This window comes from Triturus cristatus, chromosome 11 (genome assembly GCF_964204655.1).
Source record: "Triturus cristatus chromosome 11, aTriCri1.1, whole genome shotgun sequence".
NCBI classification, from domain to species: Eukaryota; Metazoa; Chordata; class Amphibia; order Caudata; family Salamandridae; genus Triturus; species Triturus cristatus.
This window is the reverse complement of record NC_140594.1, coordinates 576,994,539-577,282,896: the sequence shown is the minus strand read 5'-3', so window position 1 is coordinate 577,282,896 and position 288,358 is coordinate 576,994,539. Positions and strand designations below refer to the sequence as shown.

Sequence of the window (288,358 nt, the reverse complement as noted above, 5' to 3'; positions counted from 1 at the left end):
CTCGGTGGGTCGTCCTTTGTATAAAAATTTGTTACGCTTTAGCTAAAAAGGAACTTCAGTGGGGCTGCAAGCTCATTCCACTAGAGCTACGGCAGCAACTACTGCTTTGTCATGTGGAGTCCCACTCATTGACATCTGACAGGCGGCCACATGGGCTTCTATGCACACGTTCACCAGACATTTCTGCCTGGATAGTTAAGTCCGGAGGGATGGCTACATTGCCCGTTCTGCCCTCCAGGACTTACTGGTGTGAACTTGGTTTGCAGTCCCTCCTCCGGGGATGGTATTGCTTGGGTATCTATTTTAAGGTAAGGAATCTATAACTAATAGTCTCTTTCACATGAACAAGTTGCTTACCTTCAGGAACAATGTATCTGTAAGAGGCATATGTTAGTTATAGATTCCTTACTGCCCCACCCATCCTCCCTGCTCTGTGAACTGACTTCTAGGGATAGGGACTCCCTTGCAGGGCCCAGTGGTCAATGTATTTTATGGCTCTGTGCTTCTGGTGTGGAAAGTGGTGTCCGAACTGACGTCCGCGTGCAGGGGCGGTGTCTAAGTAGGCAAGGCGACGTAATTCCGGCGACCACGGCGCTGACGACAGATGCGGAGTCGACCGACCCCACCAACCGATGCGCAGGGGTACTGCTGAGGAAAAAATTCTCCGGATCCAGTCTGTCACCTGGAGGTAATTCTAAGGTAAGGAATTTATAACTAACATGTCTTTTACAGATACATCGTTACGGAAGGTAAGTAACTTGTTCTTCAAGAATTAGGTCTTCAATAGAAAGATATTTTTGTTTTATTAATTCAGTAGCGTTGTCTGCGCCCCTGCTCAAAATGCATGTTTCTTATAAATCATTGTTACTTTACACTATTTATTGAATTTTTCACACATTCTTATAGAAAGGATGCAATCTAAAAGGCAAAGGCATGAACATATTTAAATCTAATACGGTGTAATGTAGTGATCACAGGATGCCGTAGGGAATCAGAGGCTAAAACCTATATATGATTTTAAAAGTCAGATGATAGTCCAAAGTGATAGTGAGTACAATAGAAGCTACATTTGGCAGGTTACCTTTTAACAAAAACTCTTCATTGCGTTAACTAATTTGTGAAGTGCATGTATAAATTCACAATGTCATCTACAGACGGAGATCCTCCTTTAGAATTTTGTGCCATCAGCATATTGGTAACTTGCAAGAACCGGTCTACTAGTTGTAACACCAATGTCTGTTTACAAATGTAATTATGTGTTCTAGGCATGTGTGCTGAAGATACACATGCTGTGCATACTCCTGCCATCTAGTTTTGGGTCCGGATGTTTGCAAGTTGTTTTCTTCAAAGTCTTTTCCACTCACGAGGTAAGGTGACACCTCCTTTCGGTGATAGTCTGCATGAGCATTTACTCCACTGTCAGATTGTTTTCTTTCCGACATTGGGTTTGGACGTGGTTTGCTGTGCTCGGGTTCAAGACCGTTTGTCAGGATCCCTCTGGTTCGCAACCCACTGTCCCCTCGTCGGTATTGATTTGAACATGATTCCCATCCTCCGCGTGTTGAAAATCGGACAAATCTCCTAGTTTTGCAGCATGAATCTTTCTGGATTCACTATGCTGTGCATTATTCTGCCATCTTGTGGTTGGGTCCGGAATCATAGTACTTTCTCTCTTTTTAAAAAAAAATAAAATAAATGTTGTGGCCTAGGTGGAAGGCGACGTCTCACCATTTGGTGTCCTTCGTGACGTCGGCGCGCTTCCTGCGGAAGCTCCCACCTTTGGTCGCCATCTACAGATTCTTTTTTCCGCCGTTGGGTCTAGATTGTTGCCGAGGAGTTCCAGAGTTTTGGAAGAGGAATCAAGCAAATCGAAGAAAATCGACGAAGAATCAAGTTTTCAACTACACCGGACTACAGGTCAGGTACCCGGAGCGACGAGGGAGAAGTTTTAATGAACAAACCCTTGATGTTCGATGGAGAATGCGCTCGCAGGGGGCTCCCTGAGCGCGGGGATGGACAAAACACCATTCAAGTTTTGCACCAATTGCCACCACAAGTACGCCCAGAAGGATCAGCATCCAGTCTGCAACCTCTGCCTGCCGCTCGACCACAGAAGCGAAGACTGCAACGCCTGCACGGCGTTCACACCCAAGACCCTTAGAGGAAGGGAGAGGCAGAGAAGGGCGAACCACAACATGCAGGGGCAGGAGCCACCTCCAACGCTACGAGACTTGGGCTCTCCAGTGGAGAGGAGGACAACATCGCTGAAGGACTGCATGGTCGTCGAGGTCCATAAGAAGACGTTGAAGGAGGTAAGGGAGTCGTCGACCCCTAAACACCCAAGCGACACTTGAAAGAGTGAAACAAAAGCCCAGAGCGACACTTGTAGAGGTGAAGCTAAGTCCTCAAAAGGAGCTCTGCTGCCGAAACACTCGACGAAAGCAACAGCCTCCAGGGACAGTCAACCGAGCGGATCCTTCGAAAAGGACTCCCAATCGGCGTAAAACTTCAAAGACGTCAAAGGTTGCCCTCAAGAAGGACACCTCGGCGCCGAGGAAAGAAGGCCCGACATCGTCGTCGACAGCCTCGAAGAGAAGCGCTCCAACCCTCGATGCCGAGAATGCTGCCGAGATGGAGAGGAAGAAGAGGCTCGAGGCCGAAATGGCGAGCATCCTACAGCGAAAAAGGACTTCGATGATAAGATGAGTCGATACACCATCCTGTCGAAACCCGCGGTCGAAGTCGAAAGGGTCGACAAAGACGCGGAACCGCTGAAAACGCCCGAACCAGTCGAGGAACTGGGGGAAGACGACTACTATTTCGAGAGAGAAGGCGACGAAGATCTGTAATCCTACTGGGACTCGACCTTCTCGGAGGCACAAGACGTGGCATGGCAAGATCTTGACGCAGAATCGCCGGAAGAAGAAGTAGACACTTACCCTTCGAGGCCCTCGCCGACAGACGACATAGGGATCTATAACATGGTCGTCCAGAAGGCTGCACAGACTTATGGAGTGAAAATGGAGGAGGAGAAGCCCAAGGCATGTTTCCTCCTGGAATTTCTACTGCCTCAACAGACTAGGAGCCAATTCCTGCCCATGCTCCCTAGTGTGCTGGACCAGGAAAGAGAGGCCTTTAAGGAGCCAGCAGTATGCAAAGCTGTGACACCTAGGACGGAGAAGAAGTACAAACATTCTTCAAAGGACCCGGCATACATCCAAGGGTCAGTGCCAGCCGACTCCATAATTGCAGCAACGGCTAGGAAGAGGGCTAATGTTCCCACAAATGCCAGACCACCTCCAGACAAGGAGAGTAGGAGGATGGATCTCACAGGGAGAAAGGTGGAGAGGAATGCGGCAATACATAGGCGCATCGCAAATTCCAATGCCCTGATCAACAGGCACGCATACCAACACTGGGATGAAGTGGGGTAGCTCCTAAAGCATCTACCAGACCAGTACCAACAAAGGGCAGCTCACCTGGTCGAATAAGGAAAGAACATGGCGAACACATGCCTGAAATCGGCATTGGATGCTGCAGAAACATCGAGCAGGCTAATTATGATAGGAGTGACTGAGAGAAGACACGCATGGCTCAATTTCGGGATTCAAGCCAGAGGTACAAAGTAACATCTTAAATACACCCTTTAATAGAGAGCAACTGTTCGGCACACCAGTGGACGACAAGTTGACGCAGCTTAAGAAGGACAACGAAACAGCAAGGTCCATGGGAGCGTAGCAGTTCAGAGGAATGAGAAGAGGCACACCCACGAGAAGGCCGGGTGGTAGAGGGGGCAACGTGCCTAGCACATCGCACCAAACGTCCCAGCAAGGCTACCAAGGTAACAACCAAGGCCAGCAGCAGCCGGGTCAACATCAGCAGTACCAGCACCGGGGACAGTCCTTTCAAGGGCACGAGAACAGAAGAGGACAAACGAAGAGGAGGCCAGCAGCCCTCCATAAAGTGACTCCAACATAGAACAGGCCCCCACCCTAGCAACACCTCGGGGTGGGCGGAAAGACCTAAGGAAGAACTGCAGTTGAACGTTCCACTACAAGAAGTATTTTGAAAACTCAACACCGGTAGGGGGAAGAATAAGAGACTTCATCCAGGAATGGAGGAAGGTCACATCGGACAAATGGATACTAAACATAAAATACGGATACTGTATAGAGTTAGAAAGACAGCCTCCGAACAGAAAACCAAGAAGCAAGACACACTTAGCACAGGAGCTCTCGCTCTTGCAGCTAGAGGTGCAGGAACTGCTCTGCAAGGAGGCAATAGAGGTGGTTCAAAAAAAAAACAAAGGAACAAAGGGGTTTACTCAACTTACTTCCTAGTGCCAAAGGTAGACGAAACACTAAGACCTATCCTAGATCTACGGTTCCTGAACAAATTCATAAGAACTCAAAGGTTCAAGATGACTTCCCTACAAGAGGTAATACCACAAATACAAAAAGAGGATTTCATGGCTACTATAGATTTAAAGGACGCATACTTGCACATCCCCATCAACCACAAACACAAGCTCCTGCTAAGGTTTGTGATCAACCAAAGCCACTACCAGTTCATAGTACTGGCATTCGGCCTGAAATCCGCACCAAGGGTGTTTACAAAATGCCTAGCAGCTGTGGCAGCACAATTACGAAGGCAAGGAATACACGTATACCCCTATCTTGACGACTGGCTCGTAAAGGCAAGTTTGTACAGCCAATGCAAACTACACATCCAGCAGGTCATACTAACACTGACAAGACTGGGTTTCTCGATCCATTGGGAGAAATCGTCAACAGAACCAGAACAAATCAAGATATTCTTAGGGGCAGAGATAGACACCATACAGGCCAAAGTGTTCCCCAGCAGGAAGAGAACATTGGCGATAATGAAGGAAACACATCATTACCACAAGGGGCAGGTTCTGACAGTGAGGACGGCGAGCGAGCTGATGGGGATGATGGCATCATGCATCCACCTAGTCCCAAATATCCGAATACACGTGAGACCATTCCAGGAATGGATCCAGCAGCAATGGTCACAGGCCACAGGGAGTTGGGAAGATCTTGTGGTTGTCACACACGCAGTGAATCAGGAAATAGCGTGGTGGAAAAAGGAAAACATATCATAGGGGAAGCCATTAACACAACCAGCTCCAACAGTGACCATCACAACGGACGCCTCCCAGCTGGGGTGGGGCGCACACATGAAGCTCAAGGTGAGGGGTCTATGGTCGCAGCAAGATGCGGTCTGACACATCAACTACCTGGAGCTAAAATCTGTGTTCTTAGCCTTAAAAACCTTTCAGAAAGAGATGTACGGAAACCGGGTGTTGATCCAAACAGACAACACAACCACCATGTTCTACATCAACAAAGGAGGAACACAATCTGTGGCACTATCAGGGCTAGCACAGGAAATATGGAGATGAGCCATCCCACTAAAAATAGACCTACTAGCAATACACCTTCCGGGGAAGGACAATGTGGAAGCAGACAGACTCAGTAGGCAGACGTCTGCTTCACACGAATGGGAGCTCAACCAGCAGGAAGTAGAGAAGCTTTTCAAGAAATGGGGTTCCCCTCAAATAGACCTATTTGCAACACACCAGAATGCAAAATGCCAACACTTCGCATCCAGACAACCAGACCATCAGTCCCAAGGGAATGCGCTATGGATAAGTTGGTCAAAGACATTTGCATACGCTTTTCCCCCATACCACTGATAAACCGGGTACTCAGAAAATGCAGAATCAGCAACATGACACTAATACTGATAGCTCCTCAGTGGGCCAGGCAATCCTGGTTCTCACAGATAGTGGAAATGGCACAAGAACCAGCACACATGTTCCCAAGAAGAAGGGGCCTGTTAATGCAGAACGGAAGGGTGCTTCACCCAGCACCAGAGGGTCTCAGCCTAGCAGCATGGCTCCTGGAGACCTAGAATTTGCGCACCTGAAACTACCAGCAAGTACTATGGCAGTACGCAGGGAGGCAAGGAGGCCTACCACGAGAAAGTGATGCATAGCAAAATGGAAAAGGTTCTCCCAATGATGCATCAAGGAGAAACTACAACGAAAGGTCACAAAGGAATCAACAGTACTAAGGTACTTAACGCACCTGCTACAAAGCGGATTAAGCTACACATCCTTGAGGGTGCACTTAGCTGCGGTAGTGGCCTACACAAGAGGAGAAATAGGGAAAAGTTTCTCCACCTCTCAAGTGGTAAAGAGATTCTTGGAAGGGGCGAAGAGAATAGCACCCCCACAGAGGATGCCAGCACCAGCATGGAACCTCAACGTAGTGCTAACTCAATTGATGAAGGCACCCTTTGAACCTATTCACAAGGCTACACTGCACATGCTCACACTAAAGACGGCCTTCTTAGTGGCTATCACATCACTACGAAGAGTAAGTGAGTTGCAAGCTCTGACACTCCAAGAGCCCTACTTACAAATACACAAGGACAGGATTGTAATGAGGACAGACCCACACTTCATGCCAAAGGTGGTGTCTCGCTTCCATATTGATCAAACAATCCAATACCAAATTTTTCCCAAAGCTGCCCACAAGAACAGAAAGGGCTCTACACCCACTAGACGCCAGAAGGGCTGTAATGCACTATATAGAGAGGACAAAGGACTGCAGGAAAACAAAATAGTTCTTTGTTTCCTTTGCCAGCAGTCTTCTGGGAAGACCAGTCACAAAGAATACCATTGCACGATGGATTGCGCAGACAATCTAGCTGCCACAAGCAGGCAGGACAACAGTTACAAGGAGCAGCTCAATCTCACTCAACAAGGAAGAAAGGAGAAACAATTGCGTTTCTAGCAAACACACCTATACAAGACATTTGCCAAGCAGCAACATGGTCTTCAGTGCATACGTTCACTAAGCACTACTGTGTGGATATCCAGATGAACAAAGAAGCGCAAGTGGGACAGATGGTCTTACAACACATATCCAGTAACCAATGCTCATCTTCCACCCAGCCACCACAATAAGGACAAACCGCTACAAAGTCTATGCACAGCATAGTGAATCCAGAAAGATTCACGCTGCAAAACGTATAGTTTCTTACCTGTCAGTGTAGTTTTGCAGCTTGAAAACGTTCTGGATTCACTAGCGAACCCACCCTCCTCCGCCAGAAAGATGAGACAGGTGGAAACGGATTTAAAGGGTGCAAGACTTTAAAAAATAACAGGGAAAACGAAATTAACACAAGACAAGAAAAAAATAATCCGAAGATGGTGACCAAAGGTGGAAGCTTCCGCCGGAAGCGCGCCGACATCACGAAGGACACCAAATGGTGGGACGTCGCCGTCCACCTGGGCCACGAGAAAAAGACAAAAAAAAAGAGAATACTAAGATTCCGGACCCAACCACAAGATGGCGGAATGATGCACAGCATAGTGAATCCAGAAAGTCTTCAAGCTGCAAAACTACACCGACAGGTAAGAAATTATACATTGTATCGACAGAACTCCAACCGTGGCCTACAGGCCTTGTCTGTTTGCTTCACATCCACTCGAACAAACCTCATTGAGTAATATGCTGAAGGAAGGGATTCCATTCCAATTGCGCCCTTGGTGCCACTTGAAATATCTGCGCACCAACCGTCACAAAGTCTGTGACCTGTGCCTGTTCCCGGATTACAGGGAAGAAGACTGTGACACCTGTTGCTTATTTTGCTAGAATAAGACCCTCCGAGACCGCCTGGCTCGACGGAAAGAAATGCAGCAACAAAACATCGAAGACCCCCCCCAAGTTTTCGGTGAAGATATTGAACAGGAAGAAATGGAAGCATCCTCAGCGGAAGAAGAAGAGGCCATCTCTGTCCAAGATTCTGACTCTTGAGCTGGAGATAGAACTGGAGTCCCATGATGTTCCAGCCGGTCAAGGTACTGTGAGTATCAAAGCCCCTTTACCCACAAAACCTGCTTACACTAGCTTACGGCTTTCAGGCCACCACTGCCATCCGGCCATGGTAGGCACCGAGACTCTATTTCAAATGTCCTGCCCTCTGGCTCGGCACGTTCCGGCTTGGGCTTTAGTCAAGATACAACAACTTCGGCACCTAAAACTTTAGTTCAGAAAGACAAAAGAGACAAATCCAGCTCGGCACCAAAAGGCTCCAGAGCCAATTGTGGAAACATGCAAGAAAAGCTTAATCCTAAACAAAAGTCAGACTGTATAAATTCAGACACTGGACATATTACAGCAATGCCAGTGATAACATCCTCCAAGATAAAATAGACTCTTATTATAAAATCCCTCTTAACAAGCATTGGCTTAGCCAATAGGTCTTGCCTTTGGGACCTTATACGTTTTTAGCCAGGCAGCACATTATCTATTACATTAGCCATTTAAGATATTAAAGTTTGGGGTAAATCAATGGTGGGAGCCAATTCATTTGCTGTCAAAAAAAGCCATCATATAAATGAATATGCAAGCACATTAGTAATAATGATTATTTTGTCAGAAATTGATTGATACCTTGATTAACTGCTAGAAGGCATCAGACCAGATGTTTGCTATGTGCAGATTAGCTTCTGTCAACCCCACACTGCATGGAAGGCACAGACATACCCAGTTGGAGCAATGCTGTATTAGAGTATGGACTTGAAGCTCCGCCCACTCTCCACACATTTTTCATTGGCTTGCGTCGTCATTTGTAAATGCTGGCTTCGGATTTGTTAATAGGCTTGTTAGTCCCTCCTTAGTACCTCCTTGTCTTCATTTGTAAACTCCCATGAGGGCTGGCCCTTTTACTTCATATTTAATCTGTAAGCAGTATTTTCTTTAATGAGTTTCTCCTACTGGAGGCACGACATGCTTTCCTGCTGCATTCAGCGCACCATGCGCGCTTTTACTTCCCAAGCAGCCCGTGAAATTGCCGGAAGCTTCTTTGAAATGAAATAGGTCTCGCATTTACAGGAGTTTGAGCCATTGGCATTGTAAATGACTGACTTATTTATGTGTTAATTATCAAAACGGATAAATAACAGGCATTGTCATTCACAATGCCAATAGCTTAAACTCTCGCAAATGCGAGACCTATTGCATTGCAAATGCTTGTTTGAAAGGGGACTAAGCCTGGGTTGGATGAGGTTGGTCCTAACCTGTGAGAGAACATGGAGGAAAAAATATAGAATGACATCCAGTCTAGGGTAATTACAAGTAGTTAAGATCATTCAAGGGTTTCACATATCTCTTATTTTCCTAAAATTAAAAAAAGTGGGCTCTAGAGATCCGCAGACCACGGGTGAGTCTGCGAGAGGCAAATACTTAAAATATAATAGATTATGGTAAATGAATGCAGAGCCTAGCTAAGGACCATCGTCGCTCAGTTACTGCAGGACAAGTTGGCATGGTTGCTGGGAAGAAAGGGGAGCTGCCTTCTCTATAGTACTCCAACAACCTGGTCCTCAGCTGCAACCTGCTGATGCTGAAGCGAGATAAAGTGTTACGAAGGCGAGCTCTTCTGTGCAGCACTTTGGACAGTAGACAATGTTTGCCATTACAAAGTCCAAGCAACCCACTAAAAAGCTTTATGGGTCTCCAGTAGCCCTCATCATACGACGACATACAAATTACTTGAAAGACATTTCTTAGAGGGAGGTTAGTTACTCTGAATGTTTAGTATTTTATTGTTAAAGGTTTGTTAAGTATAAGGTTTGAAAAATGTCCAGTAGTAGTGCCAAAGTGCAAGGATATGTTTGCTACTTATTACTTGTATTTATGTGTAAACTATGAACAGCCCTTTCCATATATGAGCTACGTTGTGCGTCGAGTATGGAAACGGAGATACTCAATAAAATAATAATAATAAAATACTCAATAAAAAACTACTGGGGAATTAAGGGATGTTACAGCTGGAATTAGCAACCTGAACATAAATGAAAATTGCCAGTTGTGGTTAGTTATGCAAAGGAAAATGTCTCCATGAGCTTCTCAATGGTCTGTGTGTTCTATGTTACTCTACATAGTACGCATATGGCATAGCTGAAGGCCATACCCGGTGCATACTACACACATGCACCATGCCCATAGACTGTGCCCTGTATGTGTGTTACATTGTATGTAGTGGACATAGCACTTGCATCTAAATTGTGATATGTGCTATGTATGTTGCACACACAAGGCATGGCTTATGGCCAAGCCCTATGCCTGGTATATCCATGTCATACAGTCGTCGTATATCAGATGTCACTGTAGCAAGCGCAATTGCGAAGGCATGCCTCATGCTACATTCCCCTGTACTGTGTATCTACATATGTAGTGCGCCATATGGAGGCCATGGCTGCATACAAAGTTGTGTATAGTCCGTGACTCTGCCTGTGTGCAGTGGCAAAGGGTATGACTAAAGGCCACGCTTTGCGGGCCTTGCACACAGGTGTATGTCCGTGTAAGCCCTGCATTAGGCCCAGACCACAGACGAGGGCTGCGCGTGCACAATCTCGCGTGCAGTGAACAAACACTTAAAATAGATGAAAATAGGAGCTGTTACGCTTTGGGAAGATGGCGGCCTATGTGCCCACAGTGATGCGTGCTGACGGTGCCCCGCTGACTCAAGACAATGGAGTGAGTGCTGTGAATGAGCACTCGCATGAGTTGGAGAGTGCCGGGGAACACAGCCCTCCAGCCTGAGGTCTAATGCTCAGGAAAATATAAACCCGTAATGTTCTTAGACACGCGGAAGTGAGGCCAAGTGCAGGGGTTGAGCGGCGAGGGGGACATTATCAGCAACACAGAACATCCTGCGCCTAATCTGGCATGCAATCCCGACCTCCCCTAAACTGAAAGCAAGAGGGGTGGTGCCAAGCCGCTCTCCCGGGAGGGGAACTGGTTTGATGTGTGTGGGTGGGGCAGTGTCCTGACACAAGGGGGCAGCCATGCCTGGCAGGGGCGGTGGTGCGAACTACCTGGCATGAGAAGTTGCTGGAGGGCTTAGAGATGAATGGTACCAGGTGGGCAACTAGAGCCAAATTTTGGAGGGCTGTGGGGGGGGGCTAATTCTTCCAGCCATAGGCAAAGTGGCTCTAAGAAATGGTGAAAACACAACAAAAGCCTCATTAACAAGTAAGTGGTCTTTAAAAGACCTGTGAAGTACTTGGGTGCGGCTGCAATTAGACAGTTGCCAGCACGCAAAGCTGTCTCAGCCCGGGCTGACACGCACGACGGGGGGAGGGGGGGGGGCTGAATCCCGGTGAGCCCAATGGTTGTTGTGCGCCTGAAAGGTACGAAGGGGCAGATGTGGCTTGCGGGCTCAGTGGCTCGAGGATGATGAAGGGAGACTGGTGCGAGGTGACCCAAGTTACCAGTGGAACACTTGTCTGGTTGGCTCCCGGGGTCGTACCAGTGACGGGCATGTTATGTCGGTGAAGGGGCAGTACTGCTCACTAAAATATGTGAGGGGTCGATTTCACTCGCAGTGGTGTGCCTCAATGAGCCTTCAGGGCCCGATTTTCACATGGGCTTCCTTGCTCGGCATGCCACTTGTGGGGTTCCCAGCCAAACTAGCCTCCGCCAAACCCGGCTTCCGGGGTAGGTGACACAGAGTTTGAGAACCTACCTCGGACCTATAAATAACTCACTGCCTTTTTTTTTGTCTGTGCCAAGTTCAAAGCTGCGGCCCATGCAAGTGGAAGGTCCCCGCATTCCTGGAACTATCAGTGGCTCCCAGGGGGGAGGGGGTGCACATACATGGCTGTAACTCAATTAGGAGAGAAGTCAGCGGAGCAGCTGCTGGTACAGAGACTTCCTGAGCCGGGAGGGCTGAGCAGGCCCAGCTTGAAGGGAGAGCACAGAGAAGCGCCAGAAACGTGCACTCCACGGCAGGGATGGAGGTGTATAGGCTGCAGACAAAAGCAACAAGTCCAAAACCACGGGAGGGGCACGAAAACAAAGGGAGGGGTTAAAACAGTGGAAAAGGGGGTGAATTCGGAGAGTATAGAGGTGCAAAAAAGAAAGAGTTAAGGGCTCCGCTGCATATGGAGGAATGGGGTGAAAACTGGGAAGGGCCGCAAACGGAGGGAACCATTGAATACAGAGAACAGAGTAAAAACAGGAGAAACAAGAGGGTCAAAATGGTGGGAAATGGGTGACAGAGGAGAGATTATGAAAACAGACGGAAACGAGATAGGAAATAATCTCTACACAAAATCCAAAAGAAGGACACAGAGGGAGAAGGGCACATGTTAACTCAAAGAGAACAGGAGGTGGAAATCCTAACACAGACTGAAAGCTGATGGTAAAGATTGAAACGCTGGGAAGTGGCTGAAGAGACCAGTAGCACACAACTTTTGAATCAAACTCACACGACAGGAACCCAGAAGGGAAACATCAAAGACGCCGAAGACGGGAGAAGAAAACAAGCATACGCGCTGCATAGACGAGACCGAACAAGCACGCGGGCCTCTCACTGAAAGAGGAGGAGGAGGAGGAGGCAGCAGGGGGAGGGGAGAGAGGAGGGGGCCTGCACCTGTTTCCCTAGCGGGAGCGAGCAGGAACCATCTGTTAATTACAAACAGATGGTTTCAAAGCTCGCTCTCGCAAGGGAATCGCCAAACGTGCACACGTTGCCATTCAATGCAATGCGTGCACGTTTTTGCCTCAAAACCTGAATCGATTTCTAAAGGTCTCCTCCTATGCAGCCCATGCGCGCTGCGTAGGCGAGACCTAAAAAAGGAGGAGGATATGGCTACTAGCCCTCTACACCCCATTCCTCATACCCCTCCACCATCTTCACCAGTACCTATTGTACCACCTTCAGACCCTCTACACTTAACACCACAGGGCTCTCAGAGCACATATCCTGATACAGGGAATGGGGATGACACTTCTGGACAACCACCACCAGATCCATGGGATGAATATAATATAGATCCTCCTAGAGACACAGATCCAGATCTATACCCTGCTAAACCTTCCCCTCCTGATGACACCACCTCATATCAAGAGTTAATTGCCAGGGCAGCCACATACCATGGAGTTACTTTACACAAGGAATCTTTAGAAGAAGATTTCTTATTTGAAACATTAGGGATAACACAATCATTACCTATGTTAAAGGATATGATGAGGCATGCTGAAGACCTTTTTAAAGATCCAGTGAAAGCAAGTATAAAAACATCTAGGGGGGATAAAAAATATAAACCGCCACCATCTGACCCAGTTTACTTTAGATTCTTTAGTTGTGTCCAATGCACGTAAAAGAGCAAATTGACAAACTTCAGGTGATGCAGCACCTCCAGACAAGGAGTCCAAGTTAATTGATGCCTCAGGAAAAGAGTGTCTGCACAATCAGCCAACAATTAGCGTACAGCCATTACACAAAGTCTTTTGGCTAGGGATGATGGGGCCCACTGGAATTAAATGTAAGACTTACTCCAATATCTCCCAGAGGAGCACAGGAAAAGAGGGCAGAAACTAGTACAGGAGGGAAAATTATTTTCCATTTCCTCTATTATGTGTGTGTTAGATACTGCCAATACTGCAGCCTGAGGAGTCAACACTAGTATTCTCCTCCGAAGACACGCATGGTTACGATTCTCTGGGTTTAAATCACAGGTACAAAAAACAATACTTAAAGCCCCGTTCAACAAGGAACATCTTTTTGGTCCTCCAGTGGATGAATCACTTGAAAAAATTAAGAAAGACACAGAAGTGACTAAATCTATGGGATCACTACAGTCACCCTCTAACAGAGGCTCCTTTTGCCGCTCACTTCATAGGGGGACTCAAAAAGTACCTCCACAGATGCCAACACATCTTCCTACAAACCACAAAATCAATCCCCCCCCCCCCCCCTTCCCCCCCGGGAGGATTTTACAACGGTAGTTAGAGGGGGCAATTTTAAAGGCTGTGGTAGAGGTACACCGACACATACCTCTCCATCCCCCAACAAGATAGTGGCTTTATAACTATTCCACCCGACCATCATACACCTGTCGGTGGAAGACTCCATCAATTTCTTCCCATTTGGCAATCAATAACATCAGACAAATGGGTATTGGACATTATACAACATGGTTATTGCCTGGAGCTCACCAGCAATCCTCCCAGTGTTCCATCTCATATTCACTAACTCTCTCTACAGCACCAACAACTGCGCAAACAAGAAGTACAAGCTCTTCTAACAAAAGGAACTATAGAATCGGTTCTAATACAACTCCAAGGGTCAGGGGTTTATTCACTTTACTTCCTAATCCCCAAAAAGTATGGTTCTCTGCAGTCAATATTAGGTGTCAGGCCTCTAAACTTATACATACTGTAAGAACACTTTCATATGGTCACACTTCAACAGGTGCTTCCCTTCTTACTGCAAAATGACTTTGTCAACGCTAGAAGGACGTATACTTTCACATCTCTATTCAACCAGCACATCACAAATAACTCAGATTTGTGGTAGCAGGAAAACACTATCAATTCAAAGTACTCCGATTCGGAGTAACTACTGCACCCAGTGTATTCAACAAGTGTCTAGCGGCAGAAGCAGCTCACCCAAGAAGATAAATTCATGTCTGCCCCTATCTAGACGATTTGCTCATCAAAGCCAACACACATCTCAAGTGTTTACTTCACACTCAATTTACAATAAATCTCCTTCATCAATTGGGATTCACAATCAAAGCGCAGAAATTCCATCTTCAACCTACACAGCCGCAACCCTATCTAGGAGCTATGCTAAATACTCAAATGGGTTTAGCCTATCCCAATGCAGACAGAATTCACAATTTTCAAACACTGCTTCTACAATCCCAAAGCAACCAGTATCTATCAGTGAGAAACTTAATGTAACTTTTAGGGATGATTGCATCATGCATTACCATAGTACCTCATGCAAGATTAACAATGCGTCCTCTAAAAGAATGCTTAGCACATCAAAGGAATCAGTCACAGGGTCAACTAAAAGAGCTAATGTTAGTAGACAGCCATACCTATCGCTCTATGCTGTGGTGGAACACACAAAACTATCAAAAGGGCCTGTTCCACAGATTCTGCTCAAAGCAGACTCCTCCCTTACAGGGTGGGGTGCCCATCTACAACATCTAACAGTTCAGGATCTCTGGGACACCAAACACAAGTGTCTCCACATCAACTACCTAGAGCTTCTGGCTGTTCACCTAGCGCTAAAAGCATTTCTACCTCACCTGATAGGGAAAGTTGTCCTAGTACGCACAGACAATACGACGGCTATGTACAAAAACAGGGGACACACACACTACAATTATGATGCCTCTCTCAGACCATTTGGCGTTGGGCAATACATCACAAAATACAACTGCTAGCAGAACACCTTCCAGGGATGACCAATGAAGATGCTAACCTCCTCTGCACGATGCGGCAACAAGTTTACGAGTGGGAACTCCACTCCCATGTCCTCCTCCCATACTTCCACAAACGGGGATTTCCATAAATAGATCTCTTTGCATCAGCAGATAACTCAAAATGCCCAAACTTCGCCACTAGGTTTCCACACCCTCTATCCAAAGGCAATGCCCTACGGATGAATTGGTCAGGGATTTTTGCTTACGCTTTTCCACCTCTCCCTCTTCTTCCATTTTTGGTTCGAAAGTTCAGGCAAACATTCCTCACCCTTATTCTATTGGTTCCTCCATGGGCTTCTCAACCATGGTTAAACACACTACTAGAACTCTCAGTGGTTCCACAACAGAAGCTTCACCTCACCTCAAACGTTCTCACCCAGAACCATGGAGAAATCAGACATCCAAATCCCAGTGAGCTCAACCTAGCAATTTGGTTCCAGAAGTCCTAGAGTTTGGATACCTAAATCTACCAACAGATTGCATTACAATTCTTAAAGAAGCAACAATCCCTACCACTAGCATGCTATGCAGCAAAATGGAAAAGGGTAGTTATATATTGTAATAACCAGATAATTGTACATAAAAAAAGCAACACCAACGACGGACCACAGTTAAGCACTTAAATTCCAAAAGTTTGTCTTCTTAATTGTGTACACTAAATTTGTATACGTGGTGCAGCAACTTCCAACATCCGTCGTTGTTAGATGCGAAACAAATCCAGAATTTTTTACATAACGGAAGGTGCACTCAAAAGAACAAAGTCCAGATTGATATGTATTTTCCAAAAAATTTCTTAGTCTTCTTTTATTTATTAAAGGTAGCGGACAGCCAACGCGTTTCGTTCCTATAGCACAGGAACTTCTTCAGAGCTGTAATCAATTATAGAACAACATGTATAAACAACAACATATATACTGACAATACATTTAAAAAACAACATATAAATATGACTAATAATTACAACATTAAAAACAAATCCATAGATAACAAAACCAACCTAACATACATATATATATATATACACATATCATTGTGTTAAAATTCTGTGTGCATAGAATATCTCCCATCTGAAATCTTCTATCTCAGATAAAACAAGATATATATAATAACTATATATATCAGAATAGAGGTGCAAGGAGAAAGGAAAAAAAATAAAATAAAAAAAAAAGACCATCAGAGACAAGAGAAAATATCTCGAGATCTCAAATACGGCTGCTAATATTCCAAAAAGTAACACCTAATAAATGAAAAAAAGAAGAACAAACAATTTCATATACGACAAAAAGTAAACGAAAATTATAACCACGAGCTATAAATAAATGAAGACAGAGAGGGTTGACAGAAGGAAAAAGTGAGGAAAAGCTCAACGTATAGTTGGTTGCGTGAACATATACTCATTCCATATTGTTTGATTCAAACTATTCACAACTCACAGCGATATGTCACGCGTTCAATATAGAGACCAGCGTCTGTAACCTAAGAATACAAAAACACCATAGCATCATGGGTATACAAAAACCAATGGCATCATAGTTGAAAAGCTTAGTATATGGCACAGGAGCACAATTCAAGAATGCATAACCACAGTAAGATAGACTCACCTTCAAATACGAAGGTCTAGATGATACCCCTTGATGGTATTTTATTGATATATTGCAAGGAGTAGTCACTCACAATAGTAAAAAAGTCCTTTGTTGGACTAAAATATCTAAAGGAAAAAGAAAGAGTATTCTCACCACAACTATTCATCAAAGGGTTGCAAACAGAAGTATTAATTCATCAGAGACGAATATATCATGTCTCTCATCTGATTACAAGCGTATAATCAACATTGTTTATGTACCCCATGGGTAGTAAAGAGGTTAGTAATAAAGATTTAAAAGAAGGTTGTTGTCAATATGCGTGTCAATAGAGTAAACGTATCATTCCATCAAGATAACAAGCTCCTCACATCGTACTCCATCGGCATTTTCAAATAAAAGCCATTTGTCAATTTAAAGCCAGCCGAGAAAGCCCGTGTCAAACACCAAACCGTTCACATATGTAATCACCGTAATGTGTAAAGACCGATTCAACAAAGGCAACGTAATGCACAATTAAAGAAACACTAAAGGATCCCTATTTTTCACAAGTTAAAAACCCATAACATTCAATACAACAACGTTATTTTGGCCACAGATCGAATCAGACTTGAAAAGGCTCACCTCCGAAAACAGCATATGCCGGACGGCATGATAACCGACAGTGAAACGACACAGCAAACGGACCAACATTTTCGGGTTGGTTTAAATATACCGGCCAAACGTGACCCTGCGTAGCCATGAGGCAGTGTAACGGAAATGGAAAGAAGGACAAGTCTAGTATGACTAAGGAAGCGGCCATCTAAGAAAGGGCATACATAGAAACGAAGTTGTACACCAAGGCCATTTATGTCAACAGACAAGCCTAAAATCATAACAGTATGCCTCCAGAGACGAGTATTTCGATTCCATGCATTGAGTCAACAAAACATGAGCTACATAATAACTGCAAAGATGTCTTTATTAGAATAGATATTAACAGCTGTCTTAATAAAATATAATAGTAGCCATGACGCAATATGCAAAACAAGGGGAAGGACAATTCTACTCTGACTAACGAAGCGGCCATCTTAGAATGGGCATACATAGAAACGGAGTTGTATACTAAATTGATATATGTCAGCAGACAAGCCTAAGATCATAATAGTATGCCTCCCAAACCGAGTATTTCGATTCCATAATTTGAATCAAAAAGAAGAAGAAAAGAGCAACATAATAACTGCAAAGCCGTCTTTATTTAAAATAGTATTAACAGTAACGACCGCACGTTTCTAAAATACAAAAAACCAGCGGCCATCTTGGAATAAGTATAACTGCCACAGAAGTAAGATTGTACAAAATCCATGTCAAAAGAAAAATAAAAAGAAAACGAGGGGCAAAAGTCCCTCATGTTTAAGCACCCTAAAAATAGAAACATGTAACTATATGTAATATATGTCAAAAAAACTGCAAAGTACTGGTTACGGTGGTCATACAAGTAAAGAACCAAATGGTCATAATATGTCTGCTGCTTGCTATTATACGAGGCTAATCAAATGATCGCATATATCTTGTTTTATCTGAGATAGAAGATTTCAGATGGGAAATATTCTATGCACACAGAATTTTAACACAATGATATGTGTGTATATATATATATATGTATGTTAGGTTGATTTTGTTATCTATGGATTTGTTTTTAATGTTGTAATTATTAGTCATATTTATATGTTGTTTTTTAAATGTATTGTCAGTATATATGTTGTTGTTTATACATGTTGTTCTATAATTGATTACAGCCCTGAAGAAGTTCCTGTGCTATAGGAACGAAACGCGTTGGCTGTCCGCTACCTTTAATAAATAAAAGAAGACTAAGAAATTTTTGGGAAAATACATATCAATCTGGACTTTGTTCTTTTGAGTGCACCTTCCGTTATGTAAAAAATAACCAGATAATTGACCCATTAGATGCTTCTATTCAACAAATAATGTATGTATTGCATCTACAACATGCAGGCATTGCTACACATCCATACGTCTACACCTTGCAGTGGTGGCTGCATATCTTCAAAACAGACAACACTTATCCCTATTCAGAGTACCAGTAATTAAAGCCTTTATGGAAGGCCTTAAAATAGTGATACCACCAAAGGTCCTACCTGCATGGAACCTCAATATTGTCCTAACAAGACATATGGGTCCACCTTTTGAACCACTGCACAATTGCCCACTGCAATTCTTTTCTTGGAAGGTTGCTTTCTTGATTGCTCACACTTCATTAAGACATGTCAGTGAGCTTCAGGCACTAACCTTAAAAGAACCATTCTTCCAACTGCATAAAGTGTTTCTTCGCACAAACCCAAAGTTCCTTCCAAAAGTAGTCTCTGCTTTTCATATCAACCAATCAATTGAGTTACCTGTTTTCTTCCCTCAACCTGATTCTGTAGGAGAAAGAGCTCTAATACATTAGATGTCAAAAGAGCATTATTGTATTATATTATATTCATAGAGCAAAAGGTTTTCACAAAACACAACCGCTTTTGTTGCCTTTGCTCCCCCTCAGAAAGGGAAACCTATCTCTAAATCTGGTATTTCTAGATGGATTGTTAAATGTATCCAAACATACTATATTAAAGCCAAAAGAACTTTGTCTCTACTTCCTAGAGCACATTCTCCTCGTAAAATAGGAGCATCTGTGGCCTTTTTCAGTAACATTCCCATAGCTGACATTTGTAAAGCAGCTACATGGTCTACACCACACACATTTACCACACACTATTGTGTGGAGGTAGCCTGTCAATAAGCTGATGTAGGACAAGCAGTACTATGAATACTTTTTCAGACAACTGCAATACCCACTGGTTTGCCACCGCTTTGGGAGAGTACTGCTATACAGTCTATGCAAAGCATGTGTATCTACAGCACACATGCCTCGAATGGATTAGGTTACCTGAAAGCATCTGTTCTTGGCATGTAGAGCTATAGATTCACATGTACCCTCCCTCTTCCCCGGACACCTATGGTCGTTGCAGTTATTATTAACATTGTACACGCATGGACATCTGTTCTACACTTACTTACTCCATTCTCACCCTCCTGCAGGAAAACATTCTTCGTGACTGAAAAGACTTCTTTGAAGAACAACTTGCAAACATCTGCAGGAGTATGCAGAGCGTGTGAGTCTATAGCTCTACATGCCATGAACAGCTGCTTAAAATGTAAGTAACATAATCCTTGTGCCCAGATAAAGCCCTGGGCTATTTTACCAAAGAGAGGAAATTAAAAAGTAGTACTGCATGACTCAACCTCCAATATCCATGTACGATAAATAAGTGTCTAATAGTGTCTTCAGACTGTGTAAAATACAGTCAACAGTTCAAGTAGTACCTGCAGACAATGTTTACTACAACCAGAATAAATAATGCATTGGCAACCACATAAAAGATAGGTTGCTGTCCCTGTCCCTGTGCCTAACAGAAGGATGATGCCAGATTGATGTTAACTCAAGTTTCTTTTGCAGATATGGACAATGAGTTGGAGATAGAGATTGTTTGATTAAAGTTACCTACTCATTAGATTTTAGTTTCGTAAGGGTCTAGGATTTGACAATTGGTTGGGTTGTGATTATGTCTGTTCCATGAGAGCTGAAATAGAATTTTAAGGAGACCGATTTTAGGTCGAGCTACAGCGCGCATGCGCTGTCAGCAAGACCTGCTGTAATCAATAATATGATATTTTCTCGGCCTGCTACTTGCCATTGGTTCACTCCAATGTCTCGTCTTTTTGCTGCCTCTTAACTTGGTTTTGCCGATGCGTCTCTTGCGTTCAAGGCCGAGGCGCAATGGTAAAGTACAGTTTCCTTACGCTTTGGTTCTTCAGCTGTTGTGTGGCGGAACTCTTTTTTAAATTTATTTACTTTCTGCCACCGTTCCTCACTACATGTTCTTCAAATGCATGTGCTTATGTGTCATTGTTTTCTCCTGTAAGCATACCCGAGTTTCCTCCTCTTCACCTGTGAGTGAGCGGTTGTTTCCTCCAGGAAGTTTGCCTTTGTTTCTCCCGTGCGCGTGCCTGATGCCAGTATGTTTGTCTTTCCACCTGAGAGTTGGCTTGTATCCTTATGTGAGTATGCTTCTATTCCGCACGAGAGTGTGTTTGTTTTGCCTCTAGTGAGTGTGGCCGTGGTCCTTCCTTTGAGCGCACCCGTTATTTGTCCTGATTGTTTCCCAATAACCATATTACTGTCATTTTTAATGCGCGTTTCGGCATGCCTTCTTCAGGAAAAACCAAAAATGAAGTGAAATGAGAACCCTAACAACTGTGTTGGTATGTACAGATTAAAAAGCTAATGCAATGAAGGAAGAGCAATAAATACACTTTGAGGAGGTGGGCAGACTTTTACATGAATGGAGTTGATCACGAAGGACTAGATGTAAACTGTCTAAAGCTGCAGTTCCAAGAAAATGATATAAACCATTATATATGAAGCTTAGATCATGAGAGCACTCTGGAATCATCCTCAAGATACTCTGCAGAATACGAATTATAGATAGGTGGATGGGAATGGTTGCAACAATTAATAAAAATGATGATCCCGACCGTCCCCAGGATACAGTTCACAGTCCAATGCTGGCCGCCTCTAAACTTATTTACCACACGTTATCACTCCAGGAAAGAATGGACACGAATGTAGTGAAAGGAAATCTGAAGTATCTGGTCTCCTGTGAAACCCGACACCACATTAATCTGTTCACGTTGTAGACCTTTCACCTGGTACTGTAGGCCTTCTACCAGCCATGAAAAGGAGGCTAGTACAGATCCTCACGGACAACACCACGGCCATGTGGTAATGGAACAAGCAGGGTGGTGTGGGGTTCTGAGTTCTATGCCAAGAGACCCTTTGCCTCTTGATTTGACTGGGACATTCTCCTGGGAATGAAGCACTTGGTGGGATCTTTGAACGCCAGCAAGGACGAGCTCAGCCAACTGTGCCTGGCAGATCACAAAAGGAGGTTGCAACACGAGGTGGAGCACAGCATCTTTTGACATTATGTTTTCACCTCCATCGAGACTTCTGCTCTTTAGAGTTCCCAAGAACACTATCAAGGTGAGTGCTGGAGTGGAGCACAGAACTCATGTACCCATTTCCACCTTTGCCTCCCCTGTCCTAAATTCTTACGATTAGGAACGACCGGGCCCAAGATCAGGCTTCTCCTAAGGGAGGATTTTCACTCCCAGCAGCAGAGCAGAGTTCTGCACCTAGGCCTGCACAATTTACACCTCCATGCATGGAGATTGAGCAGCGGCAGCTGACTGCATTGGATCATCCTCCTGAGGCTAAGGATGTTATCCTTGCGGCATGGCGCTCCTCTGGTAAGTCCGCTTACGTGAGTGCAAGGACAAATGTATGATGTGATGTTGTGTACACAACACAGACCCATTCCAGGCCAAGCTGTCATATTGTTTGTTTTGTCTTTGCAGGATTTTCTGCCTACAATTAATGGTTATTTGTAGACCTTTTTGCATTTGCTGGACTAGCCTTCCTTGTTTAAATCACTTGTTGTGATGAGGTTTCTCACAGGATTAACACATATGTTTCCACCTGTAGGAAGCTGACTCTGTATATCGTATACCACTAGATGGTTATACCATTCACAAAGTCCAGAGATTCCCCCAGAAGTGTACTGGGCTCAATGCAAACCCAAAGAGCTCTATTTGTGGTAGTGTGGATGGGCAGCCTTAGGCCTAACACAGAGGAGTGTAAGACATTTGTTGTGCACAAAATGAACAATAAATTACACACAACTCAAAAAGGAGATCCACACCAATTTTATAAATATGTAAGCTTTGCTCAAGATTTATTTTAAGACCAAGATCTTCACAAAAAGGTAAAGACGTTTTTCAATAGAAATTCTTTTCAGTTTCAAATGTGGACACTTAATGCAATTTTCGATCTTTGCAATGTTAACCTAAGGAGGAAGACAATAATTCAGTTTTACAGTTTTTAGGTTGCAGGGTCAGCAGAGGGTAAAGTTTAGGTACACACAAAAACTATACCACCTGCGGCACAGGGGCGACCGGGTGCAGTAGTCAAAGTTGAAGATCAGGCCGAGTGTTACCCAATGGAGCCTTGCGGTGCTTGATAATACACTGCTTGCAGGTAAGTAAAGCAACTACAGGGATCAAGTTTCGGAGGTTTAGGCAAGCACAGGGAGGGGCCACAAGGCAACACCAAACCTACACCACCAGCGGCACAGGGGTGACCGGGTGCAGGGTGCCAACATGGTATTGGACGCCCAATAAAAATCAATGGATAAACTCAGTTTGGAAAACAGTCTGTAGGTGACGAACTCGAGGCTGCACAAAGGAAACCAGCAACAGCATAGGGAATTTGGTATGCTGTAGGTCTTAGGGACACCGTCAGCCGAGCTCATTAAGGCTCAGGGGCTTCGGTGCGGGGGTGTCCTATGATGTCGATTTTCTCTTACCGAAGCCGGTTGGGGGCAGCCTTTGGATTCACACAGTAGGTGTCACTGTGGAGTCCAGGAGGGATCAGCCAACACTGGATTAGGACTCCGGATCGCTGAGCAACCTTTTCTGGATCCGTGGGCTACCTAGATACAGGCCATAGGTGTCAGGTTCGTGGATCCAGAGTGCACCAGAGTCCTTTAGGTTGGCTTCTTGTGGACAGAGCCGCTGTCCTCTGGAGTTCTGGTCTTATTCAAAGGCAGACAGTCCTCCCAGAGGTTTATGGAGGTCGCTGACTGCAGGAAAGGCATTGTTTCTTCGCAGGTTCTTTGAGGGCTGCAGACAGGCCAGTAGGGCTGGGGCCAAGTAAGTGGATGTTGATAGTCTTCACTGCATGGTGTCTTCTTCGTCCATCTTCATAGGTCGGCAGGAACTAGTTTTAGGGTCTGGGGAGCCACATAAATACTAGATTTAGGGGTGTTTTAAGGGAGTGACAGGTAGGGTCGATGACCACCTTACCTGGGATGTCTATACCCTCAATTATGCCACCCTCCTGTAGGAGGGGGCATAGACCTAGCTCCGATTGGAGGAGTCCCACCATCTTCAAGATGGCGGGAACTGAGAGATGTACTTCACCTCGCCTCCTTTACCTTAGGGCACATGGCAGAGGTGGGCTTACCTCCTATTCTTCCTAGTTTTTCTCGTCTGTTTTCCCACCCAAAGTGGGGGTGTAAACCGGGGGCTGCCATCTGCTGCTAGCAGCAGAGGCTGGGGGTCGCATTACAAAGGCGGCAGTCCTTTGAAGCTTCCCTTACCAGCACTGTGTCCATCCTGGGGGAGGAGGTGTGACACCTCCGCCCAGGATGCACTTCGATTCGAGTCCCAGAGAGCGGAGGACCTCTACCCAGGGGTCCAGAAACATGCCTGGTGGTGTCAGACTGCCTAAAGCAAGTCTTTGACCACAGCAGGGTTGGTAGGTTTTCAGGGTGTACCTCTGAGGTGCCCTCTGAGTACATGTTTCATTAAAACCCCCACTGGCATCAGTGTGGGTATTTTGAGAGGAGTAGTTCGGTACCAAACTCTCCTGAGTTCAGAGAAGCCTTCATGGTGTTGGGGAACTAGAGTTGTAGAGTTTCCAGCCCATGTACTCTCTGTGGCTTCCCTGGAATTCACAATATCTAAGAATATACTTAAATATTGCAGGGGCATATCTACTCATGCAGGTATGCCCACACTTGTGATATAGTGCACCCTACCTTGGTGCTATAAGGCCTGCTAGAGGGGTGACTTACTCATACCTTAGGCAGTGCTTGTTGGCATTGCACACAGGCCATGTCGACTTTGTTATTTCGTCTGCACCAGGTTGCAGTGGCAGTCTGCATGGCTTTGGTGAGGGGTCCCTAGGGACCCTCTTCAGTCCCAGTGCCCTACGTACCCAGGTACCATTTACTAGGGACTTGCAGGGTGCCTGAAGGGTCCATTGTGGAACAGTTTTAGGGAAGAAGCACTGGCGCAGGGGGCCTAGTTGGCAGGGACCCTGTGCACTACAATGAAAACTCATCATTTTCCAGGCAAAAAATGGGGGCTAACCATGTAAAAAGAGCCACTTTCGCACACACTCTAAACCTTGTATGATGCCACAGTGGGATCTCAGTTTGGTTCTGACGTTCCTCAAGTGTACTCCCTCTGAGCTGATTCACAGCTAGCTGTTCACTGTCTTCTAATCCTGAAGACTGTGCTCCTTGTTGCAATTACTCCAGCTTTTCATGTGAGTGAGCTTCAGGCTCTCGGTGTAGCAGCCTTACACCAGCTTATTCCTGAACAACTAGTGTTGAGGATCAAAGCAGCGTTTTTGCCAAGAGTTGAGACTCCTTTTCATATTGAGCAGTCCATCACTCTCCCAACATTCTTTATTTCACCTCACCCCTTGAAGGAAAAGGAGAGACTTTATCGGCTGTACCCCAAGAGAGCCTCAAATTTTTACATCAATTGCACTAAAGACCATCAGGTGGATCATCAGCTTTTTGTGGTGTTTTCTGCATAAACAAGGTGGTGCAGAAAAGGACTTTGTCAAGGTTGAGAGTCCTCTGCATCAAGGTCTGCTATGTATTAGCCAAGAAGCAGTGACGGCTGCTGTAGAGGAAAAGTGGTGGGGCAGTGCAGGGGGAAAAAAACGGGGAAAATAAATAAAAGTACTTACCTGCCGGCTGCCGCCACGGTGCTCGTCTGCTCCTCTGCTCCTGTCGACTCCCGGCAGACCATAGGCTGTTGTACAGGCTTCCCTACGCCAGACACTCCGCAGGCAAGTAGCAGCAACCTCTCTGGCTCCCATTAATTAAAAAATTTCTTGTATGCCAACAAAGTTTTAATGTTTTAAACTTTCACCTGTAAGTTAGCTTGCACTCACTGGTGGGCATCCCTACCCCCTCCCTACCCCACGGGGGAGGGGGGGCACTTCTGAGGGCGTGGAGTGAGGTGCGGGTTGCAGATGGTGGGCGAGTGCTTTTAGGTTGACAAATTTACAGAATTTGAGAACCTGGTTAGTGAGGATGGCCTACCGTACTCGTGATTCCTGGTGTATGCTGCCTTGCAGCACCTCTTGGGAGCTTTGTGGGTGGAGTGGCATCTCAGCACACAACTCTGCAAATAATAAGTACAGAGGAGGCTGCAGGCTGGTATCCTGGCTATACAGATCCTTGCTCAATATGACTCTATCGCCGTGACAAAGCTGAGAACTTAACTGGGAGGGCACAATGGGGAGATATTTGAAGGATAAGGAATGAGCTTCGATGCTGGAACACACCATCTGGTGCACAGAAACAGCAGGTTTAAATACAACCTATTAAATTTCTAGCACACAACATACCTCACAATGCACACACTAAATTTATTGCTGGCACTGACGATAAAAGGTGTCACATATATAACCTGTGCACTGAAGAGTCCCAGAGGGACCTGGACCGCCCTGGTGTATCTGGTAGGAGGAAGTCAGGAGATGGTCAACAGCGGAGGGCCTTGCCTTACATGCTCAGTAGAGATTGGGGCAGCACAGGCTCCCTATTGTGGGCCTGTGGGATGATCAAGTGATTCTGTTTAGCGAAACCACACACTAACTTAGACACTGGTGAGTCATAGTTGCACTTCACATAGGCACAGGAGAGGGCGTATTTATAAGATTCTTGTGCCTCTGAAGCATCACTTTTTTGGACTCTCCGGTATCGTATGCCTCTCAATTATATATCTGAGACGAAGCAAAGCCACTCTGCATGGCCTCATAGATATGGAGTTAGACAAAGCAGTGTAAGTCACTGGCTTGCCGTACTCTGCGTCAAGAAGGCGTTACATGGGCATTGCAGTGGGTTTTCCCAACCAGCACCCGTGGATTTTACGCTGCCCCAGATTTACTTAATCACGTAAACCTGGTGCAGCTCCAAAACCCTATGCCTCCCCAGAGAAGGCATAACAAGGAGAAATATTTGTATTTCTCCTAGTTTTTTCCTCTTTCCATATGTGCTGCATCCTGCAGCACACATAGAAAGAGGAAAACGCCACTCAGGATTGTTTCTATGCAGGAAACTGTTCCTTACTGCACAAAAACAGTCCTGCCTGCAACAGAGGCATGGTGCAAGGGTGCCTATATTGGCAGCAAATTGTGCGCCAGCGCAGGGGTAAAGGAGAGGAATGCACCAGAGGAATGCCCCATATTTAATAAATATGGTGCATTCCTGCCCTTTCACATTGGCGTAGGGCAGCGCAGCAAGAAGATTTGTGGCACTGCCCTACGCCAATTCCCCATAAATTAGGCCTTGTATGTATGCCCAGCTCTCTTTACCCACAGGCTGATTGCAGCATGAGCTATGAATGGACATGAATGAACATAAACCTGATTGTAAAGTCGCTCTCTGTGTACATGGTTAAATGTTTTTAAAAATAATCAATAAATACAACTAAAAAAAGATAGTTATGATAACTGTAGTATCTGTGCCAGGCGGTGGCCTCCATAGCCATACTAAGGTGAATTAATACTATAATCTAACATAAGATCTGCCCAGAACGCCCTGTTTTGGTTATCTTTGACAAGTTTGTGAACCTCGCCCTGCAATGGTTTATTGATGAGGATATTCTTTTTTTTTTGTGTTGGTTATTGGCATTTCAACGCAACCAACAAATAGCAACAACCTAGATACAGCCTGATTCAAAGCAATGTCGCAGATGGCACATGTATAAAGTACAGAGCTACAAGGCAGATCTGACAGACCTCTTAAATTATCTTGTCTAAGACATTTCAGGATTATTCACAATAAGGGTTTGAAAGACCGAGTCGGGCCGGGGCAACACCTGCATGAGAGAACAGCTGCCAATTTGATATATGATGGGGTACTGATCAAGAGTGTGCTGGTGTCGCTCTTATTCAACTCCTGCACTAGACAGCCACTAATGCTTGAGTATATGACTATTCTTGCGGGGGACTGGCCCTTTACGGAGATCCCTTCCTCCCAGCTTGTTGCAAATGTGCCCATTCCCAAAACGGGTCCCATATATCTTTTGGCCTGGTAGTGGGTGGCATTAGTTCCCAGAATGTTGTTAGTTGTGTATGGCTAAACGTGACATCCTGTATCCAAGCCTTCGTAGTTGGAACCCTCCTCCTTCCCCAGTGTATGGCTACTCTGCGCTTGGCAAAAAATAATAACATAGCATGTAGCATTCGGGTCTTGACCAGTGTGTCTTTAACGTAACCCAATAGGCCATTGAGTGGTAAGGGGTCCGCTGGTGTGTTAATTATATCATGGATTGTGTTGAAGATCTTGATCCAGTTGGATGCCAGAGGAGGGCAGCTCCATGACATGTGTATGAACGTGGCTGGTGCATACCTGCATCTCCAGCAGCGATCATCTACTCTAATCCCCATGCGGTGTAACTGAGAGGGGGTTCTATAAAATCGGTGAATGTATTTAAAATTGATCAAACGCAATTTGTAGTTTGGTGATAATACCATGAGTTGGCTGCAACAAAACGCCCACTGGTCCTCCGTTATCTGGTTATGTAGTTCTAAGTTCCAGCCCTGAAAGGCATTGGGCTTAAGCAAGGGGGAGGTATTCTGCATGTTACTGTACAAGCATGTTATGAGCTTCTGGGAGGAGGCCGTCTGAAGAATGTTTTCAAGGGCCATCAATGTAGGCGGGGCGGGGAAAGTTGTGTGTATTTGCCTGCAAGTTGCCTCGAGTTTATAATATAGGGAAAGCTCTGAAAAGGTCCCAGCTCTCCCCTCTATGGTTTCTGGTGGAGCTCTGAATTCCTCCTCTGAATATAAATCTGCAAAGGTGTGTAAATCTAGCTTTCTGGCTATGGATCTGCTGGTGCTCTCCGCCATTGTAGGTATCATAGGATTGTGCGCCAAAGGGATGGATGGGGCATATATAATTTTCAGTTGGGCTCTATCCCGGAGTCTGTCCCATGCCCACCTCACCTCTGGGTCTCAACCGTATCGATTCCATCCCGCTGCCTTCTGTAGGTCTGATATATAGCCACCTGGAGGGGAACCGGCGCCGCAACATCCAACTCGACAGCCATATGCGGCTTGCACGGGGGGATGCACCCAAAATTGCAGAAACTGAGCCTGTGCACAGAAGGCATGCAGCTGAAGGTCCGGGGCTCCCAGTCCGCCCTGAGTCAATGGTAGAGTCAGCAGTTCCCATGAGACCCACACCTGCTGGCCTGCCCACACCATAGATATTAATAGAGAGCGAATTGTGCTGAAAAAAGCCTGAGTGAGGGGTATCGGATTGTTGACAAAAAGGTATAAAAACCTTGGCAAAACCACCATCTTGGCCAGCACGATTCTTCCAGCCAAGGAGAGACGTAGCCTGCCTATGCGTTTATTGATGAGGAGATTCCTTGAATTTGAGTCACTATGTCTACAAATGTTATTGATGTATCCTGTATATGTGTAATTGGCTTGAATGTTTACTAACCTTAATAAAAAGTTTTTAAAACATAGTATGGATGGATTTTTCCAATTTTCAGAAATTGAACTTTCGCTGCTGTAGCTGTTAGTAATGAATGTATCCATACACATACCAGTGCTAAAGTTTACTCTTAAGGCCAAATTTACCAACATTTTGCGCTCTTTTTGCATCACAAAAGTGAAGCAAACCAGCACAAATCGCTTTTTTTGTTATTTGCTTTCCAGCACAAAACTTGCCTAAAAGTAATGAAAAGTAAGGTGCATCGCTGCTTTACGTTACTGAGTATCAAGGGGGTGTTACATGGGCGGTTCCATGCAACCACCATTGCTTTTTGATGGAAAACCTTAGCTACCAAAAATTTGAGACTAGGTTTTGCGTCAACAATTAACCCCATTTGAAAGTAGGTGTTAAAAGGAGGAATGTTTTCCCTTCTTTATTTTCTGACTTTGCATGTGTGCTGCTGCACTGTACAGCACAAATGAAAAGTTTCAAAAGTTTTCTAGGCATAGTATTTTGTACTGGAAGGGTCCCCTTTCAGGACAAAACCTGTGCTAAACTCTTGCACACACCCCTGCACTTTGGCGAGTTAAGCAAGAAGGGATAATGGATTCTTAATGTGGGAGGCATGAATTTCTAAAGAAGGAATTTTGGGTTTAGGCTGCATGGATTCGAACATAAAAAAAATCTCCGGCACGGGACTCTTGACACATGAGGGTTTTTATGAGCATTCATTCTCCCGAATAAGGCACGCCATTTTGAAGGCCTTGAGGTTCAGTGTGCCACCAGCGACACCTCTCTTGCCGATAAGGATCAGGCACATGCGGTTGACTCTGATGATATTGATGCTCTGTGTCTCTGTGCCATCCTTTTCTGGCATGGTCCGCAGGTCCATGCAGTTTAAACCTTGCTGATTCAGGTGATCTCTAATTACCATGCAGCGCTTGCCACCAAGCGTTAGTCCATCAGTGTAGAAGCAGCCCCTGTTCGGATCTACCACGTCACTCATCTCGCAATAGGTAAGGTCCTGTAGGAGCCCTCCAGGTTTGGCTGCGAGAAGCTCACAGTTGCAGGCACAGAAGATTGCAGCATCCTGGCACAGACCATCCTCCATCAACAAGCTGATGTAGTTTTTCCACTTTGCCATTTGCCAGTAGTTATTGGGTGCCTTTTTTACACAATATGAAAGCCAAAGAGTTCCTCGTAGGTGATTATAAGGTGGAATTTCCCTCCCCAGGTGCCTGCCACAGGGCTCTGTGTCTTAAACCCTTCCAGCCTGCATGATCTACTCACTGTTGGCTCAAAGGTGGCCTTCACATCCCAGGTTGAGTGAAGACGTGGTACCCATGGAAAGGTCGCCTTGATTCCAGGCTTGGTGATGAGGGAAGGCTTAGGTGGAATCCAGGAGACTAAAGCAGCAGGTCTTTCAGCAGACCCTCATGTGCCTCTCTGAACACAGCCTCTCCAGCTGTTCAAGCCAGAAGGGTTATGTCATACTCTTCCTGTGACGTCACAGAGGCTGGCTGTCCTTGAGTCATGTCTAGCTCCACACCCACAAAGGGCCCATCATTTTGGACTAGCAAAAGACTGGCTGATTTAGGGGCTTGATATGTGACTGGATGCCGGCCTTCCTGGTGAGCAGAGCACATACAACTCCAGAGCCGCTATTTGTGTACCTTATAAGGAGTCATGTGATGTGCCCCAGCATCCATTATGTCAGTCTTTGCCATTCTCTGCTTGCATGCCAATGTAATACAAAGACTAGGCTGAGGTTTAAAATGCGAGGCCTGCTCACTGTGTTTACAGGCTTGCTATCGTTGGATGTTTTAGCTAAAGCTGAATCCCACCAAAACACGGATCTACTTCAAGGACTGCAAACCTACTGCTAATGGGGCATTGACTTACGTTATGTACTTGGCCACCCTAAATTACAAGTTGCTTGCCGTTTGCTAAACCTTAAAACACAGTTTAGTAAACTGGGTGGGGCAAAAGACAGTAATAGGAAAGAGCATGTTCAAATGTTAGAATTACTCCATATAGAATAAGTCAATGCCTCAGTTCCATAAGTCATTTCTTTAATCATTATATGTTTATTTGAAACTCAATTTCATAAAATGGGTTTACAAATACATTGCAGTATACTATTTTTTGTTTTTATTTTTTTCCTTGTGTGTCACAACAGAATGTAGATGACAGATCGTGAGCTTGTATCTTCTCATGTCTAATAATGTCCTATTTCAACTTGTTCTTTCTGTGCCTCCTTGTGCTTAACTTTCATGTGTATCTATCTAAACAGCCTTTGGCACAGCTTTTTGAGCAGCAGCAGCAGCTGAACATTCAAATGTATGTTAACAACACAAAAATTCACTTCCACTTGGGAAACAGTCCAGAGAATCCATCAAACTTTTATGATTGGAGGACTATGCCTGTTCCACTGGATGGAGGAGAGGATCCAGTGGATGAACAGCACCAAAACTGAGATCCTTGTAACTGTAGAGTGAAATCCCAATGTACTATCTTTTTGGTGGCCCCAAGGAATTAGTACTCCTCCTTTCAACTCAGCAAAAGTAGGGTATCTTTTTGATGCCGAATTCTATCTAATGGTACATCTTCCTTCTTGAAACAAAATACATAGAAATAGGAAAATGCCTCTGAGGATTATTTTGTGCAGGAAGACGCTCCTTTCTTGGTCATCTTCATTCACAATACACTGATTTTATTGCAACAGTTTTTCTGCATCATAGCGCTCTGTGTTCTGTAGAAACTGTGAGGGGAGAAGACTTGCAGCGTGCCACAGATAGGCAGGTGGGGAGGAATGAGCTGGAGCAAGATGAACAGAACCCCAGAAATTGCACCCTTTTATTAAAAAATGGTGTCTTACACGAAAATGTGTTAAACTTAGAGCAAAGTAACACTCTATTGCGTCCGGAATAGAGTGTTACTTTGCTCTCAGTTTAACGTATTTTTCATCCATGTGGTTGGAGGGCATACCACGTTTCTGGGCTGCACGCTATAAGTTTAAATAAGGATACATTTGAAAATTTGACGAAAAATCTAAACAAAGAGGTGTGCACTTGTAGTAATCAAGTCCATTCAGTAGTGATGATTCAAGTAGGTTTATTGGAAGATGGTACAAGATCACAAGTAGATTAGATTAAGATCAAATAAGACCAAGTCTAGATCAGATAAAGACCCCACCAGGAGCAGCCAGCAGGCAGCTCAGCCCCAGTCAACTGACATTACTCACTGGAGATTCCCAACATTCTGACTGCATCATCACATGAACATTCCACTGGTGGTAGACTGGCATTGCATCAACATTAGCAAGATATAACATATCTCCCTTTCTTTACCGAAAAACAGAAAACTAGAAACATAAGAGAGAACCTGAGAATGTGACAGCAAAGTGATTATAGAAAACAAGGAGAACAACGATCATAGAATGTGACAGCATAGTGATTATAGAAAACAAAGAGAACAACGATTATAGAAAACAGTGTGAGAACAGTCATGGAGAAAATAACCTGAAAGAAGACTCCAACATAGAAACCAACATAGAAAAACAACGATAGAAACATCATCCCATCTTGCAACGGGAAAATAAACGAATGTAGAAACTCCAAAAGACTGCCCCAATACATACCCACTGGCCAGAACAGGAATGTAAAAAGGCAGAAGAGGAATGAACCAACAAAACTTAGAGCTACAGGATGTGGAAAACACAAAGAAAGAAAACACGGTATAAACCTAGAAAATGCAGAATCCACAAACAACACAAGAACTCTGAAGGAAACAGAAAAGAACATAGAAAAGAAAACACGGTAAAAACCTAGAAAATGCAGAATCCACAAACAACACAAGAACTCAGAAGGAAACAGAAAAGAACATAGAAACAACAAAGAGAAAATACAAGAGTAATTCCCCTTCTAAACACCACCATCTTACAGCAATGACAAAAATTGTAATGCAAAGATAACAGTGCAAAATAGCAAATAAGATATAATTTCAACAAAGCATACTTAGCATTGAAAATTTGAAATATATTCAAAATAAAGTAAGCTAAGTATGTGAACTAAACTGGATGGGTAAGAACCCTTGACAAATCTCTTCAAAATAGCGATGTGTTGTGCACAAAACAGGAAACACTACCTACACTAAAATAAATGTAAAAGCAAACATTGTGTGGGAAACTCCAACGTGCACCGAAGACGTAACTGTGTTCAGGTCGAAACCCACACTTATGCAACAGGACTGAAACCCTTACATAAAATTGACAGTGTGTGTGGGTCGGAACCCCCACATATGCAACCGGACTGAAACCCTTGCAATAGAATTGACAGTGTTTGGGTCGGAACCCACACTTATGCAACCGGACTGAAACCCTTGCATAAAATTGAGTGTTTTGAGTCGGAACCCATAAAATTGATTCATGCGAAAGGACTGTAACCTTTGCATAGATACACCTTGTAGACAGGTAGATTCGAAAGCGTACTGGTAAAACCCGTAAATTGATTTATGCGGAAACACTGTAACCTACGCATAATTGCCCGTGTCATGGACTAGTCGAAAATGGAACAAAACCCCTTTACAACATGTATGACAATAAAAACTAGTAGTACATTTGTTCACGTTCCATATGACAGTCTGTCAAGGTGTGTGCAACCTCTAAAAAAAACTAGTGACAATGCAAAACCTGCATACCTTTGTGACAAAAGGATGACTGTCTTTGACTAAGCTTGATGTAAGAAAGAGAACGTGGATTAAAATACATTCAATATAAATACATAAGCGTCATATTACATTTTGTCAGTAGATGGCAGTACAACACATGGCAGTGTATATGGAAAAGCTTAAAAGGAAGATTTCACCATGTTTAACATTACACGCTGCTGTGTGGTATCCTTGATGGTGTCATATCTTTATTTATAGCTTACAGGTATCCATTGGCTTGGTTATGGAATGTTATGTAGGAGTAGAATGTAATGACATCTGTGTAGAATGTAATGACATCTGCTTGTGGATGTCTGTGTTGGTGTCAGTTGAAGACTACTGTTCTGTGGATGGGACCTTGGATGATGTATGTCCTGAATAAAGAAGATTGAAGACATATGGGAGTCAGCATCGTCTTCACACTGGCGACGATTGATGGGATCTTTTCTCCTGCTCATACATCAACAGACTTATTTTTTTTTTTTTACTTTAACCAAGGTCTCAACACGACGTTTCTCACTGCTCTGACCCAGCAAGGTATTTACTTTTGACCTCTGAGACTTTCATGTGAAGCGCTGCGCAGTTTCAAGCCTAACTCTTCTTGTTCTACTTTCGGCGATTTGCTTCCTTGCTAAAATTCAAGTTCTGAGCTTCATGTTACGCTGCGCTTTACAAGCCCGTCAGCCACAGACAATTAATTCTCACGTCTGTTACTGCGAGTGCAAGGCTAATTGAAGTAGACTTAATTCGTCGAAATCTATTGAACTTGTAAGCTTACTTCTAGGCCTGCCAGCTCGCGCTTCTGTCTCTCGGACGTTGGTGTTTGAGCTCGAGGATCGTCCTTCGATCAAATGATGCCATTTCTCTGCTTGCGCTGACGTCAGCCTTTGTTACGTGCTTGCAGCAGAGGTGAATGGAACACTGAAGACGGACTTTACTTCCGTGTTTCTAGGCTTCTGTCACGTCATTCTTCGTTGCTTAGTTACGGCTTTCGGCAGCGTGTCCTCGCAACAATCAACAAGCTTTGTTTACACGTTGCCTAGCAACTCTCGTGTAATAACAAGCTCTGCTTTCACGTTCCTGCGACTCTTGCTGTGTTCGAGAGGCTTCGTGTGGGATGATACAAACAATTTCTTGAGTGAAGATGTCATTCTACAGGTTGAACTTAAGCGAGAGTTCTTGTTCAAGCTACTTTGTGCACGCAATTTGAAATCTTCTCTCTGATGTGCACAGATTAATTTTCAATCACGCTGATGTGCACAGCTTATGAAATAACTTGTTTAAATACTTGGAGAAGTGGATAACTTTACAATAATCGCTGCAGTGTATATATTCTGTTCTCAACAAGTGTTATTCACAAGTTTATTTATTTATTTATTTATTTATTTATTCTAAAAATGCAGAATGTAACTTCCGCCCCATTTTTTCTTTCTGATCCTGGCGATCCACCTATTCGCTGGTCTAAGTGGAAAAAAGTATTTTTAAATTATGCAAGAGTGTGTGGTGTTTCACTCAGTGCTGAGAGGAAGTCTGCACTCTTGTTACATTGTCTCGGCTCAGAGGGTCAAGACGTTTTTGAACATCTACCTGACTTGAACGAAGAAGAGTCTACAAATTTAAATGAATTTGAGATAAACATAAAAAAACTTGATAAACATTATCTTCCAAAGATAAGCACAATTTTAGAACGCTATCAATTTGGAAAACGAACACAAAAAGAAGAGGAATCGGTGGAAACTTATGTAACTGCTCTTCGGAAGTTGGGAGCCACTTGCAAGTTTCAAGATTCTCTTGAGGAGCGAATACGTGATCAGTTCATGCTCGGCTGCAACATAGAGAAAATAAAAGATGAGCTTTGGCAAAAAGATGATCCTGACCTAGATGAGGTCATAGCCATAGCAAAAAGAATAGAGCATTCTCTTGTATGTGTTGAGACAATTAAAAAAAAAGAAAAGAGTGTTCCCGAAGAAAAAGTGCTTCATGTCAGTAAAAAACAGTCTCAATTCAAACTTTTACCCAAGTCTTCTAGCTCTCAACGTGCTTCCTCCTCTTCTCAAAGTTTTTCTAAGGTTAAAACTGATAGTAAGCTCAGGTGTTACAGGTGTAATGCTCTTGATCATCTAGCCAATGACAAATCATGTCCTGCGATTAAGTTTAAATGTCTTAGTTGTGGGAAGGTGGGTCATTTTACCAGAGCTTGCAATGCACAGAAACTGAACAAGGGTAAGCGTGTTAAAGAGATAATGGTAGAAGAGGAAAGTAACTCGGACTATGATGATGTTGACTGTGGGGAGGTTTATCTACCTAATGGTGATAAAAAATGTAAGGGTCCTCTAGACGATGTAAATGTGAACAGTTCTTGTATCAAAATGCTTTTTGATTCTGGGGCTAAGATATCACTAATACCAAAAGTGTTTTTTGATAAGGAATTGCGTGGTAAGGTCAAGGTATTCAAGCCTGACATCAAACCTCTCGCATATGGTGGACAGCCTATAAAACTATTTGGGTACTTCTTAGGTGACATCGAATATAAAGGAAGGTTAACTGCAGGCAAAATTTATATCTCCTGCAGAGGCGACAGCATAATAAGTTGGTTTCATCAAGCAGATTTAGGAGTGTCATTAGCTCCTGGTTGTGACCCGTGTATAGTTCTAAGAGATTTGGGTACTACTGCTAGAGTTATTTCTCATGGTCCTGGTACTTTGAACTCTGTGTCTCTTAGAGATAAACCAAGTAATGTATGGCAGCTTCAATTTAAAAATGTGTTCAGTGATAAACTAGGTTGTCTCACTGGATTCACTCACAGTATAACTCTAAAAGCAGAGGCAAATCCTGTTACGTGTAAAGTACGTAATGTACCTTTGGCCATGCTAGAACCAATGCGTCTAGAATTAGAGAAGTTAAGAAAGGAAGGTATTATTGTGGAGACTGAGGCATGTGAATGGTTGGCTCCGGTAGTTTTGGCACGCAAGGCTTCCGGAGAGGTTCGTTTATGTGTGGACTTGCGCGCTCTCAATCGTGAGGTTGTACCTGATAAATATCCGTTACCTAACATTACAACCATGTTAACACAGCTTGGGGATGCATGTGTTTTCTCGTCTTTGGATTTAAGGGCTGCATATCACCAGGTCAAAATTGATGAGAAATCCATGGGTCTTACTTCTTTCATAACCCCTTTTGGAACTTACAAATTTACTCGGCTGCCATTTGGTTTGATTTCCGCAGCGTCTGTGTTTCAGAGGGTCATGGAGGATGTACTTGATGGGATTCATGGGGTAAAATATACCAGGACGATGTACTAGTGTATGGTTCGTCTCAAGAGGAACATGACCAACGATTGAAAGCTGTTTTGCAACGATTTGCAGAGAGGGGTTTGACCTTAAGAGAAAATAAATGCAAGTTTAATCTTAAGGAAATTGATTATTTAGGTCACTGTCTAACGTCCACTGGGGTCAAACCCAAGGTGAGCCTGGTTAAAACTATAAGTGAACTGCCGGTTCCAGAGTCCAGGGATGAGCTGGTTACTTTTCTAGGTATGGCGGAGTATTATAATAAATTTGTACCGCAGTTTGCTTCCCGTACACCTAATTTGAGATCTCTTTTAAAAAAAGGGGTCAAATTTATCTGGTCCTCCAAGTGTCAGTTGGAATTTGATGACGTTAAGGTGGCCCTTAATTCTGCTCCCTCTCTCCAGAGTTTTGACATCACATCAACCTCTATACTAGTTACGGATGCAAGCTCACGTGGTTTGGGTGCGGTTCTCAAGCAAGTCAAGGATGGGAAAGAGGTTACCATCCTTTTTCTCTCAAGAGCTCTGGTAGGTCCTGAGCTTCTTTATTCTGTAATTGAGAAGGAGGCACTGTGCATTTTTTGGGCCATCAAGAAGTTAAAAAATTTCTTTGGGGTAATGCTTTTACTGTTCATTCGGATCACAAGCCTTTAAAAGATGTGTTTTGCAAGAAAAGTCTTGATGCAATCTCTTCACGGATTTGCAAGTGGGTAATTGCGCTGCAAGACTTTGATTTTGTGGTCAAATATATACCAGGGGTTGACAATAAAGTAGCGGACTGTCTGTCCCGGTTAATTCCAACGCAAAATGAAGATAGTGTTGAGGATGTTGAGGACTCTTGGGAGGTTGACGAATTTAAGGTGTGTGAAGTTGTTGAGGGTGTTGTCACTGAAAGAGATTGGAGGGATGCCATGTCTGAGGATGTGGATTTGATGGAAATTTGTGGTTTAATGGCGAATGGTTGGCCTTTATTGAGAAATTTGAGTGAAAATGCTCGTAGGTATTGGAACGTGAGGAATGAACTGTCTGTGAGTAAAGGTCTGTTGTGGAGAGGGACAAGATTAATTCCTCCGTCTTTGATTAGGGGGAAAATCATTCATCTTGCCCATCAAGGTCATCAGGGCATTTCAAAGACAAAAGAAAGAGTGCGTCTACATTTCTGGTGGCCTGGTGTGGATTTAAGTGTGGAACGTCTGATAAGGGATTGCACTGATTGTAACATATCTGACAAGGTATGCAAAACCAGGGTACAACCCATGGTTATTCGTGAAGCACCTATACGATGCTGGCAAGATGTAGCATTAGATATTCTAGGGCCTGTGTACAATAAGAGTGGCCAGTTCTTTGTTCTGGTTCTGATGGACATGTTCTCTAGATGGCCAGAAATAAAGGTTACACAGAGTATACAGACTAGTAATGTAACTAAGTTCTTGGAGGAGGTATTTGGTAGAGAAGGGTTTCCTGAATCTTTGTTAACTGACAATGGGGTTCAGTTTGTCTCGAATGATATGGAAGAGTTTTTAGCAAAAAAGGGCATTAAACATAAACGTTGCTCTCTCTATCATCCTGAATGTAATGGGATGGTGGAGAGATTCAACCGAGTGTTGAAGGAGTCCATCCAGTTAGCCAAGGCGCAAGGGAAAGACTGGGTAGCCGGGATTCATGAGAGAGTCAAGGTTTACAGGATCACACCTCACTCCACTACCGGTGCTATTCCCTTTGAACTTTTTAGAGGTCGTACTCCTAATAGTGTATTGTTCCAGTCCTGGATGAGGGAGAAAGGGGCTGAGACGGAAAATTTAAGTAATGCTCAGATGCTAGCAAGACAAAGTGCCAAGTCCTTGCAAAGGAAAAGTAAGTTTGATGTTAGACATGCTGTGGCTCGCACCTGTGTAAATGTTGGTGATCGTGTTAGAGTGCGACTCCCTCATAAATTGGGTGGCTCAAAGTTCTCCTCTCCTTTTAAAGTTGTTAAACTTTTTAACAATGCGGTTAAACTTCATGATGGACGCATTTGGAACTTAAATAGGATATCACTTATCCCTAATAATCTACCTGAGTGTGATGACAAACTTTCCAGGCTGGTGCCTAAGTCCATACGAAGGGATGGTAGTGCTGTATTGCGTAAGAGCTCACGTGCTGTTAGAGTTCCTGCTGCTCTTCATGATTTTGTGTTAAATTGATCAGAACGTTAAAGCATAGGTGTTCACGTGCAGTTAAGGTTCCTGCTGTTCTCAATGACTTTGTGTTATTTTGAAACAATGTACATCCTTGTATTTGTATTTTCTTTGTTGATTCGGGGGGAGGTGTGTGGTATCCTTGATGGTGTCATATCTTTATTTATAGCTTACAGGTATCCATTGGCTTGGTTATGGAATGTTATGTAGGAGTAGAATGTAATGACATCTGTGTAGAATGTAATGACATCTGCTTGTGGATGTCTGTGTTGGTGTCAGTTGAAGACTACTGTTCTGTGGATGGGACCTTGGATGATGTATGTCCTGAATAAAGAAGATTGAAGACATATGGGAGTCAGCATCGTCTTCACAGCAGTGTATATGGAAAAGCTTAAAAGGAAGATTTCACCATGTTTAACATTACACGCTGCACTCGAGTACAGAAATGCCACCACCAAAAAAAAACAAGTCACTGTTCATAATCGAATGAGACTTGGTTCCGATAACCCTTGCGATAGCAGGTTTTTTCCCATTACCTTTATATTGAAGAATATAAAACGCTGAAAGAACATAAAACCTCTGTCAGCTGATAGAGTTCAAACCTCCAACCTTACTGACATCCACGAGCAGACAATAAGTAAAGCAGAGCATCTAATTGCTGCTTCCACAATCGCTCTACTAACCACATAGAGCTTGATTTAACTTTATTGACACACACCAACTGACAAACGTGGTTGGCAAAGAGAAGATAGATGGACATTTCACGTTACGAAACAAACACTCTGTATGGTTGAATACTCCAAGTCCAAGATGGCGTGACGTTATCCACGTTGTGCAGGGTGGTTCGCGGCACGCCTTTGTCTCCAAGCGTCGGTGGAAAACTAAAAATAACGTCATGAGGGTTCTCGTGCAGCTCCGCGGGGCATCAATAAGACGGTAAGGTTGCGCGCGCTCACTGTTTTAAACTTTGAAAAGCCGCCCAACTGTTTTGCCAGCAAAAATGTAAAAGAGACATTTTATCTTGTAAAACACATTTTAAACAGAAAGTGTCTCACAGATCCTCTCACACACAAGGAGGGAAACTCATTCAAGCAAAATAGCGTACATCCAATTCACGATGAGTGCAGCTCCAGTATGATTGAAAAGTCAAGGAGAGGCATCAAAGTGTTAATACAAGAACAGCAGGTCCACTGCAGGTTGAGGTAAAATAACAGGCTGGCAATAGGACAGACAGGCGGTAACTTTCTTTTGAAAGAAAACAGTTTGGCCTCACAAGAAGGTACAGCAAAAGACGTGTAGATAGCTGTGATTCGTTGAGTAGCAAAAGAAGTCTTTGTTTTGCTAGACCATGACCATGACCTGAGTTCGTATCACTGGAAGGCACTGGTAGGCAAATTACCTTGTTGCATACATCTGGAAGGCACTGGTAGGCAAATTACCTTGTTGCATACATGTTGAAACGTTGTGAGGCTGAGAGCAGGAAGCAGATAGGAACTGGTACATAGATTTGAAAACTCTCTGCGCTGTGTAATGTGGAACTGGCACATTGATTTGAAAACACACGTGCTGTGCTGATAGGAACTGGAGTTTTGAATTGAAAGTACAGCAAAAGAAACATAGAAATAGCTCTGGAAAATAGATGCCCAAGACTGAATGTAGACTTCACAGAGGGTTTTCCTCACAGGAACAACTGGCAGATAACATTTCCCAGACGTTAGGCTTACCCTCACATGAAGGCGCAGCATCGATAGAAGACTTGAAAGTGTTGGCAGGCTTACTCTCACTGAGGGCACAGCACTTGCGCAGACACAAAGGAACAACTGGCAGACTGGTAGTGGGCGACCGATGGGAGGTCACTGGTGGGGTCAGGATGCCAGTTGAGATGACTTGAGTTGAGTTGATATTTTGAAGTTGCTTGAAGATCTTGAAGAGGTGACAGGAGTAGGTCCTTGAAGTAAAATCGTCGCCAAAATTCTGTAGTGATCAAGTCCATTCAGTAGTGATGATTCAAGTAGGTTTATTGGAAGATGGTACAAGATCACAAGTAGATTAGATTAAGATCAAATAAGACCAAGTCTAGATCAGATAAAGACCCCACCAGGAGCAGCCAGCAGGCAGCTCAGCCCCAGTCAACTGACATTACTCACTGGAGATTCCCAACATTCTGACTGCATCATCACATGAACATTCCACTGGTGGTAGACTGGCATTGCATCAACATTAGCAAGATATAACAGCACTGTCGACTTATGTTGGAATTACACAAAAATGTGGCAGAACTGTATTATTAATCACACTTCTAACTTGAGTAATGAAATCGTTTTAAGTGCAAAATCATCAGTTCATCTGTTATGACCTTATGCATAATTAAAATTACTCATTTGCACAAATAATTTGTCAGCCAAAATTGCACATTGGGAATCTTCTGTTCTTCCTCCGGTCCAGGAGTGTTCTGACATAGGTGCCTGGATGTGCTATTTTTATAGCTGGCACTAGTTAGTGGGTGGGAATGAGTCCTGGACATGCACTAACTAATGGGGCAAAGATTCCATGGGCGACTCTACCTACTTTGGGCATTTTTGAAATTGCGAAAGTTTTCGGTCACACTAAACCAGAGATCTGAGGGCTCAAAGTGTGTTCGGGGAGTATAGTATGGTTATCCAAGTGTCTTCCCACATCTAACACTAAAATCTAGTTTGGTGCAGTTCCTGTACCCCAATAAACTCAGAGGCTGAAATCTGGTAGAGCAAAGCAAGTTTTTCCAGCAACCAAACAGTGGATACACAAGAATAGTTTAGGCTTCTTGTTCTCGCCCCCTAAAGTGCACCCTAATTGTTATATGTAAAATCCCAGCCGACTTGTCAAGCAGGATTTGACACTCCAGCTGCATTTTGACAGTGCAATGTCAAAGAAAGTCCACTATGGTTAGAACCTGCCTGGCTGGGGTGACAAAGGAAGGGCCCTGCTCAGGTGCCACCTAACATCTGCATGTGACAGGGAAAGACTCTATGAAGCGTACCCCAAGTAATAAATGTAAAACCCCAGTAGACCAGTCAGGCAAGATTTGACATTCAAGCAGGATTTAACACAGTGATGTCAAAAACGGATGCTCACAGCCCCACCCTGCATATTCTGTCAGTTTAGAAGGTGCGATCTCTGCCCATTAAGGTCAGCCTATTGTCTGCTCCTCTGAGACATTTCACACCTGTTCAAATGCTAATCACTTGCTGGTGGAAGTGGCACATGGGCCTTCAGAGGCTTTGGCAGGGAAAAGTTAACTTTCGAAAAGTACTTTTTCCTTAATATCTGACTTCACAATTGAACTGGATCTTTAAGATCTAATAAAAATAGTTGTTTAATTATTTTCCTAGCTGTTTCCTACCGGAAATCATCATTAATAAATGTAATAATGTAACTCAGTGTTTTCCTATGGAACAGCCGTTCTTGCTATAGTGAAAATAGCTTTTGGGACTTTTTCACAGAACATGTTTAACATTAAATTCCTATGTTCTACTTATAAATACCATTCCCCTTCCCGTACGGGCAATAAGGTTTACACAGGGGTGATCTATAAATATTTAAAAGGAAGATTTTGACCTATCAAAAGAGGGTATTTTGACAGGTGGAATTTACAGTTTAAAGCTGCAGCAGCCAGGCTACAAATGGTAAGCCTGCAGTTATGCTTGCACTCTCACTGTTGTGAATGGCACAATGGGTGCTACAATCCACTAGTGACATTTAACTTATAGACCCTGGGTACCCTTTGTACCATATACTTAGAGGTAAGTTGGCTATGTCAATTTCACCATGTTGAAAGGGGAAGCCAGGTTCTTTATCAATGGTTAACAGGAGTAAAGTGCACAGAATTCTACAGCCAACAAAAATAAAGGGTCCAGCAAACGGCAAAACATGGGAGGATGACCCTGCAGAAAGGGCAAATTTCTTACATGCTGAAAGAACTGAATTCTACGTCAGTGAGGATTTGGAAGTTAATTGAACGGTCACTGGCCTATTTGATTGAATACTTACCGGCAGGTGTGCTTTGAGTTTGTGGCATTAGAGAATAAGTTTAGACAGATGAGAAGAATTTGTGCAAAGGAAAGAATGATAAATGTAATTAAATTTATCATGGATATGATAGACAAGAAATGATCAGTCGTGCTCATCGCAGGAGTGAGCTTTTATGGCAAGTTGTTTTGGGGGTACGGACCGACAGCGGGGGAGATGGGTAGATGCATTTCAGAGGATTGGTCTAGGGGGAAAAGGATGGAGAGTGTCTGAGTTAAGCGACCCATCACTGCGGCATTGTTGAATAAGCTGTTGGTGTTTTTGCCTGGGGTTTGCTTTAATAGGTCAAAAAAAATCTTGTTCTCATTGAGATGTCCTGGCGGTTGTTTGTGAAAATTCATGATATCGGAATTGGTGGGGGGGAGAAGTAGTTAACGTTTGGTGAGATTGGATGTCCAGATTGGAAGGGGATGCAGTTGAAGTGAGGCTGAGGAAGTCTAGGATGGATCAGAGAGGGTATCGTAAGCAGGTGGTGATGAGCAGGTATCCAGCAAAACAGGTATGTTCGCTAGCGGTACGCCAGTGATGATGTTTCAAGTGTTATAAGTTTTACGTAGGGTATTTGGAGAATTGGGATTGCCACCTTTTCGGTTTGGCACACATTCTTTCTGCACTGGGGCAGCGACAGACAAGAGTGCGAGTGGTGGTTCAGGGAAGGTTATGCGGAGACTGTGAAGGTGGAGATCAGACTGTTACAGGTCTTATATGAGGCTGTATTGGGATTTAAATGATTAGTGACATGTTGTTTCTTTTAGGTTGTGTTGTCGGTCCGGAATCAGCAGAAATATCAGTCTAGATTTGAAGCCATTTGTTTTTAACGTGGGCAGTCAAAAAAGCATAAAAGAGACAATTTGGAAGACAGTTGGGGTTTGATAGTACTAAAATTCAGTTACTCAGGTGGGATAAGGAAGACATACGTTGGGGGGAGCTATTGTCTTCACGGGCACATTGTTTAAGGGTAAGAGTGCCCTGATGTTCTAAGCATCAATTTGGGTAAAAATGACCCAGTGCAGTGGAAGGGTTTAGCTTTGAGATGTGAGAGAGACAAAAGCATTATGGGTGGGAACATCTATTATTTGACTGAATTTATTCCGAGAAGAATATGGAGAGGTGCATTTAACCAGTCAGCCATTGTTGCAGTGAGATTGAAGATTAGTATGAAGATGAGAATTGTTTTGTAGAGAGAGAAGTATTCCTGAGTGAGACATTTAGTGGTTTTCTAAGAAGAAAGACAGTATTTTCAGGAAGATAGCATTCACTTTTCCTTTGTGGGCTAGGACCTGTGCTTGATGGAGATTTGGGACACATTAGCAAATTTGATGGGTGTAAAGGCTGGCCATGAACTGGAAAGGGGACGGGGTAGAAAAACTCCTTTAGAATGAAAGGGTTTTTCTGGATGGCAGATGGTTCGATTTCAGAGTCACCTGTGCAGTTATGGTTTGTCTTGTTACTGGTCGAGCAGATTAGCTCAAGGGGGGGAATGGGTGTAAGGGTTTGGGGGGAATTGTAAAATAGTAATAGGTAATAGGTAATAGGTGTTGGCATTGGGGGTCTGTGGCAGGGAGTAGCCCAATGTTAAAACTTGTTGTTAAAGGGGGTTGAGATTTTGAGGTTGGGGAAAGGATTGGTAGGTGTACATAAATGTATAGTCAGTTTAAATGGCCTGTAAGGCATGTGCCAGGGGTGTATGTTTGTATTGTGCACACCTGCTTCATTGCCTTTTTCACATCAAGTGGTGTCTTTCTTGGTGTCACAATGTTTTGCTCGAAGGGGGAGCAGCAGCGGAGACCAAATGGCTATACTGTTACCCGCCTCGTTCAGCACTCTATAGTTGCATTTTTTCAACTCTTCATCTAAAGTCATGTAGATTCAGTAAAGTAGCAAAATCTGCCATTCATTCCTTTGACTTTATTGGTAGCAGGGAACTTTTGGCCAGCACCAATGGGGAATATAAAACTTTATCATACGGCAAAAGAACATGCTTAACAAGAACTCAGCTACCAAATATAAATCATAAAGTTTTTCTGTATCATTTCTTGGAGAGAATGGCCCTCATGCAAGGGAAGTCCAATTAATGGGTAGAGTCTTGATTGCAGGAATGGGACTAGCAGTGGTGGTGATGATGCATGAAGGGTGGTTCATGGGGTAGTAGTGGCAATCCCTTGGTCCTGATTTTCAGTATGAATACAGACCGTGATATTGGCGCCTCACTATCCTTAGTTTTTTTGGTTTCAATTAGGACGTGTCAGAAAAGTTACCGCAGGGATTACTAGCTAGTAGCAACCAAACGTTTAAAGCCACGTTGCTTTTTGATCCTTCAATGGTCCGTATCAGGTCAGCCTTTGGGCAACAGCCTGAGCTCAGGAGGTGCAAAGAGGAAGTGCCCTTCGGTGGGAGGGCCATGTAAACGCAGTAAGAAAACAGGTCCCCAGTCAAACTCAGCAGTACACTCGTTCACATCTAACTTGGACACGATCTCGATTGATATGCTCAATGCTGCATGGTTGTCAGCCCTGGATACCAAATTGGACCCTATTTTATATCGTCTAGCTGCTTTGGAAAAGAACCTCTGCATACTAACAGACCTCTTGCAAAGGGACCGCATTTCGCTGGCCACAAGTACTCTCTCTGTAATGCCTCTGACCACGACTGACACACTTAAGTTCTAGTGGTAGTGGTAGGAAACGTGGTGGTGTCTTCCGCTGTCCAGCAGCCAAACTTCGAGCTAGCTGCCACCTCTGCATCAACCACGACCAGGCATGGGCCCCTACCACCCATTCGTCCAAACATTTGCAGGAGGGACAGTATTTTGAACTCTGTTACTTCCCCTTTCCGCCAACCTCGGAAGGGTAACGACGGCGGTTTGCTGAGTCATGCAGACAGGCGAGATGGGCCCAACATCGTACCTCCCTCCCGCTGTGCGGACTCTGTCCATCTCCCTCCTAAGTCCACCCCTTACGTTGTGGTATTAGCCAATGTATCGTGCCTTGAATCCAACAACAAGGAAGATTTCTGTCAGCTTAAGAACAAGGTGGTGCACTGGCTCAATTATAATATCGCCCCTGGGCCCAGGGTGGACAATCAAATTCTAATGGTGCGACGGACCGAGTGGGTTGGTGGCACCCCAAAATCTTGGCAAGGGGACTGTATCATTGTCAATTTTAATAACCCAAGTATTGTTAATTATATTTTAAGTTCAGTAGGGCAGTTTGAATTTAGGGGTTGGAATTCTGCAATTTTGGCACTCCCGCTAGGTTTCTTTTACACACCCAGTAATTTTTACTTAGGCCCTGCCCGTAAGCGGATCCCCGAGGGGGCTTATGGGGGTTGAACGGAAGGGACCTTAGGGGTAAGCATTGTAAATAGGTTTGCCCCACTGAGCACACTGGAAGACTGTGATTGACGCCGTGCGGGCCTGTTGGATTCTATGTTCCTTACATCACACGGGTACGTTCCTCTCCCGGTACAGGTGTCATGTAAGAACGGAGGGTGTAAGTTCCTTTCTTGGAACATTGCGGGGCTGGCAAGCAAGATAGATAACCCTGGGTGGTTGGATCTTGTGAAATCATTTGATGTGATTTGCCTTCAGGAATCCTGGTCTACTGAGGGCAATTATCATCTGGACAGCTATAAAACTCTTTGTCCCAGCAACTCCATCCCTGTCAGGGAGGGCAAAGGGGGGGGGCTTGTTACTTTTGTTTCGCTGGCTGTCCCCGACATTGCAGTATCTGTAGTTTATGCCACGCCCAATGCACAAGTGTTGTCACTGTCTAGTGGCAAGAGTAGGCTCCTCCTGGTAAATGTTTATAACGCGGGAGCCACTTTTTAGGGTGAGGGTAACATAAAGCAGTTGGGGTCAGCATTACGGGGTTGTACCTTGAATGCCCAGAATTGTCATCATATCTTCTTAACAGGGGACTTTAATATCCACATTTGTGGGGATATCAGAAAAGGAGGAGTGGAAGCCATGGGTTGTGTACGACAATCGGGCCTGCACATGGAGCACACCCCCCAGGAAACAGAGCTCAACTCTCTTCTGCTCGAATTTGACTTAACATCAGTCATGAACAAGTTGCCCACTGGGAAAACCGACATCGCCCCTACTTCCAGTGGCAGAGGGTGTGAGACTTTTATAGATTTCACTTTTGTATCTACTCCCTTCTTTGCTTTAGTCACAGATTTCCTAATTCAGACAAGTGAATTTACTGACCACAATCCCATCTGTATCACTACAGGCTGGCCCGTGTATATGTACGCTCTGAGGTGGGTGGGATCCCACCTGATCTCTATCTCGCCCATATAGACACATGGGCGCCCATCCTTTCAGCTGTCATCAATGCCTCAGTTCGGGCTGGCCGCCCTGATTCCTGGGCTTTATCGACCATAGTCCAGATTTTCAAAAAGGGCGACCAGGATAGTACCTCATGCTATAGACCCATTTTCATCCTTGATTCTGTGGTGAAGGTGGTGGGCGCATGATACTCGAAAGGTTGGTATCTTGGGCAGACAAAAATAACTTCTTTTCTGAGATCCAATATGGGTTTCGCCCCGGGTGTTCCACCATGGAGCAGTGTCTCAACTTATATCTTGTCTTGAACAACTACATGGTGGCCTGTGCCTGCCCTATATACTTAGGTTTTATGGACCTGTCCTCAGCCTTCGACGGTGTGAACAGGTGCAAGTTATGGCAGCTCATGGCTTCCGCCGGTATTGATAACATCATCTGGTTCTTGAGGGATCTTCATCGACACTCTAGGGCAGTTGTACGCTAAGGATTTGAAAGTGCCCCGCCAACTCAACATTAAGAAGGGGGGTGCGCCAGTGGTGCATCCTCGCTCCCTTTCTTTTTAACCTATATATTACTTCTTTAGAGAAGGCTATTTTAGATATCAAAGCAGACACTCCACAGGTAGGAAAGCATTGTCTGCCGGTCCTCTTGTATGCGGACGACGCAGTCCTCCTGGCGAGGACTGCTAGGGGCTTACAACTTCTCCTCAACTCCTTTGCTTCTTTTATGGAGGAGCTGGACTTATCAGTAAATCACTCCAAGTCATATATTATGCAAGTGGGTCCTGGTAAGGCGAATGCAAAACAGCCCACTTTTAAACTAGGACATTCGCCAATACCTAAAACTAACGTCTTTTCCTACCTGGGAGTTGTTTTTGATGACTCCTTGTGCTGGCGCCCCCTGATCGACAGCAAGAAAGGGGACCTAGTGAAAGCCTCTGCAGCCTTTTTTAACTTTGCCAGTAGCCCTCCTGAAGATTTATCAGGCAAAATGTATCTCTAAGGTTAGGTATGGGAGCGAGATATGGGGTCATATTGAACTTGGGGCTGTGCAGAGCGCTGAGAACTCATTCTTGCGAAGGGTCCTCTCTGTTCCGCAATGTACCCCATCCTATGTTGTACACGAGGAACCGGGGATGTCTTTCCTTGCTGATGACCTAGCCTTCCGCCATTTGTCCTTGTGGCTTAAAATTTGGTCTAAGCAGGAGAATTCACTTAGTAAAGACATCATAAGGGATTGTCTCTCACTCGACCATTCCTCGTGCATCCGCTGGCTCCAGTATATAAGTGTTGGCCTTACTAGGCTTGGAAGAGCTGACCTTTACACAAACCCAGAGGTTATTCGCAAAAAGGACCTTCTCTGGGTTAAGGAGGGTTTTTTAAGAAATTGACACCATGATAGAGAGGATAAAGCTTTGTGTAAACAGAGTGTGCGAAAACATGTAATATTGAAAACTGTGCCTATCACTGAACCTTATTTTCTAGGGCTTAGAAGTACCTATGAACGGTTTCTACTGACGAGGTTTAGGCTCAACCTTTTTCAATATTTATTGGCATAACCCCAAGGTTCTCACAGAGGTCAGTGCCTCATGCCCTGTGGCTGTGACGGAGAGTCTCCTCAGAACATGATGCACTTTTTAATATTTTGTCATTTCTATGTTGTACCTAGAAAACTTTTTATTATTCCCATTTTAAAACGTTTGGGCTTTAGGAGGGTAAGACCAGCTTTTATTTTTTTACAACTTCTCTCTAGCGATACTGTTTTGCACACCCTCAGTTTTTTATGTGATGCTATTAGACTTAGGAAAAGTCGCGACTAATATCTGTTTTGTATTCTGGTTGTGTCCTGATTATTTGGACCTTGGTACACCCGTGAATTTGTACTGCATGATGATATTTTGTAGTTGCTTGACTTTTATGGACTTATCCTTAAAGCCGAATAAGGTTTATTGATGATGATCCTTCAATGTCGGCTCTTCCTATCATTGTGAAGCAGAAATCACCCAACATTGAATTGATCACCAACTGACAGGGAACAGGAGGTGGGATGAGACCGTTGTGAGACAGGTTAGTTTTAATCTAATGATGTGTTGCTGCAATTGTAATCCTGCTCAGTATGAAAGGAACCAAAGGTTCAGACATTCAGTGTATGCTTCATTGTGGAGCCAATGGGGTGAAGCTTCTATCTGTGGGATTATGACTGAACGCCTGTAAGTCAGAATCCCTTCTAAACCATAACAATACTGCAATGCTGTGGAGCCTAGGTTGGACTGGGATGGCTGGCTTCTGGCCCAATGCTAATAGCCACTCAGTTGGGGACCGGAGTGTGGACAGAAGGGGGCCACCTCCATTGCCATTATTTTGTGAGGCAACCAGTGCTAAATCATTAATCAATTAAATTGTATGTTTGTAAGCTGTGGAGTGATGCAATTTTACCTGATGACCAATATACCTCCCATTGTACAAAGAATATTTATGAAGTTTAAATTTGGTCAAATTCCGATTGGAGAAAACATTTGGATTAAAGGGGTGGGGGGACAGACTTGTTTTCACCAGGGTTGTCAATTTTGTGGTACTAAGAAACAGGATATGAATCCTCTTTCATTTGTTTGTTCTGGTCTTTTTTATTTACAAAGAAATTTTATTTTGCCTATTATTTGAAAACAGTCAATAGCAATGAAGTAGGAAGCACTTTACTTATTGTTTAATCCACCAACCAGTAATGTTTGATTTTGGCTGATTAAACATTTTGGGGATCTTTTCTTAAATTGTAATGACCCTGGTCTTACGTTTACGCAGAGAATTTATTTCTTAAATTTTTTTACTTAGCGTTAAATCCACTGGCTGCAAATATTTGTTATTGTAAAATTAAATCTTTTAGATTTTCTTTCAAACCGTAATGATCTTCTGTCTTTTAACAACTATTGTAATGTTTATTGGCTAACATTTGTTGGATTTAAATGTTCTACTTTATGTATCTATTTATGTATGTGAGGAGGTGCTTTCTTATAATAAATAAATAGCAGTGGCAACAGGGAAGGGAAGAAAAGCCAATTGGTAGTAGTGCAGCACGAAAGGAGTATCATGGTATAGAGCTGGAGTGCAAGAGGGGGACTTCAGTCGGTAGTGGTGAGTGATGCAGTGTGAGTTTATCAGGTAGTGGTTATGGTCACAAGAGGGAACATCATGGATCTGTGGTGGTGGGAGGGGTCTCAAATGTAAGTGTGGTGTGAAGAGCCTCATTAGTAAGTTGCGGTGGTTTGGGGGTGGGGGAAACACCTGCAGGTATTTGGGTGGTATAGTGGGAGGGCAATGGAAGGTTAATAAAAGGCAATGTATCTGACTGTCACTGGTACAATGTGTGCTGGATCTTTCGGGTTGCTTGACTGGAGAAGAGAACTGAAGGAGGACTGCCCTGTGATCCTGGAATGGGCAAAGAAACATCTGCACTAAAGCTGGTCCACACCTGCTGCTCCTTGGGCTAGCAAAAGGAAAGGACTGTGCCTGCTGTGTCCTGTTTGTGGAAAAGTCATCCTCTGAGCCAGAAGCAGAAACTGCAAGAGTCATTTGGCTGACGTCCTATTTGCAGCACAAGGCCACAAAATCTGAAAAAGCCTGCTTGAGCGAGTTGGTAACCCAGATCACCGATTGTCGCTCCTTGTCACAGTGCAGCCCAGAAAACCCAGACCCAATGCTCAAATATTGCAACCGTGTCTGCTGGAGCTGGAAGAATCGTCAGAGTGCAGTTTGATGCCCAGAAGGAGAGTTATCACCAAATGAAATAAACCACTGATATTGCAATGCCGGGCAACTGGTAGCCCAATGGCAACTGGACCGGGTAAATCTTCATAGTAGGTGCATAGTCAGTTTTATAGCTGCACCATTTATTACTTTTGTGATCGAAAAAGTGTTCCTTCACAGACAGCACAGTTGTTAGTTGCTACTTGATCTAAATCTAAGAGAAATTGAGGATAATACACTTGATGGCAAAAAATTAACTATAGTTCAATGAAGCATGAACTAAATTATTATGACAAAATTCTGACAATCATACATGTACTCAAGGTGTCCTTGCTGATTGTATATAAGCTTCCAGATGTTGATTTACTCATTAAGTTTGTCCATGGATGGTCTGCAGAAGAGTGTTAAATATTTTACAGTCTTGCAAAGTGCCCCCAAATCATGAGATAAACTGAGATCCTCGATTCTGAGGCTATGCTGTGGAGGCCCACAATAATTTGTAGTAACAACTTACTAGCTTCTGCTGCTGTAGGAATGCCTTTGACTGGTAAACAGTATGCCATCTTTGGGAATAAGTGCACCACCACAATAATGCTAGTGAATCCATTTTCGTGGGTAGTTCAGCTATAAAATCTTCTGATTATGCTAAGAATGTGGTGGATTAAGAAGTGAGTGTAAATAACCTATTGGCTTAATTCTATTATTCATTGTCCTGCTGCAGATGTCACAAGAAAATACATATTGTTGTACTTCCTTTTTTAACCCTCCGCACCAGGAATATATTTTAAATAGTTCTTCAGTCTCAGTGATACTAAAAGGTCTTGCAAAAGAGGAATCATGGGTTTCACAAACAACTGGTCATAAATACATAAATGTGCTCTTTGTACCACAATAAGTCATCTTTGAATTTTCTGTGTTGATCTTTTGCCACCCATTGAGCTATGAATTCAGAAGTCAATTTTTCCTTTAATAATTATATACTGCTTTGATCTTGATCTTTAGAATTTGCTCCATTTACGTTTGCATATGTATTTATGGGAAAAGAAGATTGTACCTTTATGGATTAATCAGGATTTTAAATTGTCAATAATGCATCTGCGTTTCCATTTTGACAATCTGGTCTAATGGTGATTAAAAGATCATACTCCGCGAAGAATAAAGACCGTTTCAATTGTTGAGTAGTTAAAGGTTTAGCAGGTTTGATAAAGGTAAGATTATGATGACTGGCATACACTGTGACTGGATATGTTGTTCCTAAAAGACAATACCTCCATCCCTTAAAGGCTGATTTGATAGCTAGGAGTTCTTTAACTGAAATTGTATAGTTTACAACTGCTGCAGTCAGTTTTCTGGAATAATAGGCCACGAAGTGTAGCTGACCTGTCTCTGGATGCCGTTGAGACCCAATTGATGCAAAGTTGGCATTTGAAACATCCACTTCTACAAAGTATGGTTGTCGAGGATCTGGATGACTTAGAATGGGTGCTGTGTTTAAATGCGCCGGGTTTGCAATGCTTCATTTGCTTCTTCAGATCATTGGAACAGAATCTCTTTCCTTATTAGTACGGTGATAGGAGTGATTACCTTAGAAGATGTAGGAATAAATCAACAGTCGGAATTAGCAAATCCTTAGAAGAGCTGAATATTTTCCATATTCTGAAGAACTGACCATTATGGGATAGCCTTAACTTTCTTGTTGTCCATTTGGACCTCCTAGTTGGAAATGATTAAGCCAAAACATTTCCATTGTGGAAGAATGGAAAACATACTTTTCTGATTTGGCATTCAACTGGTTGTCTCTCAATCTTTGTAATACCAATTGAACATGCTTATTGTGATCTTGTTCATTGTCAGGTTCACTAAAGAAATGCAAAGAGGATATTCCAGGAATGATGAGACCACAATTCAGTCTTCAAACTGAGCGAAATATGAGCAGAGAAAAAAATGGCCATAGGGAAGCTAAGTTCTCCAGGATAAGCAGCATAATTTAACAGAGTTCACAGATGGCTGCCACATGCTATGCAAAGAGAACATTACTTAAATCTGCATTCAATATTAACTATTTGAAATTAATATTGAAGATGTAAATGTTCTGAATGTCTAAATGAAAGGAACTATAAATTAACTTCATGCTTATGTCCATCTACCTCGATTGTCCCACATGACTATTCCTCTCTTATTTTAATCACAAGCAATGCATACTGTTGATGCTTCTGCCAGGTAGCCTCAGGAAGGATATGGATCTTGCTTGCAGAGAAATATAAAGTTAACAAGTGAGGAATTACAGAGAAGTAACCAAAGCAACAATTTAGCATTGAGCTTCTCTAAACCTCTCCTTAGCGAATTGCACTCTACTGAGTATCACACCTAACAGGATACAGATGTGTAACCCACGAATGCCAGGGGAACCAGTATTTACTGATGTGGGAGAAATGCACAGAACAAATAGGCAAAATAACAAGTACCGAAATGTTGGGGGATCGCAATATGGTGCAGAACTACCTGAATTAATAAGCCATACAACACAAAAGAAGGTTGCCAGGCAGGGTTGCCACAAACAACATGTTTGAATTCTCCCACTGCCTAGAATTCTCAGAAAAAGTTGGGTAACCCAGATGTGAGTCCACAAAGGGGTTAGCGGTATAGTTCTTAAGATTTCCATTTCCTGGTTTTCCACACCTTTCAGCCAACTTTACAGGCAATTTTCCTGTTAAGTGCAAGTGTATCTGGGATATGTAATATCTTTTCCCTCGAGCTGTACCACTGTAAAACCAGATTGAAACATGGAAGGGTCAGCAGCCTCAAGATAACTCGAATATGTGACGTTACAATGCGGTCGTTACACCACGGTACGTTACATCGCAGTTATTACAACGCAAGTCGTTACAACGACTTGCGTTACAGGTGCTGGACTTAGGAATAGTATGATTTACTATTCCAACTCCAGCCTACGTAACAGTAGGAAAGGTGTTGGAATAGTAAATCCCTATTCCTTAGTGTACAGCGCCATCCAGCTGACATGTGACAACTGGGTGTGTATTATAGTATCAAGTGGCACTTTTTCATGGGGCACAACATCGCCACCAATATAGTTACCCAATATTTTATTAATTGACCAATATCCTTAACCTAATATTACTAATTACCATTAATGTTGCAATGTCCCATGATGTATTGATGGCGATGTAGTGGGATTTAACTTTTTGGTTGTCTCTGGTGATGATGTTCTTTTGGCAGTAGTAACTTTAGAAGTGCAGTCGGTGAATAGCAATAGGCTGGCTTTTTTGTGAGAGGGTGTCTGTCTTACCCTAAACCCCACCTTAACCCTCCCTAAACCCCCCATATTGAGCTGTAAATATTCTCCCACTTTCCAGCCACCCCTAGCCCCTCCTACATTTACTATTAAATAGTAAACTTACACGTGTGAGGATCTCACCATAGAAAAGATAGAATTGGAGATTTCCGCTTGTAGGTTTGTGAATTGCATTTTGTAGTAAGTAGTACTACTTTGCAAATTACAAAATATAGTTAATCACACCCATTGTGTTTGGTCCCACTGTATGTAGGGTAGGCAAGAGCTTGATCAACTCAGGTGGACAAGAAAAAGATGTAGGCTTGGTCATGCCAGTACCTTGGAGTCTGTAGTAGGTAGAACAGACGGATTTAATTTCTCCCCAGTGGAATTAAGAGGCCATGGTCTGGTCAGGGATGGTTGCCACACACTTACACTCAGATCATTGTAGAAGGGAGGAACGCTAGCTGATTTCATCTTCTGGTGGGCAGAAGCTGGTCTCTGCTTGGTAGTCTGTTCCCAGACGTGAGGAAATGGTACCAGTAGAAAACTCGGTGCCCTGTGTGCTAAGGTTCCCTTTTATTTCCAATATTTACGCTTGATCTCTGCCCGAGTTACCACCTATATTAATATTTCAGTTTAGAAGTTCCTATTTTGGCCTGTCTTCTCACAGATTAGTGTGAGGCTCCTGTGAGTCTGCAATATACTTGAGCCTGTGGTGGAAGAGATATTGTAGGTAACTAGCTTTTACATTTATGCCTTAAGCATAAATGTAACTGCCGGTATAGCCTGAGGCAGAACGGCTATAAGGTCATTAGAACATTCCACCCAGTAAGGGTAGAACGTTCTAAATTAAAACACATAGACATACATTGGAATGCTGGAGCTCCAGGCTTCTACCAGCCATTACAAGCCCGGAGCTACTCCATTGTCTTCAATGGAGCCCTCAACATTCTAATGTTCTAAACCTGTCTTTGGTCTGTTGCTCCTCTCTTCCAACCAGTACTTATGCGTTTTAAAAAACCTTTTAGTCTCTACAGAACTTTGTTGATTAATCATTGAACCACTTCAGTGGCCAAGGTTGAGACATTGGCACACAGCTACCCATGTGCAGAAGTATGTTATGTCATGTTAGTAGCTTTTGTATAGTGCTCAAATACCCAAGGGTGTCTTGGCGCTGCCTTGCAAGGAGCCAGAGTCAGATGAGTCTAAGAAGGGAGAAGACTAGTGATTGAAGAGCCAGGTTTTCAGGGTCTTTACAAATTGAAGATTTCTGGCTTCTTTGAGGTTACGAGGAAGTGAATTCCAGATCTTTGCAGTGGTGGTCACAAAGCTTTTTCCACCTCAAAGTGCTATCTTGAATTTTGGATCTATTGCGTATTTTACGTTTGAAGAACAAAGTGATCTAAAGGGCCTATACCATCTAACATTCTGGAATAAAAAATTCTGGTCCAGAATTATTCAGGGCTTTATAAGCAATGCATAAGGCCTTAAAGATAATTCTATGTCAGGACCGGAAGCTCAGATTATGCCTTCTTCCTTTGCTTTATTTTTACAGCAGCACATTTTCAAAACCACAATAACCAACTAAATTTCCCATGAACCATAGGGAAAAACACCAAGTCTCAACAGGAGGCCTTCCTCTCTGTCTGCACGCCAGCCAGCATAGTCCCTTTACGCGGTTTCCTCTTTCTTCGCTGCTCAGCAGCAAGATAAGTCGATTTTTATACTTCTCCTGGTTTGGGGGTTGTATTTAATGTCTTTGGTGGCGTTTTTGGTAGCGCTTTTGACTTTCCTAGTTGGCAGAATCCCTGTGAGTCGCGGGACGCTTAGAGCGTGCCTGACACGACTGGTGTTCCCCTTAAGGTGCGGTGTGGTCCTCCCACCGCCAAGGGGCGTAGTGCGCTCTCTATGGGCAGTGCGAGTCAGGCACTGGCATTAGAGTCCTGACAAGCGCTGCCCTTGAGAGAGTTTTGCTGCCTCCTGCCACCCGGTATTACGCCCATTTTTTCGGGTATGTATTATTGCAGTTTTTTGTGTGAACGCCCCTGTTGTGGGCCTGTATTATTCAGGTTTAAACACCCTGCGGGGTCGCAATCTGCACCGAATAACGTGGTGCTTGTGGGACACTGTCCCGGTGGTTGCCCTGTGATCCAGTGGGCTGGTGTGTTCCTGGGGCTTGGCCTGCTAATTGTGTGCCCTTGGCCACCCATATCTGCCTGGGCTCCCTCCCAGCTGCTGCAATTGTGCCTTTCAGGGCTTTAAAATAGTGCTTCTGCACCAAGCTGCCTGTCGCTCCTGTGTGTCCCTACAGAGCCCTACTTACCTCATCATGCAGGCTGAGCAGGATCAATACCAGGAGAAGGATCCCTTATCTTAATTCCCCTGTGATGATGATTTCTATCAGGCAGTGGATGACTCCATATATAGGACTGTCAATCAAGCCATGGAGCCTTTAGTGCAGTCCCCCCCAGTGCCTCAGCCTACCTCCCCACCGGCCAAGAAACCGTGCACCCAGGAGGTTGATGTAGATGCGTTTGCACGTCTGAAGCAAGTTTTCTTGGCGCAGGTGCCCCCACAACCTGACCCGGCGCCTCCCGCGGACTGCACCCCAATGCCTCCGCGCACTGCTTCCCCAGACTCCTATGACAATGGCGACTCCCCCCAGCGACACGGATGAGGAAGCAGATTTGTCTAGGGCAGGGGTACTCATAGTACGGCCCGCGGGCCGCCAGGGGCCCGGCAAGCCTTTCTTGGCGGCCCGCGGACCTTGCAGACATCGTACCCAGACATGCCAACCCTCCCAATTCAGGCTGGAGACTACCGATTTCAAGGCTAGTCTCCCGCCTCCCGATTCCTGCAAGCAAAAACCCGATTCCTCGGGGGGGTTTCAGCTGACAGGGCTTGTATTGTGTAGAGTGCTAATTCTTCCAGCTATAATCAGAGTGGCGATGCAGGGGCTCTAGAAAGGGTGAAAAAGCAAAACAAAGCCTCATCAACAAGCGAATGGTCTTTTAAAGACCTGTGAAGTACTCGGGGGCGGCTGTGAGTGTACCTGGAAACTGTTTCCACACGGGGGGGGTTGTATGCACTGCCAGCAACCTGCCAGGCCAGTGCACAACACTTGCATCACCCTCTCTCTGCCTTCCAATGCGCTCAATGCTTCTGAAAGGTAAGGAAAAAAACGTGCATTTTGCGTTTCAAATGTCGGATTCTGCAGCAGCACACCTCCAACGCCCATACATGACAGTAACCCGATTCAAGGCCCCATTCTCCCGATTTTTTTTCAGGGAGGGAGGGAGAGAGGGAGAGAGACGAAGGAGGGAGGGAGACGGAGGACAGAGGGAGACGGAGAGGGAAGGAGGGAGACGGAGGAGGGAGGGAGACGGAGGGGGAGAGAGAGAGGGGGAGAGAGAGGGAGGGAGGGAGACCGGGAGGGAAGGAGACAGGGAGGGAGGGAAACGGAGGACGGAGGGAGACGGAGAGGGAAGGAGAGGGAGGGAGAGGGAGGGAGAGAGAGGGAGAGAGAGGGAGAGAGAGGGAGGGAGACGGAGGAGGGAGGGAGGGAGACGGAGGAGGGAGAGAGGGGGAGGGAGAGAGGGGGAGAGAGGGAGGGAGACAGGGAGGGAGGGAGACAGAGAGGGAGGGAGACAGAGAGGGAGGAGGACGGAGGGAGACGGAGAGATGGAGAGGGAAGGAGAGGGAAGGAGAGGGAGGGAGAGGGAGAGGGAGGGAGAGAGACGGAGAGGGAGGGAGGGAGACGGAGGAGGGAGGGAGGGAGACGAAGGAGGGAGGGAGACGGAGGAGGGAAGGAGACGGAGGGGGGAGAGAGAGAGAGGGAGGGAGACAGGGAGGGTGGGAGACAGGGAGGGAGACAGAGAGAGAGGGAGACCGATGTTTTGAAAGGTTTTTTTTTTTACTCTAGCTCCGCCCCCCCACTGATCCCGCCCCCACTGACTCCACCACTACCAGTGCGGCCCTCGGCCACTAACCACACTGTCATTTTGGCCCCCGACAGAAAGTTTGTGAGTACCCCTGGTCTAGGGCTTGGCTCCCGACCGCCACTCCTGCCCCAGGGTGGGCCTCCAACATGTTGGACCCGGACGACCTTGTCCACCCTAGGTCTACGGATTGGGTTCCCGTGGATAAAGTAGGCCAGTATGTGGCAAGCCGTCTGCGCAAGCCAATGGACAAGGACGTCCGCAACCGCCTTCAGGCGGTGTGTCCCCGCCCTAGTTTGGAAGGGAAGGTTGCCGTAACACCAGAGATAGACTGTAAGATGGCAACCTTCCTGGCAAAGTTTTTAAGGGACCCTAAAAAGAATATTGATCGCTCTTGGCGCACATGCCAGGACAAGCTGCTGGATGCAGTGGGGCCTGTCACCAAAATTCTTGACATGGCCGAAGAGGCCAAGGTATTCGGTCCCCTGATCTCCCCGGAAGTACTCAAGCTGGGCGCAGCGCACGATTGTGTTCATAGGCAACGCGAATTGCGCACTCTCCACTGAGAGAAGGCGGTCTCTCCTGATTAAGGTGGACCCAAAGTTAGGTGACCTGGCTTCTTCGGAGGCAGGCGCCGTGGCCCAGGGGGGGGTTTATTTGGCGACCTGTTCGTCAAGGAGCTGGGCAAGTTTGTGGCGACTTTCACCTCACTAAATAGAGTCCAGTTGAAACTCAGGAAGGTCTTTACTCCCCGGGTTTTCCAAGGGGTCGGTCGTGGCAGGGGGCTCTCGACTGACCGCTACTCCAACCCTGACAGGGGGCATGGCTCCGGGCGTGGGCAATGCCAGGACAATGACCGCTTCAACAATTTCTACCCCACCAGAGGACAGAAGTTCCGATGCCGTGAAGGCCAACAAGGCCAGCAACATGGTGCTAGAAAAGGTGAGTGTGATGCCCTAGGTGAGCTTGCAGGTGGGAGGGCGCTTGGCGCTGTATTTCCCGGCTTGGGTTTCCCTCACGAGAGATGCTTGGGTGCTGCAGACGGTCCAGGGCTTCCAGTTGGAGTTTAATGGCCATCCACGTCAGCTAAGCCGTTCCCGTCCCATCTCCTTTTCTCAGCGACACACACAGAGCTGATACGCGAAGAGGTCTCCGCCCTCCTCCAAAAAGGGGCCATTTGCTGCGCGGCAGAGCATCTCGCTGGCTTCCTCAGCAACATTTTCTTAGTCATCAAGGTCGATGGCGGCGAGAGGCCAGTCGTCAACTTAAAAAGTTTCAACGAATGGGTGGTTTACCGCCACTTCAAAATGGAGGGTATCCACCTCCTCAGGGATGTGCTGCGACCTCTCGACTGGATGATCCGGCTTGACCTGAAGGACGCGTACCTGAAGGTCCCTATCTTTCCCCCTCATCTGCATTTTCTGCAATTCAGGTGGGAAGGGCAGGTTTTCAAATTCACCACGCTCCCTTTCGGACTATCCTCCGTGCCGTGGTGCTTCACAAAGTTGCTCAGACAGGCAGTGGAGTTCCTGCGCGCGCAGGGTGTTCGAATGATCGTCTACTTGGGCGACATGCTCTTTCTGGATCAGTGCCCCTGAAGGCTGTCCGGTCAGTTGAAGACAGCGGTCGACCTTTTTCAGGGACTGGGGTTTGTCATAAACGAGAAAAAGTCCCTCTTGGTTCTAGTCCAGTGTGCAACCTTTTTAGGTTTCAATGTAGACTCCGTCTCTTCCACTGAGTCTTCCAGCCAGGAAAATGGCAAAGATCAGACACGAACTGCGCCAGACCTTGGCAAAGACGCATATTTCCTTGCGCCAGCTGGCACATCTCATAGGTCTTCTCTCCTCCTCGATACAGGCCATTTTCCCGGGGCCTTTACATTACCGAGCCATGCAATGCCTGAAGGCACATCACCTCAGAAAGGGTTTGACGTACTCCTAGTCGATACCTCTGATGGACGATATGAGAGACGAGATAAAGTGTTGGCTCACCCACATGGAGGCGTGGAATGGTCGAGCGATATTCGGTTCCGCTCCGGATATCGTCATCGAGTCCGGCGCCAGCCGCTCCAGCTGGGGAGCCAGGTGCGGAGAGTTCTCCACGGATGGAGCCTGGTCCACTCACGAACAGTCATTGCACATCAACTACCTGGAACTGCTGGCGGGGTAGTTTGCGGCGCAATGCTGGACAAAGGACAGGGTACAATCATGTGTCCTTCTCAGAATGGACAACATCCCTGTCGTCCGGTACATCCACCTCCTAGGTGGCACCAGGTCCAGAATGTTGGCGAACCTAGCCAGGGACTTTTGACACTTCTGCCTAGACAACCAGATTTCGGTGACGGTGGGGTACCTTCCAGGACGGGGGAACGAAGTGGCCGACTGGCACTCTCGTCATTTCCTGGATGCCAGCGTGTGGAAGCTGGACCCTCAGGTCTTCTCTCAGTTCTCAAAGAAATGGGGCCCCTTCTCGGTCGACCTTTTTGCGTCACAACTGGATCATCAGTTACCGAAGTTACTTCAGTTGCCAGCCAGATCCTCAAGCGGAGGCCACGGATGAATTTCTCCAGGACTGGCAGCGGGAGCACGGCTATGCCTTCCCTCCATTCTCCATGATCAGTGTCTGTGTTACTTCGCTGCCAGCAGGCGGAGGTGGTGTTGATCACGCCCTTGCAGAGGTCTCAAGTCTGGTTTTTGGTTCTACTGGAACTTTCTTGGGATTCTCCAATCCGACTCACCCACTTTCCTCACATTCTCCTCAATCCCGATCTCGTTCCCCATCGGTTGGTAGTGAAGGGAACGTTGAGGATGATGGCCTGGCGGTTCTCCGGCGTCGCTAGTCGCTCCCAGGCCTTTCGGGAAAGGATGAGGACTTACTCACCAAGGCATGGGCGGACAGCACGACCAAGAGATACTGGTCAGCCTGGCACAGATGGCGTTGTTGGTGTGTGCGACTGAGTGTCGATCCCGTGGGGGCAGATGTAGTCCACATCCTTAATTTCCTGGCGAGTTTAGCGGAGGATGGCTTGGCTTATCGGTCAATTAATACCTTCTGCTCCGCGATTTCAGACGGTCACATTATGGTGCAGGGGTTTCCGGTGGGTGAACACCCTTTGGTTTGTCGGCTTCTCAGAGGGACTTGCCTCTCTCTCCCTCCTGAGCCTCGGTATTCCGACCTTTGAGACGTGAACCGGGTGTTGAACCTTTATCTTTCCTGGCAACCAAACAGGTTTCTGTTGCATAAGGAAGTAACTGCCAAGTTGGCATTATGCCTAGTCTCCTGCAGGCGCGTCTCAGACGTGAGAGCTTTGGACATTTCAGCCAGAGTGTTTTCCCCAGACGGGTATGGTTCACAGTAAGTAGAAAGACCAAGAGTAAAACCAGGGTCATTTCGTACCCAGCATTTCCAGACTCCCTTAACTGTGTGTAGTGCAGTGCCTCCTTGCGTATGTAGAATTGACTGAGGAAACTCACCCTCAGGGTGAGAAGCAGCTGCTCGTTGCGCTATGTAAACCGTACAGAGCAGTCTCGTCCCCGACTATCACCAGATGGGTGCGTTGGGTAATGCAGGAGGCGGGGATTGATACTAAGCAGTTTGGTGCTCACTCGGCGAGAGGAGCGATGGCCTCTAAGGATTTTTCCCTAGGAGCTCGTTTGGAAGATCTGATGCGCGCGGCCGATTGGTCATCGGACTCCACCTTCAAGAAGTTTTTTTTCAAGCCGGTACTGGAGGTGACAAGGCTAGTAGTCGACAAGCTTTGAACTGGCATAATCTGAGCCTCCGGTCCTGACATAGAATGAAAATTTGCCTAGCTGTAGTGCTGGTAAGTTTCAATTCTATTAACGACACGGAGGCGAGGATTATACCGCCCAATGACCTCTGAAGATGTGGACCCTTCCCCGTTCTAATGTAAGTAAACCGTTCATGGGTCTTTAGGACTGTGACAATGACTTGATGAATTTAATCATGTGCTGTTGTTTGCCTGTGCTATACTGTGATTGGTTGCAGCTCAGTCCTCTGACACTACCTGTTTTGCAGGAAATGATGGTTCCAAACAAGAAGCGTGAACTCCGACAAGAAATGGTTTGCGCGAAGAAAGAGGAAGAGGAAACAGCGTCAAGGGACTATGCTGGCTGGCTGGAGTGCGGACAGCGAGGAAGGACTCCTGTTGAGACTTTGTGTTTTTCCCTATGGTTCATGGGAAATGTAGTTGGTTACTATGTTTTTGGAAATGTGCTGCTGTAAAAAATAAAGCGAAGGAAGAAGGCATAATCCTTGCCTCCATGTCCTTATTAGAATTGAAACTTACCAGCACTACAGCTAGGCAAATTTTCATTCTTTTTCTTATGGGCAGCCAGTGAAGTTTGCGTAGAGCTATAGAAGCTGACTGAGGAGCGCATGAGTATGGACCCCCTCACTGCCAGCACCTCATTAAAGTTCAGTTGTCTACTAACATCTCCACATATTTACCCAAGGAGCAGCCACAGAAGTGCTATTGGAACAAATAAAAAATCAGTGAGGTAAATGTGACCACTTTATTGGTATATAGTGTCCAAAGTGCTAAACATTCACATTGCTCCTCTAAGGAATTACACAGAGTAGGAGAACACAACAGCTTCATACAGTGCATGATAACTCACCTGGGTATTTATCACTGTTTGTGAACAACCTAACAGATCAATCCAAATTCTGTACTTTGTACTTCATGTGTACCCTCCTTTCCAAAGACTCCCAAAATGTGATCAGTCCCTCAACAGGATTTAGAAAGATGTCTCTGGAACCATGACTCACCGCTAAGTTTTCTACACCCAGCCCAACTTTGGAAGTCTCACCCCACCTGATGCACATCAGTTTCTTCTTGCCTCTTCTGAGGAATGTGGGGCCATTTGAACATTCAGGGTTGATGCTGGTGTGTCTCAGAGTTTCTTGCTTACATGACCTGAATATTCTTCAGGAGATATGGGTTGGCACCGGTGGCTAAAAGTGATCATCCATTCAGTCCAGGGAAGGATGCTGCAGGGTTGCCGCTGCTGTTGCTCCCTTCGACTCGTTCATCTTGTCCAGTGCGAGCAGTAGATCCAACTGGGTCATAGGCCGCAGTCTATCTCTGGGCCTAAGGCAAGAAAAATAGATGGGTTGATTCAAATTCTGTTAATGGACTCTGGGAGGAGTGCTCATCAACTCCATACATCATCACCAGTAGACACCCAAAATAGATAGCCAACTAGAAAACCAACAGATACAAGTTCCTGGTTCCAGGAATTGGTAACAACACATAATGTAAGGATGATTATCATAATGTGACAAGAAAAACTAAGCACAAATTTGAAATTTGTTTGCTACATCTGTCCTCCCTGAAGTCGAAACTGCCTGATATGTCACCGTTATTTACATATGAAAAATGTATCAAAAAATGGGTCAAAAACAAATTTTCACTTGTGGACTGCCACTTCTAGGGTCAAGTACTTGCAGTAGATAGACTTTCAGCACGTACCAAAATTAACTTTTTTTCTGACAAGACATTATTTTTCTTGATGATATATCCTCCAGTTATCCCCTAAAGTCTTACTTGTCCTCTGTGTCATCAGCCACCTTCAAGGGCCGCATGACGAGCCACATTTGCTGCTTCCGGACATAGTCTCGCACACGGTACAGGGCAGCATCGCGGCATAGCTCACGCAAGTCACTGCCCGAATACCCCTTTGTTCTCTCTGCCAGTTCTTTTAGGTTCACCACGTTGCTCATCTGTTCAGGGGTGGTTGGGGGGGGCAAGAAAGAGTAAACACGTCACACTGGTGCATGAAGCCGAGTGGGCAAAGGCATTGGTGAATTTTATTTGGTAGTGACTAACAGTTAACAATGAATTACATCCAACAGCCTGCATCACTTACAGGCAGGTATCATACTATATATGTACTTTCTTGAACTAGGCAACAACCACTCATTTGCCTTAACTAAATGTATTATGTATGCGTTTCAGAAGGGAGACTTTAGTCTCACCATAACATTCATGTTGAAAGTCATAAGTCCTAGTTAATGGAAAACACACTGTTAGTCCTCTTTCAATGTAAATGACTATCAACACATATAACATGCGTAGGATTAAGGAACTATTCCCATGGGCTCACCTTTGCTTCTTACATCTACATTCTTTCCAGCTTCTTGAGTCAAGGCAAAGTAAAGGAAAGGTGAGCAAAGGATGGAAAACTGATGGCCTATCTAGTCAGCCTACAAGCTGGGAAGCATAGCAGCTAAAAAGAAATTGAGACAAAGTTTGTGAAAGAAAGCAAAAGAGATCTAGAAAAAGGAAGAACTATAGTGGTATGGTATGATTGAGGAGTGGAATGGGTGAGAAAGGTAATGAGGAATTTTAGGACCGATACAAAGTGAAAGTGATAGAGCAAGATCAAACGCGAAAAGGGGAGTGAAAGTGGAACAATTCAGAAAGATGTAATTAAAGTGAAATATGATAGCAAGTATTAAGGTGGCAGAAAGAGGTAGAGAATAACAGCAAGAGAGCGAGGAAGAAAAAAGAGAACAGAGACATAGCAAACAAAACAACAGAGTTTGCTTTTTTTGTGACTTTTTAAAGGGACTATCCAGTGCAAAGAAAAAACTCAGTTCCATTTGCCCAGTCCAGCATTTCTAAAAATCACCAACAATAATAATTCCAAAATGTTGCTTTGTCTGACGTCAGCTAGGATTTTGAGGAGTACTGTGACATCATTCAGCAGATGCCCCCTTTCAAAATAAACCAAGGGGCGTGGCCAAGATGGCGGAGGAGTAGCACCTTTCTTTAAGGGCTCCGCTCGCCGAAGCCGGCAACAGGCTTCCATCGGTGTCTTTGAGACCGATAATCTGCGGGATTGTGCCCCCCGGTCTTCCGCAACTCCAGTGGCGTCTGTGCACCTGCGGAGGAAGAAAGTTTTTGGCGCCGGCGGCTGCTGCAACCTGGGGAGCCCGGAGACGATGAGGTCACGCGGGCCTTGCTGGTGCGACCGTTAGGGGAGGAGGGGTGCGGACCCGGGCTTTGACCGGCAGTGAAGGCCGGTGGTCCTGAGGGAGTCCTGACCGTCCGGAGGAGCTGTCCCTGAGGTGGAGAGCACAGGCGGTGCCTCCCGCGATCGGCGGTAGCCCGGAGTGGTGACCCCGGCCTTGCCGAGGAGACTCAGCGGGAGAGGAGATAACACCCGGAGGTGAGAACGAGGCCCGGGTGGTTGGAATGGCCTTCTCCCCCGGGGTGATCTGCCGAACTCTTGGGCAGCAGTACAGGGTGATCAAAGCGGCCACCCCGACGGCGGCTGGGTTGGGAGGTGCACTGGTTGCGCGAAGGCCGTGCCGCGTGGGTGCGGCTCCCGGGGAAGGGGTGCACTGATCGGAAACGCCTCAGGAGAGAGTGACCTCACGACGGAGGAAGGGGCCGGAGCGGCGACTGCATCTCTCCACCGCTCGTCCCCACGTGGATCCCTGTACAGCGAAGATCCCGGGGCCTGAAGGTGAGGTCCTGAGCGGAGGTGGTGCCTGAGGCAGGGGGAGCAGACGCTCCAAGTGTGACCGCAGCCCTGTGCAATCTATATTGCGGAACCCCGGGACTGCAGGGGGGTGCAACAGTGGCCTACCTCGCCTGGAAGTTAATGGGCCTTCACCACGTGGACCCAAGTGCTGGCAGGGTCGAGGGATTAGAGGTGGACAGGCCCACAGCGCGCTCAGGCGGAACCCCCCCCCCCCTCCCCCCAGGCCCCGCGCCAGCCCAGGCTGCAATCCATCTTTTCACTTACTGGGTGCTACGCTTAGGAGCCGGTTGTGACTGCAGATCCGACGGACGGGCCCCTATGCCAAAGGTAGCCCACAGGCACCCCCTGAGACGGGACCCGGGGTTGAGGGAGCACTGGTCCCCAGTACACAGGCAGTCGGGTGGGAAGAAAGCAGGGGGCCTAGCACTGACACCCAAGGGCCACAGCCCGGCACCGTCGCAATGGATTTAGCAGCCGGGCAAGCGGTTGAGCCCGTCACAAAGGAATTCGTGGAGCGGCTCTTTGGCACACTGCGAGATGACTTCGCTGGGCTGCGTCAAGACATGGCGGCCGACATTAAACAGCTCCGAGAAGATCTGGGCGAGGTTGGGGATAGAGTGGACACTCTGGTGCGTAATGGGGACAGACGGGAGGAAGAGCTCGCTGAACATACCCGAGAAGCTCCGGCCTTGGAGTGGTGATGACCGATCGTTTGACTCATGGAACCCTGCACACTGGTGCACTATGTTACCGTTGGACGACGACTTTGAAGTCGCTTTTTGTTCACTCTCTGTTTCTTTCTCTCTTTTTCTCACTTTCCTATCCTCTCTCCTTTCCACCCACGAGAGTGCTGCAGGTCTCCTGCAGTCCGTGGGAAATACTGTCATTCTGCAGACAGGTAGGGTGACTCTTCGTCTCAAGTAGATGGGGGCAGCGGGAGGAGTTGGGCAGGATTGGGTTCCTTTGGGAAGGAGGTGGTTCCTGTTGTGCACTTTGGGTGAGGGGGTAGGGTTGTTCTATTTGCTTCCCCTTTATTGGGCTGCGCTGGTTGTCTGCTTTGCGGCCCTGCCCGACCTCTCTTTTCCTTTGTTAGGGCTGCCTTGCCACCCCGGAACTCCCTCAGGTTGAGCTGCTGCGACCAGGGAGTGGGCTGCCGTTGGGAACGGGGGTGGAGCACACGGGGAGGGAGTGGATGCCAGGCAGTTGAGGTTTTCCCTGAGATAGGTCTGCGTAGAACGCGTGTGCACCCTCATTTCCCTTAACATGACACACCTTAAAGTAGTTATCATGAGCTTCAATGGGCGGGGTCTTAATTCACCAGCAAAAAGGCGTGCTGCACTCCTTGCCTTGTTGAGGGAGGCCAAGTGTGATATCTGCCTCCTACAGGAGACCCATCTCATGCGGGCGGATTGGAAACGGCTTCGATACCCCTGGTTTGATCGACAGTATTTCTCGTCGGGAGCGGGTAAGAGGGCCGGTGTGACGATTCTTTTAGCCACGCACTTTCCGGGGAAGATGGTGGGAACACACACGGAGGTTGCAGGCCATCTCTTGGCACTGAGGGTACTGCTGGGTGAGAAGGTCCACACGATTGCCTCGGTCTATAGCCCTAATGAACACCAGGAAGCCTTCTTACGAGATGCTATGAGTTCGATTCAGGAATCCCCTGATGAGGACCTTGTCATCGGAGGGGATTTTAACATAGCCCCGGACGTGGAGCGGGACAGATCGACGTTGAGGATGGGGCACACAGGCTCGATCTCTGACGTGATGATCCAGAGACTACGGGAGGCAGGCCTCACAGATGCCTGGCGCCATTGCTTCCCGACTGCACGGGAGTACACCTTTTTCTCTGCGGCCCATCAAACGTACGCTCGCATTGACCTTATCTGGACTTCCCGACGGTTACGGCGGCCACAGACGATGTTTCTATTGGGATCGCGGCTCTTTCAGACCACTCCCCGATCATTTTAAACGCTGCTTCTCCCGGGGGGGGGGCTCCCTGCGGCAGACGGCGTGACGTCTAAACCGCAAACTATTCACATACGATGCCAAAATACTGACTTATGTGGCGCAATCAGGGCATACCTGGAGGTGAATGACGAGGGTTCAGTGGGGATCGCTACGTTTTGGGACGCCATGAAGGCCGTCATCCGCGGCCATTGTATTACTATCGCTGTGGGCCTAAAAAAGACCACAGGGCTAAGAAGGGGGAATTGAAAGATCAAATTTGGGTGCTTGAGGGGTACACCGACGCACGGGGGCGGTCCAAACTAGACGCTTGCTCACACAGGTGAGGAAGCAACTGCGGGCATTGGATCTCGATCGTGCCGAATATGCTTTGCTCCATACCAAGCAGCACTACTATGAAGGAGGGAACAAGGCGGGGATGCTTCTTGCACACACCCTGCGAGCTAAAACGGTGACACGTCGAGTCGCGGAAATCATGACTGAACAGGGGGAGACCCTGCGTGCCGACGGGAACATTGCGTCTGCCTTTGAAGCTTTCTATAAGACTCTCTACTCGGCCGATAGCCTAGATCCTGCTGTGGCAAGGGACTATGCGCAAGTGGCACCCGTGACCCAGCTGTGGTTGCTGCCAATTTGGATGCAGACATAAGTCCAGAGGAGGTCTTAAGGGCTAACTAGGGCCTTTCGGTTGGCAAGGAGCCGGGGGAGGTTGGCCTCCCGGTCGATTTTTATAAAACCTTTGTGTCGGATCTTGTTCCCCTTCTGGGGAGGCTGTTCGACGCCTTTAGCGATTCTGGGGACCTTACTCCGTCGATGTCGATGGCGGAGGTAGTGGTCATTCCCAAGCATGGAAATGACCCCCGAGAGTGCGCCTCCTATTGCCCTATCTCCTTGCTCAACGTGGACCTGAAAACCTTCACTAGTATTTTGGCTGCCTGACTCGCTCCCCACATGCAGGGCATGGTGGATCCCGATCAGTCAGGCTTCATCCCGGAACGCATCTGCGGGGATGGGACCCGTAGACTTTGTCACTTATTGGACAAGACACAGCGGACACAGACCCCGACATTGCTTCTCTTGGTGGATGCCGAAAAAGCATTTGACCGGGTCCACTGGACTTACTTACGACAGGTTCTCTGTTGCTTTGGCGACAGGTTCCGGAGATCGGTGAATTGCGCCTATCATGGTCCCCAAGCACGTATCCGGCTCAATGGGGCGATCTTGCATCCTTTCTGGGTAGGGCACGGCATGGGTGTCCCCTCTCTCCCTTCCTTTTCGCGCTCTACATGGAGCCCTTTGCCGAAAGAGTGCATCAACTCCCCTCGGTAACTGGGATCCGGATGGGGGGGGGGGGGGGGGGGCAGGGACCATAAGATCTCCCTATACGTGGACGACGTACTCCTGTTCTTAACTCACCCGTTGCTCTCTCTTCCCCCTCTACTGGCGGAGGTCAAGGCTTTCAGTGCGGCGTCCGGTTTTACAATTAACTTGAATAAAATATCGGGCTTTGAGTCTTACCCTCCCTGTGTCGGATCGGCTCCAACTATCGCTTCATTTCCCGTTATCCTAGGCAGCTACGGATATTACCTATCTGGGGCTACGGGTTTTCTCTACCACTGCGAAAACTGCGCATGTGAACTATGCAGAAGCTTTGCAAAAATTGCGTCTCAAACTAAACAGTTGGAAAAAACATGTCCTTTCCTGGTTGGGTAAGATTGCCGCCATCAAAATGACAATCTTGCCCCGTCTGCTCTACATTATGCAGACGCTCCCACTTGCCCCACTACCTATGACACTGGCCCTAATGCAGTAACTCATTAAAAGCTTCAACTGGGGTGGTAAACCGTGTATGGCGCAACACTTTACCTATTTGAAGCAGGATGAGGGCGGTCTTGGTATCCCACATCTTAGGCGCTACTACGAGGCGGTGCAACTGCACTGGGTGGTGGAATGGTATCAGCTAGAGTTGGAAAAACATTGGTGTTTTATGGATAGAGGGGTTGCCGTAATCCACATATGGAAAGTTCCCTGGCTACCCAGACGTCATCGGCCGCTGGGTGCGTAACTCTCCCTAGTCTAGCGAGCCACTATGCAGGTGTGGGATAGGGTCCAAGAAAAGTGTCAGCTGTCCTCAACTGTCTCGCCCCTGACCCCCTTTATTGGGAACCTGAATTTCCCCCCAGCCTTCGTGGGCAACGCCTACCTCAAATTGCAGGAAGCAAACTGTAAGCGCATAGGCGACCTCTTCGATGAACGGGGAATCCTGAACATCCCTAGACTCGTGGCTCACTATGGGATCCCCAAGGATGCACAATGGCAGTATCTGGCGCTGCGCCATTGGGTCATACTACCTCACATCCGCTTGCATGCTGGTCGGCTCCTTACAAAATGTGAGATTTGGTACATCACACGTACAGCCAATAAACGCCTTCTGTCGGATATTTATGGCTTCCTTGACAAGGCAAAAATTCAGGCTAAATCCCTGGCGCAATTCAGTTGGGAGTTCTCTCCCAAGGAGTGGGCTGACATCATTCACAGGGCCCAGGCTTCCTCGTGCAGCACTTCGGAGACGAAGATGCTCCTCAAATTGCACACAATTTGTATTATACACCGGCGAGGGTCGCCGCATGGAAGCCCCGTAGCAACAATCTCTGTTGGCGCAACTGTGGGGAGGAGAGTACACTGACCCATATCCTATGGCACTGCCCTAAAATACAGGCATTCTGGGCCACTGTTCTACCTCTAGTGGATCAAATATACCAGACCGAACTCCCCCCGCTTTCCTAGCTACATTTTGTTGGGGCTACCCAACCCTCTCAAGTACCCTCTCCGGTCCTGCAGGGGTAGGGCGATCACCTTGGCACTAGGGGCAGCCAAGCAGGTTCTCTTGGTGAGGTGGGGCACGACTGATATCCCTACCAAACTTGAATGGTTACACAAAATGTGGGAGATTGTGGGGATGGAGCGGATTACAGCTGGAATCAACCACACACAGCCTAAATTTGATAAGACCTGGGGGTCTACGGTGGCCTACTTATCGTCTGAATTCGTGGAGCTCACCTGCCCTCGCTATCTACGGGTCTAGCGATTCCCTACGACCCACATAAAGGATCCGCTGCCACCCCCGAAGGTCACTCGACCCTACCGTGTCATGCCATAAACCGTGGGTGGATCCCTGTCCTCTCTTCCCTAGTTTCTTTAGCTCTTTCTTTGCTTTCTCTCAATTTCTCACTGTTTTCTTATCTTACTCTTGCATAAAGTCTCCTTTTGAAAGTACGTTCCCCGCCGGCCGGTGGTTGTAGGTGGGCGTAATGTTTATGATTGCAGCATACTTAATACAAAAGATTTAAACCATAAAAATAAACCAAAGGTCATACATTTGTACCATCCTGTACACACGATGCAATAAAGTCTTTCAGGGTCATTTAGGCCATGTCGGGCAGCAAAAGGCTGACCACTAAATTTAGAGATCTGTATTTTCAAGGGGAATATTGGTGAGACGGCTACATTGAAGGTACTGAACTTTGCAGAGAGGGCACCTGTTCGGCAAAGGAGATTTGTTTTCAAGAAACAAACTCCCGAAGTGGAGATTTTTTTTTTTTTTAAACAAAAAAGCAGTGGGCCTGGCACGCAGGGTTCTTCTCCTCATGCAACGGTCACAGTTTGTTTTCCCTGCCCGAGACTGCCTTATCTGGAATAGAGGTCACAGGCAGGGAAATCTAATGACTAGGGTGGGGCGACCATCACTATGACCTGGTAGCCCAGTGGAGGTCAGTAGTAGTAGTCTTATAGAACAGGGCTGAGCCAGCGGAGACACCACCGATGTAAACCTGGTGTGGGAACCAAGGGTTTGGTGGAGTCGGAGCCCCCCCTGGTTTGCCAAACTCTAAACGGTGCCCATCCTCTTTTTTTGTACTTATTTTGTTCTTTTCCAATGAATGTGCTTCATTTTTTACGAATAATTTATGCACTTCACTTTTTACATGTTTCCCTGATGTCCGTCAAAGTGAAGGTGTGTGCATGCTGTTCGAATACATTTTCCCTGGGACAAATATATTTTTTTGTGGTGAATGTAAATTTGTTTTGACAAATATATATGCATAGTTCTGAATATATATCTCCAAGTCCAAATTTACGTTTGTCAGTGCAAATGTACATAATTGGTACAAATGTAGAATTGTTTGGGCTCACTTCTAAGAGGTCTGGATAGTTAATAATTTGAACCAACTTTAATAACTTATGTGGGTGTCTGAATGGCCAGTTGACATTGTATGATAAATGTCTAATGGCTTAGTGGAGTGTTGTTTTTTGAATGGTCTCTGAATATGAATTTGTTTTAATTGAGGGACTGTTGTGGCCTGAGGAACCATGATTCCCCAGCAGTGGGGCTTGACTTGCACCATGAGGGCTCCTGCTCCTCTTTAATGCTGATAGTGCTGGCATATGCATTCTGGCCAAGGAGGCTGGAGCTACAGGCACTAGAGTGCCACTCAAGCAGCGGCAGATCCTATTTTTAGGTCTCGCCTAGCGTTGCAGCGCATGCGCTGCTCGCTTTGCGAGGCATGCAGTATACACTATAGCGTGGAAGCTTCATGGAAGCTCCGCCCATCTTTTTGATTGGCTTAGATCCTAAATGCTGCCTTCTGATTGGTTTTAGGCTTGTTAGTCCCTCCTCCTGAGGGCCATGTTGTTACTTGTATCCTTCCCTGGCTATTGGCCCATGTACTCCAAAACTATTTTCTTCCCTGTGTCCCCCCCTGCCCCCTCCCGCAGTCCGTGACTTCTTGCCCACCCCTCACCCCCATCACTCCCGTTCGTGCCTTCTTGGACGCCCGCACTCCCATTTCCAATGCAGTAGGTCTCACGTGAATACGAGTCCTATTGCATTGCAAATGTTTGTATGACGTGGGATTTGTTTGGTGAATTTGCACTCTTTTTTTTTGTCTCACACGCTGGATAGCTATCTTACGCATGTGCAGTGGTTTTGATGCACCATTCCAATGAAATAAAGTCCGTATTACAGATCTTCACAAAAACTATAAAAATTGCTACTTTTTTCTCCCTCTCGCTCTCCTGAAAGGCTTCTCTATTCCTATGATTTGCTGCTTTTCCGGTCTGTGCTCGGCTGCCATGGCAACCGCTGGAGACTTCATCATAAGTAGCCATGCCAGCAGTCTTACTTCATAGCGGGCTCAGGTCCCGTGCATGGAGGGCTCTGCTCCAGTCGGGAAGTCATCGGCCATGGACAGTAATTCTAGGAGCCGCTCTCACCGCATTGTGTGACCCTGGGCAAAGACTTCTGATCCAGAGGAACTAATTAGTTACTGAGACCAGGAGGCATCGGAGCTCCGGTGGCAGGAGATCTCAAGGGCGGCAATGCCCTTATTTCGTGACAGTGCCAAGCCAACGAGCCTGGACTTCCACGCAGAGATGCTGCTGGACGTGCACCGCACCAAGAACGCACCGGCCAGCGTGCAACAGCGCCACACCACCATGTAACTCTAGGGAGTAGTTCTACTCATTTAATTGCGGCGTTGCTTGCGAAGGGTGGGAGTTGTTCTGCTCTGTGTTCAGTTTTTATGGGGGAGGAGGGTAGCTTGGTGAGATGTGACGCTGACTGAAGCTGGGCAGTGACCCTCACAGTGAACTTTTGTTAACAAGTGCCAAATGAAGCATCGTGGTGCTAACCGCACTCTCTATCCCCCCCCTGGACCAATGACATGGAAAAACCGCCTGACCTGTTCCGGAGGAGGAACGAGTTCCTGGAAGCCAACCCCAGGAGCAAGCTGGACAAAGCCATGAAAACAGTCAGGTAAGTGCCCTCCCGCCCCTTCCTCCTATGCTTCTGCTCAAGATGTCGGCACTGTTCAGGGTGAAAGAAGCATATTTCTGTCTGCTGAAGCCGTTTTATCGATTATCCTTGTATCTTCACTTCTGCTGATGTGTGCATGTAGCTGTTAAACATCTGTAGCGCAGCGCATCTTGGCACCCTGTGACTCACAGTGTTTTGTGCTGGGTGTAGGTACTCCCTCTGAGTGATGGGTTCTTTCGACCCTCACATAAACACCCTCCGTTGTACTTGTTCTGTTTGTAAGTATGCCCCCTCTTGCTACAGCAGTGATACCACTTCTTCTAAGCATATCCGATATATCGATTCTTGTGAGGACTCTTCACCGAAGCTCTAAGAGCTGTTCTTTTAAGTGTCATTGCTTCTGATGAAAGCGTTATCGGTTCTTTTAATACTTATTTCGAGTACTTTCTCTTTGTTGTGCACTGTATAAGACAAATGAGTGGGTCAACGCACTGGCCTGCACACAAACCTGTCTCCTGTAAGCCTCAGGTTCAAGTTAAAGCAGGGTAGGCTCAGCCTTTCATCTTCGGAAGGCTTCTAAAGAGGAGTACTGTTGCCTTGAATAATCTTTTAGACTGGCTGTGTAGCCTGCTCCTGACCTTGTATATCATATAAATGATTCTTACTGTTTCTATTAAGGACGCTATCTGTTGTGTCTGCCCCAGAAGGCTACTGTTTGCGCCAGGTTGGCCAGTGTGGCACAGTGCCCCAGAAGGTTGATGAAGTGCTTACAGCCGCAGACTCTGTTCTCTCCTTACCCTTGCAGGTCTCTGCCCGAAGATGCTGTCAAGTGGTGCGAATCCTTCGACAAGCTATTACTACACAAATGTAAGTTTTGGGCCCTACTTACTCCTGCCAACCCAATGTAGTAAACATTGATCAATGTAGCCTTCACTCCAAAAAGCCAAAGAGCTTTTAAATAAACAGAAGTTTATGGTGAATGTTTTAATGCATAAAAGACAGTGATCCCATCGTGCAGGCCCTGTCGCTCTTGAGTACCTGCTCCTACTTCTCTCCCTACAAATCCAGAAATATCTAGATACTTGTGTTCAGGATATTCTGTTGGGATCACAGAACTGGTCCAGTTAGGACCCTGAGCGCCAATGCCATGACTCAGTCTATGATTCATCCACCATCCTGCAGCTGCACATACCACCTCCCACACTGGTGGCAGTAAGAATCCCCGACACGCCTTGGAGGGCCTGCTCCAGTCCCAGTGGGACTGCGCTGGTACTTCTCAGCAGGGACAGTACTGGTGCTTTCAGGAGGCCTGATATACCCATGATGGGTTCACAGTGGAGTTTGCAGGGTGGACCCCAATTACTTTGATCCCCATAGCTTTGATTGCAATCACTTCGGCCTTACCATTGCCTAGACTGGCACATTACCTAAACTGGACCATTAACTCAACCTGCCCAGTACTTCTGCCTGACCATTAATTTGACCTGACCATTAACTAGCCTGCCCAACACGTGTAACTGACCATTAATCTGACTTGACCATTAGCTCAATCTAGTCAATACACATAACTGAACATTAATTTGACTTGATCGTTACTTTGACTTGATAGTTACTTTAACTTGATCATTACTTTGGTGTGATCATTACTTTGCACAGGGCATTACTGTAATTGACAATTACTTTAACTTGGCGCTTGCTTCCAGATTGATTAGGACAAGAGTTTGAATAGTAAGTCTATTCAGTCGAAGTGACAGTCATTAAGTTTTATATTAAAACAGAGCTTTGGACTATACCATTTCCCGCTGAAAGACAATATTTCTCTCCATGTGTTCCCATACCTGGTGTCATGCAGTTTGGTGCTTACTTTCCCTTCATGTTAAAGAACAGTAGATGTTTCAGCACACAGGCTAATTTGCTGCATAGCTAAATGCATACAAGGTCCCAAAGGCGAGAACGATTGCATTGCAAATGCTTGTTAATGACACCAGCGCACTTCCTCCTGCATCGCATGGGTGATGTTCACCGCCATATACGAGGCTTGGGGATGGTCACCTATGCTAGTAACTGCATTGTGCTAGCCGGTTCACAAGCACCACACTCTCCTCTAATTCTCCAACTTACACCTTTAGCAGCTGTGTCGTGGTAGGAGCAGTTCTTTTTGTAGGCTGTAGTAAATAGGACATGGAGAAAAACATCCTAGTTCTGTATATGGTCTTGGTCTCACCTGAAGATATTGACACAAACTTGCAGGTGGTTTGCATTCATGTTTTTCCAAAGGTTCCTTTAGGTTGAATTAGTTTTTCCTAATTCAGTATGGTGCCTGACTACTTCCAGGTCATGGATCCTATTTAAGGCGAGTTTTTTGTATCCTCTTTGGGTTGCAATGCTTGGGGATACTTAGTCTTCATTGTTCACTCTTTTTCTTTACAAATGCTTTGCTTCATTATTCGAGTTTTGTTCATTTTAATTTTTTGCAGTTGTTTTTGCTACTTCATTTATTTTGTAAGAGTTTCTTTCGGAATGTGTTGACTTTTTTCTTTCATTGAAGTGCAACTCCCAACACATTCTCCAGCAACATGGTCACTGTTTGATTTCTTTGGCACCTTATACGGTGTTCCACTGCATTGCTAAGTGTTGACTAAGACAGTACACAATGGAATCAGGGAATAACTGCTCTTACCATCCTTCAATCAAGGATAAGGTATGAAAGGATGTTAGGTCAGCAACTAATATTCACTCTCAAATTATGAGTACATCCGGACCATGCTTCCTCTAAAATAGCTTGCTCGTATTTTCACTAGAGCTGGCCCATTTATGTTCCAAGGGTTGTCAACTTCCTCAAAGAAAAAGACACCTATTTGAATAACATTTTGAGTGAAATCCTAAGTAGTCTCTTTTAAAATGGGAATTATGAATCTGTTTGTTAACCATAATGGTTTAGACTCCTTTGAAATACTTTGAAAGCAATTTATTTTTGTATTTTCTGTTTTATGTTTACATGCACTAGTGTTAGCTTATTTTCTTAACTTTGCTGCTACCCTTCACACAAAAATACCTGCCAGACCAGGTGAAACTCTACTTGTTCTATGTGTGGGTCACATTTAGAGAAATTGGATGATGGCAGTTTTGAGTAGTTAACATTGTATGTGTTGAGGATTTCATGTTTAAAAATATTCGGAAACGTGCTCAAAAATATTTTTAAACTATGAAATCATAAAGGGGTATGCACCAAAATTCACATGGGTAAGACGTGATGGCCAAGAAGCAGGTCTATATTTTGTGGTAGGACACAATTTTTAAATTCTCTATGAACAGTACAAAGTAAATTTACCAATAGTGGGGGTTTTTGTGCCAGTATTAAACATTCTACAGGAAATGAGTCTCTGCAGACTCAAAAATAAATATAGTTGGCAGTAAGCAAAGAACATACAATGTATTTGTGCACTGTGGGCACAATAACTGGGTAGAGGGCATAGCCACTGGTCATACCGTCAGCTCAGTGCCTGAACCATTGATAATATTACGGGTGATGTGGCTAGTGATATCCTCAGTGATGCCATCAATTATGTTTTTTTCTGAGATCATAACTGATGTCATGTTATGTCATGTTTGAGGTCTTAAGCAGTGCAAAATATTATGAGGTTATGGTTCTGTAGCTAAGCACAAATGGTGACTTTTGTTGTTATTCAATAGAAAGTGTGCCCATAATGGAAGAGATTGAGTTATAATTCCTTCTCTCTCTCCTTTTCTACAGAGATGTTGGGTGTTCTTTGTCTACAGTCACACAGTTGGTGTATGCAAATCGTCTTTGTAGTGGACAATGACACTTAAGTCTCTGAATTCATCATGCTCAATGTGTAGGCTTGTGCCTGAACAGCAGACTACGACCCTCATTTAACTATTAATGTCACTCCTACAGCACCTCCACTTGGCATTCATGTTTCTCTCCATAATGATGTTTAGTATAGTGACTATTTCAAATGTAAGGTCTCTTGACGTTCACAGGACAGAAAAACACTTACCTCTTCTCCGGTGAGTATCAGCTGCAGGATCTCCTTTCGTTGCTGTTGGGTCTGAGAAAAAAAGAGAGTTAAAGGTGCACAGATTAGCATAGACAAAACGAACAGACTGTGTAACCGAGCAAGGAATTCAAATCTGGTAGCAGGGTGTAAGAGAATGAGCTTTCATTATGAGGATTAACTGAGAACCTAGGATGAGGCAGCCACAGAGAAAAATTATGCATTTTCAGGAACACAAGTGTGTGAAAAATCCAGGGTCGTGGGAAAGAAACAGTAACATCCACAGAGACTGAAGGACTTTGGGGAGCTGACTGTACAACACCCCCAGCAGGAGGAACTGATGGAGAATAGAAAATGAGCCTGAATGAGTAATTGCTCTAGAAGTTGAGACTGGAGTAAAGGACCCTACAAAGTGTGTGCCAAAGAAATGCATGGAGGATGGGAATTCAATTGTTAGTTCTCTTCTGATATTTTTAAGGGTCAGAGAGAAGACAACTAATCAATGATCTTTAATTACTTGTACTTTGTGTGACATAAGAGGAGTAGAGGCAACACCTTGAGCCAGGCCAACATCAGAAGTGAAGACACGACGTGTTTGTCTATGTTTCAAGGAACGCATGGGTCCCTGTTTAAAAATAGGCATTGGCAAAGCCAAAAAAGGTCTTGCCTTTTGACTTTGGCTTGGCAAAGAAAACTTTTTTAATTGCGGATGCTAAAGAGAAAAAAGAAAGTCCCAGCAGAATGACAGATGCATCATTGCGTATGCACACGTATACGTTATCATACTAGGGTGGTCGAGCATAATGCCATAAAAGTGTGCACGCATCACCAAGCATGCACATGTAGGTGGATGTCCATCCTGGAGCGGTAAATCAAAACGTGCGCCAAAGCGCATTTCTTTTTTCACAAAGGAGTAACCAGATTGCAGCTGCTAGGCCATTCCAAAAATAAAAATGTTACAAAATGCGAAGCAGAGTGATGGGGTAGCAATGGTGGAACAGGTAGGGGTGAGAACTTAAAAAGTCAATGCCTTCATTTAGCAGCAGAGGCAATGGGTGGAGCAATGAAGGAGTAAGTGCGAGGTCGGAGGAGAAGTCAACAACGCACATGGCATCCTGGAGCAGAAGAATAGACAGCAATGGAGGAGCCTGGTATGAGGGCCTGAGGTATTTAAAAAATAGAAAAATGCTAGACGGGCAGAAGTGGGGGAAGCAACAGACAGGCTGATGGGGGACAGGAGCAACAAGGAAAACTCAGTGGGCCAGGAATTTGAAGGGGAAAGCTACACACAAGGAACCACATGAAAACACTTGCACTTCTATGGTGAGCTGAAATAAAAAGAACAAGCATTGGCATAGCCAATAGGTCTCGCCTTTAGGACCTTTTAAGTGTTTAGCCATGCAACAGTTGTTGTTGCACCAAGAATATTGTGCTGCATAACTAAATACTTAGAAGGTCCCAAAAGCGAGACCTATTGGCTATGCCAATGCTTGTTCAGCTAGTAGAGAATGCTGTCACATACAGCCTTAGGGAAACTTTGTTGTTATTCTCAGATTTATTTTTAACATTCAATGGTCTCATCTTAGTTCACTGACAGTCCTGAACTGAACAAGAGTACAAGGGCCAAAGTGTGTCAGAATGAGGTTGAATATGAATAGTGGAATTGAGTGTCGGTGCAGGTAGTAGAAAGCCAGGGTTGTAAGCATTAACAGGTATGACTCTGAACCAATTGGAGAACAGCAGAGGCGTCGGAATTTAGCATTGAAGAGTATTGGCAGATCTGTGGTCCTGCCCCGGAACCGAAAAATAGACGTTGCAGTTCAGGCTTGTGGTACATTGTTGGAGAAGCATAGTCGCACTTCTAGAATTGCTGTGCAGAGTGTGACGTTGTGGAATTCAGAATGGGCTTTTCTCTCTCCATCGGCCTCCTCACATGACCGGATGCAATTAATTCACATGCACGTGTGGCAAAACCTTCCCGTGAAATGAACAAGAAAGGTAAAATATTTTTTCTAGAAAAGTTGAATAGACGATATAAGCACGGTGTTAGTGTCCAGGCTGGTATTGCAGAGGTCATGAATAATTCATGATAACGGCGGCCTGAGAGCGTCAAGTGCAGCGTGGGAAGTGTGAAGATCCATGCAGTGAACTCAGTCACAGCCAAGGTGCTTGCAGGGGAGTGAGTACGGAGAGAGGCGTGGGGGGAGGGAATAGCAGAGGGAGAGAGATTAAGGGAGGGAGACGGTTGTGATAGGGTGGAGAACAGAGGAGAAGACAGGAAACTAATTGGAGGAAGTGACTGAAAGAGATTTGGGATAGGTATGAAAGAACGGAGGGGAGGAGATAGGCGAAGAGATGGGTAGAAAGGAAAAGACTGAAAGAGATAAGAAACAAGCATCGGCCGCGTGGCCGTGAAAGTGACGAGGCCATGAAAGTGATCGCGATCAAGCACGGCAAGCGATGCGCTTAATGAGCATGATGAGGAAAGCCATATAGCGCCTCTGCTCTTAAGCGCGCGCCCACGCGTGTAAGAGCAAGCTCTAGGCCACAGTGGTGGCATTTTCTGAAGCCCTTACTAAAAGTCTCGCCAGAGCAGCGCATGCGCTGGCTCAGGCGAGACCTAAAAAAGTATCTTCCTGAATGTGAATGTAAGCAGTGGAAGGTCAGCCAATCAAAAGAACGATAAAGAGGCAATGCTACAGGGAGGCACAACACAGGAAGAGGAAGCAAAGTCATCAAATAAGAAGAAAACAAATAAAATTGACAAGAAGGGCAACCAATCGAAAGCAAAAGACTGACCGAAAAACTCTGTAAGTATTGATGTTTTACACAACAGGTCTTCTACAACATACAGCTAAAAGCTGTCTGAAGGTGAGACCTAAAAAGGGGCACCACGTTTGAAATTGCATGTGCCTACTGCTTCTTACAGAATTGATTTATTTTCCTGACAAACGCCTTGTTATCTCTCTTTCCAGGTACCAATCCCCATTGCATATTTATACAGTGGCAGCCAGCACAGATCAGGGGTGGCTGGTCGGGGGCAGGGAGGGGTTGGATGAGGGGGAGAAATGCTAAAAAAAAAACGTATTGCTGTGTCCCGCGATTCTGCTCCATCAGACTCGGCCGAACAGCAACTGGGAACCACACCTAGGTTCCCCTGACCAATCACAAAGCTATATTGCAGTGTTGTGTTTGATAAGCACCCAGGCTCCCCTGATCAATCGCAATGCAGCGTTGTGATTGGTCTGAGCGCCATGGTTCGGCGCTCAGACGGAGACTGGGGAGCTGGGCATGTTCTCCACGCAGGCTGTAATGTAGCATGCGTGGAGAACATGCAAAGTACACCTGACTGTTTGGCTGGCCCCAGAGGCCCGGCCATGCATTCATGCGCACTTGGAATGGGCAAACCACTCCTCCCCTCCCCTGCTTAAAAGCAGTGTGGTGACGCTACTCTGCCTTCGCAGAGGAGCAGCCACTGTATTTATGATAACTGAGACAAACAAACAATCAAAGACCTTACAGGTTGGCAGATCTGGAAAGTTACGGGCATTCTTCGTAAGATGGCAGAGTCCACATCCTGTGGTCTGTTGCTGGCTCCCAGAATCATCACCTAAGACACAAGATAACAAACTTCCATTTACCAATTGCACCAGCATTGCTGAGAAAGGCTTATAATTGCTTGGCACAACTCATTACTGTTAGCCATCATTCTGCAATGATTTACAACACTCTACATAGCTTCCTCCATCTTGCCAACACTTGAAATCGTTTCACACTGCTCAGCATCAATCTGCATCCTTTGCTATTGCTCAGCATTCTTTGATACAATATGGCACTCTTCAGGACCACGCATCATCATTCTGCTTCTATTAGCATACCTCACAACAGCTTTTCAAGGGAATCCATGCTTCAATTGCACCAAGCTTACCCATACAGCCAAACAGGCCTTCTATAAGCCATATTCACATATGCCTCCAGGCTAAATCTAGGAAGACTTCCAGCTAAGACTACAACTTAAAACCTCTTTGCATTAAACATGCAAACCCAGTTTTATGGACAATCATCAGATCCACATATTTATAGGAATTGACTGTACCCTATTTGACTGATCTCAGAGTCCACTGATGCCTACTGTTTCTGCGTCCACAACAGAGGATCTTAGTCTTTTCTAGATTAAAGTTCTGACTGAAAATGTACCCTTCACTGCAGGCCCACTGGAATACTATTCAAGAACGCTATACAGCTTGTGTAGAACATTAATTTTATGTGTTCAAAGTCATCCTTTACAACACCCATAATGCATATAAGTACAACCTCCCCGGTAGACATTCCCCTACTCCCTTCCCAAGGAGATACAGATGCCAATGTCAACCTAGGGCTACAAGTAACTGTCGACCAGAAACAACAGCTACTTAACCGACTAGACAGGTATCCAGGTCTTTTTTCCACTAACCCAGGCCTAACTTCCCTAGTGCACCATTATATACTGTCTCTACAAGATCAGGTAGTGAAACTGAAACCATATCGCATACCAGCGGCCCAAAGGGCAGCTGTCGAGAGAGAAGTAACCGCTATGTTGCAGTCCAACATAATAGAACCATCCCAAAGTGAATGGTGTTCCCCCTATTGTGATTGTACCGAAACCTGATGGCAGTCTGCGATTCTGTATTGACTTTCGCCAGGTAAATAAAATCACTAAATTTGAAATGTACCCCATGCCACGTGTTGATGAAGTAATCGAGCAGTTAGGGAAGGCCAAATTTATGCCCACACTAGACCTGATGAAAGGCTATTGGCAGATTCCTCTAACCCCCCAGGCAAAAGAGAAAACAGCATTTGCTACTCCTTCTGGTTTATATCAATTCAGAGTCCTCTCTTTCGGTTTGCATGGGGCCCCAGCGATATTCATTTCAGCGTCTTATGGATATGATCTTGAAACCCCATAGACAGTACGCCACAGCTTACTTGGACAGCATAGTTATATTTAGCCCTACCTAGGAAGAACACTTAACCCACATGGCGTCAGTCTTTGATGCCATACAAGAATCAGACTTAACCATGAATCCGAAGACGTAAGTATTAGCCATAAACAAAATTCAATATCTAGGGTATACTATACAGGAGGGACTTATACAGCCGCAAATGGATAAAATCGAAGCTATTCGGAAACTTTCCACCCCTACAACAAAGAAAGACGTACAATCTTTTCTTGGGTTTATTGGGTATTACTGACGATTTATTCCCCACATCTCTACAATAGCCAGCCCCCTCACAGACCTTCTCACAAACAAACATCCATCACGCATTTCCATAAGGAACAACAACCATGAATTTAGCTTCAATACCCTAAAAACCCATATATGAAAGATACCCGTCCTTCATTGTCCCGACTTTACGAAAACCTGTGCACTCCAGACAGATGCATCCGGACACGGTTTGGGGGCCGCCCTGTGTCAGTCCGATCCACAGGGAGCGTTAAAGCCCCTCTTATTTATAAGTAGAAAATTGTTTCCTAGGGAGAAACACTATTCCACAATCGAAAAAGAGTGCTTAGCAATAAAATGGGCAGTAGAAGCCCTCAATTACTACCGCTTGGGGCGTTATGTTGTTATGTTATCAGGAACTTATAAGAGCGCACGGTCACCAAAAGGTTTCATGGCGCTAAAACTTGAGTAGTGTTGCGGCGTGGGGACTCATGAATAAGCTTGCTCAAACAGCCAAGTTTTAAGCCTTTCTGAAACCCAGCAGATTATTGCACCTCCTGATAGCTAAGGGTAAAGCGTTCCAACCTCCTTGATGTTTGCGCTTAAAGGTAGGGAGAATCAGTAAATGGAGATGAGCAGAGCGTAAATTACGCAGTGGGACGTGCTTTGCAAACATGCAGCTGATGAATTTAGGGCTTCTACCATGCAGTGCTTTAAAGATCAGGCAACCTGTCTTTAAAGCTGCACATTGGGCAATTGGTAGCCAATGAAGTTTAGATAGCCAAGGTCTTGCAGATTTCCATTTAGGTTGTTTATAGATTAATCTTGCGGCCTGATTCTGCACTAATTGAAGACGTTTAAGCAAAAACAGGGGCAGACCAATATAAATGGAATTAGAGAAGTCAAGACGTGACAGGACCAAGGCGATCACAACTTGTATAAGTGCTGAGTGAGATAGCAGGTGGGCGATTTTACAAATTTTACGCAGTTGGAAGAAATAAGAAGAGACCACTGCTCCGACTTGTCCCTTGAGTGACAAATCAGCGTTAATGGTGACCCCCAGACTCTTCACAGCGGATGAGGAGGTGGGGGGGAACACCTAGTTCAGTCGGCCAGTAATGGATCTCACTCTTCCCAGGCAGAACTAATTCCGTCTTACCCGGGTTGAGTTTGAGGTGATTGAGGTCCATCCAGCGCTGGATGTGAAGCATGGTGGCTTGAAATTCAGCAGCCGAGTCAGGGGTGTCCAAGGTAAAGACAAGCTGAAGATCGTCAGCATAGTTAAAGGTCGTAACCTTCCTATCTTTCAATGAGTGAATCAGAGGCCTTAGATAAAGGTTGAAAAGGAGTGGAGACAGGGACTAGCCCTGTGGCACCCCGCATGTGGTGGAGAGCTTGGAGGCGGTAAAAGGACCAAGACGGTCCGCCTGTGTCCTGTCTTCAAGAAAGGACTTTGTCTGGGAAGCAGCAGATATCACTCAGACAGTATAAACATGGATAACACTAGGGATGGCCTTAGCGAAAAGAGATATCGCGCAGCAGTGGGGAGCCAGGCAAGCCCCGACACTCCGAAAGTGGTGTGATGGTATGGACGAACTAATGGTAACCGAAAAAACGATCTACACACACAGAGGCTGCCCCAAAAAATGGACTAAGATATGGGGGAAGTGGAATCTATATCGGGGAAATATTTGTGATCCCCCGCAGGAAGAATCCCAATCGGACACTTCAGACTGGCAGGGAAGTGGGTAAAGAGCCCTGAGGAGAGATGTAGTGGCGTGGTTGGTGGGACAGGGGTAAAGGTAATGATGCAACGGACAGGGGTCCTTAATGTACGACACTGGCTTCTTGGGAAAGATGTAATGTACGTTGTGAAGAATGCTATGGTATTGCAGTATTGGTTGAAAATGCAAATGTTAATAAAAAGAGTTATAAAAAAAAAAAAAGAAAGGACTTGATCCAATTGAATGCGGGGCCCTGTATGCCGGCCTGCGCGACACGGTCCATCAAAATTTTGTGATCGACCGTGTCACAGACGGCCGACAGATCCAGGAGCACTAAGGGCTGAGGGATGTCCTTATCTGAATTAGCTCTCAGAGTGTCCAATGCTGCAAGAATCACAGACTCCGTAGAGTGAGCAGGCCGAAAGCCAGCTTGATGAGGCTCTAGGTAGTCTGTCTGCTCGACAAAGCCAGAAAGGCAGCCTGCAACATGGGCTTCTAGGATCTTCGCCAAGAAAGTAAGGAGAGAGATAGGGCGATAATTCGAGAGATGTAAAGGATCGGCCCCTGGCTTTTTCAACAAAGGGACCACAATAGCGTTCTTAAAGGCTGTAGGAACCGTGCCTTGCACTGGAGACTCATTCAAGAAGGGAAGCACATGACAAGAAAGGGTAGAAAGGCCAGCCCTCATAACCTGAGGGGGACAGCAGTCGTTCAGGGACCCGGATTTAACACGGGTCATCAATTCCGATAATATCTGGGGACAGATGGTTGGAAAGTGAGCCAGAGTTGCAGAATTAATAAGCATGCTGTCCAAAGGTTCCGTGCGAGCGCTAGTAGAAATGCTAGCTTTGATGATGGAAATGTTATCCAAGAAATAATTATTTAGAGAGTTGCATAGCTCTTGAGTAGGAGTCTGACTAAGGAGTATTCTCTCAGAGTTGCAAAGGTCATTGACTATCAGAAAAATGTCTTTAGATTTATTATGAGCGTTTAGAATTCTGGCTGAGAAATAGGCTGCTTTTATTTCTAGTATTGCTTTTTTATACTCTTTGCGCGCCGATACAAACTGCTGTTTATCTTCTATAGAATATCTAGACCTCCATTTTCTTTCTTTTTGGTGGAGCTCGAGTTTTTGTTTTTTTAATTCAGCATTGAACCATTTGTGAGCGTCTGAGTGGCGGGCACGGGATTGGAGGCCAGCAGTAGCCAGTTCGATATGTTCTCTTCCATGATGTTAACATCAGGGTTGAAGGTAGGTGCTGAGCTGGCCAGAGTTTTAACGAATTCTGATTCATTGAGAGTCCTCTACTTTCTTGTCACCCCTCCCACAGCCGTAGTAGGTTTGACCCTAGAGTTTATGGTAACCGTAAATTTCATTAAATAGTGGTCTGACCAGACACATGGTGAGATTAAGGGCACTGACAGAGTGATGTTAGAGGACCAAATTTGGTCCAAAATATGTCCCTTTTCATGGGTAGGGGCGTAAATTCCTGGATCTCACAGACCATGCACCCCTCACCTGGTTAGCACAGAATAAGGACTCTAACCCCCATATTTTGCGCTGGTTCTTAGCACTGCAACCATTTGCTTTTCAGACTATACTCGTACCAGGAAGGACACAGATCGGTGCTGACTACCTCTCCAGATATCCAACAGCTGAATGGCCACAAAGGCCATTCCTAGGGGGAGAGCTATGTGAGGACGGACAGGGCTCAGACATGGCTGACATTCCGGCCCATATCGGGAAAGGAGAAATCGTTCTAGCTTCCCCGGAGAACGCGGCATGCGAGCAGCCACGCCCCCTCTTTACTGAGGGAGAGAGTGCGAGCAGAAAGGATGGTGTCGGGTGGAGGAACAGGAGTGATGATGAGAAGCAGGAGACAAGGAGAGAGAACGTCCTGGAGTTCTACCCTGAGCGGAAGGCCCAGAAGAGGGGACAACTCGACTCGTGGAGAAGACCGGAGCAGAAGACTCCAGGAAGGGGCTGACCTACGGCATTGACTGCGGTACCAGTGAAATAAAGAGTGAGCCACTGCCACAGTCCAACTCACCATGACCCAGGAGATGGGTCGTGGTCCAAGGCAAGTGCCACCTCCCAAACGGTGCTTTTGTAGGGTTGGTGGGGTACCACGAGATAGGAAGCACTCTGGTGGTGGATGGCATGGAGAAATAGCACAGGAGAGACCACGTCACACTGCACAAGCCTCCCCATTTAACCCTACCCATGCACGACCCGCTCTGTCTAGTAACGGTAGCACGTACATGAATGTTCTTTTTATATGAAACACATATCTCATTATTTGTTTTGAATTCCTTTTGCCACCAGGTATGAGGACCGTCACTTCCTGAAGACGACGAGAAGGAAGAACCTCATGTGCAGCCAAGAGACCTCGTTAGACTTTGTTTCCTGTGCTTTTATTTTAACTGCTTTGTTTCTCTTATACAATAAAGAAAAGACATACCCTTGAAAAACAAACTGCTTCCTACCTCTGCTTTATACTACACCCTACAAGCAGCTTTCGCCCAGATGTCACCATTCATGGAAGGTAACTCCATACTTTCGGACTTCGAAACAGAGTTCTGTCCAGGAGGAAGTACAGAATCTGCCCTCCTCACCATCCGGAATGACCTTAAGAACACAGTCGACTGGAAAGGGGTTGCTGTAATACTTCTCTTGGACCTCTCAGCTGCCTTTGACAAAGTTGACCATGACACTCTAGTACAAAGACTCTACAAAGCAGGCATGGAAGGGACTGCTCAACTGGATCACATCCTATCTTCAAAACAGAACAAATATCCATTCTCTCCCTTTCTCATCCAAACCATACTTCACAAAAGCAGGGGTTCCTCAGGGCTCTAACATCTCACCCATGCTCTTCAACATCTACATGAAGTCATTACCGGCAATGATCAATGATTTTCACCTTACATGCTATAACAATGCGAATGACACACAAATACTGCTTAAACTGGAAAGCCCCAAAGATATTGGAAACTCACAAATTTTCATTTGCCTCATAGCCGTTGATCGGTGGATGACATGGAGCCATCTCAAATGTAATGCTTCCAAAATGGAAATACTCACATGCGGCGAATGGAAAAAGTACGACTAGGGCTCCCGGTTTTATGGTATTTATTTTTCTAACATTCTGTCCGTATTTATCCATATTTATTTTTTGGTCATGTTAGTAGAATTTATCCATATTAATTTTATGTTTTGAGAATAAATGGAGTCATAAAATAGTATATGTTCACATTTATTTAACTGATAAAGATTCACTCCTACTTTGATGCATGTCGCGTTTAAGGAAATTAAGCAGCCAACTATAACAAAACACTAAACCAACAGGTAATATTAACATTATATACAAATATATGTTAACATATGTCTGTATTTAAGGGAATCTGATACTGTTTTTAACTCCCCATGGTGTCTATCTGCTTAGCAGTTAGTCTGGAATTCATGAAGGACAACAAGGAGAGTCACTTACAAGAAGTATCATTTTCAGTATTTCTCTGCTTTTAAAAATAAATACAGACACGAAAAAGACTGCTTTCTGTCTGTATTTAACTGTAAAAGTCAGTAAAAAAGGGACGCTGGAAGCCTTAATTATTACCCGCTTGCCGCCTGGCCTGACGGTCTGGGAACATCACTACCAAAATTGTATCCAGAACAATTGAAGCTCTAGAAACTGAATAAATCCTTGCGTGGCGTACACTGCAAAATGCGGGAAGGAAGCAATTCATTTTTGTTTATTTAACCCTCACACACCCTATTGGTGTCATGCTTTATCATCAGGTTCACCCTGACTTCTAAAGGTCAGGGTGGGCTCAACCATATTTCAGGGAGCTCTTGGGAGATGTAGGCCAGTGGAATTAAAGATAAAAATCCTACTACGTTCCCCAGGTATCCCTTTTATTCACGGGAACCCAACGGATATTAAACAGGTAAAAACTTGTCTTTCTGGAGATTATTGTCCTATGACCCTAATAATCTGCCAACATGCTTCAGCCCGTAAAAAATGTCCAGATTGGTCCGAGTTGGGAGGAGGTATCCACATCCTAACCTCTCTTACCCCTTGTTTGCCAGTGGTGGGCTCTCCACTGTCACATGTGGTTTATAGGTCTGGGTACATCGCCTAAAGCATCTGAGGAAGTAAGAAACCTTGGAATTACCATGGACTCCAAGCTATCAATGAATGCCCAAGTGGACAAATTAGCAAGATCAAGCTTCATTACTATGAAACCTCTTCAACGCATCTTCCTCCACCTGGGATTTCCACACAAGGTCCAGGCTACTATCTCTCTTATACTGTCTAAACTTGATTACGCCAATGGCCACTACCACAGATCATCTTAATCAACTATGAAAAGACAACAACAGATTCAGAACTCTGCTGCCAGATTATTCCTACATTTAAAGCCACAAGCCCACATCTCCCCTGCCTTGAGGGTCCTTCATTTGTTACCGGCTACTCTTCATCAGGAGTAAAATCTCCAAATACATTCAACAAAGGAGCCTCCGCTCCAGATTGGCACCACGCCACAAAATCTCATCATACAAGAAAAAATCCAGAAGTGGCACATCCTTCTCTGTTCAAGCAGCCAAACTATGGAACTCATTACCCCCAAACATAAGACCCACAGATAACTATCTTATCTTCAGAAGACTACTCAAGAGTTGGCTCTTCCTTACTTAACCACTATACTCAAACGTATATGTACACCATATCCCTGTGTATATAAGCATTTAATTTGATAATGTGTATGTATCTAGATATGTTTATTCCTTGGTATACATGTGTATAATAATTATGTTTATAAATATATGTGATATTATTTAGGTCTGCTTAACAAATGTACATATTACTTATGGTTAAAAATATTTTGTGCTTGCGAAGTTTTCCCTCTATCTATCACAATATGTACATTTTTATCATAACTATTTATATACAATAGCTTTATCACTGAATTATTTAAAGAAAATGATTGAAATAAATAAATTAACTAAACACACAAATAAATTACCTTAAAGTACAGCAACACGTGAAAGTTTTCTCCTTAATTCATTTCTAGAGACTCTTCCCCCCCTCTATCCCAAACCTCCTCCTACTACTTTTATCTCCAAATAAACACTTCCTAGAACCTTCCCTATCCTAGCCCTCCATTACCCTTTTTAATCCAACTAACAGCCTCAGATGTCCACCGTTCAAATGAATTAATATTTCCCTATATTAATTCACCACTATTCTTTTTTGTGTTCCGGAAGAGCGTGCTGCTCGCAGAGAGGCGCTAAGGCGCCTTGTTAGGTTGGTAGGCGCTGTATAAATGCAATTGCTAAACCAATTACATTTACAATACACTCCTGAAACTACATCCCTGACAACAAATATAATTTGCTCTTTAAAGTAAGATACGGCTCTGACGTGCACCGTGTCCTGTTTGCTACCCTACCCTAAATCCAGGTGAAAGAGGTTGTAGAGGGCCACCTGGCCCATACAATACAATGTATCACCCACCATTGCTCGTGACCAGACTCGGTCAAGGGTATAAATAAATGGGCCCCTGGTGGCATGTGACCTTCTGCCGAAAGTTATACCCTGTGCCACGTGAGTCTCTGCTGCGCGCTGCGAAGGCCGCACACACACCTGTTGCAGCGCACTACACTGGCGACGAGGGGTGAAAGGGCCCTCGCGTCTCCCCCATTGACAAGCGCTGCACCGGTGAGTTGCGTGTCACCGTGCTGGCTCCCTGTCATCCAATCCTGCCTGGGACATCTCCGGCTGCCTGTCACCCTTGAAGCCGCAATAAGAAGGGCGGTGTGAGTCAAGCGTCCGTCTGCTTGCTGGTGCCCCCGGTGGTGTGTCTGAGAGCTCGTCGGAGCGGAAGAGCTCGACGAGGCGATCCTGCCTGCTCAACGGCCAGCCCGCGTGTGCGATTTAGCGAGGGGGCAGAGCCTGAAGGCCTGCATATTGGTGTTCCCTTTGTGCCTCATCAGAGGCATGAAAAACGACAGGAGATCACCCAGGAGAGGTGTTGGAGCCTGAGGCGCTGGTGAGAAGACTGCCGGACAGCGTTAAGGAAAGTCAAACATTAAGAAAAAAAAAGTAACAAAAAGAAAGAAGGGGAAAGGAGAGGCTTTTCCTTTCAGACAGTGGAAAGAAAAATAAAATAAGCGTCGACAGCAAGGAAGCACAAGCGTCGACCAGCAAAGGACTGGTGCTTGAGAGGGAACGGCACGACAGGTCAGTCTCCCGGCCCCCAAGGGACACACTCAAGGCACAAGGGTGGTAGAGCGGCGAGTCACCACACGCTCCAAGAACGCCAGCGCAGGCTTCCAAGGAGAAGACCAATCCCCACACACCATGGGAGACCCACCGCCGCCACAGGTCCCAGCGCCAACTGCGCCACACTCACATACCTCTGTGATGCCCACCCCCGTTCAACCAGCTTGCAGACCCTGTCACAGCAGCGCCCAGATGGAAGATCTTGGTGGGTCGACTTCACCATTATTTTACTGGGACCGAAGAAACAGACGGAACGGTGAAGTGCTCCCTGCTGATGCACTTCGGAGGGGACGAGCTCTACGAGCTGTTCGAAACACTGCCCGACACCAGAGCAGCCCACGAGTAGGATGCTGTCATCGTGGCCTTCTATAGGTACTTTGACCCACAGATGAACCCGGACTACCAGCGTTTCAAGCTACGCAAAGCCCGGCAAACAGAGGCAGAGACAGTGGACATGTTCTAAGCCTGGCTCCGAAAGTTGGCACGCTCATGCACAGGCATCGACTAAAATGAAGAGATCAGGGAGCAAATCATCCAGGGATGCAAGTCTGTCGCGCTGCGGCGCCAGATGCTCAGACAACCAGGGATATCCCTGGATGAAATCCTGGTCCTTGCCCGCTCACACGAGCTGTCCGACAAGCGGGCCGATGAGATGGAAGCTGTCCGAGTGAGGAACACTCCGGCCGCGGCGACGCAGAAGGTAGTCCAGATCAAGGAAGAGACAGTAGAGGTCGTGCAGAAGCGACCCGGCCTAGGCCAGAGGCGAGGTACCGGAAATCGGCCAAACGGCAAGTGTGGGCAGTGTGGGTACGACCACAAGGAGCAAGACAGGTGTCCGGTGAGAGGGCAAACCTGCTCAAAGTGTGGCAAGGCCAATCACTACGTCAGTGTCTGTCGAAGCAGAGCATGGGCGTACATGCGGAGGTGCGTCCAGAGGGTGCTCGACAGCCCTGAGAAATCTCACGTTGGAAGAACACGACAACCCAGAAGAACCCCCAGAACAAGGCGTGACAGCCTACTACAAAGACGACTCGTTCGTCATATAGTTTGCAGGACGGCCAGGATGGAGGAGACGTCCACCCCCGATGTGCACCATCACGGTAAACGGAACATCGGTCCAAGCCCGTATAGACACGGGTGCATCAGTTAATGTGATGGACTCCGACCAGTAGGAGCGGCTATCGCCTAAAGTGCGAATGACGCCGAACGCGGCCAAGATCACATATGGCGGCGGCACGGAACCCATACCGCTACAGGGGATGATGGAGGTCAAAGTATCCAGCACAGAGTATTTTTTGACGACGAAGTTCCACGTGATCAAAGGGAAGAAAGGGACGCTACTGGAATGTCACATGGCAGAAGACCTGGAGTTGGTGTTCTGTGCCAAGCAAGTTCATGAGAATTCCCCCAGCTCTTCCAAGGGCTAGGCAAGCTGCGAGGACGCTAAAGTTTAGCTACATATCGACAAGGCAGTCCAGCCGAGGGCACTGAGGCACAGGCGCATCCCCTTTCATCTGTGCCCTGTGGTGGAGAAAGAGTTGCAAGACCTCGAGGACCTGGGGGTCATAGAAAAGCTGTCTGGACCCACACCGTGGGTGTCCCCGTTGGTGATGGCACTGAAGCCGAAACAACCTGGTGGCATTCGACTGTGTGTCGACAAGAGGCTTCCGAATCAGGCCATTCGGAGAGAGCGACAGGTGACTCCGACCATGGACGACATAGTGACAGACCTGAACAGGGCACAGTGGTTCTCCAAACTCGAGCTGAACTCCGAATACCACCAGTTGGAGTTGGCGCCTGAAAGCCGCTACATCACCACGTTCTCCACACGTCGGCTTCAGGAGATATACTAGGCTCAGCTTCGGCTTGTCATCCGCTGCAGAGGTGTTTCAAAACGCCATCAAAGAAGCCCACTCAGGCCTAATAGGTGTAATCAACCTAAGTGATGACATTTTGATTTATTCACAAAGTCTCGAAGAACACCATAAACAGCTCAGGGCGACCCTGCAGAGGATAGCTGACTGTTGACTCGCGCTCCATTGGAAAAAGTGAGCCTTCTACCAAGGGTCTATAGACTTCTTTGGATACGTCTTTTCGCGAGAAGGACTCCGCGTTGACCCGTGTAAAGCCGAAGTCATCAGGAGCGCCACCGCCTCACAGAGATAAGGAGCTTCCTCAGGATGGCGACATACTGCGGGAGATTCATCCCAAATCTTACCACTGTGGCGGAACCCCTCCGGCAGCTAATGAAGACCACCACGCCCTGGTAGTGGGCGCCAAGAGAGGAAGTGGCATTTCAAAACATCAAGAAAGCCTTGCTGAAACAGACGACCATGGCATATTTCCACCCCAAACGAAAAACGGAGCTCGTGGTTGACGTCAGCCCGGTCGGGCTAGGGGCGGTCCTTGTACAAGAAGACACCAAAGGAGTCTGTGCCCCTGTCGCGTACACCAGCCGGGCACTATCCCCGACGGAGACCAGGTACTCTCAAATAAAGAGGGAGGCCCTGGCCATCAGGTGGGCATGCCAGCACTTCCACCTGTACCTGTGCGGCCATCCCTTCCAGGTGGTAACAGACCACAAACCCTTACTACCGCTGTTCAGCGGTTCGACACGGCTACTGCCCCCGAGGATCGAGACATGGGCAGTCCAGCTGCAAGCATACTCTTTTCAGCAGATATACAGACCCGGGGCCGACAACCCTGTCGACTTTCTCTCCCGGCACCCCACGGCAAAGTTGGTGAGCCACCACAGGAAGATGACACCGGCACCGAGGCTTTCATAAACATGGTGGAAGACAGTGCCTGCCCTGTAGCGGTAAACAAGGAAGACCTTCGTAGGGCAACCGATGAGGATGACACCTTGAAAAGAGTGAAGGAGGCCCTGGACAAGGGGCAGTGGCATAGGTTCCGGGATGAAATCTCTCTGCTGACGGCTGAAGACCAGAATTCCCGGCGCCAGCTCTGGAAGGTGCGACATGAGCTCAGCGTTAGTGGATCGGGACTAGTCCTAAGGGGACAGTGAATCGTAATACCCAAGAACCTCTGCCAGTAGATGGTCATCCTTGCCCATCAAGGACATCAAGGCACCGCCAAGAGAAAGGCTCAACTGAGGGCGAAGGTGTGGTTCCCAGCCTGATCGACATGTTGGATGCAGAGGTACGGCGCTGCCATCTGTGCATCATCACCGGGGGCGACCCCGCTCCAGCACCGGTCTTCACTGAGTAACTGTGCTGCACGCCTTGGACAAAGATAAGTGTTGACTTTGGGAGCTTCCCCGACGGGCGGTACACCATGGTTGCGATGGACTCTTTCTCAGAATTCCCAGTGGTGGAGCTAGTCGTCCATGGCATTCAACCATGAGCAACCTGCACTGGAAAAGATCTTCACCATGTTTGGGCTGCCTGATGAAATAAAATCAGACAACGGGCCATCCTTTCATGGGCAGGAGTTCCATGATTTCCTGGCGAGAAGAGCCATCCGTCTTTGCTGCATCAGCCCGCAGTGGCCCCAAGCGAACAGCTAGGTCGAGCGCTTCATTTTTTATTTTTTTTTTAAACATTTTATTGATTTTCAAGGTTTCACAATACAAAGACACCATAGCATACATTTGTAGCATCCTTATTCTTTACATAGCGACCTTGCTGCGTACGTAATATAATTCCATCGCTGTATAGTTACATTCTCTTGTACCCTAGGATAAGTGTTTCAAGTCCTGCCGGGGTATCCACCCTCGTTATTGGTAAGGTCTTTGCAATATTTATTTCTTGTAAAACATTCCCCAACTCCCCCCCGCCCGTTCCACCCCCTTCTCACTTGTGTGTGTCTGTGCCATGTGCGTTTTACGTTTCCGATTGTATACTCAACCCCATTTGCGTATATATTTTATGCAACATCTTACCCATGTGCTAACAACGCAAGGCCTCCGGGGCCCTTCTTCGTGGGTATTGAGGTATTCTGTGCTCTGTGCAGGGTTTTAGGCTTCGCCTACTGATTTTATCGCTTCCATCATTATATCCCATTCCATCGCTATTGGTATTTTTCGCAACCCCTTGAGTTCTTCTGTGCGTAATGCCGCGCTCTCTGCAGCGCCCCATTTCACCAGTTCCGAATGCCATGTGAGTGTGTCTGGGGGTCTCAGCGATTTCCAGCGCATAGTTATATTACGCTTAGCTAGAATGAGCGCTAAATCTATAAAGCGGTATTGTACTTTATACTTTGAGGCCTGTTTGTGGAGCCCCAAAATGCATTCCTCCAGTGTGTTCTGTATTTCCCGGTTAGGTCGAGCGGTTCATGAGGACCCTCAACAGGGCCCTCAGAATCGGTGTGGACCAGCACCAGGATCCCGAGGCATGTCTGCATAAATTTCTGTTTGGATATCGGCAAACGCCACACTCCACGACCGGATGTGCCCCAGCTTCGCTCCTGTTAAAGTGCTCCCCGCGCATTCTAATCCTGGAAGACCCTGAGTGGGCGCCGCCCTGCCTGGACACCAAGAGGACGCAGCAGAAGCAGAAAATGACCAATGAGAAGGCGACTGCCAGCCGGGGGGCCAAAGCCCCAGTTGTGTGTGTCGGGACCAAAGTGGTCCTCAAGGATCGTCACCCAGGGTGGAAGTTTTGCACGCCCTATGAACCGGAGGTGTGGACGGTCACTCGTGTGATGGCACCATGATCACGGCGCAACGAGGTCTCCACATAGTGGTGAGAAATGTGTTCTGGTTCAAGGTAGCTCCAGGTGCCCTGCCTATCGACCACTCCTCTCAGGAGGATGAATACGAACCAGCCAGCATGCCCGAGGAAACCATGACCGCCACTAAGGAGGGCCATGTGCCCAACCCAGTGCCGGACTGAGCCAGTGCCTCAATGGAGAGTCCCGAGGGCCAGCCACTCCCAGGGGCGTCAGTGAGGTCCCCAGAGAACATCGCCGGGGACCCAAGGGTAGGGCCCTCACAAAGCCAGCGATACCTGCTCCGACCCAACCCGGACCCCAGCAAAAGGCTGAAGGACTTTGTGTGCTGAACATGCAGTGCGACCGCCGGCTACATGTGAAGGATTGCACCCCTCAGATATTTGGATGTGTGATTTACTTCTGTACTTATGTTCCTATCCTCTTATTCTTCTTTCACTTCTTCCCACGTTGGTTTTGCATCTAAAAGAAAGGAGGGATGTACAGGATCACCTCGCCCATACAATACAATGTATTACCCACCATCCCTCGTGACTGGGCTCGGTCCGAGGGTAAAAATAAATGGGCCCCTAGTCGCACGTGATCTTCGGACGAAAGTTATACCCTGTGCCACGCGTGTCTCTGCTGCGCGCAGCGAAGGCCGCACACGCAGTTGTTCCAGCGCGCTACAGAGGTTTATGGCAAATTACAGCCAGCCTGCTTGGAATACAAGCATCAATATTTTACAAATTAAAAAAAACTTCCTACTCAGGCTAATAGTGCTAAGTCATCTTTAGGCTCAGTAGCGATAAAGAAGCGCACCGCCACACCGGTGTCCTTACCTATTTTCGATGCTGAACTCGAACAGGCCCGGATGTGGTCTCACGGCTAGACTGCCGACTTCTGAGCTGGGAAACCAAGGTTCGAGCCTTGGGGTCGACTCCACATTTTGTGAATCTGGGAAAATCACTTAATCTCCACGTGCCTAACAGAAAGTCTTGTGTGTCCTTGTGTAACGTAACTGGTGCTCATGTAAAGCGCTCCAAAACCTTCGGGTCGAGTTTGCGCCATATAAATCTGCGACAAAAAAAAAGGCTCATAGCAACAGCGCGACGTCCGAGACAACAAACTAAGCCAGGCTGCGTACGCACTCTTCGTCACGTTGGACACAGTTCAAGCGACGACCCACCCCTTAGTTTTTAACAGAACACAAAGGGGTCAGCCTACGCTTAACATGGACGAGCCAATACTCTAAAGCGAGGACGCCGTCCAACCTTTCAGATTTCTTGTTCCTTACAGCACTGGAGCGGCTAAACACCCTCTACAGTATAATCCATCTCTAACACCCACGCTGGAGCTAATAAGTTGTAAATTTACAAAACCGGTGTATAAACACGAACAATAGTTAGAAATATCTTTTGCAATAATGTATATTACTGCTGTCGAATTCGCCCAGTGTTGTAAAGCCACCAATGTATATGCGACAGGAGTTAGAACCCGGGCTGGGAAGGCGAAGCCAGACCCGATGGGGGCTCGGGACAAATGCCGTCCGGGGACGGGAAGTCCCTCCCCACCCATTTACATAACTTGCTGGAAGGGGGTGACCAGGATTGGTCACCCCAGGGCGAGCTCGGGCCCCCCTCCCCAATCCGGGGGCGAGCTGACTGGGACGAGGGTAGGATTAATAGGGGCAACAGGCCCAAGAAAGCACAAACCCACACTCGTAGAAGAAAGAAAGAAGGAAGGAGCCACCAAGCAGGTTGTCCGATCTGAGGCAGCTTGAACCAGTACGAACCGGATCCTGTGTTGGTGGCATACCTACAGGACGGAGCAGTCGGTAGGAGTACGGATCCACAGTATCCAGAAGAAGGAGGAACAGTGCATGGTTCTTCGCACCCCCACCGGAAGATCGAGGCAGCCGTGACTGTGCCTGGGAGCAGAGAGCAGCAGAATCGGGGGCCCCATCTGTGAACGCCGCTGAGAATCGCTGGGAGTCGAGGAGGACACGCAACGGAGGGCAGGCGTGGCCTGTTGTGGAGGCACAGCATTTCTTAAAGGCACACATCCCACCATCCCTCCCCTTTTCTGCCCGTGCTCCCTCGGCAAGTGAGCCGACCCAGGACAGCGGATCGAGGGGAAGTGAAAGCCATTCCGGAGCTATTCGTTTTTATTCCACCGGCTCCAATTTTCCCCGGTGGCAGGGCGGGGAAGCAGCCTGCGCCAGGCTTCAGGTGGCCAGAAAGAGAACGGCAGAAAGGGTGCGAACAGCGTAGGACTTGCTATCACGTATGGGGCATCTTCCGGAGGCAGACCTTTGTTATACAAGGAAACAGAGCCCCTCGTGGCAACAGCGACACAGGAGGCGGCTTTTGGGCACAACATCACTACACAAGTGCACAAGGATTTGTGGACCCCCCCTTTTTTGCAACAATCAGCAGCAATCAGGGTGAAGAGTGCACTGCTGGAGATGGCAAACAAGCGTGGGCCAACAGGGAGGGAGACACGGCTTCCAGCTCGACTAAGGGAGGCCCAGGAACAGCTGGGGGCCCCCTAGAAGCGCCAAAAGAGGCACAGAGGAGATGCAGGACCTGAGCTGGACAACGACTTGCAGGCAATGCTGGAGCAGGCCAGGGCGCTTGTGGCATTGAAGGGAAAGACCTGGATTGACCAGCAGATCAAAGCAGGAGCCCACGCAAGAGGGAAGAAGCAGCGGCAGGCGCCCCCAAGAAATTCGGGTTTTAGGGGCATGCAGCCAAAACGGTGCCCCACCCAAAGGTCAACAAGGCTAGCGCCATTGCCAAGGGAGCGGAGCGCTGTGGAAGTAGGACCCCGCAGGCCAGGAGCAGGAGGTCCGCAACCCCAGAGGTAGCTCGGAGTCTGACGGAAGCAGTGGTGATGAGGGATCTGCAGCCAGCATGGCGGCCCCGCAGAAGCTATGCCGACGGCGAGCCAATTGGGCCGACAGGGAGAGTGGTAAGCATTGCACGCGGAGCGGCCAGGGCGGGCACGAGAGGGGACAGCGTGCTGGTCCAGCAGCAGGAAAGCCAGGGCAAAACATAAACATGGGCAGTCAGTTGGGAGTGAGTAATGTAGCACTGCAGGGGGCCTGGTCTATGCAACCTCCATGGAAAACAGGACTAGGCCAGGAGCAACAGGGCTTCCAAGGGGAATCATGGGGTCTGGGGGCCGCGACACCACGTCTTGGATGCCTTGTTGGCAATGGCCGGGGGCAGGAGCCCCTCCCTGAGCGATCCCCCCCCCTACAACCACGAAACTCTTAGAGCTGGCCAATCTCATCCCACTAGCAGTAAAAGAGAGGATATGGAGAAGGGAGTTTATAGACATTTTCTCACTGCTGGAAATGCGCCAGGCAGGTTTAGACCTAGCAACACAAGACAAGGCCGATGACAGGAGAGACCGCCGCAAGCCCAGAGTAGAAAGATCAGTAGAAAATTGGCTAAACGTTTTCAGGACATTGGCGTGCGTTTTTATTGAGAAATTCCCCCAGAGTGCAGCAGCACTGATTTTCTACGAGCAAAAGGTACACGAGGCGCAGCAATATCAGGGCGATGCATAGCTAAAATACGATGAGGGTTTTAGGGAGAAGATGCAAGTATGGCTAATAATGCGGTGGGACTGTCAGGATATAGAGAGTTTCACGACACACATGATGGCAGCAAGGGAGGGGGTCAGCACAAAAGAGAACAATTTTCGGCCTTACGGGAGTAAGGGCAAATATGATAGGCAAGGACAGGGGTTCAAAGGGAAAAACCAGGGCAATAACAAATCAGGTAAAACATGCTGGAAGTTCAACAAGAACGATTGTAAATGGGTGGGGGCCGCATGCAGATTTAGACATGCTTGCAGGTCACGCGGGGGAAGCCATCCCGCCATATGCTGTAAGCGGGCCGCGGGGGCAGCAGGCCACAAAGATAAGACAGGCACAAACAAGTGAGGATCAGGCCCCCCCAGGTGGGAGCAGCGGGGGCAGGGGCGGGGGCAGCCGCTACCGACCCCCATAAAGGCAAGCAGGCTGTTGTATTTGTTAAGATGCTATCACAAGGCAACGGACAGACAGCTGCTAGCAGAGGACTTCACACAGGGTTTTCCAATCCCTTACAAGGGATGCGAGCAAGCCAGACCTGCAAAGCCTACACTCCTCAAAGTACCCGGTATCTTAGCCACATTGACGATGATTCTTAACGCACATCGCCACTTCATTAAGTGCTTTTAAAAACTGTATACTGTGTTTTTACTTCGTTATCCCTCACTCTCCCTACTTATCCTACCTCTCAGTCATGACCTGAGTGCTCCTCCCTGTTCCACCGCGGGTTGTCCCCTTTGTGTGGAGGGAATTTGCGCTGAAGGAAGCGACCTGGGGGCACTTCCGGTGGGTACCGGAAACGGAGGGAATCGGTCTAGTGGCCCGACTCCCTATTTAATCCTTGATAGGCTTGAAGCGCAGTGGACGCGAGCAAGCCAGACCTGCTAAGCCTACGCTCCTCAAAGTACCCGGTATCTTAGCCACATTGACGCTGGTTCTTAACGCACATCGCCACTTCATTAAGTGCTTTTAAAAACTGTATACTGTGGGGCAGATTTATGAGCTCCTTGCGCCACTTTTGCGTCACTTTTCCCATGTTAAAAGTGACGCAAAAGTGGCGCAAGGGGCTCATAAATCTGCCCCTGTGTCTTTACTTCGTTAACCCTCACTCCCCCTACTTATCCTACCTCTCAGTTGTGACCCAAGCGCTCCTCCCTGTTCCACCGCGGGTTGTCCTGTTTGTGTGGAGGGAATTTGCGCCGAAGGCAGCGACCCAGGGGCACTTCCAGTGGGTACCGGAAACGGAGGGCAGCGGTCTAGTGGCCCGATTCCCTATTTAATCCATGACTGGCTCGACGTGCAGCGGACGCTTGGCGCGCCAAAGTCAAGCCTGTCTGAGCCCATCCGCGCCTGGACGTCGCCAGAACCCCTGCCAGTTTTTCCGCTGATACTGCTAACCCTAAGAGCTCTCACCGCTCATACACACGGGACGAATGATTAAAGATTAAGCATAACCTTAATAACCCCTGTGAGTATCTAGTGCACCCCACCCGGTCTCTCTACGCTAACTTAGAAGGACCCTACACATGCAGGAATTGTAGGTTCCAGAGCTTCGCTCCGGAACACACTCTTCCACATTACACTTCCTCCAATCGGATAGAGGGATCCGGGCCCGGTGTGAATACACCCCAAAGTCGTGTCCTGTCCCAGTCCTTAAATATAAACTGGAACTGCTTTCTAGCCAATGTTAGATCCCTTGCTAAACATGCTATCAACATATGGGATCTCCTGTCCGAAAACGACCCCCACATTGGGTTTCTGACCGAAACTTGGACCAAACCCTCCTCCAACACCGCTATTGTGATGATACTCCCAAACGGCTATCGAATCCAAAAACGCGACAGGCCTGGAAGGGCGGGTGAAGGTATAGCTATAATTCATAAGGAATCTAAAACAATCTCCATCCTAGATCAGATGTGTAAGGACACACTAGAATGACTAGTTTTTAGACTCGACCTGCACCCTCAACACAGTTGGAAAGGGGCCCTCATTTACAGACCCCCTGGCCCTCTGCTAGACTTCACCAATCAACTGATGGAACTCATCTCCCCCATGTTATCTCAACCCGAAACCTTTTACTCCTGGTTGATTTTAATATTCACAGTGAAAATGCCTCCAATCTTGATGCCACAGCCTGCCTGGCTGATTTTGCCACACTTGATCTTTTGAAGATTAACAACCCCCTACACATTCAGCAGGGCACACTTTAGATCTTATTTTAAACAACGCCCCGAACATTATTTGGGGGGAAACTCGTCCATTAACTTGGTCAGACCATTCTCTGGTGGACTTCGGAATTATGAGCCCTAGAAATGACTACACCCCTAAAACAAATGCCACGTGTTGGTACAGACCGTGTCATAAACTTAAACCTGATCAATTCCAGACTCTTTTCAGCTCCTGGAACACTTACACCTACATGAATAATGTAGAAGACCAACTAGCTCATTTTAATTCTATCTTACAATCCACCATAGATCACGTAGCGCCTTTGAAACAGCAGACCCACTCCCCCCAACTCTCCCACACTAGTTGGTACTCCCCACTCCTCCGGGCTGAAAAGAGCCAATGCAAGAAATTGGAACAGAAATGGCGACATTCACACAATGCACAGGACAAAGAGAGATTCAAAGCCGCACTTATCACAGAAATTTAAAGTCCGCACGTTAGTTGCACATCGCTAATCAACTTGAGCAGGCCGGTAATAACTCAAGAACCCTATATCAAATCCTGAAGACCTTTACAAATCCTAAGGCATGCAACACCGCAGAGGCTCCCAATCCATCGCTGTGTGATAACATAGCGTCCTTTCTTACCCAGAACATTGACGCTATTTACCATAAAATTATCCCCCTTCAGAACGACTAACAACCCTGGTCAAAACCGCACAATTGCTCAGTTTCCCACCCCTTACCTCGGAAGATGTAGAATCAGGGTCCCCCTTAGATGTTATCCCTGCTAAGATAACCTCCCTGCTTGCCAAACAGCTAGCCAGACCTATCTGTTCCGTCCTCAACAGCTCCTTGAGGGAAGGCAGACTTCCTCCCGAATGGAAAGCAGGACAAGTCGTTCCCATTCGAAAAAACCTCAAGGCTCCCACGGACGAGCTGTCTAACTATCGCCCCATTTCTCTGCTCTCCCTTCAGAGTAAGCTGCTTGAAAAACACATAAACAGGCACCTATCTAACTTTGTAGAAACCTCGCATTGTCTGGATGTCTTCCAGTCAGGCTTCCGGGCCAAGCATAGTACCGAGTCCACCCCTGATTGAGGTAACTGATAACATCAGAATGACACTGGACAAGGGTCAAGCAGCACTTTTAGAGCTGCTTGACTTATCCGCGGCATTTAACACCATCTCACACCACACCCTACTGGAGAGACTTCAGGACATCAGGGTTCAAGTTGCTGCACTGAAATGGTTGACAGACTTTCTTACTGATAGAACCCAGACAGTCACTTTGGGCACCTTCAGATCTAAGACCTCAAAAGTAACCAAGGGAGTACCGCAGGGCTCCTGTTTGAGCCCTACCCTTTTAAACATTTATGTTACTGCCTTGGCACAACTTATGAGGACCCTAGGGTTTAGTCCCATTTCTTACGTGGACGACACCCAGCTCCTACTATCTTTTGATAAGTCCAACCCTAACATACATCACATCTTCTCAGGGGGCATGAAGACCATTGTTGCCTGGATGAGAGCCAACTTCCTTTAACTGAACACTGAGAAATCAGAGATTATGCTATTTGGAGGTGCAGCAATAAGCTGGGCAACTATATGGTAGCTGGAGGAACTGGGCTCGGCCCCTACCCCGAAAGCAGTAGTCAAGAATCGGGGAATTCGCATTGACCAGAATGTAAAACTTGAAGCACATGCCACCACCACCACAGGTACATGCTTTCATATACTCGGCCTCCTTAGAAGAGTATTTCCTCTCTTACCATCCTCCACGAGAAAAACACAGATGCAAGCTCTGGTGTTAAGTAGACAGGACTACTGCAATGCACTGCTGGCTTCGGCCAACGAGGCTTCCCTGAACAAGCTGCAGGTGGTCCAGAATACGGCAGCCCGACTAGTCGCTAATGCCCCTCCCAGAACAGCCTCTATACCACTTCTTAACAAACTCCACTGGCTCCCTGTGAGAAAACGGGTGAAGTTCAAGATCTACTGCATGGTATTTAAAGCCCTCAATGGCCTGGGGCCCTCCTACCTATCTGACAAACTGTTACGGTACACTCCTTCACAGCCCCTGCGATCAAAACTACTTTTCTGCATCCCGAGAATTAAAAAAGCTTGCATGGGTGACAAAGCATTCGCTCACCTTGCCCCGACTCTCTGGAACGACCTTCCCCGCCAACTACGCGAGTGTCAGAGCCTTCCACATTTTAGCAAGCTGTTAAAAACCTATCTCTTCTGAGGCTCTCTCGCTTGGCTGTAGCACGCTGTTCCAGCGCAGAGATACCCCTGTTGGGGTGATTCGGGCGCTATACAAATTAATAAATACATTTTTTGTTTTAAATAAGGGACCCAGGGGCGCCCGGGAGAGCCGTAACCTGAAATCAGTAAAGGACAACGCGGGGGTGGCAAGACAAAAGGTAGAGAAAGAAGTTCTACTGGGGCGGGTGGCTGGCCCTTTCATTTCCCCCTCTCAAGGACCTGGTGGTATCACCGCTCGGCGTGGTGTCCAAAAAAGAGGCAGGCAAATTCAGGCTGATACATCATTTATCCCATCCTGAGGGGGATTCCATAAACGACTGGTCTGAACAGGGGAATGCACAGTGGCCTCAGCATCAGTGGACGATATGGTGGATCTGGTAAGGCAGGAAGGGAGGGGTGCCCTGCTGGCAAAAACAGACATAGAATCAGCCTTCCGGTTATTGCCAGTGCACCCAGACAGCTACCATCTGCTAGGTTTGAAATTAGACGGTCACTACTATTATGACAAATGCTTACCAATGGGTTGCTCGATATCATGTGCATATTTTGAGGCGTTCAGTGGATTCCTGAAGTGGGAGCTAGGGACACGTGCTCCAAAAGGGGGATGCATCCACTACTTAGATGACTTCCTTTTTATCGGTAGGGCAGGCACGGGGGATTGCGCCAACCTCCTGCATAGCTTCATTGCTCTGGCCCAGGAATTAGGTGTCCCCTTAGATCAGGACAAGACGGAGGGCCTGACCACAAAACTGTCCTTCCTCGGGCTAGAGCTGGACTCAGTCGCTGGGGAGTGCAGATTGCCGCCCAATAAGGTAGCAGAGCTAAAGGAAATCATTGGTAGACTAAGGCAACAAAAGAAGGCGACGCTAGATCAGGTGCAGCAGCTGCTGGGGAAATTTTGCTACACAGGTGATCCCCGCGGGGTGCGCCTTTCCAAGACACTTGGTGTGGATGACCACGGGCATGACACAGAAGCACCACAGGGTCTGCATCACAGGGTGAGGGAGGACTTAGGGCAATGGGAGAACTTCCTGACAGATTTCAACAGCACCCTCATGTGGCGCGAGCGTTTTGGGTGCAAGCTAACCAACTGGAACTCTACACTGACTCGCCCGGGGGGTTCGGCTTTGGGGCCATCCTGGGGAATGCTTGGACAGCAGGGGCCTGGCCAGCATCCTGGCAAAACGTAGGAGTCACCGCCAACATATCCTTGTTGGAGTTGTTCCCAATTGTGGTGGCTTTCCACATTTGGGCCCAGCGGCTAGCCAATAGGCAGATAACGCTATGGTCTGATAACGACGCGGTGGTGCAAGCAATCAACACAGGGTCAGCAAAAGGCCCAGCAGTGGCCAACCTGCTTCGAAAACTGGTTGAATGCCAACTGAGAGCAAATATCGCGCTTAGGGCGAGACACATCCCGGGGGTAGAGAACTCAGTTGCCGATGCCATTTCTCGTTTTCAGTAGACGCAGACCAAAGGGGGCCGGAAGAGGCATGGGCATGGGTAGACCTGGGTTGAAGATGATGCTGGACAATGCACTGACCCCAAAAACGGAAACCCGTTACCATAAGTGTTGAGAGACTTTTGCGGCCAGGGGAGGACTAAAAAGGGGCCAGCTGGCAAGTCAGAAGGTAGTCTTAGACTTCATTGAGTGGGCCTTTGTGTCGGGAAAGACTAAACCTTGGGCCCAGACACACGTGAACGCAGTAGCATATTACACAAAATTGGCTGCAGGGGAGGACCCAACTAGGGCCTTTCAATGCAGGATGGCACTTAAAGGCTGGGGCAGGTTGCAGCGAGCAAAGAAGAATGCAAGGCGCCCCATCCACTTTAGCATACTGCAGCGGGTGATAGGGGTCCTAGCGGGGAGTATGTACCTCAGGACAGGAAACCATGCTCTTTGGGGCAGCGTTCACACTGGCATTCTTTGTTTGGGGCTTACAGGATCAGCGAGTTGGTAGCTCCAGCAGTCGGCAATACAGGTACAGCATGTATTAACAGGGGGGACGTAGAGATAGGTGAAGGGCACATGGACATCCTGTTGCAACGGTTCAAAACAGACCAGGCAGGCAGAGGGAAAAGGACTAGAATAAACTGCATGAGGGATAAGGCCTGCTGCCCAGTGTGCTTACTGCAGAAATACTTGGGACCCAGGGACTACGACCACGCGCCTCTTTTCAGGCATGGGGGCGGGTCGTTCCTCAGCCGTTTTCAATTCATAGCAGTGATGAGAAAGAGTCTAGAGGCAGCTGGGCTCCCTGCAAAGAAGTTTGGGTCCGACTCTTTCAGAATAGGGGCAGCCACCACAGCCGCAGGGCTAGGCCTAGATAACGAACAAATCAAGGGGATAGGACGCTGGGCATCCAGTGCATTTAAGCGTTACATACGCCCAACGATATACTTAGTCCGGTTTCTCAGCCCCCCCCACCCCCCACCCCCTCCGCCCGAACACCCTCCCTGTCTAGTTCCGACCGAACCGCGGAAGAAGGTATGGATCTTGGGTCGCTACTACATGACGTGGGCTCAGAGATGGGCGCAGCCAGACGTGAATTCAGCGGGATATGGCTGCGGGACACCAACATAGTCTGGTTGGGGCGTTCGGGAATAAAATGGGATCAACTGCTCCCCGTAGTGCGGGAAGCGATGGGGCAAGGTGGCAGACCAGATGCGGTGGTTGTCCACCTGGGAGGCAATGACTTGGCAGCACTGGGAAGGAGGGCCCTCCTAGAAAATATTCAGAAAAGCATCACGGCCTTGGCTCGAATGATTCGCCCAGCTGACGTGATTGTTTTCAGAACAAATAGTGCGGAAGGCATGGCGTGGGGCCATGGACTTGGGGGCGGTGGAAAAATCCAGACGGAAACTCAATATCACCATGGCAAAGGTTTGTAGGGCCAATGGATGGGGTTTCTTTAGACATGGTTTCATAAATTTGAGGTAACCGGGTTATCACTTGGAGGACGGGGTACACCTTACTGGGGTGGGAATAGACATGTTCCTACTGAACATTGTAGGGGTGCTGGAATAGATGGGTTTCAATTAAAGGCAAGGGGGAGGCCAGGGAAGGGGGAGCTCCCTCCGATCGTGAAATTGTAGGTAGCGTGGCGGAAAGAACAAAAGAAAGGAAGAAAAAAGAGAGAAATTACTAAAGGTAAATGGAAGGCTCACACAGTGTCCTTGGAATGCCTCATGGCAGGGGCACTGAAGGACGAAATGCAAGGACTCAGCCTCAGGAAAGATAGAGTAGACGCTCAAGCAAGGTCCTTGAGATGCGACACGGCAAGGACTCCTGGGAGCAGGGAGGGCCCATGAAAGGGTCCAAGGCAAGCGGGACGTCACTTGCAGCCCGGGCAGGTCCAGACGGACACCCTCCAAGTCGGTAGCAAGTTGAAGCCTAGACCCGTGAGTCGGTGACTCAGACATGGGGTCCCTCTCTTCTGTGGAAATTGAGGAGGCTGGGTCCACACAGCGACCAAATGATTGCAAAGACAATGAAATGTTTTAACATGGATATTAAAAGGGCAATTGGTATGACCATGAATATTGCAAATTGTATAAACATGTTATGTTTGAATAAACTGCAACCTTTTAAGGCACCAAAGCACGTTGACAGTGGTGTGATTTGAGGGTTAATATGGACGCAGTTTGAAACAAGGGAGGGGGGGGGGACAACTCGCCTCCTGGAGGGGGTTCGAACCCGGGCCGGGAAGGCGCAGCCGGACCCGATGGGAGCCCGTGAAAAACGCCGTCCGGGGGCGGGAAGCCCTTCTCCACCCATTTACATAGCCTGCTAGAAGGGGGTGACCAGGATTGGTCACCCCAGCGCAAGCTCGGGCCCCCCCCCAATTCAGGGGCGAGCTGACTGGGACGAGGAGGGGATAAATAGGGGCAACAGGCCCAAGAAAGCACACACACCCCCTCGCAGAAGAAAGAAAGAATCCCACCCACACCGGAAGAAGTGGGTGGCGCAGCAGCGAGGGTAGAGGTGAAGCGGAAGGAACAAAAGAAAGGTAGAAAAAAGTGTGAAATTGCTAATGGTAGATGGAAGGCTCACACGGTGTCCTTGGAATGCCTCACGGCAGGGGCACTGAAGGAGTCAAGGGCGGAATACCGCCATAGAAAGAGGAGATGTGATGCTCCCGCAGGACCCTTGGGATGCCTCATGGCAGGGGTAACGAGGGAGCGAAATGCAAGGGGTCCGCCTCAGGAAAGATAGAGTAGATGCTCAGACAAGGTCCTTGGGATGCCACATGGCAGGGACCCCTGGGAGCAGGGAGAGCCCATGAAAATGTCCAGGGCAAGCAAGACGGCACTTGCAGCCCAGGCAGGTCTGGACGGACACCCTCCAAGTCGGTAGCAAGTTGAAGCCTAGTCCCTTGAATCGGAGACCCTGACAGGGAGTCCCTTCCTTCCCAGGAAATTGAGGAGGCTGGGTCCACACAGCAACCAAATGATTGCAAAGGCAATGAAATGTGTTAACATGGATATTAAAAGGCAATAGGTATGACCAGGTATTTTGCAAATTGTATAAACATGTTATGTTTGAAAAAATTGCGACCTTTTAAGGCACCAAAGCACATTGTCAGTGGTGTGATTTGAGGATTAATATGGATGCAGTTTGAAGCAAGAGAGGGGGGGAACTCCCCTCCTGAAGGGGGTTGGGTTTTATGCATCATTTACCCTCTTGCTCAGCCCCTTTTCTGCTAATGACGCACAGAAGACAAAACAACATTGTGAACATGTGATAAGTACAACCCCTTTTTCCTGGTAGACAGAAATGTACGGGTCTTCAGAAAACAAACACAAGCAGATGGCATATTTTTTCCCGTGAAGTGACCCACAGCAAAGGCTGAACCCGGTTTCGTCTCTTCCATTGCAGGCGAAGAAGCGAAGCCTGAGCCAGGGTTCTTGCTGTGTCACGGTTGCTGGGTTCTGCCTTCGTACTCCTCCACACCTTTTCCCTTCTCAATGAGTTGAATGGTACAGGAAGTGACCATGGCCCCTGTGGGCTGCTATTGGCTGAGCTGCTTGCTCCTGGCCCACGAGTTGGTTGTTTCCAGGCATATTACTAGGTAAGTTAGTGAATTGAAAAAAATTTGAAAATTACACTCAGTTGGAGACAAAAATCTCCGTCCAGCCTTTTCTGTTTATTTTCATTAACTGAGCCATATCTATTCAGGGATACCAGATGTTCTCAGTGTCCAGCCATCCCATGCTTTCTGCTCAGGGGTACCGTACAGTCATACACAGTGTCTAACCCCCATACACTATCAGCTGACGAGTACTAAACAATCTGACATAGAATTCACCTGCCACAGTGTCCAACTCTCACCCGTTCTGTGCTATATGATAGTCTTATACAGAGACCAGCTCTCACAAACTATATGTTCAGGGATACCTAACAATCTGATACAGTATTTTAACCTTGCACAGTGTGTGTCAATTTATACCTGGCATTCTGATAATGTCTAGGCCTTAACCATTGTATGCTATGGGGCACCTGACTGATGGGCAGACTCCACACACACACAATGTGTGAAAACTGCCTGCGTGTCAAAGACCACCCATCACACACTATATGCAGAGGTAGCAGTCGGTCACAGTGTTGATCGCTCACATAAATTATGCTCAGTGATAAAGCCCTCTCAGACTATATGTTTACTGATACCTGATAGAGTTTAGCCAGTCCAAGCTCTTTTCTCAGACACACACACACAAAGTGAATACGGACACAAAAAACACATACATCCACATACGATGACCAAAGGTACCGCACCACCTGACAAAAAGGCCAGCATTCATACAAAGCCTACTAAGAAATACCTGACAGTTTAACGCAGTGATCGGACACACGACACAGTATACTCAGAGGTGTATGACAGTCTGACAAAGAGCCCACAGGTACCTGACAATCTGGTAAAGTATCCAACCCGTCCCACAGGCTCATGAATTGAGCTTTCATCATGGCAGTTGCCTCGTGGTCCAGAGAGGAACGACTCCGCAGGAAGGAATCTGCACAAATCAAAAGAAATATTACCAACGCTTTATCACGAGAAAATTCTCAGTGTGGTTGCCAACACACCCACAAAGTATGCAATAATACCCATTGCCATAGAAAGTAAACACATTGGCGCATCCCTGGAGCAGCATGCTCCTAAGGACCAATATCTTCTCCAAGTAATGTCACCAATTGTCCCCTATCCAAAATGGCACCTTTCTCTTTGTGAATGGTTACTGTTTGTGGTCAGCAGTCGGGAACCAATCATATCTTTGGAACCACAGTAACAGTCACCGTACATTAATACGTTTCCTTTGCGAGTCCCAAGGGTGGGGGAAAGCACCCTTTCAACACCTCGCTCTTTGAGCCTCGCAAGGACTTACAATATCAAACTAAAATTTGGAAAGGCATTTTAGAATTACATTTATTTTTCGATACACAAACTTGCACAGGCATTGCACACTCAAATTCCCTTTGCAAATCCAGGTCCTGGTTTACCAACAAACCTAGTGTAAATTAGTACCTGATGCATTGGTTCAACAAACCTTCAGAGGTGAATCAATATTCAAAGACATAGTGGCAGTCTCAGTGGGAGGAGGAGCCAAGATGGCGACCGGGACGGCAGCGTAGACTCCCGGCTCCGTGAACCTCCGCATCCCGCACGGATATCCTGCCTGAGATCCTCAACCTGTGCTACGTGGTCGTGTTTCTGAAGGAGGGGGGCTCCCGACTGTCTGACTCCGAAGTTTCTAGCTGCGGTATCACCGGAGAAAACTGCATCTGAACTTTGCGGCCGGCGCGGCCCTGGCGCCGGGACATCGGGTGGACGCCGTGGCCGGGTGGCAGTGCGACAACAGCGGCCAGTGGTGACTGGGTGGAGTCGGTCACCGGAGCGGTGCCAAACTCGGCCTACATTTCGGCATGGTCACTTCTACTGCCCAGCGTAGCGGACCGAGTGCATGACCGGGGTGCAAATTTTAGATCCTCCGGTGGCTGCCCCTGCCTTGCTGGTGAGCTGCCCGGCCGCCGTCCGTATCCTGCCCCGATCGCGGCGGGCCGCCCCCGGATTTCTACGGGGGCTGGTCCGTGGTGGGGACGACTGTTGCCCGTGACCAAGGATAGTTTTTTGCTTGCCCCCGGAACCCGGTCACCCGCGACGTGGACACCGCGACGCTTGTCTCGGCCCCGGTGAGGGTCGGGCATACTTGGCGGCCATCTTTGGGCGATGAAGCCTACCATCCTGTCCGCTGGGCCGCGGCGGGCCTGTGAGCGTACGACTTCTGGGAGTATGGCGGCAAGAGCGCAGAGAGCTGAGCTGGGGTACGGCGACCTCCTCGAGGCTCTTGGTACTCTTCACTCCTCCTTGGTTCACGGTTTCGTGATCTTAGGGAGTAGGCTCGATGGTGTGGCGTCGGAGTTGGGGCAGTGGCGGCCCGTCTGTCCACACGAACACAGAGACTACCCACACTGCGCGCAGGAGGATGCTGTGGCGGCCACCCCTGAGGTTAGTGCACGACTGGACGCCCCGGCCAGTATGCTACAGTGTGTTCGACCTTCTGAGGGCCTGATCTCTCCCGGAGGCGATGGACCTGTGTGTGCTGTGGTGGCCTCGTCCCGTACATGCCCTCCTACGACCCAGGGACAACTCCAGCAACTAATGTCTGCTTTGGCTGCTTCTGCCTCCCTGAACCTTGCATGCAGTGCAGATCCTAGGGCAGCCCTGGGAAGCCTGTTTCTTCACGCGGCGGACTGTGTTCCTCAGAGACTTCCACCCCACCTGTGTGTGTCGCTTCTCTGTCGTTGTCGGACATTTCTCTGCCTAGGAACATTGGGTATGGTGCTGGGTCGAGGGGTTGGCATGGGCAGAATTCCGAAGAGTGGTCAGGGATGAGGCTGGCCCCTCTGGGGTGGTCGCCTAGTGGACGGGCGGGCTTAGGGGTGGCGTGCTCTCCTGACATGGCTACTGGCACAATAGGTGCATAATGCTCCCCATCGTGGTTTGAGAAGATTGTCTTTGTGCTGTTCCTTGTTCACTTTAGGGGAACCTTACCGTGCGGGAGGGAGAACGCTGGGGGTCTGTTATGAAGGCCCTCCTCCAAGTTTATAAATACTTTCTCTACCCCCCCGCCTGGTGGGGGTCTTTTCCTACTTCTTTTTCCCTACTCTCCTATATTTCGGGTCTGGTTCCAGGGCGACAGGCACACTGCTGGGGGGGTGGGGCCGTACTCATTTGCAGAGGTGCAGGGTGGGGGGTTGGGGGAGGGGATTCTGTATTCTTTCATCTCTTTTTCCATGGCCTCCTTTTTCTTCTCTGATTCTTTTTGTTTTTTCTTTTTCTGGGATCAGCGTGATACACTCCCTGTTGTTATGCCTCGTTGCCGTTCCATGTGTTCACAACTTCCGAGGTGTTCTTGGGGAGTTTTGGCGGGGGACTGCGGGCGCAACTGTATATTATGTTCTTCCCCATCCTGATGTTCTTGTGTTTGCGCCATCGACCTAACAGATTGCTGTAAATCGCTAACGTTCATTACTCTGCAGATCCGTGATTGTTGTTTTAAAATTGCTTGTCACCTGATCCTACTGCCTTGTCTCATTATAAAATGAAAACCTTTTTCTCCTGGTGCCCTACTTACGCTGTTCACAGTATTAGTAGTACGATTTTGCTCCCCGAAGTGCTGCCTGTGTTTGTACTTGTCGTTATTGCCCTGATTGCTTAGCGGCCGGCCCTGGGGGGTTGTAGGCCCATACTTGTTCTTATTGAACTGTTAAATAAAGGTTTTCAAAAAAAAAAAAAAAAAAAAACATAGTGGCAACAAAGCCACAGGATGGAAATTAATATATGGAGACATGGGTTCACAACACACTCACAGGGTTGGAATATTTACTCAGAAGCATGTTGAACAACGACACACCACTCGTGAATCAATCCCTGGCGATGTGTTTAACAACAACCCACAGCGTGTGAACTAATACCCAGATAAGTAATTATAAAATATTCAAGGGGATCCTCCCAGTTGAATTCTAGGTCAGTCCGCTGGTGTAGAGGTCACAAGCAACCTAGAGGAGCAGGAGCGCTGGAGGTACTAAAGTTTTCATATGATAGCTGGGTGTAAGAGGCATCAGATTTTAAACTTTACTACCATGTGTTCCTTGTACATCATGAAGTATCTGAGTGTATGTACTTTCATAGAGAAGTACGCACTACTTTGCTAACTTGCTTGGGGGATTCCAGCCAGCATATCAGGATATAAAGGTTAGAATATGCCTAAATGTATCTTAACGTCGCCTGAATTATGGAAGAGGACCTGTAAGAAACTAGACATAAAACATCGATACCTCTCAAGTGAGGGAATATTTGCAGTCACAGACAGTACTAAGGTAATAGATATCCCCTAGGGCCCGCAAGATTGGCAAAATGCAGGAGCCCTTATTACAAGAATTGTGGAAATCTGAACTGAGCCAGTAACAGACCATATCATTCAAATCAGGATTACAAGTTGTTCCAAAGTGCACCACTCCTGATATTTTTCGTCATCTTCATTTTACCAGGAAAACCCAGAACTTGGAATAAGGCATTACCTAAGGAAAAATACGGGAGAAACAGTTTGGAAACACTGATTCCCAGTGTTATTCCTAATTGCTCATGGGAAAATTGTAATAGTGCGGTGATGCTGAACGTAGAACTTACGTCAACCTAGGATGTTTAGATTTCTGGCTGCGGTATTCCTCTATCGTGAGTCCACGAACTCTCATAATGTGCACTTAAATGTTAATAGGTTAGGAACTTGTCTCAGATGGAAGGATGAAGGAATGGTGTCAATTATGAGAACTCTATGGTTTCAAGATGAGCCACTTTATGGTCACTATTAAGTTATGGATGGTATTGTGAAAGTGCTTGGAGGTTCTTCTAAAAGAGACTCTGGTAGCTCCACTTCTTTTTTGATGTTTGATGAGCTCGTAAGGGTGCAGGAGATAGGTCACCAATGTGCATAACTCTGTGATTGGCTGCTCCTCAACAAAATATGTAAGGTTGAGAGCTACATGAGTTAAGCATTGGGACATTACTTTGATGCAGCAACAGAAGCAGAAGGTTTGGTCTAATCATTGCTTCAAACTCATTTACTCTGTTACTGACAAACGTATTCTACACTCCATACGAAACATAAAATAGCCACACAGAGAGCTACAAACTGTCCAAAACACAGATGAAATCCAACCTACTTTCTTTCAAGTTCTGGACACAATCTACTATTCAGTTTCTTAGTACTAAGGTCACACAGTTTTTGATGGGGTACACAGGTCGTAGAGCTTGAACACATTTAAAATATGCTTGCTAGGGTTAGCACCACACCAAAAGAAGGATGCACTTACAAGCAAATACTTAGCTTTGGCACTTGTACTCTGTAAGAGATTCCTTTCCAAAATCGATTTGAAAATCAGCTCCAGAATTTGAGTTTAGGTTTAAGAACTACGTAAGGTGGCCCTCAGTGAAATGAATAATGATAATAAAAAGGGCAGAAAAGATGCGGTTCATATTCAATATGGCATGATGATTTGTAGATGTGCCACTCCCCACTGCAACAGTTGAAACAGATGGGGAAAGGATTGCAGGAGTAGGCCTCGATAAGGCATAAGACTGTTGGAGGAAACCTGGAACTTTACTATTTAGCAGCGCATTTTCAACATGCGATCCACTGGCTGGATGGGGAACATAACTGGGGTGCTGCTGATGCACAGTGGAGTCATGCCTGATGCATTTCCGCATCTGATCCGACATATGGGCCAGTTGTAGGAGAGGGCGGTGCAGTGGGTAATAGGTAGAGCACCATACACACCAGAACTAGATATGTGGATAGTGCACCCATTTGAACAGATGTCCCAAACCATGGCAGTAGACCGGCGGCAGGAGGGAGGGTGCATTATGATGTCAGATTTGTACCCAGTGGGTCGATTAGTAACCCTGGCGGATGGAATGGAGACGTTTGATCTGGGAAAAGGTCAATTTCTTCAATACACCGAAATATCAGCCATGGCGGTCATTCCCAGAAGCCCCTGAGCCCACGTAGACTTTGGTGACACTTTTTTCTATGGTGGGGACGTATGTTCATTACACATATCTACCGCGCGCTCCGCGCTGATAGGCGTTTGACACCACTTTGGGTGGAGGCAATCTGGCAGCGCAATACTGGAGAACACTTTGAGCCTAAAGATTGATCAAAGATACATGCAGCAGTACAAAGGGTCTCCATTAGTGCACGGTTTAAACTCATACTATTTGACGTGGTGCACACAACATATCTTTCCCATAAGAGGCTACACACGATTTACCCCTCTAGATCGCCGGGCTGTCCTAGATGCATCTGGCTTATTGTTTACACATAGTGTGGCATTGCCTGGCTATCATTCTATACTAGACTGGGATACTATGCCATCTTCGAGGGGTGACGGGCTGGGAGATGACGCGTAAAATTAAACAGTGCATGTTGGGCCTCCTACCCGATAACCCAAAGAAAAAAAAAGCAACCGTTTTACAGTGTTTGAGTTAATAGTTGCTAAAAGGTGCATAGTGATAAGCTGGATGAGCCCTTTATCCCCCAAACAAGAAGACTGGTGCAGGGGTTTACCCAAATGGGCTGGAGTGGAGGAGGCACATATGAGGCAAACCCATATGATGACGGGATTACAGATGACTTTCTCTCCTGGGGGACTATGGTGTAGGCAGTGCTGGAGTCTCCAGGAGAGACTCAACCAGAGGCAACAGACTGAGACGATGCAGAGATAGTAGGGGTGGGCGAGTGGAGTGGCTCAGAGGCACGACCGGAGGGACATACAGAGCCAGTGTGAAATTCTAACGACATACACAGATGAATGCCCCAATATTTACAGTTTTGTAGGCGAACGGAAGCAGAAGGGAGGGTATTTTAAAATGTTTACGGGTGTAACCGAATAAACCTTTCTTTATATGCAAGAAGATGCTGCATTGTGCTGGGCTTTTCGGTCCCTCTCCCTCTTGTTTTAAGACTAAATGTTATCACCTTGAGATGGAAATTGAGCCTGCAGTTCGAGGGGGGGCTAAAGCATGAGTGACTTAACAGTGTAATGGTTCACAGCATGTCTGCAAGATGTAAAATACCACTGCTGTGTAATGCTTCTTTGACGATGCTCATGCTTGTTTTTCTTTTTGCAACTTGAGTTGACAATAAAGAAATGTAGAAAAAATAAAAGACTGTTGAAGGAATAAGATATTATTGCACTAAGGTGAACAATAGCATTAACTCATCAGGCCTCATCCTCTCTGAGATAATAGTCTTGCAGGCACATGCATCAAGGTAGGATTTTGCTAGTCCTTAATTGCGTTAATTAAGGAATATCAATTAAGGGCTCGCAAAAGCCTATGCATGTAGGAATCGCTGTAAAAGTAGCGATTCCTACACATTCCTTATTTGCATAAGGAATGGCTTCCCATTCATTCCTATGGGCCTATAGGCCCATAGGAATGAATGGGAAATGACATGCGCAATTTGCGAGTACCAATAGGTCCTCGCAAATTGCGCATGCAATTTCAGGGTGCAAGGGTGTCAAAAGGACACCCTGTTGCACCCCTGAAATTGATCTGTGCACATATGTTGCGCACACACATGCCCTAAGGGCATGTGTGTGCGCAACATGAAACTTTGAAAAATGCACATAAGTCCATTTTTCAAAGGTTTTGCAAATTACCATGACGTTCAACTTCATGGTAATTTGCGCCCCCTATTAGCGAAATCGCTATTTTTTTTACTTTAATTCATTGCATTTAAGGAATCTCAATTTGCGATTCCTTAAATGCAATCGCAATTTAAGTAATCGCAATTTAGACATGACTTAAATTGCGATTTTTGCATTTGGGATGATGCATCCCAAATGCAAAAATACCGGTCGCAAAGGGGCAGATTCTGAGAATCTGCCCGTTTGCGACCGGTTTTTCTTTTGATGCATGTGCCTGTTTGTGCGCTGATCACCCTGCAGATGTTTTGCGAGTGAAGGGGAGAATTATCCCTGTGCAGACTGCTGCTGATAGGACACATGCGCTGTAGCATATTGCGCTTGTATAATATGCCCTTGAGGGCTTGTTCCACTTGTGAACTAGAAGGATACAATATCTACACTGGGTTCTGTCTGCCTCATTCCTCTGAGTAGAATACTGAATTTACTGTCCCTCTAGCTCCGCCCCCTTGGTCCCACCAAGGTTTCTACTCCTTCCCTTCCGCGTACCTATCTCATCGATGAAGATGATGCAGGGCTGCAACTTGGTTGCTAGTGAGAAGACAGAGGCAGTGAGCTTCTGCGACTCTCCATACCACTTGTCAGTGAGAGCTGCAGGCTGCAGGTTGATGAACTGGCATCCAGATGCCCGTGCGATCGCCTTGGCCAGGAGGGTCTTTCCACAGCCTGGAGGTCCATGCAACAAGACTCCTGCAACAGGACAGACAGTAGAGCATGCATTGAATCATTACATCAATTCACAGAGGGCAGCATGTATCCCAAACCCAAATCCCTACAGAAATAATTTCAAAAGTGCTCATTTCATTCATTCATTTAAACTTTATTTCGGCAATAAGCCATAAAAGTCAGCAAGAGATAAGTATAACATACATATATACAATTCATCATATTAATGGGAGGTATTTTACATTGAATTGGCGATAAAATTTGTTTTATAAGTAACCCAGAAGTACACAATACCGCATGTTAAAATATAAATAACAATGTATAAATTAATTAAAAGCCAGAGAAAAGTTAATTACATGGGCTGGAGAGACAATAAAACGTGTACAAAAATCAGAAGGGGGGAAGACGGAAGGGCAGAGCATAAATCAGAATATATTTACAGTTTATAACCAGAACGTTTCCTAATAAAATACACACTGTATAAAAATCTACTTGTTCCAAACACCACTAGCTGTGAGGTGTTTGACTTGAATATACGCTCTGCCACTTTATAAGATCTAACCCCCACATAGTTACAAACGGGTTTGATCCAACAGGCCCTTGGTTTTTTGTATTTTGGGCAGAAAAAAAGTAAGTGGGCAGCATCTTCTTTAGCCCCTAGAGAGAAAAGGGTGCACAAGTCAGGGCCTTTCGCCTTCCCCCAACAGGACGTATATGCATTGATCTGTAAAACCCCATACCTAAACTGTAAGTATAATGTTTTTGCTAATGGTGGACAGATCTCATCCATAAATTGCTCTAAACTAGGTGTATCTTTGAAAAACATTCCAAGGTCAATTTGCCAGACGATGAGCTATACAATAGTTCTCCGTTGACGTACGACCAAAAGGTATCCTTTACAAGCTTCCTAGAAGACAATGTCATATTCTGTGGAGCATCCCATAGATGTGCAAGCCCTAATCTCTCATACCACTTTGAAACATACTTTACCCATGGTGTATTCGAATAGCCATCAATCTGAGATAATTCGACTAGTCCACATTTATAGACACTCAGTTCCAGGGTTACCCATAGCCTGACCCAATACAGCAACGGTCTTAATATTACTTGGTAATCTATTTTTTGGAGATTAATATCTAAAAATACAGGGACCAAAGGGGTTCTAGTTGGTATTTTTAGTAGACTACGCACAAAATGATTTTCCACTTTTCCAAATGTATTGTTACAATAGTAGCCCCAAACCTCAGCACCATAAAGGGCAGCCGATTGTGCCTTAGCTTTGTATACTTCAAGAGCCGGGGATATAGCCTTGGAGTAGCTAGCTCCGTGGACTTTTAGAATAGGCATTGAGTTTTGTTTGAGGGATAGGGAGCTTTTCTCCATCTGTCCTTTCCAAGACAAGTTACTGTCCAACAATATCCCCAAATAGGTAAAACTCCCAACCTGTTCCAATTTTTTATTTTCAACGAACAGATTACTCCTAAGGGATTTTTTGGGGTTTATGGACATATACTTAGTTTTGCCAGGATTTATTTCTAACCCCTTGCCCTCACAATATTTTTGGAATGTGTCAACCAAATTTTGTAAGCCTCTCGGAGTTTGAGAAATAAGGATAGTATCGTCGGCAAATAATAATGCCGTAACCGCTTCACCACCTAGCTTTGGGGAATCATGCACACAGTTACTCAAATAACTTGGTATATCATTAACATATAGGGAAAAAAGTGTTGGGGCTAACACGCATCCTTGGCGCACACCACGGTCTACGGGAATAGCCCTTGAAATTTCACCATCCTTTCCCCATCTGATTTTAGCAAAATTCCCCGTGTGAAGCCTGATGAGTTCTTTAAGTAGTTCCCCTGGGACCGCCATGTTCTTAAGTGTAGACCACAGCAATTTGCGCGGAACAAGATCAAAGGCGGCCCTGAGATCCACAAACGCCACATATAGACTACCCTTTCTTAGGTTTATGTACTTCCAACAGATGCACATAAACCTAAATACTTGATCGATAGTACTAATTTTGGATCTAAAACCAGCTTGATATTTAGTCAATATTTTAGTCTCTTCAGTCCAAACTAAAAGCCTATTTAAAATATGTCTGGCAAAAATCTTTTGTAAAATGTCAATTAAACTAATTGGGCGGTAATTACTAGGATCATAACGATCTCCTTTTTTAAAAATTGTAATAATTTCTGCCCCTTTCCAGGAATCGGGGATTGGTGTACCTGCAGCAATCGAATTACACAGGAAATTTATGTATGGTCCCCACACTTCTACATCATGTTTTAGTAAATCGCCGGGAATTTTGTCGGGACCAGGAGCTTTGCCCGTTTTCACGGCCTGCAGGGCCTGAATGGATTCTTCTAAACTAAAATGTAAAGGAGCATTACTCATTTCTAAGTCTATCTCGTGGTCCTGGAGGGACAGACTCTTCTTTTTATTAGTGTAAAGTTTGGTAAAATGATCACACCATGTATTTTCATCTAAGAAAATATCCTTAGTTGAACTACCCTTCTTATTTCCCTTGGCAATTAAATTCCAGAACGTACTTTGGTCGCGCTGCTTAGATGCATTTAAGAGATCCTCCCATATAGTTTCATCCCAGGATTTTTTTGCTTGATCCATGGTTTTATTATAAGTTAATCTTCCGTTTTTTGTATCTAGACGATTTCCAGATTTTACTGCCTGAATCAACCTTAATTTAGCTTGTCGGCAATCTTTATTATACCATGGATTCACCATATCGAGAAGATTCCCTTCCCTATTACTGTCTTTTTTATAAGTTTTACTCAGTAGTGGAGTTAAAGCATCTAACAGCTTATAATGTAAATCAAGAACACCCTGAGTACCCGCTAAAGGTGGCTGGGGTGTTCCCAAGATTTCAGAGAAAACATTGTAGATGTTTATCAGTGTTTTTTCCGATCCCAAAATATATGGCCATCTTACCGCACGTCTATTGTTAGATATTTGTAACTCCCCAGTTGATGTTTTTGGTATCATGTCTTCGTCAGGCCTAGTAATAAATGGGTGAGGATCTAACCATAATTGGAGAGGGAAGTGATCACTCTCTGTCCTTTGGTCTACCTTAAAATCTGCTAATAGATCCCACACGTTCCGGGTTACCATTACAAAGTCTATGTGTGATCTGTAAGTTCCCTTAAAATAAGTCGGAGCTGCTGGTCTGTCTGAGCAGAAACGGCCGTTGCAAGCCCTTAAGTCGTGCGCCACAGTCATTTGCAAAATTTGTAGAACGGCTACGGTATTATTAACTGAGCCCACTGACTCTAAGGGTAAGATATCATTGACGGCATCTTGTTCATCGAATATTTTTTCCATGCCCAACACAGGCTCATATTTACAATTAAAATCCCCGCCAACTAATACCTTTGCATTATCTCCCAATGTATCTAGAAAGGAATCCAGGAGTTCTATCGTTTTAGATTCCTTATGAGATGGATATGGTCTATTGTATATATTTATTAAATAAATAATTTCTTTCCCTCTGGTAAGAATTTTAATGCCAAGTAGGTCTGGGGGGGGTAATGGATATCTGGCTAACATCTATTTCTAGAGACACTTTAACCCAAATAACCAATCCCCCTGATGCTCTACCTCTAATAGATGGTGTTGCATTAGAACAATATGTTTTATAGCCCAACCTATGGGGAGTTTCCACCATCCAGGTCTCCTGTAAGAATATGATATCATAATCCTCAATATATGCGGACCATATCACATCCATTAAATTCTTGGCTAACCCAGCTATATTCCAAGATAACATTCTAATACTTGGGTCCTCTTTTACAAAGGTTGAAGCTGGGCCTACTAATATGATGTTATTCCCTATATTGACCTCGGATATGACTAAAGGATTTACCTTATTGGCTTGATTAACAACTTCATTATCGTCCTTTCCCTCCGTAGACATTGTATGATACTTGTCTATGACCCCCGAACTAGCTGCCTCACTCGTTGTAAGATGGGAAGATAAAATCCTATTTTCCAGCTTATCTAACACAGTATCACTGGGGCATATTGGTATTGTAAATTTTGAGCCCGATTGTTCGACACTCACGACTGAATCCCATATCTGATTGTCTAGTCGTATGTCTGTGCTTGATTCATTTAGTCGTGAAAGTCAGTCATTTTGATCTAACGTGCTCAATGCTGAGAATCTATTTTCAGTTGGGATGATAAAATTTATGCCTCTGCTGTTGAGCAAGGTTCTGTGGTTATTAGGCAATTGTGGTACTCTGGTCAAATGCCTATAGAAATAACCCAAGGAATGCACACCCACATCAAACTCCCCTACATCCCGAGATGCTGCTCTTAGAAGGACGGTCGCAACGTGCTGGGGGTGTCTAAAATTAATAATTATACAATCCCCCTTGCATCTTTTTCTTGCGTTACCAATCCAAGATACCCTTCTGGTAGACAGTATATCATCGGAGAGGAGTGGGGGAAAACCACAGTTTTTATGTAACCAAGCAATTGATTTCCGTTTAAGAGAATCGTGGGATTCCTCCCGATGATTTGATACTGTCGGTTCTAGGGGTGGAACATTTGAAAGGACTACAACATAAGGTTCACAATCGGGCGGGAGATTAATATGATTTGGTCTATATCCAGGAGTGGTAATCCTCTCACTATTAGGTGGAGCTACATTTGACTGAGTGGTACTACCAGCTGGATGACAAATCTCCCTAAGTAAAGGTTTGGATGGGCTTATTCTTCTGATTGTGGCCGGCTGCGCCTGATTATTCGGATATATTTCTGGCTCAGGAGTTGTCGCGGTCTGTTCTTTCCTCTTATTCTCTAAGAGACCGCCCAGCCTAGATACCTCCATAAATAAGAAGTCAATTTTTTCCAAGAGGGGTTTGGTCACAAGATCTAGTTTTGCCTCAAATAGGCTAGATACCTCCATGGATAAGGAATCAATTTTTTCCATGAGAGGTTTAGTCATGAGGTCTAATTTTGCCTCAAAAATCTTGGCAATGTGATCCAAAAGGTTATCGTTCACATCACCCTTGGTAGCTGTATTATCAATAGCAGTCACAATACTTCTATGTCTTTGGTCCAACTTCAACTTAGAGTGGACGTTTCCCCACTTAGTTAGGGTTTTCCTACATTTCCTAACAGGTCTCTTAGAGGGGGAGTGAGGTGACACAGGTTCACTAAATAACTCTAATGGTGCTTGAGTAGATACTTCACGGTTTAAAGAAGTGGTAGCTGTGGTTTCAGTACGAGAAGTATCAACACTGGGTAAATCCAACATAGTAAGATCACTTTCTTTTTTTTTTTTTTTTTTTGAAACCGTTTATTACAATCTCAAATATATACAGGTATGGGCCTACAACCTTCCGGCCGGCCGCTAAAGTGACAGCAATAAGTGACATATATACAATAAGGCACTTGGCGTTACAGAGACGCTAAAGCAGGAGGTATCAACAACGTGGGCCACATGACTCTGAGCCCACAATACGGTTTCGTTTTATACAACACTAACAACATAAAACCACACCCGCAAGGCAACCCGAGAGCAAGAGTGACAACATATGCTCCTCAAATGGGGGGGCCCCAACCATACACTAAAATCGAAGGAGGGGAAGGGAAATAGGTCCGGGACTGGGAAAACACTGTGCCCGGGATTGAGGGAGGGGGTAATCTAGGGGGACGGAGCTGGTGAAGCGGGAGGCAACAATGGCGGCTCGCAAATACCCCCGCGGTAGGCGTTCCAGGGGCCCCACACCTTCAGCCACGCCCCAGGCTTACCCCGCGCCACATACACCACCTTCTCTCGGAACATGCACCAATCCATGTGTTCTTTCCAGGCCGACACTGCCGGGGGCCTCTGGGATCCCCACAGTTGAGCGATGTCACGTTTAGCGATCATATAACCCAGCGTCACCCATCGCGTCTGCGGAACCGAGTAGTCGGTTGGTTCCCACACATTCAGCAGGCATCTCCTTGCTTCAGGCACCAGCACGACACGCGTAACCGCTCGCAGGACCTCATGCACACCACGCCAGAATCGCTCCACCCTAGGGCATTCCCACAGAATATGTAAAAAAGTCGCCAATGCACCGCACCCACGCTTACACAGTCCATCCTCGGCATAGCCCCTACGCAGAAGCCCTGGCCCCGTCATGTACACCCGGTGAAGTATCTTAAGCTGGACGAAGCGAAGGCGAGCCGGGATGGCCACCTCCTTCGGGGAGGCCACCGCGGAAATCCAGTCCTCGTCGTCCAGCTCCAACCCATCGGCAACCCAAGCCTCGCGGAGCCCAGTCAGTAAGCCCGAGCGGTCATTAATCAACTTCTTGTAGATGAGGGAGATCGTGCTGTCCGGAACGTGGCCATCTAGCACTCTATCCTCCAATGGGGAGGACTCCGGGATGGCGGCCACGTCTGGGAAGACTGAACCCAGAGCGTGACGGACCTGCAGGTATCGAAAGTATTCACTGCCCTGCAGCTGAAACTCCGCCTGCAGTGTCTCAAATGTTTTGAATCCTCCCCTCGTCCAAAGGTCCCCCACTGTACTAATGCCTATCGTGTCCCACCTATCGAAGCCCTTCGAGGTCCATAGGGAGCCCAACCTCTCAGACGCATACAACGGTGACGCCCGGGTCAAACGGTCCTTCCATCCCATAGCTGCATTGGCCGCGTGCCATACTCGCACCATGACACGCGTGGGTCCCGTCAGGCGGGAATCGGGCACGCTAGTGTAGAGCGCTCGATTATAATCGCCACCGGGCAGGAGCATCTTGTCCATTTCAAATGCCGGGTTTAAGGCGGGCCCGTAAAGGCCGTGATTAATTGCAGCTAATTGGGAGGCCCAGTAATACCGCTTAATATCCGGGAGGGCAATCCCTCCGTCATACCACGGGAGCGTCAACTTTGCCAGGGCTATACGCGGCCTCCCGTCCCAGAACAGGCGGCGCTGCAAACTCTCCACCTCACGGAAGTAACGCGCCGGGACCAGGTCCATCGAGTTCTGGAGAGCGTACAAAAAGCGCGGCAATGACATCATCTTGAACAATGCCGCCCGGCCGAGCGGCGAAAGCGGCAAGCGCCGCCAACGCGCGACGTCCTCCTTCAAGCGCTGGAGGGGGGGAAGCAAATTCCGCTCGTAGCGGGCCACCGGGTCCAGCGTAATATAGACGCCCAGGTAACGAAACCCCTGCGAGGCAATCTGGATCGAGCAGCCCCGCGGGAGAACAGGAGCCTCCCCGGAAAGCACATAGATACAGGATTTAGCCCAGTTGATGACAAGACCTGAGTTACGGCCGAAGGAGCGCAGAACATCGACCAGGACAATCAGTGATTTACGCGGGGAGGCTAAGTACAACAGGATGTCGTCGGCGTAGAGGGACACGCGGTCCTCATACTCAGGGGTCCAACGGAGACCACGGATAGAAGGGTGCCACCGCAGCCACTCCGCCAGGGGTTCCAAGGCCAGTGCGAACAGGAGCGGCGACAGGGGGCAACCCTGTCGCGTGCCCCGTCCCAGCACGAATGGGGCCGAGACTCGACCATTCACCACCACCTGCGCCAATGGGTCAGAGTACAACAATTTGACCCAGCTGATGAATCCCGGGCCAAATCCAAATTTCGCCAACATCACCCAGATGTACGGCCACTCGAGCGTGTCAAACGCCATGGTGGCGTCCAAGGACGCCAAGATGGCCGGCTCCCGCACGAATGGAACAACCGCGAGCACCCCGTGCAAGCGCCGCAGGTTAAGGGCCGTGTTGCGATGGGGAATGAAGCCGGACTGGTCTTGGTGGACCAGATCGCCCACCACGCCGACCAGCCGGTTGGCAAGCACCTTGGCGAGGATTTTAGGCTCCGCATTCAAGAGCGAGATCGGCCGATAGGATGTAACCCGATCTCGCGGTCTCCCCTCCTTGTGAATAACCACGATGGTAGCTAGACGCTGGTCCGGCGGGAGGGAGCCCCGCGAGTGGGCCGCAAGGAACATCGCGCGGAGGTGAGGTGCCAGTACATCCGGTCGCAGCTTATACAATTCGATAGGAAGGCCATTCGGGCCCATGGCCTTGCCCGAGGCGACCGAGCGTATGGCGAGGGCGATTTCATCCGAGGTGGGAGCGGCATCCAACGAATCCCTGTCCTCCACTGAAAGCGAGGGCAGCGCGATGTCCCGCAGCAGGGCATGGGAGTCCTCCTCCGAGCAGGGAGAGACCGGAGAATATACCTCGCGGAAATAATCCACGAAGCAAGAAACAATGCCTTCCGGCTCAGCAATTCGTACACCATCCATCCTCTCAATCAGCGGGACCACACGACTAGCTCTCTCCTTCTTATCCAACCACGCAATCAGTTTGCCAGCCTTATCACCCACATCATACAGTCGCCCCTGTTGCTCTCTGCTAAGGCCCCTGGCCGCCTCCGTGACGAGGGCCCTATAGGCCGCCTGTTTAAGGTGTAGAACATGCAGCGCCGCGTCAGTCACCCCACTCCCCAGATCACCCTCCAATTCAGTAATTTCGGCCTCCACCCGGGTCACCTCCTCCTGTGCGCGTCTGCGGGCATGGGAGATAAAGGAGAGGGCCTCCCCTCTGAGAACTGTTTTAAAGGCTTCCCACAGGGAGATAGCCGACGGAACGGACCCCACATTCTCCTCAAAATACCGTTGCAATGATTTAATCAGGTCAGCACGAATAGTGGGGTCACGTAGATACCAAGCATTGATTGGGGCTACCCTGCCCTCTCCCCTCGGGAAGACACCCAAGTGCAACAGGAGCGGGGAATGATCTGAAATACCCCGCGCCAGATGGCGCACCTCTCCCACCCTCCCAGCATAGGCCGCAGGGACAAGGGCATAATCAAGCCGCGAGAGGCTACCATGGGCACCCGAATGGAAGGTGTACTGCAGCTGGGTGGGATGCTTTAAACGCCAGCAGTCCACCAATCCCAGTGTGTCCAAAAGGCCCGCTAACCACGCCTGTGCCCGGGGGAGGTCCCTAGGGGGATGACGATCCATAGTCCCAGAAGCCACCGCATTGAAATCCCCCCCAACCACCAGAAGCCCCCCCGGGAGGTCAAGAAGGAGGCGTCCCAGATCTGCAAAGGTGGTGGACTGTAGCCCCGGTGGGACGTACACAGAGACAAAGACAACTACCTTGCCCTCCATCCTCCCCACCAAGACAGTGTAGCGTCCCCTCTCATCATGGCGCACCTCGTCTATTTCTAGCGGGAGCAAGGTCTTGATCATGATGCCCAACCCCCGCGAGCCTGATGTGAAGCCCGAGTGGGCCACCAAGCGAAAGCCACGGCGATTCATGGCACAAAAGGAGTTACCAATAAGGTGTGTCTCCTGCAGAAAGACCACATCAGGCGAAATCCGTTTCAAATACTGCAGGACCACACCCCGCTTGATCCTATCACCCAGACCGTTAACATTCCAGGACAACAAAGTCAAATCCCTACCCCCCATCACATAACGAAGCCATCATTTGTCCCCCCCAGAGCATCTCAAAAACAACAATACAATAACGGGTTTGCCTTGCGGTAGAAACGAACCACACCCCATCCCAACCCACCCAACCCAACAGAACTCCCCCCACCCTGCACCCCTGCATGAGCCCGAACAGCCCCCCCAAAGTGCAGTGTGCCTGTCGCCCCATAGATAAGAAAACTAACTAGTCCCCCAGAGGAGGAGGGAGATCCCCCAAGAGACCCCACACGACCTCCACAGGAGGGGAACTTACCCTAACAGTCAATAGTGACAACAACGCAGTCCAGAGCAAGGCCTACCATTAGTCCCTCAGTCCTGATCCGGCGGGCCCTCCCCACCAACCGCACCCCCCCCGCCCCCCCGGTCCCGATCTCCGGGCAAAGTGTCTAGCCAGTCCCCGGCCACCTCGGGTCGATCAAAAAAGTGCGTGTGGCCATCCACCTCCACTCTCAGCTTAGCTGGAAAAAGCATCGCATATTTGAGATTCAGGTCCCTTAGGCGACGTTTAACACCGAGAAAGCTCAGTCTCTGCTTTTGGACTGTCGGAGTGAAGTCAGGATAGAAATTGATGTCCATATTGTCAAGTTTGACCGGCCCTTGTAGCCTGGAAGTCTGTAGGATAGCGTCTCTGTCCCGAAAATTGAAGATCCGGGCGATGAGAGGCCTCGGAGGGGCTCCGACCTTAGGCCTACCCCCGGGGACCCTGTGGGCACGCTCCACCGCAAAGAATTTACTCAGCCCCCGAGGCTGGAGATGGGTGAGAACCAGGTCCTCAACAAATAGATCCGCCGCCTCCGCCTCGCGTCCCTCCGGCACCCCGATAATGCGGACGTTGTTCCTCCGGGCCCGACCCTCGGAATCCTCCAGCCGACGATTCATCAGGGCGCTCGCCTGGCCAAGCCTGCGCACCTCCTGTTGGAGGGCCGCCACGTCCGTTGTGAGGCCCGTGGTAGAGTGGGCCAAAGAGTCGACCCGGTCGTTGGTTTTAGACAAATCAGCCCTCACGAGGCCCACGTCCACGAGGACCGAGTCAATCTTCTGCGCCAGAGTGTCGAAGCGCTGGTCCACCGAGGCCTTCATCTCGGCGATGGCACCCATGACGTCTCGGAGGGTCAGGTCCGTGGGCAGAGCGGAAGCATCAGTCGGGCCCGTAGGGGACCTACGCGGCGCCTCTGGGGATCAGTAAGATCACTTTCAATATCAATGTCTATAGAAGTGGTGAGATCAGGAGTAGAATCCTTCCCCAAGGACTTTCTTCGGTCGTTGTTTATCTTGCTCACCATTTTAACCAAATAGTTGTCCAAGGTAGAGTTATTTTTGGCCATTCTGACTCTCAATACAAATTTGCTAGCCTCTAGTATGGATAGTAAGGAAGCAGTACTATCTAAAACCGTAGCTCTACACACATGTAGAGAACACAAGACAAGGTTAAAAGAATACCTATCTCGCTTAAATCCCCAGTTGTTACAGTAATATAACGGGACAACAACCCTGGTGAAACGATGATTCAACTGGATAAAACCTTGATACAACTCACGTCATCAACGTGGTTACGATCAATTATAAAAACCTTAATTTAGGGGGGTGGCCCAACCCGACCTCTTCCGGCCTCCTAACGGCCACACAACGGCCCGCCCTTTGCCCGGGCTTAGCCCGGCGTCGCCCGCGCGCGTCCCGCGACGCGGAGGGAGCCTCTCCTTTTTTGAGCGCCTCCGGGCGCGAAAGTAGGCGGAAGTCCGGTGGTGGTGGCGCTAAGCCTGCTGGGAGCTGTAGTCTCCCCCAACTGCGGCCGTGAACTCCGTCGGCGGCAGGGGAGACCAACAGCGTAAGCGTCCCAGTGCAGCAACCAGGAACAGGTAAGCGTGTCTCTGCGCCAAATCTGCTTTGAAAAGTCCCCCCGCTCCACCGAGGGAGCCTCTCCTTTTTTGAGCGCCTCCGGGCGCGAAAGTAGGCGGAAGTCCGGTGGTGGTGGCGCTAAGCCTGCTGGGAGCTGTAGTCTCCCCCAACTGCGGCCGTGAACTCCGTTGGCGGCAGGGGAGACCAACAGCGTAAGCGTCCCAGTGCAGCAACCAGGAACAGGTAAGCGTGTCTCTGCGCCAATTCTGCTTTGAAAAGTCCCCCCGCTCCACCGAGGGAGCCTCTCCTTTTTTGAGCGCCTCCGGGCGCGAAAGTAGGCGGAAGTCCGGTGGTGGTGGCGCTAAGCCTGCTGGGAGCTGTAGTCTCCCCCAACTGCGGCCGTGAACTCCGTCGGCGGCAGGGGAGACCAACAGCGTAAGCGTCCCAGTGCAGCAACCAGGAACAGGTAAGCGTGTCTCTACGCCAATTCTGCTTTGAAAAGTCCCCCCTCATTTATTTATTTGTATTTTGAGCTATCTTTGTATATGGTACTGGACCAGAACCAATCACAGGTGGGAGTTTTTGGTAACAGACGGTTCCTTTGCACTTTATTAGTTGTGTTGCGAAGAGAAAGTGTAGGAGAACCCTTCATCAGATGCCAGAGACCTGTTTTAATTTTAATGTGCTAGGAAGAAAAGAAATTTGGAAGTGACAACGCTTTTAGTATGCAACATTGCTGACAAATATATTTAGGATACTTAGTCCATCAATCATATGACTCAATGCAAGTAAACTAGCTCACAGTGGGTTCTCCTAGCCCCATTCACTTTGCAAGCAGGTTGGTCCTAACACGTCTCTCTGGGAGCAAATAAGAAGTAGGTTACACTATGGGGTCAGGAGGCTATAGGTTTCCTTTTAGCATATGGGAGGTGAAAGGTTTCTTTTGGAGTTAGGGGAGAACCACGTGTACTTTTGTGTGTCAGGAGAAAATAGATTATCTTTTAAGGTGTAAAAATGTATTTTGTGGTTGAAGCTATAGAGTAACAATTAATGTGGAGAAAGCAGTATGTTTTACTCACAGGGATAAAAAAAAGACCATAGGTTTATTTTGGAAATGTGAGGTCATGGGATTCTTCATGGTTTGGAAGGCTCCATGTTTTGCTTTGGGAGAATACAAGTTACTTTTGGGCAAGATAGTGAGCTGTAGGTTTTGCTCAGGCTGGATGAGGGGTTAGGTTTTCTTTCAGTGTGTAGGATACAGGAAGATTGCTTTCAGGGTTTAGAAGACAGAGGTTTTCATAGGTTTCAGAGGACATAGATTTCATGTTGAGGGTTACCAAGCTGTAGATCACCATAGGTTTATTTTCAAGACTAAGGATTTTATTTTTTAAAATATTTTTACAGTGCTTAAGAGGGTATAAACCTTTCAGCGGTGAGGTCTTTGGGTTTGATTTCAGGATATATGAGCCTGTGGGGTTCCTGCTGGAGATAGAAAGGCCAGAGATTATTTCTCTGGGTCAGGAAGGCATAAGATTCCTTTTAGGAATTAGGAGGCCAAAAAGTGCCTTTAAACAATGGGAAGGCATAGTATACCTTTTGTGGAAGTTAGGCATAGCATGCGTGTTGGAGGCAGATGCGGTATTAAACCTTTTTGGAGGTCAAGTGGTCCTAGGTTACCTTTTCTCCTCTTAGTACACAGTAATAATCGGGGTTATGATGACTATTTAGGGTGCAGAAAACAGTAGGTTTCTTACTTAAGTTTCATTACACTTTTAGAAGGAAAAAATCTATGCAATGAATGCATAAATGATAAATACCTAAATAACAAAAAGAAGTATCATTAATGCAAATTGCTTCAGGAGCTAGAGGTGACACACTAGGAGTGCCAAAAACAATCAAATAAGAAGGAGAACAAGAGGGCAGGAGGAAGGGGTGGGAACACCACAATACATAACAGTGACAGTGGATGAACCATCTGGAATGACATTGTATGGAATGCAGAATCTATCCACAGGGTTCTTTTTCTGGCTGTGAGGCTATAAATTAGCATTACATGAATTCTCTGGCCATACATTTTCTCTACAGGGTTTAAATGACATCTCCATATTGCTTCACAATAGGTTTTCTTATTAAGGTTAGGACGCCCTAAGGTTCCTTTGAGGTTCAGAAGGGACTTGGCTATCTTCCTAGAATTTAGGAGGCTGGAGGAGTCCTTTCAGGGAGGGAGAACTCCAGGTTTCCCTTTTATGTGATTAAAAGCTGTACATTACATTTTCTTTTTTTCTTTTTTTTTTTTTAAAACCTTTATTACAATTTCAGAGAAATACAAGTATGGGCCTACAACCAACAGGCCGGCCGCTAAAATGCAGTGTAACCCTAGGCACAGCTGAACATTCACATCGATGAAGCAACAAAAAAAGGGGTCACTGGAGAGTTAATCATCGCAGTCGGCCGCAGCCGCATTCCATAAACAAACAAGAAAGGTTTCATATTTTTAGGAAACGAAAAACAACAAACACACAAGGCAGAGGAAATTAAGAGCAGTAGCATGAGCCCCTCGTATCGAGGGAGTAATCCAACCCGGGTAGACAGAGGGGGGGGGGGGGGGGGGGGGGCAAGGCCGAAGAAACCAAATTTGCATGTCGCAGGAGCATACAGGAATGCGCGGGCTAGGGAGACAGAGCGGCATCCATCTCACGCATCTGAGGCGGGGCACATATACCTCCACGATAGGAGTTCCAGGGACCCCACACCTTAATCCACTTCCCAGGCTTGCCTCTCGCCACATACACCGTTTTCTCTCTGAACATACACCAGTCCATGTGTTCTTTCCACTCGGAGACCGTGGGTGGCCTCTGGGAGCCCCACAATTGTGCAATGTCACGCTTCGCTACCATATAGCCCAGAGTCACCCATTGCGTCTGCGTCACATTGTAATCAGTCGGCTCCCAGACATTCAACAAACATCTTCGTGCCTCTGGCAACAAGGCAACATGCGTGACTTCTTCTAGCACCGCATGCACTCTGCCCCAAAACCGAGTCACCTCCGGACACTCCCACAGGATATGGAGGAAACTCCCCAGGAGTCCACAGCCTCGCTTACACAAACCATCCACCGAATACCCCATACGCATCAGAGCAGGCCCCGTGACGTACACTCTATGGAGTATTTTAAGCTGGACGAACCGCAACCGGGCCGGGATAGCCACCTCTTTCGGGGAGGCCACCGCAGACACCCAATCCTCGTCGTCCAGTTCTAAACCGTCGGCAATCCATGTCTCCCGCAATGAGGCCAGCAAACCCATCCGATCATTAATAAGCTTCTTCAGCGAAATGGTGCTATCCGGCACATAGCCGTCCAATATCCTGTCCTCCAACGGGGAATGCTCCGGAATAGCCGCCACGTCCGAAAACACAGAACACAAGGCATGATGGATCTGAGCATACCGATAGTATTCCCTATCATTCAACTGGTATTCAGTTTTCAGCATGTCGAACGTCTTAAATTTCCCTTTCGTCCAGAGATCCCCTACCCTGCTGATACCAATCGTATCCCACTTATCAAAGCCTTTCGTAGTATACAGATAACCCAAACGCTGGGACGCATACAATGGCGTAGCCCGAGTCAAACGATCCCTCCACCCCATCGCCGCATTTGCTGCATGCCACACCTGTACCGCGACCCGCGTCGGGCCCGTCAACCGCGCATCAAGGGACCCCGAGTATAGCGCTCGATTATAGTCTCCGCCCGGCAATAACAATTTGTCCATCTCAAACGCCGGGTTCAAAGCAGGGCCATACATCCCGTGATTGACGGCAGCCAACTGGGAGGCCCAGTAGTATCGCTTAATGTCAGGGAGGGCGACCCCCCCATCATACCACGGTAGAGTTAGTTTGGCAAGAGCAATCCGCGGCTGCCCATCCCAAAACAATCGACGCTGGAGACACTCCACCTCCCGAAAATAACGGGCCGGCACTACGTCCATGGTGTTCTGCAGGGCGTACAAAAAGCGTGGCAGCGCATCATTTTGAACAGTGCTGCCCGGCCAAGTGGCGAGAGCGGCAACCGCCGCCAACCCGCCACATCCGCCCTTAGGCGCTGAAGGGGGGGGAGAAGATTCCGTTCGTAGCGGGCCACCGGGTCCAGCGTTATAAAAATTCCCAAATACGTAAATCCCGACGGCGCAATCTGGATAGGGCACCCCCGCGGAAGGGGGGGGGCCTCCCCGGAAAGAACGTATACACAGGACTTAGCCCAGTTGATGACCAATCCGGAATTGCGACCGAAGGAGCTCAAAACATCCACCAACACAATGAGCGATTTGCGCGGTGATGCAAGATACAAAAGGATATCGTCCGCGTATAGGGAGACCCGATCCTCGTATTCCGGCGTCCATCTAAGGCCACGCATCGAGGGTTCCCACCGCAACCACTCCCAGACAAAGCGCAAAAAGAAGAGGCGACAGTGGACATCCCTGTCGGGTGCCCCTACCCAAAACAAAGGGAGCCGACACACGTCCGTTGACCACCACCTGTGCCAGTGGATTGTCATAAAGCAATTTCACCCAACCGATAAAACCCGGGCCAAAACCAAACTTCGCCAATGCTGCCCATATGTACGGCCATTCCAAGGTATCAAACGCCATGGTAGCGTCCAAGGACGCCAAAATGACCGGCTCACGAATGAATGGAGCGCGAGCAAGGACGCCATGCAATCGCCGCAGGTTCAAAGCGGTATTGCGATGGGGTATAAAGCCGGATTGATCCTGATGAATCAGGTCGCTCACAACCCGGATCAGACGATTGGACAGTACCTTGGAGAGGATTTTGGGCTCCGCGTTTAACAAGGAGATGGGCCTGTAAGAAGTACACCGATCCCGCGGCTTCCCCTCCTTATGGATAACCACAATAGTAGCAAGACGTTGGTCAGGGGGGAGGGAACCCGCCGCCTTAGCCTCAAGGAACATGTCGCGGAGATAAGGCGCAATCACGTCTGGGCGCAACTTGTATAATTCGATGGGAAGTCCGTTAGGACCCATGGCCTTACCCGAGGCAATAGAGCGAATGGCCAAAGCAATCTCATCTGGCGACAGGGCCGCATCCATCAATACTTTATCCTCATCAGATAGGGAAGGCAGAGTAATGTCTCGAAGCAGCAGTCGAGAGTCTTCCTCCGAGCGCTCTGAGACCGGAGAGTAGACCCCGTGAAAATACTCCGCGAAGCAATCGACTATATCACCGGGGTCCGTCACACACACACCGTCCACCCTCTCAACCTCCGGTACCACTCGACTCGCTCTCTCCTTCTTATCCAACCAAGCAATCAACTTCCCGGCCTTATCACCCATATCATACAAATGCCCCTGTTGCTCCCTGCTCATACTCCTAGCAGATTCAGTAACCAGCGCCTTATAGTCGGCCTGCTTAAGCTCCAACACATGCAATCTATCATCCGTAACACCTTGCTCCAACTCACTCTCCAACTCAGTGATCTCATCTTCTAGCCGAACAACCTCCTGCACAGCGCATTTTTTGGTGAAGGAAATGAGGGATAGGGCCTGGCCCCGGAGCACCGTCTTAAAGGCCTCCCAAAGGGAGACGGCGGAAGACACCGACCCCACGTTGTCATTAAAATAGTGTTCCAGAGACTTAACCAGGTCTGCACGAATCATGGGGTTTCGTAGGTACCAGGGGTTGATCGGCGCCACCCTCCCCTCCGCCCCCAGGGCGATATCTAGGTGTAACAAGAGGGGGGAGTGATCTGATATACCGCGTGCCAAATGTCGCACCTCCCCGATCATCCCAGCTTGGGCCGCAGGCACTAGCATATAGTCAAGCCTCGAAAGACTACCATGGGCCCCGGAATGGAAGGTATACTGCGCCTGTCCGGGGTGTTTCAACCGCCAGCAATCTATCAGTCCCAGGGTATCGAGAAAGCCCCCCAGCCAGTTCTGGGCCCGAGGGAGGTCCCTAGGGGGGTATCGATCCTCAACTCCGGAAACCACAGCGTTAAAGTCCCCCCCCAAGACCAACACCCCCCCCGGAAGCCCAAGCAGCAGGTGTCCCAAATCGGCATAGGTGGCCGTCTGCAGGCCCGGCGGCACATAGACCGTGACCAGCGTAATCAACCTACCCTCCCACCTCCCCACCAGCGCAGTGTAGCGCCCTCTGTCGTCGTGGATCACCTCATCCACCACCAACGGGAGAGAGGTCCTGACTAAAATGCCCACTCCCCTCGAGCCAGAGGTGAAACCAGAATGGGCCAGAAGGCGATACCCTCGTCTGTTCATGGCATGGAAAGAGTTCCCTATGAGGTGCGTTTCCTGCAGGAACACAATGTCAGGCGAAATACGTTTCAAGAACTGCAGGACTACCCCCCGCTTTATCCTGTCCCCCAGCCCATTCACATTCCAGGAAAGAAGTTTCAGCCCCCTACCCCCCATCCCTCCCAACACAAAACATCCCTCTCCCGGGGAGCACAATCATAGTAGCACAACATGAAATATTACCCCGCCTTGTGAAACAAACAAACAACCCCCAACCCCACCCCATCAACCCCAACAAAACTCCCCCCTCCCTGCACCCCTGCGTGAGCCCGAACAGCCCCCCCAACCTGCAGTGTGCCTGTCACCCCAATATAAAATTCACTACAAAAAGGACAAAAAAAGGGCCCCCGGAAGGAGGAAAGGGCCCCAGCAAGCCCCCCGCAACCTCCAAACACCACGGGGCAAAGTGTCACAAACTGGAGTCCAGTGCAGCCACAGGTGCAAAACGTTACCAGTACAGTCCAGCGCCAAAATCACTGTTCCATTCCTACTCCGTCAGACCCTCTCCGCTCTCCGTCATCCGACCCTCCGGCTCCCGACTCTTGGGCAGGGCGTCCAGCCACTCTCCCACCGCCTCCTGCCGGTCGAAGAAGTGTGAGCGACCATCTAGCTCGACCCGCAGCCTAGCCGGGAATAGCATCGCATACTTGAAATCCATGTCTCTCAAGCGCCGTTTGATGGCCGAGAAACCCATCCGTTGCTTTTGAACCGCTTGCGTAAAGTCTGGGTAGAAGCTAACATTAGAGTTCTCAAATCGTAATGGCCCAGCCACCCTCGACGCCTGCAGGATAGCGTCTCTGTCCCGAAAATTAAAAAGTCGGGCAATGATCGGCCGCGGGGGGGCCCCCACCTTAGGCGCACCCCCTGGAACCCTGTGGGCCCGTTCAACAGCGAAGAACTTGCTCAGCCCTTCGGGTGCTAGATGAGTCACCACTAGATCCTCAACAAAGAGATCCACAGCAGACTCTTCCGATCGTTCGGGCACGCCGATAATGCGGACGTTGTTCCGCCTGGCCCTGCCTTCAGAGTCCTCGAGGCGACGCTCAGTCAGGTCACTAGTGAGCTGTAACCTCCGCACCGTCGTCTGCAAAGCGGCCACATCTACCGTTAGGCTCGACGACGCTTGAGCCAACGAGTCGACCCGGTCATTGGTTTTCGACAGGTCCGCTCTGACCAAGGTGACATCAATCAGCACCGAGTCCAATTTGTTGGCCAGAGTATCCAGTTGTTGGTTCACCGTCACCTTCATCTCCTCAATGGCCCCCATGACATCCAGCAGAGTCAATTCGGGTGATGCGCCCGAGGCCTCCTTGGGCGGCTCAGGCGATTTACGTGATCCACTAGGGGATCCCTTTGGCTGCGCATAGCGGTCCATATTGTTGGCCTGGGAATAGGCTCCCCTCCGGGTAGATTTGGGTTTCAGTTTGTCGCCATCCACTCTTGTCGTCATCGTCAGCGATCAGCAAGGTCAGCACCCTCCAGCACCCGGAGGAAGGCTAGGAGATCCGGGCCACTAGCTGAAGTAGGCCCGTGTACAGGTCAAGACTAGGCTTTACACTCCGTACTCGGCGCAGCTCTCCCAATGTCTCCTCATCAGTGTCAGTAGACCAACTCGAAACCGAAAGTGAAAGTGCGGGTTCCGGGGCAGGCCCAGCCTGGCATGCCGCTGTTGTTCACTTCGCAGCCAGGCACCTCACCAACCCGAGTCCGGGACCAAGGCCGGAGAAGGCCGCAAACTTCAGATCGCCAAAAAACCGGTTCCCGGAGTCCAATTTCGATTCGGAAAACGAGTGGCACCTTAGCGCAAGATCATAAACAAAAGCCCGTCGAGAAAATCAGGATTATGACAGGATAGACGTGGGAGGTTGCGGAGGCCCTCGGGAGCCACAAGCCTACGCAGCCATCTTGGTTGCGCGCTAGGCTCCTCCCGTACATTACATTTTCAGTATTTAAGAATTCATGTTTTTCTTTCAATATTTTATCACCCCATATGTTTCTGTTAAGGTACACTGGAGTCCTAGGTTACCTTTTGGGGGCTGACAGAGCTTCGAGTGCTTGAACAGGTGCCTCTTCTGGAAAGGAAGGATAACTGTGTCTTGCAGCTCAGTGATGACACCATCGAGCCCTGCAATGTCATTCCAAGTCACCTGAAAAAGAGATGGAGTTTAAGCATAGGTAATGGCTTTGGAAGTCAGGGAGAATCTGGTCCAAAGAGAAGTCAGAGGTGGAGTCAGCCCTGCAGTGCTGCTGCCATGTTCAGTGTAGGCCCCCCAACAGTGAAGAACGATTTTACACTTACAAACAGTGAGCAAAGATCTCTGAAACATTCTTGGGTATTGCATTTTTTTATTATTTGGCTCCAGGACTACTCTCATCCTAACAATCAGTCACAACATGCCCCTGTTGTCTGACTGCCAGTTCACTCACCACCTTCTCCGTGAGTGCCAGTTATCCCCAACCTCTGATGGGGGCATGGCCAAGCAGGCTACGATGGCGGCTGTGTTCTGCTGAGGCTCCTCGATCGGGCCTGCATTTTGCCCGTTTCCAGGCGTTGTTCCCAGCGGCGAAACCAGAATTAGACGCCGGAATCTGCCCTGCACCCATCGGTGCCCTCACCTTGATGCCGCCGAGTGACCAGGCCGCTGCAGCTCTGAAAGTGCCGGATTCGGGCTCCCAGCCGCAAGATGGCGGGCGCTCATCCCGGGAGGTGCATCTAGACAGCCAGGACAAACACCTTGGGACCTGCACTGGATCGCGACCACAAGAGACCATCCGCGACGGAGGCGGGAGCATATGGGCTTAGCATCGGGGCGAAAGAGCCGCAATAACCCCCGACAGCGCATCTACAGACAGCTCCGGGGAGACGCGAGAGGGGACAGACGGCCATCTTGAATCAGATGCGGACCCTCTCGGACGGCAAACGGTCCAAGCCGGCGCTTCATTGGTGTGGCAGTCAGGGGCGCCGCCACCCCCTCGCCGGTAGCCTGGGAACCGGGAGCCGATTATTGTCCTCGGCTCAGCAGTGATTCCCTGGACGGGCCCCCTTCCCCGGTCGGGGACGCCTGACTCCAAGATGGCGCCCGGAGTTCGGCGCGAATGGCGGGACTTAAATTTGGGGATCCTGTGACGCGCATATCAGTGGCAAAGAGGTGAGCGGAGCGCTCCTACCCCCACGCATGTAAGAGACCCCATAGCTGAACGGCAGACAGAACTGGGCGCAACGGAGCCGAAGGCTGCCTGACCTTAATATGGCGGCATAGTCTCCATATCTGTCACTGCACCAGGCAGCGAACCACTACAACAGGGAGGCACGAGACTCGGACCCTGCACCAGCAACGAACCCCGCACTTACCCCCGCTCATCGGACTATGAGCAAAGTGCGTTTGCGGTGATGGAGACACCGGCGGGGAATTCCTCTCTCCCTGGACGGCTGCACCCCGGTGCTTGGTGAGTGCCGGCACGCAGATCGCTGGACCCGACGGGGAGCCTCTCTATCAGTGGATTGCATACCCCGCTCTCCGCGCCAACGCTTTCATCACGCGCACTTTCCCTAGTCGCTGCCATGGGGAAACCAAGGGTGACCCAACACACCAGTGCCCGAGACGCCCCGGAGAACATGCCGAAGACCCGGACAGGGGTAAACGCTGCTGTGCCACAGACTGATCCTACGATCTCGGACAAACTAGATCAGGTCCTGGCAGCCATCGAACTCTCCAGGGTGTCCATGGAGGAGCGGCTCGGTACCCTGGCAACAGATATTAGCCTTATCTGCGATGACCACCGCAAACTGGCGGACAAAGTGAAAGACGGGGAAAAGACGCTGGCCGACCTACAACCCGTAGTAAAGACGCACCAGAAGACGCTACAGGATGTCCTACACCACCTAACCATTATGGAAGAACGCACGGATGATTTGGAAGGACGATCGAGACGCTGTAACATTCGCGTGCTGGGATAGCAGGAGGGAATTGAGGGCTCGAACCCACTGAACTACATGGAGGCGTGGGTGAAATCCTTCACCCCAGAGTCGGACCGGGCGGCATTCTTCTCCATTGAGCGCACCCACAGAGTCCCGGCCCGCAAACCGCCACCAGGAGCTGCCCCGAGACCGATGCTGGCGAAGTTCCTACATTTTCGCGACAGGGATGCGGTGCTGCGAGCAGCCAGGGTGGCAAGCCTCCTGCAGGTGGAAAATAAGCAGATGATGGTATTCCCGGATTACGCACGAGCAGTGCAGCAACAACAGTCTTCGTTCTTAGATGTGAAACGCCGACTCCGAGAGAACAATATCCAGTACTCCCTGCTTTTTCCAGCTCGCCTCAAGGTCATCCATAACGGCTCTGCTGTCTTTTTCACTACCGCCGAGGAAGCACATGATTGGGCAGATCATCAATGCCCACAGCAATCCAGAGCCGTAATTACACGAGACCCCACCCTTAAAATACCACGAACCAGGAGACGCACCCAGAAGCAACAACGCGGCAGAGTAAATGGCAGGACCAGGTCACGTACCCAAGACTCTCCGGACCTGGAACAAATCGTGAAAGAACGAAGTGAGGCCCTGCAGGCAGTGATCGACCCTCAGGCATCCCCCCCCCCCACAGAGGACATAGATCGACCCCCGCACATTTATTCATCGGAAGGGGAGAACGACAGCGATGGAACATTATCTGGCGAGGACTCCATTACACCCCCTTTGGTCACTCCTCAAACAGCTGACATCATCCTAGATGGACAAACGAGGACCCTCTCGGCATGAGATGTGCTTGCTGAGAGATCAGTCAGGGCAGGTACATCCGGAACTCACTAGTTAGATACACACACCGTAGCCATTTTCTGGCATGCCCTGAGCAACGCCCACTGATCCTACAAAGACCCGATCCGCGATCAGCCTCGCGCATACACACTGCCGCCCCCACTATATATTGTTACACCCTCCTCGCGAGAGTAGGTTTGGACGTATCGTTCCCAACGATAGGTCCTTGGTATTGGGACTGTTTCCCGACCTCAGTTATACGGTTTGCTATCCCAGTTCAGCAATGCCCCAACCCCCCTCATGGATCAATATACACCTGGGTTCTCGACATACATAGACGACTGGCGCAGTGGGTCGCGCGTGCCCTCACCCGACCAGGGAGGTCTGGATTACCATGATCCACCAGACACACGTTCCCTTTTGTTGCGCACTGATACCGAACCATGGCAATAACCACGCAACACACTGACATCAACATCCTCACACTCAATGTCAGAGGACTCCACACACCGAGCAAACGCTATGCAGCATACTCATATGCAAAACGCCACAATGTTCGGATAGCATTCTTACAGGAGACACATCTCATCGCGACAGAGGTGGGAAAACTACAGACTAAATGGCGTGGAACTATATGCGCCACGACATACTCTGCATACGCACGCGGGGCACTGATCTGGGTTCGGCCGGGAACTCCTTTTCAGGAACTCCAGAGGGTGGTGGATAAAGACGGCAGATACACCCTGCTAGAGGGACTCCTCGATGGGCAAGTAGTACTCCTGGGTAGCATATACGCCCCAAATGTAGAACAAGACAAATTCTGGGATCACCTCACCGGGATTCTGGCCCCATTTGCCTCTATTCCCTGGATTTTAGGTGGGGACTACAATTGCACGCTGGAACTTGCCCTGGACCGCTCCCACCCCCCACCCGCACACTCTCCCGCCTCCATACAAACCGAAAGATTCCGGGCCTGGATTACACAATGGGCGCTCACTGATGCGTGGCGAATGCTCCACCCACAAACCATTCCATCCCACATAACCTGCGAGTCCGCCTAGACAGATTCCTATGCTCACCAGCGATTTTACCCAAAATTAGTCACACAGACTACATGGGCAGGATCATCTCTGATCATGATGCCCACATCCTACGGTTAAACTGTAGACCCAACTCCCCCCGTCTCCACCTGGTGTCTACCACGGGACTGTTTATCAGACCAGGTCTTTAGGCACGAACAGGGACGTAGCATCCAAGACTATTTTGCACACAATGCAGGCACAGCTTCCTCAACATTAGTGGAGTGAGACACATTCAAAGTAGTGGCCCGAGGAGAATGTACTAAACGGGACACCACATCCGCCAAAGGGGCACAACGGGTGGCCAATGCAAAAACAGAATACCAAGCTGCATGCGCTGATCTCCGCCGATACAATTTTAAACCGTATGCAACCCGGATGCATAAAGAAAGGGATAAAACAGGTACAGTGTTGGCATGGCTAGCCAAGCAGGACGCCGACGTGAAGCTCATTACAGAAATACTTGACCCCCGAGGTAATTTAGTGCGATCCCAGGCCGAGATTCTCTTAGCGTTCCACCGTTACTACGCGGAGGTTTACAACAGTCCGGCTCCAACTCCACAGGCCATAATAGATCGTTTCCTCGACCCCTTGACAATACCCAAAGTCAAGGAGACTGATAGGACGGCCCTAGATACAGTGATAACCTACCCAGACATTACCCAAGCCCTGCATGCCCTAGCCCGTAACAAGGCACCGGGATTAGATGGGCTCCCACTGGAATATTACACAACTTTCTCCCCACAATTGGTCCCTCGACTAGTAGAGATGTTTGCGACCGCGTTAGAAAAGGGAGAGCTGCCGAGATCCCTAAGGGAATCCGTAATCGTGACCTTCTTAAAACCACACTGCGATCTGCAACAGATGGCCTCCTACCGCCCTATCACGCTCCTCTCCGCCGACTGTAAACTCCTCGGGAAGATATTAGCGGACAGATACACACAAGTCATACGACCTCTGGTTCATCCGGACCAATGTGGATTCGTCCCCGGGAGACGCACATCCCAGAACATACGCCGAATATTCCACGTCCAAGACCAGGTGAGAAACACACATTCCCGGTCAGCCTGTCTCATCCTAGACCTCGAGAAGGCTTTTGATTCCCTCACTTGGCAGGATCTCTTTTCGGTCCTGCAACGGACGGAATTTGGTCCCATCCTCTTAGCATACACACAACCCTTATACACCAAACTCACTTCACGTGTCCGCATAGGAAGGTACATCTCGGCAGAGTTTGCGGTCCGGAGGGACACGAGGCAGGGCTGCCCGCTGTCGCCCCTACTTTTTGCCCAGCAGTTGAACCCCTAGCAATAAGATTGCGACAAGAAGGGACACACTGGGGCATTCCCATAGCAGACACCATACACAGCATTTCCATGTATGCCGATGACCTCTTAATATACGTGTGAGACATCACCGAAGATTTAACTCCTATTTGGGCGACACTAACAGACTTCGCAGCAGCCTCCGGGTTAAAAGTGAATTGGGATAAATCCATAGTATACCCTCTACATCCGCGCCTACCCCCCAGGACATATGGATAGGCAGCCAACAGGTGGCCTGGAGCGCAGAAGCACCCTGTTACCTCGGGATCCGGCTCTACCATTCCCCGACTGACATTTTTTAGGGTAATCACCGTAAGGCATTGGCGGGCATCAGAGCCGCAATCGGATTCTGGAAGAGCCTCCCACTGGCCCCGATCTGCCGGGTGGCTTTAGCCAAAATGATAATGGTTCCGCGATTGTTATACCACTTCACCAATTTACCAGTGATCCCGCCTAGAACCTTCTTTCGTGACTTGGCCTCGCTTCTCAGTACGTTAATTTGGGGTCCCACCAGACATAGAATAGCACTGAAGAAACTACAACTACCCACCACGCAGGGAGGACTGGGCGCTCCCTCCTTTGAATCCTATTTCCTAGCGGCACAACTACAATGGTTATCCTACTGGACGGCAGATAGGCACACAGACTAAACGCACACCACGACTGATCGGGTACCCATCTCGGAGCTCCATCGCCTATTACTACCCGGCACTAAACCAACACGTACTTATCCCTTACAAGAAGCAGTGGCACGCAAGTGTATGCAAAGAGTACACCGCATGTCACCGCCGGAGACACCCCTGTACTCCCCTTTATTCCCGCTGGTCGGGTGGCCCAAGCGCGAACACTATTACACAACCAATATGCTCATCGCCTGGACGAACTGTGGCATCACCGAGATGGAGTCCCTTTTCGAGGACGGACAACTGAGACCGTTTCAAAGCCTTATGGACGACTACGGTCTTCCCCCAGGCCAGTTCCTACTCCACCGTCAACTTCTTGAGAGTTACTGGCCGTACCATGACCTCTCGCTAGGGGAACCGAACACACACCCAGTCATACACACGGTTTTACATACGGGAATGGGGCGACACTTAACCACTTGGCTATATAAAGCCATCCGAGAACTTACTAATAAACCATTAGTGACCCTGCGAACCACTTGGGAGGAAGAAATCGGACACCCACTACATGAGAAAGAATGGGAGAGGGCCCTGGAATACCCAAAAAGGTATCCAGAAACGCACGCTTTAAAAATATACAATTCTACATACTCCATAGAGCGTATCTGACACCGGCACGCCTTCAGCGTTTCTATCCAGACACACAGTTTCTTTGCCCCAGATGCCGATCACAGGAAGCAGACTTTCACCACATGTTTTGGAGTTGCCCCACAATCCGATCCTACTGGCAAACATCCATGCCTCCCTAAGGGACCTCACAGGACTCACGTACATGAACACATGGGAGGCCAGTGCATTAGGTATCTTCCGGAAACAAAAACAATATAAAGTGCACACTCGATTGATTTTACTAGCCGTGTTGCTAGCTAAGCGGAATGTGGCCATGCACTGGCGTTCCCCCACAGGTCCCCCGCTCGCTGCCTGGGTGGGAGCAACACACAAATGGGCTGCAGCAGAAGAGGAAGTGTTGTGGGAGGAGGAGGTGAGAGGGATACGCAAGAACCCCATTTCTATGGAGTGGGCCCTATTACTCCATCGCTTCAAGCAATCGATTCCTGGCGAGGACCCAGGCGGCGGCATACATACATCAACGGTCCCACAACCACAGGTTCAGACCATAAACGACCATACCAGACCTTCCCTGGTGGCGTGATCATACCACTGGCAGTAGTACCACACACTACTTCACTTTAGACGACTGAATATGAGAGCTAGACCGACCGAAATCCATCTCCAATAGCACACAATTATATCGACTATCGAGACACGTAGCACCCACACACCTAATCCGACGTCCGACACCAATGCCCGGGGACAACATTCCATGACTATTCCCCAGTTCCTTTTGTGTTATACCCCTGTTTATGTGGCATGCACACGACCTGAGACCCCAGGGTTAACAAAATGTCTATCGACCAACCCTCTTTTTCTGAATAGCGTTATACTGTGATATGAGATGAAACATGCAATTCGACTGAATGTATCCTATTCTTGCTATTTGTCATGATAAACTATAAATGCCAATAAAAATATGTTACAAATCCCCAACCTCTGACTTCCTAAAAGGAAATGTGACCACTGTGCTTGCCTGACTTAGGACGACTGATTCTTTCTCGTCCCTCACCTCTTACCTTGATGTCTCTGGGGTTCACTAGATGGGCTGCGATGTTCATCTCATGCTCTGTTAGTATAAGACCTTCAACGCCTACCTTCTTCATCAATCGTTGAGCCTGAGAACACAGAGGTAGAGCATTATACATACTCTTGACATGTCAAGTACTGTGCAACAAAGAAAAAGGGATCACAGCTACAGGGGCAACCATGGTCAGCCCTGTGTCAATAAGTATATTTAAATTGCCTTAAACAATGCCAATCCTGGCCAGGGCCATACCCAAAGAAGGTTACAAGACTATTGATACTCATGGAGCCAGCCTTCCAGTAGGTGTTATAATTGTGTGTTGTAAAATATAGCCTAACTGCTGAGAAATAAACTTGCAGTTGTAGAAAGGCAATTTGAGCTGATTAGCAGGGAAGAGGCCTTTGTATCACATGGGTGCAGAACGTTGAAACCGTTTTTGCAAGCAGTACAAAGAGATTGTGTGGAACTGTTTTCCTTTGGCGAGAGCTCAAAATAGGCATAACATGTTCACCCACTTTGTTACTTCGAAGTTAAACATATTAGTTAATCCTGTTGAGTCCACTTAAAGTATACAGATTGATCATGAGAAGGGGAGAGGGTAGCAAAGCAGGAGACAGGATAGTCTAACTTTCTAGATGAGCTAGAGAGATCAGAGAGGACATGAGGCGAAGTGAGTCAAGGAAGCAAAAAGACATAATACACAATAAGAAGCAAGAGATTTCAGAAGGGGGTGAAGACGGCAGTAAAAATATGGTAAAAGGTGAATATTTTGTAGTAGCTATTCCGAATGCACACCTATGCATTTCACCTAAGAACCTGGTTTAGATCTTGGCGTATGGGTTACACCTTCACAACGGAGACGGATATACTGTCTGTTGAAATATAAATCCCATAGCATTTGAGATGTCATCAGTGATGTCACTGACCATGTCATGAGTGATGTAATATGAGAAGTCCTAAGCAGTGTATTGCGGGCGCGCGAGTTATAGTTAGCTTAGCTAACTGTAACTGAAGAATTTTACTGTTTTTGTACGAGTGAAACCTGAGCGTAACTATAACATCCCTACAACCTATGTTTTTTTCAGTGAATTCTGAAGTTTAAAAAAAATCCTATTTCATAACTATAACATCCCTGTAATCTTTGTTTTTTTCTGTGAATTTCTAAGGTTTTTTAAATTTGAATTCCTAACTATAACGTCCCTGTAACCTTTGTTTTTTCCAGTTAATTTCTATGGTTTTTAAAGTAGTAATGGCGTTTGAAGAGTGGTAGAGAAAGGGAGCGTGCCTTGGACCAGCTCTCAGGAATCCCGCAGTGTAGGACTTGCAGAAAGTACCATGAGGGCTTTTTGGCTCCCAAGGTCCCGGAGGATTCAAAAGGATTTCATTCCCCAACCAGTAGTGCCCCAGGAGACGCATTGCAGAGTGGCTGAGAAAGGAGGCCTTTGCAAACCCGTGGGACTTACTGGAGGTGACAGGAGGGGCTATTCGACCCCAGGGACCCTCAGACGCCAAGGGGACTTCATCCACAACTAGTAGTGCGCCAGTAGGTGTGTTTGCGGAGTGGTAGAGGAAGGGGGCGGGCCACGAAGACCTCTCAGCAATCCCACAGTGTGGGACTTAATGAAGGTAACAGGAGGGATAGTTAGCCCACAAGGATGTCTTGGGGGTCAACAACTCCTCCTGTTACCTCCAGTAAGGCTGCAGAGGTTTCTTGGATGGAAAAGCCCCTCCTGTCACCTCCAGTAAGTCCCACAGAGAGGTTTTGCAAAAAGGTCTTCGGAGACCACAGGGACCCCGGGGCCCGGCTTTTTCATTTTTTTACTTTTTTTTTTTATAAAGGAAGGGGTATCACGTGGCCCCGCCTTCCATAGGCCGATTTTGGCCCCGGGGACCCCATCCTCAGGGCCTGCACTTTTTTTTTTTTAAACATGGGAGGGGAGTGCGCGGCCCACCTCTCGGGGACCCCATTTCTTTAGGGCCGGGCCACAACACTGGGTGCCCTAGGCCCACCCAGGGCACCCAGGGACAGGGCACCCAGTTTCTCACGTTGTCCTGCGGGAGCCAGCATTGCTTTTGGACAGAGGGAGCTGCTGAACATGTAGCTCTTTCTGTACAAAAGTAATTGTGCTTCGTGCAAGCAAGAGCATTTTCTATTCTCTCGCTTGTACGAGGCGGAGCAGGGTTTGCTATGGCTACCGCTCCCGCCAAGCCATAGCAAACTGCTGTGTCCTTGGGGTGGGCACCCAGGGATTTTGCAAGAGCCGGCCCTGCCGGCCCTGGGGAGTGATGGTTCCCAGGGCCATGCATGGCTCCAGGAGGCGGGCCGCACAGCCCCCTCCATTACAGGATACAGCCCGAGGAGGTTGTCGTCTACTGGGCTGCAGAGGGCTGTGCGGCCCACCTCCTTTGTTCTAATTTGCCCCAGGGAAATGGTGGAGGGGGACGCTTGCCCACCGCATTATTTTAAAGTGAAGCCCTCGGGAGGTGGCGGTCCCCGGTGCTGGGGGGGTCCAAGAGGCCCCCGCATTTATAAAATTATAAGCCCATGGGAGGTGAAGGTTCCCAGGGGATTAGTAAGCTCCAGGAGTAGGGGGCTTGTGCGCCCCCCTTCTATATATGTTTAATGCCCCCGGGACCTGGCCCACCTGGGGGCCGATGATTTAAAAAGTGTCTCATTCAGGGAAGCAGGTAGACGTAGGTCATGACCGCAGACGCGCTCCCTTGATGAAAGTGTAACTACAAGGACCGTCCTATCCTGCAAACCCTATAATGCCTTATGAATAGCTAAGCCATCCATGGCCATACCGGGAAAAGGTCCTAGTAGTATGGTCTGTATTTTGCGTGCATAGTTCTTTGAATAAAATGAATGCATTGAAGTAGGCTGAAAATCAACCATATCATGCAGGGTAAGAACAAATTTGGGTCCTGAAGAAAGCCGATTGACCTTTATGGGCAACTACAGAGCTGAAACATGTCGACCTATTGATGTCAAGGATCATTGAACCCTTATGACATCTCACTGTTTTAAATCTTGACCTAGACCTCACTCATTAGAAAGAGCACTAGCGGTTTAATTGGCATTTTTATCGCACTTACATAATCCCTTGCACTCACTTCTAAAGAGCTCCGCTTACAAATGCATAGAGCCCCCACCCCCTGCACTTTAGGAGATCTTGGTGTTGGTCCAATGATGTAGCAAGCCACAGGTGGTACCTGTGGGTGAGGAGAAACACACACACGCACACATTTACTTACCTGGGTGCCATCCGCACACTGGCTTGTGATATCGTGAACATTCACGCGTACTACTCTACAGTAGGTGGAAATTGTGATAATTGGATGTACCCTCCCTCAAGTAAGTTCTAGATTACAGTTTGGGAAGCTGAGGGCCCATCCCTATAAAAGTCTTCTCACTCCTTCTGAGTTTTGATGGACTGCCTCTGCTACGCCTGCCCTCTATGGTGGTTGAGGCACTGCGAAGAACAGAAGACAAACACTGCTGTGATGTGCACTGTTTACTTTCTCCAGCTCCGACTGTGACTTGAGGCACTAAACTCTTAGTTCTGTAAAACAAATAAATACAGTGATGTAATCTATACTCTCCTGAATAATAAAAAATGAAATTGTAATACAAAGTCCCAGAGAGCTGGAAATACCATCCCGGTTCTGCCTTGTCCAGTAACACATACTTCATAGGTTGTACTATTCTAGTATATTACTTCATTGCCTGGGAAGGGGAGATAGTGCTCTCTGTATTAGGGGATGTGGGGAAGCATGATCCTTTTATAATATACTCTGGGGGTGCCTGGAAATACATAGTATTTGGAGTAGGGTGACACAAATTATGACTAGGGTCACGAGCCAAGAGGTGCCTCTGGCAGCCAGGTGGTACATTCTGTGTATATCCGGAGACAAGGAGGGGCCTAAATAGCAGAAGATATGGCTTAAGTTAGCATCTGGGATCGCTAAAAGAAACAGAGCCTGAGCATGGGAGGCAGCGGGAACGCCACAGGTCGTAGACTGGGAGGCAGATGTAGATTGGTGCCAAAGAACTGAGCATGTGGTCTACCAGAGATGGGGATTCACAGAGAAATTGGAGAAAGTATGGGACAATTGGTGCCGATATAGAGATGCGTTGGGGGGATAGGGCAGGGGGCAGGATTTCATTCTCAGAGATTTTGAGACTCAAAAATTGCATTTTATGTGTAGGTATGATCCTATTTGCAAAATGTTTCTTCGTGTTCCATGGTGACAAAGTCATGTCTATGATGTTTTGTTTTACAATGCAGCCATTTTGATGGATGTAATATGTATTCATGCTTCTTGTTTACTGAGGAACAGTTTAATAAAAATATATATTTTTAAATTAAATAAAAAATACACATTTTAAAAAAAGATGTTGCTGATTTTTAGTATAGAGAATACATGGGAAATTATGTGTTTGGAAAACAAAACCTCTCCTCTTTGTTTTATGGAGTGATAACTCCTTACAAGTGATGCTTGTGAGAAAGTGGGTGTCTGTTGCAGTAAACCCCCCCTTCCTTTTTTTTGTTGCCAGACTACTGATGCTCTTTGACTTGGTGTGCCCTGGGGCCCTGCCAATCAGGACCCCCAGGGCCTGTGTTCCTTCCCCAAAACAAAACCCAATTGGCATCTCTGGCCACAGGTCAGCCCCTGGTAAATGGTACCCTAGGTCCCCAGGGCACTGTGACCAGATAAGGCCCCTAAGGGCTGCAGCACTTATTGTGCCACCCTTAGAGGCCCTGTACCCTGACACCCACACACTGCCCTTACAGGCTGAGTGTCTTGGTGCAGAACAAAACAGAGAGTCGACATGGCACACATCCCTGTGTGCCATGTCCACAAACACACTGCCCTGGCATACCTCAGTCACCCCTCTAGCTGGGTGCCCTATGCCAGTGGTGTGAGTACAGGTGCATGAGCCCTGTACCCCTACAGTACCCAGGTCCATTCCTGAGCACTGTAAGTGCAGTGCTGCCATTAAGAGTATATGGTGCTGGTTGGTCGTCATCACGAACTCCAGAGCACCATGATGGCTACACTGAAGACTGAGAAGTTTGGTATCAAACTTCTCAGCACATTAAACCCACACTGATGCCAGTGTGGGATTTAATGTAAAATGCACGACAGAGGGCAACTTAGAGTTACCCTCTGAAACTAACCAACATCTCGTGTCCTGACTGAGAGGCTGCATAGGCTGCCACCCAGCAGACAGGTTGCTGGCCCCCTGGGTAGAGACCCATCCGCTCTCATTGCCCTGCAACAATGCACGTCCTGGGCGAGGTGCTAGGTCTCCTCCCCCAGGATGGGAAGGGGGAAGCTTCGAAGGCATGCCACCTTTGTGAGCCTCCCCAGGCCACTTGCTGTACTCAGCAACTGGTCCCCACCGGTTCTAGCCCCCACTCTGGCGGGAAGACTGGCGGGATACCCCAAGTGAGGAAAGGGGGTATGCCAGCCTCTGCCAACCCCATCCCACAGGCGGGGGAGGCAAGGTGAAGGACATCTCCGGGCTCTCACCATCTTGAAGATGGGGAGCCCTGCCCAATCAGGACTAGGCTCATGCCCCCCTCCCACTGGAGAATGGCAGGATAGGGGGTGTACCCACCCCGGGGAAGGGACCCATTGGTCCCTGCCCTTTACCTATCTGTAACGCCCCTAAATTTAGTATTTAGGGGCACCCTGAACATTCCTTCCTCAGATCCCGAATCCGAAACAAGCAAAAAGAACAAGAAGAAAGAAGACCCGCTGTGCAGCTGCTAACAAGAGGATGACACCAACTGACTTGGCCCCAGCCCTACAGGCCTGTCGACCCTCAAACCTGCTCAAGCTAAAACCCCAGAGGACCTGACTGTCTTGTGACTCTAAAAGACTGGGACTCCCACGAGCAGTGGTTCTACTCAAAGCAAGCAACAAACTCCTGGTGCCAGCCAGGAACCGCGACTCTTGCACACTCTGTACCCGCCGAGCCCAGCCTGTGCCTGAGAGGACAAAGACCACGAGGACGTCCGCCGGGCGACTGTGACCCAGAATCCAGCACCCAAGGACCCTCCTCGGCACTCCTGATGAGCCTGCAGCCTCAGAACCAGGGGCCCCTCCAACCGCGACCAGTAGAGGGTAAGATTTCCCGACGCGAAAAGACACCCCTGCACCCGGCGGCCCCCCTGTGCCCAGCTCCTGGGTGCCTACCTAACCTACAGCTTCCCAACTTACCTCTCGAAGTGGTGGTCGCACCTGAAGAATCTCCGTCCCCGAGCTAGCAGCTATTGTTCATCTGGTAGCTTCTCCATTGAAATACATTGAGCGCCCGATGGCTCAAAAGCACGCTGCACCAAGCCGCCCGAGTGCCCCTGGAAGTGCAACATCTATCCTAAACTACTTCCCCACTTGCCCTGTGTAAGTGACCAGGAGCCCAGCTCCCACAGCCGCGTGGCCTGCCTGCTAGCAGCCACCAACCAAGGGCCCCCTGCCCGCCATAGGTTAACATTGGGCCTAACTTTCTCTGCACCCGGCTGCCCCTGTGCAGCTGAGGGTGTAACAACTGTACCTACCTGACCCTGGGAGACCACTGAGTCTATGCCCAGAACCTTAACTCTGCCAGTTGAGTACTTACCTGAAAGCAGATAGCCTACATTTTCTCCATAGGGTAACATTGACTGGTTTCACTTGGAAAGTGTCGAGTTTTGAAACTTTAAAATATTCACTAAAAATCAGCAGATCAACGAAAACGAGGTTACTCACCTGTCATCAGGAGAGATCCCAGTGCTGGATCTTGGTGCCCAGCACTGACCCTGAAAAGTAATCACAACTGTACTTACCGATAACTTGATTTTCCTCCATAGGATAACATTGCCTGGTTTTTGCCGTGTCGATTTTTGAAACATACAAATAGTCCTTAAAAATCGCCTGTGTAACAGAAACGATTTCTTTCAACTGTTTAAAGGAAATGCACCAGGGCTGAATCCAGGATCCAACCCTGAGTAAGAAAATCATACGCAAAGTAACTGAAATTGCATTTACTTAAAAACTCTCATTGAGCTCAATGTTATAATTGTGTTTGAATTGTGTCTATTGCAACTATTGCATTTAAAAGTCTATTGCTTATTGAAAGTATACAACTACAGCCTTCTATTCTGAGAAAGTATTTTGATACCTATTGTTGGTTCTAAAATAAAACTACTATATATTTTTATATTCAAAACAATTGGCCTAGAGTTCTGTTCTTGAGTGTGTGAGACCATTTGCTGACTGAGTGTGTACAACAAATGCTTTACACTGTCCTCTGATACTGCCTTAATGCTCGACCAAGCTACCACTTAGAGAGTAAGGTTATATCTAACTTTAGCCTCTGCCAAACCTCTGTGGACTCTGTGCACACTGAACCTTACTTTGGTGCAGTATATACAGAGCCACTTTCTTACAATGCTAATAAAAATATATTAACAATGCTAAGGAATATTTTAAGAATAAAAAATAGTTCACATTCATTATATGGTATACATGAAGTCGAACACCAAAACCAATACTGTGTTTTAATTCTCTTTTTTCATCTTTCTATGATTTACCAGTACCTTTTAGGCTTGTGGTATTCACAATTGAAACCATTAAATCATGACAGACTAAATAATTTGGCTTTCCACTGTTTTGTGTGTTTTTGGCACTATATTCTCTTCTTTCAACAAACACATAATTTTTCAAAAAAAGAGTAATGTGTAATGTTCCTATCATATCAGCACCCAATTTAAATTGTTGGTGGTATATAAAATGGACATTTATCCGTAATAGTAACTTTAGTGCGCACTTAAGAGGCAATGCCAGTAAGTGTGATGTTATTGGTATTACGGTAAAGTGACATCACTTCATGGGAGGATTCATTGCCAAAAATCATATGATGTCACTTGCAATGATGTCAGTCACTTGCTAGAATGTCATTGGGTCAAAGGGTGATTGAGTAAGTTCATGACCGCTACTCCTGGCATTGAAGTGACTTGACACCCATGCATCTGAAATGGGAGCAGTCCAATCTGAAAAAGCAAATAGATGGATCCTTCTCAGATCAAACTAGTAAATTCAGCCACGCTTTTATATTGATTCAGCTTATGACGAAGTCAGATTCACCAGGTACTGTTTCTGCTACCTGCATGAAGTCTGCATCTCCATAGTCTACTTTGACACAATCACTGTTTAAAATAGACTACAATGTACACACAGAACCACTACAATGTACACACAGAGCCCAGGAATATTCCACATTGTTTTTGTCAGGTTGCACAGCGCTCACCTGTCACTTACAAGGCATCTTGGCACTGATTCACGGTTAGGTTACAAACCACACACACATAATAAAGGAAAAAGATAGATCAGCGGTTCTTAACATGTGGTCTGGGGACCCCTAGGGGGTCGCAACGTCTACACAGGGAGTTGCAACTGCTTAGAAAGTAAAATAGTATTAATAGAATCATAAAGTGTATAGAAATAAATAAATAAAAACGCAAAATGTAAAATTGAATTTTTTTTGTTGTTCTGTAAATCTGAAGGAATTTGAAATTGGAAGCTAAAAAATAAGCTGGTATCCTCAGATTGATTTGTGTGTGGTGCAAGTACATAAAACATTATATAGCATGGACGATGGGTGGCCTGAATTGAATTTAACAAAGCGCCAACCTTCCCATTAAACTTAAAATATATTTATATATTTTTTAAAAATAAAATAAAATATTTCAACATTTGTGAATGTGTTTGACGGTTGCATATTTCTTTATTATCTGTCTATTGTTATGTAGTTCATAGCATTGAAATTGCTAAGGCTGGGGTCCCCAGATTCCAACCAGTGCTTAATTAGTTAAAAAAAAAACAAATAAGTGCCAGGGATCTCAACAGGAGGCAACTGCAGATTGCGGTACCTATTGCCCTTACCAGTGCTGTTAATGACAGTACCAACATAACTGCTAACCATTACACTGCTATAAGTGTGATAATTCAGACTATTCCATGCCCCCCACCTACCCACCCCGCCATGCTATAAGAATGGCTTGGGTGGCAGGTATTTGTCATTTATACGTTATATTGAACGCATAGACAACTGTTCTCGTCTTGATCTCTAACAGGCACATGCACCAACCTTTTTTGCGAGCGTAAACAGTGCGATTCGCAAAAATCGGCCGTTTGCGCCCGCAAAAAGGGCCTCTGCGATGCATGAAACTGAAAGGCTCTCGCAATTTAAGAAATCGCAATTTATTGTGATTTCTTAAATTGCGATTGCATTTAAGGAATCGCAAATTGCGATTCCTTAAATGCAATGCATGATGAAATCGCAAATAGCGATTTTGCTACTAGGGGGCGCAAATTACCATCAATTTAAACTTGATGGTAATTTGCAAAAACTTTGAAAAATGCACCAACGTGCATTTTTCAAAGTTGTAGGTTACACACACACATGCCCTTGTGGCATGTATGTGCGTAACATGTGTGCACAGTTCAATTTCAGGGGTGCAACAGGGTGTCCTTTTGACACCCTTGCAATTGCATGCGCAATTTGAGAGTACCTATTGGTACTCGCAAATTGTGCATGCAATCTCCAATTCATTCCTACGGGCCTGTAGGGGAAGGCATTCCTTAATTGTGACTCGCAATTTGCGAGTCGCAATTAAGGAATGTTTGGGAATCGCTAATTTTATAGCGATTCCTTCATGCATAGGCTTTTACAATTCCTTAATTGCGATTCCTTAATAATCGCAATTAAGGAATCGCAAAAGCCTACATTGATGCATGTGCCTGTAAATGAGATATACAGTGCCACCATGTGGCAGACTGTCAAAAGTACCGGTGCTGACAATTAAGTGCTGGTGCCGAGCACCGAAAGATATCGGCTCAAAGTGAGCACTGATTTCCAACATTGAGTCAGTGCGAGTCCCCGGATTCCAGTAATGAAAGTAAATCCGGTGCACCCCATCCGCCACTCTCTCTAGGGAGAGAAATAAACCTGTAAGCCCTTCGTGTCTTCCCTTGGGCCCAAATGAATCTATTTAATATTCTCTCCAGCGCGTTAAACCACATGGCCTCAAAAGACAAGGGGATAGTCCTAAAATAGTAAAGAAATCTAGGTAAAATTAACATTTTGATGACATTGGTACAACCAACCAGGGATAAATGTAAATTGTTCAACCTCTCCAAGTCTATTTTTACCTTGCTAAGAAGTGGGATCATGTTTCCCTCTTCCAGCTTCTCTAAGTCAGCTGTAATTGTTACCCCTAGATATACTGCTGATCTAACCACCCTTGAGTCATTACAGTTAGAGTATCTATTCTCCACTATTTGAGTCTTCGGCCTATTCAGTCTATAGCCTGATATTTGTCCGAACGTTTGTGCCACAGCTTCCACCTCCGTAATAGCCAATGCGGGATTAGGTGTCAAAATGACCACGTCATCAGCGTATGCCAGCGTTTTGACCTCAATAGTATTACACTTCCTAGGAGGAATGTTATGATTGTCTTCTAGCCTTCTTAATAGAGGGTCTAGGTATAAAGCAAAAAGAAGGGGGGACAAGGGGCACCCCTGCCTAGTCCCCCTGGTAATCTTAACTGGGAGCGAACATCCCCTGTTAACTCTTATTTTAGCTATCGGTTCTTTATATAGTGTTTGGATGGCTACTATATATCCCGCTCCTATGCCGCACCACTTCAAGACCAACCACAAGTAATCCCAGGAGACCCGGTCGAACGCCTTCTCTGCGTCTAAAAAGAGGGCTGCCATTGGGTCTCCTAGGGTGCCTGCTGCGTCAAACGCTGTAATTACCTGTCTAACGTGTTGCGTAGTTCCCTTCCCTGGGATAAAGCCATGCTGTGCGGGGCTTACCAGAGTTTCAATAATGCCGGCCAATCTACTTGCCAACATTTTTTAATACACTTTGACATCTGAATTCATTAACTTAATTGGCCTATATGAGCCTGGTGCTGACGAGGGCTTCCCTTTTTTTAAGATCACTATAATGTCCGCCCCTCCCCATGACTCGGGGATAGCTTCCCCTTTCTGCGCCTGCACCATAATACCAAACATGTCCCTTTCCAATACCCTTTGAAAGACTTTATAAAATTCCACCGGGATCTGGTCCGGTCCGGCTGCCTTACCCAAAGGTAATTTAGACAGAGCTGCGGTGAATTCTTCCCTTTGGAATGGGGCATCTAACATATCTTTGGCTTCCTTTAGTAATGAAGGGGAAGGAGTACCCTCAAGATAGCTCTCTATCTCTTTTGTCCAATCTCCAGAGTCAGAGATGTAAAGTTCCGCATAGAATTGCCTGAAAACATCCTTCACTTTGTCGGGTTCCGTGACAGTAATACCTTGACTATTAGTAATCTCCTTTACATCTGTAAAAGCTAGCTTCTGCCTAGTCCGAACAGCTAAAATATGGCCCACCCTTTCACTTAATTCATATGCATTTTCTTTTCTAGTAAGGAAATTCTCGGCAGCCTTCCTGGAAATAGATTCTGTGATTTCAGCTCTGAGTACTGCAATTTTAAGCAGGTGCTGCTCCAATGGACGATGGTACTGTATATCGAGGGCCAGCATTTCTTCCTCCTTAAGTAAGCTGTTTAGAGCTTCTTCGGCCCTAAGTCTCTCCTTTTTATTCCTTGCTAAGACAAAACTCAGAGTCTCGCCCCTAACCCAGCCTTAAACGCATCCCATACCACCCCTGGAGGTGCTGTTCCCCTATTCACATCCCAGTAATTCCTGATCCAAGATTCCATAAACTCCCGATATACCTCATCTTTTAATAATTTTCTTTCAAAAGTCCATTGGGTGACCCTGTTTTGCTGCTTCCCTATTGTGACTGTTAAAACCAGTGGATTATGATCGGAAACTGCGCGGGGGTATCTATCAATCTGCGATCCCTGCATCAAGGACCTGGAAATTAAAAAGTAATCCAGCCTAACCAAGACCTTGTGAGGGGCTGAATAGAATGTGCTGCCGTCTATATATGGGTGTAGTTCAATCCATGGGTCAACCAGGGAGTTGTGCTGAACCATATCTGAGAGAGCCCTATATGTCTTCTTCTTCCTCCCGTTATATTGCCCACCTGGCTTTAAAAATGAACTAATATGATCATGAATATTAAGGTCGCCGCAGCAAACAATTTGCTCTGGCCACTGTGCCAACTCTATGTCTAAATATTGGAAAACATCAGGGTCATCCTCTGTTGAGCCGTAAATACTAACTAACGTAAACCGTGCTCCCTTGAAAATTATCTCCATTATGACCCAACGGCCCCACTGGTCTTCCTGTTTCCTTCCCACAGTCCCGTCTCCACTTCTCCCCAGTATTGCCACCCCTCTCGTTCTTGTCCCTTGTTTGGAATGAGCCAATAACGAAAAACCGAGCTGCTCCAGTAGGTATCCCCTTGAGCCTTCTATGTGTGTCTCCTGGAGGCAAAACAAATCTAATCGGAGAGTCTTTAATAGGGCAGCAACTCTAACTCTTTTATTGGGGTCGTTGAGTCCACAAACGTTCATTGTAGCAATTCTACAAGCCATAGCTTAAAGCAGGTGGCCTCACTATAAATACATCCAATATTTTGAGTATATAAGTAACCGCCTTAAGAGCATAAGCGTGTTGCCAATAGAACAATGAATTTGCTTTGCTGTACATTATACTGTGCTGGACTAAACTGTACATACCAGATGATTGACCGTTTAAACCCCCCCCCCCCGCCCCCCCTAACCCGCCCCAAACTCCCCAACCCCCCCAACCTCCCCACCCTACCCTCCCTCCCCCTTGTACAGGCAAATAGGTCAACCATGACCTATGTGTGACTGCTTGCAAGCTGTAGTTGTCGCCTCCCTCACCACTTAGAACCCAATTGTCTACCTCTGATAATACTCCTCAGTTGCCCCCCCCCCTCCCAGTGTTACAACTCGGCACTTATTCCTTCCGCTCAACTAGCCCCCTTTCTGGCCTTTTAGTTCTTCTAGAAATTGATTTGCTTTAATTTCTGAAAAGAACATTCTTGCGTGACCCTTTGTAATTACTTTCAGTCTGGCAGGGAAGAGTAGGTATGCTTCTGAACCTAGATTTTGAAATGGGGAAATTAATTGTCTTAATTTCCATCTCCTCTCCACCGTCACATGGCAAAAATCGGGTCTCGCAAAGAATGTAGAGCCATTAAAAGATTTCTTTGAGTCTGGTCTGGCCTTGTCAATTATCTCCTGTCTCAGTAGGTAATTCCCTATGTACACTAGCATAGCCCTGGGCAAGGTCCCTTGACCAGTGGGCCCTTTCTTCCTTTGTATGAGAGGGAATCTGTGAGCCCGCTGGACTTCCAGCTCCCACTGCCAGTGAGCCTCGGGAAAAGCCCCTTTAAGCAGGTTGATTACGAACCCTCTCGGGTCCTGCCCTTCCAACCCTTCCGCCAGACCCAAAAGTCTAACATTGTTCCGTCGTTGGCGGTTCTCAAAGTCTTCCAGCTTCCACTGCATATCTTCTACCACTTTCTCTTGAGTAGATTTGGAGGACCGCCAATCAGCCATGTCGTCTTCTAACTTCCCAGTCCTTTCTTCCACCTGTGCTACTCTGTCCGCTACCTCTTCGTACAGTTTGTTCATTTTTTTGAGGGAGGACTGTATCTTTTTCTTGTCTTGTCTGGCCCTCCGGCTCACCGCCCTTGCCTCCCCTTGCATCTGTTTCAGGGTACTGAATATCAGATCTAATGGTGTCTGCTGTGTTACTTCTCCAGCTGTACCCTGGGTATCTTCCTGGTACATACTTGAGGTGGCCGAATAATCCCATACTAGTTTTTTACTCGTACTCATCGGGGAATTCTGTCGTCCTAGCTTAATCAACTTTTTCTGAGTACTTTTCCCATCTGACGTGGAGGATTCGGTGTCAGAACCCCCACATAAGCTAGCTTCGCTGGACCCGGTTGACTCGGAATCTTCATTCAACGAGAAGAAACGATCCCCCTCTGGGGAGCCGGCCCCCCTATTATCTGAATTTTTAGGGCGGGCATCTATAAGATGATGATTTTGAAGGGTTCTCTCACCCCCCCCTCATGAGGCGTTGTCAGATAGGAACCAGCCATCCCTGCTTCCACCTGCAGCAGAGCGTCCATCATATCCGTGTTTCCAATGATCTCGATAGAGTCCTCCATCTCTGCTCCCCCCTCGCATTGTTTTGTTGCAGCCCTGGGCCTCACCTGCCTCGTTTGGTCACTTTCTCCGCACTGCTCTGCTTCCTCCGTGCTTGGCTGAGCGGGCGCCTTCTCCGTCTGGCTCACTAGCGGGCTGTATGTTGCTTGGCAACCACGTTGTCAGCGTTGTTGGCGAACCTCGCGGGGTTGGGAAGCGTCCGGCCTCTCCGAAAATGTACTCGCTGCAGAGCCGCTGGAGAACAACTCAGCCAAGGTGGATTGACGAAGAACGGCATCTTTTGAGGTAAGAGCTCTTGCCCCGGCGCCTTTTGTCTCGCTTGAGGTCCGTAGTTCGTTCTGGCGAGGCGTTCCATCTTCTGTGGTAGCGGAGGTTGAGTTGCTTTGCGCTTCGATTCTCCTCTCTGTTGCTTTTTTTCCTCGGGTTGGTAGAGGGATCAGCTTCTTGTTGAGAGGGGGGGGAGTTTAGAGTACCTCCCGTGGGCACAGCCTTGTTGCTCCCTTTTACCCCAGGGTTGGAGTCTTTTGAAATGCTACCAGTTTCCTCCTGCCGCTGCGGGCGTACGGGCATCTTGTGCGGTAGCGGTAGCGATAATCCAGTGATAAGATAGTAAAGGGGTCTCAAGTTAAGACTAAGTGAGCGTTCGAGGCTAAACCAGTATTCAGGCAGTGTATAAAACCACCTTTGAGCCTCCTTGCCGTAAGCGGCCCAACTTTCCAGTTTCACGGGGGGCCACTTCATCCCAGTTTAGGGCATCGTTCAGAATCCGTTCAGGAGAGGGATTAGTGGCGACTGCTCTCTACAGCCCGTCCGCGGCCATCTTGCCCCAAATTAGACCCTATCTGAACTAACTTTAACGGGGGAATTTCATTGGTTTTTTACGAGTGAAATGTCCAGCTAACTATAACATGTGTGAAACCTATGGTTTTTTAAGTGAATATATATATATATATATATATATATATATATATATATATATATATATATTACCTAATGGCAGTCGCCAGTAGGTAGTTATAGTTAGGACCTATTATCCATAGGAAAATTGTAACATTCTATTCCCAATAACTTTGGTGCCGGTTGACGAATCTTCGCGAAACTTTCTAAACTAATGGCCTATTCCGGTCTGCTCCTATCCTGAAAGTGTGGGGGTGATTCGTCAAGTGGGGGCCGCGGAAAAAGGGGGGTCCCAAAACGCGTTTTCCCCATGTTATTTCCCATAGGAAATTTTAGACACGTCAACAGCCCGAACCGTGGCACAAGAAAACAGAAAAACAAATGCAAAATAAGAGAAAAGGGGACAGGGTAGAAACACCCTGACCGCCTAGGCCTGCTTAGGGGGCCCCACAAGAACCCCCAGGGCCCAAAAAATATATATTTTTTTTAAATAGCGGAAAAATCCGTGGAGGATCCGTGGATCTGGCCGAAATGTTTTTTAAAACGAAGCGCGGTCTCCCGCGCTTCGTTATTAATTAGCCCCCGGGTGGGTCAAGTCCCGGGGGCAATGGTAAGATTGTAATGGGGGGCCCAAAGGGGCCCCCCAGCCCCAGAGACCACCACCCCCCGGGGCTTTTCAAAAGTATTTGCGGGGGGGCTCACTGCAGCCCCGGGGACTGCCAGCCCCCGGGACTTGTTTTAAAAAAAAGAAATAACTACCTGCGTGGGGGGTGGTAATGGTGGGCTAGTTGCACCCCAGGGACCCTCAGGATTCAAGGGGACTTAATCCCCCAAGTTAAAACACGCCACGGGGTGCGTTTGCACAGTAGTGAAGGGAGGGTGCGGGACCTGAGGTGACATGTGTGCAAAAACGCCCTGTGGCGCGTTTTAAGTTGGGGAATAAATCCTCTTCAATCCTGAGGTCCCCTGGGGGCCAACTAGCCCACCAGATACCTCCAATAAGCACCACAGAGCTGCGTTGCAGAGTGTTGTAAAAAGGGGCGTCGCCTTTGAACACCTCTGCAACAAAGCTCCCTGGCGCATACTGGAGGTACCTGTTGGGCTAGTTGGTCCCCAGGGACCCTCAGGATTGAAGAGGAATTAATTCCCCAACTTAAAACGCGCCACAGGGCGTGTTTGCACACATGTCACCTCAGGCCCCGCCCCCTTCCTTCACCACTGTGGAAACGCACCCCCTGGCGAGTTGTAAGGTGGGGAATTAATTCCCCTTCAATACTGAGGGTCCCTGGGTGCCAACTAGCCCACCAGGTACCTCCAGTATGCGCCAGGGAGCTGCGTTGCAGAGATGTGTTCAGAGGCCACGCCCCTTTTTACACCTCTCTGCATCGCAGCTCTGTGGCGCTTACTGGAGGTATCTAGTGGGCTTGTTCGACCCTAGAGACACTCAGGATTCAAGGGGACTTAATCTCCCAACTGAAAACGGCCACAGGGCGTGTTTACACGGTGGTGAAGGGAGGGAACGTGCCTGAGGTGACATGTGCAAACACGCCCTGTGGTGCATTTTAAGTTGGGGAAATAATTCCCCTTCAATCCTGAGGGCCCTTGGGAGCCAACTAGCCCACCAGGTGCTTCCAGTAAGTGACGCTGCGTTGCAGAGAGGTGGTCCAGGCCGTGTCCCTTTTTACACCTCTCTGCAACGCAGCTCTGTGGCGCTTACTGGAGGTACCTAGTGGGATAGTTGGACCCTAGGGACACTCAGGATTCAAGGGGACTTAATCTCCCAACTTAAAACGGCCACAGGGCGTGTTTACCCGGTGGTGAAGGGAGGGAACGGGCCTGAGGTGACGTGTGCAAACACGCCCTGTGGTGCGTTTTAAGTTGAGGAAATAATTCCCCTTCAATCCTGAGGGCCCTTGGGAGCCAACTAGCCCACCAGCTGCTTCCAGTAAGCGCCGCTGCGTTGCAGAAAGGTGGTCCAGGCCGTGTCACTCTTTACACCTCTCTGCAACGCAGCTCTGTGGCGCTTACTGGAGGTACCTAGTGGGCTAGTTGGACCCTAGGGACCCTCAGGATTCAAGGGGACTTAATCTCCCAACTTAAAACGGCCACAGGGCGTGTTTACACAGTGGTGAAGGGAGGGGACGGGGCCTGAGGTGACGTGTGCAAACACGTCCTGTGGCGCGTTTTCAGTTGGGGAAATAATTCCCCTTCAATCCTGAGGGCCCCTGGGGGCCAACTAGCCCACCAGGTGCTTCCAGTAAGCGCCACTACGCTGTGTTGCAGAGAGGTGGTCCAGGCAGCGCCCCTTTTTACACCTCTCTGCAACGCAGCTCTGTGGCACTTACTGGAGGTACCTAGTGGGCTAGTTGGACCCTAGGGACCCTCAGGATTCAAGGGGACTTAATCTCCCAATTTAAAACGGCCACAGGGCGTGTTTACACGGTGGTGAATGGAGGGGACCGGGCCTGAGGTGACGTGAGCAAACACGCCCTGTGGTGCATTTTAAGTTGGGGAAATAATTCCCCTTCAATTCTGAGGGCCCTCGGGAGCCAACTAGCCCACCAGGTGCTTCCAGTAAGCGCCACTGCGCTGTGTTGCAGAGAGGTGGTCCAGGCCGTGCCCCTTTTTACACCTTTCTGCAACGCAGCTCTGTGGCGCTTACTGGAGGTACCTAGTGGGCTAGTTGGACCCTAGGGACCCTCAGGATTCAAGGGGACTTAATCTCCCAACTTAAAACGGCCACAGAGCGTGTTTACACAGTGGTGAAGGGAGGGGACGGGACCTGAGGTGACGTGTGCAAACACGCCCTGTGGCGCGTTTTAAGTAGGGGAAATAATTCCCCTGCAATCCTGAGGGCCAACTAGCCCACCAGGTGCTTCCAGTAAGTGCCACTGCGTTGCGTTGCAGAGAGGTGGTCTAGGCCGTGCACCTTTTTACACCTCTCTGCAACGCAGCTCTGTGGCACTTACTGGACATACCTGGTGGGTTAGTTGGCCCCCAGGGACCCTCAGGATTCAAGGGGACTTTATCCCCCAACTTAAAACGCCCACAGGGCGTATTTGCACACATGTCATCTCAGGACCCCCCCTCCCTTCACCAGTGTGCAAACACACCCCGTGGCGCGTTTTAAGAGGTAGTTTTAATCCCCCTGCCCTATTATATACTAGGGGCTTACAGAGGAGGTCATGCTAATCACAGGGGTACCCCAATGCATAGTGTTCCCTAGTGTATGTAGGTGTTTTCACTGTATTCTAAGTGTCTTTTAGCATACCACTGGCTCTAGGTCTGGTTAGTCAGAGTCAGTTAACACCAGTACCCGTCTGAAAAAGTTGTGAGCACAGGATGATTTTGTAAGAAGGCCTTTTTCTGCTCCTCTGTTGGTTCTTTCTGCACATGTCTTGCTTCTTCCTACACTTTTCTTCGTCTTTGAGGACTTCTGTTGGTTTTTTCTGCATTTCTTTTGCTTCTTTCTGTGTGTTTTTTCTCCTTTCTTCACATGTCCTACCTCTGTAGGCATAGTTAGAAACTAGCATTTAAAAAACCTTTGAAATTCACTTAAAAAACCATAGGTTTCAGGCACATTATAGTTAGGAATTAGCATTTAAAAAACCTTTGCAATTCACTGAAAAAAACATTGTTTTCAGGCACGTTATAGTTAGAAATTTCACTGACATCACTCATGACATCACTGATGACATCTCAAATGACATCACTGATGACATTATCCAGTGAATGTGTGTTTTTCTGAAAATTAAATATGTTTTATATATGTATATGTCAAGGTCTATGGAAAAATAAATGGGTATATAAGTGTCTAAATGGATGATTTTGTTTTGTATAACTGACTGATTAACCCCTTCCCCGCTCATGACGGAGCCGCTCCGTCATGAGCCACGGTTGCCGTGTGCTCATGACGGAACGGTTCCGTCATGACACGCCCGTTGGCGGCCGCTCCGCCTACGCGGCGCTGTTTCCCCGCCTGTGCGGGGGGACAACGCAACTGGGCGGAGTCATGACGGAACCGTTCCGTCATGAGCACAGCCCAACCGTGGCTCATGACGGAGCGGCTCCGTCATGAGCACAGCGCCACTGCGCTGCCCCCCCCGCACCCCCCAGAGCTGCGGCGGAATGTCCGCCGCAGCGAAGGGGTTAAGTGTATCTTAGTGAATACATGGGTTAGCAAGTAATGTTTAAATATGTACATATCTGTATCAGTCTCTCACTTTGTGTATAAGTGACTGCATGGGTTGGTGAGTAGCTACATGAGTGTCTATATGGGTTATTAGTTGTTTTTTTGAGTATCAGTATCAGTGTCTGAGTGTCTGTATGGTTCGTTGGGGGTTATTACGTAGCGCATAGATGCATGAATGAGTGACTCACTGTTTGTATGTGTTGAAGACAGCATGTGTGCAGGACTGTATGGGTGGATGAGTGTGTGTATGGGTGTGTTGGTGAGTGAATGACTGTCTCTTCATGAGTAACTACATATGTTTTAAACTAGTATATGTGAGTTTTGGTGTATATAAGTGAGTATATGTGAGAGTGAGAGATTGGAAGAGTTTTTGTATAAATAAATATGGGTTTCTATAAGTGATTGTTTAAGAGAGTAAGTATGTGTAAGTTTCAGTAGAAGTAAGTATAGTGGTGTGTGTATAACTGTATAAGCAAGTAAATGTATCTTTGATACTTTATTTGCATGTGTGACTATGTGTGTGAGTAACTATGGATGAGTGGCGGTGTGTAACAGGATGTATAGGTTTATGAGTACATATGATGAGTAAGTACATGTATGAGTGACTGTATAGGACTGTTGCTGAATGAGTGGATGTGTGTGTAGATCTTGGAATTACTGAATAGGTGTGTCATAACTGGTATTGGTGTGTCCATTGTTTTGAAAATGTTTGTTTCTATTTTTGAGTGTGTGTATCAAACGTTATATTAGGATGAGAGGGGTCTGCCACTTTATCACAAGGATGATGTCATCAGTAATGTCATTTAAGATGTCATCAGTGATGTCATGAGTGATGTCACTGACCATGTCATGAGTGATGTAATAAGTGACGTCATCAGCAATGCATTGCGGGCGCACGAGTTATAGTTAGCTGAACTAACTATAACGGGGGAATTTCACTGGTTTTGTACGAGTGAAATGTCCGACTAACTTTAACGCCCCTGAAACCTATGGTTTTTTCAGTGAATTTCTAAGGTTTTTTAAATGCTAATTTCTAAATATAACGTGCCTGAAACCTATGGTTTTTTCAGTGAATATATATATATATATATGTATATATATATAAAGGCTCCGAAACAGCCTTCAAAATCACTGTATGCTTTAATAACTGAAAAACTATTTGTCTATGATTGGATTAAAACCATTGAAGTGCATACCAAGATGGCAGCCAGTAATTTCAGGAATGGAATAACGAATGGCCACAGTCCTTTGTTGCTGCCTAGGGCTCTACTCTCCATTTAAAAAAACTTTATTGAAACACACGCGATTTTTTGGTGCACAGTAGCAGAGCACTGAAGAAGGCAGCACGCCGAAATGCATTTGCTGGTTATGCTTAATAAAACTAACAGTGTCCCGTGAGTGCTGCCGTGTCGGAGCCTTCATTATTACCGTGATTTCACCCTTCACGCTAGCAGCCATAGCACCCGTCCAGAGTTCGGCAGTCAGGGTGACATTGGAGCGTGGATATATATATAAATATATATATATTCACTGAAAAAACCATAGGTTTCAGGGACGTTATAGTTCAAAATTAGCATTTAAAAAACCTTAGAAATTCACTGAAAAAAACACAGATTTCAGGGACGTTATAGTTAGTTGGACATTTCACTCGTACAAAACCAGAGAAATTTGGCTGTTATAGTTAGTTCAGCTAACTATAACTCACGCCCCCGCAATGCACTGCTGATGACGTCACTTATTACATCATTCATGACATGGTCAGTGACATCACTGATGACATCACTGATGACATCTCAAATTACATCACTGATGACATCATCCAGTGACTGTGTGTTTCTATAAAGTTTAAATATGTTTTAAATATATGCCAAGGTGTATTGAAGAATGAGTGGGTGTATAATTCCTGGATAGATGATTTAGTAGGTGCGTGACTGTCTGTACAAGTGAGTGATTAAATGTGTAACTGAATGCATGGGTTAGTTACTGATACAGACATTCACACAGTTTAGTTTGTCAGTTGGTGTGTAAGTGGTTGCAAGGGTTGGCGAGTAGCTAAATGAGGATCTATATAGGTTATTGATTGGTTGTCTGAGTGTCTGTGTGGGTGGGTTGGGGGGTGTGACTCTGTGCATAGATGTGTGAGTGGATGATTCACTGGGTGTATGGGTTTAAGAGTGCATCTGTGAAGGGCTGTATGGGTGGGTGAGTGTGTGTATGGGTGTATTAGTGAGTGAATGGATGCCTCAGTGGTATATGTGTAAGTAACTGCATATATGAAAGGAAGTATATGTGAGTGTTTGAGTGTATACATGACTATATGTGGGAGTGAGTGATTGTGAGAGTGGCTGTGCTTGTATTAGTTATTGTATGAGTGTAAGTATGTGTTCGTATATGTTTGAATAAGTGAGGTGGTGTGTGTATAACTGTATAGGTGAGTAAATGGGAGTGTGATTGATTGTTTGCATGAGTGACTAGGTGTGTGAGTAACTCTATGGATGAGTGGCGGTGTGTGAGTGTCTGTATAGATATGTGAGTGCATATGATAATGCCGTATTGATGGCTGACTGCATGTATGAGTGGCTGTATGGGTGAATGAGTGGATGTGTGTGTAGACCTAGGAATTAGTGAGTGGGTATATACTAACTGGTATTGGTGTGTCTATGGTTTCAAAAATGGTAGTCTGTATTTTAGAGTGGGTGTATCAAAGGTTATATTAGGGTATGAGGAGGTACATAAGATTATCATATGGATGATGTCATCAGTGATGTCACTGACAATGTCATGAATGATGTAATATGTGACGTCATCAGCAGTGCATTGCGGGGGCGCGAGTTATAGTTAGCTGAACTAACTATAACGGCCGAATTTCGCTGGTTTTGTATGAGTGAAATGTCCAACTAACTATAACGTCCCTGAACCTGTGTTTTTTTCACTGATTTTCAAAGGTTTTTTAAATGCTAATTTGTAACTATAACGTCCCTGAAACCTATGGTTTTTTCAGTGAATTTCAAAGATTTTTTAAATGCTAATTTCTAACTATAACGTCCCTGAAACCTATGGTTTTTTTCAGTGAATTTCAAAGGTTTTCTAAATGTTAATTTCTAACTATGCCTACAAAGGTAGGACATGTGAAGAAAGAGGAAGAAAAGAGCAGAAAGAAGCAAGACAAATGCAGAAAGCGGCAACAGAAGTCCAGAAAGACAAAGAAAAGTGCAGGAAGAAGCAAGAGATGTGCAGAAAGAACCACCTGAGGAGCAGAAAGTCCTTCTGTGCCCCCAACTTTTCGCTGACGGGTACTGTTTGTAACTGACTCTGGCTAACCAGGCCTAGAGCCAGTGCTATGCTAAAAGACACTTAGAATACAGTGAAAACACCTACATAAACTAGGGAACACTATCCGTTGGGGTACCCCTGTGATTAGCATGACCTCCTCTGTTTTTGCCATGAGTTAATCCCTGGGACATTGCATGAGTACATGCGTAGTGACTGGATGATTAGAGTGTTGCAATGAGACTGCATAGTGAATTTGTAAGTGCTGGGGTTTTGGCTGGGCGATTAGATAAGTATATGGTGCTGGCAGAGTGATTGGAAGAGTGCACAGGGAGTGACAGAGGGATTACTGGACTGCATGGGTAGTGCTCTGGGGATTGTAGCAGTGCATGTGTTAGTGCCTGGATCATTACATAAACACATGGTTAGTGACTGGATGCTTAGAGTGCTGCAAAGATACTACATGGTGAATTTATAACTGCTTGGGTTTTGGCTGATTGATTGGATAAGTACATTGTGCTGGCTGGGTGATTGGAGGAGTGCATAGGTAGTGACAGGCAGATTACTGGACTGCATAGGTAGTACTCAGGGGATTGTAGCACTACATCTGTTAGTGCCTGGATCATTACATAAACACATGGTTAGTGACTGGATGCTTAGAGTGCTGCAAAGATACTACATGGTGAATTTATAAGTGCTTGGGTATTGGCACAGTGATTGGATAAGTATACAGTGCTGACAGGGTGATTAGAAGAGTGCTCACGGAGTGATAAGTGGAATGCTGGAGTGCATAAGTACTGCTCTGGGGATTGTAGCAGTGAATGTATTAGTGCCGAGGCCATTGCATGAAGAATGCACAGGGAGCGACAGGGGGGTTGATGGACTGCATGGGTAGTGCTCTTGGGATTGTAGCACTGCATGAGTTAGTGCCTGGGCCATTGCAGGAGTACATGGGTAGTAACTGGATGATTAGAGTGCTGCAAAGAGAGAGCATGGTGAATTTGTAAGTACACATGTACTCATGCAATGTCCCAGGCACTAATACATTCACTGCTAAAATTGCCATAGCAGTACCTATGCACTCCAGCATTCCCCCTGTCACTCCGTGAGCACTCTTCCAATCACCTTGTCAGTACTGTGTACTTATCCAATCACTGCTCCAATACCCTAGCACTTATAAATTCACCATGTACTCTCTTTGCAGTAATCATCCAGTCAATAACCATGTACATATGGAATGACCCAGGCACTAACAGATGTAGTGCTACAATCCAATGAGGACTACCTATGCACTCCAGTAATCCCCCTGTCAGTCTTTGACCACTATAGGTGTTATAGTTGTTTGGATTAGCACATGGTAGTGGCTGGGTGACTGGAGGAGTGCACGGGGAGTGACAGTGTGATTGCGGGACTGCATGGGTACTACCTGGGGAATTGAAGGAGCAAATCAGAAGTGTGTAAGTAGTTAGAGGACTGCATGGGTAGTGCATAGGGGATTGTAACAGTGATCAGTTAGTGCCTGGATCGTTGAATGAGTACATAGCTACTGACTGAAACATTAGAACACTGCAAGGAGAGTGCCTGAGTGAATTTATAAGTGCTTGGGTATTGTCAGAGTATTTGGCTTAGTACATAGTAGTGGCTGAGTGACTGGAGGAGTGCACGGGGAGTGACAGGGTGATTGCTGGACTGCATGGGTACTACCAGGGGAATTGAAGGAGTGAATTAGTAGAGTGTAGGTGGTTAGAGGACTGCATGGGTAGTACACAGGGATTGTAGCAGTGCATGTGTTAGTGCCTGGATCATTGCATGACTACATGGGTAGTGACTGGATGATTGGACGAGTGCTCACGGAGTGACAAGGGGAATGCTGGAGTGCATAGGTACTGCTCTGGGGATTGTAGCAGTGAATGTATTAGTGCCTAGGTCATTGCATGAAGAGTGCACAGGGAGTGACAGGGGGATTGCTGGACTGCATGGGTAGTGCTCTTGGGATTGTAGCACTGCATGAGTTAGTGCCTGGGCCATTGCATGAGTACATGGGTAGTAACTGGTTGATTAGAGTGCTGCAAGGAGAGTGCATGGTGAATTTTTAAGTACACATGTACTCATGCAATGTCCGAGGCACTAATACATTCACTGCTACAATCGCCAGAGCAATACCTATGCACTCCAGCATTCCCGCTGTCACTCCGTGAGCACTATTCCAATCAGCTTGTCAGCACCGTGTACTTATCCAATCACTGCTCCAATACCCTAACACTTATAAATTCACCATGTACTCTCTTTGCAGTACTCTAATCATCCAGTCACTAACCATGTACTTAAGGAATGACCCAGGCTCACTGGGCCCGATTCACAGAACTAACTTAAGACAAAATCCTAAACTTACTACTTTTGTATTCACAGAAGGCATTTAGTAATAGTAAAGTTAGGATTTTGTCTTAAGTATGTCTTAAGTCTGTCTTAAGTCTGTCTTAGGTTTGTCTTAAGTTTGTCTTAAGTCTGTCTTAAGTCTGTCTTAAGTCTGTCTTAAGTCTGTCTTAAGTCTGTCTTAAGTCTGTCCTAAGTTTGTCTTAAGTCTGTCTTAAGTCTGACCTACTACTTTTGGTATTCACAGAAGGCATTTAGTAGTAGTAAAGTTAGGATTTTGTCTTAAGTTTGACTTAAGTTTGACTTAAGACAGACTTAAGACAATCTTAAGACAGTCTTAAGACAAACATAAGACAAACTTAGGACAGACTTAAGACAGGCTTAAGACAGGCTTAGGACAGACTTAACACAGACTTAAGACAGACTTAAGACAGACTTAAGACAAAATCCTAACTTTACTACTACTAAATGCCTTTTGTGAATACCAAAAGTAGTAAGTTTAGGATTTTGTCTTAAGTCAGTTCTGTGAATCGGGCCCTAACATGTAGTGCTACAATCACCTGAGGAGTACCTATGTACTCCAGCAATCCCCCTGTCAGTCTTTGACCACTATAGGTGTTATAGTTGTTTGGATTAGTACATGGTAGGGGCTGGGTGGCTGGAGGAGTGCACAGGAAGTGACAGTGTGATTGCAGGACTGAACGGGTACTACCTGGGGAATTGAAGGAGCAAATAAGAAGTGTGTAAGTCGTTAGAGGACTGTATGGGTAGTGCATCGGGGATTGTAGCAGTGATCAGTTAGTGCCTGGATCATTGCATGAGTACATAGCTACTGACTGAAACATTAGAATACTGCAAGGACAGTGCCTGAGTGAATTTATAAGTGCTTCGGGATTGGCAGAGTGTTTGGATGAATGTATGATGATACCACGCATAACAACACAACGCAGCATTTTACATCGCAGTTTTGACAACACAAGTCGTTACATCGACTTGCGTTGGAGGGCGCTGGACTTAGGAATAGTGTGAATTACTATTCCAACTCCAGTCTACGTACAGTAGGAAAGGTGTTGGAATAGTAATTCACACTATTCCTTAGTCTAGAGCGCCCTCCAGTGCAAGTCGACGTAATGACTTGCGTTGTGAAAAACCACAATGTAACCATTACGCGTTGTAACGGTTGCGTGGAAAAAGATGTTTCCCGTTTGGATTAGTACATAATAGTGGCTGAGTGACTGGAGGAGTGCATGGGGAGTGACAGGGTGATTGCTGGACTGCATGGGTACTGCCAGGGGAATTGAAGGAGCGAATGAGAAGTGTGTAGGTGGTTAGAGGACTGCATGGATAGTACACAGGGACTGTAGCAGTGCATGTGTTAGTGTCTGGATCATTGCATGACTACATTGGTAGTGACTGGATGATTAGAGTACTGCGAGAAGAGTGCATGGTGAATTTATAAGTGCTTGGGTTTTGGCGCAGTGATTGGATAAGGATATAGGACTGGCAGGGTGATTGGAGGACTGCATAGGTAGTACCAGGGAGATTACTGGACTGCATAGGTAGTCCTCAAGGGATTGCAGCAGTGCATGTGTTAGTGACTGGGTCATTGCATGAGTACAAGGGTAGTGACTGGATGATTAGAGTGCTGCAAGGAGAGTGCATAGTGAATTGGGTTTTGGCGGAGTGATTGGATAAGTACTCATGTGTTACTTCAGGCCCCACCCCCTCCCTTCACCACTGTGCAAACGGGCCCTTTGGCGTGAAGTTGGGGGATAAATTCCTCTTAAATCCTGAGGGTCCCTTGGGTCCAACTAGCCCACCAGGTAGCTCCAGTAGGCGTCAGAGAGCTGTGTTGCAGAGAGGTATAAAAAGGGGCGTGGGCTTGGACCCCCACGGTCCCGCCGGCTCCCCGCCTCCTGCGGGAGCCGGCATTGCTTTTCCACACGGGGAGCTGCTGACATGCAGCTCCCCGTGTGGAAATGCAATCTGCTTTGGATTTTGAAAGAGAGCAGGTTTACCTGCTCTCGCTTCCAAAATCCAAAGCAAGTTTGCTATGACAGGGCGGGAGCCATGCTCCGGCCCTGTCATAGCAAACAGCAGTGTCCCGAGAATGGGCACCCCGGGACACTGCAGGAGCTGGCCCTGGGGGGTGGCGGTCCCCAGGGCCCCCAAGGGCTCCAGGAGGGGGGACGCGCGGCCCCCCCTCCCTACGAGTGCAAAGCTCAGGGGAGGTGGTGGTCCCCAGGGCTCGGGGGTCCATAACGGACCCCCGCCTTTGCATTATTAGTGCCCCGGGGAGGTGGCGGTCTCCGGGGCGTGTAGGGGGGCTGGAGCCCCCCCACAGGTTTATTTTAATTTTAAAAAACAAGGGGGTGGTGATCCCCGGGGCTTGGGGGGGCCTTGGAGGCCCCCCACACATTAGAAAAGGAAGCCCCTGGGGTGGCGGTTCCCAGACCTGCGGGAGGGCCGAGTGCCCTCCCCCATAGTATAATTTGCATAGCCCAGTGGGGTGGCGGTCCCCGGGGCTGCGGGCGGGCCGTGTGCCCCCGCAAATATTTTAGAAAAGCCCCGGGCGTGGCGGTCCTTGGGGCTTGGGGGGGCCTTTGAGGCCCCACCACAAATTAAAAAGGAAGCCCCGGGGGTTGGCGGTCCCCGGGGCTGCGGGAGGAAGTGCCCTCCCGCATGGTATAATTTGCCTAGCCCCAGGGCGGTGGTGGTCCCTGGGGCTGCCGGGGCGGTGTGCCCCCGCGAATATTTTAGAAAAGCCCCGGGGGTGGCGGTCCCTGGGGCTTAGGGGGGCCTTGGAGGCCCCCCACACATTAAAAAGGAAGCCCCGGGGGGGTGGCGGTCCCCGGGGCTGTGGGAGGGCCGAGTGTCCTCCCGCATAGTATAATTTGCATAGCCCCAGGGGTGGCAGTCCCCGGGGCTGCAGGGGCCCCCGCTACATAAATGAATGCCCCTGGGACTTGGCCCACCCGGGGCTTTGAAAACAAAGCGCGGGAGACCGCGCTTCGTTTTTTAAAATTTTAGGACGGATTCGCGCACCAGTGCGACCCCGCCTGAAAATTAAGAAACAAAGAAATGCTTTTCTTGGGCCTGGGGGACCCCCCTGAGCATGCCTGGGTGGTCAGGGTGTTATTACCCTGCCCCCTTTTATTGTTTTTTCAATCTTTTTCCTCACCTTTTCTTTCTCCCTGGGTCTGTGTACAAGAAGGCTGCCAACACTTCCTGGTTTGAAGTGTTGGCAGCCAATTAGAGCCAAGCTCGTGCTTTGGGGGGTTAGGCTCCGCCCAGATATCGAAACTTTTTATTTTTTGAATTTCTCAGGAACTACTGAACGGATTTACACCATTTAACAAAAAGGGCTCTTTCTGAACCAAGGACTACCTTTTTGCCAAATTTGGTGTAATTCCGTTCAGCAGTTCGGGCTGTAGCCGTGTCTAAAGTTTCCTATGGAAAATAACATGGGGAATACACGTTTTGGGATCCCCCTTTTTTCTCGGCCCCCGCTTGGCGAATCATCCCGAAATTTTTAAGACAGGAGCTGACCGGAGCGGGCCACTAGTTTTGAAAATTTCACTAAGATTCGTCAACCAGCACCAAAGTTATTGAAAACAAAAAATGCTTTTCATATGGAAACTAGGTCCTAACTATAACTACCTAGTGGCGGTCGCCAGTAGGTTTTATATATATATATATATATATATATATATATATATATATATATATATATATATATATATATATATATATATATATTTCTTTTTTTTAAATCCGCTGAAAAACAGCAGTTTAGTGACGTTATTAGGTGTTGAAATAATGAAATGACACAAAACCTACATTTTAAAACCCACTGACAAAATGAGCTAACTATAATTTCCAGTGAGCCAAGTTGGTAGCTACTACGGAAGATTCAACTCTCAGAGTCAATAAACCAGTAGCATCAGTCCAAAAAAGAGAAGGTGAACATGGAAAGAGAGGCATTTCCTTACATCACCCAAGCTACTTCTCTTCAAATTACTCTATAAACCACTAGATCATTTTTAAAAACAAAGTAGGCCATAAAGGGTGCACAATCACATATAGCACATACTGACATGTGTGCATGTACAAAATAAAAATAGTGTACTCTTGGCGACAAGTATGATTCAGTATGATAAAAGTTATAGGGAAACCCTTACCAACCAGTAAAGTTATATGTGCAAACACTACTTCATTTAAAGGATGTAGACACTAAGCACAGTTTATTTAAGTTAAAGAAGTACGTTTCAAATAGGTAGTGGTGTAAATCAAAGGCCTATTAGCAAAAACATGTGAGAAAAACTAAAGTTTCTTCTTTCTACATTATTCACCTGTGGATTTCTGTGAACATGCTGAAGTTAAAGAGTTCTCATTTAGAGTTATCAAACATTTCTATATAAATTGGAAATTTATAAGGTGGCCAAATGTATGTCTAGAAGTACAGTGAAAAGTTTCAGACATTATACATTCTTCAACATTGTGTAATATATGGATGACTGACTTACAGACGGTTTAATATCTAGTATACTGTAACCATTTTTCTAAGGATGTGAATCAATCTGCTCATTCCAGGAATATATGTAGTGTATTTTTACAAACTACAGAGGGTTGTCTATAGATGCTGGTTGTTCATTCTTATTAGCTGCTAATACATAGATATAAAGTTGTTGAATTAAAATCCTACATAAGATGAGGTATTTAGCATGTACATCTTATTAAGGAAAAGAATGACCAAACACTCTTTTGAATGGTATTCAAGGTTTAATAAATTGCTGTCCAATGTCTATAGACATTAAATTTTTCACGCACCTGAATAACAGTAATAAGAAGTATAACATCTATTAAATGTGGATGATTTCACATATATGTTATATCTCTTGCATGTTGTGAAAGGTTACACCTATTAGCACTACCGAGGTACTAGAAAATTGGGTCCAAGGTGTGGTTTGCTGAATAGCTTCTAATAGGAAAAGCATATAGTAAACTGTCTCATTCACTGGAGGATGTCATCAGTGATGTCATGAAAGATGTCATTTGCGATATCAACTAGGATGTCATCAATTACGTCATTTAAAATGTCATAAGTGATGAAGTATGTGAAGTCATAAGCAGTACATGGCAGGAGTATTAGTTATAGGTAGCTTAGTAAACTATAGCTGGTGAAATTGAGTGTTTTTTGTTTTTTTAAATGTCTGTTTTTGTTTATTTCAACACTTGATTATAACACCACTTCAATCTTTGGTTATTCTGTGAATTTCTAGGTGTTTTTTTTTCTGTCGTAATTCTTTATTGAAAAATTAAAGGAAAATAAATTCATAAAAGCATACTACAGTATAAGAGATCTACAAAGATCTGGTGAAATTACATATACAATTAGTTATAGTGAGGAGATAAGTTAAACAAAATAAATTGTGAAACTAGCTAATACATTTAAAGCCTTTAGATTTTACATGTATAAAATATGAAATATTATTTATATTGAGAGTGATGAAAAAGTCATGAAGAATAAAAAAAAACAAATAAATAAATATATAAGTAGATACGTAAGTAAATAAATAGATAATTGGGGGAAAACAAGGAAAATGGGAGGAAGAGAATAGACAAGGCGGTGAGACAGGAGAATTCAAGAGTCTTGGAGAAAAGTATTCCACACTTGTTGGAATATTTCTTCTTGGTCCTGTAATTTATATATTACATGTTCATGTGAAGCCGTCTGAATCATTGCAGCCATCCAATCCTCCTTGGAGGGAGGACTTGGTGATTGCCACAGTCTTAAAATACAATTTTTAGCAGTAGAAAGTGCAGTATGTAAAAGTTAACGTTGAGAACGTGTGATGTTAGGTGAACTCTCAAGATCATGCAATAAAATAATAGCAGGAGTAAGGGGTAAACAAAGAGGAATAGTTTATTGTAGTGTATCTCCTATCTGTGCCCAATATTGTTGTCTGGAGGGGCATTCACAAAGTATATGGGGAAGGTCACAATTAACTTCAGAGCATGTCCAACATTTGGAGTGTGCAAGTAATCTTGCTCGTTGTAATTTCAATGGTGTCCAATACGAGTCATGTAAGGTTTGAAAAGACAAAAATGGAGGCGTGCTTCACGAGTACTTTTGTCAAAGGGTTCCAACGTGTCTGTCCAAGTATCTTGGTATATACTGATATGTAAATGATCTTGCCATTCCTCACGTAGAGATTGTAGAAGTGGCTGGGAATATAGGTGGTTAGAGTATAATATAATCTTGACATTACTCCTTTGTGTCGACCCCAAGTATAAAGATAGATTAAGATCGGTGAGGATTCTATTGTCCAAGAGGAGGGGCCAAAGCATCTCTTCAGGCAATGCTGTAATTGCAGTTGTCATGAAGCATGATGCAAGGGAAGATTAAATTCTTCACAAAGTAGATCGAATGATTTCAATTCTCCATGTATTATAATCTGATCTAATGTCTGGATTCCTTTTGAACTCCAATCAGGCCAGTAGAGCGCACGACCAATGATTCGGATACTTTCATTACCCCATAATGGAGCTTTAGAATTTAAGTGATAAGCGACCCCTAGAAGACGGTGTGCTCTTTGCCAAGCTTGATATGTGGCATGAAGTACAGGATGCGGAGGAGAGGTACGGGGTTTCCGACTATCATATAGAAAATTAAGACCATCGTTACGAGCAAGTATTGAGTGTTCAGTTGTGACCCATTGTGGAGGATCAGTCACGTCTGGTAATAGATAGGCCAATTGTGAGAGATGCAAGGCTAAAGAATAATGCTCCAATGATCGGAATCCTAAACCACCATGTGAGCGACGAGCTATTAGCTTTGCAGCAGTTAACCTAGGACGCATAGTTCCCTAGATGAAAGTCCGAATACGGGAATCAATACGATGAAGTGTGGTTAAAGGCACTACAACCGGAAGCATTCCTAGGACATAATTAAAACGAGGTAAAGTAACCAATCGTACCGCTTGCGCTCTACCCCACATAGAAGAGCCTAAAAGCGACCATTTGGCGATATCTATTTGCATTTGTGTTATAAGAGGCGAGAGATTATCCTAAACCATCCCCTCTAGACCCCGATTAATTAATATACCTAGATATTTTAAGTGGGACGATTTCCAAAAGAAGGTATAAACATCAGTTGAAGCCTTAGTAGTACCAGAAGAGAGTGGAAGAGCTTCACTATCCCAATTTACTCTATAACCAGACAGGGTTGAGAATTCATTAATAATCTTGAGCAAAGATGGTAAATAATTGGGAAGATCTTTAAGGGTAAGAAGAATATCATCAGCATATAAATATAGTTTTGATATACCTCCAGCAATGGGTATACCTTGGATTTGTGATGCATGTCGAATGAGAGAGGCAAGAGGCTCCGTTGCTAATAAGAATAAAAGGGGGGATAAAGGACAACCTTGATGGGTATCTCTTTGAATTTGAAAGGAGTCAGAAAGAAAACCTCCACAGTTGACCTGGGCTGTGGGATTGTCATACAGTAGGCGAACCTTGGAGATAAATTGTTCTCCAAGACCAAAGCGCTTCATAGTGGCAAAAAGATAGACCCAATCAATACGATCAAACGCTTTCTCTGCATCTAACGAAAGAGCGATCGAGTCTTCCTCCAATTCTTTTGCAGACCATAAAGTATGTGCTAATGTATGAAGATGATTTCTAGAGGAACGACCTAGGATGAAGCCAATCTGAGAATGATGCATTAGGATGGGGATGACTTTACGAAGTCGCGATGCAAGTATACTTGCCAAAATTTGTATATCTCCATTTATCAAGCAAATGGGGAGATAGCTAGCACAAGCAAGTGGATCTTTACCTGGTTTAGGAATAACCACAATTAGTGCCTTATTGGAAATAGGACCCAAAGAGGATGTTTGAACAGCTTCTGGGAAAGCAGAGTGAAGAGTATCAACTGTGTCTATTCCAGACCATTTATAGTGTTCTGCAGGGAATCCATCTTCACCTGGGGATTTGTGATAAGGTACCTTGGAGATGACTGCAGCGATCTCATCTTTAGTGATATCTCCGCCAAGTAAACTTCTGCCCTCATCTGTAAGATGTGGAAAATTGATATTTGCGCGATATGTAGTTATTCGATCTTCAGTCGCTGAAATTTCTGTGGTGTATAATGTTTTATAAAAGGATACGAATGCATTTACTATTTCCTGTGGTTTAGTAAGAATCTCACCCGATTCCATACATATTGCAGATATAGCCATAGAAGCTTCACGTTGTTTTAGCTTTGCTGCAAGCAAACAACCTGCTTTCTCACCTTGTTCATAGTGCCTTCCTTTTAGGCGCTGAAGAGCGTATTCTGCTTTGGAGGTATATAAATTGTTAAGTGCCATTTTGGCTAACTCTAGGTTTTTGCAGTTGGAGAAGAGGTATATAAACAAGTAAGGGAAATAATGTGGGCTTTAAGTTCAGTACGGCGCAGGGATGCTGATTTATTGGCCATAGCTGCATCTCTCATTAATTGCCCACAAATTGTTGCTTTCGCAGCTGCCCATATAGTTCTACAAGAAGTAACCGATGATTTATTGTTAGTTAGATATTCAGAGAAATGGAAAAGTAGTTGGGTTTTTCCCTGAGGTGATTGATATATTTGAATGTTCAATTCACCATGGTTTTCAACCAGGGGAGGTTAAACCTACTTCCAAAGCGAGAAGAACTGGAGAATGATCAGAAATAGCGGCTTCTAAAATTTGAGATTCATTTGTGATTGTAACTACTGAGTGGTAAACAAGAAAATAGTCTATCCTAGATTGTGTACCATGAGCAGAGGAAAGAAAGGTGTATTCTTTGTCTGAAGGATGACAGAGTCACCAGTGATCTATTAAACCATGATCTATTGTTATATCATTTAATAAAGCCCTGTCACTAGCATTAGATCTGTCCAAAGGGCCTGGTCTGTCTAAAATAGCACCAATAGACAAGTTCCAGTCACCACCTATAATATACCTGGAAGCTCCAATCTCCACAAGTATATGATTCAGATTGAGAAAATAGGAGCGCTTGGCACCTGTTGGGGCATATACAGAACCTATACAGAAGACCTTTTCTCCAATTTTTAACTTGGTAAAGGCATATCTGCCCTCTGGATCGATCCAAGTTTTGACAATTGTGATAGGTAGAGATTTGTGTAGGAGAATAGCCACACCGCATTTCTGTGGATGAGTCTTCTCAGAAGGGGACTGTATTGTGAGTCCGCAATGAATAACTTTTCCCACCCAATCTCGCTGTAATTTAGCTAATTCCAGAGCATCTAAGTGAGTCTCTAAGTGAGTCTCTTGTAAAACAGCAATCTAAGTGAGCATCAAAGTGAGTCTCTTGTAAAACAGCAATATCCGTTATTTTGTTCTGTAAAAAAGAAAGTACTTTTTTACGTTTAATAAAATGCGTAAGGCCATTAATGTTCCATGAAATTATGCTTAATGGGTGGGATTAAGAAGATGTAGTCACTGTCATGTGTGGAATAAAAGTGAAAAGAGGTTAATTGAGAAGAAGAAATGAAGTGGATGATTAGAGATATTGAGAGGAGAGAATAAAAGATAAAGCAAAAGATTATGTGAGAGGAGGGAGTGAGGGAAATAAGAAAGGACAGAAAGAAAAGAGAATAAATTCCGGATAAGGAGGAGAATATGAGATAGGAAATCTTCGAGAAAGCTAAGGAAAATAAAAGGATAATGAAAAAGTGAGATATATGTTATATAGAAGAATAAATAATAGAAAGGAGAAGGAAAATAAAAATATAAAGAAGGAGTGATTTATGTACTGTGTAGGGACACCACACCACCACTGGGATAGGACTGTTTACTGTGGATCTAAGCTTTTGGGCTAGTCGCACCAGAGAAGCCCCATCGGTCGACATAGTCAATGATAAAGACATTTTCAAACAATCAAACAAACCTTTCGCAATATAATAATAGCAAAGATGCAATCTTAAAGATTAACATGAATAAAAATTGTTAAATTTGAATATTATCTTATTTAAATAATGTCACAATATAATTTTAATAATATCATAAATAAATAGTAGAACTTGTGAATAATATATAATAAATAATGTCATGTTAAAGCTATATCATAAATTTATATTTAAGATGAAAAAGAGAAAAAAAGAAAAGGAATAGGAAAAGAAGGATGTGGAAAGTAGAGTGATAAAAAATGGAGTATGGTAATTCTTGAAAATTGTATCATATCTATGACATATATAAAGGAAGTAAACTATTATTCATATGTAGATTTCAATTATCCTAATTATCTTCCATATAGAATTTAACAATATTCAGTGAAAAACATAAATAAACAGGCTTTGGGAGAGATTTTAAAGATGAAAGAGATATAAGAAATATTGACATAATATAACTTTGAAATAGTAATGAATACATTTTAAATAGTTTCCTAAATATACCTTATCATGTTAAAATTTTTATCATAACAAAATATCATCACAACGTGGTTAGATTTCATTGCAACAAAATATTAGGACAATTCAATATAAAATAGTATCAAGATTACTTAACATATATACTAATTGAATAGAGAAAAGAACGAAGGAAGTGTGTGAGAACAGACTAAGAAGTATATAGCAGAGCCCGGCGATTCCCTAGCTGAGTCTCCCACAAGGTGCTACGAACAAAACCCATCACACTGGACCGCACTCAACTGAACAATGGCAGAACTCCAGACCATTCAGATACCTCTGCTGATGTGCACTCTAATCCTATAACGAGAGGGGTCCACCATGTTTCATTGACTCTAAACGTTATAGTTTAGTTCCTTCAGCAGGTATAGGGCGACAGATGCTTTTGTTCCTGAAGTATAGATGGGGGGTGGGGGAGGAGGGGATGGGGATGGGGGTTGGGGCCGTTGCCCCATGTGACTAGTTATTCAGCAACTCAAAGTTCGCAGCATCTCAGCAACACAAAAGTACGACACAACCTTACAAATGCACTTCAACAGGCGAAGCACAAATCAACTCATCTCAGTCTCCCAGACATCCATCACATAGCAGACCCCTGAGGCACTGTGGGCTTTTCATACTGATCATGACACAATGACATATAAAGGGAACTCTCTCCGTATCATGTCATGGAACGTTAACAGCCTGCTAGACAGGATCAAACGGACCGCAGTTCTGCGACAAACCCAAAGACAGGCCCCCGATATTCTTATGCTCCAAGAAACCCACCTCATGGGCAATCTCTGTGCCTTCCTTGCAAGGTACGGATTTGACAGATCCTGGCACTCAGGATTCACACGGGGCTCAAGTGGGGTCGAAATTCTTTTAAAACACAACTTACCTTTTGTCCCTACTCAAATCACCAGGGATCCCAATGGCCGTTTTGTAGCCTTCTCCGGAGCTCTAGACGAAGAGGCCCTCAAAGTCCTTTTCATCAACATTCCCGGCCCCACCCTCGCACAGCCCTTGGACCGCATTGGTGAAATACTCTTCTCCCTACCTTCTGGAACAATAATTCTGGGGGGGGATTTTTAACGCTGTGATGCACCCCAGGCTCGACACCACAGGGACCCCCTCCACCACAAACACCTTTCACGCCAAACAGCTAACGGCGTGGACCAAAGCCATGGGTATTTGTGACATATGGAGATCATGGAACCCGCGGGAAACCCAATACACCCATACCTCAGTAGCACACTGCAGCCACTCTCGCATCAACATGATGTTTATGCCGGCCCCCGAGTGTAGCAAAGTCAGGGAAATACCGATTCTCCCTCAAGGCATCTCAGACCACTCACCATTACTCTTGACCCTGGGTGACCCACCCACTGCTCTCCCCCCAATGTGGAGAATGAATGCTTGGTTTCTCCAGGACTAGAAATTTAAAGAAAAAATTAAGGCTGAACTCAAACAATACTTTCTCATGAACCAAGACTCCGTTCCTTACCCGGGCACTCTGTGGGAGGCGGGTAAAGCCACGATCCGTGGGCTCACCAAAAGCAACCTCAAAGTAAGCTCGCACTCCTCGAATCACCAGATGAAACTCAGTCGCACCAACTAGCATTAGTGCGGGATGAAATAAGGCAGATCTCTTCAGACTCTGCAAAGATCTTATGGAAGTCCTCGATCGCTCGAGTATATAGGTGGGGTGATAAAAACGGGAAATTACTAAACAGACTGGTATCCTACCCCTTAGCGAACCGGATAATTCCGGAGATCCGGGACCCAATAGGAAACACTCATCGTTCTCCCAAAGCAATGGCCCAAACTTTCGCTGACTATTACTTAGACCTATACTCTGCCCGGAAACCAGAGGTCTCGCTGACAGAGTTGGTCACCTTAGAGGCCCTTCATCTCCCTAAGCTCAGCACAGGGAATGGAAAGTCCGAATACACACGAAGAAATACAAGGTGTCCTTTCACTGGTCGCGGCCGGTAAAACTCCTGGCCCAGACTGCTACCCACAGGAATATTACTCCGCTTACCGCAACATACTTACTCCTCACCTGGCAGCCCTTTACAAAGAGGCTATAGAAAAAGGCTCTTTCCCTGCAGAGACTGACACCGCCACAATAGCTCTTATTTAAAACACAACCCCCTCACCAACATGTACTGATTACCGCCCCATTTCCTTGATCAATACGGAAGTCAAAATTTACGCCACAGTTCTGGCTCAACGTCTTAGGCCACACCTTAGCAAGTTGGTCCACACTGACCAATGCGGCTTTATGCCGGCACGGAGTATCAGACATTGCCTGAGGAGTTTACATCTGGCCTTAGCCAACCAACAGTCCCTGAACCCCTACTTGGCGCTCCTCATAGTCGACTTCGAGAAAGCATTTGACTCGGTCGACTGGGGGCTATTTGGAGGATACCTTAGTTGTTATGGGCATGGGCCCTAAATTGCGCCGTATGGTTCACGTCCTATACTCCAAACCGACTGTGCGGGTGCTTGTCAATGGAGTGCTCTCAAACAATTTTCCAATCAGCAGAGGGACGAGACAGGGTTGCCCCCTCTCGCCCCTCCTCTTCGCTATGGCAATGGAGCCCCTGGCCACTCTCATCTGTTCGGATAACCGGGTTCAGGGCTGGAACTGGGCAGGATCACACGAAGACAAAATTGCTTCATATGCAGATGATGGCCTTATCTTTCTCACAGACCCAGCTCGATCCAGTCCTCGATGCTTGCGCATACTGCAGTCCTTTGAGCGGGTCTCTGGGCTGCGCCTAAACTCTGCCAAATCGACTTTGGTCCCCCCTACATCTCTCAAGGGAATGTTATGATTGGCAATCAACTATCCCTATCAGACGGCAGTCCCTCAAATACTTGGGGATATGGGTCCCCCTTCTGCCTGACATAGCCTGGGCACTCAACATGACTCCACTGGTCGCCAACACCAAGCGAGACCTGCAGAAGTGGCAAAAACTCCCACTTAACCCGCTAGGGAGGATAGCGCTATTCAAAATGATGATTCTCTCCCGGTTCCTCTATGTCCTTCAGAACATTCCATTCCATGATCCCGACCCTGGTTCAAGAGAATAGATAGCCTGATTACAAGGTTTCTCTGGAGTGGCCTAAGGCCGCGTATGGCGCTCACACGCTGCCAGATCCCACCTTTTGACGGAGGCATAGGCCTAACAAACCTGTACTTATATTATCTTGCAACCCGTTTCCTGGTAATACATGATTGGTTCAACAGGGGTGGTCTTACCCTGCTTACAGGACCGAACTCAAGGACTTAGGCCTCTCTCAGGTTGAGGCTATGATGTATGGATCTCCTATTCCCGGGGACCTCCCCACGGTGACCCGAACAGTTCTTCTGGCCTGGCATGCCTCTCTACGACACACTCACTGGAAGGACAAACTGACTCAGCAAACACCCCTTTGGCAGGGTACATGGTTGCGGGAGGTGGGAGGTTTAGAGGTCTTTAAAAGCTGGGACCTCATTGACATCTCACACCTTGGAGACGAGTGGACCATATTCGTTCCTTTGCAGACTTGAAAACCAGACACTCACTTTACCCATCCCAGTTCTACAGATATTTACAACTACGCCATGGCCTAGACATGCATATGAAGCCCGGCTCATCACTGCCAGAACACAGCCCCCTGGAAGCTCAAATCATGATGGGTAACCTGGGGAGATGCAGAGTTTCACGTATATACCACTCCTTAACTAATAATGGTCCTACTTTCCTTGACCAATTGAGGGCCAGGTGGGAGACATGGTTGGGCCCTCAGGAGGAGGAGGATTGGAGGGATGCTCTGATGGCTGCTAAGACTATCACTGTTTCAGCTTTATTACCTGCACGCCTCCTCTCTCACCCCTGTCCGCCTACACAGAGCAGGCCTAATTTCACACCTAACATGCGTAAAATGTGATGCTGAACCCGCACATTTTTTCCACATGGTATGGTCCTGCCCACATATAACTTCTTATTGGGCTGCTCTGGAGGCAGAACTTACAGAAGTGCTGGGATGGGAAGTCCCACATAATCCCCTGAACATATCACTGATGGGCTAGATGGATCAAGAGCAGATAAAATGTTTCTAGGGACCGCCCTTGTGGTGGCCAAAGACAACATTGCGGTGGCATGGAAAAATCCCACCCCACCCACTATAACTAAATGGTGCAAAGGAGTGGACTGGTGCGCTGCACACGAATTGCCACTATATGAGGCCAGGGGCTGTCCGGCTAAACACCGAAAGGTCTGGGGTAAATGGTTGGGGATGTTGGATTAATTAACTTCCCTGTTTTATTGGATCTAACTCCATGTGCCCCTCTGAAGACGGAGGAACAGCAATGTATATTGTTGCAAGACTATTTTATTCGCCCAATGTCGCAGGTTGTGGTGCTGTTGATCATGCTTTACTGTTTGTACTTATGTTTTTTTATCATTATCTCTCTGCAAAATCAATAAAATTGTTTATCAAAAAATGAAGGATATAGCATAATGGCACTTCTAATATGTAATACATTTATAAAAATGTTGTAATTAATCGAAAGTTCATAAGCATCATTAAACAATCAAATTTGTGGAGATGCAAGGTTAGAGAATACTCAATGATAGAAGAGATAAACAGATATTAGAAAATATTTTAAAGTCAGCAGATTAATCATTTAAGTAAGTATAAGAAGATATTGAGAAAAAGGATGGAATAAAAGAGGAAATGAATGAGAAATCAAATACTCATCTCATCTCCACGCTCAAAGTTAGAAAATGTTCATCAATACAACAATTTAAAGGGGGGAAATTATCAAACAGAAGTTCAAGGCATATCTTCCTTGAATGGAGAAAAAGGAGACATAAATGCGTAGATAAGCATGGTCTCTTTCCTATGTGGTGAGAATCATTGTGTAAAGATCCAAGGAATCTACATCAGGTCACTTTCTCCATTAGTGACTTATTTTTCAACAGGAAGAAAGATAGCTAATTTGAAATTGAATCAGGTCAGATTTACATCTGAGGAGGGAGATTTCAGAGGAGAGCAGGATTTTTCTCCGTCTCTTTCCTGTGTGAGGGCAGCAACTGCCTGAAGGGCCTGAGCTCGGTCTCCTAATGAACGGACAGGATGATCTAAGTCGCGGCTCCGACTCTGGGATCGACCTTGATTACGTTGAAATTCGTTCATAGGGGTCATGAGATTTGATGATGAAAGCCGGAGGTCCAATTTCCTATGAAGTCGTAGAGTATTTCATGCTCTGAGAAGAGAGATTGTCTAAGAAATTACGGAGATCATCTGGGTTAAAGAACTCTTTTTTGGTGATCCGCAACTGTGCAGGCTCAAAGAGATCATACTTGATATCAAGCTGTCGTAGGCGGGGTCTAAGAGAGAGGAAAGCCTTGCCATCATGCTCTCTCTATACCCTGTTTATGCTCCTTGTTTATGTACGAGCGATATACACAGCCATTCTGTCCCACTACTGGATGTATACTCTGCTATGTCTATCTGAGGGTTGTGTATGATGGTCAATGTCTGAAATATGTAAATGGCAATAAAAATAAGTTTAAAAAAAAAAAAAAAGAGAGAGGAAAGCCTTGCGACGATCATTTGTTTATTTTGAGAAATCTGCTGCTATATTGATCTCATAGCTTCCAAATGTATATGGGCCATGAGAACGAGCCACCGTAATCAGTTGACGAGCTTGTTCGTGTCGTAAAAAACATACGAGTGGGCGTGGTCACACATTTTTCCCTGCGCTGGATGGACCAATACGATGAGCTCTATGCATTTCCAATGGGGGATCAAAGGACAGACCTGTGAGTTTTGGAAGAGTTTCTTTGAGGAAGGCTTTGGCATCTTCCTTCCAAATTTTCTGGAAAACCAAAAAAGTGGACATTGTTTTGACGACTTCTATCTTCCAAATCTACTACTTTACTTCTTCGAAATAGAAGTTCTTGATCATGATCTGGTATTGAGTCTAGACGGTTTTCTACTGTAGCTATCCGTGCAGTAATTCCATCCAGCCGATTTTGAAATCCAGCTATATCTGAGCAAATAGATTTGGTCTCATTTGTGAGGGTAGATATGGAAGACTCCATGCCCTCTAATCGGCGGCCGACATCAGAGATTCCTTGTAAGATCCGTTCCATGGTGGAATCTGATGAAGTTGTCATCTTGGGATTAGGTGCTTTCTGATTCAAGGGAGTGACACTATTCGTATCAAGTTTGGAGCAGCCTTGTCATAAAGCTTCTGAGAAAAGAAATTGTTTTGTAGGTTTTCTGGATGCCTTACCTGATGGCATCTCCAGGACGTTTGTGCCAAATCACAAGTGTATAAGTAGTTTACTGAATTGATGGCTATAGTTTATGCATAAGTAAACATGCATACATATATGGTCAGTAAACGGAGGAGAGATGACTAATATATGAATATCAATTCAAGTTTTACATTTAACTACACCTGGAAGAAGATCAACTTCGCAAACGAAATAATTTGATCCATTTTAGTACGAGTAATTTCAATACAAGGGTAATCTGTATATGGAAATAACAGGCACATACATTCCATATGAAGCTCAATAGTAGTATAAGTTCAGTTATTGTTCAATGAGCAAAGGAATCATCTTAGGAATAGTGATAACAGTGTTAAAGATTATCAGATTTAAAAAAACGAAATGAGGGAGGAATATGCAACTCTATCACTGTGATATCAGGTCACTGCTGTCACGTAGAGGTGGACGGTGAAGTGGGGATTCCGAATCAGGTTACTATGTTAAAATGACTACCCGTTCGGCGTAAGTGTAATCTTATTTATGTTGAAGAACGGACCGTGATAAAACCTGAAAACACTGGGCGCATTTAACACAGATTCTTCTCCTCATCTCCGTGTACGCATGGTAGGCCATAATTCTGCATACATCAGGTTGATTAAATGTATCCAGATGTATTCAAATGTATAAATCCAACCTAACAGCAGTAAAGCCTAGTTTTTCTTGAAGAAAGGCCAAATTTAAAAGGCAATACTACAGGAAATAAATAGCTGATAAACTGTAATGAAGCTCAAAAACCTCAGGTATATTCATCACAGATTCCCCCTCAGAGCTCTATACATGCGTCATAAATTGCAAATCTTCATCTGTTATAAAATACAGACATGCCTACCAGGTTTGGCATCATTAAGGAAATGTTTGTGCTTTAAGAGAAACTCAAAGACGGGAGGCAACGCACTTCAAAGCACACGCTGCCGGCTGGAGCCATCATGAAGCTAGAGGGCGCTTGACGAGTTCTCCGCGGTCCCCTCACCTCAGCTCTGTACGCTCAAAACAGGCCGCAGCCTCGCGTCTCACAGGCCGCAACCAAGCGTTTGCTGCAACGAGACTCCCGCAGGTGACAGCTGGGATACCTCCACCGGAAAAGATTCCTTGCTGACTCCGCCGCCCGAAACTGAGGTTGGAAGTGTTTTAGTCTCTTGAGATGGTGAGTTGTCGCCGTCCAGGGCTCCTCACAGCATAGAGCTCCAAACTTAAGCGGCCATCATGTCGCGTGGCCAGACCACGCCCCTCCTAAGGTTTTTTTAAACGCATGCTAAGTTCTTATTATCATACCTATCAAGTCACTTTAACCTTTGGTTTCTTCCGTGAATTTTTTGGGGTTTTTTAAACGAAAGGTAATATCTTATTAAAATACCTAACAATAAAGTCACTTTAACCTCTGGTTTATTTCAGTGACTTTCTGTTATTTATCATATTCAGCCACGTGCTGCTCTGAGCATGGCTTTCAGCTGCGCACAGCGGGGTTGGTAGCAGGGTCTGGTCTCCAGATGGGCCCTGTGCCCAACTCCCTGTCAGCAGTCAGCACCAGTGTTGCCAGATTTTTAGACCCGTCCCAAGCCCAAAGCCGCTCAAATATAAGCCCAAAATAAGCCCAATCAGACCAGTTTCAGCCCAAAAACCAACCCAAACTCGCAACTCTCAAATTATGCAGAAATAGTCATCAGAAACCACTTAAAGGATGAATCTAAATTCTATTCAATATACAGATAGTGGAAGGGGGTTAACTGGGCACCTGTGTTAATGCTATTCATTTTCATGACCCGTCACCACTGTGACATTGCAACTTGTAACAGGCACTGCTAAAGCTACAATAGTAGAAAACCCAGAGATTGAGAAAGGCAGAAATAGTATTATGTGCTAATTACTGCTCCCTCTAATTTGTATTTTAAGCAACTCCCAAAGGTAATGCCTAGTAGCCCCCGTTTACCCCATAGCCCTCAAGCCCCCTCCCTCCTTCCCGAATGGAGTCTGACAACCTCCACTTCTATTTTATCCACAGCATATTTGTCAACATTTGGAAACAAATAAGAGGGAGATTCAGAGACAAACCCATGTTAAAATAATTACTCCTTTACGAGGTAATTACGTAAAATAGTACACTTTTTAGCTTCCAAAATGTGCAGTCTTCAGCTTAAATTGAATAATAGTACCACCTATGGGAGAGGATGTGGCGTTACGGCCACAGCCATGTGTTGGAGGCAGCAGCAGTGTGCGCTTCCCTCACACAGAACAGGTAACACACAGACAGTAGCACAGCAACCTCCACTTATTTATTTGAGATTATTATATAGCAATAGCTAGATCCAAAGTTATCAGAACACTTTACAACAGCAAATGTTCACATGAAAGATAACAAGTCTATACAGAACATCTAATTCAGAGTGCTTTACTTATCATATAGCACTCATTCCTACTCTTACTACAAATTAACTTACTTCAATTTGTGCTTGCTTCTACATGCTGCGGCCAGGCCCCACGAGTCGATGGCCACAGCAGCACAGGGCTGCACCACCAGGCCGAGTCTGACAGTCTGAGACCCGAGAGAAAAGTGACATAGTGCATAGCTGCCAGGTTTCAGATTGCTTATGTGTGACATTTTCATAATTTCAGTGTAATTATGAGTGACATTCAACGACTATGAGTGACACTTTCTCGCGCGCAAAATTCAAGCAACGAAGATAAGAGAAACATATATAACAAATTACAGCCATTTCAGCAACGAGAAACTCTACGAAGATCTTAAAACTATTGCAAAGCACCAGAAATGGAAGGGCACTTTTCAACATGAAAACAGACTGCATAGTTGCCACGTTTTAAGAGTGCTTATGTGTGACATTTTCAAGGTTTCAGAGTACTTATGAATGATAATCAACTGTTAAATGTATGACACTAAGAGTGACACTTTTTTGCGAGCAAAATCAAGAAATTAAGTTCATGTAAACAGATAAACATAAGAAATGACACTCATTTGAGCAAGGACAAGCTTGAAAAGAAAAGGAAATTGATGCAAATCACCTGATCCTACTGACAAACGATTGTATACCCACAATCTAATCCTACATGATTTTACACTTGTGATCACTACTGCTGCTTTCAGAACCTCCGAGAAATTGCACTTTGTAAAATTGCCAGACCAAGACTGGGTCACAAAGGGTAAATGCTAGCAGCAGAACTTAAGTTTACACAGTGCGCTATGTGTGTCTTTTAAAAACAGCCTCACCGTGATAGAAAACAAGTCGATTAGTTTATTTTGCCAATGCCCTCCCTCAAAGGATCGCAGCAATGACATCCTAGGACCCGGCAGGACTTGTAAAAAAGAAAAAAAAGCCTGATCCTGTCTGATGTTAGACACGTGCAGAGTCATGAGAACACTAAAAGGAGCTTGCCCTGCCAACAATTACCGGCCGCATAACAGTGACTGATTTCCAAAACAAAAGCAGAGAATATATTACTTCACTTACTATTTGCTGCAATTCAAAGCTGGCGAGCGTGGCAATTCATAACGGGCCTCTTATGGCAGAAATGAGGACTCGGAGTGAAGTCACAGGCTGGCCCCGGTCTGGAGTGGGACTCTTGAAGTCCATTGCAGCGTTGGTGGGCACACTTAGTCACTCATTTTGTCTCAGTCTTTTCCATGATGACGAGACAGTGACAGTATGACTGTAACACAATTGTTGTGCGATCCGAACAGCAGTCGTCACCCTGCTGAGTGTGCTGCGCGCGCCAAGATTGCCTGCAGCAGCAGCCAGCATTTTCAGGAACAGTGGCGTTAGGCCCCACCGCGACCCGGCTTGGCCCATCACTGCTGTGTGCCTATTGTCCGGCGGCCTCCCCTCTTGGCGGACACTGTGACCATTGTAAGGGTTATCGGCCCTGCGGCAGTGTAGAGGGCGATGCTGGCCGGACCACCCGCTGGTGCTGGAGCCGCGCTGTGCGGGCGACTTCCTTCTGCCTCCAGGGACATGTAAGTACTGCCGGTCGGAAGAGGGAGGACGCTACTGTGCTTCTGGCACTTGCATATGTGATTGCGGGCATAATCAACAGCGCGTAGCACCTGAGACCCCACTTAATACTTGCCCATTGAAGCTCTCCGCTTTATACCTGCCTTCTCCATTCAGGATCAGGAACAGTCAGCGCCGCGCAGGGCTGTCAATCATTGGTAGCACTTTCGAGCGCTACAAGATTGACAGCCCTGGGGACTCACATCGCCCCACACACACTACTACCAAGCTAGGTGGTGGTGGTGGTAACAATTACGTGTGTGCCGTGTGTGTGGTTGGGGGGGGAGGGACAACTTGTGTGTGTGTTGTTGATGCTCATTGCTCACGGGTAGGGTGAGGGTCATGTCAGTGCGCACAGGCTGGCCAGTCAGGGGGTCCTCCACCAATAATTTTAGCGCGCGCTGCCCGCTCATTCGCCAGCCATGGACCGCCAGCACAGACGCGCTACTGTGATAGGCGCACGCCACGATCGGCGCCGCCCAAGACAGTATTTTGCGCACACTGGCCTTAATTCAGCCCAAAAAGTAGCCACCCGCCCGGTATGGGTTTTTCCCACACAATTGGGGAAAATGTCGCCCAATTGTGTGGGAAATAGCTCAATTTGGCAACACTGGTCAGCATAGCGAAGGACTGAGTGCAGGGCCTAGCCAGAGGTCAGCTTCCCGCAGACGCCAATCCCCTTGCTGACCCACTCCCCACATATTACATATTTATTCATTAGGTCTCGCGAGCCAAAGGCTCGAAGAGACATTTTATATCTGGGCTTTTCAAAGTGCTGCCGTGGCCTAAAGCTACAGTGCACGTGAACGTGCACGCGCGCAGCGCCATTTGTCTTAACTCCGTAGCGATCGTAATCACGATCACTTTCACTTTCGCGGGCTCCTCTGTTTGCTGGCATTCCCCCCTCCCTTCTCGTTTTTTTTTAAATTACGATTGTTGTCCGACATGCATTTGTCCCTGGCTGCACCCGCCCACTTCCGCCCTGCTCGTACTTACTGATAAACAAGTAACATGTAAAAGCATTCCCCTACAGGAATACAAAATGCTGTGTGTGCATTTCCCTGCCATAAGCGCTTACGCAGTGCATTTGGATTCCCTTTAGTAGACCTGACGTCCATTCATAATAAGCGCCACGCTCACTATTCTAATCCTTCCCTGTACTTGTTTCTGTTCACCCATCTTCCTCAGGTACATCCCTGCAGCTTGTTCTCCGCATCCTCACGGTTCTGCTGTTGCCGCAATCTGTGCCTTTATTTTCCCTGAGGACGGCATCTCTTTTCTGCTGATCGCGATCACTGCACATCAATCCACTTCCATTGGCACTTCTCTGTCCGTGGCCCACCCCTTCATCCTCTTTCTCGCCGTCTGCCTCACTTACTCTGTATAGGCACGCACCCCCTGTCACTCATTGTTACCCCATCCCCCCTGTGTGCGCCATCTCTTTCGGTGTCCGTGATTTGATCCTTCTCTTCCCTGTCCTCTTGAAGCTGTCTGCATATCCCCCCCTTTGTGCCGAAAGCGATCGTGTCAATTTATGCTGCAGATAGACCCTTCAACCCGGCAGCACATTAACACACTTACGAGATTATCGCGTGGAGTGTGTGTGTTTGTACCTGTTTGTGTGGGGTCCGTTTTCTGTGTTTGTGGTTGTACATATGGGCATCTCTGATTTTCTACATCAGTGATCTGTGCGCATCTGTATGCATGGGAGTGCGTATGTTCCTTTGTGCATGTGTAGGTGATCCGTGTGTCTGTGCGTGCTTGTTCTTTGTGTGTCTGTTGCACATGTGTGATTATGTGTGGTTTGAGGCGTCAGAGCTGCCTCACAGGCCCGGAGCAGCAGCTGGGTGTTGATGTATGTGATTGGGTTATATAGCAGCGGCTTCACAGTGCATTCTGAGGCTGATCTATAGCTGGTCTGAACTGTATCTGTATCGATTTCTACCCAGGCTTCATCTCCTCTCCTCCTAAACCGCCATTCCCTCCCTTCCCCCTGATCCTCAAACCACCACAGCCCTCTCCTCCTAAACCGCCATTCCCTCCCTTCCCCCTGATCCTCAAACCACCACAGCCACACGCTCAACTGTGATCAAAAAGGCTGCAGTCCCTGACCACCTCTTGTAAACTTTAAAACACAGCCAGCTAGGGATATGCAATACATCAAACTAAATGCAGGCCGGAAATATTTATCGCCCTGTCCGGCTCCCTCATTACAATGTATGGTATTCATGTGACTTAGGAGGGATTGGTAAAATGAGAAATGATACAGTGATGTAGCTTGATAGACATACAAAGCTATGCCCTGGGAGATGCACCACCTCAGCCTCTTACTCTGGCCCCGAGCAAGAGAGAGAAAGGCGGAAAAGAAAGCGCATGTTTGAAGCAGTTCTGTTTTCTGAACGAGCATCTCTTGAATTGAACAAAGGCTTTTACGAGTCTCTGCGCAGCTTTTCTGCCAGTGACGTGTAAGTGAGGTAGAGTAGATGTGTGCATTACCGCCTCACTTCTGTGAATGCGTACATTACATTTATACATGTGTAAACTAAGCTGAGTATGTATATATTATGACCTATTTACTTTCATATAGGAAGCAATGACATGATGTGTGCATTACACAGTTTATTTTTCTAAGGAAGCTTGGCTGGGAATGATGTGTACATTACAGGTTTACTTGTGGAATGAGAGCAGGAGATGTCCACGTTACAATTGTAGTATCATAGAGCAAGCAGAAGTCATGGCAAGAAAGCTGGTGTAACATGTATGAACAAAAAGTCACTATTGTCGAGTAAGCAGGTAAAAGGTGTGTACATCACAGTTTTACTAGTGGAAGGTAAGGGGAGTGATATGATATGTACATTACAGTTTTACTTTTATAACAACTCAAGAACACAATGTGCACATTGCAGCTTTCTCTTTAGAAAGTAAGCAGAGAATGTGTAATTTATATTTTTACTTGGGTACGTTATGCAGGAATATGAGCTCTACACTACAGTCTACCTAAGTAAAGTAACAGAGGACGGGGTACCCCTGTACCTGTTGCTTCTTCCCCCCTTCTCCCCCAATGGTCTTGATTTCTTCTTCCCCTCCCAACCACCCCACCCCCCACTTTGTCGCTTCTTCCCCTCCCACTCCCCAATTGTCTTGATTTCTTCCTCCCCTCCAGCCCCTGCTTGTCAGTGATGCTTCTTACCCTTCCACCACCCCCCCTTGTCCGTGTTACTCCTTCCCTTCCACCCCCATCCTTCTGTTGACCCTCCTACTTCTTCCACACCACCCATCAACTTCCAATTGTCTGTGCTGTCACCACCCTCCATAAGCGAAACAAGCATTGGCATAGCCTTTGGGACCTGATGCATAGCTAAATACTTATAAGTGTTTAGTTATCCAGCACAATATCCTTGGTGCAACAACATCAAGTGTTGCATGGTTAAACACTTATAAGGTCCCAAATGCGCGACCTATTGGCTATGCCGATGCTTGTTTGTTTACATACCAAGCCTAGTGCCCTAAAAACGTTCATTCAATCCTGTTGTTTAATCTTGAATGGACTACATACAAAATAGTAGGCTAGAGAAGCTTCTCTAAATGTAGATGGCGCCCTTTCTCACTATATCCATTAGCCATTGCCAACCAGGGATTTGAGGCAGAAACATCAACCAAACATCATGAATGCAATACAGTACATTGACTGTAGCGTCGGCCAGAGCAAATTTCAACAAGCATTTGCAATTCAATAGGTCTTACACAAGTTTGAGCTATTGGCATTGTAAATGACAATGCCGTTTATTTTTGTTTTCGTTTTAAAACAAATAAAAAGCATTGTCATTTATAATGCCAATAGCTTAAACTTGCGTAAATGCGAGACCTATTGCATTGCAAATGCTTGTTTTTTAAATGTTTTCACGATACCACTGTACTCCACGGTACCGCCACATAAAGAGTCACATCCATGGTATCGAAGGACCATGCAAGTTTCAACTAATGAAGCTTGCATGTTCTTGCTGTACCTCTCACAGCCTACCGTGATACCTCCTGCAGAGTAGCATGGTACCTCATGGGAGAGTAGCACTGCGTCCTGTGGGAGTACTGCTGTACCTGCAGCACAAAAACAAAATCCATGGTGTTTGAGGTCCCCCTTGACAGCTCCCACAAGTGTTAGGGGGTTGGGGTATCCAGAGTCCTGTAATGGCGGCCCAATTTTTTTTTCCAGATCTCTTGGCACTATATCGAAAAAGCCAGCGGAATAAAAAGCCCTCTCAGTCAATCAGATGGCCCCTATGTTTTTAATTCTTGGTACCGCAGGACCATGTCCTTCATCAAAGCCTTTTCTGGAGAAGCTGTGGAAATATGGATTTTTCTGGTCAGTTATGTCCCCTATCTTGGACCCCAACGGTTCTATGTGCATGTTACAAGTACATGTATGTTCCCTCCAGTTCCAGTTATGAAGACGCAAATACATGTGCGTCCACCGTCGACATGTCTTTTGTCAGATCCGCCATGAATAGGCCGGATATTCCATTCCTAAGTATGAAAAGCCACCGGCCTTATATGGTTCACTTATGCCATTTTACAGTCCAGGCAAGTAGGCCCTGATTCTGTCATCAAACTCTTCTTGCCTTCTGCCTCTGAAAGCTCCAGTCTGAGCCTGCATCTGTGACCATGAACTTTGTCTCATTCTCTGCGCGGCTCACGAAGCCTGACATCAGCCTATTCTCTGCCAAGAACTGTATTTCACCTTCGAATTATCTGCTTCCCCCTCAGCCGATGCATTCCTGCCTAGTAGTTTAGGTAAACATTCTTCCAGTTACCGAGCAAAAGGGCCCAACTTCTCTGTCTTCATGCAAGTGATTCATAGCCCTGTTACCATGGAATGTTCCTACCCCCTCGTGTTTAGTGTAGACACCTAGACGCTTGTACACGCACACACAGTCAGTATAGAATAGATTCTGTCCGAGAGTCCCTCTTTTATGGATAACATAGTTCTTTAAACATAGGATGCTAGATATGATTTGGGATTAGGTTGACTTGACCCCCCAGACTTCTTGTCTCCACATGTAGAGCTAAATGTCAAGTCCCCTTCACCCCCTAGTTACACGTCAATTACACGTCATACTGCTGCGCGCGCATGTAGGCCAAGTATTATCTTATAGATCCACCTATGTATGACATCATAACCAATCATGTTCCTTTTTACCCATTATTACACCCATTTTCGGTTACGCAGACCAAACGTCAATTTCCTTATCAATTGTTACGCCTACTGTATTCACTTCATTATAATGTATGTACTATAAAAGTTACTTCTTGTCAATAAAGGGTGTGCTTCACTTCCTGAACCTTCGTGGTGACGGAACATTGGGAGCAACCGATTATAATCGATTATTGGAATAAAGCCCGAACCTCTAATACCACGGATTCTGCCTCTCATTTTATTGAGCTACTATGTTCCTGTATCAAATTCAGTCCCGGTAAAGGAATTTTTATTTACCACATGATGGCGCCCGAACAGGGACACTTTCTCATCTCACGCGCCGGCGGTGCGTTGCAGGCCCGGTCTCCTGCCACAGCTGGACGGACAATAACGCGTACCAGCAGGATTTCCTGTATCTCCCTCCGGTCAAGCGGGGGCGACTGAGACTGCGATCAACACCCAGACGAGGCGGTGAGAAGTGCGAAGTATCCCGACCAGAGCCTAGCTGAGAGAGCAAGATCCGAGGTATACAGAGACCCACCAGTCCGAAGTCAAGCCCAGTGTCCGACGAGTCGAGTCGAGTCGAGTCCAGTCCGGTCCAAGTTCAAGTTACTGAGGCCTTCCGTTTCCGAAGCTACCCGGTGAGTACCATTGCTGGGGAGGCATTTCTGACGTGCACATAGGTTGTGCCGGTCAAGACGGGTTTGGGTACACAAATCCGGTCTGCACTGTTTTAGCAGTGTATCTGTACTGTTTAGCAGTATATCAAGTATTCCGAAGTATTCCGAAGTGTCTAGTTATTGTCTAGTTATTGTCGAGATTTAAGCTTGGTGATTAGTTATGCAGACGATCATCATTGTTGTTTTCAGTTAAGGGTTTAATGTTTAATGTTTAAAGTGTTTAAGTATGTTCTGAATATCGTGGTATGAATGACTGTTCATTATCGTGTTTATTGTATTAAGTCTGTTCAAATTCAAGTATCAGGTCAAAATCAAGTATAAGGTCAGTTCTCAAGATGCCGCTCTTTTCGAAATTAAGACAGATCACTACCAGAAAAGGGGTTCTCGAAGAAGCCGTCCCTATTCCTCCTAGGGACACTCCAGGGCATTTTATGTATCACAAACATGGCTTAGACGCTATATTATTTCTTGACTTATGGGTAGACTATACCAAGGGATTACCAGAAAGTCAGAGGTGGCCCACAGCGGGGACCTGGGATGCAGAGTGCATCATGAAAGTCGAGGAAGAGTTATGGAAAAGGAAAGTCAGACAGTCACAGAAAGACGCCGTTGAATTATGGCGTAAAGAATCACATAGACGAACAGAAAAGGCACGTAGACAGGAAGAGAAGAGTAAAGAAAATTCCAATAAAGTTCGGGAGAATCTATTAATTGAGGAAGGTATCCGAGTGAAATCAGAACAAGTTGACAGACAAAGAAATGCCCTTATGAATGGTATGTATCCCCTTCTGGCCGAAGGATTACCTAAGGCTACTCCAGAAACACCAAAAGACTTGCCAACCCCATTGTTCCCAATAAAGATACATCCTAAGGGGCATCCTAGAACCGCAGAAGATGTTTTTCTTTCCTCATATTTAGATGACGCAGCTCCCGAGTATGCTAATTCCGCCCCACATAGACCGCATACCAGGGAGGTTCAACGCCAAGATCCAGTGCCCGTATCCCTACAGCAACAAATCGAGTCACAAGTTCCGGCAAGCACATCTGTTTCTGCATCTGTTCCTACAGGTACTTCTATAGCTGAATCCACACCTATAGTTGCTGTGTCACGTTCGACGAATCCTTTCACACCCGACGCCCCAGACGGGGCCACGGGAGGTGCTACCAATATTTTTTCTACGCCACCTAGAATAAATAAACTTATTTTTCAAGAGTCAGCGCATTCACGCACACCCAAATTCGTAAGTGATCGTACGCTTAAGGAACTTCTTATAGATTGTAGATATGACCCGGTGCTCGGTAAGGAGGACGAAATGATCCTGGCATCATTACGTATCAGACGAGCCGCAGGGTATTTAGCGAAGCTACCAGGAATGACTGCGCATCTAGATAAAATATATCATTTTGTTCAAACAGGGCGAGATCCAGAATGTATTAACAGAGCTATGGAATACCAGAAAGTAGAGATACAGGGGGAACTGTTACGTTTCCTCATAAACTGTGTGATCAGAAATCAAGATCGACCGGGGGTAGATCCGGAAGCAATGAAAATCCTTACAAAATGGAGCCAGAATATATCAGAAGGGAGACACGATAAGCAAAATTGTATAATAGCCATGTGCCGAAAGATCCGTAAAGAAATAGAACGCCTACACGAGGAGAGATTAGAGACAGACGAGTTCGAACAAAGCGAGGAAGAAGGGTCAGGACTGCCTGCAGGACAGCCGGACACCATAGCCTATGTAGGTAGAGGAAGATCTTGTAATAGGGATCAGACTAGATGTCATACTGACGCAATACGTCCAATATGTCCAGATAATGACAGGAATTTCCAAATACCTATAATTAACATAAGGTCTAACGAGCATTCGTTCCAAACCGCCGACAAACTACTCCGAGAACGAAGGGGTTATCATTTTCTCGATTCTATGGATGAACAAGATTTAGCAAGGGCAGCTGTCCATTGGGTGGACAGTCCCGGAAAATATAGTGATGAGATAGTAGTACGCACATTTTTGAATCTTACCCCAGATGAACAAAGGTTAGCTGGGATTTATATGATTCAACAACTCATTGTACTATATCGGAGTCAGCATTCGGACCCTGGTCCCTTACCTGACATACTGACTGAATTGCTTATGAATAAATGGAGAGGTCCAGGTACTAAATTAATTAAAGAAATTCTAGTATCAAGAAAGCAGTATATTCTTTTTGTATGCTCAGAGCATGTCTCATTGCCTGTCAAGGAAAGAACTGCGTATCACCTGGATAGACAGAATCCCTTACGAGAAGTGCACCCAATAAAAGGTGAGGACAATCAGTTTAATCGCGTATTTGTATATACGCCCATATCGAAAATAGAATTGTTAGAAATGAAGAAAGTGGTACCCAGTCATGACAAAGACCCAGCGGGTTTTCACCGAGAAATTAAGGACATGTTACTCATGGGAGAGTATACCTACCCCGACATTATGACAATATTAAAGGTGTTGATGCCTGCTGGCATTTATGAGAAACTCAAGGAAAAGGAGTGGGAGGTAGGTGACCAAAAGATAGAATGGCCAGCATTAGAAGCAGAAGAAAGGGCCCGAGGTCCAGGTTCGGGGCTTGGGGACAAAACTAAAGCACTACCCGGTCTACTAGTACAGGTACTGCCACGTTTATTAACTACGAAAAAGGAAGATTGGGGTACCATTTCAGCCTGTAAACAGAAGCAAGATGAAGACACTAGCGATTACTATGCCCGATTCGAGAAATGTTTTGGTATAAATAGTGGCATAAAAGCAAGTAGCGAATCATACCCACATCTGTTTGTAACAAAATTAGTGGAAAATGCCCTGCCCCCAGTAAAGAATAGAGTATTAAAATTCGAGAGTACCTGGCAAGGTAACACTCCAACACAAATGTTACAAATGTTACAGTACCACCACAATAGAATTAGAGAGGAACAAGAACATGAACACAGACGCATGAAAGACACAAAAATGAAAATGCTAGTCTCCCAGACAGTTCCAGCTGAAGGACATAAAAAGGGTATGACACATTCCGATTCAGCAGGACCTGTAAAAGGGACATGCAACTATTGTAAAAAGCCAGGTCATTACGTACACGATTGTCCAGTGCTAAAACATAATATCGCCATAGGTAAAACACAGGAAAGATCACGGCCACTAAGACAAGATCAGAACGAACAAGGAGCTACGCAGCATGCCCAGGCCATGCCAGCCGCACAACAGCCAATACAGTTTGTGCCAGCTGCACCACCGTTGCCTGTTGCTGCCACACAGACAACAACACGACAAATGTATCAGACCCCACAGTATGAATATCCCGAGTATCAGCGTTACGCATGAACTAGCCTAGAGAGGGAAGTCGACTTACCCCTTATCGAGATTCCTGTAGATCAAGAAGGACCTTATGTACATAGTGAATTATTAGGTCAAGATAGAAAATTTTTACTCGATACAGGGGCAAGTCGAACAACTATAAAACGTAGTGAAGTTCCAGGGGCACCCCTCTCAGGCTCTCAGAATATTTCCCTTGGTTTTTCAGGAAAACCTATTGTTAATGAAGTATCACAGCCTCTTCCACTTACGATAGGACCTCTGACCCGAACTACAGATCTATTGCTTACTAAATCATGTCCAGAAAACTTGTTAGGAATAAAAACGTTGAAAGCCCTAGGAGCCATAATATGTTGTTCTCCGGAAGGAGTAAGGTTGTTTTTACGTGATTTTAAAGGTCACTATGTATCTAGAGACATGGATCCCCGACTGCAGACTTTACCTACACATCTATGGGCACAAGGCCCTACTGATGTTGGATGCATGAATATTACACCATATCGAGTCACATTAAAGGCAGGAGTGGTGCTACCACGAATGCGACAATACAAGTTACCACCAGATGCTGTAGTGGCTTTACTACAAATCATTGACGAGCTCATTGCCCAAGGAGTAGTTGTGGAAACAGACTCCAATATATGTAATTCACCGATAATACCGATTCTTAAACGAACAGATCCTACAGCGCCGCCAGTATATCGATTGGTTATTGATCTGCGCGAGTTAAACAAATGCATTGTGCCACAATTCCCTGTGGTCCCAGATATCTCGTCATTACTGACAGCTATTGATTCCGAAGCAACATTCTTTACTGTAATTGATCTCAAAAATGCCTTTTTCAGCGTCCCGATAGATCCGGAAAGTCAATATTTGTTCGGATTTAGTTTAAATGGACGTAGCTTTAAATTCTCACGCGCACCTCAAGGATTTACAGAAAGCCCCAGCATCTATAGCCAAGCACTGAAACGAGAACTAGACAGTATCCACATGCCAGTTAACACTGCTCTGCTTCAATACGTCGATGATCTGCTGATCACCGCCCGAAGCGAACCTGAATGTGAAAAAGCATCACTGACAGTTTTACAATTTCTAGCCGAAAAAGGGCACAAGGTGTCCCCTTCTAAGCTGCAATTCTGTGTCCAGCGAGTTGTTTATCTTGGACACTCGCTGGACAAGGAGGGAAGGCAGCTTACACCCGACCGCATTCAGTTGATAGCTAACATGTCAATACCCAAGACACAGAAGGAGGTGCGGGCTTTCATAGGCCTCACTTCATATTGTAGACAGTGGATCCCTCAGTATGCATTTCTAGCAAAACCACTCATTCAATTGACAACACAGGAGGCAGCCACACCGACTGTTCTCCCTTGGACTCAAGGACATACACAAGCTTTTGAAAGCCTAAAGAAAGCTTTATGTCAAGCACCTGTTTTAGCAACGCCATGTTACAGAAAACAGTTTACACTCTTTGTTACAGAACGCGAAGGTACTGCCTTGTCAGTACTCACACAGGAACAAGCAGGAGCACACAAACCATGTGCCTATTTCTCTAGTACATTAGATCCCGTAGCTCAGGCTTTGCCTGCATGCCTGAAATCAGTGGCAGCGACAGCTTTAGCAATCAGACAAAGCGATGCCATAGTGTTAGGACATCAATTGACAGTTCAAGTACCGCACGCAGTAGAGGTTCTTGTAAATAGAACGCAAACACAACACTTGACCATAGCACGACTTACAGGGTATGAACTTACATTGTTTCAGCCACACATAGAAATCAGACGCTGTAACACATTGAATCCTGCCACACTTTTGCCAGTAACCGGAACAGACCCACTAGCCCATGACTGTATTGAAGTTATTACTGTAACGACAAAGCCCAGACAAGACTTGACCGATGTTCCATTGTCAGATCCAGACTTGACATTTTATGTCGATGGTTCATGTATGAGAACAAGTACAGGAGAATTAGTGGCCGCTTATGCAGTCACAACAGATACTGAAGTCATTGAAACTAATCGTATAAATACTTTGTCAGCTCAAGCCGCAGAGCTCATCGCTCTGACACAAGCCTGTATTCAAGCCACGAATAAAAAAGTCAACATATACACTGATTCACGTTATGCATTCGGAGTTGTACATGACTTCGGCGTGCTGTGGCGAGAGAGAGGTTATTTAACTTCCCACGGTGCCCACATTCAGCACGGACCCCTCATTCATGCCTTATTAGATGCAATACATCTACCTACTGCAATATCGATTATGAAATGTAAAGCTCATACGAAGGTTACTGATATCATTTCCCAAGGCAATGATCTAGCCGACAGAACGGCTAAACAGACTGCTCAAACTCAAACTCCCGACATGACAAAGACAATAGTTCCGATGCCGACACATTGTATGACAGTTAAAGATCCTACTCTTGACGTAATTGACATACAGACACATGCTACACCAGACGAAATAAAGAAATGGACTGAATTAGGAGGGATCCAAACGGACCAAGGATGGATGATGAAGGAAAAGTCTGTATGGTTCCTTCCTGATTCAATGGTCCAAGTTATAATTAACACTATACATAGTCCAGCACATCTAGGAGAAAAAGCTATGCTGGACAGCATTCAACACATTTGGTTCAATAAACATTTACGAGCAGCAGCAAAACAAAAGGTCCGTACCTGTATGATCTGTTGTCAGTTTAACCCAGGTAAAAGCATTCCCGTAGAACAGGGTGGATTTCATACCCCTAATCATCCTTTTGAAGTACTCCAGATGGATTATATCCAGATGGAACGATGTCGAGGATTCAAATATGTTCTCGTAGTTGTGTGTGCTCTTTCCCGTTGGACGGAGGCATACCCGGTTTCAGATTACACTGCCCCGACTACTGCCAAACAGTTGGTTCGAGAATTCTTCCCACGATACGGTTTACCACGTGCTGTTTACTCAGATAACGGCCAGCCGTTCTCATCCGAATTAATGAAACATGTTTCACTTCTGTTAGGATATCAGTGGAAATTCCACTGTGTCCGACACCCCGAAGCAGCAGGTCTCGTAGAAAGACATAACCAGATACTGAAAGTCAGAATGTCCAAAATATGCAGAGAAAAAGGTGTCGACTGGATAGTAGCATTACCAGTTGCACTTTTTTACATGAGAATGGTAGCACACTCTCGAACAGGGCTATCCCCGTATGAGGTGATCTTCGGTAGACCACCGAATATGTGGGGGACGCCTATACCACGCAAAATAACTGATATTGACTGTAATATGCTGACAGATTACTTGGCTTCCTTGATGTCTGCACTACAATCTTCTCGTTCACAGGTAGCTGCAGCCTTTCCCGACAACACTGAGGTGAAACCCCATGACGTTGTTCCGGGTAATCTTGTCTTTGTGAGGAATTTCGACCGAAAGACTCAGCTGGAGCCCAGGTGGAAGACACCCAAGTTGGTTCTGTTGACCACAAGAACAGCCGTGAAGATCGAGGGCCGCAAGGGCTGGATTCATTCAAGCCACATCAAGAAATTTCATGGACTATCCTCGGATATAGACATTGTGCCCTGCACTCCCTCACAGACTGATACAAAACTCCCTTTTGTTGAACCGAACAAATCTGAAAGTTACAAACTAAAGCTTAGGCCCAACAAGTTGAGCAATTTGATTGTTTAAGTCCTCTCCAAGGTGAAGCGGTTGAATTGTCTCTGACATGTATCCCTTGGACCTGAGTAGAGAAAATACCCGAAAAATGTTGAAACGACAGGCGTATTGTAAATCACTGCGTAGCCACTGCATAGTGACATTATTAATTTTGTTTTCCTTAAGTCTTTTAATAATTATTACCAGTATGTTGTTGCACATATATTACCCTATTGCCAGAAATGTTCACAATGTTATTGCAGAACACTCTTTTAGTGACTTACCCCCGCATGAATTGTCCTATAGACTTGCGCTGCGCAATAACACTTTCATCAGTATGTTACATCATTCCCATCAGACTAGTAATGCTACTAATTGTTGGGTGTGTGGCCGACTCCCTCCCTATCAGAATTATGAAGGAGTCCTGCCATTCTTTCCACACCCATTTACACACAATGGCTCCTGTGGAGCATGGTTCAGTTTAATCAATTCCATAGACTCAGACACAGCAGTTTACCAAGATCATTGGATATGGGGAAACCTGAACCTAGTTTTACTCAAAGTCTGCTACCCTGACAAAGAGGGTCGCCCCAAAAGAACAGGAACTGATCTAGAAAATGAAGTGTATGGATTAGGTAATTTTACACCTAATCTCATGATTCTAAATGTCGTATCCGAAGTTGAGCTAGTCTTACCCACCATGTCAGTATTCCCAGCGAAGGGTGAATTATGTGTAAGAAAGGTTGGTTCCATACATATGGGCCATAGTAAATGCACTACTATAGTAGAATTCAGTGATCAAGGAAAATCTTCATTTAGAGCTTCCCGCCACTCCTACTTTATATGTGGTCAGACGACATATATGCGTCTACCCCTAGATTGGGATGGTACCTGCTACATTGCATTCCTTTTGCCACCTGTTTTCCTAGCTCCTCCTGATTATTATAGGAATATTCATTTAGTACACAATAGAGAGCGGAGAGATCTCCCAATTGTCGATTATACTGAGACGGCATGGGACAAGTATGTAGATTTCAATAAAGGCATCTTTCCCTATATAGGTACAGTTACCAATAGTAAGCTGATACGTAGATTAACTAGAACCCTTGAAGCAGTAGTGAATGAAACTATTTCCGCCTTAGGCAATTTAACAGAAGAGCAGTCTGCTATGCGGATTGTTGTGCTTCAAAATCGTCTTGTCCTTGACGTCATCCTGGCTGATAGGGGCGGAGCCTGTAGGGTCATCGGATCAAGCTGCTGCGTATTCATACCAGAAAATTCGCCATCTGTATATAAAGCCATCACTCGCCTTCATAAGATTGTAAGCCAGATACACCAGAAACCAGGCACTTGGACTTGGTCCAGTTGGTTTTGGAATGCGGTATCAGCCTGGGGATGGAGAGTTTTATCCTTCCTAGGTATTGGCCTTCTCATACTATTCAGTTGCTGTCTATGTCTACAATGTGGACCAGCGATTTGTGGTCTGTGTGCCACATCGTGCATTCCACATCAAGATTTTCATTCAAGATCCCGGAAGAAGAAAGAAGAACAAATGATGCTATATGAACAGATCAATGAATTGATGAAGATTGATATCTCTTGAAGGGCAAGTAGGGGACAAGGAGGGAATGTGGAAATATGGATTTTTCTGGTCAGTTATGTCCCCTATCTTGGACCCCAACGGTTCTATGTGCATGTTACAAGTACATGATTGTTCCCTCCAGTTCCAGTTATGAAGACGCAAATACATGTGCGTCCACCGTCGACATGTCTTTTGTCAGATCCGCCATGAATAGGCCGGATATTCCATTCCTAAGTATGAAAAGCCACCGGCCTTATATGGTTCACTTATGCCATTTTACAGTCCAGGCAAGTAGGCCCTGATTCTGTCATCAAACTCTTCTTGCCTTCTGCCTCTGAAAGCTCCAGTCTGAGCCTGCATCTGTGACCATGAACTTTGTCTCATTCTCTGCGCGGCTCACGAAGCCTGACATCAGCCTATTCTCTGCCAAGAACTGTATTTCACCTTCGAATTATCTGCTTCCCCCTCAGCCGATGCATTCCTGCCTAGTAGTTTAGGTAAACATTCTTCCAGTTACCGAGCAAAAGGGCCCAACTTCTCTGTCTTCATGCAAGTGATTCATAGCCCTGTTACCATGGAATGTTCCTACCCCCTCGTGTTTAGTGTAGACACCTAGACGCTTGTACACGCACACACAGTCAGTATAGAATAGATTCTGTCCGAGAGTCCCTCTTTTATGGATAACATAGTTCTTTAAACATAGGATGCTAGATATGATTTGGGATTAGGTTGACTTGACCCCCCAGACTTCTTGTCTCCACATGTAGAGCTAAATGTCAAGTCCCCTTCACCCCCTAGTTACACGTCAATTACACGTCATACTGCTGCGCGCGCATGTAGGCCAAGTATTATCTTATAGATCCACCTATGTATGACATCATAACCAATCATGTTCCTTTTTACCCATTATTACACCCATTTTCGGTTACGCAGACCAAACGTCAATTTCCTTATCAATTGTTACGCCTACTGTATTCACTTCATTATAATGTATGTACTATAAAAGTTACTTCTTGTCAATAAAGGGTGTGCTTCACTTCCTGAACCTTCGTGGTGACGGAACATTGGGAGCAACCGATTATAATCGATTATTGGAATAAAGCCCGAACCTCTAATACCACGGATTCTGCCTCTCATTTTATTGAGCTATTTTACTATGTTCCTGTATCAAATTCAGTCCCGGTAAAGGAATTTTTATTTACCACAAAGCGCTCTCACCATCGTCAACACCTTCCTCACTTTATGCATCTTTCCACAAGCTCTCAACGTAGGCCAGATCCCGCACCACTTGACAAACCTACAATAGGCCCCCGATGACTTTACAAGCTACAAGCTTATTACTAACTTACTTTTCTTTGGCAAGACCAGAGATAAAGCAGTTAACAAACATCTCCAAGATCATATCAGTGACAATTTTCTCCTGCCTGACTACCAATCCAGCTTCAGATCACGTTGTAGCACTGAGGCAGTGACCTTACAAATCACAGACTCCATCTTCCTGGCCACCTTTAAAGATGAGTTCTGCTGCTTAATATTGTTGGACTTCTCTGTCACCTTTGACACCGTCAATCATTCGCCCTCATCCACACCCTGAAGCCTTTACTGAAAAAGGGATTTACTGAAAAAGTCTTTCAATGGTTCTTGACCTACCTATCCAATCAACACCACTTTGTTCACAGGATCCCAGAGGATCGTTATGACCTGTGGAAACCCCAAGGGGTTCATCTTGTTCCTGGTTTTGTTCAGCCCAGACATGGAGAACCCTTGGGGCTCTACTCACTGATTATAGCATCAAAATGCAACAATATGCCAATAACACAAAACTCTACTTCAAAGTCTCCTCTGCTCCAGACATCAAACGCCTCAAACTGCCTGCACCTCATTCAGACCTTGATGTTCAGCACCTATCTAATGTTCAATCCTACCAACACATAATTCCTACTATTTTCAAAAAATACAAGCAACAGCTATCCAAACCTGGTGCAATGATATGAACCTGGAGGGATCTGAACACTTAGTTTCACCCAATGTCAATACATTCAGATTCACCCTGGACATCAACCTCACCCTCAAGTAACACATCACTGGTACGTCTCTTCTAAAGAACAAGAAACGCTTCCTCCACAAAAAACGTCAGAAATGTAGCATAAGCCTTCAAAGTCTTGCATCTGGGTAGCAGGGATGGCCTGCTCAACAGCCACGTTCCCATGCTGCCTCCTACTTAAGGGCACCTTACATGATGCAGCACACACCAAGGGCCTCAAAATAATTACCTCATCACCCACACCTGATGGAATTACAGCGGACTTCCCCTGCCATCCCACATTGTCTTCAAAACCAGCTGCATATGCTACAGAGCTATCACAACCGGAACGTATGCTTACCTGGCAGATATGCCCACCATCTCCCTTAGCTCTCTGCACACCTGCAGCCAGAACGTCATCATAATGGAGATGAAGTGCAAGAAAGAAAAAAAGGAACAGGCCTTCTTCATCTATTCACTAGGATCTGAAACAACAACCCTATATCCATCAGGAGGGCCCACTGCATCATGATAAAGCAATAGTCCACTTCCACTCTCGGAAAGCAGCTAACCCTTCAATCAATTGTTGGCTGTATCTTTGCCCTTGACCCTGTACAGTATCCCACTCCCTTTCAGATAAGTTTGCACTATACAAATACCACATACATACATATTTCAATGCAAACCGTAATGCCAGAAAAATGATATAAACAGCGGGGTTTTAAGTGGGGCGTGACTTTCTCACACAAAGCAGTTGCTTCGAAGTGAACACACGCTGGGAAAACAATGAATGCGATAGAAGGTACGGCAGACAGCCAATAGGGCGCATTGGTCGAGGGCTATCATTACCCACGTAGGACAATTATTCGACTAGGGAACACTCATGACATCCGCTGAAATTAGGGCAGATGATGGCCTGGCTGCTGGGCAGTTCCTAACACACACAACCTCTGCAAAGCTGCAGTCGCCACATGGGATACTTCAGATCATGATCCAGAAAGTACCTTACACATACTACTAATATGAGGAACCCATCTCCCCAGAATTACAATTATAAGTAGGGTAATCAGCGGGAGTAGTCAGTGGGTGTATCAGACTTTATAACCAAGTGGAACAATGACTTTTAAATTGAGCTGTCCTGTCTGATAACTGGTCCCTATTTAACGTTCCTCCACCATACATCTAGGGTCTCCAGGAAGACAGGTCTCAAATTGCTGCAATTTAACTACGTTCACTGCATGCAACTCACACCTGCTACTTTGAACCTGATGTTTACTAATGTACATCAAGGTTGTTCTAGATATGGTGTAGAAGTGGCAGATTTTTATCACATGAGCTGCTCATGCAATGTAATCCAATTTTTCAGGAGCGGTGTGTGTGATGTGGTGTTGAAACTGACTGATCGACAACCTTCCAAATACCGATAATAAGCCTTTAAGGGTTAATGGCAAGGTCCAAAACTAATAAAGCCAACAGCACATTCGTAATGGCCATCGCAAAACCAGCCGTCCTGGTTTGCTGGAGATCCCTGACTCGCTGTTACTCGAGGTCTGGGAAGTGAAACTCCAAATATGGGCTCTAGAGGAAGACATTGCCATTAGGCTTTTGAAATACAGAGCTGTGAAACCCAGCAAAACTGCGGGGTGAGAAACCATTCTCCGGGCACTACCCCTAAAGTCTGAAAACAAGACACCATAGGGGCCATTAGGACACCACCAAATACATTAGCACACTGTTCAACGTCGTACAACACCACCCATTCAACTATCCTATGGACTCCACGCCAGCATCCACCACCATGTGCATCTGTTCACACTTATACACATGTTCCAGCACATTGGCCCCTTCACATGACAGTGTATGTGCAATCCGTGACTTCACACAGGATTAACCCACAATATTGCAGCCGTCCTGCCTAGCCAGCTGTTGTTTTATTTGGAGGCCTCATCTCCTTTTGTTAACTCCTGTCCACGGAGCATTGTTATTAAGTGCAACTATATTGTTGTATGCCTTTAAGTACATTGTAGGAAAGTGGATTATTATTTGGGCGATGGGAGCAAGTGTCTAGTCCCAAAAGCAGTGGCGGCTTGCAGTAGGAGTGCTGTGGGGCGGAGGAGGGGCAGGGTGGGGGGGTAGTGCAGTCGAACATACGACAGCCATGAGTAAAGTAAGTAAATAAATAAATAAGACTATTTACCTTGCGCTCGCTGCATCGCCGAGTTTACTCACTCCCCGCCCCCCCTCCCACACAGTTTCTCAGGCCAATAAGCTTGTTAATTGCAAACCTGGTATGCTACTTAGTAAACTGCTTCAGATTGCTCACTTGTAACGAAGACCCCCTACCTCAGATCGGGCCCCCCCTCCTTACCCTGTCCCGGGAATCTTTTCCGCTCAATCCTCCCTGTTCAGACAGTCCATCCCAGCTTTCATCCACAGCCCCGGTGACCACAGGAACCCCGCCCCTCTTTCTCTTACAGGAGCCAATCACGAACAACGGACCACCGGAAGGACAACCCCTGATTCCCGGAAGTCCCTCCTACCCGTTCCCCGCCGGGAATAGAAAAGCCGGAAGACAGGAAGCAGAGGTCGTCGAAGGATCGTGGAAGGAGAGTCCGGCAGGAGATACGACGAAAGGAGAGGACGAGAGCGGTGAACCAGAAGAGTGGTCGGAAGACTGGTGGAGTCCCCCGGAGGAGGCTGAAGAGCGGCCGTAACTCGGATGAGAGTTACGGCGGAGCCCGTGAGTACCAGTTTCCTTCCAGTATAGTACTCTAAAGCACCCGTGTGTACCTTGGGGTTCCATGTACATAGATGTATATACTCTCTCTCCTGTTAGCACCCCTGCACCCTAGTAAGATCTCCCAGTATCCATTGTACAGCACCTCACGCTTTGTACATAGTATCCCCCTCGAACCCCCTTTCCGAACACCCCTTTTCTCGACTTGTCCCTCTTTCTCCTTGTCCCTTCTCCTCACAACCTCTCCTCTTTATCACTCCTCGGTGAAGGTTACGGCAGCGGCATAGACTGTCCGCAGGTCTAACGGCTCCTTCTGTGTTTTTGTCTCACTGCCCTCCGAGGTGTTCATCCATTCCCCTTCTTGGGACCAACGTTGGCGACTTGGACAGCAGAAGACCTTCGGTGACGACGACCGCAACCGACGGGATCCCTCATCGATTCCAACCCCTCCGGCAGAAGACCCGCATTCTATCCTGTTGCCCACCGTACCTTGAACTCAATAAAGTAGACTATTGCACACTATATACGGCCTCCTTGCCTGCTTTTCCAGCCCGCCAAATCCCAAAGATCACAGGTGGTGTCAGAAGTGGGATCAGCTGGAAGCATGGAGGCCGTAATAAAGAAAATGGCGGAGAATCAGGAGCAGATGGGGATAATGATGGAGCGATTCTTGAAGACGGCCGAAGACGATCGCGGCCAACTACACGATGTGTTAAAGGGTCAGGGGACCACCCATGAACAGGCTATGGGAAAACTGACCACGGTATTGGAGCACCAGAGACCAACCACCTCCCTACCCTCAGTGGTACTACAAAAATACGTGCCCGGGGAGGATCCCGATTTTTTCTTTACCAATTTTGAGAGATTGGCACAGGCTGCAGCATGGCCTGCCGACCGTTGGGGTCATTACCTGGGTCCCTTATTGACCGGCGAATTACAGGCGGCCTACCAACAGGCGAACGTACAGGGTACCACACCGTATGGGGACATAAAGAAATGCATCCTTGAGCGGTTGGGTATCGACGATGAAACTTATCGCCGGAAACTACGGCAAATCAAGGAAGGACCGCAGGAAACCCCGAGAGCACTTTCCTTTAGGATTAAGGACCTGGCTAATAGGTGGTTGAGACCAGAATCCTCCACCATGGACGACGTGTTACAAAAAATCTACCTAGAACAATTTCTAATGTCCTTGTTGCCCGGCACCCAAAGGTGGGTACGACAACATGCCCACCTTACCCTAGACACTGCGGTGGAGATTGCGAGTGCCTACAGTCGGGCACAAGAGGTCCAACGAAGTAAGGAAGATCCGCCTCCCAAACCACATCCCTCCACAAACCTCCGACCTCCCCGTCCGTCTTTCCAAAGGCGACCGGAACCAATTCCCCTGCTCCCATACCCCGTACCTCCCCGACCTAATAATCCCGGACCCCAGTGTTACCATTGCGGGGGTTTTGGTCATATTGCTCGGGTATGCCCCCAGAAGGAGGAACCCATGGAGGTGGGACTCGCCAGGAATTATGTGTGTTCGACCCCAGGCCAGTCACCTCCGTCGTTCCGCTGCCCGGTAAACTTTGATGGGCAACCCCTTTTGACCTTGGCTGACTCGGGGTGTCGTCAGAGCGTTCTCCGGCCCCAGCTCTTGCCTCAACCTGTGGGGCCGACGTCAGGCACGGTCGCCATTCAATGTGTCCATGGAGACACAAAACAGTACCCCACTACTCAAGTTCGGATCCAACACCCCAAAGATCCTGGAACCACCCTCTCTGTTGGTCTTGTCCCCACTCTACCGGAACAGGCTATTCTGGGAAGCGACTATATGGGACTACCAGGACTTTTGCAAGAAACTACTGATTCCCTGACCCGTTGGTGGGGAGAAGCCCCGTTCCCTCAAGGACCTGCTTCCCCTAGGACTGATCCCAAGCCGCCGAAACCCAAAGCCCAGAAAAAGAAGGAGAGACGTGAATATACCGGTGTTTTTCCCGTGACCCTCGAAGAACACCCGTGGCAGACCGACAGAGAATTCAGGGCAGCCCAGCGAGAGGATCCGGTGCTACAGGAAGCATGGGCCAAGGCAGTAGACCACGAGGATCCTCTTATAGTAGGTCCCTACTTCTTTAAGAAACATGGGTTGCTATATAGGAAGGGAGGGTCTCACCAAAAACCACAATTACTCATACCCGGTCCCTTCCGGGAGAAGGTACTCTTTCTGGCCCACAGCCACCTTCTGGGAGGACATTTCGGAGACGAGAAAACCAGCCAAGCGATCTTAGACAGGTTCTATTGGCCAGGGGTACACCAAGCCATCAAAACATACTGCAGAGAGTGTCCGGTCTGTCAGAAACACAGTAGATACCAACCTCCAAGGGTACCCCTACAACCCCTACCCCTCATTGACGTCCCTTTCAGCAGGGTAGGTATGGACATCATAGGGCCCTTGCTGCCTTCCCGAAGTGGTTGCCGATACGCCCTAGTTATCGTGGATTACGCCACCCGCTTCCCCGAGGCCCTTCCCCTACGACAACCCACCACCCAAAACGTTGCAAAAGCCCTCATCACTGTGTTCTCAAGGGTAGGATTTCCCCGGGAGATCCTGACGGATCAAGGCACTCCCTTCGTCTCCTCCCTTATGAAACAGGTCTGCTCCCAACTAGGGATTAAACAGATACGGACCTCGGCGTATCATCCACAAACCGATGGGTTAGTGGAACGATACAATGCCACCATAAAACAAACCCTAAAGAAACTATTAGGGCTGGAGGCGAGGAGGTGGGAGGAAATGTTACCCCTTGCCTTATTTGCGATACGTTGCAAGACGCAGAGCAGTACAGGATATTCGCCCTACGAACTGTTGTATGGCCGACCCCCTCGTTCTCTATTAGACATGGCTCAGGAAGCCTGGGAGGCAGAACCAGATCGCACCCGCCCCCTCCCGGAATATATGGAGAACCTCAAAAACCACTTGTCTCTAATAAGGGACATAGTACATCAGAATCTTACACAGGCACAAGAGAAACAGAAGGGTCAGTATGACAGAGGCACAAAACACCGAGTCTTCTCAGTGGGAGACCTAGTTCTCTTAATGATGCCCTCTTCCGATCAAAAGCTCCTTGGGCAATGGCAAGGTCCCTACACCATACTCCGACAAATAACCCCTGTCACCTACGAAATACAACTAGACCCCACACGGGGTACCACCCAGATTTACCACGTCAACCTGTTAAAAAAATGGGAAGGGCCTCGTCCCGTCCTGACCGGCTCTAGGGGTTTGGAACCTCTTTCTTTCTCTCCTTGCATAGACCCCGCCCTACCTCCGTCCCTGAGTGTAGCCCTCCAACATCGTCTCTCCCCTTTACAACATGTGTTTTCCTCTTTGCCTGGTCACACCTCCATTACTGAGCACGCCATACAGACGAGTCCGGGGAAAGTGGTCCGACAAAGGCCCTATAGGGTCCCTGAAGCCCGTAGAGCGATCATACATCAGGAAATCGAACAAATGTTAAAACTGGGCATTATAGAACCCTCTGTAAGTGACTGGAATTCCCCGATAGTGCTTGTACCCAAACCTGATGGGTCTGTTAGATTTTGTATTGACTTCCGGGAGGTTAATAAGATATCAACCTTTGACACATACCCGTTACCCCGAGTAGACGAGATGGTAGAGCGTATAGGAAAAGCCCAATACATATCCACTCTGGACCTTTGTAAGGGGTACTGGCAGATACCCCTCAGAAAAGAAGACCGAAAGAAAACGGCGTTTTCGACCCCTGAAGGTTTATATCAGTTCCTCGTCCTCCCCTTTGGCCTCCATGGCGCGCCCGCCACATTCCAACGGGCCATGAATCATATCTTAAGTCCCCACACCCAGTACGCAGGGGCCTACCTCGACGATATAGTTATCTACAGCGACACCTGGTCACAACACTTGGAGCATCTCCATAACGTCATTTCCTCTTTGGGCTCCTATGGATTCACGATTAATCCCGCCAAAACCACCCTGGCGGCCCAAACCGTTAAATATCTGGGATATCTCCTGGGTGAGGGTCTTATACGGCCCCAGAGCAGCAAAACAGAAGCCATCCATTCCCTCCCCTTCCCCCAGACCAGAAAAGATTTGAGGGCCTTTCTGGGCCTCCTTGGTTACTATCGCAGGTTTGTGTCCAATTTTTCCCAAAGGGCCGCCCCGCTCACTGACCTATTGAAGAAAGCCACGAAAACAGAGGCCATTCTGAAAAACCCGACTCCCCTATTGTGGCATGCATTTAACGATCTGAAGAATGCCTTGACCTCCAATCCCGTACTAGTTAGTCCGGATTACACACAACCCTTCCTCCTTCAGACAGATGCTTCAGAACAGGGTTTAGGGGCTGTACTGTCACAGAGGGACCGCGAGGGGAACGAAAGACCCATCCTGTACCTCAGCAGGAAACTGTTTCCTAGAGAACGGAATTATGCAGTCGTGGAGAAAGAAGCTTTGGCGATTAAATGGGCAGTAGACAGTCTCCGTTACTACCTAGAAGGACGTGACTTTACCATCTTCACCGATCACGCCCCCCTTGAGTGGATGGCCCGGAACAAGGGGCACAATGACCGTGTCCTGCGGTGGTTCCTGGCCCTCCAACCATACCGCTTCAAAACAGTACACCGAAAAGGCACAGAACAGGGTAACGCGGACTTTCTCTCTCGCTATCCCATATCCACACCGGATACAAGAAAGACAGCTAGGGAAAGGGAATGTAACGAAGACCCCCTACCTCAGATCGGGCCCCCCCTCCTTACCCTGTCCCGGGAATCTTTTCCGCTCAATCCTCCCTGTTCAGACAGTCCATCCCAGCTTTCATCCACAGCCCCGGTGACCACAGGAACCCCGCCCCTCTTTCTCTTACAGGAGCCAATCACGAACAACGGACCACCGGAAGGACAACCCCTGATTCCCGGAAGTCCCTCCTACCCGTTCCCCGCCGGGAATAGAAAAGCCGGAAGACAGGAAGCAGAGGTCGTCGAAGGATCGTGGAAGGAGAGTCCGGCAGGAGATACGACGAAAGGAGAGGACGAGAGCGGTGAACCAGAAGAGTGGTCGGAAGACTGGTGGAGTCCCCCGGAGGAGGCTGAAGAGCGGCCGTAACTCGAATGAGAGTTACGGCGGAGCCCGTGAGTACCAGTTTCCTTCCAGTATAGTACTCTAAAGCACCCGTGTGTACCTTGGGGTTCCATGTACATAGATGTATATACTCTCTCTCCTGTTAGCACCCCTGCACCCTAGTAAGATCTCCCAGTATCCATTGTACAGCACCTCACGCTTTGTACATAGTATCCCCCTCGAACCCCCTTTCCGAACACCCCTTTTCTCGACTTGTCCCTCTTTCTCCTTGTCCCTTCTCCTCACAACCTCTCCTCTTTATCACTCCTCGGTGAAGGTTACGGCAGCGCCATAGACTGTCCGCAGGTCTAACGGCTCCTTCTGTGTTTTTGTCTCACTGCCCTCCGAGGTGTTCATCCATTCCCCTTCTTGGGACCAACGTTGGCGACTTGGACAGCAGAAGACCTTCGGTGACGACGACCGCAACCGACGGGATCCCTCATCGATTCCAACCCCTCCGGCAGAAGACCCGCATTCTATCCTGTTGCCCACCGTACCTTGAACTCAATAAAGTAGACTATTGCACACTATATACGGCCTCCTTGCCTGCTTTTCCAGCCCGCCAAATCCCAAAGATCACATCACTATAGAATACATGGAGTTCAGTCGATATCGTTTCTCTGTATTGCAATTGCTATTCATTTTCTGATGACTGGTTTCTTTCTCAATGAAAGCAATGCTGTATTGTGCCTGTTGCGTGCAATTATCATATTTCAACCAATGAGTGGCTGCTTCACGAGAAGGCCGACGTGTAGCTAGTCCAGTAGTGTGAGTAGGACTGGGAATTTCAGGTTGACAGGGAGACCTAAGAAAGGCGATATCAGCAAGATATGGGTTTAAGAGTGATGAGGCTTGAGGAATGAGTGTGAATGACAGACTGAGCAGGGGGGCCAAGAGCAGCATGGTGAGGACTCTCTGTATATTGCTCACTCAGTTTCTCACCTTACTCTCACTTGTCCTACCTCTTGATGGTATCTAAATGCCCCAAAAGTCCCCCACTTGCCCCTCGGCCAGAGGGTCCGTACCTTCTTCTTCAGGCGTTGTCTTTCATCGCGCGATGGGTCCAGAGCATCACACACCCACTTGATGCTGAAGTAGGTGACGGCGCCAAAGATGGATAGGCGGAGTAGCAGTCCAATGGCCTGGCTTCTTGTCAGGGGCCGGAGTAGGAGGTCTCGAGGGCTCTCTCCTAGGATCATGATACCCACCACCTGCTCACGGGTAGGTGCCTGAGGACTGGAACCAAAAGCATTATCAGATACCGTTTTTAAGGTGGCAGCTGTAGATATTAAATCCTCCTAGAGTATCCTAGAGCTGCCAAGGAAGAGACAAGAACAGAACTGCCATGATGCACCAAATCTGTGTAAAATACATGTACCCTACTTTTGACTTTGATACAGCTATATTCTATCTGAGGAGGCTTTCACTGTCGTGGTCGGCCATGTACCAACTAAATATGTGAAATGGTAACTTGCACTGCTACTGCATGTATGTGGGATTCCTGCTTGTGATGTGCCGCTTATATTGTACATTTATTCATAAAAGAGAATCCTTCATGGCTGCTTTCTATGCAGTTCCTACTGTGTGTGTGAGAGGTGCCTGTACGTCTGCTCATTGTGCTGTACCTTTACTATGTGCAAGGTTGAATTACATGGACAATGCATGTTCCGTACACGGTTTGTGTATGAAGGGAAATGTGTATGTCTGGTCCAGATCTGTTCATGTTGATTGTGTGTGATGGAAGCTTGCACTGTTGCTTGTTTGTTTGTTGCTCTGCTACGCACCCATTGTCTTTTGTCTGCTTGTGAATTGAGGCTGCAGACAGGGCCCTTGTTTCTTATGATGCTCTGCTGGGCCTGGATGCTAGCTAAAAACTAGCCCCAAGTGATAAGGGTGACAGTCAGCTAGTTGTGAATTTCTGGCAAGCATAAAAAAGGTATATTTGGTATATTTGGTAGCAAACTTAAGCTTATCACTGAATTTATCTTTGTGAACAGGTTGCCCCTCTGCTTAATTAATTTGCACCTTCGCGCCTGATATCCCATTGATATCAGAATATTTGGAACAGTGGCGGGACAAGTGCACTGCTACTCTGCACCTACACTTTTGCATGTAAGAAGCATGCAGAACTGCTGCTTGTACTGATGATGCTATTTAGCCCCCCATCACAAGTCACAAAGTATCTTTATGTGGCAACACTGCTCTAGGTATTACCAGTTATTTAAGGTAAATTCAGATGCAGGACCTGCAATTCCGAGCTTTTAAAGGGTATTGCGGGATTGGAAATACTTAAGAACCGGGATTTACCAGGTGGTATTATCGGGTGTGACTTTTCTACCCAGTATTAATGACTGTAAAAGTTGCCCATCTGAGTAATTGCAAAAATACAATTAAAAACATCAAAAGAGGCAGGAAGTATATAAAACAACATAGCATCATTGCCAGCCCATGTAGCTCCTAGTTTACAATACCACGGTGAGCCACATAAAGGAAGATTGTACGATATCTGCACTCCGATGCTATCTGGAGCAGCTATTAATGCTTATTCAGTGGATTGCCATCATCACCAGCAGGAAGCCAACCAGACTTGAACTCGAACAGCATTGTACGCCAAGGCCACAGGTGACTACATAAAGTGAAAACTTGGTAAGAAACAGCGCTATATGCTGGCCGCTGGCGGTGAAGGCTGTAAAGAAGGAACACAGGTTTATTGGAGACCTGGTACATAAAATAAGCACCACTTTCAGAGCCAGAATCTGGCAGGGAACCACAGACAAGGTCAAAGCGGTCTGCAACCATTAGCATACTATGGAAGATAGCATCTCAAATACCATGTGAGGGAATTACTTGCAGTGCACAGCCATGCAAAGCTGGTGGAGGACCGATTCCTGTACTGGAGCTGCAGCCTTGGGAGGAGAAGGTCAGGACAATTAATTACCCCACAAGCACAAGGGTATGCAGAAAGTGTAAAAGAGACGTGCCCAAGAGGCAGGTGAGTGCTGTAAACTTTTACATTTTTACATATTGCACAGTTAAAAGTTGTGTATACTTCTATCGTTAGGGTGAAACGGGTGTGGACACTGAAGATACCTGAAGTTTATTCAGCTAGTAATTTTGGGTGCAGTAACACTTGGCCAGTTGCAAATGCATTGAATGTTCTCACCTCAGGATATTGTTTTGCCAAAGTAAGATAAGGCCCTAGAGTAAGATAATGTCCAGAACCTTATTATCATGCTCCAGTCTCATCCAATTGCAAGTAGAAAGCTGCCAAAAAATAATTCATTAGTCAATCATCATCTCACTGTAGTTGTGTACCCAAACTATGAAGCAATGGGGGGGGGTTTCTTAGCGCCCGGGTATCATCTCACAAGGCATCAGTGATGTCGTCCAGAGACAGGAGCATAGGTCTGACATGAGCAACAGAATACAGCAGCAACACGGCCAGAGATCTGTCCAACGGTATTCTTGGAGCAAGAATTTCCCCTGCATGGTATACAGACATGCATGGCTGCCCTGAGTGACCCTACTGAATGTGAAACTGTCATCCTCACTTTTTACCAGCCCATCAAACATGCTAATCTAGAATGGACTCTGTAGCGTAGGCCTGTCCATGGTAATGCCAAGCTTCAGAATGTGTTCTGTGTCTTGGGATGGGGGGCGCAAAAAGTGTGTCCTTTTTTGTTGATATGGTTCTATTGTCCATGTTTGTGGTCTGGAAGTGACGGTGGCAGTATACTGATCTTTGCAAATTAATACTCCCAAACAGATCTTTTTTTTCTTTTTCAGAGAGGAGTGAGGCCTACTTGCCCCACTTTGTCAAAAATTCCCCTTCAGTGTGGGAACCAGAACCTTGCACAGACAATCTGTGTGCCTTTTGCATAAGTGTGTACATAGTATATGTACCTAAAATGTAGATATTTTCTCTGGGAGCAGCGAGATCCATTTTAGAATGACCCCCACTTAGCAGCAAAAATGGAGGATGGATACAGCTTCCCCAGAAAGTGGAAGTGTATTGCTTGGTTTCTTGTGGCTGGAGGGTGGAGACCCAGACACTGAAGTGAGGGAGGATGGAGTTAGGACTAACTTTAGAAATTTTATGATGACCTTCTAGCAAGGAATTTATGGTAGGTTTTCTTGAGCAGTGCCATTTGGTGGATGGAAGAGGATAGGAAAGGAGAGAGGGAAGCATCAGTATATTCTGCTGTTAAAGGTGGGCAGTTTCTTTGCAGACTTACCATTTTGTCTGTCCCGGATAGCTACTTGAGGAAATCTGATGACACCTTGGTGCAGAGTCTTCACGCTTCATTGTGCTCATGTTTTGGATACCTTTGCTTGGAACCAGCATCATCACTGCCTGCTATGAGAGCCAACATCTTGCACAAACGCTGTGTTTACACTACCGGCAGAAAATTACATCTGAAAGGGAACCATCCCAAACTCAATCCAGGACCTTAGACAGACAATACATTCACTTCCTCAGTTAGGAAAATGAATATAAATGTAGGACCCAAACCACCTCACTTAGCTCTGGTTCCAAGTTCTTCTTGACCAAGGAAGTAGGTGTTGTGCAGAGTACGCAAAGCACTGCTTTGTGAAAAGGGCTGGGATCTACCTGACAACCAGTCTCGCAGAGTTGAGGGCGCATCACCTGAAGTATGCACAAACTGCTTGAGAAACAGAGGGTCTGCTTACAGCCTGGAAGCGTGCCTGCTCAGAGAGGGTAGAAGAGTGCCCAGCTCTGCAGAAGGAGAGACATGTTGTATGTAAAGGTGGAAGTATTAGGTGATATGGCTTGTGAACCGTATCATGTAATACTAACACAATAAACAAAAGTGAACCTCGGATTCACCCATAGCATCCTTATCTCGGTTCTAGATAGTGTGGCGCAGAAAAGTCAGGCGTATTCAAAGGAACATGTGTTAAGCATTTCACAGTGCCAGAATTGACAATAAGTAAACGAACGACTTGAACGGAATCTTGAAGCCAATTTATAAAGACAGATTGTATTTTTATATAAATATAGGCACCAAAATGAACTTCATACGTTGCAATATAACTGGAGTTATAGATTTTCAAAGTATTAAACAATAAATTAAATGAAAGATGTCAAATATTCACTATTGAAGTCAATGGGGAAAAACACACTTAGCAAAACGATAGTTGCAAGGCAAGTTCAAATGACTCCTCTTGTGGTTAAGGTTCTGTGGGTCCCTCGACCAAGACTCAACAATCGTTACTTTGTTACCTTCGCCGAGGAGTACGGGTGCAGAGGTTACTTGGCTGTCCTTGATGCTGATGGAATACGCGGGAGCTGTCAAAAATGCAGCACTTGGCAAAACCACGCGTGATGGAGTTACACTCTACCCTCAGACAGTAGAGGCCTTTGGGAATTTCTTCTACCTTGCTCGGCGGCTCCAGATGCAGAGGTAGCTGGCAGCTCTCAATCACTGTGTCAATCAAAGATGCTTTGCCACACATTCGACCATACCAACTTCAGGATGCAGTAACAGAGCAGCAGGTTCGTTGCCAATGTCGGTCGCTTTCGCTGTGAAGGGCTCTTGGGCTGGAGATGTGGATTATGAGGTTGATCTCCCGACTGGTGTTCACCAATCCTTGACTGCGGCAAATATAGTACTCTGGGACTTCGGTGTCTGTTGGTCAACAGGATTTGCTTAGCGGCTTGAAACTTGGTGTGAGCTTGTATACCACTCTGGGCTTGCAGGACACCACTTCTCTTTGGGCTCACTCTCGAGAGGACCAGCGGGTCTGCAGCACATGGTGTGTGCAGAGCTCTTATCGAGCAGAGAGGCTGATCATGCACGGCTGGAATTGCAGACCTGCAGATACACTTTTACTTGGGTCACGCAGGGTGGCACAATAAAGTGCTGCAGGTCTGGTGACCCCTCTTATCACCCTTGCCTTGGGTACCGCTGGTACCATACACTAGGAAATTACAAGTAGTGAAAGGTGCTTGCCAATTTGGTGCACCAATTCAACAGCTACAGTTTAAGGTAAAAATCACTGGTACTGGGGCCTGGTTAGCAGGTCCCAGGACACCTCCAGATCTATAAAGATAGCATATAGAGCAAAAAGTGGGGGGTCACCATGTCAAAAAAGGTATTTTCTAACACATGTCTAGGAGGAGAAGCCCAGTGTGTTCCTGACAAGTGAAATGCCCTGATGAAGCAGACTACCAGAGAGAGTGAAGTTGGTGACGACCCAAGGCGTGAGAAGGCCTCACATTTCCCAGTGAAGTTCCTGATATCAACTGCATAAAAGAAGCTATCAGCCAGAATGTCATGATACCGTCTGACACCACTGCAGTATGTCCAAAGAACTGGAGCTGCACAGCCCATGGTGTACCACCATGAAGAGGCATCCACTGCCAAAGATGAGCCTCCATCTCCAAATGACCTCAAGCTACTATACTGCAGATGACAAGCACCCGCATGCACCTGGCCTGGAGATGGAACTGCAGAAGATGAGCACCCGTTTGCACCAGGGCCAGAGGTCACAACTGACAAAGACAAGCACCAACCAATCAAGTCTCCCGCTCTGTTCAACTCTGGTGGTCAAGTGAAGAACAAGACAGCAGCCCATGTTCCCACAATCGCCAGAGCTGACGCTAAAGGAGGCAGAACTCTCACTGCACCACCCAAACCACATCTCTGTTGAGGAGGTAATAAGGGGCACAAACTTGCAAAGACTAGAAGACGGTCTTCATTTTGCAAATGAGAATGTTAGAATGATAATCTTTGCTACTACAAACTCTTTTAGATTCAAGAATGACCAAACTGACCTATGAATAGGCTGTCCTTTTTTCAAGGTCTATTTTTTAAGATTACAATGGGTATTCTCCAGTGTACATTCAGTGATTTTATTGTAGTAGACCAACTATTAAAGAAAGTAGCATGCATAGGAGGTTCGTTTGGGTTTTTCTTTCAAAAGCTTCTTCGAGGGTCACAGGCAATCACAAAACATCTCTGTTGATGTAAGGAGGTGGAGTATAGGAAAGTTACTAATCTTCGTATTTTATCTTTTTGAGAGGAGGGCAGAGGTGGTTGGAACAGCAGAACACAATTGGGAGAACATTCTTGGATTTATATAGCTGATCATGTTGATTACAAGCAGGCCGATGGAAGGAAGATGTAGCACCAGATAAAATATGCTGCTAAATGCAGCTTTTGGGGCACACCTTAGGAGGTGCTAATGACTAAAGGTGCTAATTAGCATGCCACATTACAGTATCAAAATTGACTCAGTAGCCAGTGCATCTCACTGCTCGCAAGAGACAAATAGCCTGAGACTATGAGAACAAGCATTTGCAATGCAATAGGGCTCGCCTTTGTGAGAGTTTGAGCTATTGGCATTGTAAATGACAATACCTTTCATTTATGTGTTTTGAAAACCTGTAAGCGGTGTGTAAACACGCACTTTGCACTAATAGTCTTTGCTTACGAGAAACAAGGCTGGCAGTAAAAGAGGCGCAGTTACTGCCAGCCTTGCTTCTCGTACGCAAAGACTATAAGTACAAAGTGCGTGTTTACGCACCGCTTGCAGGTTTTCAAAACACATAAATAAAAGGCATTGTCATTTACAATGCCAATAGCTCAAACTTTCGCGAAGGCGAGACCTATTACATTGCAAATGCTGGTTTTAAACAGCATTTGACAGCTTCTCAAGATCAAATTCCAGTTAAAACCGAACACCTGGGGCATTCCCCAAAATTTACTGAAAGCCATTATAGCCCATTATTCTGACACCTGGTTGAAAAAAAGAGTTAACGCCGAATGGACCACCTTGGTTAAAATCTGGACAAATAAAGGCTTTAAAAAAGGTTGCATTTCCACCAAAGATGGCCGGCCACAAAGCTCATTCACTCCAGAACGCAATTAGCTTTCTCAATATTTTAGTCCTCGAATTGTTTGACACAATATTATGTCCACACAAAATTTCTATTCCGATATTCTGTCAGTTATCTATTTTAAAACCTTAATTTCTCCAAAGTAACTGAATGGATTTACACCAAATAATTAAAATGCACAATCTGTGTAGCAAGACTTCGCTTCCTGCCAAATGTGGTGTAATTCCGTTCAGCAGTTTTTGTGGTTGTGCTTCTCAAAGAGGTCTATGGAAAATGCATGGGAACTTTTTCTCGGTCCCAGCATGATGAATCACCCCGAATCTTTCTAGGGAAGAGCTGAAATAAATTGGCTTTTTCTTTGGTTGGTTTTGTGAAAATTCATCAAATGTTGCCAAAGTTATTAGCAAACCAAAAAAATGCCATACCTATGGAAAAGCAAACCTAACTGTAACAACCTAGTGGCGACTGTCACTGGAATATATATATGGATAAACCTTAACACTCCTTGGAAAAAACAAAAGGCATGCTGAAAGGACAATATTTATCAGAACAAAGCGGGCAGAAACAGCAGCTGAACCTGTCCTAAAAGACATTGCAAAAGGATAAACGATATTGTGGAAACCACTCTTCCTGAGCTCATCCTCTGCCTAGACTTTGAAGTGGAGTGCCTGCTTTGAACAGGGGTAGAAAGTGCTACAGAGCCACCAGTGATAGCAGTGGTATATGAAAGAAGAATTGGGTCATATATGGTGTTAGGGGAACATATATAGCTGTATCTATATCTATATCAACAGTAAGTGCAATCTTCTCTCCCTCACAGAAGGCAGTAAGTGCAGTCTTCTCCCCCTCACAGAAGGCAGTAAGTGCAATCTTCTCTCCCTCACAGAAGGCAGTAAGTGCAGTCTTCTCCCCCTCAAAGAAGGCAGTAAGTGCAATCTTCTCTCCCTCACAGAAGGCAGTTAGTGCACTCTTCTCCCCCCTCTCAGAAGGCATTAAGTGCAGTCTTCTCCCCCCTCACAGAAGGCAGTAAGTGCAGTCTTCTCACCCTCACAGAAGGCAGTAAGTGCAGTCTTCTCTCCCTCACAGAAGGCAGTAAGGGCAATCTTCTCCCCCTCACAGAAGGCAGTCAGTACAATCTTCTCTCCCTCACAGACGACAGTAAGTGCAGTGTTCTCTCTCTCACAGAAGGCAGTAAGTGCAGTCTTCTCTCCCTCACAGAAGGCAGTAAGGGCAATCCTCTCCCTCACAGAAGGCAGTAAGTGCAGTCTTCTGCCCCCCGCACAGAAGGCAGTAAGTGCAGTCTTCTCCCCCTCACAGAAGGCAGTAAGTGTACTCTTCTCCCTCTCTCACAGAAGGTAATAAGTGTAGTCTTCTCCCCCTCACAGAAGGCGGTAAGTGCAATCTTCTCCCTCTCTCACAGAAGGCAGTAAGTGCAGTCTTCTGTCTCCCTCACAGTAGGCAGTAAGTGCAGGTTTTTCCCTCACACAGAGGGCAGTAAGTGCAATCTTCTACATCTCTCGCAGAAGGCAGTACGTGCAGTCTTTCCCTTCTTTCGCAGAATGCAGTAAGTGCAGACTTCTCCCTCTCACAGAAGGCAGTAAGTGCAGTATTTTACCGCTCTCGCTGAAAGCAGTAAGTGCAGTTTTCTCCCTCTTTCTCAGAAGGCAGTAAGTGCAGCCTTCTTCCCCCTCACCGAAGGCAGTAAGTGCAGTCTTCCATGCTCTGCAGAACAGATCCGTTGGGCAGATAAGTGTACTATTTCATCACTCATATATCGTGCACTTAAGCATGAGGACATGTAGGTTACAGGCAGATCTCTGGAACGGGTGCTTCACTCACAGAGGGTTGTGTAGCTGGATCAGTGAGTGAATACGTGAGTTTTGATACCGTCCTCGCTTAGGTGATATTCCACGTCAGCATCCTCTAAGTGCTGCTGCTGTCACTCGGAGACCTGCTGGTTGTGTTGATTCTTTGGGTTTCCACATGTTGAGCCTTAGCCCTTACCTCGTAGGTCATTGTTATTTGGAGCATCCACAGCCTAGTGACTACGCTTGAGTCAGGCGCATGTGCCAATTTCTTAGAAAAGGTGTTGAATGCACCTGCATCGTACACTCTGCAACCCAAGCCTCAGTGCTGCGCCTGCTCAGAATGTCGAGGGCAGCCACTATATGCTCGGTTTCATTTTTTCTCAGGAAAATATCACCCGATATTTAATCCTCAAGACAATAAAGGAGTCTTGACTGGTTGGCATCTTTGAAAATTAAAAATCGAATTCATTTTAGGACCCTGTGTGGACTGCAGTGATTGCTGCTAAGAGTGAGCAGTGTTCTCCAAAATCAGTGGCATTCTGTACATAACCTCAGAAGGATGAGGGGCTACGTGGATTCTTTCTGACCTTCAGATGATGCTCAGTTCTCCACAGTAAGTGCATTAGCCCACTGGGCTATCAGGTACGTGTTGACGTAGTGAAGCAAACGTGTTGAACCTGCGAGAGTGCCTTAGGTGGTTGCATGTGCTGTTTGTCGCCCAGCCAGGAAACGTTTTCTAATGTTGCTAGAGTAAGGCAGCCCCCCTCAAATATCACAAGATGTGGGGCGCTTGGTGGAGAGAAATCTGGACTCCCACCCCTCCAGCTTCTCTGCTGAGGGCAGCCTGCCCTGAACAGATATAAAACACAGCATGGGAACGGGAGGCTTTGTATGTGTTTAAGCATGTCTCTATAAGCATCTTGTGGCTGACAAGGCGCCCACGCCTCTGCAGATTTGTACGGCGGTCTCGTGATCCAGCTAAGGTGAGGCTGGCAGTCCAGTGCCCACTTATGGGCACCTCTGGCACATTCTCTGTCTCGGCCATCCCTACCACTACGTCTCTCCCAGCTACAAGTATTAACAGCTTTTGAGCCGTCTGATATTTGGAAAGTTATTCTTATTCGATGACATAGCTCAATGGGTTCCATCACACCTGCTGTGCAAAAGTGTGTCTTTTGTAACGTACGTTAGGACCATTCCTCTTCTCTTTAGGGCTAGTGAGCTGGTGGAATACCTCCTGCAGAAATGTGTGCATGATGACTGTTATGGTTACATGTTCTCGGTAGAGTTGACGCCACCTTTCATCCTGTGGTGGTTAAAAGTATGAGTCCGATTGTTTGATAATAACGTCTATCATCTGAGCACCAAGAAACATTTCAATTAGTTGTTTAATGGCCCTTTTATCCTGCTATTTTAGAATTAGAAAAAAGGAGACATAAAAACGGTGAAATATAGAAGAACAAATAGAGCAAGAAGAGAAACGAGAGAATGAATAACAGCAAGAGAGAACGGGTTGGATAGTTAAAGAAGCGAGGATGGAAGTGCGGGAGAGAAACAGAGGGGGCAGGCGGAGCGCTGACAGGTGCCTGGAGAATTTAGCGCTCAGCCGAGCCCTTCGCTGCTGTTACCCCTGGTCACCCCCAGGGGGCGCTGCGGTTGAGCTCCTGTCGGGCAGCGGCTGCTCTTTAGTCTGGACTAAGCCTGGGAAGCGCAGCTGGGATTTCTCTACTCGGAGCCGCGATTTCCGAGCCACACGGGCACCAACCTCCACTTTTTCTATTGCTTCCTCCAATCTGCTCCCTCCCCATTTAAACACATGGCCCCATAAAGATAAGAAATCGCTTAGGGCAGAAGGAAAGCAGGCGAGCAAGTCCAAGTGGGCCAGCACAAAAAGCCAAAGGGAGGCAACATACATAGCTAATTTCCAATGGCTGGCCACCGTTTAGCATAAACGGTGACGCCAGCCAATGGAAATGAGGGGCGGGGCTTAAAGCCCTCTTCTGAAAATCCTCTCCTACAAAATCTCTCGCGGAGGCGGAGCAGGGCTCTGCCCTGCAACGCCACGCGAGACCTAAAAACATAGTTAAGTAGTAGTTAAAATCTCACAGAGAAAGTACTTGAAATATAGATATGGCAATGCTGCCATCTAGCGGGGAAATCTATGATTACCAGTTTAAACCAAGTAAGGAGGATGTCAATCAGGAGGATTTCTACCATTTGAAAACGATTAAAAGAAAACCAATAACAGGACACCCTACCTATGACCTACACAGTGAGATAATCGCTTGTGATCAGCATCAGTGCCTAATCAATGTCTATTCCAGAACCTTTGTCTAAGCTACGACGGACACAAATGAAATTCCAAGTGTAGGGAGAGGCACAGTAATGGATGGCAGGACGTTATAATTACCCCCAATATTCACTAAATCATATAGGTGAGGTTGCAACCCTGTAACTGTAACCCCATTGAAGTGTGGTGTGTAGTATTTCTATTTGCTGTGAAAATAAAGTACTTTCTTTTTACCTAAAGGATAAGCACTGGGCAAAAAATACATTATTGTGTTTGTTGGTTGATTGCTAACTTCTGACCTCTTGTCCACACACTGTCTCACTGAGAAGCATTTTTAGGTCGAGCGTGAGCCAGCGCGCAAGCGCTGCTCTGCGAAGATCTGTGGTGGTCCAGTACGGAGAGAAGCTTCAACCACTACCCCGCCCTTATTTTTCATTGGCTTGTGTGTTTGTCCTTTGTAAATGCTGTCTTCTGATTCATAATGAGGCATGTTAGTCCCTCCTTAGTAGGGTCATGTCCTCATTTGTATCCTCCCATGGCTACTGGCCCATTTACTTGGATGTTATACGTTTTGTGTGCTTTTTGTTTATTGAGCTGGGACAAAGGCATAGGCCTCGCAGAGCGAGGTGTCCCGGCTCTGTGTTCTCTTTCTCTCTAGTGACAGCAACCTCTTGGGGCGCCTGGAGTGAGAGGACTTTGAATCGCTGTGCGCTGAGCTCCGCGTCAGCCCAGAGGAGGCAGAGGCCGTCTTCTAGCAGCTGGACACCATCCGCGACAGGGCCATCAACTTCCAGAACTTCACCACGGGCTTCCACGGGACCTGGGGCTCACACTGGCTGCGGAGAGGAGGCTCGGGGACTGACGCGAGGGCTCCCAGCGAGCTGGAGGACGAGCACGGAGGAGACCCCTTTAACCCAGCTTGTTTTGCTTGGCAGCGCAGCACGCTATAGCAGCCGCGCGCCTTTCTTTTCATTAGCGTACCCGCCAACGGCGGCCATATGCCTTTATTTGCAAAATGAGCACCTCGCTCCATTGGAAAACCACAAACATATGTTGGAAGCAGCTGGTGTAGGTACATTTCCTTTCTTAAATTTTTTTTATGGTATTCAGAGAAATCTGTTGCAGGTTTGTTTTAATACTTTAATGTTATGTCTACATCTATGCTAAATTACAAAGTTAACTACTCTTTAATGAGTACATACATCTTCCGAGATGCCCAGGTGGCATAGTTCGTATTTTCTTCACAATTTAGATTTCCTGTATTAACCGAATGCACCACCCATAGGCGACCAAGCTAAACTTTCTGTTTTACCTACAACTTCCGACTTGCTATTTAGGGGGAAATAGCTACTGGAAAGCAGATTTATTTGCATATGGTCACGTATTGTATTAGTCATTCGTTTCCTTTGGTCGTATCAGTGCTTCAAGAGTACTCCCCGGCGGTCAATCAAGGGACAGACACATAATCAAACTTATGAATGAATGAATCACTTACGTTTTAGGGCCAAAGTTACACTTTCTTTCTACTACTTCTTACGAGCCTCACATACACCACTCGAAGACTCCTTTGGCCATAGGGCCATCTTAATGGATCATAATTTCAAAGCAGCATATAAAGTCTGCAGAGTACACATACATTTTTATGCTGCATATACCGTGTATGTAATAGTCAGATTATGTAATAGTAATTAATGGTAATTATCCAAAAATGGTAAACTACTGATGCTAACAGATACAGCACCTTCACCATTTACTCCCCCCTACTACGCACTGCTCATTATCACATACAAGTCTGCACTCGTGACATGACATCCTAATGCATCACATATGACATTACCAGATGTATCATCAATTTCATCAGTGGTGAGAACACCGAATGCGGCCTTTACATTATCCTTACCTGAAAACATCACGATTTTTGCTGATTACCAACCCTCTTCTAATAGCACTTGAGGACGTAGAGTGAAAACCAAAACATGACTAATTCAATGTAATAGTCAAATGAGATGCATAAAAGGACGGGGAGGTGAAAGCAACCTTAACTTCCAGACTATATGGGTACCTGAAGTGGGTGAGATAAGGGAATCTGTAATAGCATGGTGTGTCGCGTGACTGCATTAAAACCACATACAGACACTGGTTAAGATGGGCCGCAATTGTTCTGCGGACTGTCGGCGGCAATGTGGAGGGACGGGCACCTTTTACCACACACTTTGGGAATGCCTCTTGATCCAGACATACTGGGAGGCGGTTGGAGAAGCATGCGGAACTGCTTTAACGCTATCTCCCAAAATATGCCTTTTGAATATATGGGATGCCACGGACCTCACCCGCATGGAACAACTATGGCCTGCTACTGGCTTCATGCTGGCGAAGAGTAAGATTGCCCGCAAATAGGGGACTCTTGAGTTGCCAATGATAATTGAGTGGGAGCGAGACGTGGATTGGTGCATGCTAGCTGAACGTGCGGTCTATACAAATAGGGGATGCCCCAAGAAGCAGGACAAGATATGGGGGAAATGGAACACATATCGGGGGAATATCTGCACCTCCCCATCAGAACAAGGACAAGGATTGGGAACGTTAAGTCAGAGGATGACCATTAGAAGAAGGGGAGAGGGAATATACATGTAGAGATATGTAATCAACTGTTCATGATCTGTTGTGATGCATAGTTTTGTTGTCTGTGTCATTTTAACAAATGCCAATAAAATGTTTTTTTTTTTTAAAAACACATACAGGACAACGACGTGGAAGACAGAGGCCTTAGGTACGTGACTGTCTTTGAAGAGCTCATTAGTGAAGTCAGTAGTGGGAAGGAAGCTAGAGAGCTGCAGCGGTATGCAAGCAGTACACTTAAGACTGAGGGGTATGTGATCAGGGTACGTCAGTGCCCAGAGCTTGCCCGGGAGTGGAGTGTGCACATCCTTGCACCCAGTAGCCCACAGTGACATATTCTCCAGAACAAAGTCCAAAGACGGCACAGTACATGGACATGAAGCAAGATCACAAAATGACTGAAATTATGTGCTGACCAGCCATTCAAGGTTTCATGGCCATTCCTAAAATTGAGAAGCCCGATGACTAGTGAATGTTTTTTAAACAGTAGAACAATTACGGAACTGAGTTAAAGTAAATTTGGAAAACCTGGAAGGAGGAGCCTAGCGCGCAACCAAGATGGCCGCGTAGGCTTACGGCTCTCGAGGGCCACCGCAACCTCCCACGTCTATCCTGACTTAATCCTGGTTTATTCGACGGGCGTTTGCAGATGAACTTGCGCTGAGGTGCCACCAGTTTTCCAAATCCGGATCGGACGCCGGGAACCGGAATGGTTGCACTCCGAAGTTTGCGGCCTGCTCTCGCCTTGGTCCCGATCTCGAGCTGGTGAAGTGCCCGGGTACGAAGTGAACAACAGCGGCTGGTTGGGCTCGACCTGTCACGGACCCCGCACTTTCACTTTCGTTTTCAAGCTCGTTTTCTGATATCGGCTGAGAGACTTTGGTGTTTCGGAGGGGCACGGACGGCGGAGTGTCTGGCCTGACTCTCGGACTATACATGGGCTTACTGTCGGCGACGGCTGTGTTCAATTGAATTAGCTACCCGGTCTCTTTTTCCTGGCGTGGGCGGGTGCCAACCTTGGTGGCCTCCGGACGATGGCGGCGAGACTAGACGGAGACAAGTCGAAACCCAAGTCAACTCGGAGGGGTGCCATTACCCAGGTCAATAATATGGATCGATATGCGCAGGCAAAGGGATCCCCTGGTAGCTCACATAAATCGCCTGAGAGGTCTAAAGAGGTCTCGGACCCATCGTCAGAATTGACTTTGCTGGACGTCATGGGCCATTGAGGAGATGAAGACCGCTGTGGGTCAGCAGTTTGATACCTTGGCTCATAAATTGGACGCGGTCCTGATCGATGTGAATTTGGTCAGGGCAGACCTGTCCAAAACTAACGAGCGGGTCGACTCCTTGAGTCAGGCGGCGTCGAGTCTAACTGTTGACGTGGCCGCCCTGCAGACGGAGGTCCGTAGGTTGCGGCTAGCCAGTGATCTGACGGACCGTCGACTTGAGGACTCCGAGAGCAGGGCTAGACAGAACAATGTCCGTATCATTGGAGTGCCGGAAAGGTCGGAGGACTCTGCTGCGGATCTTTTTGTGGAGGATCTGGTGATCAATCGTCTCGCGCCCAAGGGACTGAGCAAGTTCTTTGCAGTGGAGCGGGCCCACAGGATTCCGGGTGGTGCGCCCAAAGTTGGTGCTCCCCCGCGGCCTATAATCGCCCGACTCTTTAACTTTCGGGATAGGGATGCTATCCTTCAGGCGTCGAGGGTGGCCGGGCCGCTGAAGTTTGAGAACTCTAATGTTAGCTTTTACCCGGACTTCACGCAAGCGGTCCAAAAACAACGGCTGGGTTTTTTGGGCGTCAAACGGCGCCTGAGGGACATGGAGCTGAAGTATGCGATGTTATTCCCGGCTAGGCTGCGGGTTGAGTTCCGGGGTCGCTCACACTTTTTCGACCGTCCGGAGGCGGTTGGAGACTGGTTGGATGCCCTGCCTCGGAGACAGGATCGAGACAGTCGGACGGCGGAGCGCGGACAGGATTTGGTGGAGCAGGCCTAGAACTTGGTTCCTGGTGAAGGACTGGACTGGTGACGTTTTGTACCTTGGCTCAACTGGACCCTAGTTTGGCACAATCTGCCCTCCAAATGCCTGGGGGTTGTGGGGAGCTTATTGGGGTCCTTTCCTCCTTCTGGGGTTCTTTTTGTGGTATATGTTAGGGCGACAGGCACACTGCGAGTTGGGGGGGCTGTTTGGGCTCAAGCAGGGGTGCAGGGAGGGGGGAGTTGTGGTTTGGGGATTGTGGGGGAGGGGGGTTGTTGGGGATTGTTTGTTTGTTTCGCAAGGCAATGTGAAGTTCTCTGCTGACTTATCCGGTTTGTGCTTTCCGGGATGTGGGTATCATGCACAGGAGTGGGATGGGGGGTAGGGGATTGAGAATCCTTTTGTGGAATGTAAATGGACTGGGGGACAGGATCAAGCGTGGGGCGGTGTTGCAGTTTTTGAAACGGACTTCGCCCGACATTGTTTTCCTGCAGGAGACACATTTGATTGGGAACTCCTTCCATGCCCTAAATAGGAGGGGCTATCGCCTTGCCGCTCACTCTGGTTTCACTTCTGGCTCTAGGGGAGTGGGCATTTTGGTTAGGGCCTCTCTCCCATTGGAGGTGGACGAGGTGCTTCACGATGATAGGGGGCGCTATGTGGCACTGGTGGGGGGATGGGAGGGTAGGACTGTTTCGCTCGTTGCTGTGTATGTGCCTCCGGGGTTACAGACGGCTACATTTGCTGATCTGGGGCGTTTGGTCCTGGGACTCCCTGGGGGGGTTCTGGTGTTGGGGGGTGACTTTAATGCTGTTGTCTCCGGGTTGGAGGACCGTCACCCCCCCAGGGATCTCCCTAGGGCTCAGGCCTGGTTGGGTGGCTTTTTGGACACCTTGGGACTTGTAGATTGCTGGAGATTGATGCACCCGGGACAGGCGCAATATACCTTTCACTCGGGGGCCCATGGGAGTCTCTCGAGACTTGATTATATGCTTATGCCGGCGATCCAAGCTGGTATGATTGGGGAGGTGCGTCATTTAGCCCGTGGTATTTCTGACCATTCCCCTATATGGTTGCAACTGAAGGATGTCCCTGGGGCAGAGGGGAGAGTAGCACCCGTTAGCCCTTGGTATATACGTAACCCTAAGATCCGCGTGGAGCTGGTCAAGTCCACTGATCACTACTTCAATGATAATGTGGGGTCTGTGTCGTCGACCGTCTCCCTATGGGAGGCTTATAAAGTGGTGATCAGGGGGCAGGCCTTGTCCCTTATCTCCCATGCTAAGAGGTGCGAGAGAGCAGAGGTGGTTCGCCTGGAAAATGAAATAGCTGAAATGGAGGAGGACTTGGAACGGGGAGTTACTGATGCGAAATTGCACGTTTACAGCCTCAAACAATCAGATTATAGAGCGCTAGTCACGGAAGCCGCTAAAGGGATGAGTAGAGAGCAGCAAGGACGACTGTATGATGTGGGGGATAAGGCCGGAAAGTTGATTGCTTGGTTGGATAAGAAGGAGAGAGCGAGCAGGGTGGTGCCCGTTGTGGAGAGAACGGATGGAGTGCGTGTGACTGACCCGGTGGAGATCGTTGACTGCTTCGCGGATTATTTCCGCGGGGTATACTCACCGGTTTCTGTGCGTTCGGAGGAGGATTCTCATCTGTTGCTTAGAGATATTGCATTGCCAACCCTATCGGAGGCTGATGCAGTATTGATGGAGGCGAAGTTGTCGTCAGATGAGATCGCTCTGGCCACTCGCTCGATCGCATCGGGTAAGGCTGTGGGTCCTAATGGTCTTCCCATCGAACTATATAAGTTGCGTCCCGATAAGATAGCGCCGTATCTTCGGGACATGTTTTTCGCGGCACGTGTGGCGGGCTTCCTCCCCCCTGACCAACGTCTCGCCAACATAGTTGTGATACGCAAAGAGGGGAAGCCGCGAGATCGCTGCGCCTCCTATCGGCCCATTTCGCTGTTGAACGCAGAACCCAAAATTCTGGCTAAGGTATTGGCTAATCGACTGGTTCGGGTCGTGGGCGACTTGATTCATCAGGATCAGTCCGATTTCATACCCCATCGGAATACCGCTCTGAATTTGAGGCGGTTGCACGGCGTGCTTGCTAGAGCGGAGTTTATACGTGAGCCGGCCATCTTGGCATCTTTAGATGCCACTATGGCGTTTGCCACTTTGGAGTGGCCGTATATTTGGGCCATGTTGGCGAAATTTGGGTTCGGCCCTGAGTTTATTGGTTGGGTAAAATTATTATATGCTGACCCACTGGCTCAGGTGGTGGTGAATGGTAGGGTGTCGGCTCCCTTCGCACTGGGGAGAGGTACGCGGCAGGGATGTCCGTTGTCACCCCTTCTCTTTGCACTTTCTTTGGAGCCTCTCGCCGCCTGGTTGCGTTGGGAGCCGTCGCTGCGAGGCATTAGATGGACGCCGGAGTTTGAAGACCGTGTCTCCCTTTACGCGGATGACATCCTTCTGTATCTCACCTCTCCCCGACAGTCGCTAATTATATTGGTGGACGTACTGAATTCCTTTGGTCGCAACTCTGGCCTGGTCATTAACTGGGCCAAGTCATGTGTTTACGTCCTCTCGGGCGAGGCCCCCCTCCTACCACGGGATTGCCCCATCCAGATTGCTACACTGGGGTTCAAATATTTGGGAATCTTTATCTCTCTGGATCCCGCGGTCCGCTATGAGCGAAACCTTCTCCCTCCCCTCCAGCGATTAAAGGCCGACGTCGCGAGGTGGCGATGCCTTCCGCTCTCGCCGCTCGGACGGGCGGCATTGTTTAAAATGATGTCGCTACCTCGCTTCTTGTATGCTTTGCAAAATACTCTAGATGTCGTGCCGGCCCGTTATTTCCGGGAGGTGGAGGGTCTTCAGCGCCAACTGTTTTGGGACGGGCGGCCGCGGATTGCTCTCGCCAAGTTGACGCTCCCTTGGTACGATGGGGGGGTCGCCCTCCCCAATATTAAACGATACTATTGGGCGTCTCAGTTGGCGGCGGTGAACCACGGGATATACGGTCCTGCCTTGAATCCGGCCTTCGAGATGGATAAATTTCTGCTCCCGGGTGGGGATTATAATAGGGTGCTGTACTCGGTGACCCCGGACACGCGGTTGACAGGACCCACGCAGGTTGCGGTACGTGTGTGGCACGCGGCGAATGCTGCAATGGGGTGGAGGGATCGCTTGACTCGGGCGACGCCGTTGTATGCCTCCGGGCGGCTGGGCTGTTTGTGGAGATCGAAAGGCTTTGAGAAATGGGATATGATTGGTATATGTAAGGTGGGTGATCTTTGGGCGAAGGGGTCTTTCAAAACGTTTGAAATGCTTAAAACTGAATATAAATTAAACAATAGAGAGTACTTCCGGTATGCGCAAGTTTACCATGCGCTGTGTTTGGTTTTTCCGGACGTTGCTGCTATCCCCGAGTATTCCCCACTGGAGGATAGAGTGTTGGATGGCTACGTGCCCGACAGCACTATTTCTCTGATTTATAAGAAACTCATTAATGATCGCGCGGACTTGCTGCTCCGTCTGCGAGAGGCATGGACGGGCGATGGCTTGGAACTGGACGATGAGGACTGGGTTTCGGCGGTGGCCTCCCCGAAAGAGGTGGCGATCCCGGCCCGCTTACGATTCGTACAACTGACGATCCTTCATAGAGTGTATGTCACAGGGCCCGGTCTGCTGCGTATGGGTTACTCGATGGATGGACTGTGTAAGCGTGGATGTGGCCTGCCGGGTACCTTTCTTCATATCTTATGGGAGTGTTCGGAGGTTGTGCGATTCTGGAATGGTATCCACACCGTAATGGAGGAGGTCACGCACGTCGCTCTGTTGCCAGAGGCTAGGAGGTGTTTGTTGAATGTCTGGGAACCGAATGATTATAATGCGGCACAGACGCAGTGGGTGACTCTGGGGTACATGGTGGCTAAGCGTAACATTGCACAGCTATGGGGCTCCCCGAGGCCGCCCACGATCGAGGTATGGAAGGAGAATATGGACTGGTGTATGTTTAGGGAAAAGACGGTGTATGTGGCGAGAGGCAAGCCAGGGAAATGGACTAAGGTATGGGGTCCATGGAATTTATATCGTGGACGTATCTGCACCCCGCCTCTGCCATTAGAGGTCGATATTGCTTTGTCCCCCTAGCCACGCATTCTGCGGGATGGTGTGAGGTGTGTTCCATGCTTTGTCTTCCCGTTGCCCCCCATTACCGCTTCCAGACAAGAACTGCTTTGGACACTGTACGTTGCTCCCCGTCCTGGGAAGGGCACGCTGCTATTTCGGACTCTCATTGCCTTGAGTGTGTTTTATATTTAATAGAAAATGAAACTGTTTTTTCCGATTGCTCCTGGCCTATGGCCACAGCCTGTTACATGTGCTCACGAACTGCCGGGAGCTTTGCCTCTGGTTCATTTGAATGTGTGGCGTTGCACTGCGGGCCCTCGGGCTCTATAGCGGCCGGCCCTGGTGGTTGTAGGCCCTTGTCTGTATTTTATCGTGTACCTACGGTTTCTAATAAAAAAAAATATTTTTTAAAAAAATTTGGAAAACCTCTCAGGAAAAAAACTCTGCTCTGTTTGCATGCCAAAGTCAGGGGCATTTGACCCATCTGCTTTATTTTCTCTAGCATAATCCTAAACTCCATGCAGGAGTTGTCAAGCATTTGTAATGCACTAGGTCTCGCAACGCTTATAGCTCAAACTTTCAGTAATGCAAGACTTATTGCATTGCAAATGCTTTTTATTGCTTGCTATCACAACCCTGAGAGTGAAGTGCAGATAGAAATACATGGCCAAGAGCCACAGTAGATCAGACGTTAGGACACCAGTGGCAAACAACCCACCCCACTATGGCATTGCCCAGTAGCCCCTGTGGCCCTTTGCTGTGAGTCTGACAGGCATTGTGTCTTAGAGGTAAGAAAAAATGGAGTGCAAACAGAACGGTTATTTGGCACCTCACCCATGCTATCACTAACTTCACCAGGCATGTGGCAGAGATCTATGTTGCAATGATGTTGATGATGGAGGCCCAGACAATTACTCGGTGCTGGTAGAATTGCAAAACAGTTTTGCGGAGGTCCTCCAGGTAGCAGCAATGCTAGCTTTCAATTCCTCTCTATCTCACTCCTGTTACAAGTCACCTTTATAAGACCTTGTCAGAGGTTGTGCCAAATCCATGCAAAAACACACTTAAACAATGTACGGACTGTTGTGAGGTGCACTGATAATAGGTAATGTAATTATATAGTTTAGTTTAAGAGTGAGTTCAGGTAGGATGTACTAGATACGCCCTAGTTGTGTTACATAATAAATGTTTGTTCCTGGGATAAGTTGAGGAGCAGACAGGGTCTCTATGAGTTATGGGATGGTGCTAACTTTAATAAATATTTTAAAAATTAACATTAATGTGGACCTTCATATTGCAAACAATGTTCTCATTGCTAAATCATGAAAGATTCTTGTTGGCGTGCATGCCACTGAAATTGGTATACAAGAGTGATGTTATTTATTTTTTTTTTAGAGTTTTATATAGCGCAAACTAGACCCGAGAGATCGACTATCAGAGCGCTTACAGAGCACCAGTTTCATTACAGAAGACCACATTAATTTTTGTTAGGCATGGGGAGATTAAGTGATTTACCCAGAATCACATGATGTTCAGGGTCGTTGCCGAGACTCGAACCCGGTTCCCCAGCTTCGAGGTCGCCCGCTCTAGCTGTACAGCTACATCCTCTCCCCAGTTATTTAAATTAATACAGCGCACAAATACCAAGCGATGTCTTGGCGCTAACAGTCCTGACGCGAGCTGGAGCACTATTCATTGAATAACCAGGTCTTAAGGGCTTTCCTGAAAGATGTCAAAGAAGGGAGACTTCTGATGGAACAACTTGTGCCTTTAAGGCACACAAAAGTGTTCTATACGGGCACTTGCCACTAGGAATCCTAGGGTGGTGGTTTATTACAATGAGGTTGTGTGGAAACTGTACAGACTTATTACGTAATACTATGCCAGATCTGATGTATGATTTTTGCACTTGTTTTCTGCCTGAGATAGCCCATGAGCCTAAGCTTCTCATTCACAACATCTTCAGCAAGTACCTGAAGTTCACACTCACTGAACTTCACCTTACTCATACGTCCAGGGGCAATGCTATCAAATGGTGTTGGTTTGGAATGCAGGATGGCTGTCAGGGTCTGAAGATTGAAATGGATTGCAATATTCAAGACGCCAGCAGCCGGTTATTCCTCCATAATCTGCCTTTATCAAATCAGGATATTAAAGAATGTGAAAATTGTTATACATACTCTGGTGTGTAGCTAGCAAACATCAGCACTCCGGTGCTGCTGTCTGCTGACAACACTTTACTTTTATCACGCACCCCCATGGGCATACAGGTACTACTAGATAGGTTTGTCAACTTCTGTAAGAGCAGGGGACCAGAAATAAAGGCTGCAAAATCTAAGTTTATGGTCCTAAATACCCACCGCTCATTCAAAAATAAAATGATGGTGGGAGATTGTCTAATTGGGAAACTTGGGAGTCAGACTTTCTGACAATTTTTCCTGGAAGCTCTAACTTGGTAAAAGCAAAACCATTCTACAGCACAGATCAGCAGTGAGCCTGAAAAAGTACAAAGATCGAGCAGAGCTGTCTCACCAGTTCTTGAGGTCTATAGAGTGGTTGCCCTGGGTGGGGCTCTGTCTGGGGCCGAATTATGGGGATACGGGGATGCTAGTCAGATAGCTTGTACTGAAAAGAAATGTTTAAGATCTTTGTTTAACCTTCCAAATAGCACCGCCCTACTATCGTTAAGATGGTTTTTGAACATCCAAAGAATAGACCACATTGCCCGCCTTAGGGCATGTATGTGCGCCACATGTGCACACATGCACGGATCAAGTGTGCAACAGGGTGTCAATGTGACACCCTGCCACCCATGATAATGCCTCCCCTATTACCGATTCGGTATTTACCGAATCGGTAATAGTAACTGGCTTCCCATTCATTCCTATGGGCCTCCAGGCCCATAGGAATCAATGGGAAGGGATGTATTATTACCGATTCGGTAAATACCGATTCATAAATACCGATATTTACCGAATCGGTAATGATTACCGATTAATTACCTACATACTATTTACCGATTCATAAATACCGAATCGCTAAAATTCGGTATTAATGAATCGGTAAATGTTATGCTACCTACATATGGCCCTGTGTGTATTATTGAATTTACATATGCTTTGTGTTGCAGTCACTTTGTACTGCTACACTCTAGTTCTTGTTTTTGTTTTGTTGCTATTATAAGAAAGGGGCTGTGTAGTATGTGGGTATGTATATGTTGCTTAGCACTGTGCTTTGTTAGGTGTATGCTATAAAGTTATGTTCTTATTGGAATGTACGAGGTCACTGTTACAGGGATTCTAGATTGTTAAGAGATCCCACTCATTGACTGCCCTGCTGCCTTGGCGAGCTGTCGTGGGTCTGCTGGACTGGAATAATCCTTCCTTTTAAACACTACAAGGTGTTTTATCATTAACTGCTTCCACCATACTACAGCGGGGTTAACAAAGGTTATCACAGTGACAGTCACCTGGCCCTAGCGTTTTACAGGAGAGGGTTGCTAACAAGAAAACACTTGCCCACCATGATAATCTGTGAGATTCCAATTGATAAAATACCTATCAATATCCTTTCACACAGTGTGAAAACCATCCACTCTGACAGGCCTATTGGCTTTAACAAATGCTTTTCACAATGAATATCCCAGGCCTACCACTTTTGTCATAACTTTTCATAATACACAGATCAGACCTATGGCATCGGACCATAATGTTTCCTAGCTAACCAATAAGGCCTATTAGTTTTTATCATAGCTTGCCACCATAACTACCTCAAAGCTACTATATTGAGCATTAGTTTTCCAACAAGGCAACTATCAGGCATGCAGTTATAAAATTACAAATATATAGGAATTTACAGTCAGCAAAAAACATACAATCCTCCTAAAAGGGCTGAAACACTGGGCCTGGGGGGTGAGTGGGGAGGACAATGGGCCAGCAACACCTGAAAAGGAAAGTAAAGCGGTTAAAAGGAAAGAAGGACTACAGCATAGAAATAAAACAAACACAAAGGAAAGACTTTTGTTTCCTCTTACACAGTATCTACCCCTTATGGACATAAAGAAAGGAGAAGGACACAGAAAAGGAGAGGCTTGGCCAAAAGACAAAAAAGTTGGTGAGAGAGCACACGGACGGCGAGAGAAAGGCAAGACAAGAGCAGAAACGAGAAGTTGGAAGGGAAGTGCTGGACCGGAGACACTGCCAGTGGAAGAGGAGGCCTCCAGGAGCGCTTACGTGCCTCCTGAAGAGGGATCCTTCTGGAGAGGTACTCGGTCCCACCATGCTCCTAGACAGCGTGGCTAGCACAGGTGAGTGCTTGAGTACAGGGTTGGCAGGCGAGGGGTGGGGAAAGCGGGTCACAACCAGCCCAATAACACTAATTCTGTCACAGGGAAACTAAAGGTGAATATCCCCACCGATGCCTGTAGTCATGTGTGTGGGTGTGTTGGCATGGTTACATCAACCTGGGTAGAACTCTCACCTCGGAGGGTTCTGTAGAACACATTTATTGTGTGGGGATTCTACCCCTGCCAGCTGAGCTGTGACTGTCGAGAGGAGGATCGCGTTTTCTCTTGGCTTCTTCTTCATCACAATGTCCATATTCTATGATGAGACCACCCAGACACAGAAGACATAACGGAATAGGGAGACATACCCCGGGAGTTTTAAGTGCAGGTTGTTTCTGTTTATCTGGTGCAGTAAAGTCGTTTTACGTTTTCACCCAAGAAAGAAAAGATTGTTATGAGGTCAGAACCAGATAATTAAAATAGAATGCCTACATAAGAAAAGGAGCAGAGAGACTGAGTAAATCCAGCATTGATAATCTTGTGAGACCTGGGGGGGAGCCCATAAAGACAGCGGTCATGAAGAGAAATAGATAGCTAGACAAGAAAAAAACGTGTAAAAGAGCAAGGAAGATAAAAATAATAGTGTAGAAAAACATAAGAAGTGCGAAGAAAAACTAGTCTAAAGCAGTATACTCACTTGTGCTGTGTTTGTTCTTCCTTAAGGAACTCCGGACTGGCTACTTCTGCACCTAAAAAGAGGGAGAAATGACTATGAAAATTAAGAAGAGGAGAAACTCAACCGTCCCCGAAGGAAATAACTCCAATTGGTAGAAAAACGGACTTCAGCCAAAAGAGGCCTGGGTCATCATAGTGGAATAAATGAGACTAAGGAAAAATTAAGCTCAATAAAAGAACCCATGAGTCTTTCTTGAATATTATTCTGATATACCTGAAACACCCTTCTACAAGTGGTGTCAGAAGTGAGATACTGTCGCTGATAAAAGATGGAGAACGTTATTCATCAATTGGCAGAAGGATAGGCGCAACTAGAAGGGCCCCGGGCGCTACATTAAAACCTCAGCAACTGAGTGTAACGTCTTCCGAGAGTCCTCGAAAAATCAGGCAGAACAATTACATACGGTGTCGGAAGGCCAACTTCAATTGCGCAAAGTAAAGATTTGGTGCCAACAGGACCCACAGTTTCTTTGCTGTCGGGGTGAAGATCCCAATGCTTTTTTCCTTAATTTCGAGAGAGTAGAATGGGCTAGCTCATGGCCCATTGAGAGATAGCCACACTACCTAGCTCCTTCATTGGTAGGAGAAGCTCAAGCAGCATATCAAGCCACCAATGTGTTAGGAACCACACAATATACAGAAATTAAGAAGATTATACTTGACAGGCTTGGGATTGATGAAGAACCCATCGAATAAGGTTTCTGAAGGAAAGGGGTTCACCTGGTGACACTCCTAGAACACTGTTCTTTAAAATGAAGGAAGAGACCAGCCGGTGGCTTATGCCTCAAGAAGCATTTAAGGTAGTGTGTTGGAACTGGCACTTTCTGGTTGGCTGAAGCAATCCCCAGTGAGGCAGAACCTACCACTCACTTTATAACCTGCACTCACGCTTGGGTAGCTTGGAACTGAGCAGTCAGGCTTACCACAGAGGCAATGCGTAAAGTATTAGCACAGCACTCACTCACGATAAGACAAAAGAAACTTAACAGTTGATGCATGTAAATAATGTTTGTATTCAACACACACATAATAATCAACATAACATGAACATCATGTACCTCTGGGCGTTAATCACATTTGGAATTATTTCTAGCCTTACTAGGCCGTGTTTGAATTACATCAGTAATATGCACACTTGGGAAAGATATGATTCTACCTCCCGCCTTCCCCCAGCACCCTTATACGTTGCAATACTTTGTCCACCCCAGGCCTACCCCAGCAATTATTATAAGTCAACACCACACAGTTAGACAGGGTCACAATGAGATAAAAAATATGTACATGTACCGAACTATACCACTTTTTAGCAGCACCGCGGACTGAGGCCACGTGGGTAAAAACCAATGTCAAACGTAATGCTTCCCTAGCAAGAAACCAATGTATTTGGCAAACCGTAGGCCAGTGTCATGAATTACAGGCATTTTGCCTACTGTCACTCACACACTCACTCCACACTGCTCAGCGGTGTAACAGATATCAGCCAAGTCCATATGCAACACTCTCACACACACATACGCACCCAGCACCCTAATGCGGTGCTACTGATACCCTTGGAAGTTCGGGCTGGACTGTTCCAATGAGGCACAGGGTCAGACTGATTTGCATATGGCCATGTCTGAACTGGGGTGGTGGAGTGAGCTAAAGAATGATGATGGATTAAACCCAGATCAGTTGACTGGGGGTGAGTGTTTGATTTGCTCAAACGCTCCGTCCATCATCCCCTTTGGTATCGCTACTGATACCCAGCAGATCAATTGGTAACACGCTGCAGTACCTGTGGCCCCAAGCCTCCACCCTCCAACTCACCCCATTTTCAACCCCCTGATTGGAGGAGACACTCCACCCTACCCCAGGCACTAGGACGCATGCGGCTGAAGTCACTTTTAGTCAGGGTCCCAGGTAAGCAGGTGGGGGTAGGCAGTAAGGTCAATTAGGAGATAGTCGGCAAAAGGGATTTGGCAGCCACTCGAGAAGTTGACCCACTGGATGCAGAGCAAGAACGGGCTGAGGGCAATAGTCGGTCACATCAAAGGGGTCCACAAGGGCCTTCCGGCACCAGCCAAGTTCTGAAAAGCAAGGGGGGTCACACAGTATCTTGACCTGCTTCCAATAGTTCTCTGAAGAGTTCCTACAGCCCAGTCAATCACTCTCACCACCCAGGCCCTAGCCAGGCAAAACTACCTTGCACTACGATGTCTTCGGGGAAGCCTGGGTGAGGAGACAGCAGTTGGTCCACTGCACTGAGGGCCAGAAAGGGAACAAATGAAGAATGGATTGGGGAGCTCTCGGAAGGAAGAGGCACCCCGCTAAGTACACGTCGATCAGAGTCACCCCCAGACAATCCGGCACAACGTCTGGTGCGCAGTGATATGGTTCGCACCAGACCGTCTCGGTCAAACACAAGGAAGAGTTGCCAAATCAGCTTCTCCCCGGAAATGAGGTACAACGTCCAGTGCACAGTGATATTGGTTGCACTAGACTATCAGGGCACAACGTCGGTGTGCGATGATACAAGTCACACCAAACCGTTCCAGTTACACACAATGAAGAGTTGCAATTCCATACATCCCTGAAAATGAGGCACAAGATACGGTGCACGTTGATATTGGTCACACCAGACAGATCTGGTCACACACACAGGCGCAAGTTCAGCAATGCCTGACGGGGTAGAGGAAGACACTACTACTGTTATGCCCCACCTGCGAAGGTCACAATCTGTGAATCAGACACCACACGCAAAAGAGCATGCAGTCGGCATGTGGCTCTGTATATACTATACCAAAGTAAGGTATAGTGTGCAGAGTCCAGTGGAACCCCAAAGGTAGGCAGAGGTAAAAGTAGATGATACCTTACTCTCAATTTGTGGTAGTGTGAGCGAGCAGTAAAGCTTTATCAGAGGGTAGTGTTACGCATTTATTGTACATACTCAGGCAAGAAATGATGTCACACACTCAAAGACTAAACTCACACCAACTTGTTTGTATAAAAATATTATTTAGTTATATTTTATTTTCTAGAACCAAGCCAGGCCTGGTACAGGTAAGTATAATAATACTTTGCAAGATTTATGCAGTAAATTACAGTGAATGCAGGTTAAAATGCAGTCAGTTGATTTACATGTAAGTCAACAGTAAAAATTACTTTTTAAAGTTCCTTTGTAGATTACTGTGTACGTTACTTCTTTGATTACATTTTAAGTTAATTTTGCTAATCAGTGTGATATGCCTAGATATCACACTGGGGCATTTCCTAGATTAGAGGTAAGTAATTCAATGTTTACACATATGCAGTTTTTAGGGGTTTCATACAAACCAACTCTACACTTAGAATATTTTTCACAGAAAGGCAGTCAATGCAGTCCTATGGGAGAAACAGTGTTAACGGTTTATCGGTAAATACTTAGGTTTTGGAGTTGGTATTCTGGGGTTAGAACCAGGGTTCCCCCAGGGACTAGGATGCACTCTCGAAGCACCCGCAGTTGGACTAGGGCTGCCGGGTGCAGAGTGTTGACGTCCAGTGTTATCCAATGGGGGATAGGGGGCCTCCAGTTGGTGGCTGCTTATGAGAAGGCCACAAGGTTGAGGGAGCAACCCTCCTGTACTTAAGCTCAGGGTAAATGGAGATCCGGTTTAGCACCCAAGGTGCACCAACAGCAGCAATAGGGCGGCCGGGTGCAGGGTGCTGGTTTGGGTCTTGTGGAGGTGACCACCACTTGGAGAAGTAAGTTGGGATGCTGGGTGTTGCCAGGACACCGTTGGTTGGGCCGTGGGGCGTCGGGTGCAGGGGTGTCCTTTGGCGTTAGGTTTTCTGACCAGCTCCTGGTCGGGCGGACCCTCCGGATTGAGGCAGCAGATGTCGGCTGGAGGCAGGTCAGGGGGTCACTGGATCTCGGGTCAGGATCGCCAAGGAGACCTTCTCGGGGTGTTGGGTCACTCGAACTCGGGCCGTGGGCGTCGGGTGCTGAGTGGTGCAGACTGGTGGATCCGGCTGGATCCAGAGTCTGTGGGTGAGCAAATTCGGTGCTCACAAGAGACAAAGTTTGGTTTGGGAAGACAGGGCAGGTCCTCTGGATTCTTGGGGGCTGCTGGCTGTAGGACACACCAGGATTTAGCTGTAGTCGGTCGAGGTCGGGGCAGGCCGGTAGGGCTGGGGCCAAGTCAGTTGGTGTCATCTTCTTCTTCAGCACGGCTCTTCTGTCCTTCTTCTTGTTTATTTTTGTCTGAGGAGGCAAGGTTCAGGGTTGCCCCTAAATACTACATTTAGGGACGTTACAGGTAAGTACAGGTTGGGTCCAATAGGTCCCTTTCTTGGGGTGGGTACACCCCCTATTATGCCCCCCTCCAGTGGGAGGGGGGCATAAGCCTTACTCTGGTTGGCTGGGTCCCCCCATCTTCAAGATGGCAGGGACTGAGAGTTGTGCTTCACCTCGCCTCCCCCACCTGAGAGGTAACTTAGTTTTCCAGCCCATTATCCCGCCCAAAGTGGGGGTCAGAGCCGGTGGGGGCCAGTTGCTGGGAGCAGCAAATGGCTGGGGTTGCTTACAATGGCGTCAAGCCTTTGAAGCTTCCCCTTCGTAGAACCAGCCCATCCTGGGGAAGGAGGCTTGGCACCTCATACCAGGATGTGCTTTGTTTCAGGACCCCAAGAGCGGCAGGCTCTTGACCCAGGGGTCCAGAACCATGTCTGGTGGTGGCAGCTGGCGAGCAGTCACTCAGCCAGGACACTAGAGTTAGTTTGTTTTTCAGGGGGCATCTCCAAGAGTGCATTTTTCATTAAATCCCACACTTGCATCAGTGTGGGTTTAATGTGCTGAGAAGTTTGATACCAAACTTCCCAGTTTTCAGTAAAACCATTATGGTGCTGTGGAGTTCGTAATGAAAAACTCCCAGACCATATACTCTTTATGGCATTACTGCACTTACAATGTCTAAGCATTGACTTAGACCCTGTAGGGGTACAGGGCTCATGCACCTGAACCCTCACCGCTAGTATAGTGCACCCAGCTAGAGGGGTGGCTTACCTATGCCAGGGAAGTGGTTTGTAGGCATGGCACACAGGAACATGTAGACTCTTCACTTTGTTCTGCACCAAAACACACAGCCTGCAATGGCAGTGTGTGTGTGTGTGTAGAGTTACAGGGCCTCTAAGGGTGGCACAATAAGTGCCGAAGCCCTTAAGGGCCTTCCCTGGTCACAGTGCCCTTGGTACCTGCGGTTCCTTTTACAAGGGACTTACATGTGGCCAGAGAGTTGACAATTGGGTTTTGCAACAGTATAGTTTGGGGAAAGAACATAGGCTCTGGGTACCTGGTTGGCAGGAACCCAGAGCACACTCAAGTAAAGTACATCAACATTAGGCAAAAAATGGGGGGCAACCTTGCAAAAAGGGGCACATTCCTACAATCCTGCAACCGATGAATCTGCTCACCACCAAGACACGTATGCGTGCCAAGGTCCCCAGGATGTGGGGGCCTCACGCCTTCAATGCGGACAAGACTTCAGGGCTCTGCACAAGGCAATGCGGTCTCCAGGCACTATTCTTAGTTCGAAGCCCATGATGTGGTACCAGCTGGATTCCAGTTCGCAATGTGGGCACTTGAGAGGGCACCACTCTCCAGGTGTCACAGGTAGATGATGGGGTCCCTCGTAGAAGATCTTTGATCCCCCTGAGACCTCCGAAGAACAAGGGGCAAGCTCAACAAGCCCTTGAAGAGCACACTTCAGGGTGCCACCCAGCAGCAGGTAGTTGGTCCAGGCCAGCCACTATTCAAGAAGGGCACGAGGTCCCTTTCAATGGCAGTAATCCCCCTTGTGCACAACAGATTCCTCTGGCACTGTGCATCACGCAGTTCCAGTTTCTACGGCCCTACGTACCCACACGCGTATCTCACCCTTTGCTGAAGTGTGGCACCAGTATTTATCCTACAGTTTATCTATCAAGTTGGGGGTGGTTCCCTAAATTTCAGTCCTGTCTGCCATGAGGACGTGGAATGCAGATCCTAATCTTTACTGGAGCCATAATCTGGCTCAAGAGGCCAAGTGTCAAAACCTCTTGCTCCAATATCTCCATCTAGGCCCGCAAATGGCAGAGGTCTGTCGTTCCAGATGCATGCCCAGTGTTTTATAGCTGTCACTGGGGAATGCCCAGATGTGTTCCCTCAACCTCCAGTATGGACTGGAGCTAAGCACAAAGCACAGAAAAGAATTTTAGAGCAGAGAAATGCCCACGTTCTAGTAGTGGCATTTCTAAGCAAAACAAGCCACCTTTACTACTGGAAATGGGTTGTCACCACGAATCCAATGATAGCAATCCACTGTTACAGCCCGAAGTACCAGTCTGTAATGGCAGACTAGATACGTATCCAGAAGCATCATCAGTGCCAGTGTGCCTACCAGCCGGCAATAGCAAGCTAGACACTAGTTTAAGCACACCATTAGTGCAACGTGCACACCAGCCTGCAGTGGCAGGCTGGTGTCATATGTAGAGACACCATTGATGCAAAGCGCACCCCAGCCTGCAATGGCAGGCTGAACAGGTATTCAGCAACACTAGCGGGGCAATGCACACACCAGTCTGCAATGACAAGCTGGCCTCCTATATAGAAAACACCATTGGTACCAATGCGCACAGCAACTCACTAGCGCACACCCCAGATAAGCACCACTTCCTAACGAGTGTAGGAAGGGTATGCATGCACTTTCCCACTGCATCTACAGTGGGGAAGTGCCCCAATCCCTATGGCCACCACAAGAGAATCAGCAAAACCCAGGAGGAGAAAGCAAAACGTTTGGGGAAACGCTACCTGAAGGGTTCAGGTCTACCATGCGTCCCTCGCAGCTGAAAGGCGGGGGGTTCTACCCAGCTTCTAGGTAATTCACCTCATTAAGACGGAAGAACCTAAACAGACCATCAGCGTTGGAGTCTTCGACCCTCTTATCAGTATTCCACCCTAAAGTCCACCTCTTGTAAGGAGATGGACCACATCAACAGCTTTGGATTCTTGCCCCTCATCTACATTAGCCACCTGGGGGCTATGCGGTCCGTTTGGACCAAGAAGTGATTGCCAAACAAATACGGCGTCAACTTCTTTAGGACCCAGATCGCCGCTAAGGCCTCCCTTGCTATTGTGCTCCACCTCCGGGAGATGAAGGCTACCGGCTGGTCTAGGCCCTCATCGTTCAACTGAGACAACACCACCGGATGGCGTGTTCGGAGCTGTCTGTCTGAACAATGAATTCCGGAGAGGAGTCAGGGGCCTGGAGCACCAGAGCTGTTCACATGGCCTGTTTGAGGGAGTCAAACGCAGTTTAGCAGGCCTCGGTCCATATTACATTCAGGAGCTGCTTCTTTGAGGTCAGCTCCGTCTAGGGGGTCACAATATCCCTTGATAAACCTCTAGTAGTACCCGGCGAGGTCCAAGAAGGCTCTGACACCCGTTTGGGGGACACCCAGGCTAGGATGGCATCCACCATGGCCTGGAGGGGTTGCACCTTACCCTGGCCCACCCAGTATCTCAAGTACACCACCGATCCTTGCCCTATCTGGCCCTTACTGGACTTGATAGCCAGGCCTGCTTGCTGCTGGGCCTGGAGTACTTCCTGGAGTTGAAAGAGAGGATCCTCCCAACTGTTGCTGAAGACAGCAATGTTGTCCAGATACGCAGCTGAGAAGGCCTCCATACCGGCAAGGACCTGGTTCACTAGCCTCTGGAAGGTACTGTCCTCTTCAGTGGACTCTGGAGTGGTCTTGGCCAGTTCCCCGTTCGTCCGACTGGAGGCCCATTCCGAGGCAGGGTTCCCCCCGTACTCGCCCTCTGCCCCTCTTTGCAGGGGGCTGGGCCATTGTTCCAGACTCCAGCCTCTTGTGACTTCCTTCTCAGGCAGCCATGGATCGTGTGGTAGCACAGGTCAAGTCGGGTAAACCCAACATCTCTACATAAGCCCGGAGCTCCACTTCCTTCCAGATTGTGTGCCCCAGGTCATTACCAAACAGACAAGCCACTGGCATGGCAGGATTCACAGCTACCTTCAACAGGTCCAAAAACCACCCCTCATCCAAATGGCACCTGGGCCACCGGAAGAACGACCCTCTCTGTTGTCAGACACCACTATCTGGTGGGTGGCTTGGGGAATTACCTGCTCTGGTGAGACCAGCTGGCTCCTTACCTTAGTCATGCTGGCCCCTGTATTCCTCAGAGCTTCTACCCCTTGCCCACTGATGGTGACTCTCTGCCTATACTTTGCTGTATCATCAGGCACATGGTTCCTGGGACCCATCTCACGGTCACCCAGGGACACTAGGGTGACACCACGAAACTCCTACTCATTGCATGGAACCGCCTCCTCCCCCATTACTATGCTTGCCACCCCTGGAGCCTTTGGCACATGCTTTGAACACTTAGGATCACCTTTGTATTGCCCGTACCTTTAACACTCATAGCACTTAGGGTTCATTGGTAACGGACTCTTGTCTGGGTAAGTTTTCTTCAGGGGACAGGATTGGGAAGTCTGTCCAGACCCTTTTCCCTGGGAATGTTTTGGGGGGCTGACAGAAGAGTCTTTCTTTTTGTCACCCCGCCTTCTTTTATTGGGGACCCTGACTCCCCTTTTGGGATTCCACCCCTGGTTGCCTTTTTGGACACTCGGTGCTGGTCTAGCGGTCAGCTTCTTCAGCTAACTTCTGGCAATCCACCAGCTTGCTGTCTACCAGGTGGTGGCGCAGGTCAGTGAAGCAGGTCTCAAGGAATTACTCCCTCAAGACCAAATTGTACAATCCCTCATAATCCTCGACCTTACTGCTTAATACCCAACTCTTCAGTGCCTTACCCATGGAGTCCAGGAAGTCTGCCCAGATTTGGGTCGTCAGCTTCCGGCTGGCCCTAAACCTCTGGCGATATTTCTCGGGAGTCACTCCAAAGTTGTTGACCAACACGGTTTTAATAACAGGGTAGTAGTCTGGTCCCCCACGTCCAGTGTAAGGAGGGCGTCCTTCCCCACTGGGGGCATGTACCGCCATAAACTACCTGCCCAGCTCTCTTCAGGGACCTATAAGGTCACCTCATAGGCTGCCAGCCATTTGTCGATATCGTCCCCCACCTGGTAATCCTGTACCATATCCTTTGGGATTCAACGTCTTCTCTCACTGCTAGGCACTGCAGGGCACTGCCAACATTATTGTGGTTGGACCTTAGTTGTAAGGCTCTAAGGTCCAACCCTCTGAGGCTAAATTCATGGGTCATCTTTTCTCTTCCGTGGCTGCTCTCTTTTCAGCCAGAGCTTGCTCTTTGTCCTTCCTGGCAAGGGCCTGCTCTTTTTCTAATTTAGCAAGGGCTAGAGCCTGCTCCTTGGCAGTTCACGCAAGCTCTAACTTTTAACTTCCTTTCTTCTCTCCTGTCCTCCAGTTCCACGGACGAGAAGCTCCTTGAGGATATACTGCAGCTGGTTCTAGAGAGGCCCCCCAGGTCTGGGAGAAGAGGGTCCTCCCTCTCTACAGTTGGTCCGTCCAGGTTCCTCTGACCCTGCTCGGACCCTTCCACATGCTCCACTACTCCCTCGCTAGTCACTTCCCCCTCGGGGTGGGCCTCTGCCCAGGCCCTTAATGCTGCCTGCAATTCCGCCTTCTTGGCCCTTCCCTTGCAAGCGTCCCCTTTGCCTGGCAGACCTCCTTGAGCTGTGCCACCGCATACGTTTTCAGGTTAGCCAGCTCAAACTATACCACAGATAGGCCCTCAGACATGTTAGCGAACTAGTGGGAGTAGAACTAGAGATCAATGAGGAACACAAATTACTCGCAATTCCCCAGCTATCCCTCTGTCCCTTTTAGAGACACCTTAGGAAACAAGGAAATACTTTGCCTACGTGAAGTTGTGAAGCGCAACTAGTTACAATGTAATGCTGTGCAAATGCAAGTCCTTTCCCACCAATGCCACCAAATGTTGGAACTTTCTGGTTGGCTGAGGCAATCCCCCTGCCAGGCGGAACCTACCACTCCCGTCAGGCCTGGGTGATTACCCTTGCGTGATTTGGCACTGAGCAGTCAGGCTTACCACACATGCAATGTGTAAAGCATAAGCACAGCACTCACCCACAATAAATACCTTGAGCGTCACAAAATAAATTTCATACGTGATGTGTAAACGACGTTCTTATTCAACTCACACATTATAATCAACATGAAATGAACATCATGTACTTCTGGGCGTAAAATAACATTTGGAATTATTTCTAGGTGTACAAAGCCAAGCCATGTTCGAATGACATCAGCAATATGCACACTTGGGAAAGATCCGATTCTACACCCCCCAGCACCCTTATGCAATGCAATAGTTGTGCACCCCAGCAATTATAATCAGGCAACACCACACGGTTACACTGTGCACCCTGGGTCACAACAATATCAAAAATATGTACATGTACTGAATTATATCCCTTTTTTATCAGCACCGCAGGCCGAGGCCTCGCGGTTAAAACCAATAACAAACGCAATGCTTTCCTAGCAAGAAATCAACGTATTTGGAAAACCGATGGCCAGTGTTGTGAATTACAGGCGGTTCACCTACTGTCTCTCCCACACACACACACTCTGCACAACTATGCGGTGCAACGGATATCAGTCAGGACGGTACGGAACACGCTCACACACATACGAACCCAGCCCCCTATTGCGGTGCTACTGATTCCCAGCAGGTCAATTGGTAACACGCTGCAGTCCCTGTGGCCCCAAGCCTCTCTCCACCCTACAACTTACCCCGACTATCCTACAACCCCCCGATTGGAAACACCCCGTCTTCCCCCCCCAGGCACGCAGCCGAAGTCACTCTTAATCAGGGTCTCAGGGAAGCAGGTTGGGTAGGTAGTAAGGTCGTGTAGGAGGTAATCAGCAAAAGAGGTTTGGCAGCCACTCGAGAAGGGCACCCACAGTATGCAGCACAGGAACGGGCTGAGGGCAATAGTCGGTCACACCAAAGGGGTTCACAAGGGTTTTCCGGCACCAGCGCAATTCTGCAAAGCACAGGGGGGTCACGCAGTCTCTTGACCTGCTACAAATCATTCTCAGAAGCGCTCCTCCAGCCCAATCAATCAATCTCACCACCCAGGCCCTAGCCAGGCCCTAGCCAGGCAATACTACATGGCACCACAATGTCGTCAGGGAAGGCCGGGTGAGGAGAGGGCAGTTGGTCCGCCTTGCTGAGAGCTAGAAAGGGAACATTCGAGGAATGAAGACTGAAGCAGGGGATAGGGGCCTCTCTGAAGGAAGAGACACCCTGTCACATATACGATGATCAGTTGCAACCAGGCAAGCCGGGCACACCGTCTGGTGTGCGATGATGCGGTTCGCAACAAACCTTCTTGGTCACACACAACGAAGTGTTGCAAAATCAGCACCTCCCTGGAAATGAGGCACAACGTCCAGTGCACAGTGATATTGGTTGCACCGGGAAATCCGGGCACAACATCGGGTGCGCGAAGATAGGAGTAACACGTTGATATTGGTCACACTAGACAGATCCGGTCACACACACAGGTGCAATTTCAGCAATACCTCATGAGGTAGAATAAGATACTACTACCGTTACGCCCCCATCTCTGAGGGTTGAAACCTATGAATCGGACACCACACGCAATGAGTATGCAGTCAGCGTCTTGCACGAGAGAGATGCAGAACGACTGACAAAGCGGGACCCTTTGGATCCCACAACTGGAGAATTTGCTCACGACCAAAAAGACGCTTATGCGTGCCAAGCTCCCCACAATCCAGAGGCCACACACCTTCGATGAGGACAAGACTTCGATGCCCACGCCGCGCTACCAGTTGGATTCCAGCCGACGATGTGGGCATTTGAGAGGGCACCACTCTCCAGGTGACCCAGGTAGACCGTGGGGTCACTTGTAGGAGATCTTAATATCCCTAAATTTCCAAAGGACAGGGGGCAAGCTCAACAAACCCTTGGAGAGCACACTTCTGGGTGCCACACAGCAGCAGGTAGTTGCCCCAGGTCAGCCACTAATCAGGAAGGGCACGTGGTTCCTTTCAATGGCAGTAATTCTTATTGTGCACAACAGATTCCTCAGGCAGTGTAAACCATGTAGTTTCAGGTTTTCTTCTCCCACATCCCTACAAGCGAATCTCACCCTTTGCTGAAGTGTGGCACGATTATTTATCCTACAGAGTGTCTTTCAAGTTGGGGGTGGTTCAAAGGGTCTTCCTTTGAACCACAAATGTCTCCCCTAAATTTCAGTCCTGTCTGCCATGAGGCCGTGGATTGCAGATCCTAATCTTTAGTGCGGCCATGATCTGGGTGCAGATGCCAAGTGTCAAAACCTCTTCCTCCAAACTCGCCATCTAGGCCAGAAAATGGCAGAGGTCTGTCATTCCAGTTTCATGCCCATTGTTTTATAGAATGTCCAGGTGTGCTCCCCAACCTCCTGTGTGGACTGGAACCAAGCAAAAAACACACAGAAGAGTTTTAGAACAGAGAAATGTCCAAGTTCTAGTAGTAGGCGAGAGTAGCCCGGATGAATGTCCAGGAGCTCAAGGTGCACTACTGCAGTGTCACTTATTCCAAAGTGTACTAATTAGTAATAAGAATACTTTATAGGATTATAACAATCTCAAACAAGTGATCAATGGATCATTTTCTTTCAACACAAATTCTCAATACATTTCCAAAACATATCAAACAAAGAAGATATCCAAAATCTGCTTTTATTCAGTCCATAGCAGAATTTCTTCAAAAGTAACGCAATGATGCTTTACTCAACATAGTAAAACAGGTAACAATTGTATTTTACTTTCCCAGTGCATTTCGGGCGGGAATCTGCCCTTCGTCGAATTGTGATTCCTAAATAGCGATTCCTTAAAAATCGCTATTTAGGAATCGCAATTCCTTTTGATGATGCATGTGGCAATATGTTTTCCAGTTGCTGGTTCCCATCTCGTTCTGTGACCAAATTTTAAATTTTGCCCATTTCCATCTCATGGCAGGCCATTTCAGGGCAGAGAAAACCTCCCAAGCAATTTTAGCTCAATTTTATTGCCCATATATTATAGCACAAATCAAGAAATACAGCCAAGAATGTGAGGTACGCCAGAAGAAAAACCCCTATCAACCTCCACATGTTCCCCTACAATGGAGGTCTATCATAGGGAAACGCTTTGAAAGAGCTCTGCTAGACCGGGTAGAAAGCTATAATGGGATCCTAAAACTAACCCTAAAGAAAATGCTTACTGGAGAGGGAAGCGAATGGGTCCAGCTACTTCCTTTAACTTTATATGTGGTCCAGAATCAAATTACTCTTTGGGTGAAAACCCCAAACTTTACTAGAAATCGCTGAGGGGGCATGGGAAATGGATTACAAGGAGGAAAGGAGCTTATTAGATTATACTCTACAGTTGAAAGCTAGGTTAGGTAAACTCAGGGAACGGGTACAAACCCATTAAGAGGAAGTCCAACAAAAACAAGCACATTTTTATAATCAAAAGGGAAAAAATTGAGAAAATGTATAAATAGGTGACTATACACTAGTATTATTACCTACATCTGATAAGTTAAAATCTGAATGACAAGGACCTTATGAAGTCATAAGAAAGATCGGCTGAGACCTAAACATTAAGACTCCCATGAGGACGCACTCAGATTTACCACAGAAATATATTTTAAAAATGGTTGAGTCCGCCTCCACAAATGTGCAGACGACAGCTACAATAAAACTGGAGGGAAGCACCATGAGAGAGATTGCCCTAGGGCAGATGATAACTCAGGAACAGAAAGATGAGTTATGCCAATGTTTGTTATCCATTTCCAAGATCTTCTACGACCTTCCTGGTAAGACTCATCTCACAAAGTGGTAAAACTACAAACCTATTGAATCCAAGAGGCCAGGAGGAGAGCTATACAAAGTGACACTGTTACAAATAGGGGTGATTGTGGTGCTCTCCTATCGTTCTTGTTCCTAAACCAGATGGAACCATTCAGTTTTGTATAGATTTTAGGGCGGTGATTAAAATATCGAAGTTCCGCCCCGTATTTGGAGGGTCTGGAGTCCGTGCCGGAGTTCAGCCCCTTGGAGGCGAAAGTGTTCATGGGCGACCTGGAAACCAAAAAAATATCACGCATTTACCAGTCGCTGGTTATTCATTGCTCCCCCTCGCTACAGAAATTACGGGATGCGTGGGTAAGGGATGTGGGAGACCTAGATGAGGATGACTGGAGGGAAGCGTTAGCGGCCCCTAGGGAGGCGGCCATAGCGATGCGGCTGCGTCTCATTCAATTTAAGTACCTGCACCGCACATACTATACTAGACAGCGGCTGTGGCGGGCGGGTTTGATTGCCTCCCCAGATTGTCTTCGATGTGGATCGGAAGTGGGGACACTTATACACACGGTGTGGAGCTGTGGGTCCTTATCTCGCTTCTGGAAGGGGGTGTGGGATAGCCTGTCGGAAGTCCTGAGGTGGGAGCTCCCTCGCACGCCGAGGTTGGGACTCCTGCACGTCATGGAGGGAATTGGGGGTAATGTCTATAAGCGACATTTGATGCTACTGGGTCTTACCCTGGTCAAGAGGGACATTGCTCAGGCCTGGAAGGACCCGCGGCCCCCTTCGGTGCTAGCCTGGAAAAGGGGACTTGATTTTTGCATGGGCATGGAGCAACCGATCTTCGTGGCTCGGGGATGCCCGCGTAAACATTTTAAAATCTGGAAGCGGTGGGCAGACTTCAGAGGCATTTGGTTGGAGCCGCCAGTGGACCAGGACCCAGTGCTGGAATTATGAGGAGACAGGGCAGGCCAGGAACACACCACGTTATGGATGGGGGCCGAGCGATAGGAAGGGGGACCGAAACAGTGACCATGCGATGGGGGGGGGCGGGAACCGGGAGGAGGGGGCAGGGGGTTAGGAGGGGGAGAGGAGGGTGGGGGGATAGTATAGGTTTGAAAGTAGGAGTAGCATGTTCTTAGTTTAACAGTAAAACAAAACGGATTGTGATGTTGTTATTGTGATACACCCGCCTGGCTGACGTACCTGGAGGTCAGGGCTCAGCAACTGTAATGCAATCGCTTAATAAAATCTGTTCTTAAAAAAAAAAATATATATCGAAGTTCGATAACTTTCCATTACCGAGAATTGATTAACTGATTGAGCAGCTAGGTGAGGTCTGTTACATATCCACCATTTACTTAAAGAAGCAATATTGGTAAATTCCCCTTCACCAGGAGGATAAGGAAAATACAGCATTTTTGACTTCACATTACCTTTTGCAATTTACTCTTCTCTCTTTCGAGTTACATAGTGCTTCTGCCACCATCCAAAGGCTGATGAATCAAATCCTAGCGAAACACCAGAAGTAATCCTCGGCATACAGAGATGATATTGTTGTTTTTAGCAAGACCTGGGAGTATCATCTTGCCCATTTAAGAGTGGTTCTAACAGACTGACAAGCCATCAGCCTCCATATAAATGAAACAAAATCCAAATTGGCACAAAATAAGGTCATGTATTTGGGTTACCTTCTCAGAAAGGGTCTGATTGCACCTCAAGAGGAAAAGGTCCGAGCCATCACGGCTGTCCCTTTCCCCAGACCAAAAGAGACATGATAGCATTTTTAGGCTTGTTAGGCTATTATAGGAGGTTTATTTCCCAATATTTTAAAGTACCTGTCCCATTAACAGATTTCCTGAAAAAAACTGCTTTAGCCAAGTCCTCTGAATGTCTCTCTAAAAATGGTCTTGAAGCCTTTGACCGCTTTAAGAACCTAATCACTTCTAAACCCATTTTGCAAACCTCCGAGTTTAAAAAACTGTTCTTGCTACAAACTGATGCCTCTGTCATTGAAAGAGGAGCAGTTCTTTCTCAAATCAATGAAGGGAACGAGAATCCAATTCTCTTTATCAGTCTGAAGTTATTCCCTAGGGAAACCCATTATCCGGTGATCGAGAAAGAATGCCTGGCAATCAAATGGGTCATAGAGAAACTGCGGTATTCTTTGGAAGGCTGTCCTTTCATTCTCTAAATTACCCATGCCTGTTTAACCTGGTTAAGCCGGAATAAGGGTTCCAATGCCAAGGTATTATATTGCTTTTCTCTAACTTCGACCCTTTCAATTTGAGGTTCGCCATGGACAGGGTCGGGCACAGGGTAATGCAGATTTCTTGTAACCAAATCCCTTTCTCCCCACTCGGAAAAATCTGAGGGCTGGTGTGTAACAAGGGGCTGTGGGAAGAATTATACGAAGACTTACCTGAACTCCTGTTTGGAAAAACAAGCCACTGACACCTTAAAAAAGTAAATAAAGCAGTTAAAAGGAAAGAAAGACTACAGAATAGAAGTAAAACAAACACATAGGAAAGACTTTTGTTTCCCCTCCCACAGAATCTTCCTGAGACAGACATAAAGAAAGAAGATGGGCACAGAAAACATGTGGCCAGAAGAGGAAAAAGTTGGAGAGAGAGAGGAAGGTGAGACGAGAGCAGAAACGGACAGTTGGAAGAGAAGCGCTGGACCCGGGACCCCGCTAGAAGTACAGGAGGCCCACATAAATACAAATGTGCCTCCTGAAAAGGGATCCTTCCGGAAAGGCAGGCGGTCCCGCCCCGCTTCTGGAGGTGCGTGGCTAGCATAGATAAGAACTCAAGTATGGTGTTGGCGGGCACTGGGATGGGGAATGCGGGTCACAATCAGCCCTATAACAACTAATTCTGCCACAGGGAAACTAAAGGTTAGTATTCCTACCAATGTCTATATTCTACGACTAGAGTGCTGCGACACAGAAGACATAACAGAATAGGGAGAAATATCCCAGGAGATTTAAGTGTTTTGGAGCAGTTAAGTCGTTTTAGGTTTTCACCCAAGAAAGAAAAATGCCTTCATAATAAAAGAATCTGAGAGACTAAGTAAACCCAGCATTGATAACCTTGTGAGAACCAGGACGGAAGCCCATAAAGATAGCTAGTCAGGCAGTGAACTAGATAGCCAGACAGAAAAGAATGCAGAAAAGAGTGAGGAAGATAAACAAGCATTGGCATAGCCAATAGGTCTCGCCTTTGGGACCTTATAAGTGTTTAGCCATGCAACAGTTGCATAACTAAATACGTATAAGGTCCCAAAAGCGAGACCTATTGGCTATGCAAAGCGGCCCTGCGGCCGCGACAAAAGTGAAAGTAATCGCGGTCAAACGTGGCGCGCGCGCCCACGCAAAAGCACTGTAGCTCTAGGCTGGCTTGGTAGCACTTTTTGGAGCCCTCTCAATAAGTCTCGCCAGACCAGCGCTTGCGCTGGGTCAGGCGAGACCTAAAAAGAATAGTGTAGAAAAACATAAGAAGTAAGGAAGGAGTCAACTATTTTAATGCAGTATACTGTACCTGTGCTGTGTTTGTTCTTTCCCCAGGGACTCCAGATGGGACACCTCTGCACCTAAAAAGAAGGAGAAACGCCTGTAAAAATTAAGAAGAGAAACTCAACCCTCTTCTAAGGAAATAACCCCAATTGTTACAAAAACAGACATCAGTCTAAAGAGGGCTGAGTCATCATGGTGGCATAAATAATACTAAGAACAAATAAAGATCAATAAAAGAATCTACGAGTCTTGAATCTTTTTTTGATATACCCGAACCTCTGCCTACAAGGGCCTAACAAGGATTATCATAGTTTAAATCTTCTACCCCCAGGGTTATCTGACTAGTCAATACTCAACCTCTTGCCTACTACTATAATCTATGATAGTCCATGTAAAATACTTCTATACAGTGTACAAAAATTCATCCAAAAATGGCTGATGGCTATAACATGTCTTTCACAACAAAAACCCCAAGCCTACCACTTTTTTGTAAAGTTAAAAATAACTGATACGGCCCATAAGCTTGATCGTTGAATTGGCATCATAAACATTTCAATGCTGAAGTACCGAGCATAAGGCTTCCCACATGGCAAAAAGTTCAATACAAGCACTGTTTTTCAGCAGAAGCACACAACTTTTACGTAAACAAATGCATTACTTACACTCAAGAAAATCAACATGTAGATTCAAAGACCCTGCCTGAGCACAGATTTTTAATGCTCTCTTTTTTTGTTTTCCCATAAAGTAAATCCAGCCAGACTTAGAAGTTGTCCTACATGGAAAGAGAAGCAGGCGGCTTTGCTTTAGGAACAGTAAAGAAAATTTGCAGCAAGAGTGTGTGGCACTCAAAAAGCACACGCCCTGGATATTAATAGCCCCTCTGGCCTCCATGTGTTACGGGCCTAACAAACTCAATGATCTCCGCGGCGCAGAGTAATTACGTCCTCTTGAACTGCCTCACTCTGTTTTCTTATTGTAGACAGTTTGTTTTTGGTTCTCCTTGGTGCAGACTCCTGCCTGTCTCTTGTGCAGATGGTCTGACATGTAGGGACTGGTTCAGCATTAGTCTGCTCCATTCTCTTGCTAATACAGCTCTCCTGCTCTCAACACTGCAAGATTCATGTTATTCTCCCTGCAGTGGCATAAGGCAAAATGATGTGGGCTCCAATGCAGAATGGGATGAGGAACAGAGACTCTTTGTCTCCTAAGCATCCTAGAGCATGTTCTCCTGACCCAAACCAGGATCTGGAAGACGAAGAAGTCAAGGACAGATTTGTGCAGGGTAACAAGTTGAAAGAGGTCCTGCTGCACCTTGGACAGAACTTGTTTTTTGAGGAGTTCCTGTGCAGGTGGAGGAGGTTTTATTTCTCCAGTATCAGAGGAGGGAGCAAGAGTCTTTGTCCCTGTATATGGCGCATGGAAGATTCTGTCTAATGTATGGGAGGAGGTGGAAAAGAGCAAATTTCTTTGTTTTCTGGCAAAAAGATATCTGCTTGAGGGTTTCACAGAGTAATTTCCACTAGTGGTGTAAGCTGACTCTTCGACGACGGGATTCTCATCACATGGTACACTCGTTTCAAAGAATGCTGCAGCGACTGACCCAGTGGATAAGCAGGTGAATCTGGCTCTCCAAAGTTACCTACGCCAATGACAGCATCAACCTACAGTAATATTGTTTAATTCCTATTAAAGGATTCTAAGAAGTTGATGGAACCAAATTGATCAAGGTTTAGACTTTAGTGCTGTACTCTCAGTGATGGAGCAATAAATCTGATTTTCATTGGACATATAGAACTACTCACTGGGGGCCACTGCAATAGAGTCAGCGATAGCCGCCAGAAAGGTAGATGTGGATGAAAGCCTAGAAGGCAGACACTTTTCCGAAAACTTTACTGATGCACCAACCATTCCCAGTTTTGAGGCTTTTTGGATCCCAGCTGGAGACTGGTGAAAAAATCATAGGAGGGTCGAAAGCTGATGGCTCCAGTTAGAGCCCTGTCCAGAGGGAAGTAATTTTCAGGCCAAAGGGTTTTGGTTCATTTTTTCTACCCAGACTTGAGAACCAGCCCTTTCATGAGGGAGGACAAGGTCAGGCAGTACCTTCAACAGAGAAGTCCCGGTCTGTGTCAGTGGGAGTCTCCAGTCCTTCTCAGTCTCCTCCAAAGGCACAAATATGCTGAACAGCAACATCTTCTACCAGTGGGAGGAAGATCGATCTAATTCCTGGAAAGGTGGCGTCCTCAATATTGTACCAGTGGGTCCTGGAGATTGTTTATAAAGGTTATGGAGTATAATTTCAAATAATTTCAGGTGACTCTTTCTGCCCTACCCCTCTTCCCACAGACCTTCAGAAAGCCAGGCATTGTTGGAAGGGATACAAAAACTTTTGGACAAAGGAGCTGTAATACAGGTCCAAAGAGAGAAAGGTTTCTATTTAATGTTATTACTGGTGTATACGTTGATGGACGTATACAGGACAGTGTTAGACCTAAAAGAAGTAAACACACACATCCTGCATATGACATTCAAGATTACGTCCCTGTAGATAATCTTACAATAGCAAAAAGAAGTATTGAAGGACAGAATGCAGAAAAATGTCATACATTCACCCCAGTACAGAGATCTGGGCCTAAATCCATCGTTTTTTTGCTCACCATGTGTTGGACCTGTCAGCCCTAGGGTGGTCTCCCCGTCTATTTTTGATCGTGCCTCATTTTTTTCACCCTCATTTTTGATGTTGGACTTAGGTCTCCGGGCGCCTTTTCATTGCCAACCAGTGTTAAGGTGCAGGTGCTCCCTTCTCCCAAGATGGCTGCCACAGATCCCTGCTACTGCAGGGTGGTCTTTAATAGTAGCACCCTAGCTGCCAGGAGCTGGCTGGAACCCCACAACAATGTTGCAACACCAGCCCGCCTTTTTTGTCCCATAGGTAGAATGGGGAAGCTCCTGGAATGCGCTGGAACCTTCTAGAAGGGAGGTGTGGTTTTTACTTTTGCCGCCTTGGCTAGAGGTTACCTGACCTAGGGCTACATAAGTGAGGGAGGGAACTTTTTCCAGTTAGTTGGCCAGTGGGGTAAAGCAGAGTTGGAGAATCCACGCAGGAGTGTAGGCGGTAGGGCCTAGCCAGGGACTTATGCCTCTGAGAGTGACAGGATTTAGGTGCTGCCTCTTAAGTGAGTGAGGGACCCTGTGAAACCCACTGATCTTGCCCAGCAGTAGGAGGACCCAGGACACCTCTGCCCAGCCTGACTAGGAAGGACCTAGTCGCCAACTCACTCCCTACCCCCCTGTAACAGAACCCCTTAAGGGCGCCAGATACATCTGCGCCATCAAGATTCGCTAGTGCAACTGATTGCAAGAACTGAATGCTGAGACTGCGTGTCCAGACTGAACCCTGAAACCATATGCCAAGCGCTGAGACTGCGTGTCCAGACTGAACCCTGAAACCATATGCCAAGCGCTGAGACTGCGTGTCCAGACAGAACACTGAAACCCTATGCCAAGCAGATTGTTGAATCGCCGGGGATCGACCAGGTATTAGCGCTGTGACCCCTGCGCTCCCTGACCTGGCCTGGGACCCCCGGCAGCGTGCTCCGTTGAGCGCGGAGCTCCCCTGCTTAACTTGAGCCCCCCCGTGCCGCGGAGACCAGAGCGCGCTCACCGCGGCGGCCCGGAAGCCGGAAGAGTGCCCCCTCATCGTGGCGAGGCCCGCGGAGAAGCCCGGGGCCCCGCCGCTGCCGTCGCAGCTGCTGGAGAAGGTGCGCGAGGCCGTGGACGACTTCCCCCGTCGCCGCCGGAGCGGACGCCTTCCGACGTCGAGAGCAAGGTAAGCCCGGAGGCTGGGATTGACCCCGGTGTGCCCCCTGCAGGCTGGGAGCCACACCGCACCCTGGGCCCGGGTTCCCTCTCCGTGGGAGTCCCCTGTTCACCACGACGTGGCACCCCTCCGAGGGATTTGCCCCCCTTACCCCAGACTGTTCGGAAGCTTGGTGCGCCACGAACTTCACCGAAGGAACACTGGAAGCTTGCTCGCTCCGAGTAACGTGGCCCCCTCGAACCGCACTGAAACAGCTTCTGCTTTGAATGCTATACGCTGTGCTAATTACGAGTAATGCCACATTTGCAGGTTCTGCTCTGAATGTTATACGCGTTGCTGATTACGAGTAATGCCACAATTGCAGGTTCTACTCTGAATGTTATATGCTTTGGGGATGACGAGTAATGGCACATTTGCAGGTTCTGCTCTGAATGTTATACGCGTTGCTGATTACGAGTAATGCCGCATTTGCAGGTTCTGCTCTGAATGTTATATGCTTTGCCGATTACGAGTAATGCCATACTTGCAGGTTCTGCTCTAAATGTTATACGCTTTGCTGATTACGAGTAAGGCCATAATTGCAGGTTCTGCTCCGAACGATATATGCTGTGGGAGATTACGAGGAACGCTTTGCTTGCAGGCGCTGAGTGGAATTGTTACAGGCTTCCTTATTACGAGTACCGCTATGGTGATAGGCTCCGCTCACCGGAGTTCCCTACGCCCTTACCACGAGTAGCGCTATGTCCCATGAGCTGCATGTACAATTCCTAAACTGCATATGTCTCGTAAACTGCATGTACAATTCGTAAACTGCATTTGAACCCCATGAGCTGCATGTACAAATCCTGAACTGCATTGATCTTGAACTGTTGGATAAACTTGAGTATTTGCATAAAATATACAAGGGGGCGTCCCTTATTGTGTGTGTTCCCCGTTCCATGAGAGGTGCGTGTTGTATGGTTGCTTTACACACAGGCCTATGGGTGCCCAGCCGCTCGTGTCACGTTACCGCCCTTAGGGCCTGGAGACCCCAGGTCTTACACCATGCCATTCCAGTTTGGACCCAGCCATATGCAAATCAGTCTTGACCCTGTGCCCAATGGGAACAGTCCAGCCCGAACTGCCAGGCCAGGTCCTTCCTGGACTGGAAACAAGCATCCTAAGACCGGTTTCAGGGTTTCACCCCTCTTCAGCCAGGATAGCTTGATTCCAGTGGCATGGAGGGCACCGGAGTGGGACGGGTATGCTCAGACATGACCAGTTCACAGAGCTTTTCAGAGGTTCCTGCGAGTCTGCTTCGCAAACTAACACTACTAGTTCCAAGTTCTCTCCTTTGAATTGACTACCTCGCTTAGAGTTTTCAACAAGATATTGCCATCTTTGGTGGGGGTAATTCATGCAAGACGTATTCAAGTCTTTCTGTATTTGGATAGTCTGGCTGATTAGAGGGGAGTGGGATGCAATGGGAGGCGACACTGGGAAGAATTGAAGGCAAGGCCCATGGCATACATTTTTTGCAATTGAAATTTGCATTTTATTGCATTTTGCTTTAGCTACAGAGTGTCACATTGTTCAGATAAGAAAGCACAACGGAGTGGGACTTGCCTATATAAACCATTAGGGGCAATCACAGGTACAAACGTATTCTTGCTGGCCAGAGAGATTTGATTTGGGTGGAGAATGGAGGAAAATCTCCAGTCTCTATTTGCAGTGTTTCATCTGACACAAACTCTCCTAAATTAGAATAGTAGGCAAGTGAGAATGGTCCTGCCAATTTAGCTGTATCCCCCCCTTCCTGGTATTGCTGGAGCTGAATCAGGAGTTTTTTCACAGGAAAACTCAGCAGTGTGGGATGCCAGAGGTAGACTTGTTTGCATCCAGGCAGAATGCAATTTTTTCTCTGTTTTGTTGTTGTAACCTCTGTCCAGAGGCTTGGAGAGTGGATTATGTTTCTTTTCCATGGCTATAGGGGTTGATGTGTGCTTTTCCTCCCATCTTACTAATTCTTAGTGTCCTGAAAAGATCCAAGAGGATCGCGCAAGTTGATTTTGGTAGTCCTAAATTGGCAATACCACCCATGGTTTCCTCTTCACATCCAGCACTGAAGGATTAACGGACCTTGCTGCTATATCCATACCCCTGGCCCTCCTTTTCGTGGAGTTCACTATTTCACCTACAATTTAAGGTAAGGCTTTTGAAAGGATGACATGGTGGGCGATGGATTGTTCTGAGGAAAAGTCAATCTTCATATAGCAGTCGCTCATTTGATGTTGACGGAGTACTCAAGGCACTGGAAGAGGTTTGAGAGATGATGCAAGGCTAAAAATGTGGACCCTCCTTCGTCTGATGATTTGTCTGTGCTTGATTTTCTAAAAGATAGTTTCCTCCTGGGACTATAAATGTCTACTCTGCTGGCCCAATGGGAAGCAGTTAAGGCGTTTAGGAGCCCGCAGTTGGAGTCATTAGTACCCTTCGTAACAAGGGTTTTGAGGAGCTTTTTCCTAAAGAAGCTGGTGATCCACTGCCCAGTCCCAGCATGGGATGTGCTGATAGTGCTTCAAACACTTCAGAGCGCTTCGTTTGAGCCTTTAAATTTGACAGACTAAAACTGTTTGTCTTATAAAGTTTTATTTTCGGTTGCAATATACTCAGGTGGGAGGATAGAGGAGCGTGGATCATTTTGAGTTCAGGGTCTTTTCGAAATTCTAACCAGACAAGATGATGTTATGGCCAAACCCTGATTTTGTGTCAAAACTCTCTGATTTTTCATTGTGCTTCCAATTTAGTGTTACCAGTGTGTTATCATGATCCTTCCTCCCAGGAAAAGGAATTGTTGCATACATTAAACATTCATAGGGGGCTGAAAATGTATTTGTTAAGAGCAAAACCCTTTAGGAGGTGAATTTTTTGTTAGTGACATATGGTTCTTCTCATCTTAGACCTTCCAAAGCGATGCTAGGAAGGTGGCTGAAGCAAGCCATTTTTCTGGTGTATGAGAAACAAGGGGAACAACACAGATTCAGTAGAGATCAACAAGGAGAATTTCAGCTTCCTGGGTGGCCTTCCGAAGAGCTTCAATGAAGGATATATACAATGCAGCCCCTTGGGCTATCCACCATAACTTAATGAAACATTTTAGACTACAGCAGGGGTATATGTCAGCATCTTTTGGTAGCATGGTGTTGGGTATCATTGTGGAGTGAGGATAGAGTAAATAAACTTCAATCTGGTTCACAATCATATCTGATAAATATGTTATTAACTGGGTTGAAGCAGAGATCCTGGTTTGGGTACAAGCCCAGTAAGTAAGGACTAGTACGAGGAAGACATACGAGAAGATAATAGCCCAGTAATGACCTGGTTTCTTATGAATAATCTTCATTACTCTGAGTGGTGGTCTTCCTTGTCACAGTCAACGCTTTCCACCCCACCCATCCCTTGGGTTGTGGAATTCAACTTTGCATTAAAAACTGGTGGAAGGCTTGGAACAACAAGAATTGGAGAACAATGACTTCCACTCTTTAGGGATCATAAGAGAGAGGACACGAAACGGAAGACATCTTGGGGGTGGGAACTTTTGTGTTTAGCTTTAAACTTCTCAGTAAGTAAAGATTGTGAAGAGGAAGCAGGACTAAGTAATGGAGATGACCGGTAAGTAATTATTTCGCCCTGCCATCCTCCTTCTTTCTCTCATGCGGGCTCGACCCTCCTTACCCTGCAGGTTTCCTAGTCTCCTTGGGGTCGATTTACCATTTCTCCCTACAGACTTCCTTCTCACTCATGGGCAGGCTGCCCCCTTTTTTAGGTCTCGCCTAGCGTTAGGGCGCGCATGCGCTCCTCGCTCTGCCAGGCGTATAGTAATTGATAACATTTCAGAAGGGGCCTTGAAGCCACGCCCATCTTTTTGATTGGCTGGCGTCATCATTTATGCAAATCGCTGGCCTCCGATTGGAAATGAGGCTTATCTGTTACCGCCCTGTCTCCTTTTTAGACGGCCCATCCCGACTGGATGTTTTACTTGCGGCGTTACACGATCTCCTTATATAAGTCGGTGGGGCACTTTCTTTTTTTTTTTATTATTCACGAAGTGAAAGCAGCAACCAAAACAAGAGGCTTGGGCTGAGCTGTTCTCCTCAGCCCCTGCCATCGACGGGCACAGCAGTCACCCGAAAGCAGCATCAGAGGCAGAAGGCTCACCCCTGCTTTCTTCTCTATATATATATATATATATATATATATATATATATATATATATATATATATATATATATATATATATATATATCTGGCTCGGGTGCAAAAACACACTGCACTCACGGGGTGTATTGAATCCCTTTATTCAGGCACACCAATCGCGAGGACGCGTTTCGGCATTCCGCTTTCTTCCAGCTCGCGTGTGCATCAACAGACATGAGTGGGTGTCGTTACTTTAAAATGTCAGAGCTGAATGCTCATTGGCCGCAGTAGCTGGTAGGGAGGTAGGGATTGGTTGCTCAATAGCCAATGTCGTGGGCCCCTCTGCTCGTACATCTCCCCATTACCGCTGGCGGTAATGGGCATTCAGCATTCAGCATTCAGCTCTGACATTTTAAAGTAACGACACCCACTCATGTCTGTTGATGCACACGCGAGCTGGAAGAAGGTGGAATGCCGAAACGCGTCCTCGCGATTGGTGTGCCTGAATAAAGGGATTCAATACACCCCGTGAGTGCAGTGTGTTTTTGCACCCGAGCCAGATATTTAACCACGTCGCCCATTTTACTGAGGCCCAGGGCCACAGAGCGACATAAGCTACGGGCCCAGGGTAGCCCGTAGCTTCTTCTCCCCTGGTTTCCTCTTTTTTTTTTTTACCATGGCGCCCGCTTCACTGGCCGCCATGCACATAAGTAAAACATGCAGGGGCACCATTTTAGTGCGCCCCCTGCGTATTTATTTAATTAATTTGGCACGCGGTTCGCTGACTTTACCGGCTGCGGTTGGATTATTTATTTAATTAATTTGGAGCTTGGAGGAGATTCGTTTGAAGTGTGCGCTTTAAAGTGAGTGAGTTATTTTCCTTTTCTCCCCTGTGGAGTTACCATCTGCTGTGCCACATTTTTGAGTTATCAGCACCGGCCCCTTAGAATTAATGCCACGGATGTCGACGGACTTTATCTCCCACCAAAAGATGTGTTGTCTTGACGTCACGGCTTGCCCCCCCCCAGCGTTACTCGGAAATCACCCAAGTGGAGGGGTGGAAGTGTGTTGGAATTAGGGGCTGGGCAAAATACACTCAACATTTCACCTGAGGCACCACTCTAATATATAGGATAGAGGTCATGTTCCTCCCCCCCCACATAGGGGACATCGATTCACACGTCTTGTGCTACCTTTGGACTCCTCAATTTGTACTAAAATATCAATTGGTGGGCGAGCTATTGTGCCCCACATGGCCACTTTAACATCGTTCCGGAAATGTTACGGCGGTCAGCAGACTAGCAGCTGATCGACTTGCCTACAAAACACACATGCTTGTTGCAACGCGCAGCGGGCGCACCGCCGGCGCGCCAAAGGCAAGCCCGTCTGCACCCGTCCGCGCCATGCCCCCTGGCTCTATCAAACCAGAACCAATCGGCACGACGTTAGCATACAACAGTAAACAACTAAAACATATTCTCCATGCTAATATCAAACAGATCTGCACTCACCTAGACATGGAGACACTAGTCACTCAGTCCACTACCAGCTGCTCAACCTGCTCGTTTAAGTTGGAAGCCCACAACAGATCATCACCCATTCGCATGCACTCTACTTTCAAAAATCTAGAAAATATTCACTCAGCCCTTATAAACGCACGCTCCCTCCCTAAACACAAATAAGAAATATCTGATCTCTTAGAGGACTATAATCTGGATCTTCTATTTATCACAGAAACCTGGGGTGACCCCTCTTCTGGACCAGACTTCTGTACCGCGACCCCAGGCGGCTTCTGCGCACGCAGACACGACAGAACCTTTAAAAAAGGAGGAGGCCTGGCGCTCATCTATCGTGACAAGTACTCAGTCAGGACAGAGACAATTCCCTCTGTGGTCTGTGAAGCACTTACCTTTTCGAAAATGCTCACTCAATCCCAATCCTTCAAGGGAACCCCCCTTTACCGCCCACCGGGTTCTTGGGCTGAAATCCTTTCGGCTAGGGGCAGTTTATTAGAACCCTTAGCGGGAGAACCCAATTTCACCATCCTGGGAGACTATAATTTTCACTTAGAGGCTCACTAAGATAAGGACACTTCATCCCTCACAGCAGAACTAGAGGTGGTAGGCCTTTCACAATTAGTGACGAGCCCCACACACTCAGCTGGCCACACGCTGGATGGTCTGTTCTCTAACAACCAGCAAATTTCTCTAAGGAACATCCTTCCTTTAACCTGGACAGACCACTGCGCAGTTCTGTTTGACATTCAGACAGGGAGAAACAACCCTCTGCACAGTAGTTCCTTCCCCCCTAAGCAGTTCAATGCGTGGAGTAGCACTGACCATCATCTCCTCAAAACACACTTGCTAGCTACACAGCATGATACCACGCAAGATCCTGAACTGGCTTCCACTAATTACTCAGAATGGCTCCATAATGCATTCAGTGCACTAGTACCACTTAAAATTGCTTCCAAAAACAGGAATGCCCCTTCCGCCCCTTGGTTCTCAGAGGCGCTGAGACTCGAGAAACAACGATGCAGGAATCAAGAAAGACGCTGGCGTCGAGATTATGACAACACGGAAAAAATCCGCTACAAGGAGGCAATGACCAAGTACAAACATCTCATAATCTCTTAGAAAAGTAACTACTACCTTAGACAAATCGAAACTGCCCAAGATTCTGCTAAGTAGTTGTTCCAGGTAGTGGCCAAGCTATCAGGGCCGGCGACAAATTCCTCCAAAGACGCCACCCAAGATCTCTGCAATTCATTGGCCAGTCACTTTTAAGAAAAGGTTAGCCATATCTACGCCAACTTCTCAGCCCAAACGAAGGCTGGCAATCATACGGACGACCCGGTGACAATGAAATCACTCCTAATTTCTCGGAATTTAGCCAGGTCTCACTGGAACACATCACAGACCTAATTTCCACTGTCAAATCTGGATCCCCCTAACGACCCTTGCCCTCCATCTATTTTGAAATCGATCCCTGACCTGATAGGCCCCAACCTAGCAAACATCTGCAACTCGCTGTTTCGCAGAGGCACTTATCCTTCCATTTGTAAAAGGGCTATCAAGCCTCTGCTAAAGAAGAATAATCTTGACCCCGCAGAGACCAAAAACTATAGGCCAATTGCATGTCTCCCACTTCCAGCAAAAACAAATTGAAAAAATCATGAACACACAGCTGGCCCAGTTCATTGATGATAACAACCTACTGGATGACACACAATTTGGCTTAAGAAAGGGCCATGGTACGGAGACAGCCCTCATCAAAGCATCTGATGAAATCAGGATGGTACTAGATCATGGTGGTGCCGCGGTCCTTGTGCTGTTGGATTTATCAGCATCCTTTGACACGGTCGATCACGCCACCCTGATCAACCGTGTCTCAGCCATCGGCATCAGACACAGGGCCAAAGCCCTCCTGTCCTCCTTCCTATCCAATCAGACTCAGCTAGTAAGTCTCGGGGATTGCAACTCTCCACCATTTGCGCTCCCGTGTGGTGTGCCACAAGGATCATCACTGAGTCCGACCTTATTTAACATATATGTGTCGGACCTGGTGAGGGTTATCAAATCCTACGGGATGGGTCTAACATCTTACGCCGATGATACGCAATTGGTGCTAGCAGTACACAATGATGGAGGGGCAGTTGCAGCAAGCTTTCAAGAAGGAATGCTGGCCATCAGTGCTTGGATGGCTAACAATTGCTTCAAATTAAACTCGGACAAGACGGAGGTGATCATCTTTGGTAATCTATATCCTGGCTGGTCCCCCACATGCCTGTTCTTTATGTACTCGACCCCACTGAGTTCCCTGCTGTGGCCTCTGCTTCCCTGGTGCTGCACCAGTCTCCGGTGTCCTCTGGGGAGAAGGGTTTAAACATTAGCTGGTATCTGGCAGGGAGATGCAGCGGGTTGGCATGCGCCTGGGAACCCACCTCACGTCATGAAAACGGCGGTGCCCACTCTCGCCTCGGGCATTGGAAGCCAAGATCACTGATGCAGGTCAAACCCTGAGAATCCATGTGCAAGAGGCAGGACTTGGTCGCCTTGGAAGCCGGGGTCAAGAGTGCTGTCCGAGTCACCAGAATGCATGCGCACTATGCTCGACTGGCCTATTGAAGCAATAGTCGCTGGTGCAATTCGAGCCACTTGAGTCTATGTGCACGAGGTTGGGCTGGCCATTGGAAGCCTTGGTCACGGATACTGTCCGAGCCTATGTGCACGAGGATATCATGTGATTTCTAAAGCGCGCAGCTACTCCGAGGAGTTTCCCAGCGCTGAGCAGAATTGAATGATTTGAAAGATGGCGGGCCTAGAGCGTACAGGAATACAGTCAAAGCCATTTGTATCCATGTGCAGGAGTTTGCCATGGTCATTGGGAGTCATGTGCACAAGGGTAGCCCAAATCACGTGCACGGGGTTATCATGATGACCATTGGAAGACGTGCATGGATACAATCCAAGCCCTGTGAACTTAAGCCTGCTTTACCCTGGAACCTATGGAAATATTGACTTCACGCAAGCAGACTATAACGAGCCATGTGCACGACAAGCTGGGCCACGTGGAAGCATGCGCAGAGGACAGGCAAGGATAAGTGAATCCATGGACATCAAGGCAGATTAATCATACCGATCTATGATCCAGTCTGCATGAGGCCACGTGTGCGATATTATTTGATTGTCAGCATAGTTTGTTTTACTCTAAGTGGTGAAGAAAGCAGTATTTTAAATATATGTATAAGTGTTTCCTCACGCTGGCTCAACAACCTAGCACCGTAACGTAGCTCCATCAGCCACTCCAGGCTTTTAGCAAACAGTCTCCGGCGCTCGCAGTTTTCCACTCATAGGCAAAGTGCTGCTGACTACACAGCCTAAGTGAGGTCACAGCTGAAGGAGGCCACACATAGCACGGAGGGCACGTAGTAGCTGTGCACAATCCATGCAGATGTTTCTACGTTGAACTAATCAGGCCGTCGGCAGGTTACTGCACTTGGATGTGTTGGGGTGCCGGCTTGGGTGAGGGGCGCCGGGTGACACACCTCTTCCTCCCCTGGTGTACAGCTTGAAATGCAGGCCCTGAGTCGTGCGCCCCTGTAATTTGAAAGGGGGAGTAGCAGCCCTTTTTAGCAGAGGAGTACTGGCTCACATGGCCGGCCTTGAACATGGGGAGCTGGGCACAGGCCCCGGGCGCCGATATCCCGAGGGGCGCAGCAGGAAGGTGCCTGACTTAATGTTATGTAAACAGCAGCTCGTCCATTCTACTTGGTCTCAATTGGGTGCCGCTAAAGACTTTGTAATCAGCCTTTAACCCCCATCAACCCCATGCCCCCCTCCCATCTTCCTTACACCTCCTGCCGCCACACCACAACGACCACCACCTGCCCCCACAACAAACACCAGGGTTTCTGTCCGCCCAGGGCGCTGTCCCGGTCAGTCCGATTAGGGCCGGTCTTGCTGGCTTATTTGGGGCTAGTATCTACCAGCCGATTGACGGGTGGCAATAAAAATGTAAAGCACCTTTACAGGACTGGTGAGTAGCTCTAGGTCAAAAGTCACCTTCAACCAGTCCTGACATTTTAAGCCATGACTTTTCTTTTGTCTTGGGTATTGTAGTTTTCGGGTGCCCACAGCCCACACTGTATGTACGTGCCTACAATTACCAGGGTAAAGGGGGGGGGGGGGGGCTTCTGACGTGGCGTTGATTGACGATGTGCGTTTACTGCTGGGGCAGCTTCGCGCAGAGAGCGCCCCCCCCCCCCCCCCCACTCCCCGGCAGGGGCACCCAAGCATCAACGCACAAGGCTTGTCAGAGAAGCTGCTAAAACAAGCATTTGCAATGCAATAGGTCTCGCATTTACGCGAGTTTCAGCTATTCACATGGCAAATAACAATGCCTTTTATTTTTGTTTTTAAAACTTAAATAAAAGAAAGGCATTGTCACAATGCCAATAGCTTAAACTCGCGTAAATGCGAGACCTATTGCATTGCAAATGCTTGTTCTATGCAGTCTCTCCCCGTCCCTTGTGCAGGCTGTCCCCTTTCTCCCTGCAAGCCAGGACCCACGCTGCGCCTGACGCACGACCCCGCTTCTCCCCAGTGCAGCTCCCCTGCTCTACCTCCGGTTCCCAGTCACCCAACTTGCTGCGTGCCAGGGCACAGAGACCAGAGCCGGCGCATATCTACGGAAATGCAGCAACTGCGCACCTGCTAATAATGCTGCTTCGTCACACGGTTTGGAGGAGGGGCTCGCTCCTCGATTCTGCGAAGACGTCACTGTAGGTTGGGGCCGGGGGCTCCATGGGGAGGAGAGAGACAGTCGTCCACACTGGAAAGCTGGCACACCGGAAGCGAGGGCTGGGGTCTACGTCCAGGTCGCTAAATCGGTGGGAGGTGGGGGCTGCTGTATTCAGGGACCCACCCGAGCTTGTGAGTCAGTATTGCGAGGGCATTGGAGTGGTCACTGCAAGGGAGAGGAGGTGGAGGCAGCGCTGCATCTTTGGGGTCGCTGCTACATCGGATTGGCCTCGGTAACACCCGCTCCCCCCCCCCCCCCCACACCGATCTCTCAGGGGGGACATCCTTACCTCTGTCTGCGCCTGGCGCCGTCCTCTCTGGCGGGCAGAATCTCGCCTCGAGCACCCAAACAGAGGCACCGTCATTTGAGGAGGATTCGGCGCTGCCTGCTTTCTTGCACGCTAACCATCCTTTCGACCCCTAATGCATCTACTAGAGGGGAGGATGGAAGGCGCGCGCAGCGCCTTCTCTTCACACGGCACCTCGATGAGGCGCTGACGGCTGCGATCATGCCGCAATATTATAACATAACATACCAGGCCAAAAGATGTTTCTTTCTAGCGCTTTGCTGCAAACGGTTAGACTGCATATTCCTAAACATGAACAGAGCCAAATATTCATCTCGAACGCTCAATCGGAAAAATAAGTCCACAACATTCAATCTGTCCAGCATGTGATTTTCATTAATGCCAAATTCGGGAGCCAGGTACTGTAAAAATGAGGCGGTTCAATCTTACATGTCAATCTGCAGATTATATACTAGTCTATAACAGAGACTACATTATGATCAAATGTATGTATTTTTTTAAATGTATTTATCATTCACATGGGAGGTCATTTCCGTCTCTCACCTTATTTACAGAATACCCTGTATGAATTTAGGCACATCCTGCAGAGGGTAACATACTGTAAATAATGTTAGGCCAACACAGCCTATTGGAATGCCGCAGTCAAGCAGGCGGTAATGATGGAACACAACACCGCCGGGCTTCCTTTAAATTTGAAATACCTTCCAGGCATTTTTATCAAAAGTTGGCATTAATTGACAGTCAGTTCCGTAGAGCTGCTGGGAGCTGCCAGTTATTTGGGGTTTTGAGAGCTGTACCCTCCTAATAGCTGGATGAAGACCAGCCGTCTGAAGGTGAACTCGGACAAGATGGAGGTCCTCATCCTCTGCTCCAACCCCTCAGCCCGGGACGACTCCTGGTGGCCGACGGCACTGGGAGCAGCCCCGACACCGACCGACCACGCACGCAACCTGGGAATCATCCTCGACTCAACGCTCTCAATGACCAAGCAGGTCAACGCCGTCTCCTCCTGCTTCAACACCCTAGGCATTGTTAGGAATGGGGGTCTCTAGTTGGCAATGGCTGGCCACTGTCCAAGTAGGGACCCTTCTTCCTAAGTCAGAGTAAGCAGCCTACACCCTTTGACAACCCCTGCTCAACCCTGTGGTAACGTAGCACGAGCAGCTAGGCTTATCTCAGAGGCAGTGTGTGAAGCATTTATGACCATACACAGTAATATAATGAGGAACACTACAAATGGACACCACTCAAGTAGTTATAAAAAATAGGTATTTTTATGTAGACTTAATCACAAGACCAATAACAGTAAAAATCCACAATACTAGAAAAATATAGTTACTCTAGAAATGCTGCAAAAATAGTTCACGATGCACAAAATGACGTTCAGTTCAATGCAGTGGTCTCTGCGACCCTTTTACTCACAAAGTATCTGATTCCTGGAGCAAAGCAACAAAAATGTCGCTAAGGAGTTGTAGCGATAAATTTCCTCACGCTAACCAGCGATGCGTTGAATCCTTACCGCAAGGGAGGATGATGCGCTGGGTTGCGGGCAGGACAAAGCGACAAACTTCTTCACGCTAAGCCGGTGATGCGATAAAATCCTTGCCGCGAAGGGAGGATGATGCACCGAGCCTGTTGCGTGTGCGATTCTGCTGCGTTGAAGATAATGACGCTCCGCGAGGGAGCGACGACCTGGATACGATGCGGGGAAAATGGCGAACGCTCGGCGTCCGCGCTGCGATGAGCTTGATGCGATGATTTGGGGTTAGCGCGCGCTTTGGGGCCTGCTAACAAACAATGCGACGATCCTCGGATAGCGGGCGTTTTCAGGCCCGCAGACAGGTGCTGCGACGATCCTCGGATAGCAGGCGTTTTCAGGCCCGCAGACAATGTGCTGCGACGATCTTCGGGGTTAGCGAGTACTCGGCGACAGCGGAGCAGCGATTTCCCTCACGCTCACCAGCTGCAGCGGCTCGCTAACGGGGGTTAGCGACGATTTTCAGCGCTCTCTTCTCAACAGTACTCTAGAGGCCCTGGAACTCACAGGAGCCTCACCTGCAGATAGAAATCCTCGCTGGGAGGAAACAGGAGGCTGATGGTGGAGTCTGATGTGCCTGAGACTCCAGCAAGAGGCTAGCTCTCTTCTAGCCCTTGGGTAATTGCTGTAGCCAAAATAAAAGTCCAATCCAAGTTTCTTTCCTCTTCTCTTGAGTCCAATAGTAACAGCTGCAGGCCAGTCCCAGAAATAGCACACAAGCACAAGGACAGTCCTTCTCCTGCAGATCCCTGTAGTCACACGGACAGAGGTTCTTCTTGTTGTCCAGGAGCAATACAAATTGTAGGGGTTGGTGCACAACTATTTATACCCCCAAAGTCTTTGTTCTTAGGGGTCCCAAGTCTCTGAACCCAGCCAGAACCAGTTCTGCCCAGCCCTGGAGCACTTTGTTGATCAGGCTGCATCCTTCCTTTCAGAAAGAGAGGGTCTGCCTCAGACGCACAGTGGGAGGTGGAGCCAGCATTCACCTTGCCAGGCACAGCCCTATTCAAGTGCAGGAGCTACCCCTCCCCTCACACCAAGGCAGGACGCTCTATTCAACCCAGGTCTGACTCAGCCTGCCCTGTCCCTCCAAAACCAGACAGCCAATACACATAATAGCAGAGCACACTGGAAGGCTTAGGCAAGAAAGTACCTATACTCTAAAAGTGGTAGTTTCAAACACAGAATATAAAAATAACCTTCACTAAAAGATGTATTTTAATATTCTGAGCTCAGGCATACTAAATTCGTTTTTCTACCATGTTCTGTGGATCAGTTAGGACTATAGAATGTAATAGCCCAGACCTCCCATTCTGGCCTATGGAGAACAGGTAGCCTTACAGTAGTGAAAAACGAAATTGGGTGTAATTCACTACTAGGACATGCTACACACATCAGGGCATGTCCTACCTTACACATACAATGCGCCCTATCATAAGGGGGGCTTACAGGATGCCAAGGGAAGGTTTAGGGGCTGGGAAGTGGGTGCACTTCACAGCCAAGATGGCAGTTCTGGACTGCACGCAGACACTGCAGTGGCAGGTCTGAGACACACTTTACAAGCTGCTTCTGTGGGTGGCACAAACCAGTGCTGCAGGCCCACCAGCAGCATTCGGTTTACCAGCCCTGGGCACACACAGGCCTCGCTACTAGGGACTAACAGGTAAACCAAATAAGCCAATCATGGATGTACCAATTCAAATGTCATCTTTACAAAGGGAGCATTTGCGCTGTGGCACTGAATGGCAGTGGCACAGCGCCCAGAGCATCTATAACCAGCAAAAACAGAGGAGACACAGCAACAAATGGAAGGGAGACTCACGCCAATGGTGCCAGGTCTAACAGGCATGTTCCGCAAGATCTACAGATGGATCCCGACAGATAGAAGAAAGACAGTCACCCAGGCCCTCGTCAGCAGCAGACTCGACTACGGAAACACCCTCTACGCGGGAACCCCAACCATGCTTGTCAAACGACTACAACGCATCCAAAACGCCTCGGCACGACTGATCCTCGACGTACCACGCCACGGCCACACCACCCCCCACTTGAGGGACCTGCACTGGCTCCCCATCAGCAAGAGGATATCCTTCAAGCTCCTCATCCACGCACACAAGGCACTCCACAAGACCGGCCCAGCCTACCTCAACAGACGGCTCTCCTTCTACATCCCCAACCGCCAGCTGCGCTCCGCCGACCTCTCACTCGCCACCGTCCCGCGCATCTGAAGAACAACCACCGGTGGGAGATCCTTCTCCCACCTCGCCGCCAAGACATAGAACACCCTCCCACGGAGCCTACGACAGACCCAAGACCTGCTGACCTTCAGGAGGCTGCTCAAGACCTGGCTGTTTGATCAGTAGCGGCCCACCACGCCCCCAGCGCCTTGAGACCTTCGCGGGTATGTAGTGCGCTCTACAAATGACTGATTGATTGATTGATAGCTAACTCTTATCGAGATTGAGAGCGTCTGCATGAATCATCAAACTGTGCTTCCCTCCTCCACTCGCCATTATGTTAACTTTTAATGAGACGCTAAAGAGTTTCTACTTCCATCAAAGTGTCTCCTGCCTGAAAAACAGTAAAGAGGGAGATAGTCAAAGAAGGTATTATTTTCCATTAGAAAGCCCAAAGCATCTTCACTTGTGTTCTACAGTTTGTAATCCAGAATATTCTTTTGGAAGCAGTGTTAAGAACAATTTGCGCTTTGTGCTACTTTGGATCATGGGGTGTACTATGGGTGGGCAATGGGAGTTCTCATGCTACTAGTTCTTTAAATGGGCAGGTGCTGTCTGGTACTGAGTGTCTGCACTTCAAAAATTTGAAAGGGAGAGCAGTGCTTTAAATGGGCCGGTACTTATAGCTTGATTCCAGTGGCTTGGAGAGCACGGGATCACTGTGCCACTGGAATCAAGCTATCCTGGCTGAAGAGGGGTGAAACCCCGAAACCGGTCCTAGGATGCTTGTTTCCGGTCCAGGGAGGACCTGGCTTGGCAGTTCGGGCTGGACTGTTGCCATGAGGCACAGGGTCAAGACTGATTTGCATATGGCCAGGTCTAAACTGGGGTGGCATGGCGAGCAAAAGAATGATGGATTTAACCCAGATCTCTTGACTGGGGGTGAATGTTTTGATTTGTTCTGCATTCCGTCCATCAATTGTGTCTCTCTTGCTTTCTCACCCTAAGTGCACCAGGTATGCCCAGACGTGGGTCCTGGGCTCACTGTGCCACTGGAATCAATCTATCCTGGCTGAAGAGGGGTGAAACCCTGAAACCGATCCTAGGATGCTTGTTTCCGGTCCAGGGAGGACCTGGCTTGGAAGTTTGGGCTGGACTGTTCCCATGAGGCACAGGGTCAAGATTGATTTGCATATGGCCAGGTCTAAACTGGGGGGGGGGCATGGTGAGAAAAAGAATGATGGATTTAAACCAGATCTCTTGACTGGGGGTGAATGTTTTGATTTGTTCTGCATTCCGTCCATCAATTGTGTGTCTTTTGCTTTCTCGCCCTAAGTGCACCAGGTATGCCCAGACGTGGGTCCTGGGCTCACTGTGCCACTGGAATCAAGCTATCCTGGCTGAAGAGGGGTGAAACCCCAAAACCGGTCCTAGGATGCTTGTTTCCGGTCCAGGGAGGACCTGGCTTGGCAGTTCGGGCTGGTCTGTTCCCATGAGGCACAGAGTCAAGACTGATTTGCATATGGCCAGGTCTAAACTGGGGTGGCATGGTGAGCAAAAGAATGATGGATTTAACTCAGATCTCTTGACTGGGGGTGAATGTTTTGATTTGTTCTGCATTCCGTCCATCAATTGTGTGTCTTTTGCTTTCTCGCCCTAAGTGCGCCAGGTATGCCCAGACGTGGGTCCTGGGCTCATTGTGCCACTGGAATCAAGCTATCCTGGCTGAAAAGGGGTGAAACCCCGAAACCGGTCCTAGGATGCTTGTTTCCGGTCCAGGGAGGACCTGGCTTGGCAGTTCGGGCTGGACTGTTCCCATGAGGCACAGGGTCAAGACTGATTTGATTTTGCTCTGCTGCCCTCCAGCCTGAGTGAGAAGCACTGGACATGCATCTTGATCGCAGGACCACCAGAGTGACTCTAAGGGATAGTTTTCTGGCCTCCTGATAAGATAACTCAGGGACAGAACAAACTTCCCGCATCGTGGACCCAGCACCTAGACTCTGCCGGCTTCGAGTCCTGCCCTCCCAAATTGTTCCACCCCAGTTCTGAACCCATTGAAGTGAGTCGGAAGGTGCTCTATCAGCCCATCTGTGGTCCCAGCAGAACCAACGCATTGCTACGCATCTCCTCACAAAACTCTGCATCGGAGATGCTGCGCGAAGCATTGCCTCACAAAACTCTGCATTGGGACCACTGTGTGACATATCTTTGACGCATGACTTTGCATCGCCGCCCACAACTTCCTTGAAACCACCACTGCGCAACTCATCCTTCACGCAGGTGTAGGAAAGTGCTCCTTTTGGTATGGTTAACCCCACTTTTTGCCTGACTCTGAATGCAACTTTGACTGAACGTGCACTGGGTTCCTGCTAATCAGGTTCCCAGTGCCTGTGTTCTTTCCCCAAACTGCACCTTTGTTTCCATAATTGGCACATCTCTGGATCACATATAAGCCCCTTGTAAAAGGTACCAGTGGTACCCAGGGCATGCAGAATATATTATGCCACCCTAATAGATCCCCCACCAAACACATGCACCCTGCCACTGTAGGCTTTGTGTTTTGGTGCAAATAAAAGTGAAGAGTCAACTTGGCACATCCCTGTGTGCCAGGCCTGCCAGACACATAGGGAAGTCACCCCAACAGCAGGCGTTACAGTCCTAAGGCAGGGTGCACTATATCTCTGGTGAAGGCATAACTGTATGAGCAGATATGCCCCTATAGTGTCTAAGTCTATTCTTAGGCATTACAAGTGCACAGTGAACCCATACCGAGTAAGTGGGCTGGGAGCTTGAAAATACAAGTTCCACAGCTCCATGATGGCTTCACCGAATCCCAAGATGTTTGGTACCAAACATCTCAGATTAATGAGCTCACAATGATGCCAGTGTTAAATTAATTAATAAATGCACTCAGGCGGCACCTCTGAGGGGCACCCTGAAAATCTACCATACAGCTAGTGTGTAGCGGACTGGTCTGCACCAGCCTGCCACTTTCAGACATGTTTCTGACCCACTGAGGTGGGAGCCTTGTGCTCTTATGGATCAGAAACAAAACCTGCTCTGGGTGGAGGTGCTTCACACCTACACTCAAGCAGGAACAGTATTCAAGGGTGGCGAGCCTCTAAGGCTTCCTTCCCTTTGTTATGCTAGCCAGGGCCTCTCCTGTTACTTAACCAAGACCACCCCTAAGGTGGCTTGAACTGAAGTGACCCCCCTCCTTTGAAAATCCTCCACATTGTTTGGGAGGATTTCAGCCAATAGGATTAGGGGTATTCTCCCTCCCTAAAGGGAGGGAACATACAAAGGGTGTAGACACCCTAAAGGTAAGTAGCCCATTGGCACCTACCTGCCAGCACCTGTAATGCCCCTAAATTGAGTATTTAGGGGCACCCCTGAATCTTGATCCTCAGATTCCTGGCAACCTAAAGAAGAAAAAGGACCGAAGAGCCACCGGACTGACGAGTCTTTGACCGGCACCTGCGCGCCTTGAAAGGTACTTTACCTATTTTTAATTGCAGGCAGTCTACACGGCACCCCTCTACACTTACCTACTCCCTGCTGACGAGAGGCAACTACCTCGAAACACGTGTCCAGGGATGGCTAATGCGACACATACTTATTCTTACACTTCGTAGCATAGGCGTACTCGCCGTCGCTACTACATCGCCCATAGTTCCATGGGGCAACTTGCTGGTATGACGAGCAGTGTGCGGCCATTTATACCTATCTCAGATTAATGAGCTCACAATGATGCCAGTGTTAAATTAATTAATAAATGCACTCAGGCGGCACCTCTGAGGGGCATCTTGAAAATCTACCATACAGCTAGTGTGTAGCGGACTGGTCTGCACCAGCCTGCCACTTTCAGACATGTTTCTGACCCACTGAGGTGGGAGCCTTGTGCTCTTATGGATCAGAAACAAAACCTGCTCTGGGTGGAGGTGCTTCACACCTACACTCAAGCAGGAACAGTATTCAAGGGTGGCGAGCCTCTAAGGCTTCCTTCCCTTTGTTATGCTAGCCAGGGCCTCTCCTGTTATTTAACCAAGACCACCCCTAAGGTGGCTTGAACTGAAGTGACCCCCCTCCTTTGAAAATCCTCCATATTGTTTGGGAGGATTTCAGCCAATAGGATTAGGGGTATGCTCCCTCCCTAAAGGGAGGGAACATACAAAGGGTGTAGACACCCTAAAGGTAAGTAGCCCATTGGCACCTACCTGCCAGCACCTGTAATGCCCCTAAATTGAGTATTTAGGGGCACCCCTGAATCTTGATCCTCAGATTCCTGGCAACCTAAAGAAGAAAAAGGACCGAAGAGCCGCACCAGCAGTGAAGACTCCAGATGATAACTGATTCAGCCCCAGCCCTACCGGCCTGTCTGCTGTCCACGTAAAAATCAGCGTCAAAAAGCGACTTGTCCTGCAGGCCCAGTAACCTGCACAAACATGGGAGGGATTGCCTACCTTCCCCAAAGACCAAGAACTCAAGAGGACAGCGGCTCTGTCCACAAAGAAACCAACAAAAAGCCAGGGATGTGGAATTCCTATAGCCCGATGCCCAGGACATATTGTTTGGGGTCAAGGGCAACACGTTTTAATGAGTATTTTGTCCTCGGGACAAGAAGGCCAAACCCCCTACAGCACAAACTCTTTGGCTGTCAGGTTACAATAACACTTTAGGGATCAGGGAAGAGCACTGTTTGCAGTTAAGGTAATATTTGTGTGCATGTGTTAATACTGTTCAAAATTATATTTATGGTTCATTAATGCAAAGCCTTTATTATTAAGGTGAGCGCTCTAAGTAAATGTAGTAAGTTCGAACTGCACTACTGAGAGTGGTTCCAGTATAAAAATGTGTTCACACGTTTTCAAAGTTTAGCCATATGAGGCTATGTATAATGCTCCCAGAATGCTCTCTGATGAGATGCAAATATTTGCAGAAGCTTGAAAGCAAGCTTGAGGAGTATTTGCTTTCAAAATGAAATGTTCACCAAAAAATGCAAGCAGGAAAAAGAAACATTTGGCTAAACTACTGTAAAATTTTAAGTACCATTTCTATGCAAAATCATTTAGTAAAATGTGTTGATGTATGCTAGCATTTCCCAAAGATATTCATAATGGAAAATCAGTGTAACCAGTTTCAATAAGATTGTGAGAAACAGAAATAAACAAGCATTGGCAAAACCAGCAGGTCTGAAATCGATGGTCAGCGTTTTGGTGTTGTCAATATGTGACTTGTTTTGGAGTGGTGTTTGTAAAACCATATTGGTGTGGGAGCTGCTGGGCCCTCACTATTTTAACGAACATCGGCAAAAGCAAAAATTGTTGTTGGCCTCCAAAAGCACACATTGCCACAGTAGTTCCTGGCACTGAACAAAACTACTATGTGTGCCGATATGCTTCTTGTGAAAGAGCAGAGTCACTCACAGTAAAGCCAGCCGATAGGCAGAGAGAGAGAGAAACAGAATTGTAATAAACACAGAAGGTCATGGTTAACACCAGACCTAATTAGAGGCCCAATTATTGAAGAAAGTCTCAAAAGTGCACCCATTGTATATGTCCTTGCATTAAGTGCAGATATACAACTTTCATGAATTCACAAAAAGTTATAGAAGTAGGCCAAGAAATAGCACTCCTAGAAAATATCTGTGAAATGTATTTTTGCATGAGCAAATTTGCATGTGTAGATTTGCTCATGCGAAAATCTGAGTGTCTGCAAGTTCACTTTCCCTCCAACCACTTTTTTCACAACCCTGGAAGAAGTTTCACATCTGCCATTGTCAGGCGTAAAGTTCCAACCTTTCTTAGTATGGGAAAAGATTAGAGAAGAGTCAGTGAAAATCCTTAAAACATGCAAGTTAGTAGATTTGCACAGACTCAAAAGGGCGTTCCAACCCTGAAACTATTGCTTACCACTACCGTCAGTCAGTATGTAGATCTGCGGAAACATGACAACATAAGGGAATGGCTAGTATTCATACCCTACTATGGTATGAGCCATAATCAGAGACGCTATATTAGAGCTCGTATATAATGAGATTGCTGCCATAATTTGTCGCCACATTACATGGCACAAAAGGGACAACTGGGTTTAGATATAGGACAAGTGGATTTTTGAAGCAACCTGCCCCATGGACAAGTAGATATTTGATTAAATTCCACACCCCTGAGAGCTCCAGGACCCTGCTGAACAGCACAACCAGACCTGCTTCTGCACTCAACGCCTCTGTCCCATGTCGAAGTGGCCCACCAATCGCAAGAAGATTCCCCAGTGGTCCTGAGCGCAAGTCTACCCCAGAGTGACGTCTCCTAGATTCCACGACGACCCCTGCAGCCTCAACATGAAGGGTCCCCCAACCGCGACTGGCTCCGGTGAGACTTTTCCTTTGTCCAAAGACATACCTTACTTTGGTACAGTATATACAACGGGCCTTCGCGTCGCAAACCCTTCTCAACGGCATCCTTGGCGATGACGAAGAACTCTATATCGCAAGCCCCACAACTTCTTTGGAACCTGCCAGTGAGCAAAGCATTTTTGATGCAGGACTTTGCATGGTCCTCGTTGACAACATCCTCCTCAAAGACACAGGTCCTGCATTGCAGCACCACAGCTTCTAGGAACGGGTGCTGTGCCACGTATCCTCGACGCAAGACACCGCATCACTCCGCAACTAGGATTTAAGGTACTTTGCTCAGCGGGTCTAACTGGGTACCTATAACTGGCCCGTACTCCATTGCGGTTGGCCTGAAATTGTGACTTGGTCCTGGTCTAGCGCAACTAGATAACCACAGTTGGCGCTTTGTGATTTTTGGTGCTATTTTCATTAAATGTTTATAATTGCAAATCTCCAGTTCTACTAATTTGATTTTTGTTATTTTGATCTTAAATTATTTATAACATTTTACTATATTTTTCTAAATTAGTGTGGGATTTTTCTTGTGTGTTTCACTTTATTACTGCTTGAAGTGCTGCATAAATACTTTACACATTGCCTCCAAGTTAAGCCTGACTGCTTTGGTGACAAGCTACCAGAGGGTTAAGCATAGGTTAAATTGGGGTTGCTTGTGACTTGACCCCCCCTCAACCAGTCACCCAATTTCTTACATTGGTGTTCAGCGGTGAGGATTAGGGCTTGTGTTTGTGCAGTGCCATACAATGATTTTGTGTTGCACTGAATTTCCCAGGTAAGTAATCTGAGACCAATTCAAGCCTTTTTTAATTCCCTCCTAGTTTCTGATTGGCTGTTTTTTCTTTTTCAGAATTTAAGTTTCCTACCTCTTTGTCTGGTACCATGGAGATGATCAATGTGGACAGCCTCGGCAGGGCTGAGTTCCAGAAAATCTGCAATGAGAAGGGGCCGTGGGCAGGAAAAAAAGGTCACAAAGCTGGACCTTCAGATAGCACTTGGTACCTATGCGGGGGTCACAAGGATGCAATCCAATTCTGAGGAGGAGGATCTTATGTGCAGGATTCTAATGAGGAGGGGCTTGATTTAGGAGTAGACGAGGACCTAGCTGTGGGCACTGAGCAACAGCTCCCAGAGGAGAGGGGCCATCTGAGCACTGAAAACCAAGTATGAGGGCAGGAAGTAGTGTGTCTTCAAGGAGCCTGTCTCCAGAGGAGCTGGAAGATAGGAAGGTAAAAAGGGAGCTCAAGCTGAAATTGGCTAAAATTCAACTGGAAACAGCAGAAAGAAAGGCAGAGGCTGAAAGAGCCATAGAGGAGACGAGAATGACCCATGAGCTGAGTCTAAGGGAGCTGGACCTTACAGCTAAACAAGCAGAGTCCAGCAACAATTGTAGCAGCATGCTTGCAGTGTCTGAGGGGGACAATACAGTCTACTTTCCTAAAGATCTAGTGCCAATGTATGTGGTGGGAAATTATATAGACAAGTGGTTTGCTGCATATAAGGTAGCCCTGAGGGTACACAAGTTCACAGAGGAGTACTGGGCGGGCTAGCTTATGCCTGTATTGAGGAGGGATACACTTCTCACACTTGAGGTGGATAACCAGAAAAAGTATGCCCCCGTGAAAGCCATACTTGGTGCTAAATTCCAGATGACCCCCCTGAGAAGTACCGTCAGAGGTTCACCAACAACCAGAAACTACAAAACTAGTCTTGGGTGGATTGCTTGGATTATTCCAGCAAGGCACTGCCTGACTGGATGAGGGCCAGCAAAGTTAATGATTATGTTGGGCAGTACCACTTGATTTTGAGGGAGCACATACTCAGCACTTGTTTTAGAGAGCTGCACCAGCACATAGTGGATAGCTAGTTGACTGATACCACGAAGCTTGCTGAGGAGGCGTACCTCTGGGTCAGTACCAGAGTGTCCAAGATGTCAACAGGGGAGGATTCCCTAAAGGGTGGTCAAGGTTCCCACCAGAAGAAGGATGGGGTAGATACAAACAAGGAGTTGTGTCAAAGCCCCAAAATAGTTAACACGGGAAAGGGAACCATTCTCAATAAGGTCACCAGCAAAAAATGCTTCACAAATAAGAGTACTGGTAAGTTTATCCCTAAGTGCTATGAGTGCTACCAGTATGGGCACATCAAGGGAGATGCAAAATGTCCTAAGAGGTGATAGCTCCCCAGTGGTGGGCAGCCCCAGGGGTTAGCCAGTGTAGCGCCTGGGGAGGAGATGGTCCCAGTCAGTATGGGGGCGAGGTGCTGAGGTTACCTTAGAGTCTCTGGGTGACAGAGAAGGTGCCTAAGGCCCACATGTCTGCCGATATTTCAAAGTATAGGCAGTGGGTCACCATCAATGGGCAGAGGGTGGATGCTCTGAGAGATAAGGAGCCAGTAAGACTACTCTCAGGTGTCATCTGGTGTCCTCAGAGCAGGTGATACCCAATACATTTCACCAGGTTGTAGTAGCAGACAACAGCGAAAGCCACTACCCAGTGACTCTGGTTCCCTTTGAGTGGGGAGGGGTTCTCGGGTCCCCTTAAGGTAGCTGTGAGCCCTGCCCGGCCTGTGGTTTGTTTGCTAGGGAATTACTTGGACAGCACTGACTGAAAGGAAGCAAGCTCAAGTCACACCTGGAAATGCTAGACTTGCCTGAGTGGGTCTGCATGGCCACTTGGTCCATAGCTGCCCAGGAGGGGAGTCAAGAGAGCTTGGAGCCTGGAAGAATGGCCCTGGCAACTGCAAAGAAGGGGGAGGGCAAGGGACATTGGAAACCAGCCCTTGAAACTCCTGTAGTACTGGTGAATGGGGGGCCAGAGGAGGCAGGCCCCGAACTGACCGCGGAGGTCATTGCCTCCCTAGAAGACCAGCCCGAGCTAGCTGGATTGCAATTTGAAGGTGGGCCCTCGAGGGAGGAGTTCTGCAAGGCGCAGAGAGAGTGCCCAACCTTAGAGGGGCTGAGGTGGCAGGCCAAAGTTCAGGCAGCTAGTGACACCCCTGGAGCTCACCTTATTTACTGGGAGAACAACCTCCTTTATAGTGAGCCAAAGGCGCCTGAGCATGGGGTAGCACCTGTGCTGGTGGTCCCCTAAATATACAGGGCATCCCTAATGGGTCTGGCTCCCTGGCAGGACATCTGGGGTAGGACAAGCTCTTTGCCAGGCTTGTCCCCCACTTCTATTAGCGCCTTTTGTAGACAGCCTCAGATGCTTACTGTAGGACATTTCTCACCTGCTAGGCCAGTGGGAAGACAGGGAAGAAGCTCAAGGCTCCACTGAGTTCCATGCCTGTCGTTGGCACGCAATTGGAGAGGGTGAGCATCGAGATTGTTGGTTCCCTGAACCGCAGAACTGCCATAGGCAACAGGTTTACTATTATTTTATTGGACCATGCCACAAGGTATCTACAGTCCATACCCTACCATTCCCAGACTAATGGGCTTGTTAAGCAGGTCAACAAGACCCTCAAGGGCAGGATTATGGGCCTGCCTGAGCCCATGAGGCAGATCAGTGACAGAATATCAGATACACAAATATCGTGTGGACAGAATATCGTCTCAAAAATATCACGGACAAGAATATCGAGAAGGTAAGTGCAAATAGGTAAGTATAAATGCACTATTCTAGACTCCACATCTACGTACCTTGAAGATATATATATCTTGTCAAGGTACATACATGTTGTGTTATATGTAGCAAAACTTTACTTACCCATAGAAAATGATCTACACAATATTCTTGTCCTCAATAATTTGACACATTATTCTGTCTCACGATATTTGTGTTTGCAATATTTTGTCCAAATACCCATGAAAAGGAAGTGGGACATCCTCTTGCCCTGCCTGCTCTTTGCATATAGGGAGGGAGTAGGGCTCAGCTCTTTTGAACTTCTCTACAGTCACCCTGTAAAGGAACCTCTGCGTTTGGGGGAAGAGATGTGGGAGCAAGCCCCCAAGAAGCCCCCTCAGGATGTGGTTAGCTTCACGCGAGCCCCCCCCAACCCAATGCAGAAGTACTAGAAGAAGCCTGCCAAGAACTTAGAAGTTAGCCAGGTGAGTCTTGAAACAGTGGTATGACCAGAAGACCACTCTGGTCGAGTTTCAGTCTGGCCAGGAGGTGTGGGTGATTGAGCGAGTTGAGCCCAGGGCCCTCTAAGATTGTTGGACAGGGCCCTATGAGGTGACTGACAGCAATAGGGAGGCCACCTACCTAGTGGACCTCAAGACCCCTATAGGTCCCTTACGGGTCCTCCACATCATTCACCACAATCCCCACAGGAGAAGTCGGAGATCACCATGCTGTTGGTGATGGATGATGGAGTAGAGGAGGAGAATGAGCCTCACCCTGACCTTCTGTCATCCCATGAGACAGATGGGTCAATGTAAGGTGTCAACCTCTCATACTATAACCCCAGAGCAGCAGAGGGACAGTCGCCAGCTGTTGGGGGAGTTTGTCTCTCTCTTCTCTCTCACCCCTGACTCACGCAATTGTGTACTCACTACATTGACTCTGGTGACAGTCAACCTGTCAAAAATAAAATCTACAGACTGTCAGACAATGTGAGGGCCAGTTTCAAGGATGAGGTTTCCAGTATGCTGGAGTTGGGAGTGATTGAGCACTCTAGTAGTCACTGGTCCGGCCCAGGGGTGCTTGTTCCCAAGGCTGCCCCACTGGGCTCCACCTCAGAACTCCGGTTCTGCATGGAGCTTAACTTAGTCATGAAAACTGATGCTCACCCCATCCCGAGCTGAAGAGCTCATTGATTGGTTAGGAGCTGCCAAGTTCCTCAGACTGCTTGACCTAACATCTGAGTCCTGGCAGATTGCCTTAATTTATGGAGCAAGAGAGAGGTTTGCCTTTTCCACTCCAGAGGGACCCTTGCAGTTTAAGGTAATGCCCTTTGGACTAAAGAATGTTCCTGCCACCTTCCAGCGGTTGGTAAATCAGGGCATGGCTGGGATGGAGTCCTTCATTGCTGCTTACCTGGATGACATAGCTTTCTTCAATAGCAGCTGGAAAGACCACCTGTTTCACTTCCAAGAGGTGCTTCAGGCTGTGCAACAGATCAGGCCTGACTATCAAGGCCAGTAAGTGCCAGATAGGGCAGGGGTCAGTGGTGTACATGGGACACCTGGTGGGCGGGAGTAAGGTGCATCCCCTACAGGCCAAGATAGTAACCATCATGGCCTGACTCCGTCCCCCCCCCCCAAACTCAGACAGAACTGAGGGTCTTTCTGGGGCTCACTGGATAGTACAGAAGGTTTGTCAAGGGGTATGGCACTATTGTTGCCCATTTGACTTAGCTGACCTCGAAGAAGTAGCCCAAGAAGATGATCTGGCCAGAGGTCTGTCAGAAAGCCTTTGACTCCCTCAAACAAACCATGTGTACAGCCCTGTACTCAAGGACCCTGACTTTTCCCTGGAGTTCATTGTGCAAACGGATGCCTCAGAGCATGGCATAGAGGAAGTTGTCACAGTTAAATGAGAGCCTAGACCAATCTGTAGCCTCAATCAGTAGGTTACTTCCCTGGAACAGCGGTGGAGTGCTATTGAGAGAGAAGCCTTTGCTGTGCTCTGGGCGCTGAAGAAACTGAGACCATACCAGTTTGGGACTCACTTATGGGCTTAGGCAGAACACAGGTCCCTCAGATGTTTTTTTAATAGAATTTCTTTATTGAATTTTTAAAGAATACATTTTACAACCATAACCAAAAGACATCCATGTTTTACAGTCGCCAACACCCAAATATACATAAGAATATACAGCCTCATTATTTCGTCCATCATTGCTGAACACAATCTGTACAGACCCAAATCACCTGACCATCCTCCCTTCGATCCTGCCTCATCCTACCTTGAGATCTGCTACAATGCAGAAACATTGATACTAATCTGTCCTTCCCATCTCTAGGAATCATTGCTAAACCCACACACAAAGTTTCCTCCTCTATAAATATATCCA

General features: G+C 47.1%; 1 protein-coding gene and 1 pseudogene across 13 annotated transcripts; both read right to left on the bottom strand.

Moving 5' to 3' along the window:
• Positions 1–30,036: 30,036 nt before the first annotated feature.
• LOC146785114 (profilin-2 pseudogene) lies at positions 30,037–30,462 on the bottom strand (annotated as a pseudogene).
• Positions 30,463–63,341: 32,879 nt separating this feature from the next.
• Positions 63,342–272,405, bottom strand: LOC146785113 (outer mitochondrial transmembrane helix translocase-like). Of its 13 annotated transcripts, none has more exons than XM_085633771.1 (14): positions 272,254–272,337; positions 257,694–257,745; positions 256,574–256,608; positions 240,300–240,351; positions 239,174–239,259; positions 215,634–215,844; positions 144,606–144,704; positions 137,158–137,278; positions 117,312–117,512; positions 109,965–110,071; positions 81,657–81,746; positions 78,140–78,190; positions 64,390–64,565; positions 63,342–63,933 (listed from the first exon to the last, which is right to left on the bottom strand). In XM_085633771.1, exons 6-14 carry the CDS (start codon positions 215,805–215,807, stop codon positions 63,816–63,818), a joined length of 1,137 nt encoding a protein of 378 aa, XP_085489897.1. In that variant the 5' UTR covers positions 215,808–215,844; positions 239,174–239,259; positions 240,300–240,351; positions 256,574–256,608; positions 257,694–257,745; positions 272,254–272,337; the 3' UTR covers positions 63,342–63,815. The 13 variants fall into 13 exon arrangements, with proteins under 13 accessions (XP_085489897.1, XP_085489895.1, XP_085489894.1 ...); XM_085633769.1 differs by having other exon boundaries at positions 239,192–239,259; XM_085633768.1 differs by lacking the exon at positions 239,174–239,259 and having other exon boundaries at positions 257,694–257,765; positions 272,254–272,388.
• Between the last annotated feature and the right edge of the window lie 15,953 nt (positions 272,406–288,358).

What these genes read in the sequence shown, in the direction of transcription:
- LOC146785113 (XM_085633765.1), bottom strand. Translation starts at nt 272,328, where the DNA reads ATGACGGTGCCTCTGTTTGGGTGCTCGAGGCGAGATTCTGCCCGCCAG. An exon ending in AAAGAACAAACACAGCACAG is followed by an intron (nt 240,352 to 257,693) that starts GTACAGTATACT and finishes CCCTCTTTTTAG; the next exon opens with GTGCAGAAGTAGCCAGTCCG. An exon ending in ATACTTTACCAGATTGTCAG is followed by an intron (nt 81,747 to 109,964) that starts GTACCTGTGGGC and finishes CTTGTGTCTTAG; the next exon opens with GTGATGATTCTGGGAGCCAG.